Source organism: Zootoca vivipara, chromosome 1 (assembly GCF_963506605.1).
Source record: "Zootoca vivipara chromosome 1, rZooViv1.1, whole genome shotgun sequence".
Taxonomy (NCBI): Eukaryota; Metazoa; Chordata; class Lepidosauria; order Squamata; family Lacertidae; genus Zootoca; species Zootoca vivipara.
In genome coordinates, this window is record NC_083276.1 from 116537746 (window position 1) to 116746978 (window position 209233).

The following is a 209233-nucleotide window of genomic DNA, read 5'->3' on the forward strand; positions in this document are numbered from 1 at the left end:
AATGGTTAGTTATTTCAATTTTCCTTGTTTTTGGACTGCCGGGGGAGGTGAGGCATTTTATGTGGGATTTTCTGCCTCACGTGCCAAAATAATTTGGGTACTATGTAGGGATGCAGGAATATATAGATTTCAGCTTCTCGTTTTTCTAACCTTAAGTTCAGTTCTCCACATTGCTACATCGGTTTGCAAATTTTTTTTAATTAAAAAAAAGCCCTCACCAGAATTCATGAGCATTTTAGTGCGGATTTCTCAAAACACACCCATTTTTTCTGTGTGCTTTGGCCCTATATACACATCTTTGCAAAACAATTTCCACAAATATATGCATTTATACGCACACTTTACCCTCATGTATGCATTTTTGAATACGCCAGTTGGAAAACGGCATTACAAAATTTGGAGATAGTCTCGTTCCAGTTCTCATCTTGTTTCAGAAAATGTAAGTTGGGTAAGTTTACTGTCAGGGGGACTCCTTACAGGGACCCTCCTCCAGTCATCCTGACCAGCTCTCAGACGTGTCAGAGCCTAGGCACCGACCCAGCTGGCCAGAGGGGGAAGGGAAGGGCAGCGCAGCGAGGTGCCGGAGCCTCTGCAAATATCCAGTCAAAGGGCGGGAGAAGGAATGCAGCCCCTTCTGGCGCCCGAATTGAGGCGTGCGCCCACACGCAGGGCTAGGGGGAGGCGCTTTGGGGTGCCCAGGCTTTTATGCTGGTCCAAGATGTGACGGAAGCCATTGCCTGGTTCTGAATCGGACTAGGCAGTCATGCTTTCTGATATCTCTGCACTGTAAATAATATGAACAATAAAACTCTGAAAGACAGAGCGGACTGGAGCGTCTTTACTCAAGAGTAGCCGCAACAATCCCCTGACATTTACCTTAAAATGCAAACTGAATCAAATGCCCTTCCCCCGTCCCTACGTGCCTTGACTTGGGATATGGGAAGGCTAACAAAGTGTCTTGGGCCAGCCCTGAGACTGAGGCAGGAACACCACCCTTTTCCATAAGCTTGCACTAGTTCAGTGAAAACGTTGGTTTCTAGAAATCTGGAGGGAGCTTCCTTTCGCAATCAAGAAACCTCGGTCTGTCAGTTGTAGGCCCACCTTCCTATTTTATGGCAAGCTGGTGACTAAATGCCAGGATTATAGCCTGGTATGTTAACATGTTTTTTTTTTAAAGTGTGGGGACATGCCCCAATTTGTCGTTTGAAAAGAGACAATCCCTGCCTGAGTTTAGGAGGCTTTTGAGAGCATTATTCTCCTCCCCTGCCTATCCCTGCATGCTGCATCAAACCCTTTGGACTCACGTAACACGTATGAGTAGGTTGCCCTGCACCGAGTTGCCTCTACTTGTCTCTATTTCCTGGAGTTGAGAAAGCCATTTCGATGCAATGCCCTTTGAATTCTTCTCTGGGTCCTTTTCACCTTCAAAAAAAAAGCCAGACTGCTTGTTCATCGAGCATTCATCCTGATTTGCTCGCACAAAGTTTACGCTGAGGTTAGATTATATCTGGTTCTTGTTGAGCATTCATCCCGATTTGCTCGCAGGGTGTTCAAATGCCTTCCTTTCGGCCGTTTGTTCATCCTACACCTTTCTGTGCTTTTGCTCCCGACCGCAAAGAACCCAATTCTTTTGTGAAGTGGATTTGTCTTGCTAGGGCAACAGGGCCCTTGAACCTCCTCCCCCCCCCCTTTAACTGTACAAAACTAAAGTTCCAATGTGCTTGAATGCCTTCAGTCTAGTGAAGCCCAAACTCATAGGAAGGCAAGCCAGACCATCTAGCTCAGACGTGTCTATGCTCATGGACAACAGCTTTCCGGTCCAACCTGGAGATATTACGGATTGAATCTGAAGCTTTCTGGCATGCAAAGTGTGCTCTATCATTTGCGCTATAGTCCAGCTATTTCAGGGTCAAATAGGAGGTTTGCTGAAAGAGAGAGAGGAGGGAAGTATTTATTGAATGCATAATAGCAAAGTTCAACTACTGTCTACGTTGGGCAAAGATAGTATCTATAGTAATAGATCAAGGTGCAAATAACAGGCGCTACCGTTTTTAATAAAGGACGGCACACATGCTTCCATCGGCAGTTACGTTTAATGAAGGTAGTGCATTTTATTTACATAAAACATACGGCACACTCCTCATAGCCATGAAATGTAGAGCGTGTACAGTACAAAGACCAAATTGTACTTCAATTACATGCTGAATAAAACAAGATTAAAGTAATTTGTTGTGGCGCAACAACGAACACATAAAAAGAAATAAATAATCCCCACAATGAATTGACGTTTCTGTATACTGCCTACTTAAAAGTGCAAAACGATTCCTGAAAATCGGAGGATATTTTGTAAAGTTTAAAATCCAGAAAAGACAAACCTAATCAGCCCAAAGGTGTAGCTGATTGTCGAAGGTTTCAGTGCCCAGGGGGAAAAAACCAGTATTATTTTGAAAATGTGTTGTGCATATTGTGCTCTTTCTGAAGAAGTTTTGTGGGTTGTTGTTGTTTTTTTGCTGCTTTTAATGCTTCCCCCCCCCCCCTCATTCCAAACTATCGTTACTTTTTTCCTGGCATTTTGTAAAATCCTGATTGACAGTTTAAAGAAAAATCCCAAAAGAAATGAAATGTAAACAAATATGTACCTAAGTATTAGAGGCCCAGTCAGTGCTCAGGTTAACTTAAGTGGCCACAATGCTCTACTGCAGTAAGGCAAATGTGGTTAAGAGCTGACTTAAAAAATATAATTCTCTTACAGGGAAAGGCTTTTTTTGACTATTCTCTGAATACTAAAGCCATGGCAATTCGTAACTGTACCTTGTTTTCTGCCATTAGGTATTTCATTTCATTTATTTATTTGCTACTGAAGCTCTTGTGAGCCAAACATGCAAAACCAAGGGCAGAAGTTGGCCTTCAATTTGATAATGTATTAGAAAATACTGCTATTTCTTTTATTAGATAAGAGGACCCACCTATACATTCACTGGAAACGGCGGAAGTTATAGGTTCAACATTTCACCAGCTGTTATACCATTTTGCTTTCGGTACCCTCTCTTTCTCTCCTTTTTTTAAAAAAATTCTTAAATAAAGATTAATTTCTGTACAACGCGTTTTGTGTGTTTCAGAACCAGAAGTGTATATATAACACCAGTAACCTCCCAGCTGCAGCCCATGGCCTCTTCAAACAGCCTCTGTTATTTCTCAGGGGTGGCAGGTACCATTGTGCGTTAATTACCTAAGATGTTAGAATCTGTTGTTGCTTATATTTGCGTTGGCAGTGCAGCAGCACAGAAAGTAGAACAAATGACCTTGTACCGGAGGAAAAAGGGAAGGTGTAATAATCACTTGAAACGTTTTAAGCACGCCGTGGTTCGAGCCGGTGTGACATCTGTGATAAAGTCCTCTGGTTGTCAATCACACTTAATTGCCGAACGTAACTCCGGACATCCTGATGGTTCTTATTCACCAGAGATGCGTCGGGATCTGATGAAACAGAAGTGATGTGCCATTGGTACGCTTAGTCAAACGCAAATCTGAGCAGAACAAGACAAGCCACGCAGCCTTCCACCGGCAGAATATATAAACATGCAAAGCCAGGACGCCACATTCACAAAAACCCCCGTCCTTTCATCCCTTTCAAATTAACCTTGCTGTATTCTTCTGTAATCCTCGTCCCACAAATTGGTGCTTCGCTTAGTTCTCCTTTGAATTATTTTTTCACAATTACTGGAGGAACGGCGTGCATTATTTTATCAGCATAGGTAATCTGATTAAAACCTCAAAACTGCACCTTGATGTCTCTAGTAAAATGACTCAGGGGCACACCCAGCAAACACTGATTTCAGTAGAATTAGATTGTGCCTCTAGCATAGGCTGTCATTCCAGACTGTGTTCGCAGCCTATAAGCTTGTGGCATAGAGGGAACAACTGTACCAGTAACAAAAAACAAAAAAAATCCTTCCAGGAGCACCTTAGAGACCAACTACGTTTGTCATTGGTATGAGCTTTCGTGTGCATGCACACTTCTTCAGATAACAGTAACAACGCACATATTTTGATACTTACTGAAAGGCTGACTCCGGCAGAATTTCACTGTCCTAACGGTTTTTGAAATCATACGCTGGAAGGAAGAATAATAGCCAACATTATTAAAACCATCGTCCTGCATGTGGCAAGCAAGCCTGTCAGAATTTAAAGGGTTTAGTCTAGATTTCCTCCCCATTCCAGGAGCCCAATATGCTACTTTTCTATAGGCATGCCTCTTTTAACATGGGGATGCATTGATAGATGGACTGCTCCACCTATGTTCAGAAATGATAAAATGCCCCACACGTGCTTTTCTGCAGTATCTGAACAAGCTCTCTGAGGCTTTTCCAGCAACAATGACAAAAAATAATAATATTGTTTGTATGCAACCTAAGCAAATCACCATGTGGGATCAAACCAAGGCTCTATTTATAATTCAGTGTTGCCCAGTCTGGTGTCTTCCAGAAGTTCTGAAACAAAAAAACCATCAGCCCCAGCTAGTATAGCTGTTTGTCAAGGATGATAGTAAAAAAAAAAAAAACACCTGGAGGATACCAGCTTGAAGAAGGCTGATAGGACATGGAGACAATTAGCTTTCTTTTTTTGTTGCCCAAGTATCTGCTATTCAGAAACACACTGCTTGTGAACAAGGAAGTAAGATTCTGCTGTCATACCCGTTGAATGAATTTGTTCTGTAAATTTGTTTAATCCTTTTTCTGTTCCAGTAAAATATTTTCAGTGACCTCCCCCATGCTGAAGAGGTGTTTATTTATGTTTCATTCTTACATTTACCTGGGAGTGTTTTAAAAACCATGCAGTACCAAACATTTGGAAACAGCAGTTAACACAAACACAACATTCCCATAGCCACATTACCGAAAGGTACTGTACCAAAGCCATAAAGAAGGCTGATCGCCGAAGAATTGATGCTTTTGAATTATGGTGCTGGAGGAGACTCTTGAGAGTCCCATGGACTGCAAGAAGATCAAACCTATCCATTCTTAAGGAAATCAGCCCTGAGTGCTCCCTGGAAGGACAGATCGTGAAGCTGAGGCTCCAATACTTTGGCCACCTCATGAGAAGAGAAGAATCCTTGGAAAAGACCCTGATGTTGGGAAAGATTGAGGGCACTAGGAGAAGGGGACGGCAGAGGACAAGATGGTTGGACAGTGTTCTCGAAGCTACGAACATGAGTTTGACCAAACTGCGGGAGGCAGTGCAAGACAGGAGTGCCTGGCGTGCTATGGTCCATGGGGTCACGAAGAGTCGGACACGACTAAACGACTAAACAACAACAACTGTACCAAAGAGGAATGACTGCCAATGACTCTTTCGGACCAACATGAATCAGGAAAACATATAATTGTACAATGCATGGGCCCTTTGCATTTATTTATTTTTTTAGTTTATGATTATACATCTGGTTCTTTTTATTATTTTTCATTTAGGAATCTGGCTTTGAAACTGGTTGTAAAGCTGGCCTTAGTAATATTTCATAAGGGAAACAGTAGATCAGGGTTTACCCAAATGTGGGTCTGCAGATGTTTTTGGACTACAACTCCCATCATCCCTGACCGCTGGTCCTGCTAGCTAGGGATGATGGGAGTTGTAGTCCAAAAACAGCTGGAGACCCACATTTGGGAAACCCCGCAGCAGATTGTTGACTATACTTACGAATTCAAATGTCTAAGGGATAACAAAGAGTTCAAAGCTCTGAAAAAAAAAATACAGCCATACCTCAGAAAAGTCGAACAGAATCTGTTTCGGAAGTCCGTTCGACTTCCAAAACATTCTGAAACCAAGGTGCGGCTTCCAATTGGCTGCAGGAAGCTCCTGCAGCCAATCGGAACCCGCGCCAGACGTTCGGGTTCCAAAGAACGTTCGCAAACCGGTTCAGGAGCCAAAACATTCAACTCGCAAAGTGTTCAGCATCCAAGGTACGGCTGTAATAATAATCATCCCAACCCAACAACACTCACACACATGCAACCCCCACAAGCAAACTGTTTACTAACTTGGTATCTCCCCCCCCCCCCCAAAATATATATAATAAGTTCAAGTTTTCCCAGTGTGGTTTGGAACTCCATTGCTGGAAAGTTATGCAGCACTAAATCTGGATCCCTCCAAAACAGAGCCAACCATACATCACAATGAATTCTCCAGGCTTGCCCCGTCACCTCGACACCCTCACCCTGCAGTTCCAATTCAGCTTGCAGGCAGCCTAGAATAGTGGCAGCAAGCCAGGACATTTTCTGCTAATCCATTCCTAGACCCAGGCTCCAACGTTGTTATAAATATTCATACCGCACCACACAAAAACCACTAAGGGTTTAAGTCACATACTCCTTCTTCTTCTTTTTTTGCATAATCTTTATGTTCCAAAAACGAAAGAATGCTTTCCCTCTCTTCCCCACCCCCCCATAAGGATCAGTGCGTGGATTCCTTTTGTTCAGATCCATAAAACCTGAAAACCAATATGCACAATTTCGCTAATCCTCATTTCACACCTCAAGGGTGAAGAGTCTCAGTAAAAAGGAGAACCGGTGGTTGATGGCACTATTTTTGTACGGCCATGGATGGAGAAGCTTGTGTTGCAGAGGCGTCTTGGGATGCCCCTATGGGCTGCTTTTCAGCAAGTACCATGGCAGCGATATTCTCGCAAAGCACGTTAGACAAGTGCCACATGGAGCAATGCAGCTCTGATGCAAGGAATTTGGGGGGGGGGGGCAGACAGAGAGAGAGACAGGGACAACAGTGGAATCTGTTCCTGTGCATCTTCTGTTCCTGTGCTCCTCTCATGGCCACCTCCAGGCATAAAGGCAAAGCTCTCTAGCTAGGCCCCCAGCTATGCACCTGCAATTCTTCTTCTACCTTTATCTACAACAGAAGCCTCGATTTTTTTTTTCTTGGTCAGGTTAGGAGCCACAGCTCTGCATTTTATTCCCCATTGCCTGGATCGGGCAAATCGGGACCGGGAAGCTGCTGTTTGGGTTAAGTCAAGGCACCAGTGACAGGTAAGTTAGTGAAGACTGGAGTAAAACAAAAAAAAACACCCGACCAGGACTCCTGAGCCTTTCGGGAGTTGTGCAGAAAGGCAAATTTCTGCAGCTTTTGTCATTCCTGCATGAAAAGTGGCACCTGCCAGGATCCTTTCTTTAGCGCAGCTATTAAAGACAGAGAAGGCCTGTCCTTCTAGGCCTCTAGGCCCCCCCCCCCCCGCCCGCAACAGCACCGGTGCCAAATATTTGACTGCATAATTCGTCCTGGAGAACTCACTAGCCTGACAGGTGAATGGCAGCCTCACAGAATTGGGCAATTTGCAACACTGGCTTCTTCTTCTTTTTTTGGTGGTGGTGTGGTAGGGATTAAAGCCACACTGGGCTTGATTTTTGGCACAGATTAAGTCACAACTCTCCCAAACAGCAGACGAAACGGCAAACCTATGTCTCTGAGATGTACCGAATGGTCTTTCGGGCAAAAACAATGTTCCCTGCATGTAGAAAATGGGCATGTGAGGGGAAATCTAAGGCCTTTATCTCCCCTGACATATTTTTTTTTTTAAAAAATTATTATTTACCTCATAAATAATTTCTCCAGGCAACTACACTTTACTAATATTCAGGGTTGTTGTTGTTTTTAAAACAATACTCTGTTGCTATTGTTATTGTTTTATTATTTGCACAGAAAATCATCCGTTCACAAGAGCTCCGTTGGCAGCCTGAAGTTAGAGCTCTGCAACATTTTAAAAAACCAGGCCTTTGTTGTACTATAGGGGTTCTAACTCAAGACAAAAAGGCCTCTGAATCTGTGGTCAAATGCAAACAATCCTTACAGGCTCCAGGGATGCCACTGCCTGCTCAACATGCTGTACCAAATCCATTAGGAAAATCAAAATAGTTTTAAAATAGGTGGTTTTTTAAAAAATAATAATAAAACCAGTACAGTGTTATTAACATGCCATTACACAATCCATTGACTTGGTATGTGAGATGCTGCCCTCTAGAGGTTTATTTGGAGAACAGGTACTGTAGTCTGAAGCGAGAATTGAAAGAAAAAAAGAAAAGGAAAAAGGAAGCAGTAGCATTCTTTTAACTGATATGTGTCAAGGAACAAAATAAAAAAGATCAGGGCGTAGAGGACAAGATGGCAGTCAATATCATTTTATTTAGGCGAAACAAAAATTAAAAATTCCTTCCAGCAGCACCTTAGAGACGAACTAAGTTTGTCATAGGTATGAGCTTTCGTGTGCATGCACATTTCTCCAGATACACTGAAGCAGAAGCAGTATATAGATGAGCAACACTAACCTGCAAGGGGCAAGTAACTTTAAAAAATATGCTTTCCTGCTGGATCCATTGAATTAAATCAGTGGTTCATTTATCTGCCAATCACTTTAAAGCATTTCCAAACTGCTTAGTATTTCAAAATCTCCAAGTGGTATACAGGAAAGCAACAAAACAGGATACAGTCGTATCTTGGAAGTCGAACGGAATCCGTTCTGGAACTCCGTTCAACTTCCAAAACGTTTGGAAACCAAAGTGTGGCTTCTGATTGGCTGCAGGAAGCTCCTGCAGCCAATCGGAAGCCATGGAAGCCCATGTTGGATGTTCGGCTTCCAAAAATACTTTACAAACTGGAACAGTCACTTCCGAGTTTGCGGCGTTCGGGAGCCAAAACGTTTGAGAACTAAGCTGTTCGAAAACCAAGGTACGACTGTACTTAAAAACACAGATCTGCAACCCAGAAAGGCAATAAGATTTTACTCTGAACTGAAACAACTCTGAAATATTTTCCAGTCTGAAAGCCTGCCTTGTCCTGGGGCCAGCCTGCTACTCAGCCCCTTTTGTACAACTATGGGGTGGACGCACATCCAAAAAGCAATGGGAATCAGTTTCTCCCCCACCCATTTCTATAGGATCCAAGTAACGCCCAGTGCTCAGTCATCACTCTTACGCAGCCATCGAAAATCTTGCTTTAGAAATATGCCCTACTTACCATTTTTTCAAAGTTCACTAGATTGTCGATGAAGGTCTTGTTCCCTTCATGAATAAATGTCATGTCTGCAATACAAATAAAGGCACCACCTGTGTAACTGGCAAGGTAGTTGAATCTGACATAGATAAACATCCAGACTTTCTCACTTCCTACATGCTATTGCCCATTCAAAGCATTTACTTGTAAAAAGGAAGAAAAAAGAAAAAGGAAAAAGTAACATTTAGACAGTAATGCTTAGATTTGTGAAAAAACCTTTCTTCTGTAAAATGGGGAAACGGGGATCAAAAGTATCATTTGAGATCTATTATTATTATTATTATTATTATTATTATTATTATTATTATTATTATTATTGCATGCTCTTCACCCCCTTCAGATAGTTACCTTTTATGAGTAAAGGCATGAATGGAATAACGGGAGGTTGCAGTTTAGCTACCGTCAGTCTATAGGCCCTGTGATTTCTTGATGGGTCCTGAGGGGGGAAAGACACAGTTAGACCTGTGCAAGTATTTGGCAAAATACAAATACCTGTTAGTTAACAGTTTGTTTGCTTTTTTTAAAAATGTAACAATTTCATAACCTAATTTATGCTTTGTTCATAATAAGGATAGTCTTTCAACGCTTCTTTGGAAAGAAAGCTAGTAATGATCCATTTCATTAGCTGCCTGTTCCTTATAAGTTATGTGCCGTCTGATGAGAGTGTAATTACTTAACAAAAGAAGTGTTTATTATCAAAAGGGAAAATACAGCTAGAGGTGTGGTTATTAAACAGTGTGCTTATCTGAAGACGAGAGCTGTTGCATGCTTCTCCTTTGCTCATTTGCTGAGCCATCTCTATAAAGCTGTAAAACCATAAATCTGTAACAATAATGCAAGCTGGTTGGAATATAGAATCTAGCAGAAATATCAAGGGATGATAAAAGTTTTCTAAATTTCCCAGGCCGACTTTAAGTAGGGCATACATTTTCTCAGAATAAGCTCCCTGAGAGTATAATTTATTAGTCATGCATGCTTGTTTTATCAGTCCTGTGGCGGGCTCATAAAATCCTTAAAGTCATACAAGGACACATAAAAACGTTGGAAAATAGACAAATTCAGATCAGGTGTTCAGAAACCAGGGTGAATCCAGGTAGCGCGCACTTAAGCATCAAGCCAGTTACCATTAAGCTTTCAAACTCTGCATAGATCTTCTTGAACTTGCTTGGAAGTTTCTGTCAATAAAAGAGACAAGCACACATGTGGGAAGCCTGTAATCGAATCAAGATGGACTGAACTGTGTGCGCAGCAGCAGACTGAATTTCCCCCACGCACAGTCCCTACAACACAGCCCCGAGATGGAAAAAGACTTGCTCTTTTGCCACACGTTTACAACAATGCAGCTGCAGGGAAAAAATACAGTAAGTCTCCTAGCAACCAGATTATAAATATAGAGCCACGAAGCTTTTAGCAGTTTGGGATCCAACCTCCACCCCCACCCCCAATACCCTGGGAAATGCCAGAGAGATGATTTTCTTTTGGTTCGCAGAGGTTATGGAGCAGCAAAGCCATCCCTATCCCAGTGTGGATTTCCCAGCGTTCATCTGCAGGGTTTGTTTGGGGTTTTTTTTGGGGGGGGGGGATGAAGACACATCTGTTTCAAGTTTCATGTCGGCCCCATCTTTAGAGCAGCAAATAAATAATTACGTCCTTGGGAGCAGTAATCTGGATAAATCATTTACATTAAAGAACAACAGACCTCTACAATGAGTACACAGGTCAATCATTCCTCAAGTATGTACTTCCAGAAGGTGCTGCATAATATGAACTACCACATATAATCTGAAGTAGCTCTGGAACCAAAGGTCTCTCTCTCTCTCTCTCTCTCTCTCTCTCTCTCTCTCTCTCTCTCTCTCTCTCTCTCTCTCTCCTTTGTTATCATTACTGGAACACGTATGACTAAGGTCAGGATCCAAGAAATGTATACACTAGTTCCCTGAGTTACAGGGGACTTTCGACTTCTTGTTTTGTTTTTTTTTATAATTATTTTTATTAAGGATTTTCTTGGGTTACAAAGGTAGTGCAGTGTCTCATGCATTTTTTACACACATCCTAAGACAAATCCCAACCTCTCTCACCAACAGAGAAGCACGAACAAACAACAGAGAACCTGCACAAACGACGCTGACGCCGAACCCCAACACGTATCAAGAAAAACATTGACAATCGACTTCTTGTTTTTAAATGACCATTAGCTCATTAGCATCCGCATTGACTAGCAATGGCTATCCTGGGTTTCAGGCAGAGAATCCTTTCCAGCCCTCCCTGGAGATGGTAGGGATTGAACCAGAGACCTTCTGCACACCAATCAAATGCTCTGTCACTGCTTTTGAAACTGAGGGGTTTCAAACGCTACTTGTGATACGGCAGTGGTAACTCAACTGCTCTGTGGGGAAAGTTCAGTATTCCGCTTTCTTACTATAGTATTTCTTTAAGCTATCCAAAAAAGGCATCCATTCTTCCACAAAATGCTCAACATTAGATTCTCTTGATTTTATGGTTAATTTAGCCAGTTCTGCATAGTCTTTTTATTGTTTAGGGTGGAAAGCAGAGGCCAACGGTATCTGCCTAGTCCATTATCTTGCTCATCCATTCTTCTTTGGTGGGAACTTCATCTCCCTTCCACTTCTGCACAAAAACAATCCTAGCTGCTGCTGTTACATACATAAACAACTTCAACATTTTTTGGGGGGAATTTCTGTTCCTATAATCCCTAACAGAAACGCTTCAGGGTTGTTGTTTTTGGTATACAGTGGTACCTCGTAAATTGAATGGAATCCGTTCCGGAAGTCCGTTCAGCTTCCAAAACGTTTGGAAACCAAGGTGCAGCTTCCAATTGGCTGCAGGAAGGTCCTGCAGCCAATCGGAAGCCACGTCGGACGTTTGGGTTCCAAAGAACATTTGCAAACTGGAACACTCACTTCCGGGTTTGCGGCGTTTGGGAGCCAAAACATTCGAGTCGCAAGGCGTTCAGGATCCAAGGTACAACTGTACTCATTTTAAATATCTTTTTAATCTAACACTCAGGCTTCTTGGTTCTTCTATGCTGTTCCAAACAGCAATTGTGGCCCACTGCAGGCTTCTGAATACCAGGTATGGGCTTCCCATAGGATGCTCAACTAGTTGGGTCACCGGCCTGATTCAGTAGAGCCCTTCTTATGTTTGGTTCCACTGCCACTGTAAACTATGGTAAATGGTTTACTGTGAATGCAGAGATCACAACCGCTTCACTCCTCCCCTAGCACAAGCAATGGCACAGAACCACAATCCCTGGCTTAGTGTGGTGAAAGAACTAGGAATTGCGACTTGTTTTGCTCCGAACAAACCATGAATGGTAAGAGAAAAGGAAATCTTGACTTCATCTCATGGTCCAGGATGCCCGGTCCAGACATAATGCTCAGATAGGGATTGCGGTTCATTCTTCCTGATAGGGGAGGAGCAAATTGGGGGAAATCTCTCCATTTGTGGTGAACCGTCAACAACGGTTTACCATGATGTGCAAAAGCAGCAAAGTCAAAGGAAGAAACGAAAGGCGACATTTGTAGAACTAGGATTTACTCTGCACTCACCTCCCATGTCATTGTGAGGCGGCTTACTGCAACGTTGCTTAGTCCCATGATCAAAGCAAAAAAGGAATTCAAGTTTTTGTATTCCTTGCAACTAGAAAAGAAGAGGTTCACAAGTTGATTGGGCAGGGGGGAACAAACAGAATCAGAAAGCCTGGCTTCTAGAGTGCTTCTATATTTTGGAATTATTCATCCAGACAAGTCTTATTATCATGCTTATGCTTCATTACATGGGAGGATATCCTACTGTATTTATTTTAGACTAACTCCTTCAGTTGCAATTCTGAGCATATTTCTCACAAGCAAACCATCTGAATCACCCGGACTGGCTTCCAAGTTAGCCTCTTGAGGATTACGTCAAATCACAAGCAATTGTGAAACAAGAAAGGTTTAATAATACACCCACAATGTCACCACTTAGGTCTTATTCTGATACTCCTTAAAAGTCCTCTTCGTACCACTTTATTTTTGTTCTAAGTATTTCTTAATTCTCTTCCACTCAATAAACACTATCCTGTGGGCAATTCCAAAAACAATGCTCACTTGCTAAGCTTTGCAAGTCCCATTCAGCAGAAGTTCAGCTTCCAATTTAGAGAAACAAAAGTAACATAACCTGCTAAGAGACAAAGGCCGAATTCAAACGTTGCTTCTGTCATAGCTGCCACGTTATCCCTTATTTTAAGGGATTTTCCCTTATGCTGAATAGGCTTCCTCGTGAGAAAAGGGAAAACTTGGCAGCTATGTGCTTCTGTTGGTACAAGGGGACATTTCCCCATAAAATCCTATACTGTTCTGGTAACTTATATGGTAATCTTTATCTCTGCTGTTGTTAGTTTTTAATGTTGTATTTGCATTTATGATTTGATGTATGCCACCCAGAAAATTAACTATAAGGGAGCAAAAAACTATAGTAAAAAAAAAAGTTTTATACATCTGCATCATGATGGGAGCTGCAGTTCAGTAAATATCTGGAGGTGGTTTGTGGGAAAGATTCTTCTTCTTCTTTCTTCTTTGGTGATCACTCGTAGCCGAGTAAGATTGTCTTCCATAAACATGGTTTCATGTTGTGTGAATGCCTGATGATCGTCTTCCAAAGCAACTACAGTAGTACCTCTACTTACGAATGTTTCTACTTAAGAATGGAGCTCCGTCCGCCATCTTGGATGTGGTTTAGATAGGATTTTTTCTACTTACGAATTTTTAGATAGGGTTGCTTTGACTTACGAATTTTTTCTCCCAATGCATTCCTATGGGATTCGACTTACAATTTTTTCCGACTTACGAATGTGCGTTCGGAACGCATTAAATTTGTAAGTAGAGGTACCACTGTACTCTATTCCGAACTTAAAAATGGAAAGCGTAATGCTGGTGGTCAACAAAAGATGTTTAAAGACTGCCTCAAGGCAAATCTTTAAAAAATGTAGTATAAACACTGACAACTGGGAAACACTGGCCTGCGAGCGCTCCAGTCGGAGAAAAGCCTTTACCAAAGGTGTCATGGGTTTTGAAGAAACTTGATCTCAGGACGCAAGGGAGAAACGTACTAAGAGGAAAGCACGCTTGGCAAATCCACACCGTGAACAACTCTCGCCTGGAAACCTATGTCCCCACTGTGGAAGGATGTGTGGATCCAGAATTGGCTAAACTGTTAGGTTCTCCACTCCTGGTTTAGGACAAGGCTGGGGAACCTTTCTTTTTCCTATGAGGGGCCACAGGGAAAGGCAAGAGTGGACCACACTTCATGGTGGAACAAGCAAGAATCAAAAGTGGGTGGAGCAAATAACATAAGGAGGAGCCAATTCCTTCTCCCTCCCTTTCTTTGGAAACCCAGACGAATATATGGGCCACACGGTGCTTCTACAGTTTTCTGGATCATAGGAAGTTCCCATGGGTACAGCTTGAGGCAAGTCATTTACAAACAATATCCCTTCACATCCTTGAAATTCACCTATTTTGAGCAAACTACATTTGATCGACCTCATGATCCCATTACATTTTCCTGTTTCACTGTATAGTTAACACACACAAAAACCCATGTTGCCATAGTAGCGATATTTTTTTTACTGCAAAGAACAGCTCCACGAAACTGAAATAGCAGAAATAAGATGTCATCGTTTTATATTAGGAATATCAAATCTGCCCAAGTATTTGCATTCAATAAATAAAAAAAAGATCCTGAGAACTTTAGCTATTTACAATTTACAAAGGCCGGGGGGGGGGGGGATATTAACATAAACAGGAGGTTGCCAAAAGGGAATTAACATGAGGTTAATCCTGTAAGCAGTGGTGATTCTGGGATATTAGTTAGCTGCTTGCCTCAGGCAATGCTGATGTTTTCCCTATTTTTTTCCCCCTTACTAAAAGGAAATGCTCATCAGTGTTTGTGTGCCGGGGGGGGGGGGGCAGGGACTGTGTTTTTTTTAATAGTGTATATAAGGAAATTGTTCAAATTATTTAGCTTAATGAAATTTATTCCTATTTTCTGCTAATGGTTAGGAAAAGGAACCACATGTTGTTCTTATCTATATGTCCTACTGCCCTCTGCTGGGCAGAATGCGGAACTAGCTCTGTGCAAACAGATTCTTTTTTTTTTAATTAAAAAAATGGCTAAAAGGGTGGTTCAGTTCTCTTCACACTGTTAACACACTGCGAGACTCTGAATTTGGCCCGTCACATTCTGCACCAGTATCATTGCACAGGATAATAATGGAAGCATAACATGTGCTACCTGCAGTGGTGATGCTGGGTGTCCTATGAAGAATTTGGACTTTACAAAATGGGGAAAACCCAGATTCTGGCAGACTGGCGCCATCACTAAGCTGGTGTTAGGCACCAGGCAAAAGCACTCTCGTTCACCCAAGTCTTTGAATCTTTATTTTAATGGGGTGGAGTGGAGTTAGATCTGTTTATATAGATATTATTTGTGCATTTTAGGCTGTTTTATTATTGTTTTACATTTGCTTTTAATGTTCTTTTTTGGGGGGTGGGGGGGTAAGTTGCTTTGAGTCTCATTTTGGCAGTTGGGAAGCAACACATGAATAAATAAATATATAAATTCTAGCAATGGATAGACCGCTCCTGGACAATTCCTTTCTCACAGGCAGTCTAAGAGGCGATAAGAAATAATTATCTCTGGTGCAGAATAAAATCTTCATACAAAAGAATTCTTACTCATCCTGCCAGAGACAGGAAACCGATCAGGTGAAGTCTACAGCAGTCTGCCGTGGCTTCTAGTCCATGGCAAGTGTAATAACCCAAATTAAGGACATATTTTACACCTCTCTTGCCACAGTGCAATCCTGTACAGTGGTACCTTGGTTCTCAAACGCCTTGATTCCCAGACACCGAAAACCCAGAAGTAAGTGTTCTGGTTTTGAACGTTTTTTTCGGAAGCCGAACGTCCAATGTGGCTGTCGGCTATTGTTCCCGGGGCGCCTGCACCAATCAGAAGCTGTGCCTTGGTTTTCGAACAATTTGGAAGTCAAACGGACTTGTGGAACGGATTAAGTTTTGTGCTTTTGTTTTTGCTATTTATTTTTGAGGCTTTTTTGGTTAATTTTTTTTTTGACTGTGTGGAACCCAGTTCAGCTACTGATTGATTGTGTGACTGTGGAAATGGATAAAAGCCCCCCACCCAAACAATGACTATCATCAATGCAGGTAGGGAAAAAATAAATTTTAATTTTTATCATCTACAATACTGTCTTATTTATTTTATAGTACAGTACATTGATTATTGCTTTCATTTTATGGATCAGTGGTCTCATTAGATAGTAGAATTCATGTTAAAATGCTGTTTTAGGGGTTGTCTTTAAAAGTCTGGAACGGATTAATCTGTTTTGCATTTCTTTCTATGGGAAAGCATGCCTTGGTTTAAGAATGCTTTGGTTTCGGAACGGACTTCCGGAACAGCTTAAGTTTGAGAACCAAGGTACCACTGTACATGCCTACTCAAAAGTAAGCCCCATTCAGTTCAATGGGCCTTCCTCTCATTCCCAGGGAACTTTATAGGACTTGCAACATGAATGCCGTTGAGCTATACTTACTGGGCTGCAATCTTGATGAACTTCTTTAAGAGCTGGACACGTTTGCTGAGCTGGGAACAAAGACAAATCTCTGTGACTACCCAGAACTGGAGTTCATTGAACCTTCGCAAAAACAAATCCAAATTCGCTGTGGTCTTCTTAAAATTGTGCCTCCCAAATGTGTGGTAGACCAGTTCCAACTAGGGGAGGAACAAAGGAGAAGGGGAAGAATATCAGGGTTAGACAAATGATTTGCGCATTTTAAAAAAGAAAAGAAAAAAAGAACTGCCCTGGAACAAATCTCTAGTTACATTTCCAAATAGAGGGCTGGATTTTGCTATGTAGCAAGTGTTCTCTGATCACATTTCTGTTCCTCCTCTCTTCCCAAAAGCTGACTAAATTCTCCTTCTAGTTGTTTGTACTAGACAAGAGTCTTGTCAGCTTACAAATACAGTAAGTGCATTGGCCACACCTTTACTTTTCCCTTTGCACAAGTTTGTAAACCAACCATTAAACTATAGTTTTCCATTTTATTGTTACTGGGGAAATACAGTTAAAAGCTTCGGAACAAGCCAGGATATATGAAAGAGCCCAACATTACGCACTGTTAACTAAGGTTGCATTCACAAAGCAGTTTATTCCATTTTCATGACTTTCCCTGTTATAAGTTCCACATTATATTGGAACTGTAGTGGAAACTGCTGCAAGTTTGCTTCTCATTTTCATGTTAGTTGCTACAAAAAGGAGGAGGAGGAGTAGAAAAAGAAGAGAGATCTATTTGCAAATAGTATGGAAATGAGTGCTAAACTTGCATTAACCTGTAGTTCTGGACGTGTCTTTTAAATCATGTGAAAGGCCAAATACAAAATAAAAAAATAAAAAGCAAAATAAACTGCCATGTGAATGCAGCCTAAATTAACATTTTATGGTAGTATACCAAGCAGCAATGTAAGATTAGGTTTGATAAGAAAGTATTTGAACATATTTCAATTTCTCCCAAATTGTATAATATTTCCAGAAACAGAAACATTTTCCTTTCACTTAAGAATTGGCAGAAATGTTATACCTCCCTGGTGTGCCAAATGGCATTCTGCACTTGCAGTCTGAAGTGATAAAGCTCATTCTACCGCCTCTGGATTTTACCACCAGCAATGGGAAGCAATGGGAAGGCCAACACGGTGCAGGTGCAATGGGAAGAGACCTAGTTCTGTTGTGACTCTGCCCCCCGCCATGTGGGCCACTTCTGTCTCAGCGTATGATGGGATAAGCAGAATAATTCTCCTCACCTCATGCACACAGTTGAAAAGCTCCCACTCATAAATGGTCATTTGGTACGCTAAGTCTTTGGAGCTCATGAGTTCAAACATTCCCACAGTCCCAGTCGATGGGCCTTCTTGTTCCTGCAGTGGAGCCTGGGGGGGGGACGGACAATTAAGCTCTCTGTAAACGTTCTTATCCACCTGATCTCTCACTCTGCATTAACAGCTCCTTGTTCTGCTTTGCTTTTCTGCACGCAGTAGCGCTTGTACAAAATTTACCGTGTGAATATTGGTCCCAGCACAAAACGAGAACAATGGCTTGAAAGTTAAATGCACAACACGCACATTGCCGCATAAATGCACAGAGGAATGCATGCAGGTATGATTGTCACTGTGAGCTAAGTAAGGGCAGGCAGGACTTGTCAACCTGCAAAGGTAGCCCGTCTAGGAGAAGGGAAACTCTGATCCTAAACCTCTGCTGCCTTGTGGGATATCTTTGAGAGAATAAAAGGCTAAGCAGTAAACACTACACAAATCCGGAGTGCAGTCCCTAAGACGGTTGGGTGGTGCCTTGTACGCCTCCTTCCAGCAACTCCTGCAGCCAAGCTGGCACCAAATGTATTTCTCTGCTTTCTTTTGGACCACATCAGCAAGGCTGAGAGGGGAGTCTCGTCATCTGGGCAGCCCAGGACCTCCACACACACTGCCCAGGCTTGTGCCCCGGGGAGGTCACTTCGATTCTGCTAACGCAGCGCTTTGGCTTCACCCCCGGAGGTGCACTCCATTGTCTCTTGAGACAGATGGATGCCAACAATGTGAGCTAGGTTTCGTCTTTTTCCTTGCTGCAGGAAACAAAAAACTGAAATAAAGCAGCCTTAAAATACAATGATATAAATCTCTTTCTCTCTCATGCTTCATTCCTGCTGTATTGCAGGGGGCAAAGCATACAGGGAAAAGCTGCCAGGAAAAGTGAGGCCAGTGGTTTATCTAGCCCAGTCTACACTGACTGGCTGTGGCTTTCCAAGGGTCCTAATAGGGGACACCCATTCCTTCCTGGAGATGCCAGGGATTGAACTGGGCCCTTTTTGCACCCACTGCGTGTTTTCCCCAGTGTGGCAAATATCACCCAGGGAAACAGTCTGAGGAGAAATCCTTGCGCTCTTACAAGCCATTTACAGCACATATCTCCAGACCTAGGAATCATCTGGGGAACCTTTCTTTGTTTACTTGACACCAGGGGCTTCTGACATACGAAGAGTACACTCATGAATAAATATACCATTCATTAGCTAACATTTGTTTCCACATGACCTTCACTCACAATTATATTAATTACAGCTATATGCACGTACAAAGTGCAGGCTAAATTAATCTTAATTGTTCATTAAAACAAACAAACAAAAATCAAAATGGCGTTTTCCATGCCACGTAACGCGAGGAATGAAGATGAGGCCTGGTGCGCGAATGGAAAGTTTATATGCTTTGTTGGCTGACCTAAAGAGAATTAATACTGCATTGTGGTGAAGATGTGAACTGAAAATATTGGGTTGAAATTCCGCACCGCCTTAGGTATGCTGCTGTTATGCTGACCTCACCTGACTCAGTAAGCAGAACGGGGACGATGTCACCCACTTGGAGCTGTAAAGGTACTGAGATACCGTAATCCATGCAAAATTCTTCGGACTCTAAAACACTCTATAAATGCTAAGTATTGTTAGTGCTGCATTACTCTATAGCAAAATGGTCCATCTACTAAGAAATGGCATTTCTATCTCTCTCAGCTTGTGAGTGATGCAACGGAGAGTGGGTGGTAAGGGGAGGATTGTTTTGACCTTGGGAAAACAGGGTTTGGAGACTAGACAGCATTTTGGTTGCCATTTATCGCTGGAATTGTAGCTGATGCAGAGGCAGAATCCTGCAAGCTGTGAGGCGTTCCATTTTGCAGGGTTTTCATTTCTCAGAATCAGCTCCCCACTTGAATTTGTAAGAGGAGCTGATATCTACGGTCCTGTGTTAAGAAGAATTTTGCATTTTAGTTACCAGTAATTTGAGTTGGCAGCCGCCCAACGATAGGTGAAGCCATCCTTCCTAGTTGCTTTTTACTCCACGAGAGGGCAGTGCAGTTCATTGACAACATTCCCCTTTCCAAAAAAAAATTTCCATACTGCAATATATTCACTAAATATTAACATAAAACTGGAATCTTTTGCCTGGCACATTTAAGGCTATCCTAAACGCGAGCTTTCCTAAGGAGTAGAAGGAATAATGGTCGTAAGCACCAAAAAACGTGGGCACAATCCAAGCCAAGTTAAGCACTTTTAAATTTTACTGATTCAGTAGAAGGCATTGATTTTTGTTGTTGTTAAAATTAATGAGACAGTGCCTTTACTATGATTATGAACCAGGACTCAAAGAGTTCCATGGATGTACCCATCCTTGGCTATCCTTCAACTACATTTGTATCTACTCTGAAGATCTCCCAAACTTTTTAACACAAAGGACTGCAAAGGAAGGCTCCTCGCCCCTTCTCCAGAAACCCCAAAGCACTGCTGTTTAGTGCCAGGCAAGTGCCAAAACTCTTTGCCTACAGCTCTTTGCAATCTGCCTGCTGTGCCCAAAACACAGAAGGCTCTTTAAAATGATAAACGAAGGACGCAAGCGTAGGCATGCCAGAAGCACACTGCCGTCTAAACAAAATTTACATTCGCATTTAAATTTAGTTGCTTCTTTTATATTTTAAACAATCACGATCCAAAACTATCTTTGTCTCTGAATCGACATCAAAGCTTCCATTTCGCAGTTCCTATGAAATGGATTGAATCCTTCAAAGTGTCTCATGGGGTGGGGGGTGGGGACAAGAGCCAGGATCAAGGCTTGGAGCGAGGGACTTAATTCATGCTGGCCTGGCAACGAAAACTGCTCTGAATGAAAGGACCAAAAAGCACTTTATAATAATAATCCTGGCCTCTGGAAGTGGACCCCTTGGGAGCATGGCGGGATTACTCTGCTGTTAGTACTCGCAAACATTTTGAATGTTTTAAGGAAAGCCAGACCTTCTAATGAGAACAGTGGTTTTAATTATAGAGCCCTGAGGAATGACTTGAAAGAGTTTATTCTGTGCCTCCACAATATGCCAGCCTATATATAAAACGCTTTTTAAAAATTACATGTACACTTCTTTTTACTGCACTTTAAAAAAGGACAGATATATGCTCTCACACTACAAACGTAGGCCATTTTATTCTCCTGTCCCTAAAGGTTCATTGAAAATACCTGGTTCATCATCTGGATAAGCAGGCGACTGCTCTTGGTGCTTCCAGGACTAGGGGTCTTTAGCCAGATCTGGGTAAGTAAGCTCCCTGCCAGCAGGGCAACTCCACAGGTGGCAACACCAAAGGATATCATTGGGGTCGCCCAAGGACAAGCCCATCACCACCTCAATACAGTCGCACCTTGGATCTCAAACGCCTTGGCTCCTGAACAAATTGGCTCCTGAACGATTGAAACCCAGAAGTGTGTGTTCTGGTTTTCGAACCTTCTTTTGGAATCCGAACGTCTGACGGGGCTTCCGATTGGCTGCAGGAGCTTCCTGCAGCCAATCAGAAGCCACACTTTGGTTTCCGAACGTTTTGGAAGCTGGATGGACTTCGGGAATGGATTCCATTCAACTTCCAAGGTACAACTGTACTGTATTTTTGCTGGTTCCCGCCATTGTTTTCTGTGAGGCCCCATGGCTATGTGGTTTGATTTCTAGACCTCTCTAGGATGAGGGTGTGACACTAGTGTAGCTCTTGAGTGAAAGATGAGAGAAGCAGCTGGTACTCATACTGAAAATATGCACAGTATATAAATTTGTCTAAATAAATACATTTTTAAAAACCTGGTCTGAATCAGGGAACGTCCTACTTGGAGAATGCTATCCACTCCCATAGTATGGCTCTTTCCCACACAACTCTTTGCAGTCCTCTTGCCAAGTTTTGAAAATCTCCAGTGATGATGATGATGATAAAAATTGTACCCCACCCATCTGACTGGGTTGCCCCAGCCACTCTGGATGGCTTCCAACATATATAAAAGCATAACAAAACAGTAAACATTAAAACGTTTCCCTGTTCTGGGCTGCCTTCAGATGTCTTGCGGATAGTTTTGCAGAAAGGCCAAGGAGAAAATTTCAGGATAAGAAATGCTTATGTTATATAGCGTTCAGGTAATGAGTACAAAGCACAGCCCCTCTGACCCGAAAGGTGTTCAGAGGCTTAGCATACTTACATACCAGTGAGTCAAATTGGTCTCGGGGGCAAGCGAAGAGGCGTCCGTTAACACTGAGCGTTGTAAACACCGAAACATCATTTGGTTTTAGCACCACCTTTTCTGTGAACGTGAAAAGCATGGGATATACTACAGAAAACGTACACCCGTTATCACAAGAAAAGTAAGTTGTCAAGACTTCTCTCATTGGAACCAAACAGGATGGATGCCTATGGTGGACTTTGAGACACTCTCTTCCATTTGGAAGGGCACTTTTTACCATTTGAGAGCCCACTCGAATGGATGACACATTCAAATATTTGTGTGTGGCACTCAAAGGTTAGGTAAATATTAGTAGCGGCCCAGTCGGCGGCATTACTTGTGATTTGGATACATAAAATTTGTTTTTATTTGTTTGTGTTTTCATGCCAAACAGTTTTTATGTACACAGTACAGAGACCACTGAGGTAGATATTCATTGTTTTTTTTTTTCAATTGTCATTAGACTCCGTAACACTCTTTCATATACCAAATTTATGAGTGTGAATTTTTTGATTCCCAATGTTTTCCTAATCACATCCATAGTAGAACGTGACTCTTTTCTCCATTGCAGTCAAGCTATACTGTTCCTAGAAAAGTTGGCAATAAACTTAAAAAAAAACAAAAAAAAAACAGCAACAACACTTTACTTGTATTCCTAGTTCCAGGTCAGCTATGGGATTTGATCTTTGTCAGCTATGGGATTTGATCTTCAGGTGCCTGGACTGCAGTCTGCCTATGCTCTCAATTATGACGAGGCCCTCTTCTGCAACCAGACCATTAAGCGGCGATGTCATTCTACTGGGACTCAAATCTCTAGCCACCTTAAACCGTCCCTGGCATTAGGTGTAAGTAAATGGGTGAATTCTTCCCCGCTTTCCTCAGACTAACTTGGAGTCATCAAGAGTTCTTCAACAAAAAATTAGGAGGAACTTGGATCATCTCTCAAGCTCTTCTTGGCAGCACCCTATGGAGAAATGCTTCCATTGCTCTTCCTTTTTTTTGGGGGGGGGGGTGTTCTTTGAAGGACTGGGGATGGGGAAGCTGGGAATGGGGAAGCCCAATTCTTGGGCTAGCTGAGCGCTCCTTGCCCAGCCAACCCTAAAGGCCGCCTTTAGGGAAGCTGGTTCTCTATGGGAAATTACTTTTGGCTCCCAACCCCAGATTGCCTGGGGGACAGCGTCTCTCGCACAACATCTCCCTTGCTAGAACTGCCCATAGGAAAAGTGATTTGAGAAAACCCACTTGCTGCTAGTTGTCCTTGGTGTGATGGCAACTCTGCCAGCTGTCCTAGAGGAAGCTCTTCAAAGCCCTCCAGCAAACCAAGAGATTTCTCCACTGTGTTGCATGAGGCCGGCTCGGCCCTGGGGAAATCAGTGTGCATGTGGTGGCGGGGAAGTCTTCAAAGGAAGAATCTGAGGCTTCCTGTGTTCACCTCTCCTCTGAGGTGAGCATTCCCAAGTACCTGAAGCCTGTTTCTGGGCATAGCTGCCAAGTCTCCTGTTTTTCGCAGGAAACCCCCGAATTTTTAACCGTTTCCCGCTGGCAGCCCGGATTGGGAAAAATCCTGTAAATCCCCTGGATTTCCTACCTGCCAGGGAGGCTCCATTTTGGGTCCTGGCGCTGCCTGATTTCCGGTGCCCAGACATGGGTAGCGCAGCATCGGAAGTCGCTTCTATGCATGTCCGGACATGCATAGAAGTGACTTCCGGCGCTGTGTCGCTGCTGATCCTGCATTTTTCAGCGGGAGACTTGACAGCTATGGTTTCTGGGTCTGAGCTGGAGAGACTTCACTAGCATCCTCTATAAATGGAAGAAGGCTGATGGCAAAAACACTGATGTTCCTGTTCAGGGAAATGGGTCAATCAGAGCTGTCAATGAGATTTATCACATTCAGATGAAGGTGGGGGAAGTTTTAACACAGCAACCCTAACATATTATGAAATAATTCATCTCGGAATGTAATAGTGATGGTTGGGCTTGCTTTTCGGAAGAGATCCGTAAGATTGTGCTGTCAGTTATATTTAGCTCTTGCAATCCCATCAACAAAAGATACCTGCACGTCACGGATTGGTTCAGAAGGGCTAATTACCATAACTGCCTTATAAATCTTTGTGTCCCAGCGTAGGTCCACCAGAATGCCTCCCACTCTGGTGAAAGAAATCCTATTGAATTTGCGGAAAAAAGAATTGTCCCCGACAACAGTTTCTATTTGCGTTCCAATGTAGCTTTAATTAACTCTGTCAGAATTCACAGCGCCGCACAAAATTGGAACCAGCAGTCGTACCTCGACGCAGCACTACCTTTCTTAAAGACTTCCCTTCAACTAATGCTCAGGCTTAAAGGTCAAATATTAATCTTCCGCCAAAACAAAGCTTTTGCCATAGGACCTTCCTCTACCCCCCCCCCCAAAAAAAACCACCCACCCTAAATTTTACCAAATGAAAACATGATCTCATCCTTCTCGAGCACACCACCCGTGCAAGAAGGATTCCCATAGGATTTCTAGAACCCTGTTCCCCCCACCTCAAGCCTTACCCACACATAAATACTAAGGAGAGAAGATGGGTTGGATGGGGTCATGAGATACATTCAGAAACCACCCAGAGGCAGCGGGGCAGCTAGCAAGGTGTAGTGGTTCAAATGTTGGACTTGAAGACCAGGGATCAAATCCCCATTCAGCCATGAAGCGCACTGGGTGACCTTGGGCCAACCACTTTTTTTTTCAGCCTAACCTACCTCACAGGGTTGTTGTGAGGAGAAAACGGAAAGCAGGACCATGTCAGCTAAGTGTAAATAGAGCTGCATCCTTATTTGTTAAATTTGTATCATGTCTTTCTGCCAGACAGAGCTCATTTATTACCACAAAGCTGTTGTGCTATTATTATTATTATTATTATTATTATTATTATTATTATTATTATTTCAATTTATATACCACCCTATAACTACAGATCTCAGGGCAGTTCACCAATACAGAAACAGATATACTACTAAAAAAACCTTTTATTTAAAAATACTAGGTAAGATACACCTCAGTCAAATTATTAAATCAAGTTTAATGTCTGTTGACCAGCTAAATAATTTTCAGCTGATTCATCGCCTGGCTTTTAAACCAATGAATCAATTAAGTTTGAACATACTTGCTTCTTTCCAAAAATGTACAGGGTACGTATGTGCCTTTTTAAAAAATATATCTATTAAACGAACCGTGAGGTGATTCCCAGTATAATGGTTTTCATCATGGTGAGATGGCAAGAATAGCTTTAATAGTCTCTTCATCATTCTACACAACAGTGGCAAACCAGACACTTGGAGTAGCCTTAAAAATAAACAGGTGAGCCGTTAATCCACAGCCTCCCGAGTAATCAACTAAAGCTTTAGCTGATTAACGTACAACTAAACCAATCTATTGGATTAATCAACAATTAAAGGCTGAAAGCTTACATTCTCACTATGGCCATGGACCTTAATTTGTGTAATGTGTTGTGGCTTCAGACTGAGGTTTCTGGCTGCAGATATGGGGGTGGGGCGGTCAATGGCAGCCAAGACGCAGAAATTTAGAGTCCACTGCCCGCAGCAAAAGGTGCAGTCCGGTTTGCCAGGTATTAAAAATGAAACGTGTAAAGTCTTTAAAGAAGTCAGTGTGAGCCTTTCCCATTCCTTCATGGTCTGCTGCCCCAAAGGTAAATGAGGAGTGTTAAAGATTATGCAAATGCCTTTACCTCCTCCCGAGCTCATCTTTACTAATATCAAGCCATCTCCGGAGCCCAGTTTGTCTGCTACGGCACTGATAACTTCTTTTACGGAAGACAACACTGGAATGCGGATTGTAGTGTAGGTTTGGTCGATGCAGTATACCTTGAACAAAACTTCAGACAGAAACAAGGCACATCGTGAATAAGGGCTGTAAGAAGATGAAACAAGGTAGGATGCAGAATATGAATCCAGTAATTTATTATTATTATTGTTGTTATTGTTATTATTTATTGAATTTATATACTGGCCTATACCCAGGGGTCTCAGGGCAGTTCACAGAACAAAATCAAGATATAAAACCACAAAATCTATATATATATATAAATGTAAAAAAGGTGAAACTGTAGGCTCCACTTTTCTCCGAAACCGCTTGACCAATTGTCCTGGAATTTGGACACAACGGTCCATGCCACTACCCGAGTGTTTGCACAACCTCGGATTGCTCACATCTCATACCTGCGCAGGTAAAAACCTGCTTTCCCACAAACTAAAACAGCGCCCTCAAGTGGCGTTATTCCCACAGCTCCTCCTCCTCCACCTCCCTCCCCATGGAGTCTAGCCCACACCCACAAACCCCGCCTCCGCCACGAGATCCTGTAAAACAGGGGGACTCTGAGACTCAGCAGGATCTGAAGGGGGCTATTACCCTCCATTTGACAGACTAACGCACAGCAACGTGTGCAGGGCCAGCTAGTACCTAATAAAACAAAAACAACAACAACCTAATAGCACTCCCCCCCCCATTTTTTTAAAAGGGCACAGGATGTAAATCAGATCAACCAAAGGCCTGGTTAAAAAGGAACGTTTTTGCCTGGCACCTAAAGGTGTATAATGAAGGCGCCAGGCAAACTTCCCTGGGGAGAGCATTCCACAGATGGGGAGCCACTACAGAGAAGGCCCTGTTCTCATATTGCCACCCTCCGAACCTCTTGAGGAGGCACACAAAGGAGGGCCTCAGGGTCTGGGTAGGTTCCTATGGAAAGAGGTGGTCCTTGAGGTATTGCATTACAACTGTATGCAGCTTAGCACTGCCATATTTTATTTTATTTCGTTAAAGGGGAGGGTGTTCTCAGTGGGCCCCATAGTTTCTTGCTTCTCTTAGGCCCAATCCTAAAGCAGAGATGGGGAACTTGATGTTGCTCCCATCACCCCTGACCATTGTGGCTGGGGCGAAGGAGAAAGAACATATGGAGAACCACAGGTCCCCCATCTTTGTCCGAGAGGGAGGAGGCAAGATCTGTGGAGGCTTGCTTCGGCTTCTCCTTGCTCCTCACACCACTCACATGCTGTTGAGACAGCAGGGCACCTACAACAAGGAGGAGTAGCAGCTGAACCAGAAAGTCCCAGAGATTGGCAGTAGGCATCCATTTTTATCCCTGTTGATGCTTGCCAGACTAAGAAAGGGCGGTGAGCTGCTGTGGGGGAGAAGATGGTTTAATCCTGACCACTCCTAACCCAGCTCAGGGGCCGTCTCAACATTAGAAGAGACCCCGGACAAAATTCCATCAGGGGCTGGCGGTCCTTTTCCTCTATCATATCATCCAAGTCCTGTGATTGTACTCAATGACTTACGTTCATCGCTTCCCCTTATGGGCTGCCGTTTTTGCGTTCTTTCGTCACTTGTGTTGAAGTGCTGCAAGAGAACTTTGTGCTGGGGAAACAAACCCGACAAAACGCCATGATTGTAAATGCAAGTAGAAAACTTTTCCAGAAAGCTACTGCTTATCATGTAAGGGGAGTCATGTCAGATCAAGCCAAAGACCCACCTAGTCCAGCAATCTGTTCTCACGATGACCAATCAGATGCCCATGACAGGGCATGAGCATTGAGCACAACAGCATTCTCCTTGCTCTAGAGCACGGGTCGGCAACGTGCGGCCCATGGGCTGAACACGGCCCATGAATACCGTTTTACCAGCCCACAAGCCACCCCTAAACCAAGCTGCCCACTCAGCGAGTTCCCCATGCGTGGCGCGGGGACTCGCCGAGTGGCGCCAGAAATCGCGTCTGCGCACGCGCAGATATCAGAAATCGCTTCTGCGCAGGTGTGATTTTCGGCATCTGGGCATGCGCAGAAGCAATTTCTGGCGCCGCGGACATGCGCAAACGTGATTTCTGGCATCACGCTGCACCAGTCCGGCCAACGGATGATCTCCGTGGGAGTGATCCAGCCCATGGCCGGTAAACCTTGCTGACCCCTGCTCTAGAGCATGAGACTCTAAATCTCAGGGTCGTGGGTTCAAGTCCCACGACAGGCAAAAGATTCCTGCATTGCAGGGGGTTGGACTAGATGACTCCCGTGGTCCCTTTCAACTGTTCTACAATTCGATGCCCTCCCCAGCAACTGCCATTCAGAGCAGAGGTGGCTGGTGCTCAATGGGACTAGTGGGGCGGAAGGCAAGGAAGACCAACACTAGGTGGAGCCAGAGCCCGTAACAGAATTTTTGTTTTGTCCCCATCCTCTTTCCTGCTGAGTTCTACAAGGACTGAGGAGGAGGAAGCTGATAAGACAGCGCCACCACCTGGACAGATGATTGAGAAGGCAGGTGGGTGGGGGCTGGCTGAGAGCAACCTGAGGTTGGTGGGAGTGGACTATTTGCCCTAATGGAGCTGACCTCAGTGATTTGGAGACATACTGCCTTTGATACTGGAGGCAGTCTACACAAAGCCTTTGTGTGGCTAGTGGCTAGTGGTAGGTCTATCCCCCATGAGTTTGCCTAATCCCTTTCTGAAGCCATCCAAGTTGGCAGCCACCACTGTATGCTGTGGTGGTGAATCCCATCATTTAACTTTGTGCTGTGTTATACCGCTGGTGGTGCATGTGGGAGAAAGACTAACAGAATGCCCATAGATCTGATCAAATTTCATTGCGTGGACTTGGTTCTTCTTTGGAGACTAAATTCTCAGGGCACCTTCACATCTTCTGTTTTAACCGCACACGTGTAATGTTATGCGTACACAGGAAACTATAACACGTCTGCACAACCAATCTGCTTTCCAAAGTATAAACGATACAGATGCATCTGACAGGATACAATAGTAAAGATTTACCGTATTTTTCCATGTATAAGACTAGGGTTTTTTCTTTAATAATCATGCTAAAAAGTGGGGGTTGTCTTATACATGGGTAGTGCATAGGGTGGACATTTGATTGGTTGCTGCCGTGGCTGTCAGTGGCTATTGTGCGTGTTATTGGTTGCTGCGTCAATGGGTGGTGTTGATTGGCTGATGCTCCGGCAGTTGGGCGGGCGATTGGCAGCTTCTGCCGGCAATGGGACAGATGGGAGGTAGTTTTTGCAATGCATACAGGTGAGCGATTTTCAGCACTCAACAACCCTGGTAATCCCCCCCCAAAAAAGCTCAACAACTCTGTGCCATCTCCCCCCATTTTCTTAAATTTGAGTCCCAAAAAATAGGGGCGTCTTATACATGGGGACGTCTTATAGACGGAAAAGTACGGTGCTTTCCAATCCATAGGTGTGAACTTGCCCTTAGTGGTTGGTAAAATAACAGTTTAACATTTTATGTGGGCCGAGTAGTCAAAATAGTTACCTTTTTCTGTGGTGCTTTAGCTTCCTCTGATCTGCAAAAAGAAGAAATACAGCATATTTATGGAGAGAGAAATTTGGAAGATTTTAGCAACAATGGTTTAGTTCACACGTAACACTAGACCATGGTTTGTCACTATGTGCACAAGCAAAATCAAAGTGAAGCCTCAGGCTTGTGCATGCCACTCTCCTCCTCCCCATGAGGCTAGGGACAGAACCATTCTAGCATTTAATTAATCTTTCAAAGAATCCTTGCTTTGCATTATGTATGAAAAAGAGATCAAGGTGGTTTGTTTTTCAAAGCAAAGCTGCTTCAAGAGGAGGAACATAGTAACATAAGCACGGTACTTAGTAACATAAGTACGGTACGGGCCTTTCCAGTGAGTCCATCAGTGGATTGTAGATTCCATTAAGCTCAGTGTTCATCTACACTGACTGGCAGCAGCTCTCTGGGGTTTCAGGCAGGTATTCTACCTGGAAAAGACAGGTATTGGCTTCTACGTGTAAAGCAGATCCTTTGCCACTGAGCTATGGCCCTTCCCCAAAAATCTAGAGCTAAGAAGCAGTGGCAGGTGGAAGCTCCTTCACCTAAGTGCCTTATCCTTTTGCAGGCTTCAAAATGCATGTTTGCAAACCACAGTCCTCCTCTTCCTCTCTCCTGTAACATCTAGAAACACAGACGTATGGTGGGATGCCATAGCACTTCAAGTTTCCCTACTCCACTTTGTTGGCCTGGCTTGGACATCATGCTAAACTGTGGTTGATTGCTCAACAGCACAATGACATTTCATAACGCTATGTGTTTTCCTGCTCTTTTTGGTATACAAACTCTTTAAAAAAAGGTTCTAACTAAATTCTTTGCTGATGGGGAGAGTGAATACAGTGAAACTTTCTCTCTGGTTTCACACAATTGCAAAAGCTGGTTTAGAGATGAACAAATTCAAGGTTATGCTTACATTTGTTTCATAGTCTTCTCTAGCTCTGGTAGTTGCTCTTTGAGGGCTGTAATCATCCTCGTGTCATCTGATACAGATACATAAAACTCCTATTAAATGAAAAAGAACACTCTTCAAACAATAATACAAAGAGGCAATTGACTTGTCAAGATATGTATTACAGGTGGGCTGACTACAAAGAAAAACGGTTCAATAGAGGTTCCTGACAAATACCGGAGAAGCAAATGTCCGCACTGGAAAAGTTCAAAAGGATGGAAGATGCCCTCTGAATCTTACTCCACCTCTAATCCAATACTATCTCAAGAGATTGAGTTGGGAGAGTGAGAGGGTCACCTCTAGCAAGAGATCTTCTATGTCATTAAAGAGAGAGGCAATGCCAGTTACTTAAAAGGTAAAGGTAAAGGACCCCTGGATGGTTTAGTCCAACTTGACTATGGGGTGCGGCTCTCATCATGCTTCAGGCCGAGGGAGCCGCCATTTGTCCACCGACAGCTTTCCGGGTCACGTGGCCAGCAGGACTAAACCACTTCTGACACCACGACGAGTGCCGGAGCGCACGGAAACACTGTTTACCTTCCTGCCACAGTGGTACCTATTTATCTACTCGCATTGGTCAACCCAGCCAGTTATTTATCATCATCATCATCATGTTTGCACATGTCAGTAAGATCTGCCCTTTTGATTTTACATCTTATGGACTGAAACATTTGGAGAGAGCAGGGTAAACTCAAGCCCTACTTAGGAATGCGTGTAGAGGCATAAGTGAACACAAGGAGAGCATGCATGGGCACACTGGCTCCACTCCTGCCACCTTCCACGAGTTCAAAGGGGGCTGTTTGCAGGGAGAAACCTCCTGTATTCGCACAGGCTCCCGTGGAAAATATGGGCTCCAAAATGCATTGGAGCCTCCACAAGTACAGGTGGTTTCCATGCTGCAGGCAATGGCTTTTGAACTTGCAGAGCGCCAGAGATAGCATGCTCACGAAAACTCCCTTTACATTGGAAGTTCATTTAAGCCTTTATATGGACACCTGAAAAAGGACCAGTCATACGGTGATAGCGGCTATGGGGTCATTTGTGGTACTCGTCTTGGATTTGCATCAATGACGCCAAGGAGCTCTGCTTGACGCACAGCTTATAGTCAGGGATTTTTAAAAAGTACACTGCACACATTTAATATTTTATTATTTCTGAAATGATGTGCTGTTCCCAGGTAACGGCCACAGTTTTCCCATGAAAAATGGAGGGGGGCAGAATGCTGATCAGACCATCATTTTGACTGCAATTCTATACAGAGTAAAAAAGATAAGGTAAAGGACCCCTGCACGGTTAAGTCCTGTCAAAGGCCGAGGAAGCTGGCGTTTGTCCACAGACAGCTTTCCGGGTCATGTGGCCAGCAGGACTAAACTGCTTCTGGCGCAACGAGACACTGTGACAAGTGCCAGAGTGCACAGAAACACTGTTTACCTTCCCGCCGCAGCAGTACCTATTTATCTACTTGAGCTGGCATGCTTTCGAACTGCTAGGTTGGCAGGAGCTGGGACAGAGCAACGGGAGCTCACCCTGTCGCGGGGATTCGAACCATCGACCTTCTGATCGGCAAGCCCAAGAGGCTCGGTGGTTTAGACCACAGTACGGTTTACTGCCAAGTAGTATTACATGCATGGGATTGCGCTGGAAGCGTCTAGGTTCCATATTCTCACAATGCCCATTTCTTTGTTTGCAAATGCAAACCCCCGAAGGACGTCTATAGTTGCTTGCGCTTGAATGTAATGTCCTTAGGAAGGAGAATTCTAAAGCTCGGGAAAAAAGTCTCCTGCCTCAGTAACTAGTTAATATTGATTCCAATGAAACAGGAGTACTAGCAATTGTGCCCTACCTCCAGAAAGGCCATTGCCGCTTCGTCCTCTTGCAGGACATCTCCGTACAAAACAGCCCATTGCAGCACTAAGCGAATGACTCGCCGTTTGTTGTTTAGGGCATAATCCATTTTTTCTTGCTCCGTACCCTGCGAAGGCTGAGCGTGGTAAGTGCCAAGATGTCAAGGAAAATGTTCACTCTGCTACTTCTTCCACACACACCCCCATCGCTTCCTCATAACAAAGCGCGCTTAAAATCAATGCTTTCAAGCGTTGTGAAACACACAACTGCCCAGCAGGATTTTCAAGATCAATAACATTTTGTGTGTTCTCCAGTTTATATATTTTCATGGCTTTTGATGACTTAGCATGGCGGTGGTGGGGAGATGAACCCAACGGGCCTTTCCTTGCAAAGTACAATTGGCAAATGGTTCAAGGGACATGGACCCAATTTGTTACTTTCCCTGGACCGTGGATGCTTGTTGGTGGTGGAAGAGTGGGAGCAAGGCAAGCCCTCTGGCCTTAAGGGAGATGCAGAAAGATGCACGATAGCCCCTGTAGTAATAAACTGAACACAGTGTAGATATATTATTTCTATGGCTTTGTATTTGTGGTAGGAGGCAGGTAGCACAACACATTTCTATAGCCCTGTTTTAGCTGAAGTCGTGGTGTTGTGCTCTTCAACTTTAACTTGTGGTTTTTGCCTCTGCAGAGAAATAATAATAATAGTAGTAATTTATCATTTATACCCCACCCATCTGGCTGGTTTTCCCCTACCACTCTGGGTGGCTCCCAACAGAATATTAAAAATACGATAAAACATCAAACATGCTACCCTAAACAGAGGGCTGCCTTCAAAAGTCTTCTAAAAGTCCGATACGTAGTTGTTTATTTCTTTGACATCTGATGAGAAGGCATTCCACAGGGCGGAGGCGACTACCTAGAAGGCCCTTTGCCTGGTTCCCTGTAACATCATTTCTTGCAGTGAGGGAACCGCCAGAAGGCCCTCGGAGGAGGACCTCAGTGATTCTATTTTCAGGAGATGTACATGCAACAATTGTTGATTCTTCTTGCTGTGATTTGTTCACAAGTTAATTGCTTGGGGCATATGAAAGAGAAAGAGAAAGAGTGTGTGTGTGTATGTGTTGGGGGGAAGGCAAAGACCACTGTATTGTTTTAATATTTGATTGGGAGCCGCCCAGAGTGGCTGGGGAGACTCAGCCAGATGGACGGGATACAAATAAATTGTTGTTGTTGTTGTTGTTGTTGTTGTTGTTGTTGTTGTTGTTGTTGTTGTTATTCCAGGCCACTGCTACAGATTTGGGGGGGGGATAGGATTGGTTCTAGTTTTTATTGCCACTTCTAGCTTGCACTGTGGTGACATTAGCCTAGGACTCTGTGATGTGGGGGCTTGTGGTACATTGCCTTCCTGTCAGTGGAGGTGAGGCTCCCTCAGGAAGGGAGGGGGGGAGGCATTCAGCTTCCCTAACATAATTTAGCCTGTCCTTTCATTAAGGATGTAAGAAAGCAGCTATTTCTGTTCCAACCTACCTTCGTCACAACCAGCGCTGTTTCTCTTCTGCCGCAGTCCAGTTTCTGCCCAATATTACATTTCTCACTGTCCACTATTTCATGTAATTTATATAATTAGTTGTGCAACATAATTAATGGCTCGATTATTTCCACGCCACTCATTTTGATTTAAAGGACACGTTGAACCATTTAAAAATAAAAATAAAAAGGTCATTCATGATGTATCAGTTGCAGGCTTAAAAACCAACCAAGCCAAGAACCTTACGTGTGAGTACTAATCATATTCACTGAACTGATATCCATTCCAGGTCTGGGATGAAACAATGAACAGCAGCAATTGCTGCTTCCATTCATGATGGAATTTTCTGAGGCCCCAACCTTTCACAGCCATCTCCCTTTGAAAATAAGACAGGCAGAGCCTCTTTGCACATAGATACATTGCCTCATCAACCTTCTGCTCACACAGACCTTTGATATGTGTGCATTTCCAACCCCGAGTCCAGCATGACCAAGGGAAAGAGCACATTTTAAAAAAAATGTATATATGGTTATATTAGCAATAATATAAATCTGTATTATTAAAAAAAGCCAAAACAAAAATTTCATTGTGATTATTACTGTTTGCAAGCCAGCAATGGAGATGCAATGGAATGCTACCCTCACCAACTTCAGAAGCAGTTTTCTCCGTATCCTGGTTCCTTCCCACGCAGAACAGTTGCAGCAAACAGTTTTCTGAAATGCATGCATATGTCAGAGTTTTGTTGTTAAAGGGCAACTCAGGTGTAAACTTCTCTCTTTTGGAAAGGGCAAGTTTTGACATTAAGATCAGAAATGGCGACTGTCCAGCACAACCTTGGTTTGAGGAGCGTGTTTGTTCACAACGTGTCTCTTATAAGTCCAGGGTCAGCAGAGCTGAGTCTACTGAAATTCTGCTTAGTCCGGGTTGACTTGGGATCCAGTGACAGACAGATCTGACAGACGGCCGTATATAGATAGATCCTCGCGAAACAGGGAGGAAATTGAATATAATAGTATTTTGTGCGTTCCATGTGGAATTAATGGCCCAGAATATTTTCTGCCTATGACAGTTCTGACAAGCACAGGGCCGCTGTGAATATAAGTCTTAAAATAAACTGTTTCTTTCAAAGCAAAGCACGGGGGCTTTGACATGCAATCTCTGGGATGTCTCAAGAGACTGTGAGTTGCTCAGAAGGGGAAACAAATGCATCAATAAAGCCTCTTGCTTCTCTTCAAGATATGGTAACATATGCACATTATGACTAAAGCAGTAATTTAAGGGGGGGGGTTGAAACTGGGTTTATTCAGCCTTTTTTTGTTTCCCTCAATTACAACAAAGCCCTTAGACACTGCTACAGCTACTTAACAGTCTAGGGACATGGGGCATTCTACAGAAATGTAGAGTCATTGGGAGAAAAAAGCACACCCTCTTTGAATTCTGCGGTTTTACATGTCTGCGGTTTTACATGAGGACAAAATAACAATCACCTGTTCCTTAGCATGTCTAAGGAACATGGTGCAATATGTCATGACTGCAGGTTTTAACTGAACTATATATATATATATATATGGTTGAGATCAGAAGAGTCAGGCTACCTGGTGGAGGTGAGAGTAGACATTGCATTGCCTAGTTTGGTCCCTTTAACTGTTTGTAGGGACAGTTATAAGATTTCACAAATCAAGTAGCATTTCACCGAGCTGTTCTCTCCCTGCAGCTTCTACCATGCAAGCCCTGTAATTATTTAATATCCTTCTTTCTGCTTATTAAGTGACTCACCACAGGCACTAGTAATTTTTGCCGGTATTTTTCATTGCTCATCTACTTATTTTTAATTCTGCTAATAATTTCTCCCATGCAAATGTGATCGTGGGATGTTGGGGGGGGGGGAGAGGGGAACCCTCCCTTCCCAAATGTTCACATTGCATATCTATTAGAATAATAGCGTTATGTATAAATAAATGCCAGAGAGGCTGTAATTTTGAAAGGTATTAATCAACAACGATGTTGTGACTGAATACCGATCTCAACAAGTTTCGTTGCTTTAAAATTGTAATATTTTTTTACAGCCTGCTCCTCCCTCAATAAAAGCAGGAATCTAGTTCCTTTTCACGTGCATTGGAACAGAATGTCGGTATTTATCACCATGAGAGAGTAGATGTATGGGATCAAATCATGTGCGTGTAACATGCTAAGTTTTCTCTTAAAACAATAATAATAATACAATAAGTGGTATACTTTCTGTGCTAGCACAAGAGAATTCCCTCCCTCTCTTCCTCCCCACTGTGTACCTCCACCACCCCCAAATCTGGTCTGGAGGCTTGGTGGAAGACACAGAAGAGGTTTGGGGTGGGTGTTGGTGGAGAATCGTGCTTTAAACTAGTATGAGACTGACACCAAAGGCACAGAGTCAGGAGGCAGAATTGGATGAGAATAAGGCTGTGCATGTATGGATGTGATGTATGGAAGTAGTGATGTATGGAAGGGAGAGCTGGACCATAAAGAAGGCTGATCGCCGAAGAATTGATGCTTTTGAATTATGGTGCTGGAGGAGACTCTTGAGAGTCCCATGGACTGCAAGAAGATCAAACCTATCCATTCTGAAGGAAATCAGCCCTGAGTGCTCACTGGAAGGACAGATCCTGAAGCTGAGGCTCCAATACTTTGGCCACCTCATGAGAAGAGAAGAATCCTTGGAAAAGACCCTGATGTTGGGAAAGATTGAGGGCACTAGGAGAAGGGGACGACAGAGGACGAGATGACTGGACAGTGTTCTCGAAGCTACGAACATGAGTTTGACCAAACTGCGGGAGGCAGTGGAAGACAGGAGTGCCTGGCGTGCTCTGGTCCATGGGGTCACAAAGAGTCGGACACGACTAAACAACAACAAGGCTGTGTACACACTTCCGCATCCAGTACACTCCCAACATTGGTTTGGGAAGTGGTGCGGACACGACGTTCGCCACACAACCCATATCTATCCTGTTGTTCCTTGGGAAATGCTGAGGTTTGATCCATTTTCCCCCAAACTAACTTCATTTCGAATACACAACAACAACAACAACAACAACAACAACAACATCCCTGCCCATCTGGACCTAGTTCTGTTTTAAGCCAGTAATGTGCACACAGTCTTAAGTCAACCCCTGGAGACCAGGCAAGGCTACATTTAGTGAACAATAAGGAAGCTGAAATCCAAGAGAGGCCAGACCCCAAGGAAAGGAAAAGCCAGAAGAATGTGAATTAAATCTATGCTAGGTTCTGTGCTACAGTCTACAGTCTACAGTCATACCTCGGTTTCAGTACGCTTCGGTTTGAGTACTTTCAGTTTAAGTACTCTGCGGACCCGTCTGGAACGGATTAATCCACTTTCCATTACTTTCAATGGGAAAGTTCGCTTCAGGTTAAGTACAGACTTCCGGAACCAATTGTGTACTTAAACCGAGGTACCACTGTATATCCTGCGCAACGTGACTGAAGCCAAGCAGGATTTCTGTACTTCCAACATTTAGTTCATCTGTTTCTCTGGTGGGGGGAAAAAGGAGGTTTTGCTCCAGTCACACAAAACACACACGCACAAATACCGTCAGCTGGGCTGTATTTATGCGGCTTTTGTTGCTTTCCTCAACACATGTCACAGATTTTTAATTGCCTTTGCTATTTGTGGCACCACAATAGCACTCAAACAGATCTGGTTTCCAGGGCGATTATGCAAGCCGATGTAGAAATTTGAAAATAGCTCATTATTTTAAATGATATGGTATAACCTGCTGGTGGGTAAAGCCAACACTTGGGGATGGAGGTGGAGGAGAAACAAGCAAGGGAGACAATAGGAGGCAGAGTTGCCAGGGATCAGAAGTGCTGTTGCACTCATGCCCTGCTTGTGGGATTCCCTTAGGCATCTGGATGGCCCCCTTGAGAATGGGGTTCAGGACTATATGAACCTTAGGTTGACCCAACAGGGCTTTTCTCAGGTTCTTATGAGCATGGGGGAAATGGCTTGCAAAATACTCGCAGTCATTCATAGCATTAGGCTTAAGGCAGGTGTTCCATCCATATTGGTTAATCTTGCTCTAGGGATGAGATGGCTTGAGAGTTTAGTTCCACCATGCTGGAATGACTAATACTCACAGGCTCCCATCTTATGTACTCTGACCTGGGAGTAAGGGTAAGAGTAAAGGACCCCTGGACGGTTAAGTCCAGCCAAAGGCGACTATGGGGTTGCGGCGATCATCTCGCTTTCAGGCTGAGGGAGCCGGCGTTTGCCCACAGACAGCTTTCTGGGTCATGTGGCCAGCAGGACTAAACCGCTTCTGGCGCAACGGAACACCGTGACGGAAGCCAGAGCACACGGAAACACTGTTGACCTTCCTGCCGCAGTGCTACCTATTTATCTACTTGGACTGGTGTGCTTTCGAACTGCTGGGTTGGCAGGAGCTGGGGCAGAGCAACGGGATTTGAACCGCTGACCTTCTGATTGGCAAGCCCAAGAGGCTCAGGGGTTTAGAGTGCCACCCACATCCCTGACCTGGGAGTAAATCATGTCGAACACAGTGGGACTTAATCCTGGGAAACGCTGCACAGCATTGTAACAAAACAAAGTGAGAAAGAGCTAAAGCTCCCAAGAGTTGAATCTCCCTTCTTGACTTTCTTGCTTAACTTCCAGGGGGTTTCTTGACAGAGAGGGTCCACTAATGGATGTGGTACATCAGCAGCTTCCCGGCCACTCCAAGCGTTGATGCCAGCCTTGCTTACCACTGAATTAGGTGTCTACTATGTTTTGGTTTTATTTTTTAAAAAAAAAAACATTCAAAAAGGATATTGAGCCATCAAAGCCGGACAAAGCTGATTATTTGGCATGAATATGCAGTGCATCATAACAAAATCATGTACACCAGCATCTGTGAAAATCAAAAGTAACAGAAAGTTATATTCCCGCATGCCCTCCCAATATAATTTCTCATCATTGCAAAATATATTGTTCCCTCCTCCCCCTTAAACAGCACAAAAAGAGTTATACCAGATGTGTTTTGCACATTAAAAGCAATTAATTAGCTGCACAACCCTAGACAAAGAGAAGCAAGTCTCTTTGATTTCAGTAGGACTTGTTCCCAGGTCCAATACTCAATGCACTTAAGCCCCATTGAATGTAGTGGGACTTATATCTAAATAGATGGGGTGATTGGGTGTATGGGCTAGATACAGTAGTACCTCAACTTACGAACGACTCGACAACCGAATTTTTCGACTTACAATTGGGGGGAATGGCCACGCGCTTACGAATGTCTCGCCATCCATAAAAAACCGTGGCGGTTTTAGATAGGGATTTTTCGACTTATGAATTTTTAGATAGGGTTGCTTCGACTTACAAATTTTTCTGTCTTCAATGCATTCCTATGGGAAATCGCGTTTCCAATGGCGTTTTTCGACTTACGAAGGTGCCTTTGGAACGGATTAAATTCGTAAGTCGAGGCACCACTGTATATGAAGGAGCAAAATATAGTTCCAGTGTTTGGGAGTGACTTTCATATGTTTTTAACCAATCAGTCAAATCTTTGGTGAAAAAAGTGAATCGTTTTAATCCTGGATATTTTCCCTGAAATCAACTGGCTCAGATCAAATTTATGTGGTCCCCAATGCCCTCTAACGCAAAAGGAAATGTATTCCAGTGGAAAGTGTACAAAAAACAATGGGATGTTTGCCAGGGCATTGTTTTCACTGCTACTATGCAAACAAACTGCTTAAACCAAACAAAAACAAATTCAAAGTAATGCAAAAGTTTGGGGGGGGGGAGAGAATCAGTGATTGCAGATGTTTGTGATCTGACAAGCCGAGAAAGAAACATTGTGGTTCAAATTTCCAGTTGCCTGCTAACAAATGGAATACTGCCCCAAGATATTTTGGAAAACGACTGTTTCAAAATACTTTTCAAAAGTGAAGTTGTACTGGAAGGTTTTGGAAAATGAAACAAAATGTCCCTAAGAGAAGCTGCAAACTTGATACTGGCCCTCCCCTACTTTTTAGGGCACTACCATAAGGTTGTTTCAAGGTTATAGCTCTTTCTAACACACACTGAATGCAACAGCTACACTCAGTACAAAAGCAAGACTGAGCTGCACTCGCGGCCAAAGAACCCGGGTGCTTAAGCCCCAGTTTAAATCGAATGTCTGCAGTTTGGAAATGTTGGACTGCAGCATTCACTTCTTACATTGATCTACAATTGCACTGACATCTTTATTTAAACATTCTACCTGTCCCTTCGCTTAATGCTGATTCGAGACGCATTGTTTCCAGGAAGTGTTCTAGAATTTTCTCGGGCGTTCCTGACATCACGATATACCTGAGTAAAGGAAGAAAAGAAACAGTGACCTAAAAAACGACTCTGAGCTTGTTGAAAAGAGAAGGTGAATATGAGTGTAAAGCTTTAGCATAGGAAAGAGACCCAGCGTAGAATATCTTTACATCTTGGTTGATTCTAACATACGTTTTGCAATATGACACGCTTGGCTTTAATACCAGACGACCTGTTTTAGTAGCTTCAATTGGAGAAAAAGGGCAAAAAAAGGCAAGTGAGTTGTTTTTACAGGAGTGGGGAATAGAACTGGCAGCAGAGCAGTGGAAATATGGGACACAATAGTGACACCAAAAAATAAGCGTCTGCCACTAGACAATTTGAGTGGCAGCTGTTCCCCGCTGGGGCTAGTAGGGTGGAAAGCAAGGAGCCCCACATTAGACGGAGATGGAGCCAATGACAGACAGAGCCAACTCATTCTAGTTCTGTCCTCATTTTCCTCTTTCTACAAAAGGCAACACTGAGACGGAGGAGGAGGAGGAGGAGGAGGAGGAGGAGGAGGAGGAGGAGGAGGAGGAGGAGGAGGAGGAGGAGGAGGAGGAAGCTGGCAGGCTGTGCTGCACCTTGGATGGGCAGCATGTTAAGGCAGGTAGTTGGTTGAGGGGCAGATAGAGGCTGGTGGTCTGGTGACCAATTTGTTCTCAATAAGCCAGCCTCCCCAGTTTGCAACAGTCAAGAAGAGAGCCAAAGCATGGTCAATATGGCCGCTGGGTCAGTTGGGATGGGAAACAGGCACGTTTAGGAACAGGGCCAGCTCATTTGCTCTCTGGACTTAAAAGGCAAGATGGCGCACGCACACGCACACAGCAACCACCATTCTGCATACAGAAGCAGACCAGGTTGGCCACTGAATCTTACTGTGATACTGGCAATGGGACAGCGTCCTCAATCACTGTCAAGAGCAACAGACAAACTTAGGGGTTGCAGAAATGGCCACACGGCACAGTTCTGTCCTCCAGCAGAAGTGCACAACTGGGGGTGGTCTCCCACAACTTCCACATAAACAGACACCCAGTATCCAATTCACCTGAGGCCGCCATCTCACTTTGCCTCGTAGTCGAGCTAGCCTTGATCAGAATGAAGTTCCTTGTGATGTGCTGCTTTGGGATCCAAGCTGTGATGTTTTCTGAAGATGCTTCATGTGTGGTCATCTTCCTATGTTACGCATTTGTAAGCTTGTTTGATTTCTTTCTCTCTCTTTTTTAGCCCAATGCTCTGCGACGGCCAATGGCAACAGCTAAGATGTGATCCCAAAAGGGAGGAGGGGTGGGTCACGGAGTTGCCTCTTGCTGTTGCAGCATTTGAATTACGAGGGGAAAGGTCCTTAGGAAATCTGTACCTTCTCCCCAATTTGAGCCAATTGGCTCGTATCCCCAAGTAGCCTTCGAAAAACAGTAGCTAAGGCAGCCATCACGAAATAAGGTAATAGGCCCCATTTGTCACTTCTCTGAGCATCAAACTACTGTGGTTCACTGAAAAATAGGAACTTATCTATTAAGCTTTCCTATTTCCTTCCGTAGTAAATGCGTTTCTTTTAGTGAACCTCTTGGTTCTTCTTACAACTTTGCATCATTTTACTGCGTTCAAGTATAGGGGGAAATCTAGGAAACTTCCCCCCTAAAAAAAAAAAAAGCTCCTGCTGAGAAATAAGTAGTGGAGCTGAGCTCCTGGGAGCTTCTCCTCACTTTGAGGACTGGCCATCATACGGTTCTTTTACCTGCCAGCCCTTTGGGAAGAGCTGCATTGATGTCCCAAGAATGCAAACCTCTTGTTAAGCCAAGTGCACAGAGAGATACTTGCAGAGATACTAACTGTGTGTCTTGGGGAGAAGCAGAGAAAGAGAGAGAGAGAGCTTGCTGCACTTTCAATATGAAAGTGGAAACGAAATTGTGGAAGTGGCATGCGGTGCCTGGAGACTAGTTGGCAGCAGTACTCTGCAAGAGATCAGTCGGCAAAGAGAAGATGTGTTTGCCCGTAAAGGGAGAGGGGCATAGGGAGTGCTTCACAGTGGGCTCTGCTAGCAACATCCCTTTGAACACTGCAAGAGAGATGAAGCATTGGGGAACGGGGAACAGCCCCAAATTGCATCTCGGGTCATTTGTCCCCAAACCTTAAGCCTTTTCCAGCCTTTGCCATTTCCCAAATGAAAGAAGCCAGTTCTAGACACTGGCACCTTGTGTACTGGGAACAATTATCCCAGAGACATGAAAGCTGCTTATGATTACTCATAGGCACTTAATTACTCCAGACCTTCCAAGTGTCAGTGTGGTGTAGTGGTTAAGAGCGGTGGACTCGTAATCCGGTGAACCGGATTCGCTTCCCCGCTCCTCCACATGCAGCTGCTGGGTGACCTTGGGCTAGTCACACTTCTCTGAAGTCTCTCAGCCTCACTCACCTCACAGAGTGTTTGTTGTGGGAGAGGAAGGGAAAGGAGATTGTTAGCTGCTTTGAGACCCCTTAAGGCAGGCATCCCCAAACTGCGGCCCACCAGATGTTTTGGCCTACAACTCCCATGATCCCTAGCTAACAGGACCAGTGGTCAGGGATGATGGGAATTGTAGTCCAAAACATCTGGAGGGCTGAAGTTTGGGGATGCCTAACTTAAGGGGAATGAAAGGCGGGATATCAAGTCCAAACTCCTTCTTCTTCCCTATTTTCCAGGGTCAGTCCCAGATTTACAGAAGCTGTCCTGGTTTCTCATTTGATCCTGGAATGTCCTGCTTTTCCTTAGGACATTCCTATTTTCATTGGAGAAAGGTTGGAGGGTATGGAGATATGCAACCCCTAAGACAAGGGGATAAGTACCTACGCAAACTTTAAAGGACCTCTGAAGGCAGTCCTTCAGTACACCCTGTAGGAATTGGACCAAACAACTTGATGCAAGGCGACTAAAGAGATAGATGTGCACTTTAAGAATTGGAAATAAATAATAAAAAATTATGTTTTCTTAATAGCAAAGCGAATGTGCTTTTAAAAGCTTTTTTTATCAGTAATTACTCTTCTCAGTAATAACATTCTTTATGGTCTGTGAACAGATTTTGCACATGGGGGACTATTTACAGCGAGACCTGCATAGAGTTGATTTTTGACAGCTAAAGGGCCACAGCTAATGCGTTTGCAAGTTGATATATGTTGTGCGCTGCAGGGCATGTGACCAGCTGGTGATATCTTTTCAAATGCGACATAATGCACTCTTTCAAAGGCAGGAAGAAAAGACTATTGGCTAAATAAAACCATTTGGAAGCGTTAATCATAGTTTTGCATCAACACTGTGGAATTAAATCATACTTGTGCTGAGGAGGCTGCGAGTTTCCTTGATTGGGAGCCCTGTTTCCTGCTGGGATCTTCTCTAGTACCAAGACATCTTGGTCATGTTCCTTAAGTCTGACTGTGTTTGCTTCGACATCCTGAAAGATGATTTTTTAAAATAATTAACACACCAGATAGAAACAACTTGGTAAAAAGCTGTGCTGCAAATGAAAATTAAAAGGCCATTCATATATGGTTTTATACTCCTAGAGGTGAAAGAAAAGGTATGGGACCCCATCCCGGGAAAGATAGCTGCCCTTTAGTGTTATTGGCATCTGTGGGGCAAGTTGTATGAAACTTGCAACTAAGTTAAGGTCCATGTATTTCCAGCACGACTGAAGTCAGTGTGGTGTAATGGTTAAGAGTGTTGGACTATGACCTCGGAGACCAGGGTTCAAATCCCCACTCAGCCATGAAGCTCATTGGGTGGCATTGGGCCAGTCACAATCTCTCAGCCTAACCTCCTTCACAGGGTTGTTGTGAGGATTAAATGAGGAGGGGGGAAAACTTGAACTCTCTGGAGAAAAAGGAGGGATATAAAGTCAATAAACAAACGAAATTCTCTTGGGTCTTCAGGACTGTAGATCACAACATTCGTGTTCAGTTAGGTTGAGATTTCACCAACCTAAGCAGCTTTTTCTACTTCCTTTATCTATCCATGAATCTTCCTGCATTACAGCTGTAGTGTTAAACACATTCTTTTTATCTGGGCTCCATAGAAAATTTATCCATTTTCCCAGATCTCTTTTTTCGTGGTTCAAAGGGAAGGCTTTGCCTTAGGTTCCTTAGGTTTACTGAATCCTTTCCCCCCAGTACAAAACTGGATTCAGATTCCTTACTTAATGCTTAACCAATTATGAGTAGTACTATTAGCACTATACTTCTATCACCACCACCATGACGACTAGTAGTAAGATTGCCGCATATTCCAGTCATAATCATTCTCTCCATGGCCAAGTGTAAGCACAATGGTTTTTGCAAAGTTCAGCAGTGTGCTCCACTGCTGCAGAGACTACAACACCCTCTTTCACCACCGTTTTTGCACCAGCCGTGGTGCAACAGCTGCCAGCGATGGCTTACGTTTGTGCACAGGTGAGCGAAGGAAGCGAAGGGAGAGTTGCGAAATGTCCGCAGCGCTCTAGAGCAAGCTCTTAAAAGTTGGGTGAACTCTTAACTTACCCGCAGTATCCTATTAAAGTCTTCCTTGTCGACTCTCAAGAAGTGGCAGTTATCTTCTCGCAGAACAATGGAAGCGGCTCTTGGAGCATCGTTCACTAATGCTAGCTTGCCAAAATCATCGCCTTCGTGTAGGGTACATACCACGCCCTAAAAACAACAACAAGAAGAAGAAAAACGCATTTACACAGAGAAACCGTAATTGGGGAGTTTGTCCCATTGACGCTCCATGTGCAAACACAGGATTTCTAAGCCAAATACTATAACAAATGTATCTGGCAGGAAATTTAACAGCCAAAATAACAATGAGAAGACAATACATGGCAGCTGGTTATTACTAATGCTACAGAAAGGCAAAGGCAAAAAAAGAAGAATGGGGTTTGTTCTCTGAAATTTGTTTCAGAGACAGACTGACTTTGGGCTCCGCTAATGGTGGGAACTTTCCTTTTCTTTTTTTAATGAAGTCAAATTTTTTAAATCAAGTTTGTTGAATAAAAGACGGCCAGTTTCTGATATGTATTCTTGCCTGCTATCAGACTGCCCTATTAACTCAATCCCATTTGTTATAATGTAGCGTCCAATGACAGAGGATCTAGTTTTTCCTTAACACTAAAGAGAATATTTGGTTTGTTTTATTTAAAAATCTCCTATGCTATTTTGCCCTTAAATATGTCATCAGAACGGCTCACAGCGTGCAAATAGCAACATAAATTGCAGTATAACTTCAGGTTTAAAAGGAACCACAGTTGTTTGGGTTGGACGCATGAAGCTGCATTATGCTGACAAGAGACAATTGGGCCCTCTAAACCCAGATCCATCTGTTCTGGCTATTAGGAACGGGGAATTCACTCACAGCCTTTTCTAGCTTCTGGCTGTTGGGTATGTCCCCTAAATCTGTTCTTGGGGTTCCCACAGAATAAGGGAGAGCGCACAGATCCACAGGGAAAGAACAGGGAGGGGAAGTTATAATGGTCAACGGTCCTTGTGCTAGTGGATCTACAGTATTTTTCCATGTATAAGACGCCCCCATGCCCCTCTTTTTTGGGACTCCAAATTGAGAAAATGGGGGAAGATTGCCCAGACTTGTTGAGCTTTTTTGGGGGGGCGGGGGGAACTGAAAATCACTCACCTGCAGGACTGCTACAGCCAATTGCACACACATTGACGAAGCCACCAATCATCTGCACGCTCACCAAAAGCACCCACCAATCGCCCGCCCAATTGCCGCAGCAGCCAATACCCAGAGGACATTGCTGCACCCACCAATCACTCGCAAAAACACTGTTGACAATCTCCTGCTCGCGGCAGCCACCAATCGCCCATCCCAACTCTCCACTATCCATGTATGAGATGACCCCCATTTTTTAGCATTAAAAAAAATTAAATAACCTCGTCTTATACACAGGAAAATACGGTATTTGGCTGGATACTGCCCATTGCTTCCACAGTAGAAAACAAACATTTTCACAACACACAGCACACATTTTCTTTCACATAACGACAGTGATAATTTTAGGCACATCCAAATGACAACCATTTTATGCTGGCATTCCATTCCGGGCATCACCTATACATGAAATATGAGAAATACTAAGAATCTTAAAACAGTACCTTGCCATAAATGACTACATTTACTGATCCTTTCAGAATAATGTACCAAGAAGTTCCTTCTTCTCCCTGATTAAATACTGCAGAAGAGAGAGGGAGGGAGGGAGAGAATAATGTAAAGTGGCCAGGGAGGAGAGGCAGTAATAAGATTTATTTACTGATAAAAGAAGAACATTCAACACCTTACAAGCACAACAGGAGCGGGGAACCCACAGAAGACTGAAGTACTGGGGTTCTGAGGTGGTAGAAGGCAAAGCACAAACAAGATTCTTCTTCTGACTACAGCTGAGTATTCAATGTTCCTGTATGTCAAAGCTCCCTGGGAGAAGAAAACTAATGTTTGATGTTTTCTTGTGTTCTTAATATTTTGTTGGGAGCCACCCAGAGTGGCTGGGGCAACCCAGTGAGATGGGTGGCATATAAATATCATCACCACCACCATCCTCACACCAGGAAGTAGGTTCAGCTAGAACCTCTCTCTCCCTTCTTTTCTAAGACTTGGAAGTATGCACCATTAAGATCCCCATGACATACTACCAGATAAAAATGGATGGAATAAGCATCCCATTCTGAAAAGTGGGCATTTCCTATGCATTTCCAATTCACTCTCACAGAGAACAAAAAGGGCCCATTAAATCCTTCCCTGTGATTAACCAAGATCCAAGTCCTGTATCAAATTCATCCCATGCATAATGGGATTTATCCAGGGGCTTTTTTTTCAGGGGAACTCAAGAGACACTCAGTTCCAGCACCTCTCTGGTGGGCGCCATTGCCATTTGTAGGAGAATGAGGGAAGCGTTCAAGGTGAGTTCATAGAATCATAGAATAGAATCATAGAGTTGGAAGAGACCACAAGGGCCATCCAGTCCAACCCCCTGCCAAGCAGGAAACACCATCAAAGCATTCTTGACATATGGCTGTCAAGTTCTGGCACCTCTTTTTCTAGAAAAAAATAGCACTGGATTTTGTCCAAGGTTGAGCATGCAGAAGAAAAGCTCATGCAACAGATATTTCCTTACCCTCTTCCCTACAGCCCCTTGTACCCCACCTCCAAACACTCTCTAGAAGGTTTTGAGGAGACCTGCCAAACTTTGTGGGCTGTGTTAAACAGAACTGCAATGAAAATGGGGGGCAGGGGGTAGAATTGCCCAGAATAAGGTAAAAGACTCTTGTGCTCAGCTGCTCAGGTAACATGGGATGCACAACCCAGTACAAATGGCCCAGCAAATTCCTTAAGGTTTTGTGCTCCTTTTTCGCCCGCAGGTACTGAGTTTTCAACTGCAGTGCCAAAAGCAATTAGGTCAATACGGTTAGCTCAAGTGTAAACCCGCGATAAAATTAATTTCACTTACAGACGGTTCCTGCTTTGGGATGTGACTCGAACACTAGAACACCTGCTAGCTCCCGCTTTACCTTGAAGCAAGACAAACAACAAGCATTATAGTTTTGTTTTTACATCCCTGACTTGTGTAGCTATATATAAACTCATAGGAAGGGGGGGGGGAGGGTTCGGAAGGGAACGGGTGCCAAAACAGTCACAGAAAGCAGCGTTGAGCATCTTCATCGATGTAGGGTCGCTACTGCATCTGTTGTGGAATGCAAATAGAGTATGAAAAGTCATGCAGAAAGTACATGGCTCTCTAAATAATTTGGTAGGATTTAGCAGAAAGTGGTAGACAGCAGTCTGACATAGTGCTATGGGATCGAAATAATCAAACCCCAGAGCGCACGAATTCCTTGTATAAATGCATTTATATGGAGGACACCAGCTCAGACACCACATGAGCCCATCCAGTCACTCTTATATATGTATGGATTGCTGGGTTTTCTTTTGTTTTTGAAGTATATTCTGCAACGTGTCATTGCAACAACAACAACAAGACAGTTGTGGTGGATATATACTGGACTGTTCGCACCTAATTTATAAATCGTTCTGCAATCCTTCCTCAAGGTTACTACATTATTGCTGTTGGGGCACTCTGGCACTATAGTGCAACAAAACTCATATTTGTGATATATAAAAAGTGCTGGTGTTTCAGCAGGTAGTAATGGGACATGAAAAGATGGGAAATGAAGTGGCAAGTCTGCACCTGAAACTTATTTTTCAGGTACAAATAGTATTGAAAAGTCTGATTGTGTGTAACTGCCCAGATACCATCATGAGCACAAATCATCATGCATGTGTAACAAAATGATTGGCTGGGACAGCGCTTGTCCCCACAATCCAATACTATGTCCCTTTTGTATAGAGGGAGGCATCGGCCAGCTACAATTCTATTTGTTTGTTTGCCATTAAGGGTCACAAAATATAAAATGCTCACTGTTGTTGAAAGATGAGACAAAGCCTTAATGTGGAGAATTTCTTCATATATGATTTCTAGGTCATCAGCAGTTCTCTGGCCAGGCCTATGATAAAACACACACAAATATTACAAACTGAACAGCAGCAGAATATCGCAAACTAAATGTAAGTGAACTGTTTGGTCATATGAGATCAAGGAGTTTTTGTTGTTCTTGTCTTACATTTATTTTCTACCTTTATTTCGTCAAAGAACCCAAGGTGACATACATGTGGCTACAGCTACAGGAAGTCAGCCGTCCAGACACTGATCAGATCCAGCCCTAATCAACTTCTGCAAGATGGCAGCCTTATGGGCTTTCAGAGCATACTACCTGACCATAGTTAACCGATTTGAAAACTAATTGCTTCCATACAAGAGCATTTTGTAGTCTTGCATATTCTTCAAACAGATTAATTGTATTCACACATTGTATTCACCAAAGCAAGATAAAGGGTAAAGGGATGCGGGTGGCGCTGTGGTCTAAACCCGAGCCTCTTGGGCTTGCGGATCGGAAGGTCGGTGCTTCAAATCCACACGACGGAGTGAGCTCCCGTTGCTCTGTCCCAGCTCCTGCCAACCTAGCAGTTCGAAAGCACACCAGTGCAAGTAGGTACTGCTGCAGCGGGAAGGTAAACAGCATTTCCGTGCACTCTGGTTTCCGTCACGGTGTTCAGTTGCGCCAGAAGCGGTTTAGTCCTGCTGGCCACAAGACCCGGAAAGCTGTCTGTGGACAAACGCTGGCTCCCTTGGCTTGAAAGCGAGATGAGCGCCACAACCCCATAGTCGCCTTTGACTGGACTTAACCGTCCAGGGGTCCTTTACCAAAGCATCCCCCAAAACTATCTATACCTGGAATCAAATAATTCCTTCCTCTCTATAGCTGGGGTAAGGAATTTTGGGCTTGCTGCCTCAACGCGGAGAATAGCTGTTGCTAAGGAACCACAGCAGGAGAGGACCATTGTGTTATGTCCTGGTTATGGGCTCCGCAGAGGCATTTGATTGGCCACTGTGGAGAAACAGGGTCCTGGACCAGATAGGTTTTTGGTCTGATCTAGCAAGGTTCCCTTTACATTCTTACAGGGTGCTTTTTCTCTCCATCTCTCTCTTTATTAACAAAAACTGCAAAATGGCTGACTTTGCTTTGAAATGATTCAAAACTCTAAAAAAAATCTCATCGTCCTGGCCAGAAGAGTCACACTAAATAGAGGTGTATTTGCCGCCTGTGTGAAGCTCCCTTCTTTTCAACCGACCGTATAAATAATGTATGAGGGAGGAAGAGAGAGAGGGAGAGAGAAAGGTTTGTGGCACTACCCGGCAATCTTTTCACTCAGCAGTTACGGTATTTCATCTTTGCCAAAAAAGAAGTGGGCTGGAATTTCTCATTTAAATAGATGTAGTCCCCAAAAAGGTCATTTGAAATCTAAAGTGACTTTACCTCACAGATCTGTCAAGGAAGCTATTTTTCATCAAGTGTGCCTATAACAGAGTTGCTAAACTTTTCTGGAGCCAGAATTTCAAAGCAGGTTTTTTGGGGGGAGGGGGAGGGGGGTTGTGGTTTCTAATTGGAATGTATTGAATGAAGAGTCGCTTTTAATTTCTGGCCCATGAATACCTTTTCATGGCAGAAAAGTCTGCAAAAAAGTCAAGATCTCTCGGCTGAACCGCCATGTTTGAAAAGCCGTTGTCAATGATAACATGGCACACAGGAGACTGCATTTTGTGCGTGCGTGTGTGAAACATTACATTATGACATTATGAGTTTATTATGTTAGTCAATATAAAGCAAAAGCTGCTTTAGTACAGCTATAGGGAGATTTTGGTGGGGAAGCAGGTGGTGCTGTGGTCTAAACCACTGAGCCTCTTGGGCTTGCCAATCAGAAGGTCGGTGGTTCGAATCCCTGTGACGAGGTGAGCTCCCGTTGCTCTGTCCCAGCTCCTGCCAACCTAGCAGTTTGAAAGCACGCCAGTGCAAGTAGATAAATAGGTACTGCTGTGGCGGGAAGGTAAATGGCATTTCCGTGCACTCTGGTTTCTGTCACGGTGACCCGTTGCGCCAGAAGTGGTTTAGTAAAGCTGGCCACATGACCCGGATAGCTGTCTGTGGACAAACGCCACCTCCCTTGGCCTGAAAGCGAGATGAGCGCCGCAACCCCGGTCACCTTTGTCTGGACTTGATTCTACACTATTCTAACAAATAACTTGAATCCTGTGCAGACAGACTTGGAAGTATATACCATAGAAATCAGTGGAATTTTCTTCCAAGTACACACGGCGAGATTGGGTCTGCAAAATGGTTAAAATGTAGGCAAAACATTTACTAAGTTGCAATAGGACATGTTTGAAAAGTAGCACAGAATAACAGCAAAAAGAAAAGACACGGAAAAGTGTATTTCTAGTTGAAACATCTTTTTTTGTTGTTATAATTTTCATCGGCAAAACAGACTACGGTTAGGTTTTTCTATTCAAAGGCATGTTTTATTATTCATTATGTTTGCTTCTTGACTTTCCATAAGACAGTTTAACATTAATAAATTCCACCATTAAAAATAAACAATTTACATAAAAGTAATAAAACTGTATAAAAAGCAGATCAGATGGCAGCCAGTTTAAAAACATAGTTAAATTTTAAAAGAGAGATTAAACACAACGCAACAGGCAAAAGGAAAAAAAGGGGGGGAGCCCTGTTTAAATAAAAAGGTTTTTTGCCACCTGCCAGAAACCGAGCAACAAGGAGGCTAAATGAACATCCTTGAAAATGAATTTTCAAAATCTCGATATAGCCACTAAAAAGGCCCTGTCTTGATTTCCCACCAAATCCACATCAGTTGTTGGTTGGACAGAGAAAAGGGCTGCTCTGGAAAGTCATATCTGGTGATAATCACAAATGTGACTGCTACATGTGCATATTTGATGATTGGCAGCCTCAAGATTTTCCCCCTTTCCATGTCATCATTACCTTTTAAAAGCAGCACCTAATTAGAAGTTTTTAACTGTATAGGTATCATCTTTTTATTATTTTCTGGCAGTATTTCATCAGCGCAGTTGCAAATGTGCTTTCTAATTTATGTGTGCGCACGCTTGCATTCATCTGTGGTGTTTTTTGTTTGGTTTTGGTAAGCAGCCACGCAGGTATAAGCCCCCAAATTCCCACTGCATTAACGACCTGCTTTTTATCTGGTAGACATGCCGTTCTGATTCATATATACTTTAAGCTTTCCTTTAACACGAGTGAAAATGTCACACGGTCTGTTGCAGAGGCATCTCAGACTTCTCCTTGTCCAGGTGTGGGAAGATATTAAGTGGTGTGGTGCACCAATGATGTAGATTTCTCGGATCCTGCTGTGTGAAGACCTACTTTCTGCAGGAAACCCGTTGGGTGAGCTATGTCTTAGTTATACCCAAGATAAAGTAAATGGGAGGTTCCGGGAGAAGCAAACTACACATTAGTGGAAGGGAGAGCTTGGGTGAAATTACATGATCAGTAAACACCGTTGGCTGCTTGGTAGTCTATCAAGGTCACAGACACCGAGTTTCTCTGTTGCTGCCGTGCGGGCAAGAATGAAAATTGCATCTCTGTATATAAGCACTGCTGTGCCTCACAGTGCCTGCATATCCCTGTTCTTATTGCAAACTTGGATAAACCTCTGTCCAAGAAGAAAAAAGATCAGGGCGTAGAGGACAAGATGGCAGTCAATATCATTTTATTTAGGCGAAACAAAATTTAAAAATTCCTTCCAGTAGCACCTTAGAGACCAACTTAGTTTTGTCATTGATATGAACTTTTGTGTGCATGCACACTTCTTCAGAAGCTCATACCAATGACAAACTTAGTTGGTCTCTAAGGTGCTACTGGAAGGAAATTTTTTATTTTGTTTCAACTACGTCAGACCAACACAGCTACCTACCTGTATTTTATTTAGGGTCTACTATATGCCAGGTATTGCATAGGGAACTGTAGTGATGTGTCCCAACCTTTCTTTAAAAAATGTTTAATTTTTTAAATTACATTTTCATCACTTTGACCAATTAATTTCAAACTTCGAATATGTTATACATTTCTCTTATAACTTGACTCCCCACCTTCCCTTCCACACTGTTTTTATATGAGCAGAACAGTGGTGACCTGGCTCCCTCATAGCCAATTCCTGTGCTACCATTGGGTATGTCAGCCAACCAGCTAGATCAGGGGAGGTGTTTGGTGAGAGCAATAATAGCATTGCTGCAGCTTCCGCCATCCTTGGTGGTAGAGCAGGCAGGCGGATGGCCTCTGTAGGCCCTGCTGGGGCTAGTGGGCCACAGTATTTGCCAAAATGTGTTGGATGCTGATACTGGCCTGCTGTACGTCTTGACCTTAAGGGCGGGCAGTGGGATGGAGCGGGGCGGGGGGAGGGATTTTAATGAGAAAAACAGTGCTTGAAAAAGAGTAAATCTGCTCCCCCATCAAAATCAGGCTTTCCCATAACTGCTATAAGTACAGTGTCAGGGAGGTTGCTGGCTACCCTCGACCAACGGCACTCCAAACCGTCTTGTCTTTAAGACTTTTATTGTGAATATTATTTACAGTGCCAGAGCTTCATGAAAACATGTCTACTCAGTATCATCAGATTCTCCCAATGGCGCTTTTCGGCTCCTCCCCTAGCAGAGTAGTTTGGGGACCCCAAATCTCCACCCCCCTGCGTTTGCGAGCCGCTGATCGCCTCAGTTCCGGGGTGAATTTGAAAGGACGCCCCTCTGATGTTTCCCCGCTAGAAACCTCTGCTGACCCCTCCTCCCTTGCGGGTATCACAGGCTGTAGGCAGTGCTTCTGGATGCTGCCTGAGCCCTGCACCACTCTGCTCATTTCCTCCTTCCTGTCTCTTGCCCCTCCTCTGCCGCTGTTGGCAGAGCCGTTTGAAGAACTGGATTTGATGAGGGGTGGCTGTTCCCTGTAAGCCCACCCCCTTACATACAGCAATGCCTCTGGTTATGAACTGTCCTTGCAAATGCTTTGGGTTATGAGCTCCGCTAATCCGGAAGTAGGTGCTCCTGGTTGCGAACTTTGCCCCAGGATGTGAGCAGAAATCACGCACGGAGGCCCCATTAGCAAAAGCGCGCCTCAGGTTAAGAACAGTTTTGAGTTGAGAACGGACCTCCGGAACCAATTAAGTTCAGAACCAGAGGTACCACTGTATTTTTAAAGACTGCGAGAGATCTTGTAACATGCCCAGTATGGCACTTGGATAACTGGGCAAGGTAGTAGGAAAGGATCCATAGCCTTGTCGCACAGCAACTGCATGTTACAGTTAACAATTTCCTTGTTAAATATTGGATTTGATTCATCCTTTTTAACTGCTTGAATTTGTGCAATTAGCTAAATGCAGATTAAGAAATAAAAATTCAATTTAGGCTGTCATTCCTGAATTGCAAAATAATTTTTTGTTAAAAAAATTAAGTCACAGCTTTCAAATATTTTTCCAGGCGCATAACTATGGATTTCTACTCACAGCTTTGTTGCTTGCACTGAAAAAGAAGGAAGCTAATTTTACATTTCTAGCAATGCATGTTTGAAAAGCGGGGGGGGGGGGCAACCTTACCAATAGCAACAAGCGCCTGCCAATTCCCCCCCTTACAGCTTTCTTTTCTGCCTTCTTTTTTTTAAAAAAACAACAACACTACAGGCTTTCTTTCATCAATTGACAGTTAAAACGTTGCAGTTAATGTAATAAATAGAGAATTTTTAAAGTTGCCTGTCAAAACAAGTGACACTTTCTGCAAGTGAGTTTCAAACTGGAAACAATAGAAAGCACCTTTTAAAGCAACAGAGTCATTATACAATCAAATGCTCAAAGTGATCTATTCAGCATGGTTTTTTTCTTTTTCTTTTTGAAATTGCATTATTTCTTTCACGGTAATTATACTAGGATTTTTTTTGCATCCTCTTGGAGAGTTGCAAGTCAAAGGCAGCAGCTGTGCCGATATGCAAATGGGAAGTATTTTTTCAAGCCAATACCGAGCCAATATTCTACACCTCTTGTAAACTTTAATCGTATGGCCAGGATAACTTGTCAAAACTAGTGCAAGTTCCCACAGATGAGACGGTAAATCTGTGTCTGGACTGTACCACGGAATACAAGATCAGGATTAACATGATACAATACCTTCCCATGAGAAAGGTGTCAGACAAATGTTGGACTGTGGCCACAGAGTTCTTGAAGGACGAGCGGCAACCTAGTTATCTAGCATCGGGAATAAGGCTCAAGGTTCAAAATGTATCAACCTGCTGTCAGAGACAAGTCAGTAATTGTTGATTATCTTACGGCTTTCTGAGGATCATCCTCATATGGGCATCTGGTCCAATCTGCGAGAGCAGAAGCATGGTGTCTTGCAGTTCTTCATCGCATTCTTTCTTCTCTTCCTCGGTTGGCATGGGGGCATCTTCATGCTCATCGTCCAAAAATCGATAAAACAAGTATTTGTCCTGGAAGTTCTGTTCTTGATCCACTGAAAACATCATCAATACGAATGTAACAATTATTAGCACAGGAAGGCATTACAGCGGTACCTCGCAAGACGAATGCCCTGCAAGACGAATTTTTCGCAAGACGAATGCGTTTTGCGATCTGATGGTGACTTGCAAGATGAATTCATTTTGCGAAAAATTCATCTTGCAAATCACGGTTTCCCATAGGAATGCATTGAAATTTAATTAATGCGTTCCTATGGGCAAAAAAAGAAATTTCAATGCATTCCTATGGGAAACCGTGGTTCGCAAGACGAATTTTTCGCAAAACAAATTGACTCATGGAACGAATTAAATTCGTCTTGCGAGGCACCACTGTATAGCTTAAACAAGGTATCACGGCCTGGAAGCCTAGTTCTCAATGGGAGAACTCTGGGAGAAATTCAACGTCACTGTCTTCTGATCATTGCATCAGCACAAGCATTTTGGCTTGCCAGAGAACGATCCCCACCCCTCTCCTCCCCTCAAGCACTGTTCTGGGGGTTTTCCCAACTACCCGAAGCCAACTGGGTGTGTCTGAGGGGTGGGCAGGGGGAAATCCCCATTATGCTATCAGAAATCCTTCTCATGTAGTACCTGTATAGTACTGTATAGCACCTGTATACACACTTGCCTCTTCATGCATTCAGTCTGACCACAAAAGGGGTGGACATGCTTACGAGCCTCCTTGCAATTGGCAATGCAAGCCCCTTCAAAGATAAGCATGAAATTTGGCAGTGGAGGAATAGGGCTGGTACACAAAGGAATGTTGGGGGATGGCGTGCTCTTTCTGCCCTTGCATAGTCAAGAGGAACATCTCCACCCCCATCATTCAGCCCGGACACTGAGGTCCAGCTCCCACGGCCTTCTGGTGGTTCCCTCCCTGCAAGAAGTTGAGGTTACAGGGAACCAGGCAGAAGGCCTTCTCAGTAGTGGTGCCCACCCTGTGGAACATCAGATGTCAAGGAAATAAACTACCTGACTTTTATAAGACATCTGAAGGCAGCCCTGTTTAGGAAAGTTTTTAATGTTTGATGTTTTATCCTGTTTTTAATATTCTGTTGGGAGCTACCCAGAGTGGCTGGGGAAACCCAGCCAGATGGGCGGGGTGTAAATAATAAATTATTATTATTATCATTATTATTATTAGGCCATTATCTCACCAAACATTTCTATCTATCTATAAGCAAGTTCCTAAGTGCCACAACACTGTTAGCATTGCACAATCCCGAAGCACCATATAACCCAGAGATGTAAATATGGGGCTATTTTTTTTTTAAACCCTCCTTACTGCTATAAAAATCAATGGGTGGTAGCTAACTATTCAACAAAATCCCACCAGTTTACAAAAGAAACAGACATTAACCAGCCTGATATGTTTTGATGAAAGGCAGTATATAAAATAAATAAACAGAAAATTAATTACTTAATTAAGTTGGGGCAAAAGCATACCAACCCCCTTCCCCACCATTTGAATGGCACAATCCAAATTTACCAGCATGCACCCAAATCCCTACTGCAAAATACTGACATTCTATAACAGGGGTCGGCAACCTAAGGCCCATTGGCCACAAGCAGCCCACGGGGGTCGTTTTACTGGCCCCCGAGCTGCGCTGCCTGTTCAGCAAGTCCCTGCGTGCTGCACTAAACCAGAGCAGCGTGGCATGGGGACTCACCAAGCGGTGCCAGAAACTGTGTCTGCGCATGCACAGATGCCGAAAACTGTGTCTCCGCAGACGCAGACACTGGAAATCACGTCTGCTCAGACGCAGATGCCGGAAATCACAGGCACGCGCACGATCCGGCCCACAGAGGGGGCTCCACAGCAGTGAACTGGCCCAGGAAAGGCAAGCCTTGCCGACCCCTGTTCTATAATAAAGACACTCTATAATATTATGCATTTTCACAGACGGTTATGCCCCCAAAAGAACTGTGATCCCTTTGGGATTGCTAAGGAATCTACGCCATGGACCTAGTAAAGTGTTTTCCAAACTTGAGTCTCCAGCTGTTTTCAGACTACAATTCCCATCATCCCTGACCACTGCGTCTTGTTAGTTAGGGATGATGGGAGTTGTAGTCCACAAAAAAAAAAAAAACCAGCTGGAGACCCACGTTTGGGAAACACTGATCTGAGTGGGAGGAATTTCCTATAAAGCAAAAGAGCTTCCCTTACCATGATTGAGAACACCTTCCTCCAACAATACTTGCCACATGCCCACAGCCTGCGTCCGTAAATGAACGACCGAACTCTGCTGCATTATCCAGTCTACCAGTTCTGTTCCTACACAGCACTGTCTGAGGGAGGAAAGAAATAGGGTTTTTTTATTTAAAAAGATGTTTTACATCACCTGCTGGTTTTAAACACTTGATATCCTGTATAATAACTATTTAGAAGTAAATGGAACCAGGTCAAGAAAGTGGACTTTGAAGAAAATGGCAAGATACTGGATACAGGATTATGCATATACAGTCACAGGCAGAGACTCCTCCTCCAGCTGTTATGGGACTACAACTCCCATCATCCCTGACCACTGGTCCTGTTAGCTAGGAATCATGGGAGTTGTAGTCCCCAAAACAGCTGGAGGGCCGAGTTTGCCTATGCCTGGGCTAGAGCTATCCTTTATCGAGTTTCACTGTGATGAAAACAAAACAAAACCTCATCTGTTCCTGGATGAAGGTTTGTTTCCATTCTGATGAGGAGTTCTGTGCAATTCAAATGATTGCAGGTTGAATCAAATATATCTTGGTAACCTATTTCGTTCCTAATATTTGGGCAGTGTTCTCGAAGCTACGAACATGAGTCTGACCAAACTGCGGGAGGCAGTGGAAGACAGGAGTGCCTGGCGTGCTCTGGTCCATAGAGTCACGAAGAGTCGGATACAACTAAATGACTAAACAACAAACCTATCTCGTTCCTAATATAGAAAAAAAATCCCCAGCTCCTAACTTCCCACACATATTTACTATTAGCAACAGAAAACCTAAGACCTCAAGAGTATTTAATTAAATCATTCAGTCCTCTTTTGAAGGTGCACCTCATTACTGGAGAAAGAAAGGTAAGTTAGCTATCCTTAGTTTTAAATTTCTATTCTGGCAGAACTACAAAAATAATTTAGTTTATCCAAGGCAGTGCTGCCACCAGCAGGATAAACAGAAGCATGAGCAATAATAAACATAAATCTATACCTACTAAAACAGAGAGAGGGAGAAAGAATTACAAGTACACTGAGGCCAAATCTAAGGGGGCAGGCCCAATTTAAGCATGAAATTGGACATTTAAAGAACGTTATTGTTCATGTGGCATTTTGGGCTGCAAGAGAAATTCAGTTTGCATATTAAAGGGCAAATCTACCTAATTTGCACTTCCTGAAACGGTATATGAAGAGGAACACAACCATCCTTCAAAATCTGCACGTTTCCAAATTTTGCAGTGCAATTCTCCAACAACGAATGCATTTACTACGTAAAGCGTGCAGATTAGGCAACAACAACATACAAAAAATCTGTACATTAGGAGACATTTGCTCAGAAATGCTGACAAATTTTCATGAGGACTTTAAAAAACTGATCATCAAACTGATGTAGAAATGTAGAGACCTGAACTTAACAGGGAAGATGAGAAATTGACAGATTTGCCCCCCACCATATGGCCTGTGCCATTATTATTATTATTATTATTATTATTATTATTATTATTATTAGCATTTATATACCACCTTTCTCATCCAAGGAGCTCAAGGTGGTATGTACATGGTTCTCCTTCTCCCCCCATTTCACCTTCACAACAACCCTGTGAGGTAGGCTAGGCTAAGAGATGGTGCCTGGGCCAATGAGCTTAATGACTGAGTGGGGATTTGAACCTTGGTCTCTGAGGTCATGGTCCAGCACACTATAATCATTACGCCACACTGGCTCTTTGTTTGAACCCAGTTGCCTAGAATGACACACACTCAGGTCTATCATTTTCAATCTGTGCTTGGTGGGTTGCCATCGTATCGCCAGCACCGATACAGTCGTACCTTGGGTCCCAAGCGCCTTGCGACTTGAACGTTTTCGCCCGAATACCACAAACCCGGAAATGAGTGTTCCGGTTTGCGAACGTTCTTTGGAAGACGAACATCCGGCAGGGATTCCGTGGCTTCTGATTGCGTGCAGGAAGCTCCTGCAGCCAATCGGAAGCCGCGCCTTGGTTGCCGAACGTTTTTGGAAGTCGAACAGACTTCCGGAACGGATTCCGTTTGATAACCAAGGTACGACCGTATTTGGAAACCTCAAAAAGCAGCAAGCTACAATTAAAAGTCACTAGGTGGTGCTCGCAATATGTAAGGGCCCCCAAACCGTTATGCAATCAGCTGCTCACAAGTACCTGTATGTCTTGAGGTGATATTTACGGTCTCTTATCATGTGAGGGGCTCGGGAGAGAATGACGTTCCGTAATACTTTCCCAGCTTGGAGGATTCTTTCTGATGGAACCTGGTGGTGGAGGAGGAGGAAGAGGAAGAAGAAGCACAATAATATTTTAAGCTTTTCTGTTTTCCTGAAAAGACTTTTTATGTAATAGTGGTATTTACAAATATGGTGGTGTTTTTTTTTTGACAATGCAATGAAGCTTATTCATATATAGATTTAATTTCATAATGGGATGCGTACATTTGCCCCCGCGTTTGTAGATCTCATTGGATCTGCAGGATATAACCAATCCAGGAATATGTGCACCTCAGCTGCACACTTCCTAGTTCCTGCCAAGAGGACTCCGCATTTGCACATGCGGGGACACTGAAATGAATCCGTCCTTTCTAGGTGGCAGGTCTGTGTGTATGTCTATCAGAGTGCCTACACCACCCTAAAGCAAACAGAGCAAAATTGGGTCAGGAAAGCCAATTGCTTGAGAAGAAAGGAGTTCCTCCTGATATTTTATTGATCCAACCAGCTATGTTCTATCTGCAGCCCCTAGTAATTCAAAGCAACTTATCAGTTATGTTGCATGGCAAGTAGCATGGCAACAACTGTCGACTTCCCACTTACAAAGGGGTTATATTCAGGGCACTGACCTGCTGTTGCAAAGTCCTCAGGCAAACAATTTACTCCAGAGTATTCACACTTAATGCAATGAGACAACATGAAGCTAATTTACTCAGATATATTACAGTCAAAGCATCACTGCGATGGCAGGGTGGGTAATTGGATAACCCCAAAGCACGCCAGTTTCTACAGTAACCCAGGACTGCTGTACATCTAACCTCTTTACCTCTACATTGGTTGTAGCTGGACGAATTGGGATGTGATGATCAATGAAAGGAGTCTGAAAAATAAAATTTAAATGAAAGAAACAAAAGGGGCAGTGATAAAGTAAACAAACCTGGAAGTGGATTTTCAAAAAGAAAAATGAATGAATGAATGAATGAACATACTAAAACTGAAAATGTTGGAAGTCTGAGAAGAGGTGAAATATGCAATTTTCCACAGTATCGTTTGTAGCAATCAAGAATAACTAGGTTCTACATTTAGATGAAAACAGAAAGATGCATAAACAGCTACTGAGTTAAAACATGGCGATGAGATGCAGATATCAGTAGCAAAAAAAGGGGGGCGGGAGGGAAGCCCTGTGTAATTGGAAAATTCATATGCCGGTTTTTGTGAATCGAAGTTCCGAGTCGCCTTTTCTCAGCCAACTTTGCACATACACTAAAACTATACTGTTATCTGTTCGAAAGGTTCACATCTTCCCTCTACACTTCATACTATGTGAGTGATCCAGCTTTGTTCAATTAAATGGGCTGTATTCAATGCAGCGCTAAAGAGAATGTTCTCTTTCCACAATGGAATGTTCTCTTCTCCCCCTCCTCCTCCTGGGACTCCCTGGGGTTTCCCCCTCCAGAGCAGATTTCGGACCTTCAGGATGCAAAGCATGTGAGCTATGGGTGCAATGGGTGAGACAAGCTGCTCAACCCTTTCCCGTGCTATTTTTTCAGAACAAAACCACAACCCTCCCCAAAGCCAATCTTTTCGCCCTCGGGAGGAAAGTTACAGGTACCTTTTGTAAAATCTAATTTGACCCCTGCTCGGCGGCTGAAATGGAAGAAACGCCTCATCTGAAGAGGAATGATTCAAACAAAGCTTCTGTTTATCCCTAAAACTGCTAAAATATGTACTTTTAAAATATTTTTGTGCAATCAGAGCAACCGACGCACGTTAGAATGATACACCAGGCACGCGTTATTTAGCATTACATCGTGCGCTGCAACTGTAAATGCCCTCCAATTTAAGACACATAAAATGGCCCAACCATTACCCAAAAATCACACATCGCGGCCAGTGTCAAAAGGAAAGGAGCGCTTAGGCGGAATACGGTCTGTGCACAAACACATGTATAAAGATTGGAACACAACTAATGATGTCTTATTTTCCTGTCATTTCCCTGCTTCTCTGCTACAGCGTTAACAGCTGCTAAAACAGTTTTGCATGAATTGAATAAAGTGCTCCAAAGATGAAACTCCAGCATATGCATGCAAGGTATTTCAATAGGCTGAGGCCATATTTTTCATAAGTCATTCTCAGTGGAAAGATGGAAATGGTTTGCTGGAAGTGTTTTAATTTAAGCAAGAATAATGGATCATCTTCCCTGTACGCCAAATACAGCACGGGTACTTAAATGATTTGTGCTTCCAGAATCAAGACTGCGGAAATCTGCGGAAGGTAGGAAGTGGCCACCTTATTCGACCACAAAAAGTCTGATATTTTCCTTTTCCTTTTATGGAGAGCTTTTTCTGTTTGTGCCGTTCAACCAACGAAACTCCTTCCCTAAGTCAGAGGCCTCTCTTCCCCCAGCTTTTTATAATGGTGCAACAGAGGTCTGACCCCCTCCCATTCAACATACAGAAGCTGACCATTCTGGTAGAGTAGAACCTCCGTTGTCGAACGTAAGACTGTTCAACTTCCGAAACGTTCGACAACCAAGGTGCAATTCCTTTTAAAAAATAATGGAGAAACGCACCTCGGAAGCTGTTCAACTTCCGAGGCGCAACTGAAAATGGAAGCATTCACTTCTGGGTTGCCGGCATTCGGCTTCCAAAGCGTTCGACAACCGAGGTTCCACTGTACCTTGGAAGCAGGCTGGTTTATGGCTGGGCAGCATACATTGCCCTGTCCTCAGTGCTACTCATTCACTACTGTGCAATTCACATTCAATCTGTGCAAGCAGATGGTGCCAGGATTTGCGCCTCTTTGCTTGGTCACACAGTTGGCAGCTTTTCGCAAATGTCCTGCGACACACTGGGAGAAAGTGACCAGGCAAGGCAAGCCAGCCATCCCAGGCAGAAATAAATAAGCACCTTTGCTGCCAGGGCATGAGGAATGGCAAGGCAAGATGCCAATGTTTCCCAAAACGTCTGTTGCCTAGTAGGGCCCATCCTCCTGGGACAAAAAAGACCTTTGTATTCTTCAGGGTTAAAGGGGGTGTTGGCTTCTTGTTGCTTTTATGTTGCTATTTAGTTTTTATTATTATTTAAAAAGTTGCCTTGTCATCTTTATTGCAGAGTTGTTAAAAATAGCCTACTTATTGTGCGTTTGTGTTATAAACGTCCTTCGGAATGCTCTCAAGGACCATAAAGTGGTATGTAAAGGTAAAGGTAAAGGGGCCCCTGACCATCAGGTCCAGTCGTGTCCGACTCTGGGGTGGCGGCGCTCATCTCGCTCTATAGGCCGAGGGAGCCGGCGTTTGTCCGCAGACAGCTTCCGGGTCATGTGGCCAGCATGACAAAGCTGCTTCTGGCAAAGCAGAGCAGCGCACGGAAACGCCGTTTACCTTACCACCGGAGCGGTCCCTATTTATCTACTTGCACTTTGATGTGCTTTCGAACTGCTAGGTGGGCAGGAGCTGGGACCGAGCAACGGGAGCTCACCCGGTTGCAGGGATTCGAACCGCCGACCTTCTGATCAGCAAGCCCTAGACTCTGTGGTTTAACCCACAGTGCCACCTGGGTGGTATATACCAGTACATTTTTTTTTAAAAAAAGAAATACATACACATTTTTCCTCTTTTGGTTTTGATCCATATCCCTGACCTATTCAGTATAAAAGGGGTGTTAACAAGAAGGTGGTTTGCACAGAATGTTCTGTGCTCCCAATTCCTCCTGGCTGTTCCATTTCTATGAACATTTCTTGTTTCCAAAGCCTCCCTCCTCCTTTTATATAAATAATGAATAATGTAGAGTTGCAAAAGCTGTAAATCTCCACATGCTTGTGTGCCATTTTTGCATCAGTGTTGAAATAATGGGATAATAGCCTGCACATGCCTTGGAAATGCAATAGTTTCCGCTCAGGAGCTGCAATCCTTAAGCGTACTTACCAGGAAAACGATCCCTGCTAAAATCACAAGGGTTTGCTTCTTGAGCAAACATGACTAGGGTCACATTAAGAATCTGCTCCAAACAAATGTCAGGCGGACAATAAATCATTTTCTCGTTCCTTATTAATCACTGAAATCTTTGCCACCAATCTCCCTTTTCACAAATAAAGAATGGCTGCCGCAATTACTTTATGCGAGTCTTGATTCTTTCATTGGCTTCCTATCGTATTTCCACTCTGCAATTCCCAGTTTCCAGAATTACTTGTAGGACAGGTGCTCACAGCGCACCTTTGTAAGATTCTGCGAGATCTTCCAAGTTTTTAAATTTTCCTTTTTTCCCATTTTTCTGCCGAAGTTGAAAGAATAATTGCAAGATTTTTGGGATGGGGCGGGGTGGTGGTTCATTTGACTGTTTCAAACATAAGTGCCAAATGTGCTGCTCGTATGTGCTCGACTTGTCAGAAGAACTGACCCTTGAAAAGAACGACACAGTTTCTCACCGTAATTACTTTTTTCCCCGACTGCCCAACTGCAAAAACTAATGGAGCGTGTGTGCGTGTCTTTATAGACGGTGATGGAATCGCACCAAACATGTACAAAGGAGCTGGGGCACAAAGCGTATTTCAGACTGTATCTCATCTCACTCTGTGATCCTGTGCCCCCAAGTGATGCGGTCATTTCCTGTTTTCCTGTACCCATAATAATAATAATAATAATAATAATAATAATAATAATAATAATAATAATTTATTTTTACCCCGCCCATCTGGCAGGCGAAACCCAGCCACTCTGGATGGCTTCCAACAAAAGAGTAAAAATACATTAAAACATCAATCATTAAAAACTTCCCTAAAGAGGGCCGCCTTCAGTTGTCTTTTAAAAGTAAAATAGTTGCTTATTGCCTTGACATCTGCTGGGAGGGCGTTCCACAAGGCGGGTGCCACTACCGAGAAGGCCCTCTGTCTGGTTTCCTGTAACTTCACTTCTTGCAGTGAAGGAATGGTCAGAAGGCCCTTGGCGCGGGACCTCAGTGTCTGGGTTGAACGATGGGGGTGGAGATTAAATTATATCCATAATTTAAACATGAAGTACCTGGTGCTTTGACGCAACCATCCTACGGAATGCCATATAGATCCAACAAACCAGAAATCTGCCCACTCCTGGCTCTGCAGGATAAATTTAGCAGGTTTACATCATGAAACCAGGAGCTGATCGTTACAGAAATGCTGTATACTCCCACAAGATCTTCTGAGGTTTTACAGTCATGTATCTGGGGGAAATAGGAAGCCCAGAGCACTTATTTTTTAGATGTCCCTTCTATGAAGAGGCACATAGGGAGACCACTGATCCCCTACTGGCGAGGTTCGTTGACCTCCCGGAAAAGCAAAAATATGACCTGTTCTTGTTAGGCAAAGATCAGAAGACGACCCAGATGGCTGCCAGATTCTGTAGGCACAGACCTTCCCCCGAGCCAAATTAGTCCGTTAAGAAAATCCCCGAACCCGGTTCTGTGGGCAACCCAGAGCCAGTTCTCTGCGGTAAAAAGGTAAAGGTAAAGGGACCCCTGACCATTAGGTCCAGTCATGTCCGACTCTGGGGTTGCGGCGCTCATCTCGCGTTATTGGCCGAGGGAGCCGGCATACAGCTTCCAGGTCATGTGGCCAGCATGACAAAGCCGCTTCTGGTGAACCAGAGCAGCACATGGAAACGCCGTTTACCTTCCCACTTTGACGTGCTTTCAAACTGCTAGGTTGGCAGGAGCTGGGACCGAGCAACAGGAGCTCACCCCTTCGCGGGGATTCGAACCGCTGACCTTCTGATCGGCAAGCCTTAGGCTCTGTGGTTTAACCCACAGTGCCACCCGCGTCTGCGGTAGATTACCCTAAAGTTTTAAGCGTCTAATGCTTATCGCATTTATAGATTTTAACTTTCCGTTGTACAATGTTTTAAATGTGTTCCTCTTCTGGGTTCGTACCCACAAATGTTTTTATATGCTGGTCTCCGCCCGTAATAAATATTATCTATCTATCTATCAGTCATTTATCTCCTTTCCAACACCCTTTCCCTCTGTACTGTGGAAGCCTCTTTGCAATATTGGCAACTGTGAACTACTTGTGCTTGGAGAAGGGAGACTGTGAAACAATATCGTCACTTCTTACAGACTGGGCTTTCCAACCCCTCAACTTATATAAGAGCAGCTTATGCAAACCTCAATGTGCTTTTGTACTTTATCTTATGTAACTAGTGAACCGATGACAAGCGAAGACCTGCACACATGTCAAGATGGATTTCTCATGAATGCATTTGTCACATACTCCTCCGCACTTTTGTGCCTTGTGTGAGTTTCACTTTTCTTTTACTTTTCTTGCCTTGCATGGGACGCAACTTCAGGCATTCAGGATCATCTGCAACACTTTGGGGTATTCGTTAATTGCCCGAAAGGGGGCAAAGATGGGGAAACGATTCGCTGGTAGTGATTTGGATAAATCATGAGACACCGTTCTGAATTCCTGTCTGCTTGAGATTTGTGTGCTTGAGGCAGATGCCTTTCAAGCCTTTGTAACCTAGAGCAGTGGCTCCACAGCCAAGGCACTCCAGGTGGCTGCTTTTGAAGAATGTTTGGAGGACAGCATGCCCCATTCCACCTGTTGAGAGAGTGTTTGGATGTTGCAAAGATGCAGGGGGCAATTTAGGAACCAGAAGTGTCTTATCCTTCCTGTCAACATGCATCTCTATTAGGACTAGGGACAGGCAAATCAAGTTCTCCTTTTCCTAGTCTTAATCTCCATTTCCCACATTTCTAAATTGGTTTGTGAATTTATATTTTAAATGCCCTCATCAGAATTCGTCAGCACAAATTTCTCCTGATCTACCCATTTTTTTAAAAAAATGCAATTTTGCCTAATATACTTTGCAAACCAATTTCCCCTAATATAATGGAGTTTTTGTATGTTATTTTCCACCACAAAACTATTCCCCTTTATCCTGAGTGGCTGCCCTTTTCTCTCCATTCCTTATTTAACTGATATACTAAATTATCATCTCAGGTGGTATTGTAAAAAAAGTATACCGTACTTATAAGGTAATCCTAAATGCCTGTAGGCTCAGTGGAGTTTATTTTTTGAGTAAGCTTGCGTAGTAACCCTTCTTTTAGAGTGATAATTTTTATTCTTACTCACCACAATGAAAATTGCTATTGGTGTGCCACATGTTATTATAAACTCCACCCAAACTGGTTTATTTTCAAGCAGGATAAGGATGGGACAGGAAATACCATGTAACAAGACAGGAGGAAAAGCAAATATATGCAGTAATGTCTCTAACGTTATTAAAGGTTAAAAAGATGTGTTAAAATATCAGTCTCTCTAAGGAAACAGGACAGACGGACAGGCAAACAGGAAGTAGTGAACATCAATAAGGGGGGGGAGTGTGGCTGTTTATGGAGCGGGTTAGTAAAGAGTCCCAAAAGTATTACTTCTTCTGATCAGATCAAACTATGTATTTATTTTAAGAATATGGATTATTTAACCTACAAGAAACAGGCAATAAATCCAACCATGCAGAAAAAAGCCTACCCAAAAAAGGGAGAAATGTAATAAAATAAAAATCCAAGCAACACAAGATTAACTTGGTTGTTGTTCTATCCCTAACGGGTAAGTTACACAGAAAAAGGCATTATCAATGTATTTGTGGCTGTTTTATGGGGTCGGCTGAATGATTTCAGACTTTTGTCAATCTAAAATAAAAAAGTGGAGCTTTGTTCACAGCATATATGTTTCCCAGAGTGGGTGGGGTATAAATCTTGTTGTTGTGTACTGGGTACTTTGCTAATGTCATGTGTTGCCATGCTTTCCATTATTAATCTCTTAGATCATGTGTAAATGTAACATTAAATAAAGTTGAAGACTTTCCCCTGCAATTTCCTGACTAGTAAAACTCAAACAGTGTGCATGTGTGTGTGTTTAAATTGATTTCGATGATAGCTTATTGTTTTAGTTCTAATATATTTTGTATTCTATGTTGCAAACTACCGTACTCTGATACTTTTTATGAATAAAAAGTGGCACATAATTTTTTATGTAAATAAAAATACATGGAGCAGTAATATGCTCACGTGTTCTCATCCTCTGTTCCCACTGCACTCCAGGCAACACCTGAAATTTCTTCTCACATACTTAGGCCAGATTGTATGGTAACATACAATCATGTGTTGCTTGCTATAGTAGGAGAAGCATCAATAATATGATACATAACCTGACAATATGCCATTTGGGCGGTAATTACAGCTATCACTGGGAGTGGTGTAGGAACCATCGTTGCATGGAAGGAGCCAAGTTGCTCCATAAAGCTAAATGGAGCCTAAAGCTATATGCTTTTTGGGCAAAGAATGGGATTTTACATTGCTTATTTCTGTAGAATTTCATTTACTAGTTTCTGAACTTCTGAATATAGGAAATCTTGTTGTTGTTGTTGTTGTTGTTGTTGTTGTTGTTGTTGTTTAGTTGTTTAGTCGTGTCCGACTCTTCGTGACCCCATGGACCAGAGCACGCCAGGCACTCCTGTCTTCCACTGCCTCCCACAGTTTGGTCAAACTCATGTTCGTAGTTTTGAGAACAATGTCCAACCATCTCATCCTCTGTCGTCCCCTTCTCCTTGTGCTCTCAAGCTTTCCCAACATCAGGGAGTCTTCTCTTCTCATGAGGTGGCCAAAGTATTGGAGCCTCAGCTTCACGATCTGTCCTTCCAGTGAGCACTCAGGGCTGATTTCCTTCAGAATGGATAGGTTTGATCTTCTTGCAGTCCATGGGACTCTCAAGAGTCTCCTCCAGCACCATAATTCAAAAGCATCAATTCTTCAGCGATCAGCCTTCTTTATGGTCCAGCTCTCACTTCCATACATCACTACTGGGAAAACCATAGCTTAGAAATCTTTAAAGAAATCTTAAATTAATTCAATTTGTTTTTTCTACTTGCATAATCTAAATTTCTTGGGGTGATATACTATCAGTGCCAAATGCATAAAAGCAAATTGCCTACCTTATCAATATACACAACCGTTTTCTTTGCTGTCTTACTTTTTCCCTAACTTGTGTTGTATAAACTTTGCTAACAGAAATGGCCCAATGAACAACACTGGCAAACCGCTTCATTTTTAATATCAGTTGCAATGACACTTTCTGCTGTGATTAGCCATCAGAGAAGCAATATAGAACCCAGGCTTAGTAAAGTTTCTGTTTCATAAGCATCTACATTCTTTTGACGACTGAAGCACCTGTGTTTTATTAATGTTTCCACACACAAAAGTTTAGGGTGAAATCTTAGACCAGGGGTAGGCAACCTAAGGCCCGTGGGCCAGATGCGGCCCAATCGCCTTCTCAATCCGGCCCGCGGACAGTCCGGGAATCGGCGTGTTTTTACATGAGTAGAATGTGTCCTTTTATTTAAAATGCATCCCTGATTTATTTGTGGGGCCTGCCTGGTGTTTTTACATGGGTAGAATGTGTGCTTTTATTTAAAATGCATCTCTGGGTTATTTGTGGGGCATAGGAATTTGTTCTTTCCCCCCCAAAAAATATAGTCCGGCCCACCACATGGTCTGAGGGACGGTGGACCGGCCCACGGCTAAAAAAGGTTGTTGACCCCTGTCTTAGACTGAGGGGACTTATGCACCTAGCTCTTCCATCTGTCGTCTGGAGAACCCAAACATGTCAGCGGTGGGGTATGGGGGCAGGACTGATACAAAACCCGTTTGTTCCACCGGCACACCCAACAAAAATAGCTCAAGCAGTGTTATTTTCCCCTATTGCAGCCAATGGGTGGGAAGAAGAAAAGACCCACCTTGGCCACTGAGAAACAGCTGGGCACAAAATGTGGTGGCCATCCCCCCCCCCAGCCTTGCTTCTGAAGAAGAACTTCTTTGCCCATGTAATATGTTGGTGTTTACAGGCAAAATGAAGAAGAAAGACTATTTACCTTATTGCAGTTTTTAGAGATGGAGCACAGACTACTACTTGACATGTTATCCTTGTCAGGCATTCCTGTAAGAAAACAGTAGACACATCAGAACAATATGTCTGAGGGTTAAATGTCGCTCTTCAAATTGGATGGTTCTTTTCATTTACATCAGTCACGGCAGACTTTGGTCTTTCAATTTTCAGCGGTGCTTGAGGGCAAAATCTGGCACCCGCCCAACCTCCCATTCTGCTCGGCGCCAGTGCAGCAGAACCAGCCGCGCTGCTCTAAATTCACCTCTGACACCAGGGATCACCTGACATAAAGATTGCCATTGTTCCCATTTTACAGATACTTTTGCTGAGGTACTCACTGTCATTGTTGGAGCCAGTTTCCATAACACCATAAGGAGGAGCCAGAAGTCCTGACATGTACTGTCGGTATTTCTGAAGGGAGGGGAAATGGTTGAAACATCACTTTGCTGAAAGTTATCCAAACCCAATTTTTTAAAAAATGAGATAAAGCCTAAAAATATAATTCCTGGAGCTATGCATGGAATGTAATTGTGGTTCAAAATCCTTCAGCAATATTTTAGGATTCTTTCTCCTCCTGTAGTTTCTTATGTTGTACACTGCCCACACTCTTATTTGGGGTGAATAAAGTTCCACTCCCAGCCAGAACAGAGTTCATTTTCCCCATTTTTCTCCCAGAGCAAACAGCAAGAATCAGTGCATTGTGTCCCGAGGTGGATGTACGCTGGTGTATAACAATGCAAATTCCTATGACACTGTTTATCTCACTTTAACCTGTTTGTGTGGCTGTCTGTGGCTGTGGGTGCCTGTTCTAAGTCTATCTGCACTTACTTGCAAGTGCCTGTCTCCATGTGTGTGTCCCTGGTATTTTATGTGCCTGGAAGTGTGTGCGTTTGTGCCTGCCTGTATGTGTGCCTGTAGTAGTGTATGAGAGAGTCTGCCCACATCCAACACCCTGTCATAACACCTGCTGGATTGCTGTTGCTGTTTAATCTTTCATGCTTGCAAAAAAACGTTACGAAAACTCCATTCTATTTGTTTGTTCCTTTGCTTGGCCCTATTTTCTGCACCACAATCCACTTTCCTCGTCCTCTCTTTGCTTAGAACCTATGAAAACATGGTGACATTCACATCCCAAGCAAATTGGAGCAGCACATACAGGTGTCACTTGGGGAAAGCCTGCTTAAAATTAAACTGGTCATAACCCAGTCAAGTCATAGTGAACGCGTGCGAATGTGCAAAAGGGTTATCTAGACCAGTGTTTCCCAACCTTGTGCCTCCAGATGTTTTCGGACTACAATTCCCATCATTCCTGACCACTGGTCTTGCTAGCTAGGGATGATGGGAGTTGTAGTCCCAAAACATCTGGAGGCACAAGGTTGGGAAACACTGATCTAGACTGTGTAGGCTAGTTCCACCTCCTAGATGATGCACTGTCGACTCCCCTGTGTTGTGGGATTAGCACAAACTAAAGGGCTCCCAACATGGGGATGAGAAATTTTAAGTAATCCAAATGCTGTTACCCAGAATATTAGTTGAAATACATCACATTTCCATTTGTTCATGTTTCCGAACAAAACGTACAGTCGTACCTTGGAAGTCGAACGGAATCCATTCCAGAAGTCCGTTTGACTTCCAAAATGTTTGGAAAGCAAAGCGCGGCATCTGATTGGCTGCAGGAAGCTCCTGCAGCCCATCGGACGTTCGGGTTCCAAAGAACGTTTACAAAGCGGAACGATCGGGAGCCAAAACGTCCGAGTACCAAGGCGTTCAGGATCCAAGGTACGACTGTATTTGCTCAAGTTGGGGGCATGATTTTCAACTCTTCCCGCTTCCCCATGGCTCATGATATAAACAGACAACTCAGTTAGCATCAGTATTTAGTGACACAGGCAGCTCATAGAAAAGCTTCTCAGAACTCAGTATTGATGCGATGTACAGTAAATCACAATCATTTGTAACTGGTATTCTCTCATTGATGCCCCATGCCACTGAAGGCAAATACAGTGCAGACAAGATCAATAAACCATCAGGCTTATGTAACTTTCTGTCTAACATTTTAAGTGATATCCCAGTAACATGGGAAACAAAAAGCAATGTGCAACAAAACCAACCAAGGTTCTATTTTAACATAAACCCATAGGCACTTACACCTAAGCCTTATGAGTCATATCTCCTTGTGGTTATGTTGATGAGTTTACAATCTAATCCCGTTTAGAATGGGTCCACAAGAAATCCCTGTTAAAGAAGGAACTAGGAAACATTCTGCGTTATCCTTTCCCCACACTCTTTTTCATTTGGCACTACAAAGAGTTGTTTTTGGACCGTTGGCTAACTGATATTCATGTCAACTTCAACATGTATGTTTGAGAATATCTCATTCATAACACCATTCTAATGAAAAATCATCAACCTCTGAACCTAATGGTCAATAATAATAATAATAATAATAATAATAATAATATTTTATTTATATGCTGCCCATCTGACTGGGTTGCCCCAGCCACTCTGGGTGGCTTCCAACAAAATATTAAAAACACAGTAAAACATCAGCCATTTAAAACTTCCCTGAACAGGGCTGCCTTCAGATGTCTCCTAAAAGTGAAATAGTTGCGTGTCTGTCTGACATCTGCTGGGAGGGCGTTCCACAGGGCGGGCGCCACTACCGAGAAGGCCCTCTGCCTGGTTCCCTGTAACCTCACATCTCGCAGTGAGGGAACCGCCAGAAGGCCCTCGGCGCTGGACCTCAGTGTCCGGGCAGAACGATGGGGGTGGAGACGCTCCTTCAGGTAAACTGGGCCAAGGCCATGTAGGGCTTTAAAGGCAACACCAACACTTTGAATTGCGCTCAGAAACATACTGGGAGCCAGTGTAGATCATTTAAGATTATTATTATTATTATTATTATTATTATTATTATTATTATTATTATTACCCTGCCCATCTGACTGGGATCATTTAGTCCAACCCCAGGAATATGCAGCTGTCCCATGTGGTGCTCAAACCTGCAACCTTGACGTTATCAGGACCACACTCCAACCAACTGACCTATCCAGGCTGACATGTGACACAAACTCTTTCCAAGTCAAACGCTGCTTCTGTTTGCTGTTTGAGCTTCTGCAGGTCCTTCATTTGGTCTCCTTGCTCTTTCCCCATCAACAAAGTACATGAAGACTGAAGCACTTTCTGCCACTTTTCTAATAAACTTTTGCCTAACAGCAAAAAGAGGAGGAGGTCTGAGAGTATTCTAGGTTCGCTTTATTGATGCTATTTTTCCAAACTAAGACAGCTTACATTGTTCCCATCGCTGTAAATATCTTTTTTTAAAATGTTTTGACTGGGTTATAATTGATTTTACCTTATTGATCCAAACTGGAGTTTAGCAAAACACCTAAATATTTTACAAGCTTACTATTCCATTTAACCCTCCAAAGACCCATATCACTTCTTTTTCATGATTAATCAGAATATATAAAATCTGCTTTGCCAGCATTAATTTCTAATCTGAATGTCCGTCCAAACTCAAGCACAAACACATTTAACCTTTACTTTCCTCCAACTGCAAACCGCTGATGAAGGGGGATTTGGATGAGGACCATGTTGTGGGGTGCAAACAATTAAAGCCCCTTTCCCCCCACAGTCCAGCTCCCCATCCCTAACCACTGGTTAAAGCAAGAAAACCAAGTATGCCTTGACAAGCATGTCCCTCAGTAGTCCAGCCTGAATATGATATCCTCTGCATGAGGGGCAATTCTGACTCCTCCTCTTTCTTGCAAAATGCCTAGGGACAAGCAACCTGTCAATTTTGGGTTCTCTCACTTGTGCTTCAAGACCCCCATTCCACCCCCAGGAGAAAATAGGAGGGGGAGGGGGAGGGGAGGAGGAGGAGGGGAGGAGTTTGGATTTGATATCCCGCTTTATCTCTACCCAAAGGAGTCTCAAAGTGGCTAACATTCTCCTTTCCCTTCCTCCCCCACAACAAACACTCTGTGAGGTATGTGGGGCTGAGAGACTTCAAAGAAGTGTGACTAGCCCAAGGTCACCCAGCAGCTGCATGTGGAGGACCGGAGACATGAACCCAGTTCACCAGATTAGGAGTCTACTGCTCTTAAACACTACACCACACTGGCTCTCAGTGTGGACACACTGTGGACACAAGGACACAGAATTTAGGTTAATGTTAATGGGCAAAATTTAGGCCACAACTTTATTGGTTACAGAATGTGAGCGTAGTGGCTTAGGCATTGGCATCAAGACTATATCTGACTCCTGCCTGCCTTGCAGGAAGTCTGGAAGGGTAAATCACCAGTAGGGGGAGCCCCACCAATGCAGATCGACTCGAGCCCCCCCCCCCGGTTCCCGCTGGGGCCAGTGCCTAACTGCCACACGAGCCCAAAGCTCGCCACCAATACCCTCACACCTGCAACCAACCTCTTATGCATTCAATATTAGTTACAGGTAGGTAGCCATGTTGGTCTGCCGTAGTCGAAACAAAATTAAAAAATTCCTTCCAGTAGCACCTTAGAGACCAACTAAGTTTGTCATTGGTACGAGCTTTTGTGTGCATGCACACTTCTTCAGATACACTGAAACAGAAGTCACCAGACCCTTATATACAGTGGTGCCTCGCTAGACAAATTTAATTCGTTCCGCGAGTCGCTTCGTATAGCGAAAAATTCGTTTTGCTAAGCGGCTCCCATAGGAACGCATTGAAGTGTGGTTTCCCATAGGGTGCTTCGCAAGACGGGGGGATTCGTCTTGCGAGGCACCCTATGGGACGATAAAAAATCATCTTGCGAAGTGCGCCATAGGAAACTTCGTCTTGCGAGTCTCCATTGAAATTGCAAAACGCTTTCGTTTTGCGAGTTTTTCGTCTTGTGAGGCATTCGTCTAGCGAGGTACCACTGTATATAGTGAGAGGGTGGGGAGGGGTATTACTCAGAAGGGTGGTGGGAATGGGTGATTGGCTGATAGATGTGGTAAACCTGTTCATGACTGTGAACGACTGCAATTGGTCTTACAGGAAAAAGCAAGGGGTGATATGGCTAAAAATAGCTTTATCGTGTATAATGAGATAAGAATCCAATGTCTCTATTCAGACCAGGTCTCTCCATGGCTTTAAGTTTGGTAATAAGTTGCAATTCAATATTATCGGTCAACCAAACATCATTTCCGCCGTCGGAAAGATGAACGCCATCTGCACGGTAGATGCCAACACCTTCCATGTCACAGCCCGATCCAAGAGTTTCCTGGCTTTGTTAGTGGCAGCTGGGCCAAACGTGTCTTTCCAGGAGTCGTGACCACAAAAGTGTCGTCTTTTGGGAAGGTTACGCCCTTCTGCGAGGGCAAATCGTTCTCGCCCGGCTGCACAATCAATGCAAAGGGAGGCCCCCAAGAAGCGACCCTGGCCTTCCCTTATTGCCTCAGTATCCAGGAAACTCTGACATGCCTAGGGACAAGCAACCTGTCTATTTCAGGTTCTCTCGCTTGTGCAACCTTAAGTCCAGCTGCCCACATTTCTGCATCAGTTTGATTATTATATTTTAGGCCTCATGGAAATTCACCTGCATTTTATTGTGACTTTCTTCCAGTAAACATGTTTCTGTACACAATTTCCCCTAACATACATTTTTTTCTGCAAAGTAGTTTCCCCTAAAATATTAAACTATATCAATTACACTGAAATACGGGACAGTATTATACAGGATAGTAGAAGGGCACTTCTGGATTCCACTCTGTTTTTAAAAGATTCTCTTAATTCTGTTCTACTGCACCAGCACAGCTACTGTACTAGGGTTTGATCTACAAATATTTATGCACATTCTGTTTCCCTACCATAATGCCGGCATGCAAAAATTTAAAACTATACTCTCCATCCCAGCAATTAGGTATACAAAAGAGGCTCCCAGACTCAGCATAAAATTCTTACATGGCACAATAAATTTCAATCCAACCTGTAGTATCATCAGTTCCCTTCTCTGAATCTACCCATTTATACATTTCACACCGCATTAGCTTAAATTGTGTTGTGTTGTGAATGAACATAGAATATGATGGAACTGCTTAAGCACGATAGCCATTTATTCATATATATATATATATATATATATATACACCGTATATACACCGGTATATCATTATTATTATTTTTTTTAAAAAAGAAAGAATGTAAAATGTGAGGCTCTAATTTACGTCTGTAGCATAAACCATAGGTTTGTGAGGTGAAAACAACAGTTTAAGCCAATAAGGACAATCTGCTTCAATATGTGAAACTGCAAAGCTCTGTGCACCGACGGTGTTAAAGAAACTCACCCCCATGCATTTTAAAGGATCTATCAATCACAGGGCTCTGTTACTTATCTGCTGATCTGAAATCCTATTCAGCATAACTATATTTCCTTCCACCACAGTAATGCAATTTGCCAAAGACCGTTATATAACAGCTTTTAAAAGGAAGGCTGCCTATTTTTAGTGAGTCCCTCAATGCAGCTACCTTCCAGCCTCCTGGATGCTGCAAGTAAATTCTTTTAACCAGACCCCAATAGGGCTTTGAGGCTTTTCATCCCACTTTGGCCATATAAAATAAATTAATATTTTAATATGTTCTTGTCAATACTGAGTCTCAGTTCAGATGCAATGGGAAACTGTGGTTTTGCACTACAAGCCTTATGCTTGTATGCTTCCTCCTCATCTTTTGCATGCCAGTAAAGGAACATGGGACGCAGGTGACGCTGTGGTTAAACCACAGAGCCTAGGGCTTGCCAATCAGAAGGTTGGTGGTTTGAATCCCTGCGACGGGGTGAGCTCTCGTTGCTCGGTCCCAGCTTCTGCCAACCTAGAAGTTCGAAAGCACGTCAAAGTGCAAGTAGATAAATAGGTAACGCTACAGCGGGAAGGTAAACAACGTTTCCGTGCGCTGCTCAAGTTCGCCAGAAGCGGCTTTGTCATGCTGGCCACATGACCTGGAAGCTGTATGTTGGCTCCCTCGGCCAATAACGTGAGATGAGGGCCACAACCCCAGAGTCGGTCATGACTGGACCTAATGGTCAGGGGTTCCTTTACCTTTAAAGGAACAGCAGGCGCAACAGCTTACAGTTTCAATTAAAAAAAACCAGCCTTATGATGGAGGGTTCTCACTAACCACAGTTTAAACAAACCACAGTTCCATGTTCAGATGTCACAAAGAACTGTGGCTTGCTTAAAACCAGAAGTAGAAGTTTCTGAATTGCTTCTCATGGGCACAAAAGAGAAGAAGTGAGAAAAGTGAAGCATTAGTATGTTGTGCGAATGTGTCCACTATGACTTGGTACAGTCATAACTGCTCACTATCCTACCTGTTGTTAAGCAGCTGGGAACACCTCAAAGGCTTTATTGCTTTTTCCGTATCTCCAGCAACCGGGGGGGGGGGGGGGGGGAAGGGTAGCCACAAAAGGGGGAAAGTATATTTCTATATATATAGTATATTTTGGGGGAAAGTATATTTCTAGGTGGGTGAGCAAGAAAAACAACAACATATATTAATGAAAGGAGTTCAGCAATGGGGGCAAGTAGGGGGTGAGGTACTTGTTGGGGGTACTCCCCCCCCCACTGCCTATGCTTGTCTTCTCCTGTGTGAAAATTCCTGGTTGTTTTCATTTTCAGAAATAATTATTATTACTCCTACATCTGTACAGCTGCTTTAACAAACCACGGATGGTCCAAAGCTAAGTCTGCAATGGTTAGAGAGGCCATTAGCATTCACACAACCAGCCCCACCCCTCCAATGAAGAAAAGCAAGAACATCTGGAATGAGAAGGGAAATAGAAATAACCAAAAAGGCTTACAGGATGCTCTGAATGTCCTAACTATTTTTAGACTGGGGCTGTGTACATACTTCAGCCTTTGAAGTGCTGTAGTTTGGGGTGTTCTAAAAGCACAATGCTTTGCAAGTGTCCATACCTGCAAGCTATGCAGATGGAATGAGCAGCTGTTAAATTATTGCCACTGGTACACATGGATGGCATGTACTCAGCGGCTAGCAGCCATTCATTTCTTTGTGAGCATTCCCCCTTTCAACATCCATCCCGGAAGTTTACTGATATACATGAAGTCCGGTACTAGAGGCTGTGCAGCGCAGTAAGTTATATTACACGCTGTATGCTCTGAAGCTGCCTGTTCTTGTGCCCCAGATGGCTGTTTTATTGCAAGGCGGTGGAAAAAGTTTATAGTGAGTCCAATGTTAATCAGGATTTTCATAAAGTGGAGGGATTACTTAAAAAAAAAGCCATGCCCCTTTCCAATTGTCAATGAGTACAGAGAAAGAATTAATGGTAACCACCCATCCTTTCAAAGTTCACAAACACCTACTGGAGCCTGTTTCTGCCCCCCACCCCCATTTAAAGAGCAAAGCTTTGGTGAAACCTATGGAATTCTCCAAAGACTGAAATATCGGTACAGTGGTACCTCGGAAGTCGAACAGAATCCGTTCCGGAAGTCCGTTTGACTTCCATAGCATTCGGAAACCAAGGCGCGGTTTCCGATTGGCTGCAGGAAGCCGCATAGGACGTTCGGCTTCCAAAAAGTGTTCACACTCACTTCCGGGTTTGTGAGTGAGCCAAAAAGTTAAACTTGCAAGGCGTTCACGAACCAAGGTACAACTGTATACTGAAATCCATGGGAAGAATTATGTAAAACAACAACGCAGTCAAGAACAACAAATGGCTCAGGTATTTATCAGGTGAATCTCCACCAAAGAGGGGTTGGGTGGCTACACAAATGTGGCTGGACAACATCATAAGACCCTCCCCAGACAGGCTCTCTCGGTTTCCACAAAAGGCAAGAGGAGCTTCAGAATGCATTGTAGATGTAGGCTGGTTTATCACTGTTCCGTCAAAAAGCTCCATCAAAATGAATGAAATATTAACAAAATGAAGGTGACAATGTATGCACACTCAGCCAAAAATAAATGCATTTTGAGGAGGTAGCAAATGCACTTTCTAGCTGTGTGTACACACAGGGCAGCTTTAAAAAAATATATTTAAACAATTATTACAATACAAAAAAGTAAAAAAATCAGTAAATGGAATAAATGAAATCTCCAGTAGGTGCTAAAGGTTCATCAGGGAATAGGCCTATCTTACCTCAACTGGTTGTGCGTTCCATAAAATTGCTACTGGTCGTATAAATGTCTTGCATATTTGATTTATTAGTTATGACTCATGTTGTATCAAAAGAGGTAGACAGAATCTTGGCTCCCAGATTGTTTACTGAGTCCACTTCCTGAAATTTCTTGCAACCTCACTTGCAAATATTTTTTGCACAGATTCACCAGAAATCTGCTGAAGGGCTCCTAATGTAGTTTCAGGAGAAAAACCAGCCAGTGTATTTGCATTAATAAAATATTATGTTCCGAGATCTGCTGAGGACTCGCTGGCATGGTTCTAATTTAAGATATTGCCTGCTCAGTGTATTAGAGTACAGTAATTAGAAAGCAATTCTCCAAGGCAAGTTCAAATAGTATGGGAGTGGTGAGGGGAAACATGCATGGCAGATCAATGCAACTTAACTGAATGTCATAAAAAGGACCTGCCTTGTAGCTATTTGTTATTGCATAGTAAATCCTAAACTAGACTTGCAGTTACAATGTTGTAGATACTATCGCTGTAATTGCATCAAATCTGAGTGGGGCTAAGCAAGTAATACTATCAACAAATAAGGCAAACTTGCTTAAAATGTTGCAGATTTGGTTTCTCTACTCTCCATATTGGAATATCAGTGTGTGTTTTTTCAGCTACCTGAAGGTAACATTCTGAAATAAAATTAATTCCGGATCCTAAGTCCTGGGTATTTAATGTGGGACTAAAGAACCCTGCAAACAGGAACAAAACAGTACAGGACACTTAAACTATGATACTTAAAAATAATTAAGACAGCTTACAGGTAGTCCCATGGACTGCAAGAAGATCAAACCTATCCATTCTTAAGGAAATCAGCCCTGAGTGCTCACTGGAAGGACAGATCGTGAAGCTGAGGCTCCAATACTTTGGCCACCTCATGAGAAGAGAAGAATCCTTGGAAAAGACCCTGATGTTGGGAAAGATTGAGGGCACAAGGAGAAGGGGACGACAGAGGACGAGATGGTTGGACAGTGTTCTTGAAGCCACCAACATGAGTTTGACCAAACTGCGGGAGGCAGTGGAAGACAGGAGTGCCTGGCGTGCTCTGGTCCATGGGGTCACGAAGAGTCGGACACGACTAAACGACTAAACAACAACAGATAAATTTTATCCTAAAATGTGTTCTACGTTTCTCATATATTTGTATACATCTGTTTATTTGCTTCTTATGCAAATTCAATAAAGAATAGGGAAGAAAGCTGCAGATTTATGGGAAGAATTGTTAACCAACCATGCCAAATAACAGTGGCCTGGATCTAAATATATGCTCTACTACAGCCAGTGGGGAAAAACCTTTTCTGTTCAAGAAAATACTGTTGAAGAAGAGTGTTGCATGAGCTATTTATTTTAAAGCCAAATAATGAATCAGTGGTCTTTCAGAGGATCAATAAATACAGCAGCCAAATGCATGTAACGCTAAACTATGGTTTAGTGTTATATCTGAACCAGGTCAATGCATATATAATTTTACGTTTCATATATCATAGAATCAAATAATTATAGAGTTGGAAGAAACCCTGAGAATCATCTAGTTCAAACCCCTGTAATGCAGGAATATGCAGCTGTCCCATACGAGGATCAAACCTTCAACCTTGGCATTATCAGCAGCATGCTCTAACCCACTGGGCTCAGTTGTATGCAGTTACAGATGTCTTCAAAATTCTACCAGATTAGTAGGCACACTTCTGTGATAGCCATGGGATATGGGAAATCCCAAGATGTACCAACATCAGGGAACATCTTGCCTCATGACGCCTGTGTGGCCCCCTATTTGTCTCTTTTTCACATCTTTATTCTGGCAGAATGTTGCATGCTAAGTACAAGTTGTTTTATTTATTGGGATTTTATCAGTGGTTTCCGCCTTTGTTGTATTTATGTTGCATTTTAATTCAACATCTTGCTTTTACAGTCATATGTTGGTTCTCGAACAATGTGTTCCGGGAGTCTGTTTGACTTCCAGAACTGTTTGAAAACCAAGGCGCAGCTTCCGATTGGCTGCAGGAGGGCCCTGCAGCCAATCGGAAGCCATGCTGGACGTTCAGCTTCCGAAAATCGTTCGAAAACTGGAACACTCACTTCCGGTTTTCAATCGTTCGGGAGCCAAAGCGTACAAGTTCCAAGGCGTCTGGCAACCAAGGTACAACTGTATATGATATAATATGCCTTTTTGTGTATTTTTAAATATATGATACACTTTTAAATTGTTGTAAGCCACCCAGGGTGGTGCACAAGGACTAGAAGGGTAGGGCAGAAATTAGAAATGCAGGAAGAGACCAATGCAACTACTAGTATTCAACTTGTGTGATATTTTTCCCATGCCCCCTGTTTTTGCCAAGGACTGCCTTTCCTTTACAGTACTTACATCAATTAATCTTGTATGCTTGGAAAAGCTTTGTGCACACAGCACACAATCTCCTTGGGCTTAAATCAGGAGGCAAAAATGTGCTCTACACAAATGATATTGTGCCAAGTTAAGAGATGGGTTTTTTCTAGCGGATGTGTATGCTAAGGTAAGAGAGCATGGTCTGCAAACTCATCTCCAAGGAAACAAAATGTAGCAACAATGACCCAAACAACAAATTGCTTAGTACTATTCTGCTTCAGTTAATTTATGGACTGAAATCCCATACTGTAGTCTTCCAGTTCAAAATTCAGAAACAGTCTAACTCGGTTTCCCAGAGGAACCCACTCAGTAAATGCACTTAATGGCTGGGCACTATTTATGTCCCAGAAGAGGACAGAAAAACATATAAATGGTTGATAGAGGGGGAGGAAAGGGACCCATCTGGTCCCATTCATCTGTTTTCACGACAAAGTTGGAAAATCATAGCTCAAGCCATAGCTGCCAAGTTTTCCCTTTTCTCGTGAGGAAGCCTATTCAGCATAATGGAATTTCCCTTAAAAAAGGGAGAACTTGGCAGCTATGGCTCAAGCCACTCACAAGACTCCAGGTCAGCTCACCACCAGGTCCTAGGATCTTTACACACAGGTAAGGTCAGAATAAAAAGTGACTACAAAAATAACATTAGGAGGGTGCTGCCTTTTTGTTTTTCCTGAATGAGCTGCTGACTAAAAACACTCACTTTATAAATCAAATGATGAATTATCCAAGTGTCTATGCCTGAAAACATAGCTCAGAACCTGAGGAGTCAAGCTGCGCCCATTCTGCCTCTTCCATTATCTCTGTAGTAGAGATTCCGCAATCAGAACATAGCGGGAAATTGTAGGGATGATGCAAGCAGCATGAGAATATCCCCCTTCAAGCTCTAACAATTGCAAATCATCCTTTGCAGTGATGAAGTCAACAACATGGCTTGAAAACACACAGAGAGCCAAACTACTGAATCAGGCAACGTCCCATTTTGCATAATCTCTGTGTGTTGAGAGTGCTTATAACCACACTTTAAGTTGTTTGGACCACTTTCACAGCAGAACATATATTTCCATCTTCCGTACAATGAAAACATTAGCTGGGGCGATGTTTTTCACAAGAGGAGTTAGTTCTGGAATATTTTTTTGCTCAACATACTTCATTCAAAACCTATTTCCCCTTTCCGAACACACATATCGTCTTCCAATGCAACTCGTGATTGAGAAAATGCCTTGTATTCTTCTGCCATTGCGTTTTCACTAGTTGTATAATTTTAAATGTGTTACATTGTCTCTGGAAAGCCTATGCAGCCCAAGGCCCCAGCCATAACTCTTAACGAGGCTCTAATTATTTCTATCAAATTAACATAGTCTGCTTCAGCTGCTGCTCATTTGTTCTAAAGAGCATCAAACTTAATCAGGCTTTTCTACTTTTTATGGACACAGGCTCCAAAAATACAGCTAATCCACCAATACTGCAAACGACTAATGGCTCGAGTTGTCCCAATAGAACGGTGTTATTGCATTGGCTTTATGTTTTCCATTTTGTGGGACCAACTGGTCCAGCAGTTAAGACAGAGTGCTGGACTTGAAGTGGGACACAAAGGCTCCAATCAGCCATGAAGCCTATTCTCTAATTATGCAAGACCCAATCCGAAGATTCAGTACAACTTTTGAAACCGAACGCATGGGGACAATTCTGGGGTGTCCATACTTAAAAAGACCTGGTAAAGGTAAAGGGACCCCTGACCATTAGGTCCAGTCGTGACCGACTCTGGGGTTGCGCGCTCATCTCGCATTATTGGCCGAGAGAGCCGGCGTATAGCTTCCAGGTCATGTGGCCAGCATGACAAAGCCGCTTCTGGCAAACCAGAGCAGCACATGGAAACGCCGTTTACCTTCCCGCTGTAGCGGTTCCTATTTATCTACTTGCATTTTGACGTGCTTTCGAACTGCTAGGTTGGCAGGAGCTGGGACCAAGCAACGGGAGCTCACCCCGTCACAGGGATTCGAACCGCCGACCTTCTGATCAGCAAGCTCTAGGCTCTGTGGTTTAATCACAGCGCCACCTGGGTCCCTACACCTGGTAGAGACAACTAAATGTGGGGATATGTGTGAAGGCAAGGCAAGTTTTTGCCCAATGGTCTGCCCCAGCCTCCATTCATTGATGGGCTCTTCTCCACAGAGCCTAAACATGGGTAACAGTCCCTTTGTGGATCTAGCTTATACTTTGTGTATGAAAGCTGACCCGCACATTGATTACCCCCCACATTTAGCTGCCTGCACAGGGCTTTACATAGTCTGCTTTGTGCCCTAGCCTTTTGCACAATAATATGGGAAGGTATAGCGTTGCAGGGGCAGCCAATGCAATTCATTGTAGCGGTGATGGTGCTTTCGATCCTTCATTGTTATCTTTTCAAATTCCATACTTGCTTGCTTTTCCCATGATGTTCAGTTATCTTTTCTAATGGAAAAATATTCATACTAAGGAGAGTTTCATTTCCCCCTTTATTTACTTTGATTTCTGCAAATGTTGGGGTAATATTATTTTCTAGGAAGTATTAAAGGTTGAAATTTTATATATGACTATTGTAATCTAGAGAATCCAAGTTGTTGTTGTTTTAATAAAAAAACAAACCCCTGTTTAGCCTGTTAAAGCCATCATGATCAGGAAGGAAATGAGGTATCTAACCAATTCTCTTTGAAACTGATGGCAAATCCTGTGTTCATCAGGCCCAGGGCTGACCTTAGATGATACTTCTCCAAACAGCCTTTGCTGAAGAAACCCTGGATGCCTTTTTAATATTCAATCAGTCTTTTTGATTGCTAATCCCACAAAGGGAAGCCTGTTTCCATTATGATTAAATACAAGAGAAAGCCCTTTCTTTAGTTAATTTTGTATCAAAGAAGGCTTTTAATCCTTATATATTGCACTGAAGCATGCTTTCTGGCCTTGTTTCAAAATTTATGTGATTATGTCATAAGCAACTGTCAAGTGTGCATTTTGGCAGATATACATAGAAATCACAAATTCTGGAACTGGCAAACATTTGGTCAGATTCTCCCAAGTATTAAACACACTCAACTTCCAATCATTTCAATGAAGCCTTGAACTAAGCTGAGCATGCTACTTTCCTAAGGCTCATTCAAATCTATACACTCACCATGCAATGACTGAAAACAAGTGGTAGCTGGCTTCCATGTGTGAAACCCCCATCACAGATTGAACCACCACAGCACATACACCCAAGAATCCCAAACTTTTGATATGTTAACTGGGTTCATTGTGCCTGAGATGTTGTAAGGGGAACTCTTATATTCCCCATACAATATCTCAAGCACAATAAATCCAGTTAACATATCAAAAGTTTGGTGTTCTTGGGTGTATGCCCTGCAGAAGCTCAGTCAAGCAGTGAAGCTCACCACAGAAAACAGCCATTTAGCAGTCTTTACTAGGCCAACACCAACATAGACACTATTTAGAGATGCTGCAAGTAAGTCTTCTCTCTCTGAGCCCAGAGAGGGTTCTTTGCTTCGAAGTCCTTGCCCTGTTAAAGTCCACAGTCAAGTCCTTAGTTCAGTTGCTTGCCAAGTCTCTGAGTCTTTGTGCCTGGCAATTTTCCAACTCCTTTCTCAGATGATCTCCTTTCAAAAAAGCCTTCACTCAAATCTGCAGTTCCAACAGATTGCAGGAATTGTTGAAAGCTATCTCCTAGTGACGCGGGTGGCACTGTGGTCTAAACCACAGAGCCTAGGGCTTGCCGATCGGAAGGCCAGCGGTTTGAATCCCCGCGACGGGATGAGCTCCCATTGCTCAGTCCCAGCTCCTGCCCACCTAGCAGTTTGAAAGCACGCCAAAAGTGCAAGTAGATAAATAGGTACCGCTTTGTCAGGAAGGTAAACGGCGTTTCTGTGCACTGTTCTGGTTCGCCAGAAGCTGCTTAGTCATGTTGGCCACATGACCCGGAAGCTGTCTGCGGACAAATGCCGGCTCCCTCGGCCTATAGAGCGAGATAAGCGCCGCAACTGGACCTAACAGTCAGGGGTACCTACCTTTAACCACCCAGTTTGTGGTAACCTGAGCCCTTTTACACACAGAGTTACTTGCCAAATCTACACAAGTAACAGAGATAAGAGAGTCACAAGATGTCTACAGGCGCACTGTGGGAAATGAGTAATTACTCATTTCTTAACAGACTACACATTACATCCCCCACAGAAATTGCCCAGGAATCACACAAAAACTAGCAGTCCTGTAGTCATTTCTTCCCCTTCTTTCTAAAATGTTTGGAAGCACTAACGACTTGATGCTGCATCGGTATAAACAGTAGCAAATAACTAACTATATCTTAAGGGTGCAGGACCCTTAAGATATCCACATTAAAAATACTTACAGATGGTGCTGAAATGAACCAAGAATGGGTACCAAGCAAATGTCTCCAGAAATGTTATTCCACACTCTGGGGACCAACACCAAGAAGGCCCTGATCCTGTAACCATTGTCTAACCTCAGAAGGAAAAAGGTGACAAAAGCTGATAATAATCTCAGTATATAGGCAGACTCTTAATAGGATAAGGTGATCCTTTAGACTTTTTCCCTAAACCATTTGGGGCTTTATATGTCAACACAGGATTAGACCAAACTAGAGCAAAAGCAGAGTAACTTAGTAAAATGACCATAGGGTTGCCCATTATCCTAAACAAACTGATCTCAGAGTATAGATCGTAGTTCTAAATATATTTTGTCAGACAAAAGATGGTGAAAAGCATCCGTCTCCCCGTCACTTCTGCCAGCTGGTTCTCAAAGGCTGGTGTTCCCCATTGCTGCCGAGCAGCTTGAAACTGCCTGTGTCACTCCTGGCTTCCTCTCTCCCTTTTTGTTTCAAACACTTTGTTCTCTGCATGTAGAGGCAGAAGACAGTTCTTCTGTCCTTCTCTTGTCAGAAGCATATTTCCTTGTGGAAGGCTGCATGAGAGAATGGAGGAATCATAGAGGCATTTGTCCGGACACTATTGGGAAGGAATACTGTCATTATTTGTGCATTGCTGTACATTACCTTGTTTCATTAGAAGATCACCCACATTTCTATACTTGGAGGGGAAAACAATGAGCTGCTTCTGTAGATCACATCAAATTATCCCAGTATTTTAACCCCCATTTTAATTGGTCCATTCAAATCATAGCATATGAAATATAAGCTAACTTTGAAGCCTCTCTTTTTCTCTTGATGCCAAATATTTCTGGTATCTGCTAAAGTTCAACACTCCAAGTTTTGAAAAGTTCTCTGCAATTTTTCTCAGTCTCAATGTGCCTATAAGGATAAATGCACTTATGAGAATGAAAAATTAAGTCTAAATTGGGGGAGGGAGATGATGAAATGACTGGAAGATAAAATGTGCCCCCAAAGTGATACCATTAATTGGACATCTTGCATGGGTTTAGCACAGTTTATTTTCCCCTCTCTCCCACCTACCCTCCCCCCCCATATGTACACCAGTAAAGGATATTCAAATAGGGCTGTGGCTATATCTGGTGTAAAGCCATATCATAAAATTAATTATACCCATCATAAATTTGGCCCAAGGACAACTTCTCTCTGTTGGGAAAGATGTCAAAAAGCAATTAAAATAAACCTGATAGGAAATATTATTGAATTCATATACTCTGGTCTCCCAGGCAAACTTTGGACAAGTTATAAGAATTTATAATGACATTCAAAGGTGCAGACCATCATTTTCAATCTAAAGACGTGTGGTGTGTGTGTGTGTGTGTGTGTGTGTGTGTGTGTGTGTGCGTGCATGCATGTGTAGGTGTGTTGACTAGCTAATCCACAACTATTCTAAGCCTGTTAAAATAATATTAAAGAGGGGAGGCACATTGCTAGACCTGGCTACTTTTTAACATGGAAGTTCCATGAGTGTGAAGGCATTTTTAAAAGTCCAGTGGGTGTGCTAAAGACTTAGGACAGGCCTGCACAATCTGTGATCCACCATACTGAATATAGCCCACCTGTCATATGCAGTAAAACTTCCATAAACGGGGCTGCCTTGGATGTCTTCTAAAAGTCACATAGTTTATGTCCTTTACATCTGATGGGAGGGCGTTCTACAGGGTGGGCGCCACCACCGAGAAGGCTGTCTGCCTGGTTTCCTGTAACCTCACTTCTCGCAGTGAGGGAACCGCCAGAAGGCCCTCAGAGCTGGACCTCAGTGTCCAGGCTGAACGATTTGGGGTGGAGACGCTCCTTCAGGTATACTGAGCCGTTCATGGGGCAGTGCTGTATTAAACCCTGTGGAGGCCCCTTGGCAGTCAAAATCTGGGTGGGGGGCAGGCCTCTTGCACACGTTGGAATAACCTTGAACTAAGAAAGCTTGATTGTCATTTTCTTTCAAGATCAAATCAATATTATTTTGATCAATTTACCCCTAAAAAGTGTGGGGCCCGTAGACCAGTGCCTACTCTGCCTATTTGGTAATCCAGCCCGGCCCCTTTGGCTGAAGGAGAGAAAAGAAACGGAAGTTGAAGGACGCCTCCTGATGCGCTGCAGCTGTTCCCCACAATGAAATGGAAGGCTCAACATTTGTCAGGCACTTTCGGATGCTCAGCAGCCCTGTAAAGTAGGCCAGTGCTATGTGCTCCCCAAATTGCAGCTGAATCCCTCGCAGATTGGCATCCAACCTCTTCTTAAAAGCCTCCAAGGAAGGAGAGTCCACCACCGTCCCAGAAAGTTCTTCCTAATGGTCCGAATCTCCTCTCCTGCCCTCCTGTCTGGAGCAGCAGAAAACAAGCTTGCTCCCTCTTGCAGCCCTCAGAGGTTGGAAGATGGCTCTCTTCTCTCCACTAAGTCTCCTCTTCTCCAAGCTAAACATATCCAGCTGCCTCAACCGTTCCTCATGCGGCTTGGTTTTCAACTGCCTCAAATGTTCCTCATGAGGCTTTGTTTCCAGACCCTTCACCATCCTGGTCGCCCTCCTCTGCTCACCTTCCAGCTGCTCAATATCCTTCTTCAACTGGCCTGCACTGACTGGCAGCAGCTCTCCAGCGTTTCGGTTGGGGGGTACATTCTCAGGCTCCCCCTGAGATGCCACCCAGGACAGAAAACCTGCATGCAAAGTAGATGTTCCAATCCTGCACAATGGAGACCGCGAGCCTGCCTTGAAGGATGTGGGGATGGTCTCCCTTTGGAAATGGGGCTGCAGGAAGAAGGATGTGAAATGCCGACATGAATCTGCTAGGAGAAGATGCAGCCCAGCTGCAGGCGGAACAGGAGGTGCCTCCAAGTTCTGACAGAGACGCATCACCTCTCAGGAGGGGCCAGGTCCAGGGGGGTGGGAGTTGCCACGGTGACAAGAACCTGTCCTCCTTTGTGACATCTCTTGCTTTCCCCTTAAAAGCCACTGACTTGCAGGTGGCCATTGTGGGTTAGTGAGGAGAGGTCAGAGGAGAGAGGAGAGAGGAGGTGGTGGTGGTGGTTGTAGAAGAGAAGGAGAGGTGTTCATTTGCTTTTTATTTTTATTTTGATTTTATTTATTACTTTTATTTGATTCATTTTATTTTATTTATCTTTATTTTATTTATTCTTTTACTTATTTATTTTCACATTTTTATTTTACTTTTTATTTTATTTTTTGTTCTTTGTTTTCATATTTTTATTTTACATTTTTATTTTATTTTTTGTTCTTTATTTTATTCCATTTTTATTTTACATTTTTATTCTGTGCACATTTGTGCACATTTTGTATATATTTTGTATATATTTATTTTGTTTATAGAGTAGTAGTTAGGGGCAAGTGTAGGGCTAGGGCGGGGGTTAGGCTTAGGTTTAGAACTGGGTTTGGGGGTGGGGGTGGTGTCAGAGTTAGTCTTGGGTGGGCATTTTTAGATATTTAGTTAGTTTAGAGAGGAGGGAGGAAATTTTTCGTAAAGAAGATGTGCAGGCTGTAAGTAGCATTCCTTTGCTTTCTCTTGGTCTCCTGGGGGTGGGGTGTGAGTCCTGGGTTCCCCTGCACAGCTTTAGCTCTCTGGTCCACCAGGGAGCTTCATGGCTAAGTGGGGATTCGAACTCTGCTCTCCCATGTCCTCCTAGTCCAGCCCTCCAACCACTACATCTCTGTCTCGCTCCATTGTGCATCTCTCCAGCTGCCCTATGACATTGGCCTTCTCCCCCTTCCTGGGGGTCTTTCTGGATCCAAGGAAGACTCCACCCCCTTCCTCATGTTCTGCTCCTCTTCAGGGACACCTTGATGCTTGGAGGACCCTCCTAGGCATCTCCTCCCTCTCTAGAAATGGCAGGGCTGTTTAAAGAAGGCAAGGCAGAGCAGCCCTTTAACAGCTGGCAGTGCTTGTCTTTCCTTTATGCCAGAGCTCTTGAACCCATAGCACTTGGGGCCTCCTTTCTCTCTCTGCCAGCCCTTCGTGCTCTGGGCTGCCTCTTTCCAGCTCTGGTGATCACCTTTGAGGTCACAGAACTGCAGAGAGATGAAAGGAATTGGTCCAGTTGCCCCTCCTCACACACAAACACCCCCCCCCAAGAATTGGGGCTGATGGCTTCTGATTCTCTCTCTCTGCTCATCTCTTCTATGCTCAGGTGTTTAAAACGCCTGATTGGTCGCAGCAACCAGGTGGCCCCCCTGCAAGGCCCAGAGCAGCCTGTGCCTTCAGGTGAGCAAGTGGCCCTCCTTTTGGGGACAGAGGAAGGCATAAATGGGCTGGGGTGCAGATAGTCTAAAGATGCACAGAGCCAGACAGCTGGACCTGACCCAAGGCTTATCTGGGCCAGCATCTGGAAACCCAACCCCCCAGCAACCCCCCTATTTTGTGGGGTCCGAAGGAGGAAGCTGGGGGCTGGCTTTGGGGCAAGTGGGGGGGGCAGTTGTAAGCGGGAGAGGCACCTTCCCTGGGGAGCCATGTTCTGGGGGCAGGAGGTCAGGATTGGCCCCCAAGGCCTGGGGTGTCCCTCCCCTGTAGCAGGACTTAGAATCCAGGAGAAAACTCTTAGAACAGCCTTGCCAGGGGCTCAGGGACAAACTCACCTGTCCCCATGTCCTTCTCTTTGCAGATGTGCTGGGGTTCCACATCCCTCCCCTAGCGGTGAGTATTGGATAAAACGACAGCAGGGAGTGGATCCCTCAGACCTGCCCCCCACTGCCTAGACTCTTTGCCCTCCACTCTGCACACTCTGCACTCTCAGATGCAGAGGAGCCCTTCTCCTGCAAGTAACTGACAGCCTGACTTTTGCATTTCAGCTGCTGGACAAAGATCAGCTCTACCTCCTGCAGGTTATCCAGGACTGCCAGGCAGCTCGGCTCAGGGGGCTCCGAACCCTGAAGTACTCCAAGCAGGAGATGGCCAAAGCCATTCTGGTGAGTGATGGGTGGTGCGAGGGACCCCCATGGGGAGGGAGGGGCAGAGAGGGACTGGCGTTTGGGGTCGGAGTCGTCCTCTAGAGACTCCCGGAAGGAGCTGACTTTCCTCCTCTGCTCTCTTCCAGGATATCCTTGGCCACTTGGAGTACTCCAGGGATCGCCCCCTGAGCCTGGCCCTGGCCTTTGAGGCCCTCCTCCAGCTTAGGTGAGTGGGGTCTTTGGGGTGGGGTTGGGGTTGCAGGGGGTTGGGGGGCAGAACTCCAGGGGGAGCTTCGGGTGGGCAAGTGTAGGCAGGAGGGAGGAGGGGGCAAGGGAGACTTGGAGGAGGCAGCGTCTAACCCCTTCCCTTTCTCTCTCCAGCTTTATGAGACCCCATTTCAGCCTCGCTATGGTCAGTGCTATCCTGCATAAGACAATGGAGGCAGTTCTAGGGGGCGCAGAACAGGAGGGGGAAAAAGAGGTATGTCCTCTGCTTTGCACAGCTCTTTCTTTTTCTCACACCTTTACAAGATTTAACCCAGCACTCAACCTCTCTCCTCTCTTTCCCCACAGGAACTGAAGAGGCCATTCCAGAGCCTGCTGGGGGGTCTCCTCCTGGAAGCCCCCAATCCTGGTACCCTCCTTCAGCTTCTTACTGTAAGTATCCTGATGGCATCAGGAGTGGTTTTAGGGTTGCCCCCCCGTCCCTTACCCAACTGACTGTCCCTTTTCTTTCCTCCCGCAGGACCTCAGATATTACGCTCTTTGGGGAAGGGAGGATGAAAGAAAACTAGCGGCCAGCAGCATCTCACTGCTGCTGGCCGTTTCACAAAGATTCCCCCGCCTCAGAGTAAGTATCCTGCCTTCCTGTATTCATTTGGGGAACCCGCAATAGGGAGACTTGTCCTTCCTGGCATGGGGCTGCTTCTCTTCCACCCATCCAGGGTGGGGTTCATAGTGTCATCTGACTCAGAATTTTCTTTCCTCTGCAGAACACTGTAATTCGGCCAGAGTTAGCCTGTTTCCGGAAAAATCTGAAAGAAGGTGAGCCCCACACCTTGGGGACAGTGAACTCCCTTGTCCCTTGTTTGCCCAAGGTCTTCCTGCTGGGAATCCTGCAGGACCTGCTCCCTGCCTGGCAGGCCTTTCCCACCTGGCCTTGGAGGGCAGCGCCCAGACTGACTCCAGCTACAAAAAGCGGAGAGGACTGAACATATTTTTTCTCTCTTTTTCATTCTCTTCCATCCAGATGACCTTATCATTGAAGATATATGATTTTCCTCCCAGAAGGAATTGCTGTCTCTATTTGGACGTCCCTATTGGCCGAAGACTGGCAGAAGAAGAGGTGCTGAGAATCAGGAGGGGGGACAGATGATTTAACCAGCCATGAAATATGGACTGAGATTGGGTAGAACAAGAAAGAAAGAAAGAAAGAAAGAAAGAAAGAAAGAAAGAAAGAAAGAAAGAAAGAAAGAAAGAAAGAAAGAAAGAATCCATGACATATGGTCATCTAATCTCTGCTTTAAAACCTGCAAGGAGGGAGAGTCCTTCACCTTCTTGTGGAATAAAGCCTTGTGGAATAAAGCCTTGTGGAACCATCAAGCCACGAGTCTGAGCACTGTGTATCTGAGAGTGGGAGCCAGGATGGGATGCTTCTAGGGAGGGGAGAGTCATGGGAACATGGTCCGCACTGGCCTTGGGCCACTTGTTAGCGCCCTACAGAAAGTGTTTCTAAAGTAGATCCATTATTACAGTGATGGGGGGATGGAATAAAGTTCCATCCTTTTCCATGTATAAGACTATTTTTCTTTCTTTTAAAATCATGCTAAAAAGTGGGGGTCATCTTATACATGGGAAGAGCATAGGGTGGATGTTTGATTGGTTGCTGCCGAGGCTGTCAGCGGCTATTGTGAGTGTTATTGGTTGCTGCATTAATAGGTGGTGTTGATTGGCTGACACTCCAGCCCTTGGGCGGGCGATTGGCAGCTTCTGCCACTGATGGGACAGACGGGAGGCGGATTTAGCGATGCGTGCGGGTGAGTGATTTTCGGCTATCCCCCCTCCCAAAAAAAGCTCAGCAACTCTCTGCCATCTCCCCTCATTTTCTTAAATTTGAATCCCCCAAAATAGAGGGCATCTTATACATGGGGGCATCTTATAGATGGAAAAGTACGGTATATCGGCTTTCTCTCATGCTGTATTATATAATCCTCCAAACGAAATCCTTTCCCTTTGCTGCCTTACAGCGAGGGAATTTTTGCTTCTCATTGCAATCTGTCAGATTTGAAGCTATGGTGGTATAGGAAGAGATGCTGTGAAATGCATTAAGGAATCCACCCCAAAAAAGTGCTTTTAAAAGAGAGGAATCGTAGAACAGCTGAAAACAGTAATTATGACGCAATTGTCTGTGGGAGAGAGAGCTAAACAATGGTTTATAGATTTGATCTACTGGATCTTACCTTTAAGAACACAAAGAGGAAAACATTGCTACATAGAGTAGTGTAGTGAGTTTGGCAGAACAGCAGTGGTACCTTCCTGGGGGCAATGCTGCCTCTCACTAGGGCAGGGATGCGGCAAGGCAAGGTGAGGTGGTGGCCACGTTCAAATGAAGCTCATTGGGTGACCTTGGGCCAGTCATTGCCTCTTACCCTAACCTACCTCACAGGGTTGTTGTGAGGATAAAATGGGCAGCAAGGAACCATGTATGCTACCTTGAGTTCCCTGGACAGCAGGTGGGATATAAATCAATATTAACTAATGGGTTTTGATGCATCATGTCTAAATATTGTTTAAAGTTTTGTTTTTTTTAAAAAGGAACTCATGAAGCAAAACATGATGACTCATACTGAAAGAGTACTGGCTTTGTGTCTGCAATGAAACACAAGGGGAATCAAATGATCTACATGTGAGAAGTCGCATCAGCCTCTAAGGCTGAATTTCAATTATACAATGGCCTTTCTAAAGAAGCCTTAATTTTAAAACTGTGGTTTTATTTAATGAAGCACATTTCCACATGCAAAAATATAGTGAAACTGTATTGTTTTGACGGAGCTCTGGCATTTGCTTATATATATATATATATATATATATATATATATATATATATAAGCACTGAAGAGAATATCTCCCTCTTGCCACTTGTGTGAATGATGCTTTTAGAACAACATGGCCTGAATTAGCTGAAGCCTCTTTGATTCCATTTGATAAGAAGCGAGAGAGTGAGGAAAGAAGTTACAGTATAGGAAGATGCAAATGATAGCAAGCTTTCCTAGCTCAACATGGAATATTATGCTTGTTTTGTTTACAGTAGATGGTCTTCCGCTGTACAATTCCTTAAGCAGACAAAAGTCCTCCATTCTTTAAAACTTTGCATGGGTAAATTCTAGGGCTTCCTAAAAACACTGGACAGCGCTTTCTGCCTGAGGAGTGCTGTTTTCTATGCAATGTGGCCAAAAAACTAAATTTATTTTTTAATAGCTTGTACACTCCTTTGCAAAATCAACATGGTGATACTTAACATGGATGCAAAACCTGTCTCTTCCCCCCGCCACCCCTGATATTGTTGAACTCCAAGTTCCATCAGGCTCAGCAAGCATGCCCAATGGTCATCAACATTTGGAGGGCCACAGGTTCTCCATCCCTGGGCCATTCCTTGGGTTTTACATCATAAATAGAGTATATCCAAAAGTTCAGTTTCAAAAAAAAAAATTACTCCTGTTCTTCAAGAGAAGAGGATAAGGTGAAAAACAACAGGTCCTCAAGAATGTTGCAGACAGACCAAGAATGAAGAGGCACAAACCTCAAAATTTTGGAATTGACAGGATCACAACTAGATAGATGAAGAGAAGATCTGTGAAGGAGTCCAAGCCTCTCCACCCTCGTCGCTTAGCCCGGACACTGAGGTCCAGCTCCAAGGGTCTTCTGCCGGTTCCCTCACTGTGAGAAATGAAGTTACAGGGAACCAGGCAGAGGGCCTTCTCGGTAGTGGCACCCGCCCTGTGGAACACCCTCCCATCAGATGTCAATAAATAAACAACTATATGACATTTAGAAGACATCTGAAGGCAGGTTTCTAACACTTGATTTTTTTTATGTTTTTAGATATGCTGTAAACTGCCCATTTAAGAATTCATATACAGTGGTACCTCTACTTACGAATTTAATGCGTTCCGAACGCACATTTGTAAGTCAAAAAAAATTGTAAGTCAAATCCCATAGGAATGCATTGGGAGAAAAAATTCGTAAGTCGAAGCAACCCTATCTAAAAATTCGTAAGTAGAAAAAATCCTATCTAAACTGCATCCAAGATGGCGGACGGAGCTCCATTCGTAAGTAGAAACATTTGTAAGTAGAGTTATTCGTAAGTAGAGGTACCACTGTAAACCCCTTTTAAAACAGCTGCACTGGTTCGGTAGTTCGTTTCCAGGCCCAATTCAGGCAGTGTGACGTAATGTTTAGAGTGTTTCACTAAGACTTGGGAATCCTGGGGTTCGAATCTACACTCGGCCATGAAGCTCACTGGGTGACCTCGGGCCAGTCTCCTTTGAGCTCCTTGGAAGATAAAGTTGCTATAGAAACGTAATATAAATAAATGAATAAACAAAGCCCAAATACCAAATACTACAGACCCTCTTAGGCAGGCATCCCCAAACTTCGGCCCTCCAGATGTTTTGGACTACAATTCCCATCTTCCCCGACCACTGGTCCTGCTAGCTAGGGATCATGGGAGTTGTAGGCCAAAACATCTGGAGGGCCGCAGTTTGGGGATGCCTGCTCTTAGGCATTAAGATCAAGAAAGGGTAGTTTCAATGCCCTCAGAAGTTTGGGGTGGTTGGCAGCCCAGGGGAGGACGATCACTGAGGCAGCCCCTAAGTTGTGTGTGGGGGGGGGTAAGGAATGACTACAAAGTCTGGCCCTCTTCAGGCATTCTGTTATCTATGCATAGTAATCACACAATCGAGGGGAACATTGATGAGCACACCAGAACCACCCCGATTGTTGTTCTCATTGCCCTCCACAAGTTGGGGTGGGGCTCTATGAAGCGGGGAGCCTCTTTTTCTCTTAAGGGGATCTTATGTTTTAGAACGGGGGTCAGCAAACTTTTTCAGCAGAGGACCAGTCCGCTGTCCCTCAGACCTTGTGGGGGACCGGACTATATATTTTTTTTGGGGGGGGGAATGAATTCCTGTGCCCCACAAATAACCCAGAGATGCATTTTAAATAAAAGCACACATTCTACTCATGTAAAAACATCAGGCAGGCCCCACAAATAACCCAGAGATGCATTTTAAATAAAAGGACACATTCTACTCATGTAAAAACACGCTGATTGCCGGACCGTTCGCGGGCCGGATTTAGAAGGCCATTGGGCCGGATCCGGCCCCTGGGCCTTAGCTTGCCTACCCATGTTTTAGAACAAAAACAGGATCTGCCTGCTTCAGAAATCTGCCCCCCCCCCCCAATTCATGGAAGCTGAGAAGAATGATGAAGACATTGCCCACTGTCTATTTACTATAGATAGATATTGAATACCAGAATAGGGGTTTAGTGATGCAGATAAGCCCATGACATCATTAAAAAAAAGCACATGACTAAGCCCTTCAAAATGGCTAGGAAGGCTTCCCATTTCTAACCCACCAGAAATGAGAAAGTTGCAAGAGATTTTTTTTTGTCTAAACCCAAGATATGATGTGTGAACATTTCAAAATTAGACCAGTGTTTCTGTACCCTTATAGATTTATTTATTTATTTCCCTTTGGATCAGTTAAGTTACATCAATTGCCCATCAATTTAACTTAATGTCATACTGTTTTGCCCAGCGTATTTTATTATTTGTTTCAAGTTTCAACAACAACAACATCAACATCAACAACAACAACTACAATGCTGCAACAGGTGTATGTTTCCTACCCGACATGTTATTTATATTGTTTATATTTAAAGTAGTTTACCATGCTTAAATATGTAAGGGGAACATTGAAAGCTCTTCCAACAGATCACAGTATGAGAGAGAATCACATGTCGTTCTAAGCAAAACCACGGCTCAGTTTGAATGTGTGGGCTTCTGGAGTAGAGTTTGCAGCCTGTTTGCTCCTCCGTGATCCTTTTCCCTGCCATGATGAGCTCAGGGGTGTACTTAGGGACTGGGTAAGTTGGCCCCCACCAGGGCACAGAACCAGGGGAGCACAAAAATCACGTAGGAAGGCAGCCAGATGGACCAACAGGGGAAGAGGAAGAGGAGAAGGAGAGGCAGAGGAGAGCAGACGCAACTCTAATGGCTATGTCACTGGTGGACCACAAAAGGTGACGGAAAGCAACCTTTTTGAGTTTCTGGTCCATGATCTCTCCCGACAGCAATTAAGCTCCTTGCCAAGAGTGCAAAGAAGCCTAGTTATGGCTCTGGCTGAGCTAAGATTTGCCTGAGCATGATGTGCAAACTAGGCCATTTGCACCATGGCTATACACAATATCTAGAAGCAGAGACACTTGGCAACAGTACAGAACCTACAAACAGAAACAAGATTTCATAGTTATATGTCATAGGCTACAGGGTTTTTTCCTGCCAACTCAAACAGAAGAGGAGTGAGAGGTAGATAACAACCTCTATGCTTGCTCTATGTTTGACAAATCCTGCAGATTCTCATTAGGAGACCTGAGAGGCAGTGATCTGGTTCCTTGCCTTAGGTGAAATGCCAGTCTCTCTTACATTTCAGGGACGCTGGCAAAGAAAAAGTAAGACTCCAACAGTCGGCCACCTGCTTCTGAACAGCTAATTAAGGCAGTGATTCAGCAGCTATAGGATATTTGTGCCATGTTGGAAAGCAGCTGTTGGCCAATGTGTAAAAATGGGGGGGGGGGGGGAGATGATAAATGCTTTCAGTAGCTAGATGCTTTTCTTGTCCCACTGCCCAGCAACATTTCATCGAACATTGCAAAATTAAGTTCAAGGGTGAGATAAAAATAATAAGCACTGCATTTAGGATGCCACCCAGGCAGAGAGAAGGTAGTTCATGTGAAAAGAAACCAAGGGTCTCAGTAGACCACTCACTAAAAATGAGTCAGCAGCATGATATTGCCAATGTAAGACAGGCGGTGTAGCGTAACTGTTCAAATGTTGGACTAGGCTCTCTGGGTTAAACAGACAAATTATTCTCTCCCTCTCTCTCTCTCTCTCTCTCTCTCTCTCTCTCTCTCTCTCTCTCTCTCTCTCTCTCTCTCTCTACTGCACAGGTTTGTTGGGAGCAGTGCTTTTTTCTGAGGGGAAGCATACCTCTAAACATTTTGTGAATCTTAGTTTGGCCTCATTGAGGGGCAGTATTTCAATATGGTGCTGGAGGAGACTCTTGAGAGTCCCATGGACTGCAAGAAGATCAAACCTATCCATTCTTAAGGAAATCAGCCCTGAGTGCTCACTGGAAGGACAGATCGTGAAGCTGAGGCTCCAATACTTTTGCCACCTCATGAGAAGAGAAGAATCCTTGGAAAAGACCCTGATGTTGGGAAAGATTGAGGGCACTAGGAGAAGGGGACGACAGAGGACGAGATGGTTGGACAGTGTTCTCGAAGCTACGAACATGAGGTTGACCAAACTGCGGGAGGCAGTGCAAGACAGGACTGCCTGGCATGCTATGGTCCATGGGGTCACGAAGAGTCGGACACGACTAAACAACAACATTTCAATATGAGTAGGAAAATGAGAGTACCCCTAAACATTTTTTAAAGGGGGAAAAAGCACTGGTTGTGAGGATAAAATGAGGAGGGAACATTGCATGCCGCCTTGAGATCTTTAGAAGAAGTTGGGATATAAATGGAGTAATAGTAGTAATTCTGAAACAGCTAACACAGTTCTAGATGACAACAATGGGCATTTATAGCAACCAGATCATGAGAAATAATAGTGCCAGCCACCTTATTCTGCTTTAGTTGAATCTCACCCGGAGTGCTGTGTCCAATTGCTTTTCAATATGCAAACATCATCTATATAAGATAATATTTCAGAGCAAAGCACATTAATGGAGACAAATCAATCACCTCACTTTCAGAGGAGAGATTTTTATTTGGTACATATAGCTCTAGCACCAAATATCTGCACGGCACCCTATTTTAACAACCAAGCAGTGACATTTGCTCCCAAATCAAGGGCAATTCTGCTTTCATAGATTTCTACCAACACCATAGACAATTATTCCTCCTTTAACGCAGTAATGCATTACCTGCAATTCTGAAATCTGTGACCGAATAGCAGTGAAAGTAAAGGTTAAGGAAACATTGACTTCCTTGTCCATTTTTACTTTTGCATTAGTTCTCCCCATCCACCCCAGTTCTACACACACAAATACAAAGTCATTCTGAACAAAATGTATATTTACATGAAAAAGGGTTAGATCAATGCATACATGGAACCAGAGGCATGATTTTCTTGTGAAACCACGCACAAAAATCAGTGAAAACAAATCCAGCTACGGTACATAGATTTGCAATATATTTTGGCAGTTTTAGTTGATAAATCTGCCCCAATTGAAGGGACTCCATTATTGCAAAAACTTCTGCTGTGCAACTAAGATATGAAAGCATAAACTAATCCATCATTTCCCTATGTTCTGTTTCCACTATACTTTACAACTTTTCCTGAATATTTTGGATACAACACTATTATGTGTTTGCATTTTTAAGGATTACTTCTTTCTTCCACTTTCCAAGTGTTAGACCAATATTTGGGATGATGAGCAATATTAAGAATGCCTTGTTGATTTTACAGGGGAAAGGGGGGGGGAGGAAAAGTAGTGGAATGACAGGAGATATCATGGACCTATCATGAGAGTTTTGCCATTTGTTTAAAATGATGTGTGGGTTGTGGCTTTTGGTTGTGACTGTGATTGCACAGCAAATGACTGGATCATTAATCTCATTTTGAAAGCAAGTCTTCTAACATGTTTCCGGAATGAAACTGTATAAATCCAGTAAAATATAATAGCTTGTTCCCCCCTCCCCAGGAACTCTACTACTCATGTTAAATATTGGGCCTGTTGAGTTCACCAGAACCATCAATTCATAGAAAAGACACAAATTACATTTTAATGTTGCTGCCATTTTTAATCACACACAGACTGACTCTCAAAGTGAAGGTGATTCAACTTTGACAATACAGCGGTACCTCGACTTACAAGGTCTGCTAACCCGGAAGTATTTTCGCCGTGCGCGTTCTGCGCCTGCACAAAGCACAAAATCATGCTTCGCGCATGCGCAAAATGGACGCTTTGACATCCGAAGGTTTTGACTTACGAAGAGTGCCATGGAACGGATCGCCTTCGTAAGTCGAGGTACCTCTGTACAGTATCTGTAACAACTTTAACTTGGTATGTTGACATACTGAGTAACAAACATCACAGAAGTGTTGGTTTCAGTGGTTTCTGAAGGAAACGATACACACAAGCGTCACAATGTACAAAACAGTACAGTTTTTAGTGGCGGCGGCAGCAGCAGAAGCCAAAAGCACAATACAGTCAAATTTCAGGAGCAACAGCACAGAAAAACATAGGCCCATCCACCGGCAAAAGCTCCTTCAGGCTATAGTGGCTGCAAAAGTTCAATGCCTCCTTGCACCAGGAGTCCCATGAGGAATTTTGCCTTGTTCTAATTTTGGAATCTGGAAAAAAACAAACACCAGGAAGGACTTATATATATATGTTAAAAAATAATAATGATATGTATATATTTGAAAAAAAGAAAATCTCTTCAAAGAAAACTATTTCCCCTCAGTGTGAAACAAGCGAATTGCTAGTGATATATCAAACGTACTGAAGCAAAGGTGTGGCTTTTAACATCAATATGAAGATTAAGGCTAGTTACCCTGTCAGCGCTGTCTTAAGCGCCCCTGTTGCCATGGTGCGCCGGACCTCTCCGGCGCCCTTCCGCCCCGTTTCCCAGCGCGGTGGGCAGGTGGGCGCCACGCGCAGCTGCACAGCGGACCGGCCGGCCAGCGGGCGGGCGCAGCTCGTGGCGCCCTCCTGGCGGGCCGGCGCCATGGTGCCCTGCGCCACCGGGGGTCTATGTAGAGCCGGCCCTGTACCCTGTCCCTGTGATGTTTAGGCCATGTCATCACACACACACCGTGACAGTTGTATGTTCACATCATTTGCTGTCACTGGTGGGAAAAGCACATGGCGAAGGCCTGACTAAACATTACAGGAAAAGGAACTTTAAAAAACCTCCCCACCCCTCTTTTTCTAAAATGGCAAACAGTGTTGGTTCAGCCCCAAAATCAATTCTGTGCTATGCCTGCAAATCTAGGAGATCCTCATAAATAAATGCTGTGACTATTTCAAACTGACTGCTGGGATTCTCTCCCCTCAGGGAAATTCACATGACCAAACTGATATGTTGAGAATGTGGGTTAAGTAGATCAATGTAGAATTTGGCACAGGATGAAGCAGGCAAAATGGTAGCATCATGTGGACTAGGCACATGATGAAGCAATCACAAGATCAAATCCCCCACAAACCTACAGTACTCTATATCTCCAAGCTTGCCAATACAGTAATCTTAATTGGCCCTTATTCACAGAGAGAACCACAACTATCAGCTAAGCAGAGTTGAAGGAGGCGAATAAAAAATTAAAATGTTATTCCGTCTGGCTGGGTCTTTGGGGAGATGGCCTAGGCAGGAAGCTGTCGCGACAAACGAGCATGTACTGGCATACGCCTTAGTAAATCAAACCACACACACACACAAAAAGAGTTAGCTGGAAGGCTGGTGGAAAACATTGTTCAAAGCTGCACAATTTTAGATAACCTTGGCTTTTGAAACAGCCAAAGCACTGTTTTGCTGCTTAACAAGGCTGCCATGCTAGCATGTCTACTCAGAAGTAAGTCCCACTGAATTCAGGTAAGCAGGGCTAGGATTTGCAGGGGATCAGGTCTTCACTAATATATTATACTAAGAAATAGCTCTAAGCAAACAACAAAGAGTCACCAGAGGCTCTCTATTTCATATTTCAGCAACATAAGCTGGAGTAATGCCAGGTACTTTTGGCAAATCCTGCCCCGCAAAATAAATCTCTTCTCTGCTTCCCTATCAAGGATACTCAAGTGAAAAATCACTGTACTGCTAGAACAGTGCTTCTTGACACCTAACAGCAACACAAGGAAACCAGTTCCTAATGGGCCCCAAAACGGGGAACTTAAGAAATAGCCTGGCCTGCTTGCGGATGGGTGAATTTGTCGACTTGGGTTTCTTTCAGTTTTTCTGCTTTCTAATCTTAAATTCAGTTCTCCAGATTCCTGAATTCTTTGTGCCTATCATTTGGCTGCAGAACTGCATCACAAACTTAGGAGAGTGAATGCGGAAAAACAATGCAGGTTGCGTAGTGGCTTGCAAAATGTCAATTAGATTTGTTTCTCATTTAAACTTCATGAGACCCGTTCTAATTCGTTGTTTCTCTATCACATCTTAAAACAATTCTCTGCATACATGAAGGGTGGAAAAATGGACCTCGAGCTCCAGTGGCAACCCAATAAGGTTTCTGCCACTGTGTGCAGCATGTAGGGCTTTGTGGCCCACCTTCAGTTCATTATTTGCTGAAACGTGACCACCACTAAAAAACCTATGCTATGTTTCAGAAATGTGCCCTTTTGTTTTTACATGTAGTACATTACTGATGAATCTGAGGGATAGTTGTCACTTCTTTCTTTCTGGATCCATTATGAAATTTTTTATCCGTCATTCTGTACAGTGCAGAAATTCAGCAGTACTGGTGTTGCTCTGTACAGGATAAGGCAGGCAGGCATGCAGGGTGTAGAATTAAACAAGAAACAACTATCAAGGCACCCCACTGCTGCAGTCAGGTGCAAAGTTAGCAGAGATGCTGGTGGCAATTCCAGATTATGTTTTACCACGTTTGAAACATTCCATAAACCTGGATCTATACAGGCATCCCCAAAAGCATCTTACTTAGACAAGCAGAAAAATCAGAGCACCCCTAGCTCTTATAGTCCCAGTACGGCATTAATACTGACATCACTTAATGGTGACTGCACAGAGATAAAGAGGAAAGGTTGGGATGTGTCTGGCTGTAGATATGTAATCTCAGCCCTCCTGAGGGAATGGTCCAAAACCTCTGACCTCCCCAGATGCTGGAGTAGTGCTGTTATCTTAGCTCTTCTGCAAAGGCCCCCCTTGCATTACATTTGCCTGTACAGACACCTGATATTCATGGATATCTCTTGCCCTATATTGGGCACAGCTGTGAAAATGCACAACCATAATAAAAGAAGCTATCAAGCATCATATGCAAGGACAATGATATTATGGAATGGGCCAAAAGCCCCACAACCAGAATTAGGCACCAAATATTCCTTCCCTATCCCCACGAACTCAGGAAACTCAGCACACCAGCAGTTTTGTTCACGTACCGGGTTGCCAATAGCCCAGAAACGAAGCCCTGGTATGCTGTTTCTCGGCTTCCTTTAACAGCGATTTGATATGCAGGAACTCAAAGGGAAGGTTTTCAGGGATGGAACAAAACATGGAGATTCGTTAATTACTGCAGTTGAGGTTCTAGTTCAGAAGCTGGTAAGCCCATTAGAAATCCTATCACATTGGTGGCTGCTTCTTCCAGCTAGGGTTGCCAGACTCAATAGAGGACAGGACTTCTGTGCCTTTAATTGCCCTGCTCTCTTTTGAGTCTGGAAACCTTAAAGAGAAACCAGCAGACCCTTTGTTTAATTTCCAAGCAAAGGGTCTGCTGGTTTCTCTTTAAGGTTTCCAGACTCAAAAGAGAGCAGGGCAATTAAAGGCATAGAAGTCCTGTCCTCTATTGAGTCTGGCAACCCTACTTCCAGCAGAGCCTAGAAATATATTCTCAGCAAAGCAAATCTAGGTTGTGCATATTGTTTTGCAGTTCTTTTGGCATATGGTCATGAATACATATGAACACTAGTTTTTTTAAAAAACAAAAGCAATCATGACCATAGTAGCTATGGAGACATGATCCCAAACCCTTGAATCTTGATCTCAAATGACCTATAACGCATACATATAGACCGAGTATATCAATTTATACTTCAACAGGCATTATGGCAAAATCCACTACCGACCTGTTTTTGTCTCATGCCCATCTGATAACGGTGGCAATGACCTCTGCCTGGGGCTTTAGAAAGGATTAATGACTAACTGGCATTAACAGCCTTTGGATGTATTTCAGCCATCAACTCTTCCAGCTCATCATTAATCCTAGGAGATATGCTAGACACCATTCTGTCATTATTATTAAAACTTCATTTTTTAAAAAAAGAAGAAAAGAAATCCTCTGCACAGATGGGTGCAGCATAATTGGGAAAAGAATAATTGTTATTGTATATTGCGGGCATGCGTTTGCTGGGAACATGAAGTCTCATTATCAATAATGGGAAAGAAGGCTTTCAATGCTGAACCAAAAAAAGTGTGTGTGAGGACACTAGTAAACCTTGGCTCAGATAGCCCTAGCTCAGATGCTTGCCTCGCTAGCTCATCTTTTAACTTGGTGGAAGAGCTGGTCACCTCTCACGTGTAATAATATGCCATTATAAAGCAAGCCCTGGTGTACTTGTGAAAGTTCACAACATGAGATCCTTCCTTCTCAAGAAAAGAAGGGATATCCTATGAGCAGGGAACCTCTGTTGAGTTCAAGATGGGCGTTCGACTGCAGAAAATGTTTTATGGAAGTGATTTCCACTGCTTGGTTTAAACTGTGATGAAAACATAGTTAATCATTACCCACTGGTTTTATTGCATTTTACTGTTGTTAGCGTTTATTGTAGACTGCTGGAAAAAAAACCTTTGGGTGAGTCATAAGTCTGTGGTAGTGGTGGATCAAATGGGAAGAAGGAAACTTTGGAGGAGAGGGCAGCATGCCTTCTCTGCAACCATGCAAAAGGATCAGCCAGCTGAATGTCTAAACTGCGGGGGGGGGGGGGAGATACGGAATTTAGCGTTAACACGGATACTCAGACTTCAGTGTCAATTGTTAAAATGCAGATTGTGTATTTTCACACAGAGGCAAGCAGAGCAAAATATGAATCTACAGAGTACAGTCTGAAGGTCCATTAGGCCAGCAACTTGCTGAAGCTAGGCAGGTCTGGATCTGGTCAATACGTGGATGGGAGACCATCCAGAGAACCTGGCATTGGTGCCAGCTTAGGATATCATTTCACTCATCAGATGATGTAGCCTCTAGTCCACAAAAGCTTGCACCTTTTCAGGGCACAAGACTCCACAAATTTTCCATGTCAGGAGGAAACATCTGCACTATGCTCATAAAGCCATTTTCGTGGAATGAAACTAAGCAGGCCAGACATTTTCTTTTGCCATACTGTCCCTGCCACTCCCCAAAGCACAATGCGCTCGGCAACATACATGACAGTGACAGACTTCTCCTTCTGAATGCCCCATCACACATCAAAGCTGGGTGAGGGGTGCTCACCACTTCTCTCACCCTGCGGCCTCCATCCCTGGTCCTTTTGTGTTACCCCTCCCTATGGATGCCTACCTCTTGTTCTTAACATCAGACTATCCTCCCAGCCACGCTTTCCTCATGGCAAGAGCAGACCTGCATTTAAGGAGGCAGGTCTGCAGCTGCCATGTCCAATTTGGGCCTGACAAACCAGGGCAGTTGGTCTTACACATGTAAGTTGCTGTCGTCCCCACCAAAAGTAATCACACAACTGTTTAGAAAGTAAAGTTCTTCTCTGTCTCTAGATCAGAAAAAGGAGGTGGTCAAGTTCATCACAAACAGGAGTAAGGTGCCTGAAGCCTACCAATGGCCTCCATTCTGAATTACATTGACATATGTCTATTTCCAGTTTTCCTGTTATATTTTACACAGGGTTAAGAAATGTATGCCACACAAAAGGATTCTTCCAGCGACAGTCTTTATAGAATACACTATACAGGCAGGATAACATTAACACATACAAATATTTTCAGTAGCTGCTGGCCTTGAACTCAGAACCTTTTGGGCTGTAGCTAGGAATGCAACCCTGCTATTAAAACATAATGTTCTCCAAAACAAAATGTTCCCCTCCCCCCCAAAGATACAGTCATACCTTGGAAGTCAAAGAGAATCCGTTCCGGAAGTCCATTCAACTTCCAAAACGTTCAGAAACCAAAGCGCGGCTTCTGATTGGCTGCAGGAAGCTCCTGCAGCCAATCGGAAGCTGCGGAACCACACTGGATGTTCAGTTTCCCAAAATAGTTCACAAACTGGAACACTCACTTCTGGGTTTGCAGTGTTCGGGAGCCAAAACGTCCAAGTACCAAGACATTCGGGATGCAAGATATGACTGTACTTGAAAATCACCCAGGCTGACTATGGGTCGTTGTCTCAGCAAGAGACAATATTCTGCTACTGTTAATCCAATGCCGAGCCTCCTCTCCCCATTATCTCTGTCCTTGCTTAGTGCCTGTTTTTGTTCCCTGGCTTCTCCTGCTCACACTATCAGGCTTGCCTATCTTACCCATTCCTTCTTTTCCAGACACCCAGCTTCCAATTCCCTGGAAAGGAACTCTTGACCCTAACTTGAACTCCTGGCACCATCTGAACTGCTGACCCATGTACCGGTAGTTGATTTAACAGCTTCAGTCAGTGCCTCTTGAACTTCACTTGCACGGGGTCATGATGCATAATGCTGACAAATTTATGGCAACGCTGACAGAAGCAAACAGGAACACATCTGTGGTAGGTCTTATTATGGACCTCAGTGATAACATTCCATTAAAAGGGGGGCGGGGACAGAAAATGAAAGCAGTACACTCATTTTGTCAACCCAGTTCTGAAGAAAGACGAGAATGAACAAGTTTATTTAGTGTTGTAAACAAAATGACAAGGGTCCCCGGTGTGTGGAACGCATTCATTATTTTATGAATAAGGAGCAAAATCAATGACTTTGTAACAGAATTTGCGTGACCAGTCAGTCCAAACCATACGAGTGCTGCATCAAACCGCCCAAATTGAAGTACAGTGGTACCTCGGGTTAAGAACTTAATTCGTTCTGGAGGTCCGTTCTTAACCTGAAACTGTTCTTAACCTGAGGTGCCACTTTAGCTAATGGGGCCTCCCGCTGCCGCTGCACGATTTCTGTTCTCATCCTGAAGCAAAGTTATTAACCCAAGGTACAACTTCCGGGTTAGTGGAGTCTGTAACCTGAAGCGTCTGTAACCCGAGGTACCACTGTAGACATTAATTGGGCTCAAGGAAGAGCCTGATGTCTCACATGACAGTGCAGTAAAACACTCATCACATTTCGTAACCGTACATATGCCAGATTAGAACTTCTTGGGGGAAGTGGAGATTGAGTAGTTGTGGAAGAGTGTGTGTGTGTGTGTGTGTGTGTGTGTGTGTGTATTGTTTATTATCATTTTTTTCATATCCCACCTTTTCCTCAAGGTGATCACATGCTTCTCCCCCCCCCCCACTCTTTATCCTCGTGACAACCCTGTGTAGTAGGCTAGTCTGAGTGACAGTGACTGGCCTCTGGTAGGGTTGCCATACACCATAAATTCCCGGGCATACTCTGAATACTGCAGTCGGAAGCAGTGCCCAGGCAGAAATTGACAAAAATGTCCGGGAAAATCCAGGCGTATGGCAACCTGGATTGGCAGGGTCGTTTTTGTCTATTTTCCTTTTCAAAAAAGCTCAGCAACTTTGGCCAAAAATAGCTCAACGATTTCACTTTTTGAAATATGGCAACCCTACCTAAAGTCACCCTTAGGTGACCTGCTTCGTGACTGAGTATTGTGGAAGATACTGGATCGAGATGACCTAATCAATCAGTGTCTCTAAGCATGCGGTCGCCTAGGAAACTCTTAAGGTATGAGTGAGTATGTTTTATAAATATATGTAACGTGTTTTTTTTTTATTAAGTTACAGCTGTTACCTAAGACACAAGCTGATGGTTCTCCCAGGAAAATGAGAGCAGCTAAATCTTCCACTGAAAGACGCACTGCTCAGATGGGGAAACCAAAATCGGGAGGTACTCAAGGCCAGGTGGAACCTTATTGGCTCCAGGAAACTCCCTGACCACTTTTAGGGTGGCACTGCAGAGCAGTCAAAATCAAATCAGCAGTTTCTTCTGCTGGTATACAAAAACTCAGTACAAGGAATAAGGAAGCTGGGACCCCCACGACCACAACACACACTTCATGTTTAGCACTACATTTGTTAAATCGAACTGCCACGGGAGCTCCAAACTCTAGACAGAGCCGGGACAACCACTGAGGTGACAACCATTCATTCTTATAACAGCCCTGCAAATATAGAGATCGTCTTTCATACTTTCCATACTAGAAAACTGGAACCTGGGAAAATGCTAACACAGCCAGCCAGTGCATTCTTAAATGAGGTGAGATTAGAACCCACTTTCTCTATCCAAACAACACTTCATCCAATAAACTAACTGTTTTTCTCTTCCTTCCTTCCTTTCTTTCTTTGGGCGCATACTGTGACTAACAGTATCATCATAATGACTTTTCCTAATGCCATAAAGGACATGTGCTCTTTAGATTTCATCATTTAAGGTTCCAAAATTGCATTTTTGAACTAAAATCACTACCTCTGAATCTCTACAGCAAAACTCCATTTGTTTCCTTTTGCACTTGGCACATATATTATTAAATCATGTTCTTCTGAAAACTAGCGCCAGGCTTCATTTTTAAGCATCTATTGAGAGCAGTGTTTTACCTTAACGCAGGGTAATATATTTGAGGAGTTTCAAATGCATTTATTTGCTACATACTGTTTGGTGATTAAATATGATAATCTAATCTGGTTGCTTTGGGGGATAGGAACCAGCTTGAAATCAAATTTGTTCAAAAACTTCTTAAATGCAGATTTCATGTTGGCAATCAACAGTTCCTGTGCCATTTCCCTCCCTTCTCTCTTTTGCAGATGCAAAAGTGATGTTAAATACAACTGCTCAGTTTTGTATATATATATATATAAACCTTCATAGAAAATACCTATATTTTCAGAACCTTTTTTTTTACAGAAAACATCCTTTCATTAGCAAGCATTGCCAAGAATAAAACACTTATAACATTGCTTCAGTATATATATAGGGGGGCATTACTCTTGCTTCTCAAGTATTTCCCCCGCTAATTTGCAGCATTCAAAAATTGAGAGTTAATTGGGGGAGGGGGAAATATCTAAACTCCTCTGCCTAAGCACATACACATGTTAAAATGGAAAACTCCCATTCGTTAGTCAAGCAATGCCAATTATATATCAAGAATACATGAGCTCAAATATAGCAAAAGTAAAAAGAACAAGATTCAATTAGAAAATAATGCTGAGCCTGCCGCCGCCCCCACCTATATGAAATTTCAAAAACTTACACTGTAGTGTTCTTATCAGTCCAACCCAGCAAGCAGCCTTAAAAGTGCATTTTAGATTTTGCATCCATGCTCCATTCTTAATGATGTGACTGTTCAGGCACATGGTCAAGTAGCACTCAGCTTCTCCCTTAGTGATGTACGAGAGGCGAGCTCTGCTGATTTATCTAGTCTTTCTGCTGCAGATTAGCACTAATGATTCTGCCTCTGCATCCTACCTTTCTTTTAAGCGAGTGGCTCTGCATTATCATTGGCAATCCAAATTAGACAGCCAATACAGCATAGATTTCTCTCTCTCTCTCTCTCTCTCTCTCTCTCTCTCTCTCTCTCTCTCTCTCCACCCACCCCATCCCCTATGAAACAACTGATAGGCATACAAGAAATCACACTGTTTGAATGTATGTATTGATTCTCTCTTCCCATTTCCCTGCTGGTAAAGAAGTCACCATAGGTGCCCTCCCCCTCCTGCAAAAGAAGGTTGCTGTGGTTCGAAGGTCTGTTTGCGATTTATTCTTCTGAAATATATTTAGCCTAGACAGATGGTCTGGGGCGAATAATTTGCATGCAGAAACTCGGGAATCTTGATATGTGTAACTCATTGATAATAAGCATACACATTCAGATTTACTATTTGCTCAGTGTAATAGTGTTTTGGGGAAACCGGATACAAAGTGGGTCAAGGCTTTAATGCATTTAACGTCCATTAGCGGCCATGAGCTCGTGCTCATAAATAGGTTTTATTTAATTACCGTACACTACACAGGATGCATAGGTTACACATTCACTCTCTCGCTCAAATCCATTCCTTTTGCCCTGCTCGCTTTGGAACGTCTGACGTTTTAAAGTGCGCTGCAAGTCGCTCTTCTTAAGAACTGTCCTCACGGCTGGTGTTTTACACTGAGCCTCCGAAGATGCCAACAAGTTTACTACAGCAATTAGCAAAGGACAAAGTGAATGAACTGCTGCTACGTTCTTCCAGGCTTTCGAGTAATCAAGGACTGTGCTAGCAATAAGGGACCATATTTTATTCATGATGTTTTCAGGCCAAGACACCACAAGTTGTTGTTGTTTTTTTAAAAAAAAGTTTAAAATTTTCATAAGCACTCTCAAACACTCAAGAAATAGAAAATGCCCCACAGCTTTTATTCACTTAAAAATCTGAACAGCCTGACAACTTTGCTCCCTGTCTAAGTCAATTCGTATCACGCTTCTGCCCAGTTTAATTGCTCTACATCCCCTCCTGCTATGAATCTGAAGCTGAAGGAAATAGACCTGCTCTGTGAATAACAGCAAATGTCCAGTTGACACAAGATGATCTTCAAGGCATCAGTGGTGTTGTATGAACTCTTGTTCATACAGAGAGCTAGTGCAGTGCTGTGGTCAGAGTGCAGGACTAGGTAAAAGGTAAAGGTAAAGGACCCCTGGATGGTTAAGTCCAGCCAAAGGCGACTATGGGGTTGCGGAGCTCATACTGCTTTCAGGCCGAGGGAGCCAGCGTTTGTCCACAGTCAGCTTTCCGGGTCATGTGGCCAGCAGGACTAAACCGCTTCTGGTGCAATGGAACACTGTGATGGAAACCAGAGCGCACTGTTTACCTTCCCATCTATTTATCTACTTGTGCTGGCATGCTTTCAAACTGCTAGGTTGACACAATCGCGGGGATTCGAACCGCCAACCTTCTGATCAGCAAGCCCAAGAGGCTCAGTGGTTTAGACCACAGCGCCACCTGCATATACTTGCTTCTATTGCACTATAGATCTGACAATGGTCTCAGCAATTCCTATACACCTCCATTTTGCTGACATAAGTACCAATCTTCTTTCAATTATGATGGGGCGCTGAGGTGGGAGGAGCCTAACGTTTCCTCGTGGAATTTTCCAAATGAGACCCTATTAAAAGCTGCTATTTGGCCTGTAAGTGAGGAGGAGAGAGAAACATTCAGTGGTTTAGACCACAGCGCCACCTGCATCCCAGTGTTGGATTAAGGCTTGGGAAACCTCATTCAAGTCCCTCACTGTGTGATCTCGGGCCAGGCTCTCACACAGCCAAAGCTACCTTGCAGGGCGATTGTTGCAATGATAAAACAACAAATTCTGTCTCGAGCTCCCTGGAAATAAGGCAGGATAAAAATGTGTGTTAAATAAATAAATATACATTTAAGAGTTGAGAAGATCAGTGCTGCCTCAATTATTGCATGTAACAATCTTGCCACACAAAAATTGCAAAGAATTATCAAAATGTTAGCTTTTCAAAATGCACCATGAAGTGATTCTATTGTTGTTGTTGTTGTTGTTGTTGTTGTTGTTGTTGTTGTTGATGATCTTTCAACTTCCTCAAATAGTAACAATAAAAAGATTAAGCACCTTTTATCCCAATGCTAGAAGAATCTTATGAATGTACAGAAGGATTTCCTCACTCCCGTCTTGAATTACAGCCTCTTTATTCGGCAGATTTCCAGCAAATGACAACAACTAGCAATGCTGCACAATTCTAGGGGCAGGAGATTCGGCGGAACACTGTAACCGACTGAGATTGCTGGGGAGATGTTAGCTTTGGCAGAGTAAGTTATCCAAACAGAAATTAGTTCTGGCCACGAGAGGGAAGGGCGGGGGAAGAGAAATAATTTCTGCTCTTGCAGCAAACGTGTCATGGGATCTGTAGTGGCTGGAAGCAAAGAAGATCTTCCGTTTTACAATCCCTTTGAAGATACTATTAAACAGCAGGAGTGGCAGAGCACATGGCTGCCCACTGTTTCATGTGAGACCCACTTTCCCAACTTGTTTGTCGATTGTGTCCCCCCCCCCCAGCCCAGGCTTTCTTCAAAAAAGCCGAAGGAAGCTCAGCTTTTATGGGTCTATTCTGTACCTAATTCCTTTACCAGGCATCAGGACACACAAGATTTCCATGTTGCATACTTGAACTCCCTTATCTAGACTGAAATGCACAGTAGCAGATGGCAGGGGAGGCCTATGGGGCTTACCAGAAGTTAGAATGGGAGGGGCACAGTGGCGGGGAGGTGGGTGCTGTCTGAATGCACCAATGAAGAAAATACAGCATGTTGGGTAATGTGTACTTGAAATATACTCGGAGTCGAGAGTGAATTTCATGCTCTTTATTCAGCTCATATTCATCAAGGAGAAGAAGAGAAGACGAATGGCTCTTTTCCCAAAACCATCTGCTTATATACATTATTTACACAATGGGCCTTGCGTGATTGGCTACTTCAGGGCTACACCTGTGGGCCAATTATATTGTGGATTGACTTCTGCCTGCAGCCTGATTGGCTGCTCCTACAGGCCAATCAGGTAGCAGATTCACTTCTGCCAGCCGCCTGATTGGCTGCTCCAGCAAGCCAATCAGGTTGCGGATTCACTTCCACCTGGAGTTGGATTGGGTAGCTCCCGCTGATTCTGAATCCTATTGTTCTAGGATTCAGCTCAGTACATAACAGTACTCAAGTAAGCACCGCTGCTCTCCCCCCCCTCCATGTCGGTATTGGAAATCCACCTGAATGCTAGCACAAGTGCAGAATAAGCATGCTTAACTGCCAACCTAGCAGTTCAAAAGCACATCAAAGTGCAAGTAGATAAATAGGTACCACTCCGGCAGGAAGGTAAACGCTGCTCTGGTTCGGCAGAAGCGGCTTAGTCATGCTGAGCTTTGAGGCTCAGCGGGGATTCAAACCTCTCTCTCCAACACAACTGCCGCAGAGCACCACAGTGGCTTTCACACCCGTTTTTACAATAACTGAAGTGCCAAGAATTATAAGCTGCCACATCATTTATTTAAAAGCAAAGCACCACTAGAAAGATTAAGAGAAATCACAATCACCTTAACTTTAACGTTGACAGCAACAACCGGACTACAGTATTTCTGTCCCTTGAGTCATTTGATTTGCTATTTGCTAAATTCATAATTAAATATTAAAATGAGTCACTGGTGGCTTTGATATTCTGGGGAAACCAGCATGGCATCCAGTTTGAAATGCAAACTGACTTCCACAAACATTCGAAGAGGGCCAGGATAGGAGGGTATCCTATCCCCACTTGCTACAGAAGGAACCTCTTCCCATTTGCTCACGAGTTTTGTGTACATACTGTGCAGATGTTTGGTACGTCCAACATGGAAACGGGACCACACTTGCCAAATGGGAAATTACTCAGGGCAAAGTGGGTAAAGCGAAACATGCTACCACATCTACTGTAACTAGCATATTTTTCCGTGTATAAGACTAGGTTTCCCCCCTAAAAAATAATGTCCAAAATTTGGGGGCATCTTATACACGGATAGATCTCTCCCCATTTTCTTAAATCGAAGTCCCCCATGGGGGGGGGTCTTATAGACGGAAATGGTATCATATATTTTTAACAAAGAATGCCTTCTCTGCCAACAGGCATAGCTGCCAAGTTATCCCTTTTTTAAAGGGATTTCCCCTTATGCTGAATAGGCTTCCTCACGAGAAAAGGGAAAACTTGGTAGCTATGCCAACAGGTAGGTAGCCGTGTTGGTCTGCCGTCGAAACAAAATAAAAATAAAATAGAAAAATTCGTTCCAGTAGCACCTTAGTTGGTCTCTAAGGTGCTACTGGAAGGAATTTTTCTATTTTATTCTATTCTATTTTTATTTTGTTTCTCTACCAACAGTATTGTTGTAAGTTGATGTAGATGTTCAATTTTGTTGTTCTGCATGGGACAATGACAATAAAGATTATTGTATCGTATCGTATTGAACCCCACCAACAGAAGCAAGCAACGGAAGCAAAATGGTGGTAAACCGCCAAAACAAAGAAACAGCTAACAGAAAATAAAGAATAAAGTGAATAGAGAATAATAAATAAAGAGTTGGGAAACTGGCATGCTTGCTATAGGGATTAAAAGGCCCAGGAAGACCAGGACTCAAATTCTTACTAAGCAAACAAGTGGCCTGGGCGTACCTCATCCAGGAACTGACCTGGCCCACATGCAATTCTATGCCAAACCATGGACCAAACATGCTGGTTCCTGGGGAGAAGATTGTGGCTGCTTTTTTCCCTCCTCCAGTCCTGCTTTTGCCATGCTGCTATAAGCTAAGCCATGGTTTGGCCGAGCATTACATCCAAACCCAGACTCATTGGCTGGAGTGACATAAACAATGAGTCTGGGTTTGGATGTAATGCTAAACCATGGCTTAGCTTATAGCAGCATGGCAACAGCAGGACTGGAGGAGGAAGAAAGCAGCCACATTCTGTAGCCCAGATTTGTTCTATGGCTTATTGCTCATGGATTGCCTGGAGGACAACCATGGTGTGTTTTTTTTTTTTGCCCCCCACCCCGACAATCCATGAGCTTGGTTTAAAGTGTCTCCTTTGAATTTGGCGCTTTGAAATAATGCTGAGGAAATTATGCTTCCTCTTTGCAGTTGGAGTAAGTATATCATTTGCTCATTTATTTTATTTTTTAATTTGAATTTTAGTTAAAGAAATTTCTAGGCACAACAACAGCAAAAATTAAATTAAATTAAAAGCATATGGGACAGCATATGGGAAGGAGAAAGCAAGCTGTTGTGTGCAAGAGTTATGCATTGCTTATGTTTTATTTAATCTTATTCCATCCCACCCACAGCCAACAAAATGTACAGACTTGTGCAGTTGTGAAGCAGGAAGGCCTGAAGCATCATGCTTTGTAAATTACCAGGATGATTAAAAGAAAAACCCAATCAGAAAGCATTGTGGGAGTCCTGGCCATTCCTGGCCATTCCTGGACACCTCTCAGCTTTGTTATCACTGCTCATAAATAGGTGGAAGTGGAGACCCAAGAGTTCCTGATCAGCTGCATAAATGACAAACTTGGGAAGCAGACAGAATTATCTTGTGGGTCACCTGGCCATGACAGGTGAGGAGAACCCCTGTGGTAATTTTTATCTCCTCCCATCCCAAATTCATATATTCGGATAACATACCTGCTATGCTAAGAACTGGACAAGTTTTAGTCTGTCTCAAAGCTTTAGCAGCTGTTTTCCTGTTTGGGCTGCTGCTGGTATTTCTCTCAAGGTGTACACAACACCCTGACATCTGATATAATGAAGGGCGGTATAAAAATGCACAAGATAAAGAAAGTCAATTATTCCTGATACCCTTTTTTTTCAGTGATAACAGCACTTAACGTAACGTGAAGTCTGCCACAGAGGTAGGGCCGTCATTAAGGAAGAATAGTGATACGATTCCCCTTAATCAATGGCTTGACATGACAACATTGTCAACATATAAACAGACAGCTTATAGACTTTCTTTGGATAAATACAATGATATTTGGAATGAGTTTACACAGAATATATTAGGTTATTGACATTTATATGTGCATTAGGATAATAAGAATATACACACCTGTAGAGTAATATATGGTAATTTAACAGCATTTATTTATTTCTTTTCAATCTCATTCACTTTTCTCACTCTCTTTTTATAAATGGAATTGTTCTAATAAAATATTAATATAAATATTTGTGTTACCTCCAGAAATAAACCAATGGCATAGTGCCCATTGTCCTTGGGCTGCGTCCTTACTTTTCATACATACGCATTTCATCCAAGAGAGTTAGCTCTCGAATTGGTGCTATGCAAATTGAGGTGAACCCTCTTTTCTTAAGATGTTCTTGTTTGTTTGCTTTCCATTAACAGTAATGGCGTAAGGATCGTTTTATTTTCTCATCCTTCTCTGGAGGCAGCATGAGTCAAGGCTGAAGTGTGGAAAGCAGTGCAGAGCTCCCCATCACAAGGCACTGGTGAATTTTTTTTGTTTTTTAATCATAACTATCAGGGTTTTTTTTTTGAAAGGGAATCATCGTCAGCCAATAGGATCAACTGGATCAAGAGTGCTGTTTGGAGCTGGAGAACACACCATGGTTGCTAATGGAGATACTGTAAACATGAATGATGCTACGAAAAACAGAAGGTCGGCGCAGCAGGGTCTGGACTAGGGATTTCTAACAGAGAATTCTGACCACCTTCACTAAACTACAATTCCCAAAATTCTCTGGGTAGGTCCTGGCAGTTATAGTGATATAGGTAAAGGTAAAGGACCCCTGGACGGTTAAGTCCAGCCAAAGGCGACTATGGGGTTGCGGAGCTCATCTCGCTTTCAGGCCGAGGAAGCCAGCGTTTGTCCACAGACAGCTTTCCGGGTCATGTGGCCAGCAGGACTAAACCGCTTCTGGCACAACAGAACACTGTGACAGAAACCAGAGTGCACAGAAATGCCGTTTACCTTTCCTGCTGCGATGGTACCTATTTATCTACTTGCACTGTTGTGCTTTCAAACTAGGTTGGCAGGAGCTGGGACAGAGCAACGGGAGCTCACTCCGTCGCGGGGATTCGAACCGCCGACCTTCTGATCAGCAGGCCCAAGAGGCTCAGTGGTTTAGACCACAGTGCTACCTGCATATACTTGCTTCCATTGCACTATAGATCTGACAATGGTCTCAGCAATTCCTATACGCCTCCATTTTGCTGACATAAGTACCAATCTTCTTTCAATTACGATGGGGCGCTGAGGTGGGGGGAGCCTAACGTTTCCTCGTGGTATTTTCCAAACGAGACCCTATTAAAAGCTGCTATTTGGCCTGTAAGTGGGGAGGAGAGAGAAACATTCAGAAAGCGCATGGGCAAGTGGCGTTGAAAACACTGTGGGGGTTTTATTTTGGCAAAAGGAAGGAAAGAAGCTTCCTACTCCTTTAAGGTTTGGTGTGAGGGGCAGTTGGAGCTACACCCAGGTACTGCCCTGAGGTGAGAGAAAGAATATGGAAGAATAAGGAGGACGAAAGCCTAATTCTGAAGACCACCAAGAACCTGAACAATGAGAATTTTGAGGCTCTAAAATGAGAATTTCAAACTGATAACCTGGCAACATAGCTTCAGTTCATGGAGATTTCCCTCAAACAGAAGCTGTAAACTCTGGAATTGTGGTGGGCTTCAAACAGATGGAGAAATTGACCCATCTGAAAGAGGTGCAGAGAAAAGAGTTTTATAATGAGCTAGAGACTTAAATAGTACTGAGAGAAGCCGAGATGAGAACTATCTCTGGGGACAAATTAAGTGTAAAATTCTCAGCCAGCCAAGCTCCCAAAAGAAATTTATTTCTCTATGACTAATTTAATCCCCCCCCCTGTTCTGCCTGTAGTTTCAAACTAAGGAGCTAAGCTATGTAGGTGATACGGTTGGGGGGGGGGGGGAGTTCTCAACATGTACAAGTATAGCCTAGTCCTTTGACAAGCTTTTGTGGGCAGCAGCAGCAGTAAGATAGAGCCTGAATGATGCAGTTTGGTTTGTCTGTCTGTTTCCTTGTATCATCATCCGCTCTGCAAGGATTTCCATATAAACATTTTGTCATAATTACAGCACCTGAAGCACAAAAATCAGAACTAGAATGTAAGATTGCTTAGCCTCAACATGCTATTTTCCAAGTGTACCTTTTTTTAATGCATCAAAATAGAAAGCAGAACGCTCCGGTCCCACGAACGCTGCTTCCCTCATCGTACACCTCTGAAACTGTCTTCCCGCTGCTGCCTATCACAGCTATAACGTGCCTGGCTTAGTTCAGACATCATACCAAACCATGGTTAAGGAAACCATAGTCTCTGATCTGCCAGCAAACTAGAATTAGAAAACCACACACACACAAAGAGATTTGCAATTCAAGCTTCATGATATCTATAGCCCTGTCCAGGGTGTCGTCCCCCCCAGCTAGGATTGCAGGAGGAGACAGTGGTCACATGCTTGTCCCCCCTCCTGTCGCTCAGCTCCAAGATCCTCGTGTGAGATAGAGGAGGAACTTCTAGATGAGAGATTCTGCTCACAGGTGCTCCCCACACAATTTAGAACCTTGTGTGTGGAGGGTGTTAAAGTTGAGCACTGGGAATGCGCTTAAGGGGGCCTACAAATGTGTTGTCTGCATATTGACTGGGACATGTGCACAATTCTCCCTCCATGGAAGGGTTATGTGCACATTATGAGGCCTGGTGAATGTGCACAATAGCTGGTTATTATGTACATTAATCAGTCAGTTTGCATTACCTTGGTTTTCGAACAGCTTAGTTCTCGACCGTTTTGGCTCCCGAATGCTGCAAACCCGGAAGTGACTGTTCCGGTTTGCAAACTATTTTTGGAAGCCAAACATCCGACGGGGCTTCCGATTGGCTACAGCAGCTTCCTGCAGCCAATCAGAAGCCGCGCTTTGTTTTCCGAACATTTTGGACGGATTCCGTTTGACTTCCAAGGTACGACTGTATATGTATACAGTATATAGTACACTTCCTAAACCAAGCATGAAATATTATAATAGCTACCATTATCAGTAAATTTTAAAAAATATTTTCCATTACAAAACGAAATAGTTACTTGAATATGCAATTTACAATATGTTTTCAACTGTGCTTTGCAAAATGTGTTTAAGAACAAAGTAGGGCTTGCCGATCAGAAGGTCGGCGGTTCGAATCCCCGCAATGGGGTGACCTGCCATTGCTCGGTCCCAGCTCCTGCCAACCTAGCAGTTCGAAAGCACGTCAAAGTGCAAGTAGATAAATAGGTGCCGCTTTGGCGGGAAGGTAAATGGTGTTTCCGTGCGCTGCTCTGGTTCGCCAGAAACTGCTTAGTCATGCTGGCCACATGACTTGGAAGCTGTACGCCGGCTCCCTCGGCCAATAACGCAAGATGAGCGCCGCAACTCCAGAGTCGCTTACGACTGGACCTAATGGTCAGGGGTCCCTTTACCTTTTATCCATCTATCAATCATCTATCTATCTATCTATCTATCTATCTATCTATCTATCTATCTATCTATCTATCTATCTATCACTGGATTAAGAATTTAAGGTTCCCTTAAAGGCAGGCTTGATCTTTGTATACAGCAGAATGTATACAAGAATCCTAAAGAAGTAAAATAGGCCAGACTGCAAGTGGGGGTTCATATGGTTAAAAACCCACCACTAAGCCAAATTCCATGCAAGTAGAAAGCTAGCCCAGCAAGAAGTAGGCTGAGCAATATCCTTTATGCTCGATAAGCTAAGGTTTTTTTAAACACACACACACACACACACACCTCCACCCAGAGTCTGAAGCGGTACATTCCACCACCACAATCTGCTGTACAGTGGTACCTCGACTTACGAACGACTCGACAACCAAATTTTTCGACTTATGAGTGGGGCAAATGGCCGCACGCTTACGAATTTCTCGACATCCAAACGGAAACCGCGGCGGTTTTAGATAGGGTTTTTTCGACTTATGAATTTTTAGATGGGGTTGCTTCGACTTACAAATTTTTCCGTTTCCAATGCATTCCTACGGGAAATCGCGTTTCCAATGGCGCTTTTCGACCTACGAAGGTGCTTTCGGAACAGATTAAATTCGTAAGTTGAGGCACCACTGTATATGCAGACTATGCACAATCAATTTAGCTATCAAAGGACTGAAGAGTCACGTGTTTAAATAGTTTATACTTCTTCTTTTTAAATTCAAGCTGCTAAAAATCATTTCTTCAATCTTGTCTTTTGCTTACACACACACACACAAATTTCCCGGGCACATATACTGTTAGACTTAAAATAACCAGGTTTAGCTTGTATATATAGCCCCGAGAGTCCTGAATTAGAATTTCATTCCTGGAGTTCTCTCCCTAAGCTTTATGTTTTAATTAAAAACTCAGCATGGGGTGCGCCTCACGGAGCTCCGCATGATTAGTCAAAACCTAAATATCCCTATCAGATTAAACTGAACAGCTAAAAGAGAAGCCTATGGGATTTACTAGTTTACTTGGGGAGTTCCCTTGCCTTCTCCCTGACCCTCTTGCAGAGTTTTGGCTCTGTAGACTGGGCTACTGAGTGTGGTGTATTTTTGTTCTTATTGCTTGCATTTACTGATTTGGAAAGGTTGCAGATTAAACCTGAGAAGGTCCAAGGTTTAATCCCTGTCATCTTTGGGTAGAGTAGGGAGAGAATTCTGCCCGAATCCCTGGAGAAACTGGTGCCAGTCAATGTAGACAGTTAATGAATTGGACCAATGGCCTGACTCAGTATAAGGCAACTTCCTATTTGTCTTCCTTTTGTCGTGTAGGAGCTGCCCAGTCTCATGATTTTAACATTTGTTAAGAGGCTGGAAAAGTGGTCTCCCTACTGTGATAAAAAAAGCATGTCCTCCGACCACACTTTATTTTTGGTGCAATACTCCTGAAAAGCCCCAATCTAGCCATTCCCCTTCGTAATTTATGGGGTAATAAAAGGTAAAGGACCCCTGGATGGTTAAGTCCAGTCAAAGGTGACTCTGGGGTTGCGGCGCTCATCTCGCTTTCACACCGAAGGAGCTGGCGTCTGTCCGCAGACAGCTTTCCGAGTCATGTGGCCAGCATGACTAAACCACTTCAGGCGCAACAGAACACCATGCCGGAAACCAAAGCACATGGAAACACTGTTTACCTTCCCGCCACAGCGATACTTATTTATCTACTTATACTGCCGTGCTTTCGAACTGCTAGGTTGGCAGGAGCTGGGCAGAGCAACAGGAGCTCACCCATCGCAGGGATTTGAACCGCCAACCTTTTGATCCACAAGCACAAGAGGCTCGGGGGTTTAGACCACAGCACCACCCGCTTGCTCTCCAGTCTCTTGCTTTTTGCAAGAGGCACAGCCTCCAAAGATTCTTTTTAGTAGAGGGAAGAAAAATCCATTAAGGATTCTTGAAACAGATGGACACATGAGAAGGACGGCTTTGCCACGGGCGGACTTTAGTCATCTTTGATAATATGGCGCCCTGAGCAAGGCAAAAATTTGATTCCCCCCCCCAAAACAGATCTTCTGAGCTTTGCGCCTCTTCAGCTCAGCAGGGGAACTGCCTGCATCGCCCTAAATCTGGCGCTGCCTTTGCCGCTCCTTTCCTATGCACTAAAATGTTCATTTGGATTATCTTCAAGTTGAACCAGATCCCTTTTGGGTAAGATGAACTTGATCTGGATCCCTTTAAAAGCAGCTTTTCAAACATGGGTATTTGCACCAACTTGCACAGCACAGAAATTCATCGGCACGAAAGAAATATTACTCCAAATCAAATTTAAGAACCGTTCCCAACATTGTGTAGGTACAGGGAAGAAATTGAGAAGTTGTTGCCCTGCAGATGTTCTTGGACTCCAGGTCCCATCAGCCCAAAATAGCACAACCAATGGTCCAGGGATATTGTATGTTATATGTAATCTGAAATTCTTTTAATATAATTTTATCTAATTCTGTATATCTTTTAACTTATTTTATTGTTATTAACTGTAAACTAAATCGTGCGTGCCCTTGTTCCTGTTCTTGTTATGTCTATGAGCTTAAAGCTGAAATAAAGTGATTGGATTGGATTGGATATTGTAGTTAGGGCTGCCATATTTCCAAAAGTTAAAGTTGCTGAGTTGTAATGCCACAACATCTGGAATGCCGCAGGTTTCCAAATCCTGGTGTACAAGGGGAAATGTGTTGCTCATTGCTCATGAAATTGTGAATAATATCTAACAGGCTCCTATTTCTTCTGTGGAACCGCATTCTGCAGAGTAAATTGCCATAGATATACATTTCCTCTAGGTATTGCAGTTGGAGTGGTCACAAAATGCAATATTCACCAGAAGCACAACATTAAGAGGTAGATCAATAAACCTTGTGTGCAACATTGTGCACTGAGATTGCATAAAATCTGATTACATCTGAAGATCACTTCCCAAAAATAAAACATTAGAAATACTCAAAGCATTCAGAGTTACACTACTTTGACAACACCCTTCAAAAAAATAAGTTGTACAGTACGTAGAAAGTGTGCCAGCTTCTAAATCCAGAGGAATGTAGATCCAGCCAGCAGAGGAATACCTGGAAAACTACAAACCTCTGAACAAAAAGTATGGAAAACAGAAGATGTGGCAGAAAGTAATCAAATGGCGACCCAAGATGCCACATCATCTCACTATAGAAACAATGGATTAGCTGTAGTTCTGTCTCAGGATAATTCAATCCATGCTTATCAGAAATTGTTTCTTGTTAAAGTTATGAAAATCACAGCAACTACAGAATCATTTTTCATACTCCTCAAATCTATAAACCTACAGAACCAAGGTTTTTGTATTTTTTTAGAGGCTGCCCCAGGACAGAAAAAAAGTGTATTCCAGTGCTGGGGGTGGCAATGGTACTATCAAACTGCCTCTATTTTTATTTTTATTTTTTAAACCCAAACTTGTGTCTGTCTTCAGCCTTACAATCACCAAAGACACCAGCCCGTTTTGTACAATAATTCTCCATATCAGTCAATGCCGTGCCCCTCGGATGTCTGAATAATTCAGCTGTAAGTCTTACAAACCCCGTGCACATATAAATTCAACCTTGCACTCAGAGTAGGCACAGGCTGAATCTAGACATATATTTAAAAAATGCTGTGAACATGCTTTTTTTAAAAAAAAAAACACTTTAAAAATATATATGGAATTTCCCATTAGTTCACCATTGCCATCTTGTGTCACATTTGCACAATGCACTTAAAACATTATATTTGCAGCTTTATAGCAGATTCCTCTGCTCACGCCATTGGACCAAGATGAGGTTGTGTGGGTGAGGCTAGTGGGCACAATTCCACTTTCCCCTGCTACCAATTCAAACACAGCCCAAAACATTTTGCTGCCTGAGGCATAGGGCAAGAGATGCCTCCCACCACCGGTTCTACGTACAGGAGCCAAGCAGGAAGGCAGTTAAATCCTGAAAATGGCACAGCATCATCCAGCTAAGGGCAGTAGGCTAGCTTAAAGGATGCAGGATGCTGTGACTGTTTGTTTCCCCCCCCCCATGCCCCACAGCTGCAGCCTTGCTCTACTGAACAGCATAGCTGCCAAGTATCCCGTGTCTGCCGGGAAAACCCCTTTTTTTCTCACCGTTTCCGGCGGTCTCCCGTTTGGCAGAGAATCCCGGCATTGTCCCTTACATTCGATTCTTCCTGGCGGCCATTTTTCTGGTGCCGCTTTGCCCTTCTATGGGCACCAGAAAATGGCGGCGCCGGTGCCGGAAGTCGCTTCCGCACATGACCGGAAGTTGCGTGACGCGACTTCCGGTGGCGCGTCGCCCTTCTATGGGCATCAGAAAATGGCGGCGCCGGCGCCGGAAGTCGCTTTTACGTGTTTCCGGTCATGCGCGGAAGCGACTTCCGGCGCTGGCGCCGCCATTTTCTGGTGCCCATAGAAGGGCGAAGCGCCACCGAAAGTTGCGTCACGCAACTTCCGGTCGTGTGCGCGCTGCCGATCCCGGATCTTTACGATCCGGACTTGGCAGCTATGCTGAACAGTAGGGCCGGCCTGCAGACCGATTCTATTTGAAATGGTGTGGAAAGGGTAAGTATGTCTCTGTTTGCTTAAATCCAGTGTGTTTGGGTGTATTTCTTGCTATGAGAGTGACTGCTTTCCTCCTTTTTGCAGTCTGTGGCAATCCTGTTACAACATGGGAACAACAGCAGCAGGTGAGCTGCTTAACTTTTGCAGAATGCTATCAGTTTTGTTGTGCTGCAACGTCATGATCTCCCACCACCCGCCTTGCATTGAGAGAGAGAGAGAGAGAGAAAGCCATATTGGTGGAAAAGACCCTGGTGTTGGGAAAGATTGAGGGCACAAGGAAAAGGGGATGGCAGAGGACGAGATGGTTGGACAGTGTTCTCAAAGCTTCCAACATGAGTCTGACCAAACTGCGGGAGGCAGTGCAAGACAGGAGTGCCTGGCATGCTCTGGTCCATGGGGTCACGAAGAGTCAGACGCGACTAAACAACAACAAATAGATGAATCAGAGCAGTCTACACAGAGTGTGTCGGTTAAGTGTCTACAGAACAGCTGCATGCTTCTTAGCTGTGGTTTTAGTGCTTCTGAGGGTCTCTAAACACTTTACTACTTGAAATCACATGATCATCCCATAAAACCAAATATTCCTCACTTTATTAACTCTCTGGGTTTTATATCTGTACAAGGGCTTGCCTAGGGAGAAATCACTAAATCCTAGCAAAGATCTCTGGAGTTGATTACTGTGTAATAAACTGACAAAACAGCATCCCATAAATCAAGCCAGTAATTTTGAGTGGCTAGCCTTAGCACCAAAAGTTCCTCTTGAATTTTTACTGCAATATTTCAGGTCTTATATCAAGTTTAATCTCCTTCGCAAATGAACTGTAAAACACTCGCTGACGTGCAATGCTTGAGAAGAAGAAGAAGAAGAAGAAGAAGAGGAGGAGGAGGAGGAGGAGGAGGAGGAGGAGGAGGAAGAAGAAGAAGAAGAAGAAGAAGAAGAAGAAGAAGAAGAAGAAGAAGAAGAAGAAGAAGAAGAAGAAGAAAGTTTAAGTAATATTTTACTGCTCCTCAAACCACAGCTACTGTTGTAAAGTAGCTACTTCTAGTAGTATTTAAATTGTAATTAGCACACACTATGTCCAATCTGCTAATGATCAAACAAAGGGGACGGGTTCCTGTAAACAGTACTGTACATTTGAGTCATTCATTTCAAATATCCACAGGAACAGGAATTGTGTCATTAAACACACACAAACATCCCCTAGTACATTTCAAAACCAGCTGAAGTGCCTAGTACTGTTTAGACAAATATCCAAAATACGTGATTGAAATTATGCTTTGTTTCATATAGTTCTAGCCCATTCCTCGTTGACACCAATCTCATGGCATGGTACAATACTATAAAATTCCACCTTTAGATATATACAAATAAAAGCGAAAAGTCCATTTCATCATCACCATTGCAACAACATAGCCGTTAGACACCACCATAATATATCAGAATTTTTTGAAATATGGAGTAGACTTCATCCTTCCAGTCACAAAGCTTATTAAATTGTGCTGTCTAATCTGCTTCCTGAGCTGCAAACAGAATTCTCATTAGTGTATATTAAAAAATGTAGGTATAATGCTGGCATTCTCTTTAAAAGCTATGTACGTAAGGATATAAACTTCAGACGAGTGGTATATTTGAGTGAAGGCCTTTAATCGTATTTTGGTTTTAAGAAATCTTCCTGATCCTTTCAAAAAAGAGTTCGAATCTGATGTTATGTAACCGTTCCAGCACCATGCAATTTCTATTTTAAAAAACAAAACAAAAAACCCCCACACATTTCTACTATGGGTTGTTGTTGCTTTTAGGCTGGTTCAGGAAATTTAATTTTCAGATTTACGGCTCAGCAAGAGACACACACATAACAATCAAAAGAAAATGAGATACGGCAGTACTTATCAAATCACTCAGTTCATTGCTACTATACCTAGCCAAAAGGAAGAGCCAGAAAACTGCCGAAGTCCTGTCGTGATCTCTTCCCAAACAGCCAAGGAAGAAAACTTGCTCTGTCACTCCCTGGAAAACACTCTGGTAACTCTTATCCACAGATTCAAATTGTGCCAAACTATTATTTTTTTTATTCCACATAAGAGAAAATGTGTTTGTTTTTTTCTGCCGGCACCTCAGAGAAGTTCCAAGCCATGCATGGCGATAGGGACACTACGGAAAGTAAGCACTAAAAATAAGTAAATCTCTTAGTGGATTCACTCCCTTTCCTGTCTGAGTTTATGTGATTGAACTGCAACATCCTGCAATGTGTACAAATAAACTCATTTTCTGCCATCCTTTCTTCCCAAAAACAAGTGGTCAAAAGCTCCTCTTTTCTGTATATTGTGGTTGAGAGCTTTCAGACTGGTTGCTAGACTGCTTGTAATTTCTGGTTCTTTTTTGTTTTAGTACTTTGGTTTTTTTATATTTGTTTCATGGCTTTTATAATGGTTATACATTTTATAATAAAAAAAATTCCTTCAGTAGCACCTTAAAGACCAACTAAGTTTTTATTTTGGTATGAGCTTTCGTGTGCATGCACACTTCTTCAGATACATTTTATAGTCTATCATGAACCTCTGGACTGGAAGATGGAATCTATATCTAAATAATAATAATAATAATAATAATAATAATAATAATAATAATACTGTATTCAGATTTGTATTCCTTTGAAGCCAATTTCAAAGACTGCAGAGAGCAGCCTGTCGTTCTAAACTTGGTGCAATTTAAAAATTAAAAGCTTAAGGATGCATGAGCTCACCAATTTTAGAGCTTCCTGGTTTGCAGATAAGGGATCGGGCATCTTAACCCTTAAAGCCAAATGTTTCCCTTTTTAACAAGCTGCTTCAACAGCTGCCTTCGTAAAATTAGATGTCTCTAAGGAAGAACATGATCCATGGCTGAGCAGATGTCCATAGGCTGGGTGGTATTCAAAAAGAAGTAGACAATGTGGGAGGAGACAGCTATTTTTGCTAATAATTGGCTGCCATAAGGATAATGTTGGTTGTTTTGATATAATGTTGAAAATTAATAGCAGGGAAACTATATATAAAAGATGAAACTATGGTTTGTTATTTCAAATGTAATGGCAAACTATGGTTTGCCAAAAAGGACAACTGCCCTATGCAAAGACTCAGGAGGGGAAGGGGGGGCAGATGAAAAGACCACCAGGTCTGCTCCTGTCATCAGTGATTTGAGGCACTTTGGGTACTCCTTTCAAAAGCCAAATCCAAATAACGAATTAAATAAATAAGCCGGAAGTGATCAAGAGCATGGAAGCTCAAAGTTTATTCCAGTTCTAAAAGTTCTGAACTGAACCACTATCCTCTACAATTGGTTAAGTTCCTAAGGCAGACATTAAGGGTTGTATTCAACATAGAATTAAGGTGAATGTTCTGCCAGTTCTCCTTGTAAAATAATTTTTTTTTCTTCCAGTAGCACCTTAGAGACCAACTACAGTATTATACCAATGACAGACTTAGTTGGTCTCTAAGGTGCTACTGGAAGGAATGTTTTTTTTTTTTTTGCTTCAACTACGTCAGACCAACACGGCTACCAACCTGTAACTAGTTCTCCTTGTGCAATGGAACATTCCCGCCCCCTTCTCAACCTTCTCCCGACGCCCTCTAAATTTGTTCTGGGGGTTCTTCAAGCCTTTGGAGCAGTTTGGGAGATGGTGCAGAATACATGCAGGGGTGGGGGAGAGAAATCCCGTTGACCTAGTTCACTTAGACTCTCTGAAAGCAAATCTAGTATAAACACTGACAATTGGGAAACACTGGCCTGCGAGCGCTCCAGTTGGAGAACAGCCTTTACCAAAGGTGTCATGGGCTTTGAAGACACTCGAACTCAGGGCGCAAGGGAGAAACGTGCTAAGAGGAAGGTACACTTGGGAAATCCACACTGTGATTAACTCCCGCCCGGAAACCAATGTCCCCACTGTGGAAGGACGTGTGGATCCAGAATTGGCCCCCACAGTCACTTATGGACTCATTGTTGAAACTGCGTTCACGGAAAACAATCTTACTCGGCTATGAGTGGTCGCCAAAGAAGAAGAAGAAGATTTAGTTGAATACCACCTGCAATATTTTCAATTTCTACCCAGAGCATGACGATACGGCATTTATAAAGGTGAAAGTATAATTTGAGCTAAATAAAATGCAAAACAAAAAATGGTAGAATGTTTGTTCTGATGCAGCCACATAGTCATACCGTATGGTGACCTTTGAAGAACAAGACACAAGAGTCAGGTGCTGTCCAAACGTCCCTGGAGCCAAAAGGCCAACTCTCTTTCCATAAAATGACATGAAATGTTGGCCAGGGAATTAGTGTCAAACTCTGATTTCTTGCACCTAGGGCTAAGATGCTATCGGGTACATTGCCTCATGCCCAAACTGAGCAACAATGGATTGATAATAGATTTTTGGTTCTGTATCGTATAGCCTGACAGGTAAAAAGTAGACTGTTATCACTTCTAGGGAATCCCATGTAAAGCAAGAGTCCTTTCTCTCAACGATATAAGGCCTACAGGCTATGCAGCTCTTAGTGAGACACAAATATGCCTTTCCCAGTACTTTTTAGGTCACATTTTAAAACCTTGAAAGTGTTTTCTCTGAAATGCCTGCCAGATTAGTATGTCAACACATGAATGGTGCTTATTGAGCATGAAGACGTGACTAATTAAAAGCAGCAAGAGCTTCAACGGTTTCTCACCCATGTACTCTCAATTTCATTAATTTCATCTTACTGCCAATTCTAAACTTCAACAGATGATAAACTTCATCAGGATTCTCCCACAACATGAGAAATAGTTAGCAGCATCCGTACTTCTGGGGCAGCGCAACAGAAGAAAATGAAAGTTTGCCGAATAAAAAGTCATGTTGCAGACAATAGGCCATTTTAACACTACCGGTGTTTAATACAAAGTCATTTTCATTTCAGTAAAAGTAAGTATGGAAAGCAAGCTAATTAAAACAAAAGACTATGTCATGGAATGTTCATAGGAAACACTGGTTAGCGAACTAGGGTGAGTGGGTGGGAAGATAAAATAGTTACACCTCTGCAAAATTTCTTAAAACCACGTAATTTCATCTTATTTGGTTACCTAACGTTACATACGCTTCCACTGCTCTCTATTAATGGCATTTTTGCATTTTAAATCTTGCTTATTGTAAAAAAGCAACAAACAAATTCAGTATCTTCCTCCTCGTTATCAAAAACTAAAAGAAAACTAGAATCGGTGGATTTAAAATAAATATTTGATTTATGGATGGCAGCAAGAATATGGTCCAGTTTGCACGCAACACTAAAAGCCAACCCATGGTTAAGCAAGGATGAGCAAGCAAACAGGTACCCAGAGCAAAAGCCATGGCTGCTTTGCTCCTCTCCTGGTCCTGCTACCCCCATGCTACCCAGAGCTAAGCCATTGTTCAGTTTATTGCTACACCGGAAACCTAGGCCCATGGTTTGTTTCTCTCCCAATAAACCACAATCTGTAATCAAGGTTTATTCTTGGCTGACGGCTCAAGGCTTGTTGGGGGGAAAGCCAAACCACAAGCCATGGTTTAAATGTAATGCTAAGCCAAACCATAGCTTAGTCAGGACCAAGGAATGAGCAGAGAGGCTGTGATTTCTGCCGTGGCTGTTCACTTTTGCTAAGCCGTGTTTTGGCTTAGAGATGAGTGCAATTGAGGCCTGCGTGGAGCAGGCACTGATAAAACTACAAAAAATCAGTAATTTCTTATGGGCTCCAGAGAGAAATGGGAGATTGCTTTAATGACTGAACTGATTTATTTTATGTGATGTTACAACAGTACACAAACAGACAACTATATGAAGAAATGGCCATTGGTTGTTGCTTTTTTAAGAAAGGGCAACCATATATATATATATATCTTTCCACATTATGAACTAGTATGTTATGACTTGTTAAGTTTCATAATATTGGTACAAATATGTCACTCTCTTCTTCTTTTAGCAATTACTTGTATGTATGTTATATATTCTTGTTTTATGTAACAAACACATACTTTCAGAGCCGGCCTAACAACAAACTTGACTGTTCAGTGGTACCTTGGTTTACAAATTTAATCTGTTCTGGAAGTCCGTTCTTAAACCAAGGCGTGCTTTCCCATAGCAGCGGGAAACTCAATTTACAAATGGAACACACTCAACAGGAAGCGGAACATGTTCTTATTCCAAGGCAAAGTTCACAAACCAAAACATCTACTTCCAGGTTTGCAGCATTCATCTTAATCCAAGTTGTTCATAAACTAAGCTGCTCTTAAACCAAGGTACCATTGTATTAGTAAAGGTTCCACATACATCTAATAACACAGCTAGGCTCCTTAAGTACCATGTCTTCTCCTTTACTGTATGTTATAATTCATTTGAGCTTACCTCCCAGAGTGCCTTGAAATCCTTCTGCTCAATCCGCAGCAGCTCGCTGTTCTCCCTTGTAACAATAGTGGCATGGCGAGGGGTGTTATCCAAAATTGACTCTCCAAAAGCTGTTCCTATTCCCAGTGTGCATATTGTCACAGCATCCTGTGAAGTTCAAGGGACATGAACTTATAAGCCTTTAGGTTTTGGAGGGTTTAACACCACAGTCCTGTTAAAAGATTTGCAGCAGCCTTTGCTTGTAAACAAATATTCTAAGTCAGGCATAGGCGAACTCGGCCCTCCAGATGTTTTGGGACTACAACTCCCATCATCCCTAGCTAACGGGACCAGTGGTCAGGGATAATGGGAATTGTAGTCCCAAAACATCTGGAGGGCCGAGTTTGCCTATGCCTGTCTAAGTCATGCACAGCACAGCAGGGTTTTAAAGCAAAACCATGTCTTAATTTGAACCAAAGCTCAGCATCAGAATGAACCTGTATTTTGTCTGCCCAATGCAAATTGCAGAGATTTTTGCCTATGAGAGAATAGCTTTCTATCACCACTGTCCAGTGCTCAAATTAGAAGGGAGGACCAGAGGGGGGGGGATAAAAATCAATTTTATACACACACACATATATAAGTATACACATATATACACATATATATACATATATACATACACACATACAGTGGTACATCGACTTACAAAGACGATCCGTTCCGCGGCCTCGTAAGTCAAGGTTTTCGGTTGTCGAAGCGCGCTGTTGGCGCATGCACGAAGCACGATTTCGTGCTTCTGCGCATGCGCCGAACGTGCGCGCCAAAAAGACTTCTATATATAGAACAGTTTTTTTTAATTTAAATCAGATTTTTTTAAAATTGGATTTTTAAAATAAAATGCTAGTATTTATCATAAGGCTGACAACCAATTCTGTGCTTTTGTCGGAAGAGGGGAATTCACAGTTCAGAAACAAGGATAAATAAATGTACAGGTTTCACTCAGGATAGCCGAATTCAACATATCATCCGTTTCAACTGAGGTAGGGATGTTCCTGCCCTCGACAACATCTAAGTATTTTTTTTATTCTGCCTTCCTTCTTCCTGGAAAAAAGATGCAATAATCTCAAATTCTCTCTTCTCTAAGAAAACCTCTTTCAAAAAAGGAACTGTAAACAACAAGTCTGTAATTTCTTGTTATTTTACTATCAATGAACCTGGTAACATAAAGCAAAGGTTCCATTTAGATAGTAACAGGATGGAGAAGTGAAGTGGGGGGGGGGGGGACTGGGTTTATATGTATCAAAGAAAAAGAATCTGAGGTTTTAGGAAAGAAGGGGCTTAGAACAAAATCCGCTTCGGTCAGGAAGCAAGCCCATTTGATACCCTAGACTTCAGAGTCCTAATTTCTTTCTGTTCCTTGTTTATACATCTACCATCCTTGGGAAAATGGGGCACCTGGGGCCTATTAGGCTGGTTAATATGGCTCCCAAAGAACCCCCGCTGTTCCCATGGATTGGCTTTGAGAATGTTATCAGATGCCTTGCTCTACGCTTCCCCCTCCCCATCCGCCTGCAATTCCAAAAGCTGCAGGGGATCCCCACTTCTGGGTGCCACTGGATGGCTAGGTCAGCCACAGAACTGTCTAAAAAGAAGGCAAGCGCTTTATAAAAACACACACGCACACATATTGAAAGGTGCGTTTGTTTTGCAACCTACAGATTTGCTATTCTGGGAAAGCGTGAAGTTCACATCACGAATCTCACACCTAAATGCCTCAAATCCTACAGACACCTTTTGATTTAAAAAGGTTAATGTTGTGGTTTCAAGAGAAGACCAGATAACCTTTAGCTCAAATAAATAACCCTATCACCAAGTTTTGTAATGTTCATTTTGAAACACCTTGCAAAATTATTCATAGCAGCAGGTAAGTGTAGTTATTTATGCTTTAAAAAGTCAGGTATTTTTCTGCTTGTTTTGTTGTCAGTGATCTTGCATGAGCTATCAGGATCTGGCAAGCACCCTGGATATTATCCTTACTGCAAATTCTAATATCAATGTTGCAAGCTAACTTGTACAGTTTATAGAATGTCATACAGTCGTACCTTGGTTGTCGAACACCTTGGTACTCGTATGTTTCGGCTCCCGAATGATCGAAACCTGGAAGTGATTGTTCCGGCTTGCAAACATTCTTTGGAACCTGAATGTCCGACGGGGCTTCTGTGGCTTCCGATTGGCTGCAGGAGCTTCCTGCAGCCAATCAGAAGCAGCACTTTGGTTTCCAAATGTTTTTTGGGAAACCAAACGTCTGATGAGGCTTCCGCTATTGCTTCTGGCTTGCCTGTGCAATCAGAAGCCAATCGGAAGCAGCGCCTTATTTTCCAAACGTTTCAGAAATTGAACGGACTTCCGGAACTCATTCTGTTCGAAAACCAAGGTACGACTGTATTTAGGTTTGTGCCTCAGAGGATGATCGCAATGCCTTCATTGCACTGCATTTCAAATAGCATGGGATGCAAGATTAAACCCCATGGAACCTCACAGTGAAGGGTCCCCAGCAACACTTTCTGGAGTCAACTGTCCCAACAGGATTGGAACCACTGCAAAGCTTGGACAGTCACTCCAAGCCATGGTTAAAAACCGCTTGAAACCTGCTGGGAAAGCGATGCAGAAATATTTAAAACTAGCAAATGAGGGAGCTCTGTATATGTGGAATTTAAGAAACTGGGGGAGATTATACACACACACACACACACACACACACACACACACACAATAAATGTGTCTTGTATGTGATGCTAAGCTTCTTACTTTCTAATTTATGGGTTGTGTCCAGCTAAATTCTACTCAATGGATGACTAAAAATGGAAACAACCCTACGTATTTTATTTATACCCTTTCCTACAGCAACAGACAAAAACGCCTTATGGGAAATGTGTGTGTATGTTTTTTGTTTTTTTTTAAGCTGCAGTCCTAGAAGTACTTTCCTGGGAGTAAATACAACTGAACTCAGTGAGGCTTACTTCTGAGTAGGCATTATAGGCTTGTGCTGTTTAAGGCCATTTCTTTTACTATACCACCAGGCAAATTTATTTCACACAGTGTATTCAACAAACTGCCCCATAATCTTGAATGTCCAGCCTGTCCTAACTCATTTATTGTCTTCTCTGGGCCACAAAGGTTACAAATTGCTTGAAGTGCGAATGGGAGGTGGAGAAAAAACTTCAAAAGCTGATATTCTATATCTTAGGGGGAAATACTTGAATGTTAAAACCCCTTTGATCCCAATAAGCTATTGTCTGTTAACCAGCACATGAAGCCTATATCTTTACACAGAAAAGGTCTTGAAAAGCGCAACAATCATTCTTTTTTTCTTTTGGGGGGAGTGGAGTGGGCAAGCAGAACGATTTGCCTCTTGGAAACCCTTTCAGGTTTTTCTCCATCCTGAAAAATTGCTTAAGCATTTATCCTTTACTTCAGGGCTGGGGAGCCTGTGGCCCTCCTTATGTAACTCCCATCAACTCCAACCAGCATGAACAATTATCAAGTGTAAGGTGAGCGGCAGTCTGGTAACATCTGGAGGGCCCACAGGTTCCTGCTCTCTGCTTTATCTGATACTTCTAAAATGCCTATAACAAGATGCTGGGTGATTGACAGGTAGAATCGCAGGCATTCTACCTACTGTCTATATGCTTCTGCTGCCTCTTCGCCCCCTGCCAGATCCAAAACCTACAGTGGTACCTCGGTTTAAGAACAGCCCAGTTTAAGAACGATTTGGTTTACAAGCTCCGCAAAACTGGAAATAGTGCTTGGTTTGAGAACTTTACCTCGGTCTAAGAACGGAATCTGAACGGTGGAAGGGCAGCGGTGGCGGGAGGCCTCATTAGGGAAAGAGTAACTCAGTTTAAGGACGGACTTTCGGAATGGATTAAGTTCATAAACCGAGGTACCACTGTATTTTGCTTCTTCTGCCAAGTGCAACAAAGGAGCTAGAAGCGGGAAAATGAAATACAGGTGACGACCATTTCGGGTGGGGGTTCCATATCCTGCCCCCATGTGCAGGTCGGCCCCTTTCCACCCCAGCACCCCGTTCTGCCCTCTTCTGGGTCCAAAAGGACACACACATCAATTGGACTTGCCTAAAATGGTCCACCGCCTCTACCCCACACTGTACATGGCCAGAATGTCAACCATCTCCTTGCTTATGCCAACAGTGGCAAAATCAGATGGGCAGTTGTGGCTTCCTGTTTCCTCTGCTGCTTCTGTAACAATGAGTGGGGAACTGGCACATGTGCAAGCGACTAAAATGTGTTGGGGGGGGAGGATTAATGGGTTGTCCTTTTGTTTTTATTGTGCATTTTGTGTTTTTATATTGAGATTTTAATGTCGTGAACCGCCCTGAGACCTGCGGGCATAGGGTGGTATAGAAGAAGAAGAAGAAGAAGAAGAAGAAGAAGAAGAAGAAGAAGAAGAAGAAGAAGAAGAAGAAGAAGAGGAGGAGGAGGAGGAGGAGGAGGAGGAGGAGGAGGAAGCAACAGAAGAAGAAGAAGAAGAGGAAGAAGAGGAAGAGGAAGAAGAAGAAGAGGAGGAGGAGGAGGAGGAGGAGGAGGAGGAGGAGGAGGAGGAGGAAGCGACAGAAGAAGAAGAAGAAGAAGAAGAAGAAGAAGAAGAAGAAGAAGAAGAAGAAGAAGAAGAAGAAGAAGAAGAAGAAGAGACTGCCACCTCTAATATGGCCAAACCAGTACCCATGAACTGCCATTGCCATCCCACTTAGACAGCCATAGTACACCCACAGAGATTTAGGTAGGCTATATTTTATTGCCTCGTAAACTCATAAACAAGCATGACTTCCCATGGAAATAAAGATGCTATAACTGCATGGGCACTTAAGTCGGCCTATTTTCACGCGAATAAAAAAAAGAAAAGAAAAAATCATAATGCATTCTCGTACTGCCCTCTTGTGGCATGCCACCATTCTACAGATATTCCTACAATCCAGTATTACACTTGCCTGTAAAATTCTGAGTTTATTATTTCCCTAAACCAACTGCTGGTACAGTGGTACCTCGTCTTTTGAATGCCTCCATAGTCAAACGTTTCGGAATGCAAACGCCAAAAACCCGGAAGTAAACGCCTCGGTTTTCAAACGCTCCTCGGAAGTTGAACAGGAAACACGGCTTCTGTTTTGAGTTTTTCCGTATTGAGGCTTCCGCTTTTGAATGTTTCGGAACTTGAATGGACTTCCGGAATGGATTACGTTCGAAAACCGAGGTACCACTGTATATTTCATGTCTAAACTGGAAGGGGGAAGTGATTTCTAGTACACTTATATCCAGATTGGGGTTTTTTTTTAAAAAAAAAAAAAAAGCAGGAACTGAGTTCCCTTATTTTAAATTAAACAATTAATTGTTTTGTCGAGAGCGGGCAGGCTGGAACGGATATATACCCAACACCTGAACCAAAAATCCACCTATATCTGTAATCAATAAGGTAAAGGTAAAGGTAAAGGGACCCCTGACAGTTAAGTCCAGTCGCAAACGAATCTGGGATTGTGGCGCTCATCTCGCTTTACAGGCCAAGGGAGCCGGCGTTTGTCCACTTCAGCAAACAGTTTTTCCAGGTCATGTGGCCAGCGTTCCTAAGCCGCTTCTGGCAAAGCCAGAGCAGCGCACGGAAACGCAGTTTACCCTCCCGCCAGAGCAGTACCTATTTATCTACTTGCGCTGCGTGCTTTTGAACAGCTAGGTAGGCAGGAGCTGGGACCAAACAACGGGAGCTCACCCTGTTGCGGGGCCTCAAACCGCCGACCTTCCGATCGGCAGGTCCAAGCAGCACAGTGGTTTAAACCACAGTGCCACCCGCGTCCCTGTATAGTTGTGGCCATTTCTAACCCAGATCATGGTCTGCTTGAGTTTATGAATCACATCTTACATTTAGCCACTGCATGGGGAGGGAGGTGGTACTTCCACTGGGCCCGCAATAAACAAACTTTGTGACAAGTTCCCCCACCGTTTTTTCCAGGGGGGGGGAAAGCTTAGATTCATTGGTTTAAAATGTTTGACATATGAGATACCAGTGCATATGAGAAGCCAGAATTTAGGAATGTAAGCAGAGCTAGTGGCCCAACTAGACCAGCTTCATGTTCTCAAGGTGGCCCACCAAATCCCCATGAGAAGCCCATAAGCATGACCTGAACCCTGTTAGGTTTAGAAGCAATTGAGTTTCATCAGCAGAAACTGGTTGAGGAACTTACACATAGAGACCAAGGCTTAAACAAATGCTTGGTTTAATGGAGAAAGGAAAAATTACAAAAATTAAATTAGGCTTACACAAAATACCCACACAACCAAACCACCCACCAAGAGCACACTGGGAAAACGCCCAGCACAGAGGCAACACACAACACCCCTGATATACCCTGCATCATCAGCTTCACAGCAACACCTGTAGAGCTGTTCCACAGCTGCAGAGCCCCAGTCATTAAATCTTTCCTGACTCTTAAAGGTACAGTGAAACAATAATGACACTTTTACACAATCATTCAACAAACCCAACAGCACTCTCCCCATGTGTGATTCCCAGCGGCTGAAATTCAGAAGCATACTGCGTCCAACCATCGCTGAGACCTGTACAGGAAGAGCATGAAAATCGAAGAGGATTCGAGCACTATACCAACATCTGCTGAGTTCCGCACCTTTGCTGCATCAACTTCTGTCCCCATAAAAATAAGCTATATAACATTAGACAGCTGTTTTCAGAGACAAACAAAAGTGATGGGTTTCCCACACACACACACTTTCAATTCAGTTCCATCTTAATTGTCCATTCCCCCCCCCCCAATATTTACTTGTATACATGGTGCTTTGCAAATTATCATAAAAATACTGATCCCTTCATAGGAAACTGCTTCGTACAGAGACAGGTCATTTGTTTTTTCCAGTTCAAAATTGTCTACTCTGACTGGCAGAGGTGCTCCAGGCCTTTAGGCAGGCCCTGGCTCCTTGCTGAAAAATGGAAATCCCTGATTAGTCAACCCTCTGGTTTTTAGGGAAGGACTGGATCGCCTTCCTTTTTTTCCTCTTTCAGAACATGTCTGTGGTAAGCAAGTTTGACACAATATTTTCTTGGAGAGGGAGGCAAGGCTCTCAATTCCTTGTTAGGGTCCGACTCTGGGCTGCAATCTGCACATTTCAGAGTTAGATGGTCCCTGGTTGCTAGACTCTGGCTCAGAGTAAGGAGCTACTTTTGAATCGGTGCCCAAGTCACAGCTGGTTGTGAGGATCGTGACACAGACTCCCTCTCCCACGGCAGTAACAAAAAGAAAATGAGAAGCGCTCACAAAATATTTCACATCTGAAAGCAATTCGCACTGATACCGCAGACGTTTGATACTTGACACCGGTGTCAATTTTGCAACAAACCTCTGTGGGTGTGGGTGTGTGAGTGTGGGTGGCGAGGGGTGGGAGAAAGAGCACAATATTGACAAAACCCCTCAACAGTTTTATCCAGTTGTAGGGTAGCATTTTCTTCAGACAATTGCCGCCATGTCAGAGATGTAATTTTACCTGATGGTTGCTCGTATCAGAAACTTTAACATCCAAAGATCCCGTCAGCACGGCATACCAATTTGTTCCAATATCACCTTGGCGAAATACTGTAAGAGAAAGAGAAACAATGAAAGAAAAGAAAAGAAAAGAAAAGAAAAGGACTCGAGTTAAAAGGTATATTCAACCACCATTACTATATGACTGTGCTGGGACTTCATCTGTTTCTGAACCACTGATTCTTAACTTGTACGGTGACTAACCATAGCTGTTGACACACCATATAGTAACTGTATGGTTGATGCTGACTGATGTGTGACAACTGCTTTCTAACAAGGGGCATATCTTTATTAATATTACTTTTCTTTCCTTAAAAACAAACAAACCATGGGTTCTATAGTACTGTGGGTGGGGACACGGAACCCCTAAAAGAATGTTTAGCACCCACATCAAACTACAACTCTCAGGATTACTTAATGTTTGACAGTTAAACTGATATATATATCATAATCAACGAAACCGGGGTGGATGGGTGGGTTAAACCATCAGTGCACAAAGTTTGCACAATGAATCATTTCATCCATTTTGATGCTACAATAATAATAATTTATTATTTATACCCCGCCCATCTGGCTGGGTGTCCCCAGCCACTCTGGGCGGCTTACAACAGAATATTAAAATACAATAATCTATTAAACATTAAAAGCTTCCCTAAACAGGGCTGCCTTCAGATGTCTTCTAAAAGTCTGGTAGTTGTTTTTCTCTTTGAAATCTGATGGGAGGGCGTTCCACAGGGCGGGTGCCACTACCGAGAAGGCCCTCTGCCTGGTTCCCTGTAACTTGGCTTCTCGCAACGAGGGAACCGCCAGAAGGCCCTCGGTGCTGGACCTGAGTGTTCAGATCAGAAGTTATACTTTCAAGGAGACAGAACAGTTTCCAAAACCTCTATATTTTGGGAAAGTTCGCCTTTTTACTCCCTTTGTTTTCCCATCTCTACTGCTACTTTGGTACCTCCCCCCCAACCCCCCACCTTTCTTATTCTTCTTTCTCAAGCATGGCTTAGAGCAGGGCTCAGCAAACTTTTCCAGCAGGGGGCCGGTCCACTGTCCCTCAGACCTCGTGGGGGGGGGCGGACTATATGGGGAGGGGTGAACAAATTCCTATGCCGCACAAATAACCCAGAGATGCATTTTAAATAAAAGGGCACATTCTACTCATGTAAAAACACGCAGATTCCCGGACAGTCCGTAGGCCAGATTTAGAAGGCGATTGGGCCAGATCCGGCCCCCAGGCCTTAGTTTGCCTACCCATGGCTTAGAGTGCATCATAAAGCCCACTCTGCAGTGATGAAGGCAGAGAAGAAATCTCTGGGTCTTTACATTCTTGTCTTGTCTTGCCTGGACTTTTGCATTTTGCCCCCACCCGTTCTTTGGAAAGGTTAGGGAACCTTTGGTAACTTGCCAAACTTTTCTTTTCTTCTTTCAGATAGGTGCATTCGCAATGGCTCTGACCTTGACTCCACCACTGATGTTGAGTTAATAACAGAGCCATTCTCTTCATGTTATTATTATTATTATTTTGGATGAGCATCAGCTTCTGACACCCAATAATGTGGGCAGGGTACATGGTTTAGTTCATGCCCGCAACGTGTCTGTTCAACCCATGGTTCATCTTGTCTAGACCTGAAAATCCAGGAGAAATGCCTGGCCTATTTGCATCATATAATCGATGTTTCCTTGGGACAGAGCACCGTTCTGCTTATTCCACAACAAATGAAAGGTGGGTACAGCTAAAAAGAGACAGTACTCTCTTTTTTTAAAAGAGAACCACAGGCTAATCTTTTGGTTTTTATTCATTCATTCATTGATTTAATTTCTATACTGCTCTTCATCCAAGAATCACAGGGCGATTTAAAATATTAAAATACAAACATACGTTAAGACAGTAACAAATGAAAGAACACACACACACACACACACACACCCCACACACACACAGTTTAACATATCATAAACTGTTTAATTAGCTGAAGGCCTTGGGGAAGAGGAATGTGTTTGCCTGGTGCCTAAAGATATGTAATGAAGAGGCCAGGCAAGTCTTCCAGGGGAGAGCATTCCACAAACAGGGAACCACCACAGAAAAGGCCCGTTCTCATGTTCCAGCTAGACCTCTCACAGAAACACATGAAGAAGCTACGTACCTGCTCCTTCAGAGGGATTATAACCCTCAAGAGCAGGCATACTCCCATCTTTCCGGTCTAGGGAACCACTCACTAGCAGCGCCCAAGTCTTATCTGGATTGAGCTTCAGTTTGTTAGCTTTTATCCAGTCCATTACTGAGGCAAGGCAACAGTCCAGTATACACCTGCCACATCTGCAGACGTACAGGAGAAGCAGAGCTGTGTGCCGTCGGCATATTGCTGACAATGCACGCCAAAACTCTGTTGTGGCCAAGGTGGATGGTGGCTGTGGAACTTCTGGGATCCTTGCATGATGCATGATGATCTGAAGCTGCTTAATTTGGCATCCAGCCAGAGGTGGCTTTGCTTGCCCCAGCTAATTACCTTTACCAGGAAAGATGTGGATTGGGGGAGCAGGATCTTGCTGGTACTCCAGATCTCTTGGCAGCTTTCAGTAACCTTCAGGACACAACTGTGTGGGCTGAGCTTCTCTGCAATTATTCTACTCACTGAGAGATTCTATCAAGTGGTAACTGGAGCTTGTTGTTGCTTCCTGTGGGAGCTCTTTCTGTGGATCTATTCTGGTTTCCTGGGCTTTCAAAACATTTACATGAAACTGTACTGAGAGGTGATGTCAAATAACGATGTCGTGTGATTGACAGGCAGGTGGCCCCAATGTTTCTTAAATTTAGCCCATGGAGCCAAAAATTGGTTTTTCATCTCTGCGCTACGCTGATACAATCCCAGAAATAAATACAGTCTCCTTGATTGACTTTTCTTCCCTTGAAGAGGTGCAAAACTCATGCCTCGAGGGTAACAAAGGAAAGAGTATGGATGACCCAAACGCCATAATGGGAGAAGCAGCCATGATAGAAGCTGTCTCCATTGAAAAGCATTGTGTCTGAAATGATGGCAGGGGGTCTAGAGCAAGAGACAGATTTAGGGGAGCACAACCAGCACTGCAGTTTGATCACTGCGGATGGTGACAGCAGTCACGAAATTAAAAGACGCCTGCTTCTTGGGAGAAAAGCAATGACAAACCTAGACAGCATCTTAAAAAGCAGAGACATCACCTTGCCGACAAAGGTCCGTATAGTTAAAGCTATGGTTTTCCCAGTAGTGATGTATGGAAGTGAGAGCTGGACCATAAAGAAGGCTGATCGCCGAAGAATTGATGCTTTTGAATTGTGGTGCTGGAGGAGACTCTTGAGAGTCCCATGGACTGCAAGAAGATCAAACCTATCCATTCTTAAGGAAATCAGCCCTGAGTGCTCCCTGGAAGGACCAAACTGCGGGAGGCAGTGCAAGACAGGAGTGCCTGGCGTGCTGTGGTCCATGGGGTCACAAAGAGTCAGACACGACTAAACGACTAAACAACAACAACAACAACCAGTTCGTCCGCACTGGATGCTGAGCCAAGAGGGCTCCATAACAATAATGAACAACAGAGGGGGGGCACAACAAATTTTGGCATTGCACAGGGAGCCACCGAAATTTTAACGCCCAAAGTCCGCCACTGATGGAGCCGGGTTGTCAGGCCACATCCTGGAAAACTGTCATGTCCCACAAATGTGGAAGAGGATGAAGCCATGGCTTCTCTCACCTTGCTTCTGTTATGGTCCTGTTCTTGCATTCATCTCCCATCTGCTGTGCAGCAAGTCAAGAATCCTTCTTGCACCAGCAAACAGGAGAGGGGGAGGCAGGAAAACAGATGGGGGTGGGCAGGGCTGAGACAGGAGAAATTGTGGTAGCATTATCTTTCAGAGCTGTGTGGCTTGTCTCTCCAGACCAAAACCTAGAAAAAACAGCTGGAGACCCAAGTTTGCTGTAGCCTGTTCTAACAATTGTAAAGGGCTTATTTACATAAAACTGAAGGATTTCCTATTAAAAATAAGAGTTTTCGCAAACTACATAGCAGAAATGGAAGTAAGATTTACAAGACCGATAGTACTGTAGTCAAACTAACCACTGCTACAAATAATTTTCTATGCTACCAACATTCTAATAATTCAAAGACCTTGTGATTTCTAGTTACCAAGAGATTTTCTTATCCACAGAGAGAGGGGGGGGAAATCTTACATGTAATTCCCTTTTCCAGATTTTCGTAATAGCCACAGAGACATATTTGCTGAAGAAGATTTGGATGAAACTTCTCAAAAGCTTTCACTTCTTTCAGCCGGGTGAATATAATATCCACATCTTCACCAGAGCGCTCCAAAGGCCTGCAAGGACAGAAATGAGATGTTTACCTGTCTATCAAATAATGGGTTCATTTTTTCTTTATAGGTTACCTTTTCCCAAAGGCTATGGATGATTAATACACACACAAACACACACCCTCAACCCTTCAGCAACAAATGCCAACCTTTCCTAGGCTATAAGTGTCAGATTATAATATCTTCAACTAGGAACTTCAGAAAAGTGCTCCGACTCTGATGAGCTGCACAGAATTCTGTAATGCTTAAGTAGCTACTGAATATATTTTTCTAGAGTTCTTTTCTAGATGTTCCTGTGACTCCAGACTATCAGTGCTTTGCAGCAAGGATTCAAGTAAACAGTTAAATTTAGTCGAAACAAAATAAAAAAATCCTTCCAGTTGCACCTTAGAGACCAACTAAGTTTGTCATTGGTATGAGCTTTCGTGTGCATGCACTTAGTTGGTCTCTAAGTTGGTCTCTAAGGTGCTACTTAGTTGGTCTCTAAGGTGCTACTGGAAGGAATTTTTTTATTTTGTTTCGACTACGCAAGACCAACAAGGCTACCTACCTGTAACTAGTTAAATTTAGGTTTGCACAGTGGATAAAAGCACTCTGCCGCCCTAGTACAACAAACTCAATTCTTAAAAAGAAACTGAGTTTTTTATGGTTAGGAAGGTGATGGGAAAATGCGTTGAAAAGTAATGAACAAATAATGAATGGGGAGATTTAGAAACAGCCCACAAGCAAATCAGGATGGATGGAGGGTGAATACTCATCGTCTTACAACCTTCCCACAAACGAATCAGAATAAATATTAAATAAAGACTAGGTGCAATGGAATCATCATGTAAGCTTTGTGCAAACAAATCAGGATGAATTCTTAATACTGTAAACAGGTAATCTAGAGGAGCCCAAAGAGCACAGCTGATGTGTTACTCTGACCTGATGCGTGTCCAAACTGAAAACATTGAAAAATGAAAACCTCCATTTACTGGCCTGTTTCACAAATCTGAGGAAAATCAAACTGTGGTTTACCAGGATCACTCAACCATTCGGGCTCCCAGAGAGGAGTTCACATCCATTTCTCCCCTGTCCTTCTAGCAAAGCATGGTATGGACTTAAGCAAAGATTAATCTGGCATATCACCTGAATCCAGGATCGTGGTTAAACTCCATCCCCCTTAAGCACAATCTGTTGCCATTGCAGATCATAGTTAAGGAAGAGTGGCTTTAGCCCAGACCCCCAGTTTGGATGATAAGCCAAACCTTCCCGGGCAGCTCCTGTTGCTGGTATTATAAAGCTTTACATCAGTGCCAAGTGCCTGGGAAGCTGCTTCCAAATGTTGTGGCTTTCACAGAGAGCACAAATGGATGTCTTGCGTCCTCACTTGTTTAGGAAACAGCAACATTTGACCCATCCCCAGAGCCTCTCCATCAGCAAGGATTCCAAAAGGAGGAAGGTGGAAGGATTTGAATGACTTGCCACGCTTTGCTTCTCATTCCGCAAAGATGCATGAAGTAATAAACGGTGGGGGGGGGGTGTACTTGGAGCAGTGCTCAAATTTTATTACGGCAGGGAGAAAGCCGTTCTTAATGGAATCTACACCCCCCCCCACCCTCCCTGTTTTTTGACAATTTACACCTCTCCCCGCAATAGCTTTCCAGAAACAATAAACAAGGGAACCTTCACAAAATATGAAGTCTTTGGAATTACCATATGTCACGAAGTCTCACAGTACAGCACGTATTTTCAACGAACACACTAAAACCAGTGCCATTTTTATTTTCTTAATCTGCTCATCATTCCTTCTCATCTTGAAACCCCAAGGGGATGAGTCCTGGAGCCTCGGATGTGCCCAAATCGCAGTGCTTCTTTGATCAGGGAAGGAACTTCGAAATGATGTTGTTTCGGAAGAGCCTTCCCTCTGCTACCATTTCATAAACGTTTCTCTCTACCTCCAGCACCCTCCTGAAGAATTAGGCCAGGGAGACCGAAATGCTGCCTCGAGAAAAGAGGCGGGTTCTGTGATCTGCACAGAATATGCAAGCAAAGCAAGTTTGCTTTGTTTACTTGTATAAGCACTTCTGCTGTGGTGGGGAACGGGGAACGGACTCTGCGGTGCACCAGAAGCTTGTTCTCTTAACAAATGACAACGCTACTCATTCTCACTTTGGTTTCTGAGGCTATGCGCATAGGAAGCTGCCTTATACCACTGATTATCAGCAGTTCCCCAGCATTTCAGTCAAGTCTGTCCCAGCCCAGTTTGCATAGGCAATGGATATCCAAGTCCTTCTTCATGCCAAGCAGGTGTTCTATTGTTGACCACCAGCTCTTACATGAACCTGACTTATCCATATGTCCCCAACCTCAGAGGTTAGGCGTGTGACAATCATCAATAAGGCCCTTTCTAGAGCGGTGCCAGGCTGTGGAATTCCCTCTCAAGAAATGTTAATCTGACACCAAACCTTTTTCTGTTTTAAGACACTCGTGTGTGTGTGTGTGTGTGTGTGTGTGTGTGTGTGTCCATGCTCTTAATAAACACGGATGCTAATTTAGAAGCTAGGGTGCAGCAGAAGGGGAGAAACAACAACTCCAAAGAAAATGAGGTTGACAAAAATAAGGAAAAAAATCATGTTTTGACTGAAATGCTGAAAAGTAATAAAATATAACTGATGCTTTAAAAAAAACCAGGGGTGCTGATTTTATCTGATGTTGATTTTTTGCCTATTCAGGTGTTAATATATGTATTATTTATTGCTGAAAGCTGCCTATTGTGTGTGTGTGTGTGTGTGTGTGTAAAATTAAAAGGTGGGGTACACATGTCTTAAATAAATAAAATACCTACAAGCCTATCTTTCCAAATGATTGTGGGTGGTTCTGTATGGATGGGTTAAGGTTCTTTGGCTATTGAATTCTGGCTCTGATAAGAAATTCCACTCTTGAAGAAGTTTTGTAAGGAGAACCATATGAAATATTAGAGAAAACTTAAGAAAATAAAAACTGGTTAGTATTAATTAAAGTAATAGAGAATTATGAAATACAAGAAGAAGTTAGGAAGATTGGAAATCTCTAGACGTGGTTGATGGAAGTCCAAAAAAAATATTGTATGAGATATGAATGAATGTTAAATGATGTATGGAAAATTTATGCAAAAACTCAATAAAATATTTTAAAAAGAAAAGAAATTCCACTCTTGATCAGTTGTAGCAGTAAGGCAACTGCATGGCCCCAGAAACATTCTGCAACATGTACCTGTGCGGGCTGCTCTAGTTGAAAAGGAACTCAATGCACATGAAAGACATTGTATGAGATGAACTCTTAAGATCCACCACAGATTCTTTAAGAGCTCTTTTTGCCTGACTGTTTTGAACTGCCAACGGTTTGTCCAAGTTTTCAGAAGAATGGCTGGAAGATGTAACAACAATTATTTAACTGCTAATTAAATAATAAATGGTCAGTTGGTTATTTCTTCACAGACCAGAAATTCAGGCTTCATCACTGTTTTGTGCAGTGCCATCGTCAAGCAATCAATGGCGGCAATCTGCTTATAATATTTGAACAGTGCTCCAACTGCAAGCTGACTTAAAAGGAGCAAGTCTTAGTGCACCGTGAAAAATTAGGTTTATTGTATCTCTGAAATGTGGTCAGGATACCTGCAGCAGTGTGTCAATGCTGACACAAGTGGAAAGGTAAGGAGTCCACTCATTGTGTGTGTGTGTGTGTGTGTGTGTGTAGCTGTTTTTGGATGACAACTCCCATCATCCCTAGCTAGCAAGACTAGTTTTCAGGGATGATGGAAACTGTAGTCCAAAAACAGCTGGAGACCACTGATTTAGACTCTCTTACAAACTCAAATGTGAAATCAAATTAAAATCCAGAGATTCCAGACCAGGCATCCCCAAACTTCGGCCCTCCAGATGTTTTGGACTACAATTCCCATCTTCCCTGACCGCTGGTTCTGTTAGCTAGGGATCATGGGAGTTGTAGGCCAAAACATCTGGAGAGCCGCAGTTTGGGGGTGCCTGTTCCAGACAAAAAGAGATATCTATTGCTAATCACAGCAAATTAAGAGTCCTGTGACGCTTAAAATACTTGTGGGCATAAGCTTTTGTGGGACAGATACCACTTTGTCAGGAAAGCACTTAGCTACAAATCTAGTGATTACTACTCTGCTAAAACCTCATAAACCTTTTTTTAAAAAAATCTTGCAGGCTGAAAACCTCAAGAGAAAATTTATTTATGGTCAAGCTGTTTTTATAAATGGTGTCAGAAGTCAGCTTGTGGGCTTTTAAAAAAAGCCCAGTAATTGGAATAACCTAAAACAAACTTACTGAGTCTAATTGAACCAGCAACAAATTAATTACTTATAAGCATGCTTTTACACTTTATTACATCTATTTAACCTTTTGATTGAAATCAAAGGGACTTCAAGTATTTCAGTCTGATCAGAGTAGGCCCCAAATTAGTAACTACAGTATCTTTAGCCCCATTCCTAAATTTTAGGTCAGCACCTGCTAAATGTTTTGTTGGGTTTCCCTAGGGGTTTTACAGTGGGAAGCTTGTGAGTAGGTATAATTTTATTCTGCAAAGGGTACACAATTCTGCTCACCAGACCTTTCATGGCAAGTATTCCTCTATCGCCCTCTGGTAAGCATGACAATAAACCCCCCACACTTTCTTCACAATGTGGGAACTGAGGAAGAGGACATTAGGATTGGTTGTGCTTCACTTCAGTGGCGCTCTGAGCACTTTGGGCACTAAGAGTGGCTAGGAAAACCCAGCCAAATGGGCAGGGTATAAATAATAAATTATCATTATTATTATGATGATGATGATGTTGTTGTGGTTGTTGTTATAGCGCATCAACAGGGATAGTGCCCATCTTTGAGGTGCAAGCCAGAAATGGAAACCTGTCACTCGTTTTGGCACTAGACTGCTGAGCCACTCAAAGTGCCTCTGTTGTTGTTGTTTAGTCGTTTAGTCGTGTCCGACTCTTCGTGACCCCATGGACCATAGCACGCCAGGCACTCCTGTCTTCCACTGCCTCCCAGAGTTTGGTCAAACTCATGTTCGTAGCTTCGAGAACACTGTCCAACCATCTCGTCCTCTGTCGTCCCCTTCTCCTTGTGCCCTCCATCTTTCCCAACACCAGGGTCTTTTCCAGGGAGTCTTCTCTTCTCATGAGGTGGCCAAAGTATTGGAGCCTCAGCTTCAGGATCTGTCCTTCCAGTGAGCACTCAGGGCTGATTTCCTTCAGAATGGAGAGGTTTTATCTTCTTGCAGTCCATGGGACTCTCAAGAGTCTCCTCCAGCACCACAGTGCCTCTGTAGCAGAGCATAAAAATTCAGTTCCAGGCAGGGATGCTAAGGCTTGCCGTTTTGGCACAAGGCAGCTAGGATGCTCAGAGAGACCCGGAAGCTCAGTGCTACAATAATGCAAAGGCTTCCCTCTGAGGCTGCTGCAGGCAAGTGGGGGAAAGAGAGCCTCATCGTTGTGCTAGGCTGCTGAGTCTCTCTGAACACTTCCAAGCCCCAACACAACTATGGCTTTTTCTCGCTACGTACTCAGAATACTGTAGTAATGGCTAACTCTGGATCTCTCCCCCCCTCCCCACCATTTTTAAACGCATCAGTCATGGCTCAAGGGCTTCCTACAAAGGCACTGCCCACCTTTGGTCATCCTGTTACCTTGCCTCTTCAGACTATCATTTGCCATTTGTCGTTTTACAAATCATTTGTAATGATTCGCAAAGTCCTGAACCACTTGGGGCCAGGATACCTCAGGGATTGGCGGAACCCAAGTTATTCAGAGTGTCATTGGTCATTCCCGCCCCCAGTTGATGAGGCTCATTGACAACAAGAAGAAACCGAGGCTTTAGTGTCGCCAGTCTAGTCTCGTGGAATACTTTGCCAATAAAGATGCAGCGGGTGCCTTCTGTGCCAACTTTTAAACGCCTACTGAAAACTTTTCTATTCCACCAAGGCCTATGCAGGCAATTAAGTGAGCACCACCCACAAAAGTCTACTGACATTTGTTTTTAATTTATTTTTTTTGCTTTAGTCTTGTTTTAAACATTTTATAATGTCATTGTCTGGCTTTATGGTTCTATATTGTTGCAAACGTGCTGTGATATATTTTCATAATACAGTGGAACCTCGGTTTATGAACACCTCGGTTTATGAATTTTCGGTTTATGAACACCGCGGACCCATCTGGAACGGATTAATTCATTTTCCATTACTTTCAATGGGAAAGTTTGCTTCAGTTTATGAACGCTTCAGTTTATGAACAGACTTCCGGAACCAATTACACCCATGCTTCAGTTTATGAACGCTTCAGTTTAAGTACTCTGCGGACCCGTCTGGAACGAATTAATCCACTTTCCATTACTTTCAATGGGAAAGTTTGCTTCAGTTTATGAACGCTTACTCCGCGGACCATCTGGAATGGATTAATTCACTTTCCATTACTTTCAATGGGAAAGTTCGCTTCAGTTTATGAACGCTTCAGTTTATGAACAGACTTCCGGAACCAATTGTGTTCATAAACCGAGGTACCACTGTACTGTGGTATATCAATTTTTTTATAAATAAAAAATAATCTTCATTGGGATTAGTCAGGATTTTTTGTGGATTGGGGAAGCATCAGTCTGTATCCTTTTTTAAATCATCATCATCTTTCTTTTTAGGACAATGAAAAGAATTTATCACTACTAAGCAACATACCAAGAGTTAAAGACAATGCAACCAATGGCCAAGTGCCTGGTGTTCTCTATTGCAATATCTGCTAACCATTTTTATTTTAAATGGCAGAACTCCCAAATCTGACCAGCAAAGCAGGGGGAGTGTGATTGGTGCACCCAGTCACAAATACAACGAATGTGTGTCAGGTTTCCATTAAATCTGTATCAAGTTCAATTAAATCTGCTTAATTAAAACTTGATGCAGCCTGGTTTGATCTGCTCTTACTGATTATCAGGCAAATAGGTAAAGGTAAAGGTAAAGGACCCCTGGACCGTTAAGTCCAGTCAAAGGCGACTGTGGGGTTGCAACGCTTATCTTGCTTTCAGGCCGAGGGAGCCGGCGTCTGTCCACAGAAAGCTTTCCGGGTCATGTGGCCAGCAGGACTAAACCGCTTCTGGCGCAACAGGACACTGTGACGGAAACCAGAGCGCATGAATTTATCTTCCTGCCGCAGCGGTACCTATTTATTTATTTGCACTGGCATGCTTTTGAACTGCTAGGTTGGCAGAAGCTGAGGCAGAGCAACGGGAGCTCACTCCGTCACAGGGATTCGAACCACCAACCTCCTGATCAGCAAGCCCAAGAGGCTCAGTGATTTAGACCACAGCACCACCCACGTCCCTATATCAGGCAAATAAATTATTATTATTATTATTATTGGGCAAATAATACAGATTGGCAACAATCCTGTCCAGCATTACCATTCCTTAAGTCTTGTAGTTATCAGCACAATGCCAATTGTTGCAATGACATCCTTGAGGACTTCACCTAGCACCTACAAAACGTCTGTGCATAGTTGCCAAGTTTTCCCTTTTCTCGCCAGGAAGCCTATTCAGCATAAGGGAAAATCCCTTAAAATAAGGGATAACTCGGCAGCTATGCGTCTGTGGCGTTCCCCACAAACACACACATTTGCTGCTCTGGCTACCTTTTTCCTACACAAAAAGCCTGCACATAATCACATGCATTTTGCATACACCATCTCTTTGTTTTATTGTTAATGCTATACTTATATATTCATTTTTGAAAAGCATGTAGAAAGCTACACTCAAACAAAGGTCACACTGCAAAGGACTAGCTCAGTTCACTATGTCCTCAAAGCAACCCTCAATCTTTAAATAATTCATGAAAAGCCAGGCAAGGATCATAACATTCTTGACACACCAGGACAGTGGCATTACATGGTTTCTTCTGTGATCAGCCTCTGCAGACAAGCACAAGAGCTGGCAAAGGCACTGCAGGTTCTGAAAATTGCAAAGGGAGCATGAGAATTAATATATACTTCAACTGTACGGTATTCCTTGGGCAAGGCATCCCCAAACTGCGGCCCTCCAGATGTTTTGGCCTACAACTCCCATGATCCCTAGCTAACAGGACCAGTGGTCAGGGATGATGAGAATTGTAGTCCAAAACATCTGGAGGGCCGAAGTTTGGGGATGCCTGCCTTAGGCTAACTGGTGTGATCTTTGAACATCACCATTCATCTGGAACATGCATCATCTTAAATTATTTTTTAGACCATAGCAAGAAGTCTGGCGCTGTGGTCTGAACCACTAAGCCCAGGGCTTGCCGATCAGAAGGTCAGCGGTTCGAATCCCCACGACGGGGTGAGCTCCCATTGCTCGGTCCCAACTCCTGCCAACCTAGCAGTTCAAAAGCACATCAAAGTGCAAGTAGATAAATAGGTTCCGCTCCGGCGGGAAGATAAACGGCGTTTCCGTGTGCTGCTCTGGTTCGCCAGAAGCAGCTTTGTCATGCTGGCCACATGACCTGGAAGCTGTACGCCAGCTCCCTTGGCCAATAACGCGAGATGCGCGTCGCAACCCCAGAGTCGATCACGACTGGACCTAATGGTCAGGGGTCCCTTTACCTTTACAGTATGAGACACGACTCTGTAGGCTGCAATCCCATACACTGCACAGGGCCTTAACTCTTAATGCCAAACACAATACAGTATACACACTTGCCTGGGAGAAAGCCCCACTGAAGGTGCATACACACCATAGGCTACACTCAAAAGCATATTTAGAGTACAGTACATGGCATCTTTCAAAGAATCCTGGGAACTGAAGTTTATTCCCTCAAAGAGACAATTCCCAGCACCTTTAAAAACTATACTTCCCAGGATACTTTAGGGGAAGCAAAGGTTTGGTGTGCATGCACCCATACTCAGTGAAAGCCATACTCCTGAATAAATATGCACCATTTACCTGAAAAACGCTCAACAATAAATTTAGGGAAACAGCTGAAGAGATATAACCTACGGAAATCAATTTTACAATCAATATGATCAGCTAAGGTCATGAATGGTGCACACTGCAAGGTGCCTATCATGTGACTGCCAGTGATAGAATGAGATCACACTAGTCCTTTTTTGCCATCTGTAGCCAATCCCCAAGAATAATTCAGGTGCTTTAAGAAAAAATGTTGCTTTACTACTCTCTTTTCACCCATCAATCAGTGTTAATGAACAACAGTGACTAACAACGTATTGTTTATTGCCAAACCTACAATCAGATCCAACATGAAATTACCCTGCCTGCCAACATCCGGGAACAATCACATTTGCGGCCCATGATGATGAAGAAATCATTTAAGAAACTTCAGGGTGGGGAAGAGAATGAAGTGATGAGAGTCATTCTGCCACCAACTTGGCTTTTACTGACATCTTTCACTTTCATGTGAAGGAGCAAGGATAAATCTCCAGGAATGTAGTCAGGTGAGAGGAGATGTTAACTCCCGGGATTTTTTAAAATGGGAAATCAAATCCCCAGAAAAAATTGAAGGGACAAGGGGAGAGTTGGCATACTGCTTGTATTGGTGAGCTCCCATTGTTTGGTCCCAGCTCCTGCCAACCTAGCAGTTTGAAAGCACATCAAAGTGCAAGTAGATAAATAGGTACCACTCTGGCGGGAAAGTAAACAGCGTTTCTGTGCACTGCTCTGGTTCGCCAGAAGCGACTTAGTCATGTTGGCCACATGACCCAGAAGCTGTACGCCAGCTCCTTCAGCCAGTAAAGCGAGATGAGTGCCACAACCTGAGTCGTCCGTGACTGGACCTAAAGGTCAGGGGTCCCCTTACCTTTAATCTGCACTGTGGGCTTTAAGCTAGTGGTTCAAGAACTCCCCCACCCCCCATGAACCACTTGCAAATTGCTGCAGGTCTTGGCTGATTTTTATACCTGTTGTAACTGTAATGTGCTGTGCTAGATGCTGTCCTTTCAACGCTGTCTTTTTATTCCTTTCCTTTCTTACAGGTTTCATTTTATTGTGTAACATGTATTTGTCATAAAGCAGCATAAGGAATAAAAGCAGCGATAAATATACAATTGCAAATCAATATATTTGTAATACGTTGGATGTCCATCTCTTCACTTCAGCCACATGAAGCAGTGGCTCATGGGCTAGTGTTTAGGAACCCCCTGCTCTAAACCGGAGGGCCAGTCATCTGGAACAAGTGACCCTGCCATGTCTGCTTGAAAACCAGTAATGGTTGCAGGTGGTCCTTGAAGACAAGACTATTCTGCATAACTTCTCACACCACACCAATCTGCTGATTCCACCACACTAACCACAGTTGTTGTGGATTGTGATGGGGTGGTGAAATCCACTGTGGTGAGCAATAGGATCCATGTTGTGAGCAGCTGCGTGCACGCAGCTTGGTGTGTGGTCAGCCACCTCCAAGCATCTGAGATGCCAAGTGGCCTCCATGTTTGACTGAATCATTTTTTGAATGTACCACAAAGGGTATGTACCAGAATAATGCACTACATAGATACACCAGGAAGCCAAAGTTCATACAGAACCATCTCATTTCAGGGGCTGAAAGGCCAGCTAAGTCCATCTCACCACTGCAGGTACGTCTTCGCTTTCCTACGAAATCAACCCACACAATAAAATCAACCCACACCAACACATTAAGAATATGGAGTCAGATTGTACATGAGTATCAGCTTTTTAGGGCTTCCCAAGGACAGCATTCCCCCCAACCCACAGGGTCAATCTGCCTGAAACCCTGGAGTCTCTCTGCCAGTCACATTGGACATGTCTGTACAATCTGACCAAGCATAATGCAATGCCCTATGCCCTCACTGTGTCTCCCTCTCTCTTACACACTCATACCATCCCACAACCGAAACATCATTCTGGAAAAGTTAGCGCATATATGTAGCATCTTCTGCAGTGTGACATTTATATGTGTGTATGTGTGTGTACTGTATATATATATATATACAGTTACACCTCAGGTTGTGAACGCTGCGGGATATGTGTTTTCGGGTTGCAGACCGCGCCGAACCCGGAAGTACCAGAACGGGTTACTTCCTGTTCAGCGCAAAGCACAAAAAGATGACACACGCATGCGCCAAATCGCGTCACACGTGTGCGCAGGCGCAGCGCTGCGGGTTGCAAACGTGCCTCCCGCACGGATCACGTTCGCAACACGAAGTATGACTGTATATATGTCACACTGCAGAAGATGCTAAATAAATAATTATATATATATATATATATATATATATATATATATATATATATATTAATAATATAACATTAGTGACCATAATGCCTTCTGGGAAACCACCCCCCTCCTCCTCTCCCTGCACCCCCACCACCCAAAGTCTTGTGACCCATCTCCAAGGTAGGTGCTCACGCACAGATGGATTATTGATCTCCCTGTTTCTCCCTTGCCAGCAGTGCCTGCCTCCATAGGCCCTGCAGCAAGAGCCCTCATAGGAAGCAGCAGCGGCAGCAGCGGGAGGCCGGGAAAGACACGAGGCGGACCCAGGAGCTCCTATGGGGTGCGGGGGTGGGGAAACAACCCTTTCGTTTCCTTTTCCTCGGGCACGTGCAGCATCTCCCAGGCGGCCCCTTTGATAAAACGCGTGGCCCCTCGGGGCTTATTCTTACCTCCTCAGAGTACACCCGTGTGGAGAAAGCGCTGACCTTACAAACACGGGGGTCCCCTTACAAACCCACTACCCCGCCCTCTTCCCGCGCAGGGATATGATATTCCCACCCAGCTGCTTCGTGGATTGAATGTATTCCTATATTAGGCCACAACAGTAACGAATGGATAAGAGGGGGGGGACACATCCAGTCAGGAGGGTGCACCCCATTCCCTCACCCACCCACCCACCCACCCAAAAAACAAAGGCGCCGGTGGTACCTTTTATCCAGGCAAGCGATCCACTCGGTGGAGGAGGAAGAATGCGAAGTGTGAGCAGCGACCATCTTTTCCCAGGGCACCCAGGCGGCTACTGATGCCGCCGCCGCCGCCGTGGTGGGTGGGTGGGTGGCTGCTGGGCTCTGCTCCCTCCCTCCCGCCCCACTGCCTGCCTGCTCGCTCCTTCCTCGCCGGCACCTTCAGCGCCTCCCTGCCCGCTCTCCCCGCAGCCTGGAGGGGCTCCCGCCTGCAGCCGCCTCCCCGCGTCGCCCCGTCGCTGCGCAGTCGGCAGCAGCGCCACCTGGCTCGTCCTTCTCTGCCACCTAGGCGCCCGCCTTCCCCCCTTTCCCCCCTTCCCTGGGCTCGTGCAGCGGGTCCGTTCTGCGAGCGCTGCAGTCCCCCTTTGGACACAATGGGCTAAATATAAACCCTGAAGTCAGCATCGGCAATGAAGAAGAGGGGCCTCGGCTCTACGCTGCTTGGCGCAGAGGCTGGCGACGCTTGGGAGGGAGGAGGAAGAGGGGCGCCTCACCTATCTTAAACCCACCGGGCCTGGCCTTCCTCTCCTTGCCCTGAGCTGGAATGAAAATATCACAAGGCCACTGCCACCTGCCTCCAGAGAATTAAAGGAATGGAAGCTCCTCTCTTGGTGCACATGATTCCTGAGGAAAATCACCCAACACCCACTATTGCATTTCTCTCCCTACCGCCATGCCAAAAAAACCCCAACCCTCTAGGACTCCAAAGTGCCACACTCTGGTGGTCCTCTTGGCTTGCAGGGGATGTAAGCCGCTCGCCAGTGTTATTTTTCTAGAAAAAGAGGTGCCGGAACTCTTCATGAACGCCTCCCATTTTCTCCTCTTCTTTGGCGATCCCTCGAAGCCAAGTAAGATTGTCTTCCATAAACACGGTCTTAACAGCAAGTCTAACTGTGGAGGCCAATTCTGGATCCCCACGTCCTTCCACAGTGGGGACATAGGTTTCCTGGTGGGAGTTGATCACGGCGAGGGTTTGCCAAATGTGCCTTCCTCTTAGCACGTTCTTCCCTTTTGTCCTGAGTTCGAGCATCTTCAAAGTCCATGACACCTTTGGAAAAGGCTGTTCTCTGATTGGAGCGCTCGCAAGCCAGTGTTTCCCAGTTGTGGGTGTTTATACTACATTTTTAAAGATTTGCTTTGAGAGAGTCTTTTAAACCTCCTTTGTTGACCACCAGCATTATGCTTTCCATTTTTAAGTTCGGAATAGAGTAGCTTTGGGAGACGCTAATCGGGCATTCGCACAACATGACCTCTCCAACGAAGTTGATGTTGAAGAATCATTGCTTCTCTTATAATGGCAATGGCGCCCACCTGAGAGGTGCCAGAACTGGGTTCTATTGAGTTCCGACTGAAGAAAAGCCCTGCCTCTCATCATACAAACAAAAGTCCAAACAAACCAAGCGTCCATTTAAGACACATCAGGATTCCAAAGCTAGGTCCACAAACAGTCCAAGGTTTCTCTCACAAGGTACAACACGGCAAGCGGGAACTAACCAGATCCCTGGAATGCTTCCAACAGCAGGAAGACTTGGGAAAGAGGCCTTATATATATATATACTCTGGCCTCCTCAACTGCAGCCTAATCACAGCTCCTGGCAGTGAAGGAGTATCAGTAGTTGCTTATACACCTGTAAACCCCCTACTCATAGGTAGCCCCCAGGCTCTGGGGTTCCTAGATTATTTTCAACACTCTTCTGGCACGCTTCTGGCACCAGCAACACGCTTCAACACGCTTCTGGCACCAGCACTCTCAAGGATTGGGGCATGGCACCACCTTGTCCTCTGACACTCCTCCAGGTATCCATTCAGAGGACCTGGAACTCAGTGGGCCCTGCCTGCTCCTCAAGGTCCTTGTCTTGTAAGGTGTCTGGTTCATCCTTGTATGCCTGACACCCGATCAGGGCTAGGTATGACACCAAGTTACACATTCAGCATCATATATTGTTTGTCCCTAACAGCAAACCAGTTCGGAATTAACAGATCATCTGTCAGCGTCATTATTAAAGTAGAATGTTTCTCTTTCTGCTTCGCTTCCTTCAATACAAAGTTGTGCACACTTAAGTGTAACATTTAGATCAGGGTTTCCCAAACTTGGGTCTGCATTTATTTATTTGTTTTGTTTGTTTGTTTGTTTGTTTGTTTGTTTAGACTATAATTACCGTCATCCTTGACCACTGGTCCTGTTAGCTAGGGATGATGGGAGTTGTAGTCCAAAAACAGTCAGAGACCCAAGTTTGGGAAACCCTAATTTAGATAAATGTAAACTTCTTTATGGTTCTTCAGTGCTGCCTTTCTTTCCCTTTGCTTCAAAAGAGAAAGGTTTCCATGGGCGTACCCAGCATGGGGCAGGGGGCAGCTGCCCCCCCTAGAAGCAGGGCAGCTGGAGAGGACAGGCAGGGACGCTGCCTGCTGTGCTTCGCCTCAGCCTGCTTGGCTAAAGCGAAACAGCAGCAGCAGCAGCACCTGGACCTGGGCTAACTTCAGCCCACACTCTTTCAAGTCACAGCGAGCACAGCACAGAAAGTGCTGCCCCACAATGCTCCGCGGCACTTCATTTGCATGTATTGAAAGAGTTGTGGGCTGAAGTTAGCCCAGGTCCAGGTTTCCTTCAACGGAGGCAGCTTCGCTGCTGCTGCCTCGTTTTAGTCACCGCTGCCATTAAAGGAGCGGGCGAGGCAGGAGTGCAAGCGTGGGTGGCTCCGTGTGCTGCCTTGCAAATGGCCCCCTTTCCTCTGGGGCGCTTGGACGTTGACCATGCCTCCTGGGGGGATCCTGGCCGGCTGGGGGGCGTGGCTGGTGTGCCCCCCCTGGTTTAAATACACCCCAGGTCAGTGTCTGATACATGTGGTGGCAGTGTCCCTTTGTGGCTACATTTTGGGACTCTGTTTTTTATTATTTATGTATAATTACCAATCAGCAGATCTCTAAATCTCCTTTGCTGCCATTGTCAACTATTTTTGTAAGTTCTAAACTAATGCATAAGGGGCACCTGCTGTAATTTTTAGTAACTGCTAGGGTGTCAGTTTCTAGTAGCTGGAAAAGCTCTGAAGAACTCTTGGGAACTGGAATAACCACATCAGAATAATAGGGATGGAGCTGGCTGGATTTTTTTCATTTACCTGCACAAAATCAGCTCATTAAGTCATTTAATTCACTAACCACATTGTAATTTAAATAAAATTTAAAAAATTCCTTCCTGTAGCACCTTAGAAACCAGCTAAGATTGTTATTGGTATGAGCTTTCATGTGCACGCACACTTCTTCAGATACACTGAAACAGAAGTCACCAGACCTTTATATATAGTGAGAGGGTGGGGAGGGGTATTACTCAGAAGGGTGGTGGAAATGGGTAATTGGCTGATCGGTGTGGTAAACCTGTTAACGACTGCAATTGGTCTTACAGGAAAAAGCAAGGGTTGAGATGGCCAAAAATAGCTTTATCATGTTTATCACCTTGTAATTTGAAACTGATATAAGTGACTTTGACTATCTTCTTTTTATTAAAAAAAATTGTTTCACAATTGATTGTGTAACTTAGGTTTTACTAATGTTAATAATGTTTGGCTCCCAGCTCCCTGGGTGGCATTTTGCCCTCAGGGTCTTATTCTCAGCAAAACAAAGTTTTTTTCTTCACCTTATACTTCCTCTACAAATAACACCTTCCTGCAATCTTTTTTCTCCTCCACAACATATTAATTGAAAGGGCAGCTCATCCTTGTGGTCTTTTGATAGCTGCAATTTACCAGAATTTTTTTCCTTTAATTTATTTTTTCTAAATAGATTTTGTGAGTGGTGTTGTGTGGTCTGAATTGTTAAAGGATTTTTTAATTATTGTATCATGCCCGTTATCTTCCTTAGTCATTTTGTTCTGGCTTCTCCCTTTTTTTAAAAAAAATGTTACTCTCATGTCTCCTTTTACTCACCAACCACCCACCTCCACAGTCCTTAAGGATGCATTGCAAGAGACATCAGTTTATGCACCAGGAGAACTCCAATTTGTGTCTGAGTTGATGCTGACAGGTGGCCTGCAGCATTTTCAGCCCAAGAGGTGAGTTGTCCCTCTAAAAGCAAATCACAGACACACTGTTAACATTCCCATTTTCCCAGCAGCATTTTGCCCTGGCACTCCACACAAACCCAATGTAATCTTACAGGTAGGTAGCCGTGTTGGTCTGAGTCGAAGCAAAATACAAAAATTCCTTCAGTAGCACCTTAAGACCAACTAAGTTTTTATTTTGGTATGAGCTTTCGTGTGCATGCACACTTCTTCAGATACACGCCAATGTAATCTTGTTGTTGTTTAGTTGTTTAGTCGTGTCCGACTCTTCGTGACCCCATGGACCATAGCATGCCAGGCACTCCTGTCTTCCACTGCCTCCCGCAGTTTGGTCAAACTCATGTTTGTAGCTTCGATAGCACTGTCCAACCATCTTGTCCTCTGTCGTCCCCTTCTCCTAGTGCCCCCAATCTTTCCCAACATCAGGGTCTTTTCCAAGGATTCTTCTCTTCTCATGAGGTGGCCAACGTATTGGAGCCTCAGCTTCAGGATCTGTCCTTCCAGTGAGCACTCAGGGCTGATTCCCTTCAGAATGGAAATGTAATCTTACAGCACAGTATTAGTGTGCCTTTATTTCTGTCATGCTGGGTTGCTTTTATATGTCTTTAAAGTTTCTGTTTCTCTAAGCTCCTGGTGGGGGCACCCTTAAAACAAAAATACTGAAACTGAGCAATGGAACTAGAGAAACAGGCATAGCCATTTATAGCTGATTAGCTGGCACGCTGTTGCATGACTCCTTATAAAAGTAACTTTATACCCCAATATTTGCAGCCTTCTACCGGTATCTACAGTCTGAACTCATGTGCTCCTGATGCAAAACACCTACAAGTTTATACATGAATATGACATTTCCATGTTATGGCCAGAATGAATTAGTAAGGAATGGAGCAAATGGAATGCACAGATGGCTTAACTCTGGAAGAACACAACTCAGTTGAAAAGTGTTCCAGCAAATGAAGAACAATGGAGAATGGCAGGACAAAGTATAAAAGAATCTCCCCTAGGTAAGAACTGTGTTTTTGCTGCTGGAAACAGAAGGTAGATAGTGATTGTAAACATTACCTAGAATGCTGTTGGGCCATAAAAAAGCTCAACAGCAGCAGCTGCGCAATAAACCTGTCATCTTCAGATGCTACTTTCCTGCAAAAACAAAAGGAGGAATTCTGAAGTGAATTATTAAAAAAAAAAGAGCTATGTAGCACAACTGAAATTAGGGCGATGAATTCCTATGTTGGTACACAAAGGTATCTGTGTATAATTCCCACTGGAGTTTGAGGTAGATTTAAAAGATTCACAAGATTTACTTTGCCATAAATCCTGCATTTTCAGAATACTTTCCTTATCTCAAATGGTCTCAGATTTTCCGAGCAACACATTCCCACTGCTTTCTTCCTCAGAAAGGGTCATACTGGTGATAAATGAAGCAGTGGCCCGGCCTAGTGGTATTCAAAATGTCGTCCTGAGATGTTAGCAACTTGAGTGCAATTCCAAACACATTTATTTGGAACATGTGTTTTGCTTTTTAATTTTTTTTTCAAGGAACAGATCCAGTTTACACAATACTCGCTTGATGTGGCAGTTACCAAAAATAATAATAAAATATACAAGTGTAGAAGAAACACTGGGGGAGGCAGAAGCTGGATCAGGATCTACTCATAGATCAGGAAGGATTTCTGACTTCCAATGGTGCGACAGTGGTTCTTTTTCTATATTTGGATGCTGAGCTTAATAAACCTTTGGGGAAAACCACGCATGGGAGCTGTCAAACTAAGGGGTCACATGTGGATGTTTCAAATAAGCAATCAAAAGAGCCCTGCTCTTACGGCTTCGTTTTTGTTTTGGTCTTTTGCTTCACCACCTCTGTGCCTTCAGTACAACTCAACACAATCCAACTACTAGATTTGGCACTGACCATAACAAAGTTCCCAACTATTCCTGAATCACATCCACCATTCTCATTGTTATCATTAGTTGGAGGGGAGTTGCTTTTCTTTCTGGGTTCACTTCACTCAGCATATTTGGTCCACAACCAGTGATTAGCCACACAGTACTGATGGAGAAACTCTGGGAGGATCATTTCTTTGCCTGAACCATCAAAACAAAGTAGGTCAGAAGCAATCAGGAGCAAGCTTTCCTCCGTTACCATAGGAAGAATCCACCACTCCCAAAAGCTCTTAAAATAGGAGAAACCTAAACTATGTGTGTTTGAAGTATTCTTGACCGACAGGATATCCTACCCTTTCACCCAGCATGAATATTTCTGGAATGAAGCAGTGTATTACTTATAACCCTGGTGGATCACTTCAGCTACAGATTGAAAGCTGCACTCTTTCAATAGATGATCTTTTTTTTGCAGCACTAATTTAAATCTATTTTTGCAGAAGTAAGCAATCAAATATTTGAACACGACAGCTTCTAGGAAAACATGACCTCAAGCAGAACTCCCCGTTCATAGCTGGCTGCTCAGAGGAACTTGGCTAGTTGAAGTGAAGGTCACAAGGGCTCATGTTTCCCTTGCATTTTGAGCCTTGCAGTTCCTCATGAAATAATTTCTGTACATCCTCAGTGTGTGTGTGTGTGTGTGTGTGTGTGTGTGTGTGTGTGTGTGTGTGTGTGTGTGTGTGTTAGCTATGTCATTAAGGTCCAAACTAGATACGCAGAGACTCATGTCTCTGGATCGAATTGTTGCTGAAGCCCTATAAAAGCAGGAATGAGGTGGGGTGAAGTATAGTTCAGTAGCGGGTGGTCAACAAGGCGATGATGAATTGCCTACACTCTGAAACTGCCCCTTCTTGGCTGGAAGAAAATCCACTGTTTTCAGGAGGCGGGAGTATAGAGCCAAATCAAATCTTTATTACTACAGTCAATGACCAGCATCAAGGAAACAAGATAAAAGATACATAAAACACATTGTCCAAATGTTTTGTTGTTGTTTAGTCGTTTAGTCGTGTCCGACTCTTCGTGACCCCATGGACCATAGCACGCCAGGCACTCCTGTCTTGCACTGCCTCCCGCAGTTTGGTCCAGCGTCATAACTTTTATATGCCTGTTGTCTTTGTCCATGGAGTTTTCTTGGCAGGGATACTGGAGTGGCTTGCCAGTTCCTTCTCCAGGTGGATCACGTTTAGTCAAAACTCTCCACTATGACCTGTCCATCTTGGGTGGCCCTGCATGGCATAGCTCATAGCTTCTCTGAGTTATTCAAGCCCCTTCGCCACGACAAGGCATAGTGCCCTTTTGCAACCCATCCTTACTAAGTTTTCAATCACTCCTTCCCTGTTTGAAAAGGAATCCAGCATGACACGCATTGAACTGGGCCACCACGATGTCCAGTTTTAGCACAATAGGACAAGCAAACCTCTAACAGTGGTAGGATCATGTGGTTTTGTTTCCTCTCAAGTAGGATAAATTTCAAAGCCCAGGATAAATTTCAAAGCCCATCCACGTGAAATTAAAGTATTACATGTTGGCTTCTAATCAAGCAGAAAATGCCAAAAGAAACTTTTGTCCCAAAGCAAAGAGCAAGTGAGGAAGGCAGGTTCCTCAAGATTATTTTGAGGGACAAGGATAGCCTTCCCCTCCATTTGCTGTGACTCCAGTCTTGTGTTTTGAAGAGCATAGGCAGTAGGTGCAAAAATGCTGAGCTTCCTGGGCTTGCCGATCAGAAGGTCGGTGGTTTGAATCCCCGTGACGGGGTGAGCTCCCGTTGCTCTGTCTCAGTTCCTGCCAACCTAGCAGTTCAAAAGCACACCAGCGCAAGTAGATAAATAGGTACCACTGCGGCGGGAAAGGAAATTGCATTTCCGGGCGCTCTGGTTTCCGTCATGGTGTTCCATTGTGCCAGAAGCAGTTTAGTCATGCTGACCCCATGACCCGGAAATCTGTCTGTGGACAAACGCCAGCTCCCTCAGCCAGGAAAGCAAGATGAGCGCCGCAACCCCAGAGTCTCCTTTGACTGGATTTAACCATCCAGGTGTCCTTTACCTTTTTTTACCTTATATAACCCAGATGCCATTTCACTTCTGCTGTGCTTTCCCTACCACTCACTGCTGAAAACCAGGGATTTCATCCACAATGCTCCCATGCCCCCCCCCCAATATTCTGCCAGATGCTGGTTTACTATTTGACAAATCACTCTACCCCCTTTGTTGTATACAGCGGCGGATGAGCAAATTAGAATCTGGAGCTTCAGTGCAACTCCCAGGTCAATTTCTGCTTGGCAATATGCCCTGAGCATGCCACCAAGGTTGATTGTTCGGCCTGCAGCTCCTTAGATGTAAAGAATCTATATTTGGAAAAGAGCATCTCTTGAAAGAGGAGTTTTGGGTAAGGGAATTCCCTCTCAGTTCATAGGGGAATTATTGGTGGTTTGCTCCAACACATACACTTCAATACCTTTCCCTATCACCTCGATATGCATATGATATGATATGTTGATGGCTTTCCCACACCTGTAAGGCATAAAAGGGCGTATTATTGTATAATGTTGCATTCGTGTTCTGCATGCGGCTTTAGAAAAGGCTGATAATTATATGGTATTTTATGCCCTGTGAAAAGAAAAGAAAAACGATTAAGTGAGATCATAATCTACTGTTCTGAATGACTACAGAAAACACAGCTTAGAGAATGTTTGCTTTCATAATATTTTTTTTAAAAAAAATCTACCAGATGGAGGAGTTCTTAAGTAGGATGAAAGCTTGTCTTTCTTGTATTTATGCACAAAATTGATATTATTGATCATCCTTTCTGGGTTAGAGAGCGAGCGAGAGGGTTGGGTTTGTTGATGTAGAGGGTTGGGTTTGTTGATGCAGCAACTTCCGTTGTGCTGCTGCAAGGACTTTGCCAACCTTTTTGGGCCAGCAGACAAATTTTGAATTTTGAGAAAGGATGCAAACATATGCTCCCCCTCTTTCTCCCTCCCTTGCATACATACATACATACATACATACATACATACATACATACATATCCACAGGATTCCCCCCCCCCGGGGTCTGGTGGGCAGCAAAGTAAAACACCGAAAGGGTGAAGCAGGCTACCTTCTCACACAAATGGAGTATTATGATGGCTGTACATTTTGCCTCATATCTCAGGGGTAGGGTTAAGCACCATTCTTCCCTTTTTTAGTTACCCTTCCTCCGGAAACAGCATTACAAGTCAAACACAGGATTGGGGACCCCATGTCTGCCCTCTAACATGTAGTTCCAGCCTTTGCACAATGGGGAGTTCCCATCCAAGGGAAAATGTTACAGATCTGTAACGGCATGGCCATAGTCTCTACAGAAACGTGTCTGGCGGTTTGCAGAACTAGCACTCCGTTTGTAGGACTAATTATAATCTACACATTCCAACCAAAATAGCTTGTGACCTACTTGTAGAAGAACATAAGCCATGAAATAAATGCCATGGTGGTGGGGAAACAAGAAGAAGATTATACTACCATGAAAACATGATTGCTCTGTCTGTGTACATCGGGAAGTAGTGGCTAGGATCCAGCACTCTACAGGGCAAGGCTCCAACATTCACATGAACAATTTTGCGGCCCTCCAGATGTTTTGGCCTACAACTCCCATGATCCCTAGCTAACAGGACCAGTGGTCAGGGATGATGGGAATTGTAATCCAAAACATCTGGAGGGCCGAAGTTTGGGGATGCCTGCTCTATGCAAACAGGAAGAATATAGTTCCTCGTTCATCTCACTTCCACATGGGGAAATATTTTGCAGGTGTACAATTGTGATAGCAGAGCATTGCTGATGAAGCGACTGAGGCAGCTCCTGCTTAGACCACGTACTCTGCCTGCAGTGCCGAATTTATGTATAGGCTAAGTAGGATGAAGCCTAGGGCCTCTATGTCTACGGGGCCATGCCAACCTGCCTGCTCCCCTGGTGTCACTATTCAGAGTACAGACTCAAGGACTTGATATGGAAATAAAGGGGGGCCACTTATTGAAAGGGCTGCGGGTGGCGCTGTGGGTCGGCAGTTTGAATCCCTGCGACGGGATGAGCTCCCGTTGCTCAGTCCCAGCTCCTGCCAACCTAGCAGTTCGAAAGCACGTCAAAGTGCAAGTACTGTAGATAAATAGGTACCGCTCCAGCAGGAAGGTAAACGGCGTTTCCGTGCTCTGCTCTGGTTCGCCAGAAGCGGCTTAGTCATGCTGGCCACATGACCTGGAAGCTGTACGCTGGCTCCCTCAGCCAATAACACGAGATAAGCACCGCAACCCCAGAGTCGGTCACGACTGGACCTAATGGTCAGGGGTCCCTTTACCTTTACTTATTGGAAATCAGTTTTGTCACCTCTACTCCTCCCTCCAACACATCCTCCAACTCACATTCCCACCATTCAGTTCCCTGCTCTCTTTCTGGCTCCTCCTGCATCTCAGGGCCTGCCAATTGAAACCTGATTTCATTCCCACAATGCTGTGGGGCTCACAACAACAGCGCTGATATTGTCCTGGGACGTTTCAATGCTTTTTTGCACTGCCCCCATCTACAAGTTGCATATAACACCTACAGGTTGGGTTTGTCTGTTCAAGCAGTACAAATGTTAGGCATCCGCATTGCCTGGAATGTACATTTGATGGGGAAATTACTCTTTCACAAGATCCACGTCAACTTTGGCCCTACCTCATTTAGCTGTTGCGACAGGAAGATGGAGGTTCACCTTCTACGTTGCTTCGAGCTACTTGGAAGAAGCTTGGGATAAAAACGCAATTAATGAAAGTGTGCCAGATGTGAGTTTGGCATCTGCACTAACCCTCACAATCTGCTCACAGACATGGCAAGGCATCCAACCTCTGAACGTAACGATATTCACATAAAACATTTTTGGCTGGTAGACCCTACAGTACTCCAGGGGAACCTCATGCTTCCTAATATATTCGTGGCGTCCCCTTTTCTGTCTTAAAATAGGAGGCAACATAACTTTCCCTTATGGTTGATTTAAATATTGTTTGCTGGATTTACTCCCTAATCTTTAGGCATTCTTGTGCAGAGGCAATACATTTGTTTTCAATTACATTATACTATAGCAGCCCTTCTGTCATGCCATAATCTACTTACCAAAGCTGATTAGTTACATTACATTTGATGCAGAGCCAAGCCTCACCCCCTGCTTTTCCATTAATGCTACAGCATTCCCCCACCTCCACCCCCACTCTCTGATCAGGGCCTGCAAAGTTGAGTCAGAAAGGCATGCTGGAACATTGAGCCTTTAGAATTGCCAGACCAGATCAGACATGCTGTGTGTATAGTCCAGCAACTTGTTTCAAGATTGCCTGCAATAAGTACATAAGTCAACCTTGCTCACCCCACTTCCTTGTAACTATTTCAATCCCAGCATCAGAAGAAGAAGACGAGAAGAAGAGTTTGGATTTGATATCTTGCTTTATCACTACCCGAAGGAGTCTCAAAGTGGCTAACATTCTCCTTTCCCTTCCTCCCCCACAACAAACACTCTGTGTGAGGTGAGTGGGGCTGAGAGACTTCAGAGAAGTGTGACTAGCCCAAGGTCACCCAGCAGCTGCATGTGGAGGAGCGGAGACGCGAACCCAGTTCCCCAGATTAAGAGTCTACCACTCTTAACCACTACTCCATACTGGCACCACCACATAAGGCAGCAGTTTGGAATTGAGATCATCAACAAATAAAAGTTAAATTTAAAGTGCATGCATGTAGCTACCACTTGGTCAGACCACACCTGCAATACTGTGTCCAATTCAGGACACCACAATTTCAGAAGGATGTTCACAATCTGGAATGTTTGCACAGGAAGGCAACAGGAAGTCCCACCCATCCGTTCAGGTTTCCCAACATAATATTAAAAACACGATAAAATATCAAACATTAAAAACTTTCCTAAACAGGACTGCCTTCAGATGTCTTTTAAAAGTAGGATAGTTGCTTATTTCCTTGACATCTGATGAGAGGGTGTTCCACAGGACAGGCGCCACCACCGAAAAGGCCCTCTGCCTGGTTCCCTGTAATCTCATTTCTTGCAGTGAGGGAACCACCAAAAGGCCCTGGGCACTGGACCTCAGTATCCAGCCTAAACTATTGGGATGGAGACGTTCCTTCAGGTATACTGGACTGAGGCTGTTTAGGGCTTTAAAGGTCAGCACCTGAGATTCTGACTAAACATCAGGGGGGGGACTTTCTGACAGTAAGAGCTGTTGGACAGTGGAACAGTCTCCCTTGGGAGGTTGTGGACTCTCCCACTTGAAGGTTTTTAAGCGGATATTGGATAGTAATATGTCATGGATGCTTTAGCTGAGATTCCTGCATCCCAGGGGGTTGAACCCTTGAGGTCCCCTTCCAACTCTACAAGTCTATGATTCCCACTGAATTCATTGGACTTAATTCTGAGTGTACATCCATAGGGCACTGATTGTGGCTCTCCAGGTTTGCAGACTTCCCACACCAGTATTCTAACAGGAGGCTCTCCCAAACTTGAACCTGGGACTGAAACTCTGGAGAGCTGTGGCCGACCAATGTAAACATTAGCTGAACGAGTGGTTTGACTTGGTGTCAGGCGGCTTCCAGTGCTCCATTTGTAAAGTAACTTGTCAGCACAGATCCAAACGTTGGCAGAAAGTCAAAATCCCCGTTTATGTTTAAAACAGAATAGTAGGAATTGGCACATAGTAAACTGGACTTACAGTGCAATCCTAACTATTTTGCTTGTAAGTCCTGCTGAATTCAATGGGGCTTATTCCTAGGTAAGCGAGGATACAATAGCAGCCTTAGATCTCATACTTACTGTAGCTATTGCCTTACGGATCTGATGCAAAGATCCATGTGGACAGTATTTAAATGAATAAATCATAGATTCATATAATTGTAGTGTTGGAGGGGACCACAAGGACTATCTAGTCCAGGGGTCAGCAACCATGGGCTGGTCCACCATCCCTCAGACCATGTGGTGGGCCGGACTATATTTTGGGGGGAATAAATGAACAAATTCTTATGCCCCACAAATAACCCAGAGATGCATTTTAAATAAAATGACACATTCTACTCATGTAAAAACACGCTGATTCCTGGACCGTCCGTGGGCCGGATTGAGAAGGCGATTGGGTCGCATCTGGCCAACGGGCCTTAGGTTTCCTACCCCTGATCTAATCTAACCCCCTGCAATATGGGGATCTTTAGCCCAGTGTAAGGCTCGAACCCACAACCCTGAGATTACCGTAACTATAGTCATGAACCATGTTGCAGATTGCTAATCACATTTAGAAACTTGCGTGATATATCGAAGTTTTATTTTTGTGAGCACGGTCTGCAGTATCACACACTCTATAAGGTTTTCCAAGGCTTAGTATGCATTCCTTTCCAATGGGCTTTCTGCCCTTATTCATACCTCTTGTCTTTCCAACATAACTTGAAAATGCTTCCATTTGGCTGCACATGATCTGGTCAGCAGCAGCAGTGGGAACAGCGCAAGCCAGACTGCAATTCATGTTTCAGGAATGTCTCTTGTGGGGGCTGAGCAACAACTACTTAGTTAAAAGCATTTCACAGCAATACAAATGCCCAGCCATAGAAAAGAGAAAAATATGTGTTTTTCTCAGTACGCTTTCAGTTTTTCACGTCTTTGCAACAATGCTTGAAGTCTCCTCCTCCTCCTCCTCCTCTTCTTCTTCTTCTTTGCCAACCTTTTTTTAAAAGCTACAGTCAAAAGGATTCATTTAAATATCGTAACTACTGGTAGTACATGAGGTACAAGGATAGCAGATTGAGGTGGGTATAATAAAGATAATAATGTCCATTCAACAATAATATATTGTTTACAGAATAAAATGCACTTGTCTCAAGTTTCTTGATGCATATGTAGATTATATGCTTTAAAGCGCACTTTTATTGCCCTAAATGAAGTGCTTTGAAATGTTACTCCGTGCGGAAGCCAAACATGTAATAAGCTACATTAGGGATTGTAAGCATAGCTGCCAAGTCTCCCGTTTTCCCCGGGAAATCCCTGTTTTTCCAGCTGTTTTTGTTTTTCCCCGGTTTATTCTGGCGCGGCGGCCATTTTGGAACTGGGCGGAGCATGCTCAGAAGCGACTTTTGATGCTGCTCTGCCCAGTTCCAAAATGGCTGCAGTGCGACTTCTGGCGTGACGACCATTTTGGAACTGGGCAAAGCAGCATCAAAAGTCACTTCTGAGCATGCTCCGCCCAGTTCCAAAATGGCGGCAGCGGTACTTCCGGTCTGCTATTTCCGGCCCGGTCCCTTATTTCTCTGACAGCAACTTGGCAGGTATGATTGTAAGTAGGTGGCAGAATGTAGACTAAGATCATTGGTCTATGAAGCCCAGCACTATCCTGGCTGGCAGTGGCTTGCCAAGGCCTTTAGCAGATGCCAATAAGCTCCATAGCTGAGTTTGGTGATACCTAACTATTGTGTCCCCTGTGCCAGAAGTTGGAACCTGTGGTCCTCCAGGAGTTGTTGGGTCCCAACTCCCACAAGTCCTACCCAGCATGGCCAATGGTTAAGGGATGCTGGGAGTTGTAGTCCAACAATATCTGGAGAACTAAACCTTCCCCATCCCTGCTCTAAGGCTTCCATGCCATGTGTACTTTACCACCTAGCTATGATTCCTCCCATAGTTGGGTTCAAGTTCGTATACCAGGTAGTTGCTGTCAAGCAGCAGCACACCAGATAAAATTAGAAAAAATATATAATGTGGAATAACATGTGAGGTATTGCTAAAGCTAACAATACTACCATATCTAATGGGGTTATTGTCAGGATTACTGGTATGCGAACTCGAACCATTGGCTTTACTCAAACCAAGTGATGCTTGAGCACATTATGGGTAACCTAACGTCTGTTGAAATCAGTACAAAACTTCCCACTAAACTTTACTTAGAATGGGATAGGATGCCGATATATATTAGCTTTGATAAACAAATCCAAAGTACCGTAAATCCATCTTCAGAGCCAAAGGACAACAACTTGGAAGTTGGCTTGGAAGGTGTCATGACCCTGGTAACAGCCTCCTCTTCTTCTAGGAACAAGGCCAGGAATTTGGAGAAGGAACTGCCCTCAGGGGCGGCCCCAGATGTACATAGCCAATCAGAAGCACTTGTGAAAGAGGAGCTAATTGTGCCAATGCCTCTCTGGCCTGAGGACATTGCATTGCCCTGCTCTGACTAAGAGAGAGCTAACTCAGAACTACAGCCTATCTTGCTGCGGCCGGGTCAACAACTGCTAAAGGAGGCTAAACGAAGAAGCTACTCTTCTGAAACAGGTGCTAGCCTCTGAGAGAGAACTGCAGCTCTTATTTAAGGCTCAGCCTGTGGATGAATATTACTGAAGCAACATCTATGTATTATGGAATCTCCAGTCTGGACCTTGCAAGGCAGTGTCCACGTTACCCTTGAAGCCTTGCCTCTGTGCTGTTGAGGCCATTGCTCAGAATAAAAAGGGAGAGGTTAAAGCAGGCATCCCCAAACTTCAGCCCTCCAGATGTTTTGGGCTACAATTCCCATCTTCCCCGACCACTGGTCCTGTTAGCTAGGGATCATGGGAGTTGTAGGCCAAAACATCTGGAGGGCCGCAGTTTGGGGATGCCTGGGTTAAGGGAAGAAGGAAACTGGGGTTAGATAAGGACATGAAATGGGGAACATCAAAGTGTGAGAATCAGGGAAGATGAGGAGAGTCCTTCATTCCAAAGTCCCACTGACCTATCATGTTTCATGGGCCATTCCTTCATTGGTTATAAATCCAATGGGCATGAGCCAGAGAAGAACAGACCATCGTTTGGGAAGCATGTGTTTCGTTTGATTTGGTTTTCAAAATGATTCACAAAATTATTTTCCATGCCTTCCAGTAATGTTTGGAGGATTGCTGCAATATTTTTTTTAAAGTAGCATATCCTATTTTGAGTGCTTGGAATAGACTAACATTAAAAAAACAAACTAAGAATGCACATAAAATAACTACATAATATGTAAGATATCTGTTTAATTGCAGATTTTAAAAAGAAATGTTCCCAATGTCACTTTTTATTCTGGGCTGTGAATCAAACACTGGTTTTTAGTTGGGGGGAGGAGAAACGCATGATGTCAAAATGCTATAAGTTGTTCATATTTTACTATGTATGGTAAAAAATGTAGTCTACAAATGGCATCAGTCCGATATATTTTAGAAACATCTTATTCAATGGTTAAACAGATCAAACAAAAATGGTGTGTGTTTTTTAAGAAACACAGAAGTATTTACAGCTTAACAAATCTTTGGCATGAACTGAAATTCATGATATTGTTTTGCCCACATTACAGGGATGAATGAGATCCCAGAAAAGCAGATATTAGGAGCACAGAAACCAGCAAAATCTCTCTCTGTGTGTGTGCGTATCAGTACTTTAAAAGACTGAACCCAATGTAGTCGAAACAAAATAAAAAAATTCCTTCCAGCAGCACCTTAAAGACCAACTAAGTTTTTATTTTGGTATGAGCTTTCGTGTGCATGCACACTTCTTTAAGGTGCTGCTGGAAGGAATTTTTTTATTTTGTTTATTTTGTTGTGTGCTCACAAATCACCTGTTCACTGTCTTTCCCACTTTAATGAGATATGTTGTATTTCTGTTTAAATTACACTAGTTGCTTCCAAATTTGTATCTATGCATATAAATTAGGAGTCTCAGTTTTTATGTAAATCTATCTCCTGGTTTTTTGGGTGATGTGATGGGTTTCCTCTTTTTGGATAATGCATAAGTGCAAAACCAACGTTCCTACCCTGTGTACACACAGTTTACCACAGCAAATGTGAAGTTGTTGCTTGGGATTCTATCCAATGCTTTATGAGGAGAGTTAATTGGGATTTCCTTTCCCCATGTGCCTCCTAGATCTTATTTGAAGGGTTCCCCAATCCTCTGAGCCTCTTCTCTGAGCGGAGAAAAAGGAGAGGTTCCATTGCATAAGATGTCTGCCATGTTAACGGAACAGCAGCATAACCCTTCGCCTCTAGAGATGTCCTTTTTTCAAGTACACATTTCCAATTTGAAGATACTGCATTTTTCTCAGAACTGAACCACAATGTTTTGTTCCTTGGTAGATGCAATCATTTTCCCGATTAGTATGACATTTGAGATTTGGATTGCTCTTGGAAATGGAACAGTCAATGCCGCAGTCATCTATAATGAGAACAAACCCACAGCTCCTTTTATCAACCTTCTTGTTGGCTATAATAGAGGCCAGTTTTACATACCGTGTTTCTCACAAAATAAGATGTGCTTATAAAATAAGCCATGGCACGATTTTCTTGAGGCAATAAAATATAAGACATACCCCCAAAATAAGACGTACTGAGGTATTGTTAGTGGTGGGAGCAAGTCTGCATGGCGCTTCTGCAGTGCGCGCCTCGCCGAGTCCCGACTGAGCGGGACCCGGCAAGGGCAGCAGCGTGCGCCGCGCCGAGCCCTGACTGGGTCGGGACTCGGCGCGCCGCGTGCTGCTGTCTCTCCCAGGTCCCGCTGGGTCGGGACTTGCCGTGGTGCGCGCTGCTGTCCTTGCCGGGTCCCGCTCAGTTGGGGCTCGGCGCAGCGCGCACTGTGCCGAGCCCCGACTGAGCGGGACCCGGCAAAGACAGCAGCATGCGCCGCGCCGAGTCCCGACCCAGCGGGACCTGGGAGAGACAGCAGCGTGCGCCGCACGGAGCCCCGACCCAGCAAAACTCTCTGAAAGCTTAATAAAAAATAAAAAAGCTTAACAAAAAAAATAAGACATCCCCTGAAAATAAGCCGTGGTGTGTTTTTTGGAGGAAAAATAAATATAAGACGGTGTCTTATTTTGTGAGAAACACGGTATGCAGAATACTGAGGTGACAGAGTGGCCTGTACCACTTCAGACGGCAAGCATATTTGAATACTTCCCCCAGTTATGGAGCAGTGGTAGGATTCAGTTGATTAAGCTATGGCACAATATAAGGAGACAAAAGAAGGAAATAAAGCATGTGTGATATGTTATCCAATTGTGAACCCAGCACATAATCCAATTAAAGAAGAAAAATCCAACCAATTTTAATTTATCAGCTTAAATTCAAGGACCAGATTCACTAAAGAATGTTCCATTCAGTGTGTTCAAGAATAGTTGCACATTACCATTTGCAGAATAGATTCTGCAATACCTATAAAATAGCAAGTGGCACTATGTTTTCAATTTAGGGCTGCTACTATCATCAGCTCATTACCATCTTATATGAAAATCTGAGGGGGGGGAATGAGGTGCAATTAAATGGCTGCAATTCTATGCACATGTTTCATGTGAGCAGGTCCCAATGAACTGTCTCATTTACTTCTGAGTAAACAAGCATCAGAATTGGATGTCTAATAGATTGACAGCTATCTGTCAATGGTTCTAGCCTGTCAAAGGCTAGAAAGGTACTTGATTTAAAAGAAAAGAAAAGAGAAAAGAAAAGAAAAGGGACATGTTAAATAAAGGCTCATTAGAGAATCAACTGGGTCGGCATAATTAATCTCTTGATACATATTCCATGCTACCTGGGATGAAGATGCTTCCGTTCATAGCATGCTCGTGGCTGTATTATCTATCATTGTCCCAGTTGTTTTTCAACCATCACCAGGGCACAAGTATGTGCTAACAAAGCAGAAAAACATGAAGAAGAAACCAATAAATCAAATTTAGTTATCAGTCTGTCTTTGTTGTTGTTTAGTCGTTTAGTCGTGTCCGACTCTTCGTGACCCCATGGACCATAGCACGCCAGGCACTCCTGTCTTCCACTGCCTCCCGCAGTTTGGTCAAACTCATGTTCGTAGCTTCGAGAACACTGTCCAACCATCTCGTCCTCTGTCGTCCCCTTCTCCTAGTGCCCTCAATCTTTCCCAACATCAGGGTCTTTTCCAAGGATTCTTCTCTTCTCATGAGGTGGCCAAAGTATTGGAGCCTCAGCTTCACGATCTGTCCTTCCAGGGAGCACTCAGGGCTGATTTCCTTAAGAATGTCTTTATAATGGCAAAATGTCTTTATAAAGTCTGTCTTTATAATGACAAAATGTGGTTGGTTTATAGAATGTTAAGGGAAAAAAACCCATTAACAATCCAGAAGGAATTGTCTGCATAGCATTACGCAGGTTGCAAGATTCCCTTTGGAAGTTACCGCTCTAGGTTTTTATCATCGGTGGCAAATCCTCTATAATGTTAATCGCACACAAGGAAGTGTGGGCTTTGTGAGGTCAAGAAGAATGAAGGAAATATGTGGAAGAGGTGTGCATTCAGGACAGAAGTGACGCATCACATGTGCCTTAAGAGGCAGTTTTAGCCTTCAAAGGTAGCAAGTGAAGAAAGATGGTCAGTACAAAGAGAGGAAGATACTACAGGGCAGTATTTATTTAATAGTATATTTATATATATATTTATGCCCCACCCATCTGACTGGGTTGCCCCAGCCACTCTGGGCAGCACCCAACATATATAAAATCTGGAACCGTGCCTGGAATATAGGGACACTTGGAAGGTCTATGAATGTAGCTACACAATGAGTAAATCTAGGGATTTCTGGCATTGGAACGAGGAAAACCTCATAAGCAGCCTCAGAAATCTCTTCAAAGGCCGAAAAATGGAATTTGAGTGCACAATATGTCATTCTGTACAACTGGCAGGCTGTGTTTGAATTTGCCAGTCCTTAGTAAGGAGAGGCTGACTTTCAGTCTGCTCTCTTCCTGCTTCTTCAGTATTTCCAGGTTTGCATAATCGGCTCCAGTTGAAGCATTCCCCTCCACCAACTGGCTTCAGTAACACAAGTGTAGAGGGCTTATCCTCTCTATGATTGTAGGTGTGGAAGCCTATAGCCCAGTGTATTTCCTTTAAGGTAGGCTAGGTAAAGGTGAAGGGACCCCTGACCATTAGGTCCCGTCGCGGATGACTCTGGGGTTGCGGCACTCATCTCACTTTACTGGCCAAGGGAACCGGCGTACAGCTTCCGGATCATGTGGCCAGCATGACTAAGCTGCTTCTGGCAAACCAGAGCAGTGCACGGAAACGTCATTTACTTTCCCACCAGAGGGGTACCTTTGATGTGCTTTCGAACTGCTAGGTTGGCAGGAGCTGGGACCAAACAATGGGAGCTCACCCTGTCGCGGGGATTCGAACCGCCAACCTGTCGATCAGCAAGCCCTAGGCTCAGTGGTTTAGACCACAGCGCCACCCGCATCCCTTAAGGTAGGCTGTTTTTGTTTAGTCGTTTAGTCGTGTCCGACTCTTCGTGACCCCATGGACCAAAGCACGCCAGGCACTCCTGTCTTGCACTGCCTCCCGCAGTTTGGTCAAACTCATGTTCGTAGCTTCGAGAACACTGTCCAACCATCTCGTCCTCTGTCGTCCCCTTCTCCTTGTGCCCTCAATCTTTCCCAACATCAGGGTCTTTTCCAAGGATTCTTCTCTTCTCATGAGGTGGCCAAAGTATTGGAGCCTCAGCTTCACGATCTGTCCTTCCAGGGAGCACTCAGGGCTGATTTCCTTAAGAATGGATAGGTTTGATCTTCTTGCAGTCCATGGGACTCTCAAAAGTCTCCTCCAGCACCATAATTCAAAAGCATCAATTCTTCGGCGATCAGCCTTCTTTATGGTCCAGCTCTCACTTCCATACATCACTACTGGGAAAACCATAGCTTTAACTATACAGACCTTTGTCGGCAAGGTGATGTCTCTGCTTTTTAAGATGCTGTCTAGGTTTGTCATTGCTTTTCTCCCAAGAAGCAGGCGTCTTTTAATTTCGTGACTGCTGTCACCATCTGCAGTGATCAAGGAGCCCAAGAAAGTAAAATCTCTCACTGCCTCCATTTCTTCCCCTTCCATTTGCCAGGAGGTGATGGGACCAGTGGCCATGATCTTGGTTTTTTTGATGTTGAGCTTCAGACCATATTTTGCGCTCTCCTCTTTCACCCTCATTAAAAGGTTCTTTAATTCCTCCTCGCTTTCTGCCATCAAGGTTGTGTCATCTGCATATCTGAGGTTGTTGATATTTCTTCCGGCAATCTTAATTCCGGTTTGGGATTCATCTAGTCCAGCCTTTCGCATGATGAATTCTGCATATAAGTTAAAGAAGCAGGGAGACAATATACAACCTTGTCGTACTCCTTTCCCAATTTTGAACCAATCAGTTGTTCCATATCCAGTTCTAACTGTAGCTTCTTGTCCCACATAGAGATTTCTCAGGAGACAGATGAGGTGATCAGGCACTCCCATTTCTTTAAGAACTTGCCATAGTTTGCTGTGGTCGACACAGTCAAAGGCTTTTGCATAGTCAATGAAGCAGAAGTAGACGTTTTTCTGGAACTCTCTAGCTTTCTCCATAATCCAGCGCATGTTTGCTATTTGGTCTCTGGTTCCTCTGCCCTTTCGAAATCCAGCTTGCACTTCTGGGAGTTCTCGGTCCACATACTGCCTAAGCCTGCCTTGTAGAATTTTAAGCATAACCTTGCTAGCATGTGAAATGAGCGCAATTGTGCGGTAGTTGGAGCATTCTTTGGCACTGCCCTTCTTTGGAATTGGGATGTAGACTGATCTTCTCCAATCCTCTGGCCATTGCTGAAGGTAGGCTATTTCCTGTCAAATTTATATTGTGGAAAGGTTGTTATCTAAACTTTCGAATCTAAAGTAAGAGATGTTCATACAAGAATGTCAGTTTCTTTTGAGGTCAAAGGTGTCTAGCGCATGAAGAGAAAGGCAAGATGAACTTGATCCTGATACAATCAAAGTAATTAAACTTAGTAGTAAAGTTTTAAATGTTATGGTGGATTCAATATATGAGAGAAATATGGCTTGAATAGTTAAAGTGAGGGGGCAAACCAAAGGAGGAGTCAGAATAAAATTTGATTATGCCAATAAGGCAGATTAGATGGTAAACTCTTGATAGAGATGGATAAAGTTGGATTGTTGCAGAAGAAGAAAAAGAGCAATTTATCAATACCTCCCAGTCCATTTACATTTCCATAAAACGGTCTATGTATGTTGATTTTTGACTGGATTTTGCACCAGTGAAAATCCTTTAAAATCTGATCATTTCAGTACTGTACTAAGACCAAAATCTGAAAGTAGGGATCTTCCTTGGAGTTCACTACGATGGGGGGGGGAGGGGAATGATATAGTTTCTACTGTTGTATAAAGTATTTGTGAAAATGGGTGGTATTCATAGCTTTTTCTGCCTTATTGTTTGTAAAAGGCCTTCACGGTTGTATTCTACCTCCTTTTAACCACATGTTTTCATTCTAATTGAGAAAGATCAAAGCGAATTCAGACTATGCCAAAAGAGTTCTCCTGGGAGATGTACTGGGAGGAGCACTGAAGGAAAACGAGAGAGTGGGTGGGAGGAGAGGAGACGTCTCCAAAAGAGAGCTAGGAAAATCATAAAGAGAAGAGGCCTGGAGATCATCAAATAATCCTAAGAAAACTTACTATATTAAACAATTTCAAGGGCAGCAGGTTAAGTAGCATAACTAGGCCTTTTTACAGTAGTTGAGGGGAAAAGTCTACATCATTAGTACTTCCTCACTCCATTTCTAAATATATATATATATTGACTCACTAACTTTCCATGGATATTTCTTGACAAATTAAGGTGCCTGACGCGCGAGACATCTTTTAACAGTAGCTACCCAATCCAAGTCTAAATGCAAGAAAACTTTTGTTTGAATGGGAGCGTCCAAACTAACCGACCTTGCTCCTAGCCTCCTTTGGATAGAAGGTTGAACTGGCTTGGCTTTGCCAATCTACTTGGCGCATTTGAAAGAAAGCCATGAAATGAAAGCGTCCATTTTAGACACCACGAAAACTAGGGAGATAAGAAAAGTTGAAGTTCTGAAAAGAACCCTTTTCACTGAGCCTGCTAATAAAGGCGGTCCATCTCTTCATTACCATCCCACACATCCACCTCAGTTAGACTGCACAAAAGCGGGGGGAAAGCCGTCTTTATAGTTGTACATGATTATATTTTTCTTTTGTATTGAGTTCAAAGTCGTCTTCTTCTTTTTTTAAAGGCACGTGTAGATTGCTCACAATGTAATGGGCCATTCCCAGCAAATGTGGGGGGGAATGGCCTTCGCGTTTTATATTAATACAATAGGTTATGTATAAAACAGTTTTTAAAAAGTTAATGCATATTAGCTCCCGAACAGCCATTTTCTAACACCGTGCGGCTCTTCCAGTAGAGCAGATGAATGGAGGTACAGAGGAAGAAGAAGAAAAAACCCACAATGACAAAGGGATAAAGGTTTAACTAAAAGGACATGGATCTATGTTTCAGGTAGCTCTTTACCTTCCATCAGGAAACGAGTTATTAGGAGTAATGAAATCAGAGATCGACAATACAAAAACTTTTCAGATCCTTCTGTATGAGGCGGCGACTCTGGCCTTTTACTTCTCCACTTTGTAATGATTTCCTTTGAGTTGCGGTTCTGAAAAAGCTGCGAGACACCTTCCTGTTAGTTCTTTTTCATCTGTTCCAAACACTGGCCAATAATAACCCCAGTCCTATTCTTTCCGTGCTTTTTTCCACCTTTTTTGAAACACATATTGAGTATAATGACTATAAATTACCTCGTCGACGTAGCAGGTTTGTGAAAGAGTTAGAGCTCCACTTTGCTGCTGCTAGGTGCCTGTGTAGAAGTTTGAAGAGATGGAGCAGGAACGTAGAGATTCATAGCGCCATTCGCTTTTACAGCTACAACCCATTGTACCCAAGAACAGAATGTAAACGTTACGGTTGCTGGAAGGAAATGTGGTCAACTGTTGTCCCTAGCAACTTTGTAGGCAATTCATTCACGGAGCGAATGGTTTATTTTCAGTATGAAATTTCGTGTAAGTATGAAATACATGTTAGAATTGCTGGGGGAGGAGGAACCCCACCATATCCCGAGTCTCATGACAGGTTGAGCCCAAACTTAATAGAGTGAGTTGCAAATGAATAGCCAAAACTAGGCAATGAAACTTCCACCGATAATTGCTACGCTTTTTGGCTAGCTATAATGTATGGTACAGTGGTACCTCTACTTACGAATTTAATGCGTTCTGAACGCACATTTGTAAGTGGAAAAAAATTGTAAGTCGAATCCCATAGGAACGCATTGGGAGAAAAAAATTGTAAGTAGAAGCAACCCTATCTAAAAATTTGTAAGTAGAAAAAATCCTATCTAAACTGCATCCAAGATGGCGGACGGAGCTCCATTCATAAGTAGAAACATTCGTAAGTAGAGTTATTCGTAAGTAGAGGTACCACTGTATTGTCATAGTGGTCTGTTGGGCCATTCCACAATCCCAGTTCACAGAAGCTAGCCACATTTTGTCCAGGTTTCACGCTGCGACTGTTTGGGAACTCATCAGTAAACCTTTTTATGGTGGCTGTCAAAAAGCTTTCCCTTTCTCTCTCCATTCTTCTCCAGCCAATTTGCAAAGACCTCTAAGGCCTGGTCCTCACTGATTTTCAGGGAGTTAAAGGAACTCATTGAAACCTTGAATTCTAAATGCATGCCTTCATTGTCCATATTTAGATAAGAGTCGAAATATTTTTCAAGTACCAACAAAATCCAGCAGTTCTATTTCGTGCAGAAGGTTCTGACTCATTTAGCATTGTAGCTGGCTCCAAATACTGAAATCTGAAATGTTTGCCCATGAAGTGTGTTACAGCTGTCACTCGGCCAATGCTCATCATCCATCTTGTATTACAGCTTCTTTATTGTTCTAAACGCATTTGCCCATCTATAGCAGCTGAGCTTCTATGTTGCATTATGGAGTCACATACTTTTGTCTAACATTGTAGGCTTTCCCCAATGAACTGTTGTGATACAGGGGTTTACGTAATGCAACATTGCATCCTGTATTCAAATCTGCCTTACTAAATGATGCTGTGAAGAAAGGAAATGGATAGACAAGTGTTTTGTTTTCAGCCAATGGCAGGCAAGATAATTTGCTGTCTGCATTGGAACCCAAATTGTGCTTTCCCCACCCCTGCTAGAGCCAACCCTTTTTAAAAATCCTGCAGTAATCAGACATTAATTGTTCCTATATATATAGCCAAAAAAATAAATAAAAGCTCAACAACTTTTTGTGTCTGGATTTTCACTTTTTGAAATATGGCAGCCTATGTCAGCTAAGCATCTGCCATCTGGCCTTAGCTATTTCTGTGCTTGGAATGATCTATTTCAATTTAATAAGCTTCACTAGATCAGAAATATTTGAACCATGCCTGAAAGTGGTTCTCATCATTGCCTGGTGTACTTAATGTGAATTAAGTTGGTTTTGGGTAGAACTTTGAACCATTTCAAGTTTGTTCATGCTCTTCCATGGGAGTTTATGTGTTAGACTATTTGGGCTTTTAAGTTTAAATATCATAATTGTTGGGAGGGGGAGCAGAATTAAACCATTCAGATAGACCTTTTATTGGTCTTCTTAAATCTGTGTTATATTTCAGCATAGCAGCTTGTAACATTCTGAATTCTGAATTTATTCGGCTGAGGAGCATTTGAATAAACTTGCAGTGAACTGTAAACTGAACATGAACCAAACTACGATAGTTCATTTTGTATAGGGATGAGGGTAAATTGGAATTACAGTGGTGCCTCGCAAGACGAATTTAATTCGTTCTGTGAGTCAATTCGTTTTGCGAAAAATTAGTCTTGCGAATCCCATAGGAATGCATTGAATTTTTTTTTTTTGCCCATAGGAACGCATTAATTGAATTTCAATGCATTCCTATGGGAAACCGCGATTCGCTAGATGAATTTTTCACAAAACAAATTTGTCTAGTGAGGCAACCTCCGCTCGAAAAATCTCTTCGTTGAGCGAAAAATTCGTCTTACAGGGCATTCGTCTAGCGAGGCACCACTGTAGTTCCTTTTTTAGCATATTGAATTTGAACCAATTACTTTTTTAAATAAAATATCCAAGCTCTGGTTACTGCTATTTTCAGTACATGATTTCAACTGTTAGCAAGCCATGTTTCAGTTAACCTTGACCTAATTAGTGAAGTTTTCATGCCATGAATGGTTATAATCAGGATTCAGCGTGACAAAACATAATCAAACCCCTGGCAATGATGCCTCGCTTTGTGTCAAATGTAAAACAAGGATTTTATTGCCAAAACACTCAATCAAATGCCCCTCGAGCTTAGGGTCATCTCAGATGCTTCTCAGTCATCATATTGTGAAAATTGATATTATTCCTTTCAGCAATTACCAGATATATTGTTCTACTCACTACTGTTTTTGTTTGATACAGTGTGAGATGCCTTGAAAAAAGTTTCTTTTGTGGAAAGGCAGCACATAAATTAAAGTCTAATCTAGTTATTCGTGCTACTGAATGTCAGTATTATTCTCTCTTTCAACCATCTGTTTGTCAATATGTGAATTAAAAACTCCCACCAGGCTCTTGATATTCAGCCAAAGCACTGGCGTAATTCAATGGGATCTGTTTTGTTCAACTGGGAATAAAACAGCTCTTGATTTCTTTAAAGTACTAGTTGTGGAAGTCCCATAACAATATTACATCAATCAGAACAAAACTTCCAGATTTCCTAACTAAATACCACAACTCACTGTTATGATATTATCTGAAACAGACTATAGCCAGTAGCATTTTTATATGAATGTCTTATATTTGTAATGTAGTAAATTCATTTTGTCGCAAAATATTCATTCCCCGAGTGTACCATCTTCTGAACAGCAATGTTTTTTGTAATTAAAACTACTCATCTCCAAAAAACAAACAAACCTTATGTTCTATTTCCACAGACACTTGCCAAAAAGTCACACAATTTTTCAACATTCCAGTTTTCTCCTTATTTGAAGCATGTAGGGCTGTAGAAACACAATGATTTGACCAGAAACTGGTGAAATTGACTCAGTAAGTTAGTGAGAAATGGTTTCATCAAAGCGTACCCTTTCTAATCTGTTTCTTCAGATCATTTCACTGAATCATCAGCGTATTTATTTGCAAGTAAGTCCCAATACCACACTGTTGATCTGTTGTTCTCTTAGCCCCCATACCCTGAACCCCCCCCAAAAAATATATATAGTATGAGACACCTTTTAACCCTGTGGGCTTGCTTTTGAATAAATAGTATTGGGCGGGGGGGGGGTGTTTCCAAGACATTCTAACTTTTACAAAAACAAATACACCCCAATACAAATACTGTATTTTCCCCCTTATAAATAATAGGCCAAAATTGTGGGTCGTCTTATACACGGATAGCAGAGGGGGGACTGGTGATTGGTGGCAGCAGCCAGCAGGAGATTGTCAGCGGTGTTTGGGCGTGTGATTGGTTGCTGTAGCCAGGCTTGCTGACGATTGGCTGTGGCTGCAATTTGGGGGCTATTTACAGCAGCGGTGAGGCATGCATCCAATCAGCTGTGGTTGCGTTGAGTGTGCAGGTGGGCTTTGGGTGGCGAGCGTGCAGACGATTGGTGGCCGTGGCGAGCCGTGCTATTTGCATTTGCGGGTAGGCTGTAGAGCAGGCATTCCCAAACTGCGGCCCTCCAGATGTTTTGGCCTACAACTCCCATGATCCCTAGCTAACAGGACCAGTGGTCAGGGATGATGGGAATTGTAGTCCAAAATATCTGGAGGGCCGAAGTTTGGGGATGCCTGCTGTAGAGAGATTGGCGATGGTGCCCCGCCCAAAAAGCTGAACAAAAAAAGCTCAGGGCAAAAAAAAAGAGCTCAGCAACTTTGGGCAATCCCCCCCAAAATAATAATTGCTGCGGTCACAAAAAAATAGGGATCGCCTTATACACGTGGCCATGTTATACACGGAAAAAATGCAGCAATTTTTTCCTAGTACAGTGGTACCTCGGTTTATGAACACAATTGGTTCCGGAAGTCTGTTCATAAACTGAAGCGTTCATAAACTGAAGCGAACTTTCCCATTGAAAGTAATGGAAAGTGGATTAATCCGTTCCAGACGGTCCGCGGAGTAACCGTTCATAAACTGAAGCGAACTTTTCCATTGAAAGTAATGGAAAGTGGATTAATCCGTTCCAGATGGGTCTGTGAAGTACTTAAATTGAAGCGTTCATAAACTGAAACATGGGTGTAATTGGTTCCGGAAGTCTGTTCATAAACTGAAGCGTTCATAAACTGAAGCGAACTTTCCCATTAAAAGTAATGGAAAGTGAATTAATCCGTTCCAGATGAGTCCGCGGCGTTCATAAACCGAAAATTCATAAACCGAGGTGTTCATAAACCGAGGTTCCACTGTATTTAAGGTTTTAAATGAAGGTGGCATGGAATGGAACAATATATCTTCATTTTTTTTAATAAGCCTGCTTCAATCACTGCACTCTTTTTGAAGCTGTTTAACACAGTACCCTCTTGAATGAAATGAGCAGCTTGTGGAACAACCCACCAACTATATAAAAACAAACATTTTTCTTTACCTTTTAAACTGCTGCCCACTATAAAAGTAGCCCCCAAAGACATTTTGAACGCCTCAAAATTTAAAAAAGCAGTTCAAAAGGGGTCTTGCTGGGAAAAACAAAATGGTGGCCCCTGCGATTCTGCAAACTTTCTGTCTTCACAAGCATATCTACTTGCCAAGGGGGATGACAAGCATACTGGTATCTACTTGCCAAGGGGGATGACAAGCCTATCCACTTGCCAAGGGTTTTCCAGACCTGCCCCCATCAAGCCAATTTCAGGGATTACACGAGGAGGAATGGGGGAACCCCCATTTCACAAGCATTGCCCAGGGCTTCTGCTGATGGAATATGTTAGGTGAATCCCGCCCTCTGTCTTCAGTCTTCATACCAACTATCTCTATCATCATCACATTTTAATAAGAAAGCACCTAGAATGACTGCATAAAATATAACAACAATTTTTAAGAATTGCAAGGCCAACCTTACAGGCTTACTATTTATCTTGCAAAATCCTGGACATGTTTACTCTGATGTAAACCTCAATTACTACCAGAGAAGTGTGTACAGGAGAAACAGAATGAAATGTGTTCACTGCATAGAGAAAATGAAGTAGAGGTGGCCCCTGGCTAGAGAGCTTAAAATCTCGGAAACGTCTTGAATACCTATGGACTTGAATATTAGCTTATATTGTGAGGCCCAAAACTACATGTGACACTCAGATAGATTAGGTGACAGTTTTCATTAATGGACAACTCTTGCCAAAATTTAATGTCTAAGAAATATGGTGTCCAAACTTCCTTTCTAGGAGCAGGACAACTGGAATGACTAGACCTCTGCAATGGGACATTTTCTCTCATCTGCGAATACTGTTTGAAATGGCATACCCTCCAACCATTTCTCTGATGAAATGCTATTTTTATAGAAAAAGCAGTGTTGGAACTCACCATGAACACCTCCATCATCTCTTAGAATATCAATGGCACCCAACGGAGAGCCACTGAGTTTTGGCTGGGGGGGGGAGCCCTGGGGATGTCCTACCATACCCTTCAACATTTCTCCAATGAAAATAGGGGTGTCCTCACCAAAAGCGGGACATTCCAGGATCAAATCAGAAACCGGGATGGCTTCTGTAAATCTGGGACTGTCCCTGGAAAATAGGGACCCTTGGAGGGTCTGAAATAGCAACATGGATTTTCGTCAGGGTTGTGGCAAGAAGAATGGGTTAAAAAACAAAATGCAGATGGAGTACAGTGGTACCTCGGGTTACAGACGCTTCAGGTTACAGACGCTTCAGGTTGCAGACTGTGCTAACCCAGAAATAGTACCTCGGGTTAAGAACTTTGCTTCAGGATGAGAACAGAAATTGGCAGCGGCAGTGGGAGGCCCCATTAGCTAAAGTGGTACCTCAGGTTAAGAACAGTTTCAGGTTAAGAAAGAATTAAGTTCTTAACCCGAGGTACCACTATACTGCAGAAAGGCAAGAAAGAAACAGTCTCTTGGGGGTGGGGGGAAATCTCTTTTTTCACACTGTTTCAGCATTCCTACAGTGTACCATCTCCAAGTTTATTTTTATATTCTACTGTAGGGGTCAGCAGCTGTGCAGTTACTTGAAATAGCTATCTGCATCTGCAATGAATGAAGGAGAAATAAAACAAACAGTCCAACAGGATACTGAAGAGCTCGGCCAAATAATACAAACTTCTAATCAAAACACTGGCTAAACTGGAAGCTCGGCAATGGCTTAAGTTTTAAATGCCCCTAGTTTGTTTGTAGGTTTGTTTGTTTTTAAGCAGCCACACATGATCAGATTTAGAAAGCAGCTGCAATCTGTGTGACTAGAACAGGGGAGGGACAGAGACCCAAAGATTGCAATAACCTACGTGATGAATCTGTGATTCAAATACCAGTATTTGCATATGACTAGGATGGAACAAACATCATCTTGTGCACATAGAAAATGATTGTGGTGGTAATGTTAATACAGTGGTACCTTGCAAGACGAATTTAATTCGTTCCGCGAGTCAATTTGTTTTGCGAAAAATTTGTCTTGCGAATCGCGGTTTCCCATAGGAATGCATTGAAATTTCTTTTTTGCCTATAGGAACGCATTAATTAAATTTCAATGCATTCCTATGGGAAACCACGATTCGCAAGACGAATTTTTCGCAAAATGAATTTGTCTTGTGAGTCACCATCAGATCGCAAGACGCAATCGTCTTGTGAAAAATTCGTCTTGCAGGGCATTCATCTTGCGAGGTACCACTGTACCAGGGCTTACGAAAGCACAATTTAAGTGTAAATTTAGTCAGTTTGCCATTCCAGAGATCTTGGAATATGTGGATCAAGATAAACTTCAGAAGCTTAAAAATAGCATTTTTCACAACTGGTTTCTACACATTCCTCTATGGTGGGGTAGTCAGTAGTACCGGTAACAGTGGCTGAAGAAAGGGAAATCTCCATCACAGAAATGGGAACGACTGCTTCTATGTAGTCTGTTCCCCTCAGTAACAGAAGATGTTAGTCGCTACCTCTGAAGATAAAAGACAGTTGATAGAGCAAATGAGACTTTTCATCTCAGGGTCGTGGGTTTGAGCCCCACGTTGGGCAAAAGATTCCTGCATTGCAAGGGGCTGGACTAGATGATCCTCATGGCCCCATCCAACTCTACAATTCTGTGATTCTAAAATGTGGAAATGGAGGCCAATTAGTGCCTGGGTTGGGTTAGAGAAATGTCCTTCTGTTGGAATTAGGAAGATAGCTGGAGAGTATTGATTTAACCTACTACCCATGCCCGTGAATCTTGCTGTGTGGTGTTCATCCTACATACAGTCAAACCTCGGTTGTCAAACATAATCAAACACAATCTGTTCTGGAAGCCCATTCGGCTTCCAAAATGTTCGACAACCGAGGTGTGGCTTCCGATTGGCTGCAGGAGCTTCCTGCACTCAAGCGGAAGCCGCGTTGGATGTTCAGCTTCCGAAAAACGTTCAAAAAGCGGAATACTTACTTCCAGGTTTTCGGCGTTCGGGAGCTGAAATGTTCCAAAACAGAGCTGTTTGGGAACCAAGGTTTGACTGTAGTATCAAAGTCTCCCTATGCTAGTGACTTGCAGAGATGAGGTAGTGTTGGGAGGAACTGACAATTCAGCTTTTACATTCACATGGAGAAATCCACTTTCCTTGATGCAATGATAATCAGTTGAATTCATTGTTCTGCTATGGTCAATGTTCCATCAACACTGGCACATTTCAGATGGAGCGATCCCTGCCGCTGCACCCTGTATACTGTTTCTGGGGGGTTTTTCGACACCCCCACAAGCCTATTTGGGGTGTGTGGGGCACAAGAGGGATGAAAGCCCCATTGCAGAAGTGGAAGTCCTTGAGCAGAGCTTCTGCTAATGGGCCTCACACATGACTCCATCAGCTTCCGCTTGGCAAATCAACATGCTAACTTTTTTCTTTGGTTAAAAGTTTATTTGATGTTTACATCATAATATCCCAATGAACCAACAACTTAAAATACTTTATTCTTGTTATTACAGTTAATTTAATTCAGTCAGTGGGTTTTAATCATATGTAAAAAAGAGATTTCACAGCTTTTGAGGACTTAAGGTTCCTTATTTTCCATTAGCCACAGTAATTCTAGTCTTCCCGCTAAACAACAACGAAAAGTTATATTAAACAAAAAGCTTTTTACAGACATCATCTGTACTATACAGAATAATTTCAACTAGATCCATATTGCCATATGTATATTTAGAGATAGTCTAATGGCTTATGACCCTACAGTGTTAATAAAAAATCAAGAAGTGAAGTAGTAAGATATCTAAGCATTGACTCATAAATCCTCTTTGAACAGGATTTGTTAATGCAATGTTCCATTCTAGTGATTTATTGCACTGTAGATATTTTTAATGCTAAATTTAGCTTTCCCACAAGGGGCTCATAAACCAGAATCCAAGATGACACTAAACTCTGTTGTCTGTGATAAAAGTTAAGTAGTATGAATAAAGAGTGCATGTCTGCTTCTGAAATATATGCAGTTCAGCTACAGCTCCAAACCGTGATGTTACTTACCAACTATATTCTTTATTAATTATTATTAATAAATATTATTTTATTTTACTTCATCCTAAGGTCGCAGGACAGGTTACAAGTTAAAATACAACATTAAAAACTAGTCTGTCTCAGGCATTAAACATGAGTTCTCTTTTTCTAGAAAAAGAGGTGTCAGAACTCACCGTGAACGCTTCCCTTGTTCTCTTATAATGGCAATGGTGTTCACCTAAGGGGTGTCAGAACTAAGTTCCGGCAAGTTCCGGCTGGGGAAAAAAAGCCCTGGTTAGGATATCTATCACTGGAATGTTTGTGTACATTCAAAGCAGGTTTTCTCTTCAATCTGGGGCTAAAAATTGCACATCGATGACACAGCGCGTCCTCCATAAACTTCTTGAGAACCTTTCTGGATTCTCTTCAGAATTGACTTTGAGAGTACATCATGAGGAGGACCACTTCTTAGACAACCATACTGTGCTTCCCTTCATCTTTAGTCGTGGCAAAATCAATAGACAGCCAGATGTAAATTGTAGCAGCAGGGAGGTTGTGTCTACATTAGAGCCGTTAGCACTGCTGAGGTATCAGTTTTCCACAATTAGCTAGGCTCAGATTTTAAATGAAGTTTGCACAGAAGCGCTCCCTGTGGCAGCGCTGTTCCTTGCGGCCACAAGCCTTCTGCACACATTAGTCTCATTCAGCAAAGATTCCCTGAAACATTAATTAAAGGTTTTCTCCTTGTAAATTCAGCCCATTTCAATTCTTCCTAATGAGCTTATGAGGAGTAATATATGAGTTGCCCAATATTGCCCCAATGTCTGTTATTCACCCCGCAGTAATTGTAGTGAATTCAATTTCGATTTCCTCTATTTTTCATTGTTTTATAGCTCCCCGTTTAGTTGAAGTCTTGTAGTTTATACAGAATAAACGTAATGTGAGTCAAATTTATCTGTACTTTCCACTCCATGCTGTAAATTTTGTGCAGGGGTAGCAAAGGGGGAAAAACATTGGAAAAAGAAAACCTAAAATACAGTTGTGTTATTATTGAGACTAGCTTAACAGGAACACATTTTTTAAATCCTCCACCTTCTATTTGGAGCTTTGGGACTGTTTTGTACTCTTTCTATTGTCAAATGTCACCATTCTGGTATAACTTAACTATCATTTTCTAGAGACACTGTAATCCAGATTTTTGCAAAGTGCTATATCCTTTACAGAGGGGGGGGGGGGAACAGTAGCATAATCATCTCTGCAAGAGCAGCTGGTGCTGCTTATATAAAATGTCAGATAGCCTAATAGAGGAGACTATAAATATGTTTGCAAGTATTAGTATTTTTTAAAAATATATTCTATGGGGCTAGACTATGCCTCAGCATGCCTAGCTTCTGTTTGGGTGGTACGGAGAGAAATAAAACAGCCCTAACCAAAGAAATATCCTCCCCCCAGTAGGCAACTGTGCTAGGAACCACCTGATATATGGGAGATAGATGTTAGGGGTGGGGAGTTTATAACACTACAAATAGCTCAGGCCTATTTAGAGGCTCATAAAATGCTGCAAACTACAATTTTATTTATATGTCACTTGAGAAGAGATGCTGGCATGACCCAGGGATATGAATCCCCATCCTCAGGGGAAGACGCCTTTAATTCAGAGGACATCATGGACTGGATAGAGAATGTGCCCTTTGAGGCGGCCTTTGAGACCCCCGTCTCCTCAGTAGTTCCACCCCAGAGGCGTCTATTTTGCCAGTATTACCCTTTTCAGACTCCCAGGACTCCAACTTGGAGGCAATAAAGCAGGAAGTAGCTATTTTTTTCCAGCCCAAGGGCCACATTGAGGATTGTTGTTGTCTTCAAGGGCCACATGTCATATCGTTCAGGGACTGAGCAACGGGAGCTCATTCCGTCGCAGGGATTCAAACCGCCGACCCACAGCGCCACCCCGCGATGGGGTGAGCTCCCGTTGCTCAGTCCCTGCTCCTGCCAACCTAGCAGTTCAAAAGCACGTCAAAGTGCAAGTAGATAAATAGGTACTGCTGTGGTAGGAAGGTTAATGGCGTTACCGTGCGCTGCTCTGGTTCGCCAGAAGCAGCTTGGTCATGCTGGCCACATGACCCGGAAGCTGTATGCTGACTCCCTCGGCCAGTAAAGCGAGATGAGTGCCGCAACCCCAGAGTCATCCGCGACTGGACCTAATGGTCAGGGATCCCTTTACCTTTACCTTTAAAATGGCAAAAATGTTCAAAACGAATTCAAATCGATGTTGGAAATGTAAAGGGAAGGAAGGTACTTTTTACCACATGTGGTGGACATGTACACTGGTAAAGGCTTTCTGGGAGATGATATATAATGAATCAAAGAAAAAGTTTAAAAACACATTTGTTAAAAAAAATCAGATGCCTTTTTGTTAGGTATAATAGGTAAAGAGATACCAAGAGAAGACAAAAGACTTTCTATGTATGCAATGATGTCAGCGAGAATGCTAGTAGCCCAGAGGTGGAAGGAAGGAAGGAAGAAGTACCAGCAAAAGGATGGCAGACGAAACTGATAGAGTATGCAGAGATGGCGAAACTGATGGGGAAGATCCAAAACCAGGAAGATCAAGTATTTCCAAAGGACTGGAGTGAATTTTAAATTTATTAAAAAGACCACTGTAAACAGTTAAAATCATTGGCAGGGATGTAATGACACTTGTAATGTGGAATTATTTATGATAATTATGGATATTTAACAGATGGATAATGGTAAAAGATTCAGCAAATTTAATCTTAAACATCGAACCCAGGGAGGGAGGGAGGGAGGGAGGGAGGGAGGGAGGGAGGGAGGGAGGTCCCAAGGTTCAAAAGAACCTTGTATTTTAATGTTTGAAATGGTTAAGTTAAAATGTGGGGGGAAAACAAAACTTTTTTTAAGGGCCTCATGTCATTGTGTGCATGTTGTGTGTGTGTGTGTGTGTACACAACACAGCATGAGCACCCATAAGCCAAGGAAGAGAGCATGCAACTTCAGGGACGGGGTGCCAGGGACCAGCAGGACGAAGAGGTGAGAGTCACTAGCCAAGGAACCCCCAATTCCCCAATTGGAAGCACAACCTCCAGTCTGCCTTGGGGCTTGAGGTGGATTGCTCCGCCTTGTGCATTCTTCCATCCTATGTCCTCCCCAGAAATTTACAGATTCTGCCACAGTCCAGGTGCTGCAAGTAAATGAACGATGCTGTTAGTTTATGCGGATTTGCATAAGCAAAGAATGAGCGCGCCGTCTGTGGCTACAGAACTCTGGATGTTTTGAACCAAGTTACAAAATCTATCTCCACTTCAAGAATCTGGATTCCTTCCCCCACTTCTGCCTCGTGTGCTGCAAACGAGGCATTTTATGCCCAGCAATTAGCATGAGCATTTTTAATTGCCAACCATGTTGTTATTGTGTGAAGTTTGGAAATCGGTGTTGGTGGGACGTTTCCCTGCTGAAAACAGCCACATAGAAACCTGAGTGCATAGTTGAGTTTCAGCCAGCAAGAATTCCTGTCAAGTGAAGCATTAATCACCATGCCAAAAGAATGCAGTTTTCTCAGCTATGGGGTCTCGGTTAAACCTAACACCAGAGAGGACCAAGGGGCTGGAAATGAAACACAAAGTCTGTGGTTCCATTTCATTGTTCCTCCTTCTGATCTCAGTCGATTACCTCCAAAATGGCATGATCACCTGACAGTGTAGTGCCACAGCTTAGTGAATAGTGATCTAGCTGTTCTTTTGCCCTCCAACCTCAGAATACGCCCAATGACTGCTTCCATTCTTCAGTTCATTCTGCAGGCATTCAAGACATCCATTGCCAGCCCTGTTGAGGGGCTTGGTTCGCACAAACTGCTTGTCCTGCCTCCCGAAATCTTGCTGCATTTTTAAACTGAAACTTCAGCCAGAACTATATATTATCAGGGCCGTCTTAAGCATATCGGGCGCCCTGGTGCCGTGGTGTGATGATTGCTCCAGCACTCCCCTGCCCCGTTTCTCACCGCGGCTGTCTGGCGGGCTTGCCCTGGATATTATGGAAGATGCAGAGCTGCAGCCTTGCCTCTCCCTCTCTGCCAAAGCACCTAGTAATACAAATAAATTGTATTAGATGGTGATTGCATTGCCATAAGTTTTTCCCCTCAGGGAGGGTGCGGTCTCTGAGCACAATGACATCAGCACTTGACCTGAAGGAACAGGTGACAAAATTTGCAAAGGAAAAGCCACACAAAGTGAGATTTGGATGTGCCTGAAATTGCAACTTTTAAGAGACTTAAATGTTAACATCAACAATTCACAAAATTATTTGTGTGCTAGAACATTTTTTTTTTTTTGCATTTGAGAAAGATAACCAATGACGGCATGGTTGTACAGTATTACTTATTCTTGCAATTTAAAATAAATTTAGCAGTTTCAAGTTTTGTGCTTTTCATTTTTTTCTATAAGACATCTGCTTCTGAAAATTGAAGTTAGCAATCTTTTTTGGGGGGGGGGAGTGCAAATAGTTAGCCCAGGACACAAAATATCCTGCTACCGACACTGATTAGAAGGCAGTTGTACACTGTAAATTTTTATTGGTATTGTTACTAATTTAACTGCCATGGCTTCCCCACAGAAAAAACATCCTGGGAAGTAGGATGAGGGTGCCCATAGGTAAAACAGCCACTATCTATTGGAGTCTGCAAACATTAGTTCTATCGGCTCTTTGATCAAACACCATGTTTTACAGTTACATTGCAGTCGTCTTTTTATTACCAACAATGTCCAAAAAGGCAATGCGATCATTTCCCTCCATTTCCCCCATGCTGAAAAAGACAATGAAATCATTTCCCCTGCCCACCTTGGATGGCCCACAAGCTGTTTGAAAATAGAACTGGCACAGATCCAACAAGGTTTGCCCATTTATGTACATGAGACATTGCAACACAGAGCTACCAACCCTTCCATAACCTTGCCCAATAAAAGATGCAGTTGGTAAAAAAGAAAAGAAAAGAAAAGGCAGCAGCTGGCTGAGAAAACAACAGAGATTTCACACCATTGGGGATTTGGCACAAATGCTCCTGGGGCATAAAAGATAAAAGCGTGGCATAACCATGTCTCAGTTGCCTGTTTGCAACTTTGCCACCAATCCAGTTAACATATATCTATGCAAAGCCACAGCAGTAATACCATATATTGTACCATATATTGAATGATTTGTTTGCATTTTTTTAAAGAGTGTGACTTCTATCAAAAAAACGCCGGCTAAATTCTTGCCACTTAAATGCAGAATAAGATGTGTCACAGGCATTTACATTCAAAGGAAAGCTGTTTCGGAAGCTCTTTAACCTTTGAAGCCCAAACAGTGAGATCATTTTTCACGAGCGGTGCTAAAAAATAAGCAAACCAAAAGAAAAAGAGAAACCCTCCTCGGTCTGGATTGTGTCGCTTGTGAATATAGTACAGCCAGCCAGAAAAAAGCACCACAAAATTGGATTTATGTTGCAATCAATGTTGCTTTATGGTTAATGCATCATGCAGTAAATGCAATGCTGATTTGCTGCCCAGTGCTAAGTAAGTTTACTCAGAAGCAAAACCCATTATGTTCAACGATGCTTACTGCAAGTACGTGTGTGTCGTATAATTCCATCAGTTGTGAAATGGGCATAATCCTACAGTCCTAAACTTTCTATTGAACTCGGCAGGTAACATGCATAGATAAGTCCGGGCTGCACATCTAGATAAGTCTGTTTCCAGGAGAACATTCCCCACCCAACAGAACAAACACTGTTGAGTTATTCCAAACATGCACCTTAGTTTGACTCACAGCTGGAGGCCAAAGTCAGAGGGAGGTGGCTTGGGTTCTGTGTTTCAACCTCACTGTTGTTTGCTTTCAGTTATGAAGCGGGGGCATATTGTGAATTATTCAACAGATCTTCAACCCAGGCGGCACAGTTTACCCCAACAAGCCACAGCTTATTGCGAAGAGCCATTGACTCCAGCTGTAGCCAGATCACAATGACATGACTGGGAGAAGTTAAGCAATTTGGAACTTTGGAATTTACGTGTTGGATTTAAACCAGAAACCTGGGAAAGGAGACAATTTGGGAGATCAAAGCAGGCACCTCACTATTTAAAGTGGGCAAAGTGCTTAAGGTCGTTTCCCCCTGTTCCAAGTCAAAAGAAAAGAGGCATGTAAGTTATCATATTGTCATATGCCAGCCCACTGGAAGACTGAACTGTACAAGGAAATCCCTTGTCTCCAACCGTTTAGCTTCCTGATTGACTATAGGGAACTTCTTCTTTTTTAAATCATTTTGATTTGATTTTCTAAATATAATATTATAACGGTCCAAGTACATGTCCATATATTGAGATCACTCTGAATCTCACAATTTCCCCCCACCACCTCCATTGGGTCCTATTTTCAACATGTACAACTGCATACTCTTCAATACTCTAAATTTTATAACAATCCATATTAGCCATAGTATTTTTTTACATTACAAGTGGAAATAAAATCCTGCTAATGTTCCCATCTGCTCGCAGTGGTCTCCTAGATCAGTTTTAATTCCCGCCCCCCATTCTTTTAAAAAGTTTTTGTCCTCTTGGTTCCTGAGTTTTCCAGTCAGCTTTGCCATTTTAGCATAGTCCATCAGCTTAGTTTGCCTTTCCTCTCTGGTAGGGACTTTGTCTTCTTCCCATCTCTGGGCTAGTAGACTATAGGGAACTTCAAGTCCACTAAGTCAAGCTTCCATGTGGAGGCCATAGAGGACTACCCCTGTTGCATGAGAACTTCCTTCTCCTGTTTGGTGCCCACCCTCTATCTCAGATGTGGGGAACCAGATGTGGCCCTCTAGATGTTGCCAAACTACAACTCCCATCATTCCTGACCATTGGGCATGTTTGCTGGAGCGGATGGGAGCTTTAGTTGAGCAACATCTTCAGAACCAATGGTTCCCCATATCTGCTCTCGCACAACCCTGCCTCCCACAAGGGGCAAGTGTTTGCTAAGTGCCAGAGACTGCTGAATAACTTCTATGCGGGGTACAAAAGAGCTTTGAATTATTGCTGTTGAGTGGTGCATTGCACTCAAAATCGCAGTAGGGTTGAAAGCCTGTAGGAATTCCTTCTGCATGCACACAGACATATGTGTCAGAGGGAAAGAATTGTGCCCTCTGTCTATAATTTTCACATTATAATCTAAACTATTCTATAAATATTAACTTTGGGTGGGTTCCAAAGTAAAGCCTCTTCGCTGATGACCTGTTTCTGACTTAGCAAAAGTGCATTGCATGTTAAATGTGACCTCAAATCCAGAAGAATTTCTCCATTTGCACAAACTTGTGTAAAACTTTCCACTAGCTCGAGTGCAAAAGCTCAAAGAGCAACCCTAATACATTTTCTTTTTAGTTATTTGGACCCAAGTCTATGTGAGCAGGATGTGTATTCATGTTTTCTCTTATTTGTTCATTTTTTTATGGTATAAAATCTATAAAAAGCATAGTTACTAAAAAACACAGCTTTTAGAGTGCAGGAACAGCTATCCTTTGCTGATAGGGAGAAACTTACCGTACTTAGATATTGGAGAAAAGAGACTGTATTCTAGAACATAGCTACAAAATTTTGCTACTAATTCATATTTATACGTATCAGTTAATTTAAGCAGGCTACAGCACATATCTGTTCCACCAACCAATGTCAACCTAATATAAAAGGCATGAATGGAGCTAATAACATTGCAAAATTTATTTCCATGTATTTGTCTCATTTCCTGGAAACTGACCTCTCTTTTGTACTGAGCACTGACACCTGAAATAATCTACTTCCCTTCAGGTATATTATTCAAAAATGGGCTTTAGAAAACACATGCAGGTGACTAGCTGATATCAGTTCATGGCTCATGATAATTTCCCTGAGTCTAATATGGGGGGTGGGGGCGGAGAGAGAGTGTTTTCTATGCATGTATATGCGCATATAAGTGATGTAGAAAGGAGCTGGTGGGACCTACGACACAGCCCAACAATCAGTGGGTGCATTTGGTAGCGCCTAAGGAAACCATAACACCACAAGAACTACGGAAACCACAAACCACATGAATTTCTAGGCATGAAAGTGTGTCACTACATTTGTTTCCTCCTGGTGAGCATCGAAAAACACAAATGCAGTTAGAATATATAGTTCCTATTTACAATACTGGTCTAGGGACATCATAATTGCCTGGTGGATCATGTGATGACGGCAAGTACATTATGGTGGCATGACTGCATGACATGGGCTATTAAAGAGAAGTTGGCATCAACAGAGCTTTCTTATCATATAGTCACCTTAAATTGTTTTGAACTGTTTTTAAAGTTGTGTCAACTCCCATGAGCATAGCTGCCAAGTCTCCCGTATTCCCCGGGAAACCCCCGTTTTCCCAGCCAGAAAAATGGATTTTTTTGTTTTCCCCCGGTTTATTCTGGCGTGGTGGCTAATTTGGAACTGGGTGGAGCATGCTCAGAAGCGACTTTTGATGCTGCTTTGCCCAGTTCCAAAATGGCTGCAGCGCGACTTCTGGTGTGACGGCCATTTTGGAACAGGGCAGAGCAGCATCAAAAGTAGCTTCTGAGCATGCTCCGCCCAGTTCCAAAATGGCGGCAGCGCTACTTCCGGTCTGCTACTTCCGGTCCAGTCCCTTATTTCTCAGGCAGCTATGCCCATGAGAGGTGGTGGACTCTCCTTCCTTGGAGGTTTCTAAGCAGAGGTTGGATGGCCATCTGTCATGGATGCTTTAGCTGAGATTCCTGCATTGCAGGGGGCTGGACCAGATGTCCCTTCCAACTCTACAATTCTATGAATTTAGAGTGAAAACAATTAATCACTGAATACTGGGAACACTTCAAACTGATTAAGTAACCTTGAACTACCTCTTTAATCATGTGAGCCCTCTTATGTGCAAGTCACTTGTGCATTTTTTAAAAACCAGACTAGTTACGGTATATACAACATTATACATAAAATTGTATGCAAAAAGCCCAACATATATGTATAATCAATATAAAAGACTTTATTTGTGCAACTTAATTTTGTAAGTATTAATAGGTAAGGTTTTTTTTAATACAGTCCTATGCATTGTAGTATCTTTTTGGGTGGGTGCAGTTACTTTTGGGAACATGGAGGGTATACCTGTATAGAATTTGGTAAAATAGTGAGAATAAAAAAAGCTTGCAGGCTTCCCACAGGCATCTGGTTGGCCACTGTGAGGCCAGGAAGCTGGACTAGATGAGCTTTCGCTCTGAGCCAGCAGGACTTTTCTCGTGTTCCTAATAACTCACTTCTCATTAGGATCAAGGAGTTAGATGGAAATTAGAAAGAAAGAAAAATCTGTGCAGATAAGTTTGATGTCGAGATTTTTTCAGAAGAACCCATCTCTAGATTTCAGCTGGATGATGGCTATGTCCTAGAGGACAAAAAGGAAGTTATACTCCACTATTCAAGGCTAGTGTTTGCATCCAGAACATCTGTGCTTTAAAAGCATGGCTACAGTGGCCCTGATTCCTAGCCAGGATTCTCTTTTCTGCTCTTCTGAAGGATACACCATATGTGTACGCAGTGGCATAGCATGGGTTGCCTGCACCTGCCAGGACAATGTGGAGGAGTGAGTGGGAGGGAGGGAAACGGACAGAGTATGCATGAGTATTCAGCTGCCTAAGGTGTCCGCATCAACCAAGAGATTGCAGCCGCAGAGATAAGAAAAGAAGAATTGTTTTGTTGCCTGGAGAGGTCACTTCCTGGTTCTCATCGAGAAGCTGTTTTCAATGGAGCCCAGCGACGGAAGCACGTAGCTGTATTGAGGCAGCACCAGGTGTTGAAATTTTGCGCTCCTAACAAATTTTGTGCCCCGGGCTACTGCCCCTGTGGCCCCCCACCCACCCACCACCACATTACGCCCTGTGTGTACATGCATTTAATGGGTTTGTCCTTTTTTGAAATAGCTGCCACTGGAGTGCTTATGATGGGGACTGGTCCCATGGCCTGTGGAAGGGTGGTTTGTTTGTTTGTTTGTTGTTTGTTTGTTTGTTTGATTAACTCTTTTTCTGTGACATAGGCTCAATGGAAATTCCTCCCCAAGTAGCTACTCACCTGGGGGGGGGTGCCATTGTTGCCCAGAGTTTACCAGCCCTGTAGGCAGGAATTTGGGGGTGAGGTGGGGGCCACAGTATAGTCCATATAAACCAGAACATAAAACACAGGTGACTCAATATGATTAAGGTTATTTGAATGTCCTACTTCTCAGGGAGCCATTGAGTAAACTATTGCCTGCATGCTTTTCTCTCTACCTCCACAAGTAAAAGATCTGTCTGTCTACAATATGAGCCTTCAGGGACATGTTTAAAATATCTCTGAGGGGGTTCTGCCTTGCACAGGCACACACTGATAGCCACAGGGCCTCAACTGAAAACGGCAAAGCTGGAACAGACTGGAACTGACACTTCAGAAGGCAGGGAAACAGCTGCGAGTTGTAAACAGCACAAGGCTTCTGCAGCTTTTAACTTCCCAACCAACAATGTATTTCCTAGGCTCCATTGAAAACAACCAAGAACCGTTTCAGCGCTTGAAGCCTATAATGAATGTATTTAGCAGCCAGCTTTGTTCCAGCCTATAATAGGAAAGATTATTCGTAAGTTAGGTCATACATGGTTACTTAAATACAGAGGGAACACAGCACCCTCGGCAAAGTATCAGCAAGGAACAGTGATTTATTTTCCCACTTACCGAGCTTCTTGGTGATACACAAAGAGATAGTCTGGCATTGTGACTATTATAATAATAAAAAACTTCAACAACTTGTCGCTGGAAAGTGTGTTGTGAATGTCTGAAAGTCTCCCCGAAGCCTAAGCTGACAGAAGTGGTCTGAGATCTGATGTTGACAATACCCCATGGCTATTGGATCTGGGAAACTCCAATATTTTTGCTGAGGCTGCATTGCTGATCCATGGTGTCATCAGCCTGCCTGACCCATTTAAAGGATATACATTCAATCTGGTATTCCCATCTGGGCAAGAAGATGGTCATCTGAGAGTAGGGATCTCTCTGTTGTGTCAATTCCCAGTGAAGTTTAGGCTTATGGAGGTTATTCCTCTCTGTAGGGTGATGAACTAGCTAGAATGACAAATCCATCAAGGTTCCTGAGAGCCAACAAGGGTTTCATGTGGACAGGTTGGTGTTCCTGTCAAAGCCCTGGCAACTTCCTGAGTCAAATTGCAGCTTTGGAGGATTGTGGGGTGTTTTTTTTTTATTGCTTTTTGAAATCACAGCACAGGTGGAAAGGGGTAATCCACTTCCCATAAACCTATGCATGAATGTATTGGGGTGTGTGTATATGCATACATTCATATATTTAGATTTTTTTTTTATTTGCCATTGTATGCATAACTTGTCCTGTCCAGAGACACTCAAGGTGGACACACTCCTGCAAAGAAATGAAGAAATATTTCTAAGCAATCAGTTTAGAACACCCATCCTGAAGAGTAGGTGGGTTCCCATGAGGCAAGACACAGTGATAACAGCAAGAACCTTTATTGAACAAACATAACTGGACAACAGGGGCAAAGCAACTGCTTATATACATCTCTGAAGGCCTGGGCCACTCCCACTCCCAACGTGATTGGCTGTCTAAACCTCCAAGCTGCGAATCATGACTCAGAGTGTAAGGGCCAATGGCAGATGCCCAAATCCTGAAATATTCTGTGATTGGATATCATGTATTGAATCAGAACACAGGAGCTCAGAATCCTTAGTCTCTAAACTCAAGCTCAGGCCACTGAATGCATAACACCTCCCATCCATGCAAATAGGTCTAAAAATGCCAGTAGGAAATACTAGGCCAGGCCTTTGGCAAATCTTGGCAAGAGCCTGTATCTAAAATCCCTCTTTAGCGTGCCCATGCAGATCTAACTAGTTGCAGCTTAAAAGTGTGCCCACACAAAAACGTCAGGGTACAATGATGACTTGGGAACTTTACCATCTCCAAAAGCTACACGAGACTCAGCTATTGTGCTTTATTTTTTCCCAGCAGCAGATTGTACCTTTATTTGGAATAGTATGTCACAATTAATTGCAACTGTTCTTTCATTTGGGGATGTGTGTGGAATGAAGCCCTATTTTTCTGCAGTGATTCATCTCTCTGACAACAGATTTCCTGTGGTTCCCCCTTTATGATTTACTTTTACCACTACCGTTTCCGAGTAGTGATTACCTGTGTTCAAGTATAATCCTTATTCATAAAGTCAAAGTAGGGTGAATCAGATTTCTTAGTGTCCACAAACCACACCTATTGAAGACCAGCCCTGGGCAATACTTAACAGTATCACCAGCTAAGTGAACAGAACGTCCAAATCCTCATACATTAACTTAGAAGTTCAATGCCATGAATTCCAATGCCATTTGCTTCCAAATCAGGGTGCTTAGCTTCCGAATTCCAGCCTTGCTTCTCTGTGTATTTAATGGTTGAGCTTTTGAAAATGACCATTTACTACCTTCATTTCTCCAATGCCAAAAATTGTCACCCTAGTTTACACTGTGAAAAAACAACATTATCATCCTTGGTGCTCTTTTTGAAAAGACAAAAACAAAAAACACAGCATGGTTTTCTTCTAGTTTAGGTGTCCCTTCTTCTTCTTCTTCTTCTTCTTCTTCTTCTTCTTCTTCTTCTTCTTCTTCTTCTTCTTCTTCTTCTTCTTCTTCTTCTTCTTCTTCTTCCTCTTTGGCAATCACTCATAGCCGAGTAAGATTGCCTTCCATGAACACGGTCTTAACAGTGGGTCCGTAAGTGACTGTGGAGGCCAATTCTGGATCCACACATCCTTCCACAGTGGGGACATAGGTTTCCGGGCCGGAGTTGATCATGGTGAGAGTTTTCCAAACGTGCCTTCCTCTTAGCACGTTTCTCCCTTTCGTCCTGAGTTCAAGCGTCTTCAAAGCCCATGACACCTTTGGTAAAGGCTGTTCTCCAATTGGAGAGCTCTCAAGCCAGTGCTTCCCAGTTGTCAATGTTTATACTATAGTTTTTTAGATTTGCCTTGAGAGAGTCTTTAAACCTTTTTTGTTGACCATGCCACCAGCATTACGCTTTCCATATTGAAGTTCAGAATAGAGTAGTTGCTTTGGAAGACGATAATCAGGCATCTGCACAACATGACCAGTCTAACGAAGTTGATGTTGAAGAATCAATTGCTTTGACACTGGTGATATTTGCTTCTTCCAGTACGCTGGCATTAGTTCGTCTGTCTTCCCAAGTGATGTGTAAAAAATTTCGGAGGCACTGCTGATGGAATCTTTCGAGGAGTTAGAGATGGTGTTTATAAGTGGCCCACATTTCACAAGCATACAGTAAGGTGTGGGGAATCTATGGCCCTCCAGATGGTGCAAACAGATGGCAAAAAGCCATGGGCAAAAAGCCAACCCATGGGTGCCCCACCTCTGGAAGTGCATTCCACCAAGAAACCTGTCATCATTGCCACTGCTTTGGAGGCACTGCTTCACAACCCAGGTAAGGGAGGTGTTGGGAGATGGTAGGGCGGCACCTTCCTGTTTCACATCAAGCTGGTTGCAAGCATGGCCAATGGTCATTGATGATGAGAGGTGTAGTTCAGCAACACTTGGAAGGCCAAAGGTTCCCTATACCCATTCTAACTGTAATGGAATATGTCTTCACTGTTCCTATTCACTACCTGCCTCACCTCATTTGGCAAGGCACACCTGGGGAAAAGACAGAGAAGTATGGGAATGTTGTGGATAGTAGGAGAGGATATATTGTAGGATATTGTAGGATAGTAGGAGAGGATATATTAATTAAATATTATCCTTCCTCACTCACGCTGGTGAGTCAGCAACAGAGTACATTACCCTTTTATATTGCAGGAAGCTGGTTGGTAGATTCATTTGAATCTCTTGAGTTAAACAATCCAATCTGGCTTGTTCGGATTGGAATTTGTTCCTGGTAAACCCCTTTTGTTCCCTCTGAAAAAGAATAAAGACACAACAGTCTTCTTCATGAGTAATGAGAAGTTTACTTACATTCAGTTCACAGTATGATCCTGAAGGCAGGCTTTAGCTGGTAGTTACAGTTACAGAATGTGGCTTACACCCTTTGTGAAGAAGGACCCATGAGAAGAAAATGGAAGAAAAGAAGATGGCTTCTTGACCAGTCCTTTCATGACAGGGGTCCTCAAACTATGGGGTCTCCCAGGGTCATGCATGCCCATCAACCTGGTCACACTCAGGGGGGAGGATGCTCCAGACAGGTGTGATAGGAAGTCCTCTTGGCTGGAGTAACATTCCCCTGCATGTCCACTCTAGGCAAACAGGAAATGTTGTATTTGACTGCTATAGTGATTACATCCCACAAGGAGGACTCAGCATTATGTGTGCAGGCTCCTGTGGAGGCCAGGCATTCCTTCAGGTACCAAGGCAGTCAAAGCTGCCTAAGGCTTAAAAAAGTTAGCCCTCACACTTTTTAATAATATGCACCTGCAATGATAAAGTGCTTCAATAATTAAGAGAGAACTGAAAGACTATTCGGTGCAACTATTCCTTGCCAGCAGATTCATTTCAGGATCCACTAGTGTAGAACAAAAGTGTGTTTGTTCATTAGTATCAGTGCTGGCTTGCAAATACAAACTTAGTAGGTGTGTGGTTGCATTACTCACCTGGCTATGCAGTAACGGGTAACTGAAATCTTCTCTGATACTGCTCTAGATTAGTGGTTCTAACAAATCATGACATTGTTTCAGTCTCCAGCATAATGGCAGCTGGAAAAGGTGATTTTTTCACTACACCACGAAGGAGTCAGCTACATTCATAAAGATAAAAGCACTTTATATGGGTTTTAACACTGTGACATCAGATGGCACTGTGGAGTCCTGTCTTTCGCAAACGGGATTTCCCTGTATGAAGTTTGAAACAACTTTAACTGAAATGCTTCTTTGATGTGTCCAGAGATCCAGCCTAAGTCTTCTATTAGCATTTATTCAATTATATAGATTTAATAAGTATAAAGTTTAGAGAAAGGGAAGCTTGCCTAGGGCCTAATCTTTCCTAGGGCCTACTAGGAAAACTCAGCCAGATGGGCAGGGTACAAATAAATTATTATTAATTATTATTAATTATTATTGATTATTAATTATTATTATTATTATTATTATTTTATGCACCTGGTGAAGACCTTTGGGAATATTTTTCCAGGCAATTAAACTCCTGTCATATGTTATGCTACACTTCTTTGATGCCTTTATGCTGCATGAAGATGCCAAATGTTTTTTTTCTATTTCAGACACATGTAAGACATTTCTCCTATTGACTGTTACAAAAACAAACATATCCCAGTTTTATTAACCATATCAAATGTTTGTCTTCCCTTCATTCTGACATAACAGCAGAATAGCATAATTTAGCCAGACATTGTTTGGTAGCATCTCATTTTGTTTCCAGGTGTTACATTGCAGTTCTATGCCTGTCCAGTCAGAAGTTTCATTGAGTTTAATGATAGGTACACCTAGTGCCCTCAATCTTTCCCTGATGTTGGGAAAGATAGAGGGCACTAGGAAAAGGGGACAACAGAGGACGAGATGGCTGGACAGTGTTCTTGAAGCTAATAACATGAGTTTGACCAAACTGCGGGAGGCAGTGGAAGACAGGAGTGCCTGGCGTGCTATGGTCCATGGGGTCACGAAGAGTCAGACACGACTAAACGACTAAACAACAACAACAACACTCAGGTAAGTGAGTACTGTATAGGACTGCAACTTTGTGAGGGGAATAGGGATCTCCTACCAACTTTCAGCACTCTTAACAAACTACAGTTCCCGGGCTTCTTTGGGGGAAGCCATGACTCAAAGTGGTAAGAGTGCTTAAAATACTGGTATAGGGACCACAGCTGACGTATTTGTATTCTACTTTTTTGTCTGTTTCAATACCATTAACTGTCAGTGAAGGTAGTGGTGATCTATCTACTATGTATTTTGGAAAATGGTTTGCCCGTTTGTTCTTGACAGGCGTGGCCTCCTCTATGAGACACTGAAGCCAGGCTTGGCACAAGTGTTCCTGAGATGTTGGCAGTGGTACTCGTTGGCAAAAGGACACAAGCTGCCATTTTGAATCAAGATGGCGGACTGAAATGTGACTCTGCCCAATATTTGGCATGATGGGTCCCAACTGTACCAATTTCAAACTCAGCACAAAGGTGCCTGAGGTGGGAGCAGCAGTTTTTGTCACCGTTGGGATGTCAGCTACCATTTTGAATCAAGATGGTGCTCCAAAACGTGACTTTTTTGGCATGTCAAGTCCAAACTGTGCCCATTTCAAACTTTGCATGAAGTTTCCCAAGATGGGGGCCACGGTTTTTGTCAATGTTGGGATGCCAGCTAACATTTTGAATCAAGATGAAACATGATTTTGGCATGACTTTGCCCATTTTGGGGCATAGGTTTAGAGACGTTGTCGCTAGACTTGGTGCAAGGGTTCTCAAGATGTGACCGGAGGTCTTAGTGAAGGTTTGAATGGCAGGCACCATTCTGAATCAAGATGACAGACCTAAAGTGACTTTGGTGTGATTTTATGCTTGCATGCTGGGTCCAAAGTGCACCAATTTGGACAACACTGACTATATTGTCACCCCAATTGGTGGGACTTTGCCTGAAATAATAAACACACCAGTTCAGGAGGGAAGGGTCCCCCCCTATTAGAGAGAAATTATTTGTGCTATGGCTGGGGTGGGTGTAAAGTTTTACTGTTGGCAGGTGTGTGACTGCACACAATACAGGAGTAGACGATACAGCATTGGTCTTCAACTGGCAGCTTGAGACCCAGTACTGAGTCACAACAGCAGTACAGCTACCATATAACTATATAGTTAAAAACCTACATAGTTAGTCCCCGGCCCAGATGCATGTTTGGGCTGAAGGTGAGTACTGGGTCTGAAAAGGCTGAAGACTACTAGGATACAGCATATGTACGGTATGTTGCTCATGCTCTACCCAAAACTTTACCCTCTTTGGGCCATTGCACCAGCATACGGTATCTACACCAGTGGAATGAGTCTGCTGGTAGCCTATTTTCATGATGCATGTGGGATGTTCTGCCAGCATCATTTGGTGGCAATGGTATATCTGGCATTCTACTTGCATAGAAGGGCTTCTGCCAAATCCTGTTACTCTTCTGCCACAGATCTCAAGTATAGGATTATAACAGAGGTTTACATTAATTCTGTGCAACTCTTTCACAACTAAGCCTGAATGAAATTGCTGGGCCTTATTACCTACTGTAGAATTTAAACATGTATTGCATTTTTGAGGTGTCACAGAGTTCAAATGTTTGTTTGTTCTTTCAGAAGATTTAATAATGGTAGGTATTCAGCTGAGCTAGAGTCATACTAAAATAAAATAAACAGTTAAACATATGGCATCAGGATGATTTCACATTCTTGTTTAGACATACTAATGAATATGCATTGTGAAAAAATGGGCAAATAATGCTTGTGAAAATGTTAATAGGGTATTTTCCTTTAAAATCTTTAAAATCCAAGGTGGCATTTTTCCATCTCCGCCGCATTAAGCAGTTGGTCCCCTATCTCTCTCAACCTGATCTAGCCACAGTGATCCATGCGATGGTCACCTCTAGGCTTGATTATTGTAATTCGCTCTACGCGGGGCTGCCCTTGAAACTGACCCAGAAACTCCAGCGGGTGCAGAATGCCGCGGCGAGGCTCCTTACGGGGTCCCGGCTGCGGGATCATATTCATCCAGTGCTTTACCAACTGCACTGGCTCCCGGTGGAGTACAGGATCAGGTTCAAGGTGCTGGTTTTGACCTTTAAAGCCTTATGCGGCTTAGGACCCTCGTACCTACGGGACCGCCTCTCCCGGTATGACCCACAGAGGACATTACGGTCCACAAATAATAACATATTGGAGATCCCGAGTCACAAGGTGGCTAGGCTGGCCTCGACCAGGACCAGGGCCTTCTCAGTACTGGCCCCGACCTGGTGGAACGCTCTGTCCCAGGAGACTAGGGCCCTGCGGGATTTGTCATCTTTTCGTAGGGCCTGCAAGACAGAGCTGTTTCGTTTGGCCTTCGGACTGACGCAGTCTGACCCCACGGTTACCCTCCCCTAAGGTTTTATTTATAATGGTTTTATCTTATTCGTAGATTTTTAATTTTAAAATTGAATTTTAACATTGTATTATTCTGTTGTTTTAACTGAATTGTTTCTTTTATATTTGTGTTGATATTATTTGTTGTTAGCCGCCCTGAGCCCGGTCTTGACTGGGAAGGGCGGGGTATAAATAAATATTATTATTATTATTATTATTATTATTATTATTATTATTATTATTATTATTATTTCTTTTTGGCTTTGTCATGAAACAATTTTAACTTTATGCTAAATAAAGATTCTATTAATCTAATCTTGGATACATGTCTTTAGCCAACTGTGATCCTCTAATCATCACTGCTCACTTGAGTTACTTGTAACTTCACAGTGCTGGTACAATTAGAACATTATTAAATACTTTCACAAAGACAGAAATTTGCCACTTCAGCTAGAGAAGAATTTTCATTGCCTCTTTATCATGTCCCCCCCCCCATTTCTGCTTCTCACTAATAAGCCAAATATATATTATGTACTTCTGCAGTAGCCAGATGGTTCCACTGAATATTAAATCTGTTGATCAGGTATTTATATCCAATTAAAACTATAATTAAGTATGCTTACTCTTTTCTCACTGGTAGCTTGTGTGTATCAAATCTGTATTGAGAAGCACCATTCTCCACCCTGCTATTTTACAGGACAATCCAACCTGCTACCCCTTATGGTGAGCTGTGAGTGCTTGCTTTGGATGGAGCAGAGTGGTCCTTCTAGTCAGCTCTGCTGAAAATGTGGGCAGGTGGTAAACCTACTGGTGGTATCCCTGCCAGAGTGAGAGGGGGCAACAGAAAGTACTGAATCCCAAACTGGTATCATAGCCATCAACAGCCAGTATTGGGCCCGATCAAAACCCAGTTTCTGTGCCAGCCTGCAGCCTACACCCTGCAACCTCCCCCCTTCCGCCATGGCTACAATGCAGAGTTTGGCTTGAGAACTTAAGAAGACCCTTGCTGGATCCGGCCAGTGGCTCATCTAATCCAACATCCTGCTCTCACAATAACCAGCCATTTGCCTAAGGAAAGTCTCTAATGAGGGCTAAAAACAACAATGCTGTCAGTTGGCAATTCTCGGTGCAGAAAGTATATCGATTTGATGTGTAGAGATCTGTCCTATTCTAATTAATTCAAGAGAGTCCTGGAAGCTTCTCTGTGTGAAAGAAACAAGCAGAAAGTTCATGATGTTTGGGATACAGCTGGCTTAAACTGGTTCTCTTATCTCTTTCTGTCAAGGTCATGCTGACTATAAAAGTAGGGCCAGAAGGAGCCTGGGTTTCACTTTCTCTTTCTATCTCTTTTCCTTCTGGTGTGGAGTTCTGCACATAGTTTGCTTAGTTTTGGTTTAGACTTATTGTAAGTTTAAGTCTGCTACAACTGGTTTTCTTATGGACAGTGCCAATCCTAAATGTATTGGATTTGTGACCATTATGCTCATTTGCCTTCAGTAGCCTCTGGTCTATTTTTTTGGGAATCCTGCAACATGCTTAAGATTTTACTCTGCTAACTATACATTGAGGTTCTGCTCTGGATCAATATTGAGTAGAATTCCATGACAAATACTGTACATATATTATTTCCAAAGCAAATGAATTTGAACACAAACAATGATGTGATACCAACATTGGGAAACGACATCTTGATCACTTGAAGTTCAAGTAGCTTTGGTAGCCCAAAGGACCTTCTATCAGTTTGAGACTTATATGTAAACTATGATCCCTTTCTTGTACAAAGGTAGCCTAACTACAGTTATCCACATTGTTCTAACTTTGAGACCGGATTACTACCATGCCCTTTATGTAGGGCTACCTTTGAAGATCGTTTGTAAACTGAAGCTAGTCTAGAACATGGCTGCTGGGTTGCTATCAGGGATCTGGTGAAGAGAGCACGTATTCTCTGTGTTGGAAAAACTCCACTGGCTCCCTACGAATTTCCCATCTCATTTCAAAGTGGTTTCTCTTTAAAACTAAAGCTCACCAGTGTTGAAGCAATGATTCTTCAACATCAACTTTGTTGGACTGGTCATGTTGTGTGGATGCCTGATTATCGTCTTCCAAAGCAACTACCCTATTCCAATCTTGAAAAATGGAAAGCGTAACTCTGGTGGCCAACAAAAGAGGTTTAAAGACTGTCTCAAGGCAAATCTTAAAAAATTGTAGTATAAACACCAACAATTGGCAAACAGTTGCCTGTGAGCGCTTTACCAAAAGTGTCATGGGCTTTGAAGACACTCGAACTCAGGACGCAATGGAGAAATGTGCTAAGAGAAAGGCACGCTTGGCAAAGCCACACCGTGACCAACTCCCACCTGAAAACCTATGTGAAGAAGAAAACCCAGATATTTGTTGGATCACCTTCTCCTGTATCAACCTGCTCATCCACCGAGATCATCATCTGAGATCTTTCTCCAGGGAACTGCACCATCTGAAGCAGCAGTGGAATGTGTCTTCAAGACACCCGGGACAGACATGCCAGGGTGGTGGTGCGGAGGGTGACATGAGGAGGACGCAGCAAGGCAGGCAGGTGCCCTTAAAATCAGTCTGACTGGGCTGATTGGAAGGACACAGGGTGTCCTCCTGATGCCCTGCCAGCTCCACGCTGCTTTGCTGGGATGAGGGAACGGACTCACAAAGCAGCGTGGGGCTGGCAGGGGCGGTGTGAGAAGCAAACAGCCCCCTCGCCCACGCTATGCCTCTGATCTGAAATTCAGTGGGTGATAGTGACTGGAGAGGCTCTTCTGTAGTGGCTCCTCATCTTGAGAATGCCCTCCCCAAAGAGGCCTGCCTATCATTTACCGTAAATGTCAGACAAAAACATTCCTGTTTTCTCAGTTGAAGAACTGTGAATGCAAGCATTCTTTAACTTAGAGCAGTTTGATTTTCTAATCTATTTCATTTCAAAAATGGTAGCTTTTGTTTCTTATGATTCTCTTTGCTGCCGAGAGCATAAACTCATACTGAATGTGTGGGAATATAAAGTAACTAACAAACGATGTCCCAAATTTAATCCCTGGCATCTCCAGACAGGGCAGGGAAATATCTTTGCCTGCAATCACAGTGGAGCAGCTGCCGCACAGTGTGGACAATACTGAGCCAGCTGAACCAATGGTCTGACTTTGCATATGGCAGCTTATGTTTCCATATTTATCACCCACTATCTTCCAAACTTTTTATGGGACACAGTTCCAGACTCCACAGAAGTTCACACATGTTCAGCTAGTTCACTACCACACTGTATATGTTAATAAATCTATTTTTCCTTTTTGAGTGTGTGTTTTGGACAACGGTTGGGAAATGCTTTTAAATAAATGCACATCCTGTTCTTGATACAATTGTGCTCTGCTGTTAAGAAGAGGCGGCGGTTGCCTCCTTTTCTTCCCTCTGTTTGAGTGTACTGTTTGTCTTTGCTTCATCCCATCCCATTAAAAAGACACATGACTACATTTTAAAGGTCTCTTTCTCATGCTTCTACTAACTCCCCATGACAGGATTTTGTGTAACTTGAACTATAGTTGCTATGACAGTTTTAAATTATAACCTTCAGGCTTGACTAGAGTGTAATCTATAATTAGAGACCTAGTTTAAGCTTACAGAAATTGTGGTCTAATTCTATACCGAAGAGAAGTTTTCTTTGGCTTACAATTTACTAAGCCTATCCACCACTGAAACCTGGTACCACTTCAAAATGTAAGCCTTTTTCTTAACCAAAATCACTTCCTGTATGACAGCAGCACATACCAGTACATCTTTTTAACTTTAGATATACATGCATGCAGGAAATGTTCTTTGCTGAACTTCGTGAATTAGGATTTGCCATCCTGTCCCCATGCAGCCCATACGGCTTAATTAGACCTGTTAAAGAGATGCAAGGCTTTCAAACTGTTGTGTACAGTCTGGGGCAGGGAGAAGGGGAGGCACATGGGAGGAAAAGATGCATGGTGTACAACTTCTGGTGAGAAGTCCACAAAGTTCACCTGGTTACAGTTGAGCAGCTGGCTGTCAGTTTAAACAAAGAGTCAAAGCTTGAGGCTTCAGAGTTCTGCCTTATATGCCATGTATTTTGATCAGTTTTGGTAGGCCTCTTCTGTTATTGTTGATTATTTGCTTGGAAATGACCTGTAAGCTAGACCCATTTCTATTCTGGCGGTGAATTTTTTATTCAAGAAGAGCAGGGCACAAGATGGCTTCATTTTTGGAGATGTTCATCAGCCTCTGCTGAAAAGAAAAAAAGCCTTGAGCTTTGCTCAGAGAAAAATGTTGAACAAACCAACTCTACCATTCTATGATTCTGTGAAATGCTTGTCTATCCAGGTAAACATACTTGGACACCATCATGCTACTGGAATTCTACTGGCTTGGCTTTCAACCATTTTAAATATTGTTTTAGTGCTGTAACCTGTACTGGTATCTTATAGTGAAGGGCAGTTGATAAATATGTAAATGAAAATAACAATAGCATGGTTAAAACTGCTTTAAAAACTGCTCTTGTCACCTTGCTTGGTTATCTCTAGTCTGCAAATCATTATAGGCAATTTCACCCCATTACCTGTGTTAGGACCCAGGTGGCGCTGTGGGTTAAACCACAGAGTCTAGGGCTTGCTGATCAGAAGGTCGGCGGTTCGAATCCCTGCAACAGGGTGAGCTCCCGTTGCTCGGTCCCAGCTCCTGCCCACCTAGCAGTTCGAAAGCACATCAAAGTGCAAGTAGATAAATAGGGACCGCTCCGGCGGGAAGGTAAACAGCGTTTCCGTGCGCTGCTCTGGTTCACCAGAAGCAGCTTTGTCATGCTGGCCACATGACCCGGAAGCTGTCTGCGGACAAACGCCGGCTCCCTCGGCCTATAGAGCGAGATGAGCGCCGCAACCCCAGAGTCAGACACGACTGGACCTGATGGTCAGGGGTCTTTTTTACCTGTGTTAGGATCAGCATTTCTGTGGCTTTTGATTCAAATGCTTGTGAAGTTTTGCTTTTGCATCCTGCCCAGCACCTTAGCACTTCAGCAGTTATAACATCTGGAGACTGAGGCAATACTGAAGGCCTGTTAGTGTTCATGGTACACATGTTTTGCCATAGCTTTTGGACAAACTAGCTTTTCAGGATTCTGACACAAAACGAAACACCGAACGGCCCAAGTAGCTCTGCATCAATATGTTTGAATGGCTGCAAAGGATACCTATTGGCATCACTGCATAAGCTACTGGGTATAGCATCGCTGGAGATGGGGAACACACTCTTCCTTCTCCTCAGCCCCTGCCCAGACAACATATTAAAGTTTCTTATCTAAACATCCCCCACTTCCACAGTGTTAAGCAATG

General features: G+C 43.4%; 1 protein-coding gene across 3 annotated transcripts; it reads right to left on the minus strand.

Moving 5' to 3' along the window:
• Positions 1-2087: 2087 nt before the first annotated feature.
• Positions 2088-153369, minus strand: RAPGEF4 (Rap guanine nucleotide exchange factor 4). Of its 3 annotated transcripts, XM_035135200.2 has the most exons (31): positions 153243-153369; positions 141214-141356; positions 136977-137065; positions 129433-129579; positions 69796-69868; positions 69444-69508; positions 60372-60425; positions 59490-59596; positions 57297-57418; positions 54942-55125; positions 48625-48709; positions 47656-47716; positions 46307-46383; positions 44699-44845; positions 43499-43617; positions 40110-40198; positions 38681-38759; positions 32330-32480; positions 30451-30539; positions 29499-29529; positions 27520-27598; positions 25914-26060; positions 22175-22272; positions 17929-18054; positions 16664-16842; positions 12621-12711; positions 10176-10226; positions 9400-9487; positions 9016-9080; positions 4060-4114; positions 2088-3477 (listed from the first exon to the last, which is right to left on the minus strand). In XM_035135200.2, exons 1-31 carry the CDS (start codon positions 153305-153307, stop codon positions 3350-3352), a joined length of 3084 nt encoding a protein of 1027 aa, XP_034991091.2. In that variant the 5' UTR covers positions 153308-153369; the 3' UTR covers positions 2088-3349. The 3 variants fall into 3 exon arrangements, with proteins under 3 accessions (XP_034991091.2, XP_034991097.2, XP_034991108.2); XM_035135206.2 differs by lacking the exon at positions 60372-60425; XM_035135217.2 differs by lacking the exons at positions 129433-129579; positions 136977-137065; positions 141214-141356; positions 153243-153369 and adding an exon at positions 108691-108976.
• Between the last annotated feature and the right edge of the window lie 55864 nt (positions 153370-209233).

Bases quoted from the DNA above. Each gene is read 5' to 3' on its own strand.
- RAPGEF4 (XM_035135200.2), bottom strand. From the start codon at position 153,307: ATGGTCGCTGCTCACACTTCGCATTCTTCCTCCTCCACCGAGTGGATC. The intron at 129,580-136,976 runs GTAAAATTACAT...TGAACTTCACAG, and splicing joins CTGATACGAGCAACCATCAG to GATGCTGTGACAATATGCAC. The intron at 22,273-25,913 runs GTAAAGGCATTT...TCACGTTCACAG, and splicing joins AAAGATGAGCTCGGGAGGAG to AAAAGGTGGTGCTAAAACCA.